The sequence below is a fragment of the Nuphar pumila genome, chromosome 2 (genome assembly GCF_984573655.1).
Source record: "Nuphar pumila chromosome 2, dmNupPumi1.hap1.1, whole genome shotgun sequence".
NCBI classification, from domain to species: Eukaryota; Viridiplantae; Streptophyta; class Magnoliopsida; order Nymphaeales; family Nymphaeaceae; genus Nuphar; species Nuphar pumila.
In genome coordinates, this window is record NC_143250.1 from 42,252,260 (window position 1) to 42,540,617 (window position 288,358).

Sequence of the window (288,358 nt, forward strand, 5' to 3'; positions counted from 1 at the left end):
AGAAGAATGAATGCGCAAAAAGAAAAAGCGTGAAAAAATGAAAAAATCAAGAAAAGAGCTTAAAAAGAAAGAAAAGTTCAGTGCTTAGAAGTGTGATTGAGAAAATATGTGCATAAAACATATGAGTGAGGATAAGTAAATAATAACTTGTTTTTATTGGATTTTCTAAGAATAAAACATAAATAATTGTGATATTTAGAAAAGTGAAAGAAATTCTTTTTCTATGGTGGTACATAAAAGACTCTAATTATGTTTTGATTTTGAAATAACAGGAAATATTTGTGAAAATAAAGTCTTTAATTAACTACTACTTATGAGGATGTGTAATATTATGCATACATGACAGAGATGTTTGTGGGTAGCATCACTGCAAACCCTCACGAGACCTTACCCGTCCACTGGGGTAACACAGGGGTTGAAAGGGCTTGTTGCATGAGCTAAATGCAACCGTGATTTCTACGAAAGTGAGTTAGTTGATAGTTTTGATTTCGTGCATTTTTCTAGTTTGCTCAAGGACTAGCAAAACATAAGCATGGGGGTATTTGATCATGCATATATTTTAGGGATATTTCATATAAAAATATGCATGATTTCATGAGAAAATAATTTAAAAACCCAATTTTATGTTAGTTTCGAGTAAATGTGCTAAAATAATATAAGAATAGAAAATGCATGAAAAATAGTGTTATTTTACATTTTAATGCATATTTTAGTGTTTGACATAATTGTAGTAGTTTAGTTTTTGAAAATCATAAAAAAAAAAATAGATTTAAAATAGACTTAGTTTTACAATTTCTAAAACAGTCATTTTGAGTTGTTTTACAAATAACTTTTTGAAGAGAGTTGAAATGCAATTTTAAAAAGAAGATGGACTTATGAACAAAACTTCAAAATTATAAATATGATACGTAGGGGGAATTTCAAATTGTCTTCTCTCTTATGCCTTTTCCCTCTCTTCTAACCCTTCCCCTCCACATTTTCTTACCCTTTCTTCTCCTTCTCCCTTGTTCTCTCTTCTTCCTCAATCCGGTGGAGGCATTCAGCTATGGTAATGGCATATAGGAGGAGTCCACTTCTCTTCTAACCTCTCCAGTTACGTGTGCAGTTCTTCTTCTTCTTATCTTCTTCTTTCTCTTCTTCTAATTTTTTTTTCTTCTATGAATTGTTGTTTTCATGTTTAGAATTCATATTCCATTATAGAAAAATAAAAAAAACATGTTGATTTAGATTTAGAAATTTCCAGTTTGCAAAATTCTAAAAATCTATGAATCATTTAAGTGTTTTTACTGTATTTGAATTTTTTTAGTCTACTGTATTAGGAATTTTGTTTTCTTTACTGTATTAGCATCAAATCATCAGAAAACCAAAAATCTGATCAATCAAATTCATGCTTTGCTCTTTGCTCTGTTAGAAATTTATTAGATCAAGCATCGAAAATCTGGATAGATCTGCAATTCTTCCAGCAATTATTCTTTTTCAAAGATCATTTGAGTAAGATTGTTGGCATTGATGAGATATTCATTGAATCCGATCAATGAGTCTGATAGTGTAAATGATGAAATCAATTGGCTAGTCCGATCATTAATCTGAATCAGAAAAAGCAGTAGGAGTGGAGCTGAAGCAATTACGTGACACGAAGTACGAAGATAGGAGATTTTTACTTTTCAGTTTAGAATTAGGAATTTGATTCTGGGTTTGTAAATATTGCTTTTTACGCCCTCTGCGAAGGGTATTCATTTGTTGTAATAGTTAGTTGTTTTTCCTTTTCTCGCACATTTTACATTTTATAATTCGGCAATAAAGAAATAGTTTAGATTTGAGTGCTTGAATACGAAATATTCCCGTTCCCTGAGTTCGACCCGGTCTCATCCACTAGTGAGAACCAGTTTTTATTATTTGATGTCTGGTTTTCACATGTTTTACATATAAAAATCTTTTCAAAATTACAACGATTTAAAAGAAGACATCAAACATCCTCAAATATGAAAATATTTCATACTAGGCTTTCGGCTTGTTCACAATTCACATGGGGTCTTGGTTACTGTTTTAGAGGGTACTTTATTTAAAACATAAGCTGCAATCTTTAATGCTTCTCCCCAGAGGGACTCTGGTAAGGTAGAATAATAAATTATACTCCTTACCATATCCTTAAGAGTCTTGTTTCATCTTTTAGCAATATTATTCATGCTAAGAGTGCCTGATATGGTATACCGAGGGACGATCCCACATTTCTCTAAGAATTTAGCAAAAGGCTCTAGACGTTGTTCATCTGATCCATCATATCTGTCATAATACTCACCACCACAGTCAGATATGATGATCTTAATGCTTTTGCCAAGTTAATTTTCAATTTTGGCCTTAAACAATTTGAACACATCTAGGGACTGAGACTTTTCAAGAATTAAATATAGGTACCCATAACGAGAATAATCGTCTATGAACGTAATAAAATATTATTGACTATTCCAAGAAGTCATAGGAAAGGGTCCACAAATATTTGTATGGATTAATTCTAAGACGTATAGTATCCTTTCGGCACCTAATTTTCTTATGTTTGTTTGTTTCCCTTTTATACACTCAATACAAACCTGAAAGTCAGTGAAATCAAGAGAATCAAGAATCTCATTCAACACAAGCCTTTCAATTCTTTGTTTAGAAATATGATATAAGCGCTTATGCCATAATAAAGCAGAATTCTCATCTATTAATTTTCGATTTGTACCACGAGAACTTAATTGCAAGGTTTCATTAAATGAGACAATAGTATCAAACAATAAAAGGTTATCAACTATAGATAAAGAACCGGTCCCAATAAGATTTGAATAAAGAAACTATTTAAATTCATTATTTTCAAATAAACAAGAATAACCATATTTATCCAAAATAAAAATAAAAACCAATTTTTGCCTAAAAGATGGCACAATAAATGTCTCTTTCAAATCTAAATAATTTTCAATCTTTAATAACAACCTAAATATCCCTATTGCCTCAACTTCAATTATTTTTCCATCACCCACATAAATAAATCTTTTAGCATCAATTGGCGGTTAGCAACTTAGGCAATCCTGCATAGACACACTTATGTGAGTGGTAGCACCAGAATCCATCCACCAAGTGTGTTCGGGCACATAAGTCAAATTAACTTCAAAACAAACCAAAGTAAGGAGTGTATATTTCTTCTCATGCCAGACATGATACTTGGTACATTCCTTTTTCATGTGTCCCTCTTCTTTGCAAAAGAAACAACTAGACTTTGGGTCATGATATCTTTTTTGTTTCTTCTGTGATTGAGGGTCAACTACAGCTTCTTTAGTCCTTTTCTTTTTCTTAAACCTATCCTTAGAGATTACTGCCAAATGAGTACTCTCAGTCTTCTCTCGATTCATCCTATCCTCTTCTTGCATACAGTGTGAAATAAGTTCATTAAGAGTCCATTTTTCCTTTTGATAGTTGTAATTGACCATAAACTGACTGTATTGTGCAGGCGGAATATCAAAACCAAGTGCATGAGTAAGTCTTCAGACAACTCTAACCTTAGTGCCTTGAGTTTTGAAATAAGATGAGACATCTCTATGATGTACTCCTGAATGTTTCATTTTCCCTTATACCTCATTGAGACAAAACACAAAAGAATAGTACTTGTCTCAGCCTTTTTATTTTTTGCAAAACGCTTTTTAATTTTTTTTAAAAAATATTTGGCATTTACCTCTTTGGACATGGTGCCCCTAAAAGATTCAAGAATTGCATGCTTCATGATCATGAGACTCATGCGATTAGATTGATTCCATCGCTTAGAGTTCTTTTTATCCTCAGTGAAACTCGTATCCGTAAGAGCAAGGAGTTGATCTTCCCATAGTATAAGATCTAAATCCATGAATCCAAAAACAATGATAATGTTCTTTTTCCAGTTCTTGAAATTGAAACTACTCAAAACAAAAATAAAATTAATGTTTGCAGATATCATAGAAGCAGATGTATTAACTGAATAAAGAACAAACAAGCTCATGATTAACATACTTTTTTCACATGCAATAACATAAAATAACATATTTAAACAATAGTGAACCCCATTATAAGATACCCAGCACAACATTGACACTTAGTCTTTGGATATTAGTATCAACTTATAAGTAGTACTCTCAATACAATAATAAAATATGGACAATTAGTCTTATCAAACAAAAAGTTTTTCTTTAGACCGACTCGTTATTCACATGAAAAACTGCATAATTGTCCCATATTTATTACTGAAAATATATATATCTGGGTTCGGCTAAATAATAATCTTCCTTTGGGCTGATCACTATTCACATGAACCATAAATATATAAACAACACAATATTCTAGAATGAACTAATCTATACAACAGAGGTTACGTTGGCAACGTATTGATTTAATCAATTCAATTTAAAATATTGGACTTAGAATAAGAAATAATATCAACGCTCAAATATATCAATACATGCACATGAACAATAAGGCAAGCCAAATAACATACATGAGTAAAAAAGTAACCGAATATCAACCTACCAAAGTAACCAATAATGCACTTCAAATAGCCCTATAAAGTCCTTATTTTTTTTATAAGGCATAGTGTAGGGGTCTGGTCAATCAAGCCTGGCCGGACTCACTTGCGGGTCCCATGTTGGTCTGACACATATCGGGTCAGACCCAGTAGAACCAAAAACTGGGTGATTGCTTGTGCAATAGGTCAGGTCCATTGAGGCCCGAACTGCACAAAGATAACGTATAACCTGGTTCAGTCCCCATAGACAAATGGGGGTTGAACCAAGTCAGTTGTCCCCGATCCGATAAATATGTCAGTATGGGCTCGACTGAATGTCGAGCAAGTCCTGGTTCATTTGAATGAATCCTGGTATGGACTGCTGGCCCGAAACCTTTCCCGGGTGCCTCCTCTCTGATCACTGGATGGTGGCTGGGCTAACCAGATGCCCAGACCACCGTCACCGATCACTGGTCAGCATCTGGCAAGAGCGATCACAAGGAAACCTAAGGGAATCCGGTGAAAAGAAATCGATGAGAAGGACCAAAACGGTCCATCCCTTTTGGTTCAGTAGCAATCGGGTGGAGACAGACTTCGTCGGCTCAGGACCACCCGAAGATGGTCATTGGAGCAAGCCAAATGCCCCATATTGTATCGTCGAATGCAGCCGATCCTCGAAAAGGATTGTCGATGCCTGGGGTGAACCTGATGCCCCAAACACAGACTAAAATTATTTGGAAATTGACCCTAGAAACAAATCAGGGAAGGGCCAAGGTGTCCTTTTGTCTGATTCAACATAAAAGGAAAAAGGGCCTGTCGGCTCTTTTCATTTGACCAAAACCAAATAGGGGCAAAACTCCTATTCACAGGCTCTATTCCGGTATTTTGATCAGAGAGGACCGATCGGTCCTCGCTGCATCCGGAAATAACCAAATGGTGCAAGAAAGGGTCGATAGGTCCTCTTTCGCCCGTGCTCTATTGCCGATCAAGGTAGATCGATGTCGAAAACAAAAAATTACAAAATACATAATGAAATCGTGTGTTTCAACAATTCGACGAAAATATGATGTTCTGATACCAATTGTTGGATTTAGAAATCTACCAAAAACTAAAGAGAATTGATTTACATGTTCTCACTGGATCATTGAAATAAAAAATAAAAATAAAAACTTAATGCAGAAGCATACCTGAATTCATAGGTGCTTTGATAGATCATTGACGGATATGATCTTTCAGAACTTGTATATGTGACTCTTTTCCTTTCTCTAAACCTAATGAGAGAGTAACTGAATTTTTTTTTCTGATTATGGAAAGTCTGAAGAGAGTGCCATTATATAAGGTTTTGGGGCCATAATCTAATGTGTTTAGGAGTCTGTCTCCAATTCAGCCTATTATAGAATTGTAGACAAGGCAGGTCTCGTACCATACCATATGAGATATTATAAGGCCCAACCGGATTAGATTAAATAAACCGGGCATGAACCTAAGACAAACTTAAAATGTGTGGTTCAACATAGAGGATTCCTTGTCATGAAAAAAGAAAAATCTAGAGAACCATCAATCTTTTTAGGAATTTCTTACCATGGTCTGTGGATGCCTTGGGCACAGCCCGTGGGACATCAAGACATGCATTGCCTTGGGATTGGGGCTTATACTCTAGATGCAGAGAGCCTGATCTCAACTCAAACCTACCTATAAACCATCAGATGATGTTATATGTATTTCCAAGCAGGGTGTTCAAGCAAGAGGTGTCGGTAGCCATGGCTAATTTAGATATGGGACCCAAGTCATACAACCCAATGGAAAAGTAACAAAATTAGAGCCAAATCCGGTACACCATCTTCAGTGTTTGTTCTTATAACATCACATCTTCAGATAAAGATTGCAATGCAAATCATGAGGGGCAGTGATGGGAGTCCATTGGGGTGGTGGATTTTGGGGGGCGCAAGGGATTGGGTGGTTGGTGAGGATGGTGGGATGGTGGTGGCTACATGGAAATGAGAATATAGGTGTTGGATTGGTAGGTGCACATGAATGAGAGACTTGGGATTTGATTTGTCTTTAGTGGTCATTTTCCAACTGCTCTAGGCAAGAGCTTGGTTACAATAATGGTAGTATTTGTTTCACCAGTCAGTGGTAAAATAAGGATCAGTCTCCATTTGTTGGATAAGCATCCACTGACGGCTACGGTAGATGCCATAAATTTTTTGTTGCGGAAACAAAAAAGAGTGTAAGGAAAAGGCAAAACTAGAAACATAGTGATGTACCTTTAGTTATATTGCAACTTCCCTTTTGCTAAAGATGTTATAATATCTGACCCTTGATAAAATTTTCCAAAATAAAAGGAAAGAAAAAGAAAAAGGATGAGAATGCTAAAGTGGACGATAATATCTGCCTCATTTTTTATATTGCCCATACTCTGCGTTTTTACAGGGACTGATGCATCAATCGGTGCTGCAGAAAAGGCTTTATATTTTGTGGCCCGGTGCTCAATGGTTCTGGATGGGTGACTGGCGTATGTAGGGCGCTGCCCTGCTTTTTGGCGGCCAACGACATCGTGATGCGGTTCTGGGCAGAATGATTTGAATCTGTATTTTTGGTCTTCTGGTTCTATGTTTTTCTGTGGCATCAAGTGGGATACCTCATCACTGGTTGCAAATCAGCATACTTATTTATAATGATATTTATCTTTTTCTTAAAAAAAAACAATTGAATTGGTCTGTCCTACCCAACCTGAGTATGGAATCGTATGGATCACTTTATTTTTTAAACAAGATAATTATTATATTGTACGACAAAAATGGTATGTTTTCCGAAATGCCTCATAATTTGCAAAATCTGTCCCATGGCTAAAATCGCATAAGATCAACTTTTTTAGGACCCTTTTACCCTTCACATTAGCGAACCTCCTAAGGTTCCCACGATATATCAATACGTTGTCTGAATATAACAAACTCTTACGAATTTTGCATAACAAAATTTGCGAACATGACTAGTTTTTATTCGAAGGAGATTCACAAATACCGTACGACATTCACATATATAGTAAGACATTCGCGAGCTACCGTGCGAAGCTCCTTGAAGTAACTGGTCATCAAGGAGATTTGCAAATGTGTGGCAACATTCACATATATATAGTATGGCATTCATAACCTCTCATGTGAAGCTCTTTTAAGTGACTCATCCTAAAGGAGGTTCACAAATGTGTGGTGACATTTGCGTATATGTGTTGTGAATGTTAGCGACGTTCGCACTATGATAAGATTGTCGTAGATACAGTATTACTTTCGTAAATGATGTATAACGTTCACATAAAATTTGTGCAAATTTTTGTTGCAGATGTTCATACATTCACATGCTTGTTGATTCATATATAAAGTCATCGTGGTTCTATTTTTTTATTTTTTCCTTTGTTTCTGTTTAGAACCCTCACCCCTTATGGCGATTCTCGTGAAATCTTTTTGCAGCATTTTAACGACTTTCCAAGTATCCTTAATAGTTTCAGTATCTTTTTCATTGACTTCTTCAGCTAGGTCAAAAGACAAGTTTCATACAAACAATATATATATATATATATATATATATATATATATATATATTCTATCCTGAAGTTTTTTTTTGTAGATATGAGCATTTAATATCAATATGGTATTTGTCTTTGCTTGTTGTTGTGGATGTTTTATATATGTATTTTTGTGCTTTATTTAAAATTTAGCACCAGATTTACCATTTAGAGTTTTTTTAATAAATAAATAATATATATATATATATATATATATATATATATATATATATATATATATATGATGGTGGTGTAGATGATTTATGTTTGTTTACTCTACTTTATGTAATATTTGGTGGTTTTGTGTTGGTGTAATGGGGTTAAGGTTGATTGCTCTTAAACATTCAATTGGTGTGATGAGGTTGAGGTTGACTATGAAGAAGAATTGAATAAGGGTTAGGGTTGTTGTAGGTAGTTGGTTTTCAGAGTTTTTATTATAGACAGTTTTATTAATTGAATTAATGAATGATACATGAATGACCTATAATGGTTTTAAAAAATAGTAGCTTTAAGAAATTTAATGCTTTGATGTCTCATAAAATCGGGTATGGAAAAGAGTTATTAAGTCTCAAGTATAGTTATTCTCCAAACATATATAGTCAACAAATATAGATAGATATTTTGGACAATGATGATGTAGAATCAATGTTATTTGGTGGCAATGTTTACTTAGTTGCCCGCAAAGTTAAAATAAAGAGTAGGTAAACAAGAAGCAGTTGATAATGTGAATCCTGTAAAAAATATGTATCTATCTTAGACATCAACTATTGAGTTCAGTCCTTCGATGAACATCCAATTGTCCTAAACAATGAGCGATATTGATGTTCTTAACATTCATGCGGAGGGCATGCAATTTGCTCGAACCAATTAGGGATATAGATGTTCAATGTGCAAATGATGAACTTCTATAAACAATTGATGTTGTACTTGATCAGAGGATCACTAACTACATCAACAAACTAATATTAGTGGTTTTCACTGCAGTAATTTGGATGACATCCAATCTTTTAGGGTATATGACATAACTAGGTATAAATTATTGGACTTTATAATTTATGTTTGAGATGTATATGTGATGATTGATGCATTGTTTTTATGGTCAAATCTTAAAAGTTGGAAATGCAAGAGTGTTGTATGCATTGAAGCAAATAAAGTGATAAATATGATGAATTTTGATTTAGTTTGTACATCCAAACTATCAATTAGTGGTAGTAGTGATCACGTTGATAGTGAATGATCAAATGATGATGATGATGACTATAGTATATCGGCTCAAGATGACTTAGAGACGAGAGGAGATGACCAAGACACTGATGACATGGGACAAATAATGAAAGATAAAAATGGTGCACAAATGATAATTGAGAAGTCAAACTCTTAGTATGTTGTCAAGCATTTACTAGGCGTTAGAATTGTTTTATGTTTTTACACTAATGAGACGTGGTTGAATAGGATCACATTCAATGGATTCTCATAAATTGAAAAACAATTAAAAATGATTCAAGTAGAGGCATTTCAGATGTATGACGAGTTGTGTAACAAAAAACTTAATGATTGAGAAGTTTTTTAATGGCTAATGCTTAAGAAGTTGAGTTATGAATAATTTTGGTGTGTCTTTGTTGATTATTATTGTGAATTTGACAACAATTTAACAAAATGATTCATTAATAAATATTTTATTTTGCCTTTTGGGATATAGATTTGACATATGGGATATATATTTGGCATACTTTTGAATGTTTAACTTTAGTTTAGGTTGGATGTTTTGTAAATTTTGGATGTTTTGTAAATTGCCTATAGTTAGGTTTTTCAAGATGAAAGTAACAAGGTCATATTCCTTTCACAAATGTAGAAATCCACATATTTAGTTCACAAACGAAAAAAAATCACTAATGCATGGGACAATTTGCATGCGGAGCTCGTAGGATAAATGACATCCTTATATAATATAGTACTTTTGCAAATACATGATACGAAAGTTGCAAATATGATGACTTTCATGTGTTAGATGCCTGCGGATCTCATTAAGTATACAATAACTTCAGTTGAAAACTGACATCCGCAAATAATAGAGTACATTTATATATAGATTATGCGAATGTACTGACGATCACAAGTCCTTCATGAGGACAGTGTGATGTACTTTCACAAGTGGAAGTTGTGAACATGACAACCTTTGCATGTAAGGTGCCTACTGATCTCACCTAAGTATACAATAACTTCAGTTCAAAAACGACATCCACAAATAATAGAGTGCTTTCGCATATAGATGATGTGATTGTACTATCACAATTTCTTCATGAGGACTATGTGACTCATTTTCATAAGTGAAAGTTGTGAACATGATGACTTTCGTGCGTTAGGTGCCTACAATTCTCACTTAAATATACAATAACTTCTGTTAAAAAAGGCATCCACAAATATTAGTCAGAGTTTGCAATATTTTATTACAAACTTCCCCACCCTCGCAACATAGACGTCCGCAAATAGGTAACCAGTTTTGCAAATATGTATATCATGTCCTCATATTTTTGTTGTGAATGTCCCAAATATCCTTATGTTCGCACACACTGATATGATATATACATTCATAGTTATAGATATACATGCGGGGTATAACATTCATACAAACAGAAAGTGCATTATAACTTCACACATGTTGTAACATTCATTCAGAATTTCAATTACAAAACTATATACATTCAAATCACAAATGTATTAATACAAGTGTATATATTCAAATTTATATATATGCACTCAAGCTTTAACATTTATACAAATAGAAAATGCCTTATAACTTTACATAAGTTGTATATGCTTTCAAATTTCCAAAAGTATTCAATACAAACAAATTATAGGTATTCAAATTTACAAAAGCATTTGAAAAAATAAGTCACTGTTGTGGATGTGATAAGTGCACTCTTACCTCCCCAAGCTCCTTATCCTCGTTAGTGAGCATGTCACCTTAAGTTTATAAAATGAAATCCTTTACTTGAAGCAAATCCTCGATCATACAGATTTCAATTCTTGTAAGAGCCAACTTTGCATCCTCTCCACCTCTAATCTTTCTATGCTTCAGACTCCTCACCAAAAGTTTCTCCTCCTCCTCCTTAATGCACGCTCTTTGCATATGGACTACTTGCAAACTCTAGGTTGTCATCAACTACATTATCGTCTTTGAAGGCACGTACCATGGATGACAAGTCGATGTCCTCATCATCGTCGCACCAAGCTTCAAGTTTGATTTTGAACATCGTGAGGTAATCTTTGGTTTGAGCTTTCATGCAGCTTGAGACACTTCAGCTAATGATGGGAGGGTGACAAGGTCATTACTGAACATACCGAAACTGTCAGACCACTCAACTGACCGTTTGGTGCTCAACTTCATTCATGTTGTGCAACTAAATGTTCTTCTTCGTGAGGTCCATGACTTGAACAACCACATCCTCCTCCTCCTCATCTATGTCTTTGTAGGGGCACCATATTACCTACAGAATGATGTTTCATTCATAGTTAGTCTGATATCATATTATTAATAAAAATATAAAAAATTATTTTAAGTATACTTACATATGCCTTGGTTAGCCCACACAATTTTGTAGAGCAAAACCACCTTTTCATATGAGGACCCAACCCTTTTTGACTATTCTCCTTCTCTTCATTGTGTGACTGACTTCACATTGCAACACGTGAAAATTTAGTGACAATCATGTCTTAGGGGCCTTCTAATAGATATATACTCTCATATCCAAAACTGCAAGGATCAATATACGGATTAATATAAATTAATACACAATATAATACATCAATAATGTTAAATTATATTAAGTATAAATAAAAAATTAAGGTATAATGAATAAATAAATACCTCCAACATGTCGACAATATTTTTTTCACACCTCACGACTCAAACTTTCATATGCATGTGCAAGTGAGGCTATTCCCCCATGCGTATTCATCGATACAATCCAGTCCTTGCACCAATTACACATACTTCACATGGATTGAGTTCTCATCAGTGTCAATGAATATGCATGTGCCAAAAAAGTAGTGCAAGAATGCTCTCATCTCTTTGTTCACCCTAAAATTGCTCTTTCCTCCAACACATGTCAACTTTTCCTTCATTCTTCTCGTCTTGCTGGGGTCATAATGGTTCCTTAACAAAGATAACTTCAACCTTTCACCTTCGAATGTGTCATCCTTCGCTTCCAAATGAACATCACACATGTGCTAGAAATCTTTTCACTGATGTGCACTCATAGACTCCTCACGACACTTAAATCGAGTGGTTCATACCACGTCTTCCAACATGATAGTCATTTGAATATCTTTGAACTGAAATATATTAGTTGTTGGATTCCAGAAATACATAACAAACTCTAAGAGAGCGTGACTGATGTTTCATGGTGTGACCTTCAAGAATTTTAAAAAATGCAATCGTTCCAGTCAATTCATCATGTGCTCCAATAGTGAGATGAACCAATCATGTACTTGGAATCAGTAGAACTGGTGCATGAAGCTTGTTGAATCCTTAGAATCTTGAAGTTATGAATCTTGCAATCACAATAAATTTTGCTTGAATCAATCAAATATAATAGTTTAATTACTAAATATAACACTCAAATTTAAATCAAATATATATATATATGACAAATTAATCAATAAATTTCAATATTCAATATAATTATCTTATAAATATCTCACCATATGGATCAATATTATATCGCGCCAACAATATACTCATGTATTTTTTTAAGAATGTGTCATTTACCATAAGAACTGGAAGACATCCTTTTAAAACCCCATTGATGCATGACCAAAATGATAAGAACATGTACTTAAATCAATCTTTATTATCGGTCTCAATATACTCTAGTGTTTCTGGTTTTGCCTTCATTAAATGATCTAAATAGTTGGAGAGCATCTTGAAGGAATCTTCGAATAAACTACGTAACTCTTTCTTTATGTGTTCTCATCCATGTCATGCTTGTTTGTAAGTAATCTTCACACCATCCTTGCAACTAATGTCATTTATGATTTCTCTTAGAGTCATCTTTGGGATAGCATGTAGGAGTTTGTGAATAATACTTGAAAGACACTTTTTCAACTCAAAAGTTGCCCAATGATCCACCACATCTATACTCTATTTTATACTTCTTTATTTGAAAGAACGTTGTTTCGTGCACCTTTGCACAATGGATCTTCTAGGTCAATCACACATAGTTTGCGAGTTCTTTCTTGTGCATACGATAGTGATTATTACTATAGCTTTTTATGAATATTCCTTAATAGTTATTACTGATTACACGGTCATTCAAAAAGTCACGATAATGCTAAAGATCATTAAACCTTTGGCCGACAATAATGTTTTTATCTTTTGAGCTTGTTGTTAACCATTGAAAAGCTTCTTAATCATTAAGTTTTTTGTTATACAACTCGTCATATAGATGAGATGCCTCTACTTTAATCATTTTGAATTTCTCTTCATTATATGAGAATCCATTGAACGAGAACCTATTCAACCACGTTTCATTACTATAAAAATAAAAAATTATTCAAAAAATGTTCGCATAGCTTAAACAACAAACCAAATGTTCGACTTTCCAATTGTTATTTATGCATTATTTTCACCCCATAATTAGTTATCTCATGTCATCAGTGTCTTGGTTATCTCCTCTTATTTTTTAGTCATCCTTAGTCGACATGCTATAGTCATCATATGATCTTCCACTATCAACATGATAGCTACCATTAATTGAATGTTTTGATACATAAACTAGATCAAAATTTATCCTATCTATTGCTTCATTTGCTTTCATTTATGCAACATTCTACTATTTTTAACTTTCAAAATTAACCATAAAAATAACACATCTAACATCACACCTATATCTCAAGCATAAATTATAAAGTCCAACAAATTGTATCTGGTTATGTCATCTTCCCTTAAAGGTTGGATGCCATCCAAATTATTATGGTGAAGATCACTAGCACTGATTTTTCGACATAGTTTCACTTTTCTTGCAGTGATCCTCTGATCATGTACAATATCAATTGTTTATGAAAGCTTTTTATTGTCTGCACGTCGAAAATCTATATCTCTAATCTGTTTAGGCAATTGCATGCCCTTTATATGCATATTAAGAACATCAATATCGCTCATTGTTTGGGACAGTTGGATGTTCACCAAAAAACTAAGCTCAATAGATGGGCTTGAGATGGATGCACATTCTCCAAAAGATTCTCATCATCAACCATTTCTTCCTTAACTTTACGAGCAACTAAGTAAACATCGTCACTAAATAACATTGATTCTACATAATTATCATTATCATCCAAAACATCTATTTATATTTATTGGCTATCTAGGTTTGGAGAATAACTATACTAAATGCTTAATAACTCTTCTGCATATCTCGTTTTAGGAGACATCAAAGTATTAAATTTCTTAAAGTTACTATTTTTGGAGATCAATATAGATCTCCAAGTAGGGTGATCAGTGTTGCAGTAGTGTGCTTTAACCCTTTCAGAGGTCATTATTAATGGCTTACACCAACCACACAAGATAGCATTCATCTAATAAAAATAGCATATAACAAAAATGTCTTCCATATGTCTTTCATTCATTCAATTAATAAAATTACATTCAACAACACTGAAAACCAACTACCTACAATAATTCTAACCCCGATTTAATGGTTATGCATAGTCAAGCTCAACCTTATCACATTCATAGAATGCTTGTGAGTCAACCCTAGCCCTATTATACCAATACAAAAACATCAAATATTACGTAAAGAACAAGTAAACAAATATAAATCAACCACAGCATTAACAAATATATATCTACCCTAAACATAGGAACCCTAAATGGTAAATTTGATGCTAAATTTTAAATAAAACTTTAAAAAACATACATAAAACATATACAACAATAACCGAACATAAATACAAAAGGCTATTAAATGCTCATATCTTAAAAAACACTTTAGAATGCCATATATATATATATATAGTAACTTGTATCTTCAAACACTTTAAGTCTTTGAAGATACTTTGGACACAGCGTCATCATTGATTGTGCATGATCAAATGGCAATGTTGCATCTTAATTTTTTTTTGCACTCAAGACTTTTAGAAGCGGTCTTGACCGCTGCTAAAAGTCTGGGCGAAAAAACAGACATTTAGTGGTGGTTCAAAACAAGTACTAAAAGTCTTTTTTTTTTTTGAACAAAAGATGTCAGAACGGTTCAAAGGAAAACCTATTTGAAGATATGGGTCTCTCTCTCTCTCTCTCTCTCTATATATATATATATATATATATATATATATATATATATAGTGGGGTAGCAACACAATCACTAAGAGCACAACAGGAGTGGGATGACATTAAGAGTGTCCATCACGTTGTGCGATGGACGTTTGACGTCATTTATTCCGCAATAAGACTTTTAGCGGCCACAAAAGTCACAGCTAAAGGTCCAAAAACTTTAGCAGCAACGTTTGTCACCACTAAAAGTGTTTTTATGAAAACAATGATGTTAAGCATTGCGATGAACGCTATGTGTCATCCCATTGGTAGTTGCGAACTTAAGGGTTGTGCAACTACCCCTTTTTCTATATATATCATTTTTATGAAACTCACCTTTCGAGGTGAAGTTGATGAAAAGAACACTATGACTTAAGGATATCAAAACAGTCATTAAAATGCTGCAAAAAGAATTCACGAGAATCGCCGCAACGAAAGGGAAAAAAGGGTTAGGGCTATACAGGAAAAAAGGTTAAGGTTCTAACTAGAAACAAACGAAAAACCCAAAAATAGAACCATGGCAACTATATATATGAATCAACAAACATGTGAATTTACCAACATATGCAACAAAAATTTGTATAAATTTTATATGAATAATGTCCTTCATTTGCGAAGGTAGTACCATATTTGCAACAGACATATCATAGTGAGAATGTCACTAACGTTGGCAACACTTATATGTGAATGTCGCCACATATTTGCAGACTTCCCTAAGGATTAGCCACTTAAAAGAACTTCACATGAAAGTCAGGAACGTCGTACTATAAATATGCAAATGTCACCACATATTTGTGAATCGCTTCACATGGTCCCTCGCAAATGTGTTACTATATATGCAAATGTTGTACAGTATTTACGAATCTCATTTGAATGAAAACTAACCATGTTAACAAATTTTATTATGTGAACTTCATGAAATCAGCATAATTATCTTACAAATGAACTTTTTAATGAGTTTGCCATATTCAGACAGCATCCTAATAATATATCACACAAACCTCAAGAAGTTCATCAGTGCAAAGCATAAAAAGGTCATAAAAAATTCGGGCATCCACAATTTCTGAATATAGTGTAGATTTTGCAAATTGAGGCATTTCAAAAAACGTGTCATTTTTGCCATACAGTCATTTTCCTATATTCAATCCAGCTTGAACCCATGAATATTTACTCTTAATTTTATGATTACACATAATCAAAGGCCTAATATCTTTACTTCACACCAACGTATCCAATATTTATGAAAAATTTCCGGTCAAGTTCAGCCCTATTTATCGAGAACGAGCCAGCCCCATTGGTTATCAACCTTCCTAATACCCTTTTCTTTTCATAACATTTTTATGATAAACAAAAAATAACATGATGCCACTATTTAAATTTAATTTTCTAAGCCATGAAGCATCTAATTACCTTCTTTCTTTACTGTGGACCCCAAGGGGGTTGGTTCTGGCTGGTCTACCTGTAACCGTTATCTAAAAAGTTTCAACACCAGATAACAAGATTGACATCAAACCACCCGAATTGGTTTAGTCAAATTTGGCAAGGATGCAAAGATCCGATTAATAATTGGATTTAACTTCAGCTTTGGACTAGATTAAAAGCCAAGCAGCTTACATGTAATCCTTTAGCCAATTAGGGGAAATAACTAATTAGATCCAGATTTGGTATAGCATTATCTGGTTCAAACAGATCTGATTATGACAGACTCAGTCTTTGTCTACATGTGACCGGAATCCAACCCATCAACAGTACTAAAAGGGAGAAAATAATCCCTACTAACACATGGATCTGTAATTTCCACTCTCCTATTAAATGAAACTGGACGGAAAAGGAGAATCTGAATAGCTCCAAGACGTTCAAGCCTACTCAGCATAATAAGGGAGAAGGGAAATCAAACCTCAATTTTAGTCACTAGAATTGCTCCAAGCAGTTGCAAATCTAAGACTTCTAGGCAAAAATAACAGTGACATTCATCCATTAACATATACAACCTTAGATCTTGAAGAAACGGAGATATAAAAGCCAGACGCTTGGATGGCTTCACAATCTTTACCGGCGAAAATCATGGTGACTCAACAAAACCTTTGTTAACAAATAACCCCACTTCCTATCCTGTACACTTGGGGTGGTGTTGCAAGAGAAGAATTTACATGTAAAACAAATATTTACACTGGAGGGAGGAAAACGAAACATGCACAAATCCAACTTGTGAACCTGTCTATGTCAGTGTTGCACTATTGAGAACGATTAGGAATTCCAAAATTTCTCTGGCTCTTCAAGAAACAAAGAATGGTCTTGAATCTCCAGATTTGCAATGTGCCAGTCAACAAATCGTGCTTGTACGCACTTCAGGAGAAGAAGAATAACAGGCAAAACCCACCATGCTTCACCCTCCCTACTTCTGCAAGAAAAAAAGAAAAGAAAAGAGGAAGTTACGACTTGAGTCATCATCAGAGAGCTGTACAATTTGCCAGCTGATATAACTTCATGAACATAAAAAAGAGTTTGATAACAAGTTTTAAGATTCAACCCCCGAGTGAAACATTGATGATTCAGCCGAAGATGAACCAACCATAATGGCCTGATTTGATAAAGTGGAAACTTAATCTGAGTCTAGCTGTACTAGATTGCCAAGTTTTCCTGTTAAAATTTGTGTTTTATAAACTTACACCGCATAGAACTTTTATATGAGTAAGGCAATGATGGCCTGACCTCTGTGGGAGGCTAGCCTATTGCTTATCGCATAATTTTGGATATTTAAAATGGCTGTGCATGAAACCAAATTTTAGCTGCAATCGAAAGTCCATTTTGCAAGGCTCAACCTTCAGTTGAAAATCATGGTTTGGAAAACTCATGGATAAGTCCAGAGGAATTCAAACCTGAGAACTGTTACTAGCATGAGAAACTTTCAGATTTGATTATGGCCTCTTTCTTTCTATGGAAAGTCTTATCTTACTCCTTAATGAAAATACAGCACATACAAGATAATCTATCTGATCAGAAACTTATATTTTAAAATGCAACAGGAAAAAATTGAATCCAAGATTGAAAAGCTTGTTAAGAGCAACTAATGTCAACGAACTTATCAATTCCACAAGCCTCAACAACTTTGCCAAGTAAACTTCACAGTGTAATTTCCAAATCTTTTAGTCCTAATTAATATAACCACCAAATCTTTAACCTCGATTAACCAAATTAGCCCATGAAGTAACAAATTTACCCTTATATAAATAAACTATTATACTATTAAACTTGTGTATCAAAATGACAAATTTACTCATAAATAACTAAAGATTATTTTAGTTACAACATTTTTAACTCATTGTTTCTTGAACTCTTCTCAAACAACAAAATCCACGGACAAACAAAAACCTTGGCTTGCCCTGGTAACGTTTGACACTTGATGACAATGACACATGGCATATCTATGAGGATTAAATATATTTATATTGTTTTTTTCAAGGAAATTGTCATGGGGTTAACAGGATAATTTCAACCCTAAGTGAAGGTCTAAAACAGCCTCATTGATCAGACATCTCTCTCTCTCTCTCTCTCTCTCTCTCTCTCTCTCTCTCTCTCTCTTGTGCACACATGCACACACAAACACATAAGCACCCACAAACAAATATAGAGTATAAAATGTCCATAGCAAATCCATGGCCATTATCATCTTAGTAACAGATTTTTTGACTGTTATGCTATCCTAACTCAAGTAATAAGATATATACCTTCCAAACGCCTCTATACTTGTGGTTTGAGGAGTTTCAGATTGTGCTAGAAAACTATAATGAATAAGGCCGCATATGAAAGAAACCAACTGCATTAATACAAGAAATTCCGTCAGAACATCTCTGCATTAAGAAACAATCAAATTTTGTTTGAAAACACTAAATAACTCCATTATTACGAAGATACTGTAAGATTCATATCTCATTTCTTAAATAAAGAAGTAAATACTTTATTTCAGGCTATTTATAGATGTAGCAAAAGATTCACATAGCAAACCAAGTAAACGTGTAAAACACATAAATAAACCAAGGTTTTTGAATCACTAGTTATACCCCGTAAATAATCAAGATTGACAATACCCAGCAAGTACAACCACAGAATCAATATCAATACAAAAGAGAGAAAATACTCACAAAACAGAAAGAACAAGAACAAGATTTAATGTATGGTGGCAGCTTTCCTTGTAGTGAAACAAAGTCACACCAATCCAATACAAGACTGCAGTCCACTTCAGGTCATACAATAGTTGGTAAGTGACAGATTACATTATTTTAGGTGCATGAAGAGCAAAAGCAGCTGAGTTTACACATAATGCCTCTGCTGAATGTTTTGGAGTGTAGGTGTATGTGAATCCGTGCAGCTGACCACTGTAACATGAAACATGCGTGCACCCAACTACAGCAGATATACAGTCCACTGGTCTGCAAGTGGAAAACATGCAGAATATGATTTGAATGATGGAAACCTGACACTTAGGGAGGGACAGTTTCTATAAATCCAGCCTCAGAAAGGCTCTGGAGTAGGGAAAAGCCGAAAAAGAGATAAATTTGTTCTCGATCTAGCTAGACTCTGCATCAAATAGGGCCAGCAGCAGGGCAGAGAAAGAATATTGATCCCTCTAGGTCGGCTGCTGCTGAGAAAAACACGAAAGATGAGAGGGAGAAAATGTGTTTCCTCTAGAGCTATGACATAAAAAACAAGGAGAACGAAAAATGAATCAATCTACTATTTTCCTTCATAATTAATCAAGAATAATAATACTTATTTATAGAGTCTTACAAAAAGTAAAAGATCAAAAATAAGAATCCAAATAGAAATTGTCCCTCCAGTCTCTTGCAGACTAGGTCACTTGGGCGAATCTAGGTCCAGAACGGCTTCTCAGGGTCGGATCTGGTACGGTCCGTAACAATCCATTCCTCTCAAACTCGCCTTGTCCTCAAGGCTAGAGCTCTTTGAAAACTGCTGCAACAACCGATCCTTGTCACCTCCAGGGTAAAACACTAGGTGTGTGGTTTTCCCACATGCCGAGAGCATCTCCTTCATTGGCCGCTCAATCTCCATCTTCTGCGCGTGTGCATATATGTAGGCCCGAACATTAGCCGGATTGGCCCTTGGCTCGTCGAACAACGTGCCAAACACCAAGAGCAAAGCCTCCAGGTTGGTCAGTGTCTTTGTAGGGGTCGTGGGTACTCCATTTGCTGTCATCATAAAAAAACAACTGGGAGACACCCTCCCGAACATTGGCGAGTTGTTTAGACTCGACCAGAGCAGCGAGTGTCCGTGGAGGGGCTCAAATCAATACCTGATGGCCTCCGTAATCAAACTCCATAACCATGTCCTTGAAGTTCCACCCGACGAACATGTCTGTGGTCAGGACTGTTCCCTGGATCTCCAACCGAACACCAAGGCAAAGGGCGATGCATCTGAGTTTGCTACTGTTGCCAACCACCACCTCAAACGATTGCTGGGGGGAAGCTGCACACCTGGCCCTCTTAGCCGTTTGAGCGCATAAAAATTTGTGCATCGAACCGATATCAATCAACATTGAAATCACCAACTAATTGATTCTACCTGGTACCCTCATCGTCTGGGGCACTCCACGCTGGCTAATGCGTGGTACGATATCTCTGAAACCTCTTCTGAAGCATTCTCTACACAATCTATCAATTCAGCACCACTGATCTCTTAGCCTCGCTATCACACAAGTACATGTTCAGAACCTCACACTTGTGGCTTGGTTCTCATACCTCAATGCAGTTATAGCAGAGGCCTTTCTTTCGGTGCTCCGCCATTTGTTCACAGGAGAGTCGCTTAACCTGAACCTTGGAGCACGCTTTCGACGCTCATACTGACTGTGTAGAGTGATCTATGGCCTTTCCAGAAGACCTGGAAGGTGTGGTCTTCTGTTCAGGGTGAGACACGATCCTGCTAGAGGTCGTGCTCCTCTGACTGAATGTCCCACCTAGTTGGGTTCAGCGCAAGTTTATCCGTGACAGTCTCTCCTTGACCACTCGTGCCAATTTGAAAGTTTGCATCAGGGATAAAGGTCTTGTGGCCTGAACCTCAATCTATAGGTCCGGTCTGAGGGTCGCGATAAAGGTCTCAATCAATGATTCTTGAGGCCATCTAGTGATGAGGTTACCCAACCTCTTACCTTCTTGGTGAATCTTGGACAACGTGACATAATGCTTGGTGTAGACAGAAGGGCCAAACCATATAACTATGGATCTGGAAAACCCCTCCCAAGTCAGTGTCTCTAGTAGGGAATCAAACCAGTGATAACAACAGATAGCATCTTCCTCGAAGTAAATCGAGGCGAAGGCCACCTTGTCTTCATAAGGTGTCCTGGCAATCCGAAAGTATTGCTCAACCTGAAATAACTAACTCGTGGGTTGTCTCCAGCAAACTTAGGAAACTCCAACCTAGGTTGCAGAGCCTGATAGGGTCCAAGGAACCCGAAAACTAGCCGCCCGAGTTGGATTCTTTGTGACGATAGTGTTGTCCGCCCAATTGGTCCTAGATATCCACTACAAAATTGAGGAAGTGTTGGTAACGCTTGTCCACTTTCCTATTGAGCGTTATCACAATCTCTCTAAGAGCATTCACGTTCTGACTCAAGTCGGTGATTTGGCCGTCCACCTTGACGGTTTAGGCATTAAACACGGTACGAAGTTCCCCACCTAACTCTTGGGACCTCATCATGTCACGGGTTCCTAGATTGCCAAATCAAGAAGGGCGTGGGCATTTACTGTGTAGGATCTGGATACGAAATAGAGTCACGGAGCGGTACCGGCTGCGCCGAGTAGACGTAGGGCTCCCACACACAAGACAAAGATGTCCTTAGCACAATGGTCAAACACCTGGGTTGGTCAGACTCTCCCAAAAGTGTCTATACTGAACCGAAATACGTATCCGACTTGGTATAAGCTAGGAAAAAATTCAGCCGCGTGACTACAAAGCCACTGAGAATGTCATCCGGCTCTACAGAAACCCAAAGACGTTTTGGGGTACAAGGGAACTTAACCGAATCTTCCAGATCCAAGCTAGATCAACGTAGGGCAGATCTAACACTCCACACAATAAGAATCTGATGCAACAGATTTGACAAATATAACTCAGAATTTAATATGCGCGTCGAATCGTACCTGGATGGGAGCAGGAAGGGCAACGTTGATAAGGGTAGTCTGCTAGTCAACGTGGAGTGCAGGATGAACTGCTTTAATTCCAAATGATAGAAACTCGACCCCTAGGGAGGGACAATTTCTACAAATCTGGCTTCAGAAAGGCTCTGGCGTCAGGAAATAGAAATTCGTTCTCGATCTAGCTATGCTCTGCGTCAAATAGGGCCAACAACAGGGTAGAGGGAGAATATTGATCCCTATGGGTGGGCTGTTGTTGAGGAAAGTGTAAAAGAGGAGAGGGAGAAAAGGTGTTGCCTCTAGGGCTATGACACAAGAACAGGGAGAATGAAAAACGAATCAATCTACTATTTTTATTCATAATTAATCAAGAATAATAACACTTATTTATAGAGTTTATCAAAGAGTCCTAAAAGAAGAAAAATACCAAAAGTAAGAATCCAAATAGGAAAGGGGGTCCTACAATCCCTGCCAATCTGGGTCTCTTAAGCAAATCTGAATCCAAAATGGATTCTCAGAGTCGGATCTGAGACGATCCGTAACATTGAGCAGACACAAAATCAAGGTGTGAAACTCAATCTATATAGCACCAAGTGCATCGCTCTTTTTGGGTTTCAGATCTAGTAGAAAGATCTCTCATTTATAGAACATTTTCTTTTGCATTCCAGACTTTCATTAGAATTTGAACATTCTTGCATTACAATTTGACACACTCAAACATTCATGCACCTTGCTTGCTGTTATGATTCTGGTATTGGACCCCATTAAGTCTTTTTTTTTTCATGTAATTTGTTGATGTGTATCATAGCTGCAATAATATTTGCAAGTTTTTTCCTTGCAAAAAATTTAGTGCAATTTTTCTTGGGATTCAAGGATTTGCTGAGTACAAATTTGTAATGTTGAAAATTATAATTAATGAAAATATATTTTTGAGGAAATATCATGATAATATTTATTTTTTAATGTCCAAATATTTTCAATATGTTGGAGATAAATGTGATAAAGGTGTCAATTGGTGTGTGTGGTCAGTGGTGTGTATTTTCGGTTTTTTATTTGTAGAAGTAGAGAAATTAAAAAATTATTTGTTTATGCCATTAACATTCCATGAATACAATGTAAACTAGGAATCAAATCATCAATGCATATATGTTAAGGCCGATGGTCCAACTAGAAATTAGGATCATTCCATGTAATCTTTTGGTTTATTGATTTTTCTATCTTGCCGAGATCACAACCACAAATAACAAGTCATTTGATTTATTTCTTGAAAAAGGTACGCTTCTTAATCAAATTTATTAGTATTCTTGATGTATTATTTATTAAATGCTTGCATCAGGATGCATTTGTTAAATGGTTGCAACAGGATTATGGACTATGAATTTTTCTTGATGTATTATTTATTAAATGCTTGCAACAAGATGCATTTGTTAAATGGTTGCACTTGCATATATGATTCAGTTTTGACATTAATAGATCAACTTTAATGTTATCTACTCATGTTTTATTTTGTCATTGATAACATAAATCTTATATTTTGATAAATTAAAAAAAATAGAATTATATTTTTGCTTCTCTACTGAGCGAGGCGTTGTACTCTATAGGCCCGGAGGCAGTGATAAATGAGCAAGGGTTGCTAGGTCGTCTCCCGGAAGCGACGCATCACACCGGCGCCCGGGTGTGGTGTCAAATAGGCAAGGGTTCCCTCACTTTGTTGGATGGGTGGGGGTAAAGAAGTTAGTCCAAGACCATAAAATTAGGTTAGCCACTTGGAACATAGGATCTTTAACTGGTAAGTTGGTAGAGTTAGTAGATGTTATGTGTAGGAGAAAGATTGATATTTTATGTCTACAAGAGAGCAAATGGGTAGGTGAAAAAGCAAAAGTGATAGAACCTTGGGGATATAAGATTTGGTATACAGGAATAAATAGGAATAGGAATGGAGTAGGGATTGTTATGAGTCGTGAGTTTATAGATAATGTAGTTGAGGTCTGTAGGAAGGGTGATAGGATTTTACTTATTAAATTAGTATTAGGTACGGATATTATTAATATTATTAGTGTTTATGCACCTCAAGTAGGTTTAGATGATTCCATTAAGCGTCAATTTTGGAAAGATTTAGATGTAGTAGTACAAGGGATATCTTATGGAGAAAGGCTTTTCATCGGCGGTGACCTTAATGGGCATGTAGGCATTAGTAGGGATGGATTTGAGAGTATCCATGGAGGCTATGGTATAGGAGAAAGAAACGAAAGTAGAGAAAGGATTTTAGATTTTGGTTTGTCCTATGATATGAGCTTAGCAAACACTTGGTTTAGGAAGAGGGAGTCTCACCTAGTAACATTTAAAAGTTGGGTTAATACGAGTCAGATAAATTTTTTCCTACTTAGAAAGAGAGATAGGGGTTGTTGCATCGATTGTAAGGTTATACCGGGAGAAAGTGTAGCTACACAACATAGAGTCTTAATTTTAGATCTTAGAATTAGACAATACCGCAAAAGGGATAGACATATGATAGATCCTAGAATTAAGTGGTGGGCACTGAAAGAAGCTAAACAAGGAATGTTTGTAGAGCGGGTAGTTAAGGAAGTTGATTGGTGTCTCGAAAAGGATTTAAAATCTATGTGGAATAAGATAGCGGGTGGCATGAGAAAGGTGGCTAAGGAGGTATTGGGTGAGTCTAAAGGTGGTGCACCGCTAGGTAAGGATACATCGTGGTGGAACGAGGATATCAAATTAGCTATTAAGGTTAAAAAAGAGTGTTATAGAAATCTAAGTAAAAATCGTGATAATGAGAATTTGGAGAAGTATAGGATAGCAAAGAAGGAAGCTAAAAAAGTAGTTCGGAACGCGAGAGATAAGGTATATAAGGAGGTTTATGACAAGTTGGATACCAAAGAGGGTGAGAAGGATATTTATAGGCTTGCAAAGATGAAAGATAGGAAATCGAGGGATCTGGGTATGGTTAGATGTATCAAAGATGAAACGCAAAGAGTTTTAGTCAAAGATGAGGAGATTAAGGAGAGATGGAAAGATTATTTTGATAAGCTATTTAATGAAAGTCATGCTCAGGATCTTGGAGACTTTTCAATTCCTTTTCATGAGATGAATTGTGACTTCATGCGCAAGATTCAAAAGAAAGAAATTGCAGAGGTTTTGAAGAAAATGAAATCAAGAAGGGCAGTTGGCCCAGATGGTATACCTATCGAGGCTTGGAAATGCTTGGGAGAGAAAAGTTTAGAATAGTTGACAAATCTTTTTAACAAGATTTGGCGGACAAATAAAATGCCTAATGAGTGGAGGAAGAGTACTTTGGTGCCTCTATATAAGAATAAGGGTGATATACAAGATCGCACAAACTATCGTGGTATAAAACTCATGAGTCATACTATGAAACTTTGGGAGAGGGTGATTGAGTCTAGGTTGAGGAAGATTGTCATGATATCGGAGAATCAATTTGGTTTTATGCATGGAAGATCAACTATGAAAGCTATACATCTTCTTAGACAACTTATTGAGAGAAATAGAGAGAGGAACAAAGATTTGCATATGGTTTTTATTGATTTGGAGAAGGCTTATGATAGAGTACCTAGGGACATTCTTTGGTGGACAATGATGAAGAAAGGTGTTTCTCTCAAGTACATTAGTATAATTAAAGATATGTATGAAGGAGTAGTAACCAATGTCCGCACTTGTGGAGGGGTGACAACCAATTTTCCTATAACGGTTGGGTTACATCAAGGATCTGCTTTAAGCCCTTTCCTATTTGCTATAGTGATGGATGAGCTTACGAGATCAATTCAAGAAAATGTGCCGTGGTGTATGTTGTTTGCTGATGATATTGTTTTGATTGATGAGTGTAGAGCTGGGGTTAATGCTAAGTTAGAATTATGTAGACAGACATTGGAAGCAAGATGTTTTAAGTTGAGTAAGAGTAAGACAGAATACATGGAATGTCGATTTAGTAAGCAACGAAGTAGTGATGGGAGTGTAGTGAAGCTTGGTGAGCACGAAATACCGGTGGATGATTCTTTCAAATATTTGGGATCTATCATTCAAAAGTATGGAAAAATTGATGGAGATGTAAATCATAGGATAAAGGTGTTAAAATATATGTAATTCATATATATATATATATATATATTTATATATATATATATATATATAATACCCGATAGGGGTATTTTTGTCATTTCACAAGTACCCGATAGGGGTACTTATTTTTCTTAGTTTATTTTTCTCTTTATTTTTTGTAAAATGTATTTTTTATTTTTTGTTTTTTGCTCACTCAAAAGGGGCCCCACCATGTAGTCGATGGGGCCTCCAACGGTCACATTAGTGACCGTTGGGGGCTCCCAACGACTACATGGGGAGCCCCCTAGGTGGCTCTCCTTTTAAGGCCTCTTGGCCCTCTCCCTCTCCTTCTCTTGTGTATAAATAGGGGTGCTCCCCTCTTGTATTTCTTACTCTTGAGAGCTCTCTCTCTTTCAATAAGAGGCATTTATATTTTTATGTTGTATTGTCTCTTCTGGGTTGGGTATTAGCCCCTCTTTGTTTGTTCATTAGTAAATGTTGTAAGTGCTTAGTGCACTCTTTGCTTCTCCGCATATTTCATTACATGGTATCAGAGCCTTGTGTATGCTCTTCTTTTTAATATAGCTAGTGGTGTAGCTATATTTGTTTTCTTTGTTTCTCTCTCCTTGATATTCTCTTGTAAGTGGTTGTTATGGAAGGAGAACAAAAGATTGATCTCTCCTTCAAGCTCAATGGTTCCAACTACATGATGTGGGCCACCGCCATGGAAAACAACCTCAAAGGGAAAAAGCTTTGGGGATACGTTATGGGCACCATTCCGGAACCACAACTCCAACTAACTAAGATGGAAGGCGATCAAGAAAAAGCTCTTGAAGGAGATGCCCGCATAAAGGCCATTGAAGATCACCAATCTAAAATAGAAGATTGGGAGAGTAAGCATGCCAAGATTCTTGCTTGGTTCATGAATAATGTGGAGCTCAAGATTTGCGCCAACATTGCCAAATTTAGGATGGCAAATGAAGCATGGTTCTTCATGAAAGGTATGTTTACACAAAAAGACCTTGCTCGTCAATTCTTTCTTCAAGAAAAAATCCGGACTATCAAGCAAGGAGAAATGAGTGTTAGGGATTACTTTAGCACTCTTGGCCCTCTATGGAATGAGTTATCCTTACTAGAACAAAAATGGGTTTCTAGTATAGATGTGGAATTAAGGAGAGAACAAATGGAAAAAGAACACTTTTTCCAATTTTTACATGGGCTTAGGCCCGAATATGAACAAGTGAGATCCTCCCTCCTACATAGATCAAAGCCTCTTCCCTTGGAAGATGCCATAGCCGAAATATGCCAAGAAGAAACCCGTCTTGGCATGATTAAAGGAGGAAATGATGTCTTGGCCGTATCCAAACCCGGCAACCATATGAAAACCTACAAACCTCCATATTTTGGAAGACAAAATAACTATAATGGCAACTACAGAAAAGCCATTTGCCATCATTGTCAAGAACCGGGTCATATAAGACCTAATTGCCCTAAGTTGAATGAAGCACCAAAAAATAAAGTTGCTTCCGTTGAAGAAGCTACTCAAAAGAAAGAGGAAGCAATCAAAGGAAAGGACTCTTTTTCTCTTGCTCAACTATCGGAGGCACTACAAACTCTACTCAAGATTCCATCAACTTCGGGTGCCGCCGTAGCTTCCTCCTCTCCTCCAGGTATGTCATCTTGGATCCTTGACTCTGGAGCTTCCTTTCATATGACCCCCCTTGAAAATGAGCTTTCCGATTTATGTAATAACTTTAAAAACTCCTATGTTTCAACTGCCGATGGTACATCTTTACAAGTTAAAAGTCTTGGAACCTTAAACTTTTCAAAAGACTTCTTTGTGCCAAACGTGAGAGTTGTACCTCAACTTAATTTAAATCTCCTCTGTTGCTCAAATATGCGATCATGGATGTAAAATCTCCTTCTCAACTAAGGATTGCTCTATACAGGATCTCCGGTCCGGGAAGCTGATTGGGCAAGGCCATAGAAGGGGAGATCTCTATTACATGAGCAACTTGAAACTCCCCATGAACTCTTTTTGTAACCATGTCCAAGATAAAAATATTGATATTTGGCATCAAAGACTTGGACATCCAAGTTTCTCAAAAATGTACTCTTTTCCATTTGGAAAGAAATTTTGTAATGAGAAACACTTTGTGTGCAAGAATTGCATTTTTGGCAAAATGAAATCTACTCCTTTTCCAAACCGGACTTTTGTATCCAAAAGACCTTTTGAGTTAGTCCATTCGGACGTTTGGGGTCCTTCCCCTGTCATGTCTAAAGGAGGGTACTCCTATTATGTCACTTTCATCGATGACTATACTAGGTATGTATGGATTTACTTTCTCAATTTAAAATCCGAAGTCTTTGAGTTTTTTAAAAAAATTCATATGATAGTTAAAAATCAATTTTCAAGTAATATCTCTACTCTTAGATCCGATTCGGGTGGAGAATATTTATCAAATGAATTTCAAAACTATTTAGAAGTGAATGGGATTTGTCATCAAAGATCGTGTCCTAGGACTCCTCAACAAAACGGCTTGGCCGAAAGAAAGCATAGACATATCATGGAAACCACTAGGACACTCCTTATTTTCAAAGAAATTCCAAAGAATTTTTGGGCCGAAGCGGCCTTAACCTCAACTTATTTAATAAATAGAATGATATCTTCATCCTTACAAAATACATCTCCATACGAAAAACTATTTGAAAGAACACCTGACTTCAATAGATTAAGAGTTTTTGGATGTAAATGTTTTGTCCTTACTCATAAACGGGACAAATTATCTCCTAAAGCTATTGAATGCGTTTTCTTGGGTTATGGAGAAAATCAAAAGGGTTTTAGATGTTTTGACTTGAAAAATAACAAACTCTATGTATCCAAAGATGTAACATTTTTGGAAAATGAAAATGGTTTTGTGAAAACTAAAGATATTGACGAAAGTGAATATACTTTTTTATTTGATCTTCTATCTCAAGAAGATGAGACTCCTCAAGAAGAGGAAATCTCTAATGAGTCTTTGAATGACCTAGAGGAAATCCCTCTTGATAATGCTGTAGATGAGAATAATAGACCAATCCAAACATATGTTAGGCGTGGTCAACAAACTCAGATAAGTGCCTTAGAAAAATACTCTCAAGGATCCGACATTGAAGAAACATCTTTAAGGAGATCCAGTCGGATCTCCAATCCTCCAAATAGGTTTGTTTCCTATGAGTCCCTAACTCCTAGATATAGAACATGTCTAATTGCATTACATTCATTTCATGAACCTTCACACTATAATGAGGCCAAAAATATTCCCCAATGGGTTGAAGCCATGAACTTAGAGCTTAGTGCCCTTGAAAAAGCAAAAACTTGGGAAATAACTTCGTTACCCACTGGAAAGAAATCAATAGGATGTAGATGGGTCTTCAAAATTAAAACCAAGAGTGATGGTTCATTAGAACGTTATAAAGCACGATTAGTAGCTAAAGGATATGCTCAGGAATATGGTATAGATTATGAAGAAACCTTCGCACCTGTTGCTAGAATGACTAGTGTTAGGACTCTTATTGCTATTGCGTCTGTAAAGAAATGGCCTATCTATCAACTTGATGTTAAGAATGCATTTCTAAATGGCGAATTAAATGAAGAAGTTTACATGGATCCCCCACCAGGAGTATGTATTGGTAAAAATAAAATTCTTAAACTTAAAAAGGCATTATATGGTTTAAAACAAGCTCCAAAGGCTTGGCATGATAGATTTAGTAATGTAATGACAAGTTTAAATTTTCGTTCATGTTATACTGACACTGCTTTGTTTGTGAAAAGTGCAGGGTCTTCTGTAGTTATTTTACTACTTTATGTTGATGATATGATCATCACAGGAAGTGATGAGCAAGGCATTAATGATATTAAAAAGGTTTTGAAAGAAAATTTTGATATGTCTGACCTTGGTTTCTTAAGATATTTTTTAGGAATTGAAGTGGCGTACTCTCCTCGAGGGTACATTCTCTCTCAGATGAAACTTGCTGCTGACATCTGTTCCAAATCGGGTATCTCCGATGACAAGAAGACAGAAACCCCAGAAGTCATCAATACAAAATTAAGGTTGGAAGATGGAACACCTCTTAAGGATCCTACTCCCTACCGGCAACTTGTTGGGTCTCTAACCTACCTATCCATCACACGGCCAGACATTGCTCATGCCGTCCACTCTGTCAGTCAGTTTCAACATGCACCTACAACCGTGCACATGAGTGCAGTCTTAAGGATTGTCAGATATATCAAAAATACCATAACTAAGGGAGTTTTTCTTTCTTCTGCCTCGTCACTTGATTTAATTGCTTATACTGATGCAGATTGGGGAGGAAATCCCAATGACCGTGTCTCAACTACCGGTTTTTGTGTTTTCTTAGGTGACTATGATTTCGTGGAGATGCAAGAAGCAACACAAAGTATCATTGTTCTCGACGGAAGCAGAATATCGTGCTATGGCCACTACAACCATGGAACTTGTGTGGCTAAGAAGCCTCCTCAGTGATATGGGCATTGTCATCTCTACTCCTTCGAAGATGTGTTGTGACAACAAAAGCGCAATCTATATTGCAAGCAATCACACCTTCCATGAGCGTACTAAACATATTGAGATGGACTGCCATTACGTTCGGGATGAATTCCTAAGAGGAACTATAGCACTACCTTACGTCACATCAGAGTACCAGTTGGCGGACTTCTTCACTAAGGCTCTTGCGGCTCTTCGGTTTTTGTTTCTCCTTAACAAGCTTTCGGTTATATCCCCGTAAAGCTTGAGGGAGGGTGTTAAAATATATGTAATTCATATATATATATATATTTATATATATATATATAATACCCGATAGGGGTATTTTTGTCATTTCACAAGTACCCGATAGGGGTACTTATTTTTCTTAGTTTATTTTTCTCTTTATTTTTTGTAAAATGTATTTTTTATTTTTTGTTTTTTGCTCACTCAAAAGGGGCCCCACCATGTAGTCGATGGGGCCTCCAACGGTCACATTAGTGACCGTTGGGGGCTCCCAACGACTACATGGGGAGCCCCCTAGGTGGCTCTCCTTTTAAGGCCTCTTGGCCCTCTCCCTCTCCTTCTCTTGTGTATAAATAGGGGTGCTCCCCTCTTGTATTTCTTACTCTTGAGAGCTCTCTCTCTTTCAATAAGAGGCATTTATATTTTTATGTTGTATTGTCTCTTGTGGGTTGGGTATTAGCCCCTCTTTGTTTGTTCATTAGTAAATGTTGTAAGTGCTTAGTGCACTCTTTGCTTCTCCGCATATTTCATTACAAAAGGTTGGGTGGATGAAATGGAAGAGTGCAACTAGAGTGTTGTGCGATCGTAGAATGCCATTGCGGTTGAAGGCTAAGTTTTATAGGACGACTATTAGGCCCGCTTTACTATATAGTACGGAATGTTGGGCTGTCAAAAGACATCATATTCAAAAATTGAGTGTAGCTGAGATGCGTATGCTGAGATGGATGTGTGGAAATACAATAAAAGATAAGATTCGGAACGAGGAGATACGTAAGAAGGTTGGCGTTGCACCCATTGAAAATAAGATGAGAGAGAATCGTTTACGGTGGTTTGGACATATTCGACGAAGGCCTAATGATGCTCCAATTAGAAGGATGGAGAAATGGGAAAATATATTAGTTAAAAGAGGTCGGGGTAGGCCTAGGAAGACATGGATGGAGGTGATAAGAAAGGATATGAATGCTTTGAACCTCACCGAGGACATGGCATTGGATAGAAATGAATGGAGGAGAAGGATTCATGTGGAAGACCCATAATGATTTTCTTTGTTGGTTCATATCGCCGACCCCAATTGCTTTGGGATGAAGGCGTAGTTGTTGTTGTTTGTTGTTGTATATTTTTGCTTCTCTTTCAATTCCTATTCGTTTCCCTTTCACTTTTCACTCTAATCCTAGGTCGCTTCCTTTTTCGTTCTCCCTTTAAATCTCGATTCGATTCCTAGGTCACTTCCAGTTCGCTTCCCTTCTCACTTCATAGACGATTTTCAGTTCGCTTCTAAGTCGTCATACGCTTCCCACTTCCTAAAATTTTAGAAGTGCCTTGCTTCCCGCTTCTGTTTCCTGAATTGCTTCCTGCTCTCGCTTCTACGACTGGCAACTCTGTACATATATGTATAATATATGTATATTATATATATTTAACCCATTTTTTAGTTATTTTTTATATTTTTTGGTCAACAATGTGACCTTGACTAGCTGTTAGAGCTGGACCTAGTCTAACAGCTAGTGAGGTCTTTCCTCACTCCATGTTGCTCTTTCCTCTCTCATTATATATATATATATATAATATATATATATATATATATAATATATATAATATATATATATATATACATATATACAGGGGTGTTCTCCCTTTTGAAGGTATGCATCTTGCATACTTTGTGCTATCAATAAAATATTATTTTCATATTGTCCCTTCTTTTGGTGTGTGCCCTTAGTGACATTTGTGAGTGTGCCCTTAATGGCCCCTTTTGTGCTTGACCACTTTGAACTCTTTGGTGGTCTTTTGGTAGACTTTTGTTCATGATTGAAGGCTCTCGCTCTTTATATGGTATTAGAGCCATAATGCTCTTGATTGTTGGACATTGGCAACCTTGTGTCTGTGTGATCGTGAATCATTCCTCAAGTGTTCATGGTGCGATGATCATGGTGATTCAAGTGGGCATGTTCATATCTTTCTATCTCTTCCTCTCTCTTATCTTCTCTCTCTCTCTATATTGTTATCATGGATGACAAGGAGAGTATTACCATTGTCCCCTAATGACACTAAATTATGTAATGTAGTCTTCTATTATGAATCGTCACATTTAGGGCAACAAATTATGGGGGCTAGCAGATGGGTTTGATCCGAAACCTAAGCTATATCTCACTAAAGTAGAGAATGGTAAAGTGTTGCACTTTAAAACGATGAGAGGACCAAAGTCATAACCGACTATGAAAAAAAATGAAAAGAATGGAGAATGGTGTTAATATATATATATATATATATATATATATATATATATATATATATATATATATATATATATATATAGTATGTATATATTTGTGTAAACCGAAATACCCATCAGGGGTATTTCGATCATTTCAGTTGTAAATAGGCGTCAGCCCATTAGGAGCTGACTTCCTTTTTTTATTCTTCTTAATTTTGTACTTTTTATTTTTATGAAATGATGGGGCAGCTCCAACTAGCTGTTGGATCTGCTCCCAACGGTCAGAAATATGACTGTTGGGAGCAACCCAAGAGCTAGTTGGGCTGCTCCCTTGTGGCCTCCTTTATTAAAAATAGGGCTCATTGGCCCCTTGTAAAATCACTCTCTTTGAAGAGACTTTTTATGCAATAACAAAGTTTGTTTGGCCCTTGTGTGGGTGGTTCGATTATTCAATCAAGCATTCTACTTGATTGAAGAGTGTTCTTGCATATTTGTTGTATTGGATTCATTTCATTACATTGTTCTTGTGAATTTATTGGATTGGATGCATTTCATTACAAATGGGTCACACAAAGATCATGTTTTGTCTCGTTAATAGTGTAGACATTAAAAAATATTCTAATTTAGCTAAATTTGAGCATGCCAATAATGCATGAAAATATCTCAAAAATATGTATTCCCTCAAAGATATAGCACATGCGTGTAATATTCGAAACAAAATTAAAACCATGATGCAAAGAGATATGAGCATTAGGGAATATTATAATGCACTATCCGAACTTTGGAAAAAATTGACTCTCCTTGAACCAAAGTGGCATTTGTGAAAATCTCTATGAAAAGAGATTTTGTGTAACACCACAATACAAGAAATACAAAGAGTGCACAAAGGCACAAAGGAGAACACTCACAAGTGCACGAAGGCACGGATACACATGCACAAAAGCATGAAACAAAATGAACTTCAATTCATAAGTTCCCAAGAGGGGCTTTACAAAAGCATTGCTATTGCATAAGCACTCACAAAAAAGGATGTGTTTACAAGGGCCACTAAGGCCAATTTATAATGCAAAAAGAAGCCACAAGGTGCAGCTCAATATGACTGTTGGAGCTGCACCCAACGGTCACATTTGTGACTGTTGGGGCAGCTCCAACAGCTATATGGAGCTGTCCCTTTCACAACAACAACAACTACACCTTCATCCCAAAACAATTGGGGTCGGCGATATGAACCAACAAAGAAAATCATTCTGGGTCTTCCACATGAATCCTTCTCCTCCATTCATTTCTATCCAATGCCATGTCCTCGGTGAGGTTCAAAGCATTCATATCCTTTCCTATCACCTCCATCCATGTCTTCCTAGGCCTACCCCGACCTCTTTTAACTAATATATTTTCCCATTTCTCCATCCTTCTAACTGGAGCATCATTAGGCCTTCGTCGAATATGTCCAAACCACCGTAAACGATTCTCTCTCATGTTATTTTCAATGGGTGCAACGCCTACCTTCTTACGTATCTCCTCGTTCTGAATCTTATCTTTTATTGTATTTCCACACATCCATCTCAGCATACGCATCTCAGCTACACTCATTTTTTGAATATGATGTCTCTTGGCAGCCCAACATTCCGTACTATATAGTAAAGCGGGCCTAATAGTCGTCCTATAAAACTTTCCCTTCAACTGCAATGGCATTCTACGATCGCACAACACTCCAGTTGCACTCCTTCATTTCATCCACCCAACCTTTATCCTATGATTTACATCTCCATCAATTTCTCCATGAGCTGTCCCGTTCACAACAGTCAAAAAGTGTAAAAAGAAAAAGGTGTAAAAGGCAAACGTAAATAAAAAAAGAAAAAGTAAAAATGTTAGCCCATTAGGGTGGCTGACATTTATTGAGAAAAAGGACTGAAATACCCCTGATGGGTATTTCAGTTTACAGTTAAAAGAGACATAATATTTTAACAGCATTGTCCCTTGGACATCGAGCTCCAACAAAAACAAGTTGATGTGGAGTATTTTTATCAATTCATAAATGGATTACGATCCAAGTTTAAAACTACCAAATCAACTCTTTTTTATAGAGGAAAGATTCTCTATTGTGGATACAATTGAAGAGCCAAGTATGAAAGAGAATAGGTTGAAAAGACATTCTCAAGAATGATGATGAATCTGGCTTGACCGTATCTAAGCCCGAAAATTATACACACAATTACAAGCCACCACAGTTTGGAAGACAAGACAATGAATATGACAAAACAAAAATCATGTCACTATTGCCATGAACTAGGATACATCAAACCCTTATGTCCCAAGTTGAGAATAATGAAGGAAAAGAATGTGACTTTGGTTGCACCACCTCAAGAGACCAAAGACATGGGCAACTTGCAAGATACATCCGTTGGAAGCATGTCTCTATTTCAGTTGGCGGAAGCAATTCACCCTCTTCTTAGAGGTTTTTCTTCTTCAACCGAAGTCGTAGTTTCATCTTATTCTGATCCTAATAAGTCTTTCTGGCTTCTTGATTCTGGTGTATCATTTCATATGATTCTCAATCTTAATATTTTATCTGAATGTCGGACTAACTCAAATATGTTAAATGTCTTCACTATCAATGTTATATCTCTTGATATCTTCAACAACCTATTTGTTACCTTCTGTATTATAATCATGTCGTCCACGTATAGATAGAGAATGACAGTACCTGCATTAGATTCCTTAACAAATAAAGTTATGTCAATCAAACAAGATCCAAATCCAATATCAATCATAACTCTACTAAATCTATCATACCATGCTTTGGGTGGTGGCTCCATGTACACTTATTCAACAAGTTCCCCATTAAGAAAAGCGTTCTCAACATCCATTTAGTATATGGGCTAGTTCCTAATTGATGCTACTGCTACAAGAGTCCTAACAGTGGTCATATGAGCAACAGGTACAAAGGTTTCTTCATAGAATATCCTTTGGCTACTAATCTGGCTTTATACCTTTTCAGTGTTCCATCACCTTTGGTTTTCACATTATAAACTCACCTACATCATGTATGTTTTTTTCTCTATGGAATATCTTCAAGGTTTTAGGTTTTGGCTTTCTCTAGAGCTTCTAACCTATGTCACATGGGTGCGGGTGTGGGTGCGGGGATGCAGCAAAAATATAAAAAATTATACATATATATATATATATATATATATATATATATATTAGTCCAAAAGTTGGACATAAATGACCCTGGGTGCATTGACTGCACCTAGGGTCAGGTTGACCGCATCGGGTGCGGATGCGGCACCTAGTTGGAGAATCCCTGTGACATATAGGGCAAAAAAAATTTCTTGGCAAATTTTTTTTTAAGTCCAAAAAATTGGACCAAAATGACCCTGGGTGCGTTGACCGCACCCGATGCCGCACCCACACCCGCATCGCGTCGACGCGAGTGCGGCACCCTGCTAGCCGAATCCCTGTGGCATAGCTTCTAACTCAATTATCATGGCTTCTACCTATTCGGAATGGCCCTTGGCTTGAGCATAGATTGGAGACTCTACGTAAGAATAAATAAAAAGCAATACATGTCTTGTATTTTGATGAAAATGACCTATTATCATCATGGGTTTCTCTTCCTAATTAAATCATCTCTTGATTTATCAATATCAAGATCAACATCATGCTTTGAAGTAAAACCTAATATAAAAAAATACTCATTTACTTCTTAGTTTCTTCAAAATCAAAGAAATTTTTATTTTCTACAAAACACGTTTCTTGAAACATATAATTTTTAATTTTTATAATTAAAACACTTATAACCTTTTTGGTTATCTGCCTGTCCAAAAAAAGGCACAAGAAATAACTTAGGGAGAAAGTTTATCATTTTTGTTGGAAAAGACAAAGCATTTGCATCAAAAGACTCAATCTAGAATAATCATGAGCAAGTTTGAAAAGTTTTCTAACAGGAGATATGTTTTGTATTGAAGAAGATGACATTCTGTTTATAAGATGCACAACGGTTAAGGCGGCTTCGACCCAAAATCCTTTAGGTGTGTGACTTGCAATAAGTAAAGTTTTCATGGTCTCCACAATGTGTCTATGTTTTCTTTCAGCCAAACCATTTTGTTGTGGTGTGAGGATACGATTTTTGATGATTAATGTCATTCAAGTCATGATAGTTTTTAAATTCTTTTGATAAAAATTTATCCCTGAATCAGTGCAGAAAATAGAGATATCATTTTTAAACCTATTTTTGACAAAATTATGAAAATTATGAAAATTTTGAAAATGCAAAAATACTTCAAACTTATGTCCAAGGAAGTAAATCCAAGTGTATTTAGAAAAGTCATCCATAAATATTATATAATATGCATATCTACCTTTAAGTATAACTGGTATAAGACCCCAAAAATCCGAATGGACTAACTCAAATGGTCGAGTGAAAATCAAAGTTCTCTCATGAAATGGTAATCTCTTCATTTTATCAAGAATACAATAATTACAAGTGAAATTGTCAATATTAAAAAAAAGTTTAAAAAATAAAAAATTTTGGATACATTGGGATGTCCTAATCTTTTGTGCCACAAATCCAAATCTAATTTTTGAACATTACAACAAAAAGTATGGGTATCCCCAAAAAATCCATGTAATAGAGGTCTTCTCTATAGCCTTGCCCAATTAGTTTTCCTTATTGGCGATCCTGCATCCAAGAATTATTATATGAGAAAGAGACATCAAATCCAAGTTAAGAAAATTGAGAAATAGATAAGAGATTTAAATTGAGTTTGGGAATATATCTAACTTTTGGAATTGAAAATCTTTTGGAGTTTTAAAGATTATTTTCAAAATTTCCGTCTATCAAAAAACATAAAAACAATTTTGAAATGACTGAATTTGATTTTTTAAGATACTTTCTAGGAATTGAAGTTGCTTATTCTTCTAGAGAAGGCATACGATAGAGTACCTAGGGACGTTCTCTGGTGGACAATGATGAAGAAAGGTGTTTCTCTCAAGTACATTAGTATAATTAAAGATATGTATGAAGGAGTAGTAACCAATGTCCGCACTTGTGGAGGGGTGACAACCAATTTTCCGATAACGGTTGGGTTACATCAAGGATCTGCTTTAACCCTTTCCTATTTGCGATAGTGATGGATGAGCTTACGAGATCAATTCAAGAAAATGTACCGTGGTGTATGTTGTTTGCTGATGATATTGTTTTGATTGATGAGTCTAGAGCTGGGGTTAATGCTAAGTTAGAATTATGGAGACAGACATTGGAAGCTAGAGGTTTTAAGTTGAGTAAGAGTAAGACTGAATATATGGAATGTCGGTTTAGTAAGCAACGAAGTAGTGATGGGAGTGTAGTGAAGCTTGGTGAGCAAGATATACCGGTGAATGAATATTTCAAATATTTGGGATCCATCATTCAAAAGTATGGAGAAATTGATGGAGATGTAAATCATAGGATAAAGGTTGGGTGGATGAAATGGAAAAGTGCTACTCGAGTGCTGTGCGATCGTAGAATGCCATTGCGGTTGAAGGGAAAGTTTTATAGGACGACTATTAGACCCGCTTTACTATATGGTACGGAATGTTGGGCTGCCAAGAGACATCATATTCAAAAAATGAGTGTAGCTGAGATGCGGGTGCTTAGATGGATGTGTGGAAATACAATAAAAGATAAGATTCGGAACGAAGAGATACGTAAGAAGGTAGGTGTTGCACCCATTGAAAATAAGATGCGAGAGAATCGTTTACGGTGGTTTGGACATATTCGGCGAAGGCCTAATGATGCTCCAGTTAGAAGGTTGGAGAAATGGGAAAATATATTAGTTAAAAGCGGTCGGGGTAGGCCTAGGAAGACTTGGATGGAGATGATAGGAAAGGATATGAATGCTTTGAACCTCACCAAGGACATGGCGTTGGATAGAAATGATTGGAGGAAAAGGATTCATGTGGAAGACCCAAAATGAATTTCTTTTTTGGTTCATATCGCTGACCCCAATTGTTTTGGGATGAAGGCGTAGTTGTTGTTTGTTGTTGTTGTTGTAGTCTAAATTTACCTTTGATATTGTTTTCAAGTCTGATATTACAGATGATAAGAGAGTTGACACTCCCGGAGTTATAAATATCAAAATGAGAATTGATGACGGTGAACGTCTTGATGATCCAACACCTTACAACCAATTGGTTTGCACACTCTCTTACCTGTCTATCTCCAAACCAGATATAACTCATGCTATTCATACAAATAGCCAATTTCAGCATGCGTCTAGATCCATTCACATTGAAGTTGTTTTACAAATAATTAGATGCATTAAGAATTCCATTTTTAGAGGCCTTTTCATGTCTTCATCTACTTTGGATTTAATTGCTTATATTGATGCTGCTTGGGGAGGTGATCTCAATAATAGACACTCAACCACAGGTTTTTTTGTTTTTATAAGTGAATCTTTGGTCTCATGGCGGTGCAAGAAGCAACAGAAGTTCTCGCTTCCGGGTCATGCCAAATATATTGGCCTCTCTATTTTCAAATCTATCCCATTTTTAGATAATAAGTGGAGTGGTCATACAATTAAATCTTGCCTGACATCTACGTGGAAAACCAGTAGTCGTACCCATGTTGACACGGGTATGGGTACTGGACACGTTAGAGGTACGTGTTGGTACCCAAAAACATTTTTTTAGTCAAACCCTACCCCCCTTAGAGAGAGAGAGAGAGAAGAGGAAGAAGCGAGACAAGGAGGATGAGGAAAGTGGTCAGGGACGATAGAGAGAGAGGAAGAAGAAACGGAGGAAGAGAGAGAGGAGGCATACCTAGGCCTCCTCATCCTTCCGTGGAAGGTGAGAGAGAGAGAGGAAGAAGAAACAAAGGAGGAGAAGGACGAAGAGAGAGAGAGAGAGACGACAAATAAAAACTGCCCTCTTAAAAAAAATTCCTCCACCCCCAGTCTTTCCAAAAATATCATCCTCTTAATTCTTTATATATATGTAGTTGTGTCCCCCGCAAATTTTGAAATTGCTGTGTCATAAGCTGCATACCCGCACCTGTACCCATGTGACAGCCTGACATAAAAAGATGAAGCATATTGAATTGGATACTTTATGCGAAAGAAGACTGAAGCCCAATAGTTGGATACTCAGATCAAGTATAGAAGACATCAAGTTGCAGATTTATTCACAAAAGCTTTGACAAGATCAAACATTGGGAATTGAAGAGCAAGCTATTCAAGTAGCATGAGGGGGGCTAGTCCGTGTAGGTCTCTTGTACATAAGAAAAATTATGTAACATGTACAAGGGCATTTATATAATTGTTCATGTAACCTGTCAATATAAATATTCATAACAGAGGACATCCAGCCCTAACACATCATCAGGGATTAGGTAGTCATTTCCCATATTGCTAGTTATGGACTCCTCAAACAAAATATGAAAAACTGTTACATTAGGTTGATTTTATATATTTGAAATTTAACACGGGTTACACGCACTCCTCTTTTAAAGAATTTGAAATTATTATGTTGTTGGAAAATAGGCACATTTGGGAGACACAGAAGCTCATGATACTCAGTCCAAGCTTCTCTTTCACATTAACAGCAATAGTTTGCCAATAATTAGAATGATCACACAGAAAATAACATGTAGATTTTGACATAACATACACAAGCATTAAGCTAAACACATATATAGTTGGATTGCTTCAGTTCACTAGTCTTGACTCCTGAGATTTCACATTTAAGCATTTGTTAGTGTTTAAAACAGCTATATTAACAGTTTCTGACCAACTGTATAAGCATCTTTATGGATGCTTCTTATTCACATTACTACATCCATTAGAAAATATGTACAACTAGGTTCACTAATATCTATCCCTGAATAAATAACAGCTTCATCTCAATGATGATGTGAGCAACCAGAAAGGGAATGTTCTACAATTGTACATATCACGGAACCTTTAGTGCATTTCCGATCGATTTTATGAAAACTATCATAAAAAGATGACAAGAATATAAAATAGTGTCACTTACAATATTGGAAAGAGAAGTAGCATTCCACAAAGCATAAACTCGTGCAAGGGAAGAAGATCTTTGAGGCATTTGACTAAAAAGTGCACTCAAACCAGCTGGGAATGAAGATAGCAATGAAAGTGGAAGGATGAGCAAGACAGAAAGGAAGGCGCCAAGAGAAATCCAGTAGAACTGAAGTAGCAAAAGCAGGGTTAAGGTGAAATCCCCCAGAAGTAAAATCGTTATCAGTAGCAGCATCTTCTCCTGAAATATGTTTTAATAATTGATGAATATAAAGAAAGACTGGTCAAATGTATCATCATTCAACCAAATTACACCGATTGTACCTGGCAGGCGATGGGCCTAGTATTTTGTAGTAGAAGAGAAAAAGGGAACATGAAGCCTCTTTTGTAGTCCAGAGATTGCAAATTGATACTGTTTAATATCTCTCCATTTACACCTCCACTTATTCTCTTGCGTGACAAAATACGATTGGCATACAGCTGATTCTGCTGCATTAGCTCACTGCTGTTGCATGAAACTACAGGACTTTTACTACAGCAAAACAACAAATGGACAATATGAAGCCTTGTCATTAAGAAATGATAGAAAACTTCCAAGTCACCAACTGCGAATGAAGAAGGTTCCTCACTCAGCACGAAACCTTAGTTTGATGCTGATGAGGCCGGTATAAGAGAGGGAAACAAAAGGAAACATGAGCAAGTTACATTGACAACTGTACCTTGCCTGATTAAAACCGCTTGTGCTTGTTCTTTTGCAAAGACTGTTATTTTGCAGCAAAGAGTTGTCAACTATTATTAGAAGGCCTAACTGATAATAACCAGAAGCTGTGGCCTGGAACCATCCCAGCTCAACTCTAACAGTACACAATTCCAGCTGTGGGTACCCAAGATTATTGATCCAGTCAATAACAGGCATTAATGTTGAGCGGATACATGCATGCCTCACAGTTCTTAGTTGTGCATTGATTCCAGCAACAAATCGATCCCAATTTTTTGATGGGATATACTGCAACAATTATATTCATTAAGGTCAAGATCATAAAGACATAAATCATAACTCAACCTCTACCATAGCATAATCCTTACTTGGTTAACAAGCCTTGTAAACAGCATATCAGTGTGAAGGTAGTAAGGAGACATATAACTCCCATCACCACCAAGTATAATACACAAGGGAAATTTATGCAGGTTTCCTGAGTTTATATCCAGACGCTTCTCATCACCACCAAGGAAAAAATCGACGTAAGCAACTACCAGATCTGGAGTAGAACCTACCTGCAGGTTATGGGCATTAGCTTATAAAGCATGTCAGAAGGAAAAACTAAAAACTCTAAACAGAAGGGCCACTATTATAATTAATGAAGTAAAACTGCATGGAGAAATGGAAATGAAGTACAGACACACAATGACACGTGTACTTGAATTTTCGTTTAATGTGCTATTACTTTTCTTTTTTCTAGAACAAATTACAGGAAATGTATAGCAACTTTTTATTCATAATGATCCTAGGCAGCTCAATGATAAATGTCAAAAAAATTGGAGTTGTAAACTTTCCAATTATGAACCCTTTAGAAGTTTCTCTAACATGAAAAGCAATACAAAACAAAAAGAAAAGGAAAGTTGTATCCAGTTTTACATTTTTTCTTTTTGCCGATAACAAGGAAAAACTGCCATTATGGTACACACGTCCTGTCATATGGACCAAAAAAGTGCATGGCCCCGTTTCAGTGTCTGCAGTGTAAAACTCCATGGCTTCGACCTTCCAGGCTTCCAGCAAGGGAAACATAACCCAGGTATTGAATTTGTCATGCCCTTCAACTTGAACGCCTTAAGCCTATTAGAATGTGTATAATTGTATATACATATTTATATATATACACATATTTATGTATGTGTATATATATAATATATTTAAATATATACTTCTGTGTATATACATTTATACATATTCATATATATGTATTTTTTTCTTGTTTGTAATTAGAATACCTGCTAAGGGTATTTCTGTAATTTCCTTCTGTAATAGGGTACTGTCCATTAGGGACATATTTATGTTTCTTTCTTTTCACTTTTTCTTCTTTTTATTTAATTAGATATTTTAGGTTTTGGCCAAGGGCAGTTTTGTCCTTGGCCTTCTAAATGTTGGGAGCTCCCCAACAGTTATTTGCTGTCCTCTCTCTCATGTTAACTTTATAAATGGGACCGCTTGTCCCTTGTATCTCTATGCATTTTTATGTGCATGTGCATTTATCAATAAAGACTATTTTTTTGTGTGTTGAGCGCTCTTCTAAGCCCTTGAGTGGCTATTGTGTTTTCACCCCTTGTGGGTTTTGTTAAAATGTATATATATATATATAAATATATATATGAGTGTATATATTCATATATGAGTGTATATGTATATATTATATAATTTTAAACTGTTTTCTCTTCCCTTTGTAGTAGGTAATACCCTTTAGGGGTATTGTGATAATTTTGTACATGTAATAGGCTCTGCCCATTAGAGGCAGAATGGTAATTCTGTACATGTAATAGGCTCTGCCCTTTAGGGGCAGAACTGACCTCTTTTTTATTTTTATTTTTATTTTATCCTTTACACTTTTGTAAAGAGAAGTTTTGTCTTTTAATCAATATAGCTGTTGGGAATCTCCAATAGCTATATTAAGTTTTGACTTTTAGTGAATATAGCTGTTGAAAATCTCTAACAACTATATTTCTAGTTGTTGGAGCCTTTCCCAATAGCTATATGGGTCCTCTTGGCCCTCTTGTTTGTATATAAATAGGGATCTCTTGAACCATTAGATGTAATGCTTTCCTAAGCATAAAGATTATTATTTTTATTTTTTTGTGTTCTTTTTGTGTATGCTCTTTGGTGTCTCTTATGATCTAATGTATTAGCCATTGATTGGCTTGTGTATTGTCCCTTTGTGGACTTGTGCTTGTGCACATTTAGGCTCTTTGCAGCCATTGTATGCACTTAGGTGCTTTTGTATTGCATTTGGTATTTGTATTGTCCCTTGTAGCACTTGTTCTTGGGCTTATGCACATTATGGTTTGCTTTCCGCTTGATTTCATTACAGGTTCATATTTGCCTTTTGTTTGAGGTGTGTAGAGACTCCTTGAGTTCATTACATGGTATCAGAGCCATCGATATTGTGAAGCTTGTTCGTGTGGACGTGAGATCGTGGATTGTGTGATCGTGGGCTCGTGGTATTCAAAAGAATCCGGCTTTCATCTTTTTTCTCTCCTTATCTCTTTCTCTTTCTTTATCTCTATCTCTCTTCTTCTACTGTATCCACGGAGGATGAACGAGAAGTCATCGTTACCATTCCCGTGAGACTCAATGACAGTAACTATGTGATATGGGCATCGATAGTAAAACATAAAATTTGGGAAAAGGTCTATGGGGTTTGGTTGATGGCACCTAGAAAGAATCAAAGATTGTGTTCACCAAAAACAAAAAATGACAAGGAAATAGCGCTCAAAGAAAATGACATAATTAAAGTCGTTGCCGATTATGAAAGAAGACGGAAAGAGTGAAGGATGGGTCATTCCAAAATCATAGGACGACAATAGTGTTGATATAAAGAAGTGTTTTAGTTTGGCAAATTTGATTTTACTATGTACTCTTAGAAAGACATAGCCCATGTATGTAACCTCCAAAATAAAGTGACGAATATTATAATGCTCTTTCACTCCTTTGGGATGAATTTGCCCTTTAAGAGCCTAAATGACATTGTCCTTTAGATGTAGAACTTCATGAAAAACAAGTTAAAATGAAGCATTGATACCAATTTGTAAATGGGCTTAGACCCAAATTTGAGGGAAGACGACCCTCCTTTATAGAGGATGTGTTCCTTCCATAGTCAAAACATTAGAAGAATTGACTACAGAAGAAAATAAGTTGAAGAAATCCTCCTCCAACAAAGATGAAGAACCAGTGCTCGCAATGTCATGGCCCAAAAATCACACAAGAGTTTACAAGCCTCCTCATTTTGGAAGAAATACAAGTGACTATGATTCCAAAAAGAAAATCATGTCACTTTTGTAACGAACCGAGCCACATCAAGACTTTTTGTCCTAAGAGGAAAAGAGAGTGGCTTTCATGGGGTCATCATTCGAAAAAAGTGGTGTAGATATGTCTCTTGCTCAACTTGTGGAGGCTTTACAACCACTACTCAAGAATCAAACATCTTCTCTTTATGATGTGGTTGTTTCTACATGTGTGGACCTCAATAAGACTTCTTGGATTCTTGATTACAATGCTTCTTTCCATGACTCTTAATGAGTTCGTTATATCTGAATGTCAAACTAACTCAAATGACTCCTATGTTTCAACTACCGATGGAACATCTTTAAAAATCAAATGTTTTGAAAATTTGAAAAACTTTTTTAAAAAATAATCAAAATTTCTATGTTCCAAACATTAGAGTGGTGCAAAATTAGATCTAAATCTCCTATCCGTTTCTCAAATTACTAATCATGGATGTAGTCATTTTTTCATCTAAAGGTTGCTTGGTGCAAGATCTCTCTGGTCCGAGAAGCTGATTGGGCGAGGTCATAGAAGAGGAGATCCCTACTACATGGACAACTTAGAATTATCAAATCAAGTTTTTGTAATTTTATTGAAAAGACGGATATAGAAAATTGGCATAAGATATTAGGACATCCTAGTATGTCCAAATTGTATTTGTTTCCTTTTCTTGAAAAAGTAATAAAAAAGACTTTGTTTGTGAAGATTGTATTCTTGTAAAAATTAAATCTTTGAATTTTGGACCTAGTCACTTTATTTCTAAAGAACCATTTGAGTTAATACATTTGGATGTGTGGGGAACGACACCGGTTATATTTAAAGGAGAAGTATTTATTATGTGATGTTTATAGATGATTATAATAAGCACACATAGATTTATTTTCTGAGACTCAAATCCAAAGTGTTTTATTGTTTTCAAAAATTTCATAGTATTGTCAAAAAACAATTCAAAACTAGCATTAAAATTTTTATGTCCGATTTCGGAGAAGAATTTTTATCAAATGATTTTGAAAATTATCTTAATCAAAACTCTTGTCCATATACCTCACAACAAAATGGTTTGGCCGAAAAAAAATATAAGCACATCTATATCACAAGGATTCGCCCAATAGGGTGTTGCACCCGCGTCGACGCAACACGACGTGGGTGCAACACCCGGTGCAGTCAACCACACCCAGGGTTATATCTGTCTAAAATGGACTCGGTCAACTCTAACCGAGTCCATTTTGGACCCCAAAAAAAACTATAAAAGGGGGGTACCTCGAGCTCCCCCACCCCCCCCCCCACACCACCACCACACATTAAAAAAACAGGGAGGTGGTGGGGGGTGGGGTATACCTCAAGCCCTACCCCTCCCTCCCCCCATTCAAAAAAATAAGGGGTACCTCGATCCCCTCAAGTTTATATATATATATATATATATATATATATATATATATATATATATATATTAAAATATTAAAAACATTTATATATATACCCTCCTGCACCCAAGTTTTTTTAAAGTGTCGCATTCCCACACCTGCACCTGACACAGCAGCACATTATTAAAACAAGTATAACTCCTTTTCAAAAATGTTCCAAAAAAAAAATTAAGCCGAAGCCGCCCTTTCGGCGGTATATATTATCAATAGGATGCCTTCAACTATCATTGAAAATGTCAACTATTGAAAATTTATTTAAAATTCCTCCAGATTATAAGAGGTTGAGAATTTTTTTCGTAAATGTTTTGTCCTTGCTAACAAAAATGATAAGTTTTCCACCAAAGTCATCCTTGTATTTCCTAGGTTATGTCGAAATGCAAAAAGGATATAGGTGTTATAATATAGGAAATGACAAACTTTACGTGTCAAGAAATATAACTTTTCTTTAAAAGGAAAATGGGTTTAACAAAATTAAGTCTAAGAATTGTGTGAGTACACTTTCTTATTTGATTTAGTTAAAAAGCATGATGATAATATTATTGAGCATGATATTGATATTATTGATGATAATGACAACAATGATATTCAAAATGTGCATGAGTGACAATGATAACACTCATGATGCACATGTGAATGATATTTTCATTGATATAGTTGAACCTCACAATGAAATACAAGTCTATACTCAATGTATTGAGGACAATTCTCTATGTGCATTAAAAGGTACCCAAAGTCAAGACATGGATCAATCTAGTATTAGAAGATCTGCGAGGATATCTAAAGCACCTAGTAGGTTCGTCTTCTATGAATCTTTTGAACCCAACTATAGAGTCTGTCTTATAGTCAATTATTCTTATGTAAAATCATCTTCCTACAATGAAGTTAAGAATCATCAATTGAGGACAATCCTCCATGTGCATTAGAAAGATACTCCCAAAGTAAAGACATGGATCAATCTAGTATTAGAAGATCTACGAGGATATCTAAAACACCTAGTAGGTTCATCTCCTACAAATCTTTTGAACCCAACTATCGAGCTTTCCTTTCGGCCATTCATTCCTATGTAGAACCATCTTCCTATAATGAGGCTAAAAATCATCAAGAATGAATTTCAGCTATGAATAGTGAACTATAAGCTTTAGAAAAGGCAAAAACTTGGGAGATTCAACCCTTACCTATTTGAAAGAAAACTATAACATGTAGATGGATTTACAAAATAAAAACTAACAACGATGAAACTCTAGAAAGATATAAAGTTAGGCTAGTAGCTAAGGGATTCTGTCAAGAATATGGAATAGACTACGAGGAAACCTTCACTCCTGTAGCAAGGATAACCACGGTTAGAACCCTCATTACCATAGCATCTATTAGAAAATGTCTCATTTATCAAATGGATGTTAGAAATATTTTTCTTAACGAAAATCTTAATGAAGAAGTTTATATCGAGCCTCTCCCAGGTTTGGGGTTGTTACATGGAAATGTCCTCTGTTTGCGTAAGCTTTGTATGGTCTAAAACAAGCGCCTAAGACTTGGTATGATCGCTTTAGTAATGTAATGGTTCAACTAGGCTTTGAATCTTGTTATACTGATATTGCTCTATTTGTTAAGTCTTCTGATGCAGGTATAGTTATCTTATTTCTCTATATGGATGATATGATTATCACAAGAGGTGATAAAAAGGAAGTTAGTCATATCAAAGATGTTCTTTAAGGCCAACTTTGATATAACAACTCTTGGTTTAATTCATTATTTTCTTGGAATTGAAGTAGCTTATTCACCTCATGAGTATTTTTTGTCGCAAACTAAGTATACAACTAAAATAATAGAAAGATCAGGTCTTACAGATGATAAGCAAGTTGATACATCATAGGTCATAACTGCAAAAAATAAAAAGATGATGGAGAACCTCTGAAAGATCCAACTTCATCTCGCCAAAAGATTGGAGCTTTAGATGTTGTGACCTCGTTCTAGGAACAAGAACAAGCTAGTTGCGTGGTGGTTCATAGCCTACGATCAATTGAATCGTATGTTGCGTTTGTCAGTTGCACTGCTTACTTGCTTTGAACTGCTTATTTGTTTTTAATTGCTTATTGTTTGCACTACTTACGCATTTGCACTGCTTACGCGCTTGCACTGCTGACTCGCTTGCACTAGTTATTCGCTTGTACTACTTATGTGTTTGCACTATTCACCTGCTTGCATTGCTTACCTGTTTAACTGCATATATGCTTTAAACTGCGTAGTCTACTGAATTAAATGTACTTAATTCAGTTTTCTGTTAGTCTCTCTTGTGCACCTACTAGTTTTTCGCGAAACTAACCCATTCTATGAGTACAGGTGATGATTAGGTGCACTACGGGCGATGGCGCGATTGCAAGATGGTTTCAAGACTTCTTCTTCCTGCTCTTAGATCGCGTCCTGGACGCTTGGGTTTGTATCAGATTTCTCTTAGGATATTCGAATCTTGTGAATTTTGGTTCTTTTAGCTAACGTGCCAAAAGTGTTCAGCTTGCCTTATGATTTATCAAAAGAAAAATCTTCCGCTGATTTCATGAACAAACTCTGAAGGAAAGAGATATTTCTAGTCTCTTGCCTGTTTTTCTGAAAAAGTTCGCAAGTTTGAAATTTGGGGTGTTACAATTTGGTATCAGAGCTAAGGGAAGTAAGGATTCTTGACCATTGAGCATCCGCATCGCGCTGTGAGTATACTTTTCTTCTTGCTTTGTGAGTGTGTTTTAGCGTTGTTAAGCTAAGTGACTTGACTTGTTTCGCTTATGCACCAGCATTGCTGGGTTTTTGTAAACTACTCATGTTACGCATGAATAGTACGGATGTTTTTGGCTTCTTTTTCGAGCTTCCTGAGATTTTGATCTTGGGTATTCCTTGTTTACTCCAAGGATGGTAAAGAACTCGGAACAAAGATTCGGTTGATGAAGGGTCAAATATTAGGGAAAAATGCCCTGACTTGTATTTTGACCAATGAATGCAATAAATATTTCGTGAACGAAATTATTTAAGGAGGGTAGGATGTAAGAACTCAAAAAAAAAAATTTGTTTGGATCCGGGCTGGATCCAGACCCGGATCCGACCAGGGTAAATCAGCGGCTGCGTGCTTTTAAAAGCACGCAGCGACTTAGGGAGGAGGTTCTCGAAACCTCCTTCCCCCTCTCGTCTCTCGGTCTCTCTCCCCCGACTGACTCTCTCGTCTCTGCACCCTCTGGAGACCCCTGTCAACCCGACGTCGACGCTGCCGCCACCTGCGACCTCCCTCTGACGCCGACGATGCCGCCGCCGGCGACCACCAGATACGCACCTCCCCCTCTTTCGTTCGCCTCTCTCTCTCCTCTCTACCTCTCCCGTCTCTTCTCTCCCTCACCTCTCTCTGTGGCCACAGGAGGGGTCAAACCCCCCTCCCTATGCCCCCTTTTAGCAGGGGAGGGGCACGACCCCTCCCTGCTCTCTGCTACGACAGGGGAGGGGTCGAGCCCCTCCTCCCTGCTTCTGGTTCCTCTAAGAAACCGACAGGGGCCTTTGGCCCCTGTCTCGTTTCCCTGTTTATCATGCCGACCGAGGGCCTTTGGCCCCTGCCTCCGCTTCCAAGAGCCGCAGGGCGGATGTTGGCCTCTGCGCCTCTTTCCTTTTGTTCATTTCCTTGGCAGGGGCCATAGGGCCCTGCCCCTTTTTGATGTTCCGGCAGGGGCCATCAGCCCTTGCCCTATTTATTTCAGCAGGGGTTGAAGGCCCCTGCCCCTTTTTCTGTTCTAGCAGGGAGCATCGGCCCCTGCCCCTTTTTTTTCGATTCCCCTAATTAGGTGCGCAGGGAACCCTCCCTGCCTCTGTCTATCGTAGGGAGGGGCTCGAACCCTCCCTACCTTCGATCTTCGCAGGAGAGGGCTCGACCCTCCCTGCCTTCGTACCATGCAGGACGGGCCGAGTCCCTCCCTGCTTACTGTTACGGTAGGGGAGGGGGCCGACCCTCTCCCTGCTACCTGTTGCGGCAGAGGAGGGGGTGAGCCCCTCCCTGCTCCCTCTTCTCGGGCGTCAGGCAGAGGCTTTGCCCCCTGCTTGTTTACGTGCTCGACCGGCAGGGGCCAAGCCCCTGCCTCTTGGTGTATTCGGTAGGCAGGGGCGAAGCCTCCTGCCTCCTCCTTTGTGCTAACGGGTGGGGGCTTGGCCCCTGTCTCTTTGCTCTTCTGGCAAGCAAGGCGACGCCTCGGCCTCCCTTGTTGTCTTCATAAGGCAGGGGCACAACCATGCCTCCCCGTTGTTTGCTAACAGCATGTCAGCAGGGGCTTGTGGCCTTGCCCCTGCTCTTTGCGCTTATAGCAGGTGCGCATGTGCACGATGCCCCTACCTCTGCTTCCCTTATGTCAGGACGACGGCAGTGCCCCTGACTTCCTATTTTGGTATTAGCTTGCTAAGATCGTTACTTTTGCAACTCGTACGACGGATCCCGCTCCGCGACCCGAGCCGTCAATCGCGTACATCCGCGAACGACAGTAAGCTTGCAACTCTCAAAGGTAAGGGAAGATTGCACAGAAGACTTGGACAATTGAATTAAGTTCAATTAACTAAAAAGAGACCATTAAATAAATATATATATATATATAGAAATATATATATATATATATATATATATATATATATATATATATATTTATACGAATACGCATTTAACTCCAGGACGCGGTTTCGCGATCCTTGTCCTTTACTTGCCGTTGCACATCACGCAAAGGTTTTGCGTTGCACCCCTGCTTACAGTCTTTACTTGTTGTTGCGTGTTGTGCCGAAGGTTTGCGTTGCACTTTTGCTTACCGCCTTTACTTTGTCATCGCGCTTTGCGCCTAGGCTCTTGCTTTTGCATATGTGTTGGTATGGCCTTGCTATTGCAGATGACGTGCAGGTTCTTGCTCTTTGCGTATGCCTTAAAAGCATCCTCGTGGAGGATGCAAGGGGCATTTACCACTCTCCCTCTTGCGACAAGAGTTCAGTCGGGAGCGAGCGACATATCCTCGTCTAAGGAGAGGGATACCTCGCAAGGATCTTGGCTCTTCGTGTGCGCAGTCCTGCAGAGTCGACTTGAGATTTTAGGAAGCTGCGCAAAAGCATCTAAGACTGCTCCAAATCGAAGCATTTGGAAGGATGTGATTGACTGGTTCTGCTCGCCTTTTGGGCATATCTCGAGTGATCCTGAATTGGGGGTTCGAGCGAACTTCTTAGCGGGTGTTCTGTTGAGAAACCTGTATCCCGTCTATCGAGGCCGGTATCGAGTCATGCGAGACATGTAAATACCCCGATAGCGGATGTGATTCCAGAAAATCACATGCATAATGTTGGCACAAGGTAGTGTTGTTTCAAAAGATAAAGTAAAGTTGATAAACTTTACATCTTTGTGAAACACACTTGTTGAGGCTTCTATTGAGGAGCTATACCCCCTTCATCCTAGAGTACTTGTAGTCGTGCACGACACGTCTAGTACTGCGATGATCGGATGAGACGGTCGTGCGACCTCGAACAACGCTAAATGCTATAATCACATAAATGGCCTCACATTCGCCTTCACAGGCAAGATGCTCGAGTGGTTTAAAAATCACATCATAGGATGGGTCATTAGTTAAGCAACCCCTAACGTACTTATTCGCTTCTATGTGTCTGTCAAGGGAGAGGACAGAGCGGTACAAACTCCAATGGACAGGTTGTTAACAACCACCCTACAGGCAACGATCTGGCCTCCCCAATCATTGGAGTTAGAGGAAAGGGGCTACATTAGTTAGCTCAATACTTCTGCAAAAGTTAGATGCATCCGTGGCACAGCCTCCTTTGGGGAATCCTCTCTCGGCTAAAGCCGTCCCTTTGGAGCGAACTCAACTAGCTATTCGGGTTATTGAAAATACATAGAATAACAGACGTTCAAACTAGTCTCAGTTGGTTCTACGTTTTGCTTGCGCGTACCCGCAGGCTCGTAATTATCGAAACATAAGGTCTATTCACACTGGTCGTTGGGTCGTGAGATTCGCTTGCACTATTGATTCGCTTGCACTACGGATTCGCTTGCACTACTGACTTGCTTACACTACTGAATCGCTTGCTTGCTCGGTAGTTCAGTATGCCACTCGTAGAGCTGTGCACGCCTGTCAAGCGTTACTTTAGTTGTTAAACTGCTTACGCAGTTCTTTGCGGAGTAATAAGGATTTTCTCATGCTAATTAAATGCGTATAATAATAGCATTATGCTAGTTGCTACATATTAGCATGTGACTTGCTTTATCCCTTGGTCGAACTGTTTTGGTGCTTATTGTAGTGTAGCACCTGTTGGCTTGCATCTCTTATGATTGATGTGATTGCATACAGCTCGTACTCTACGAACTGGTGGCAACTAGGATTGATGTGGTCGCTTGTCTTATAAGCCGCTTACATATTGTGATAAAACTGTTGTCGTATGATTGCTTATGAATGACTTGTGATGCAATGGTTTATGCCTTACGATTAATTTAATTACTTGTTGATGGACTGAACCATTTTATGGTAATTGTATGTGTTACGAGCATTGTTATGAGTAATCGTCTTATTCAGTTGTTTTGTTTGACTGATGGGTAGAGTTAGTTACTCTTCGCCCATAGAATCAACTGGATTGCCATATCTGCGTATTCTCATGTGTCGTTTACGCATGCTTTGAGGTCCTATTTGAGGATTGCAATATTTCTTGTGGCAATAACACGATTCGTAGGACTATATGCTTCTATGTAAAGTGATACGATGCATATTGCTGATATGCATGCTTGTGCTCATATTGTGGCTACTGACCCCGAGGCGGTCAATGGTTCAGAGCAGTCGATTATTGATGCATGTATCACTGAGTTGGGTGTCTGTCGAGGGCCTGATCTCCAAAGGATTATCTGCGAGAGCGTGTATGATCAAGACCAGGTACCCGGCTAGAGTGGTAGATTCTCTATGAGGATGTACACTGTCCACGAACGGGTAGCCGCAAAGACGGTGAACTCCTGTGAGGAAGTGTATGGTCCAAGACCAGGTATACCATCTAGGGCGGAATTCCTTGTGAGGTTATACATTTCCTAGACTAGGTGATCCAGCGTTGATCTTGTCGTTTGTATTACTGGCTATCGACCCTGAGAGCGGTCATTCGTGTTGATGCGTGTATCACAATGATTTTCATTGGATATGGCATTTGTTGGGGACCGGCTTCCCAAAGGTTTCGTTGTGGGGGTATGTATGATCAAGATCAGGTGACCCGGCTAGAGTGGGAGATTCTCTGTGAGGACGTACACTATCCACGAACGGGTAGCCGCAAAGACGGTGAACTCCTGTGAGGAAGTGTATGGTCCAAGACCAAGTATACCCTCTAGGGCGGTAATTCCTTGTCAGGTCGTATATCTCTCGGACCGAGCGATCCGATGTGGATCTTGTGTTTTTGCTTACCATAAAAAATTATGGTGAGCTGTGATGATCTTCTGAGATTGTTTGTGATAGCCAACTATGAATTCATAGTTTCGGCTTTCTGTTTTAGCATGATTACATGCATGACTAAGATATGAGAATCAGATCGTTAGCGATTTGACTTAGTGTTTATGTTTTGGACCTTCTACGGAAGGATGAGCTTTTCTGAGAAAGTATGACGCCTTAGTGAGTCATAACAGGTGGCAGTTGGCCGCGTAAGGTTTTGAGAGATGAGAATAGATTAAGGTTGTTCAGGACAACGCGTTTGTTAGAAGTAGTGAGCGACAAACGATGTCCTGATGGTGATTAGATGTTGTGACCTCGTTCTAGGAACGAGAACAAGCTAGTTGCGTGGTGGTTCACAGCCTACGATCAATTGAATCGTATGCTGCGTTTGTCAGTTGCACTGCTTACTTGCTTTGAATTGCTTACTGTTTGCACTGCTTACGCATTTGCACTGCTGACTCGCTTGTACTACTTACGCGTTTGCACTATTCACCTGCTTGCATTGCTTACCTGTTTAACTGCATATCTGCTTTAAACTGCGTAGCCTACTGAACTAAATGTACTTAATTCAGTTTCTTGTTAATCTCTCTTGTGCACCTACTAGTTTTTCGCGAAACTAATTCATTCTATGGGTACAGGTGATGATTAGGTACACTACGGGCTATGGCGCGATTGCAAGATGGCTTCAAGACTTCTTCTTCCTGCTCTTAGCTCACGTCTTGGATGCTTGGGTTTGTATCAGATTTCCCTTAGGATATCTGAATCTTGTGAATTTTGGTTCTTTTAGCTAACGTGCCCAAAGCGTTCAGCTTGCCTTATGATTTATCAAAAGAAAAATCTTCCGCTGATTTCAAAAACAAACTCTCAAGGAAAGAGATATTTCTAGTCTCTTGCCTGTTTTTCTGAAAAGGTTCGCAAGTTTGAAATTTGGAGCGTTACAGGGGCTGTAATGTCACGTACTTTTGTACTTAGTCTGGGAGAAAAATCGTTTGAGCCTCAATTTTGGACCAATGTTTTTTAGTCTGGGTTTGGCCTAGGTCTCATCGACAAGGTCGAGGAGAGCCAATCGAAACGTGAGAAAGAGTTTTGTTTTTGACCTTTAAATTCAAGCAAAATTTGAGTGAAATTCGGGTTATTTTTTAGCGAAATTCAAAATTTGATATTCGTGTAATATGTCGTCGGATGCGTCTCGAAATTCTGAACACAACAATATTTTACTTTTCTAAATTCGAGTTTCGGTTGACTCGAAAATCGTTCAAAAATTGAGCAGTTTGTCGAATTGGATCTGAAATCGGATCGGATTGGATCTAATGCATATGATCCGAACTATTATGGATTTGGATCTTATTTAAGACCCATTTTAATCTGAATTTAGTCCAGATCTTGATCCAAATTCGTTTTGGGTATGGGTATGGGTTTGGATTTTGGATTCGGATCCAGACCCAAATCCATGGCCAACGATTTTTTCAACTTTAAATTCATCAAAAACCTTTAAATTGAAATTTATAAATGTTAAGAAAGCCTCCTAAGTTAATTTGGTAATTTTTGAAAGCTTCTAAATTTTTTTTAATTTAATGTAATTCCAAAAATTTATTTTGAGGTATATTTAGGACTCTTAAAAGAGCCCTTGAACACTTCTAGAAGGATCTAAGAAGGTTTGAGAAGCAAGGAGTTCCAAATAAAATAAAATTTTGAAAAGTCAAACTTGTAAAGTTTTAAATTTTTCAAAAAACCAAGGGAGAGGAGTTATTAGAAGAAAGAACTCTCTCTTCTCCCGCCCTTTTAGAATGGGCTGGAGAAGGGGGGAGGGGGGCGTCACCCCCTCTTAGCCTTTATATAGTCCCAAAAAAAAAAGAGGAAGGAAAGAAGAAGAAAAAGGGAAAAGAAAGAAAGAGAGAGAAAAAGAAAGAAAGAGGGAAAAGAGAGGAAGAAGAAGAGGGCTTCCTTCTTCGATTATCTATGTTTTCCACCATTGATTTTGTTCTTTTTCTCGATTCACGCAAATGTATGGGTCTCTTCGTTTGAATACAAGTGAGAAATCGAATGCCGGTTCGATTTTATGCAATATCTTGGATGAAAATCCATGGAAAAATGTTTATATGGCTGGTTTCTCAAAAAACGCATGGAGGATGATCCATTGATCTTCCTCCATGGCTGAATTATTTTTATTCTTTCATCTTTTTCATGGAAAAAAATTTTGTACATGTTATAACAGAATTTTTATTGATGTAGGAGTGGTTCTTTTAGAACCCTCTTCGGTGAATATTGATTTCTACGGATGGATCTTGATATGGATTGAGTTGTGCATGAAAATATATGTTGAAATCAGGTTGTATGCATGTATTTTTCAGAAAACATGTGTGCAACAGTGTGCTTATTAAAAACATTGAATATATATGCATTCTTGAATAAGTATTTTCAAGAAAGCTTATTGCTCATGTGATATTTCTGAATATGTATAGGTTTTAATTCATTTTGTAAGCACATGTGAACGTGATCATGTTTATAACATATTTTTCTTTTTTTTCTCATTCATGTAATTATGCATAGTTCACGCATAGTTTCAAAAAAAAAAAGATTTGTATATTAGTTGATGTGGGGCAGTCGGTGTAATATCGCGCATTTTGGTACTTAGTCATTTTATAATTTTGACGAAAATTTGGCCAAGTCTGGGAGAAAAGTCATTGAGGCTCAATTTTTAGATTGATGCCTTTGAGTCTGGGCTTAACCCAGATCTCATCGACAAGGTTGAGGCGAGCCAATCGAAGTGTGAGAAAGAATTGTAAATTCGACCTTTAAATTCAAGCGAAATTTAGGTTATTTTCGGGCGAAATTCAAAATTTGGTATTCGTGTAACATGTCGTTGGATGTGTCTCAGAATTTTGAGCGCAACGATACTTTACTTTTCTAAATTCGAGTCTCGGTTTGCCCGAAAATTGCGTTTTTCTAAAAATTTAGAAATTTGTCAAACTGGATCGGATTGGATCCAAGGCATATGATCTGAATTATTATGGATTTGGATCTTATTTAAGACATACTTTAATCTGGGTTAATCCATATTTTGATCCAATTTCGTTTTGGATATGGATTTGGATTTTTAGATCCGGATCCGGATCTGGATCCAAATCCATGTCCAAAAACAATTTAGATTTAAATTCAGTTTAAAACTTTAAAATAAAGTTAGTTAGGGTTAAAAAAAAGACTCCTAGAGTAATTAAACTAACTTTGGAAATTCGAAATTTATTTAATTAATTATTAAATATTAATTAATTAATTATTAAATTAATTTTATTAATTCCGAAAAATACAATTTAGGGCTGAGTAGGACCCCTTATTCTTACTTAAGAGAGACTATTAGAGTTTTAAAAGAATTGTAAGTTAAAAATAAATAAATATACCAAACGTGGAAAAAAGTCAACATGGGAAGTTTCTAAAAATTTGGAAACTAGGGGAGAGTTCTCATTCAGCCCTTTTAGAAAGGGTAGGAGAAGGGGGAACGTCACCCCCTCTCCCTCACTTTATAAAAGACAAAAAAGGGGGAAAGGGGAAAAGAAAGAGAGGAAAGAAAGAAAAGAGAAAGAGAGAGAGAGAGAGGAGAGAAAAAAAGAGAGAAAGAGAGGAGGAAGAAGGAGATCTCATCTCCAGCCGTCTGGTGCTTACAACCATCCTTTTTCGTCTTTCTTTCGATCTTCGGTTAAGGTATGGGTTCCCCTTTTGATCTCGAATGAGAAAAGGAGCACATATTTGTTTTTACGCAATAGTTTAGTGAATCCAATGGGAAGAGGGTAAATTTTAATAGTCACCCTAATGATCCATGGTTGAAATTAACATTTTTTTTGTTGGAACACTTTTCAAAATAAAACCGCATATAGGTGTAATTGCATCCCTCTTCCCTATATTCTGTAAAGATTTCAATGTTGTGATTAATGTACCACATCGTCTTGGCTCCAAATTCTGAAAAAAAAGGAAAACTAGATAAAGAAGCTTAGATATTCTCATATTTTCTTGTGTCTCAAATCTTGAGTTGAAATATCCTTTCTGAATCATCTGAACACATATATTCAACTTATAATCTTCCAAATACGTGTAAGTTTCAAGGAATAAAAGACATAGCCTCTGTTAAATTCTTATATTTTTATTATGTGCTTGTATGAACTTTATGTCATTTGCATTAAAACTATCAGGCATAGTACTGATATAATATATATATATTGCTAAGGACGAGAAGAGCATTTTGTTAATCCGATGATACTTGGAAAAGTGTCTAACTAGATACATGCCCAATACATTGTGTCTATAGTTTAACCACCGCATTGGTTACCCACATGGTCAGCGGGGTCCTGTGTCAAGCTGAAGCCCCAGGATCGAATTCTGCTGGCACATGGGGGCTGCCATTACTTTTAACATGGTTGGGGCGTGTAAGGCTAGGTGGGTTGTCTTATGACACCCCTCACCTTAAGGCGAGGAGCGCTTTTTGCGCCTTGAGGCACGTTTTTAATAACACTGGTCCATAGTCTTGCAGTTGACATTCACATCTCAAAAATTTGTATCATTCTTAACAAATTCAAAACTCCTAAGTGCCAAGTATTTATGGCCACCCACCAAGGGTAATACCACAATTTCATAAAAGCTAGAGTAATACCAGACTTACCGGATGCGCCTAGGTAAGTGGGGAAGCGCACTTCGAAAGCGCGAAACGTCACTTTCGAAACACGCGGGGAAGCACCATTTTTTAATGAGAAGTGTGCTTCTCATAGCGCTTCTCTTTAATGAGAAGCACACTTCCCTTTTATGGGAAGCACGCTTCCCCTCGCTTCCCCCATTTTTTTACTTTTTTGTATTTTTTATTTTTTTTTGCTTCCCCTCCGCTGCCCGCTTCCTCAATTGGCAACCATGAGTAATACTTAACAGTGTGATCTTTCACAAGTTTAGATAATAGTTTTCATAAGGTGGTTACTTTTTTATTTTTACTAAACCGGATCAGATCTGAGCCCAGACAACTCAGTCGGCTACGGCTCATATTCTGCCCTGACAGAGCCCAGCCGACCCAGTGAGCTGGGCCTGATCTGGGCCTACTGCCAGTAGAAATAAAATTATATGTATATATATATATATAATACCTAACATATTTTTTTGTTGTAACAAGGAATTAGTTTAATTAAAATTCATATTATATTTAATCATGTTAGCCTATTAGGGTTTTATAATTTTTTTTAGTTAGTTTATGATTTTAGATGCTTAGATCTAATCTTTCCTGTTTATTTTCATTAATAAGTTAGTTTACTTATTAATCAAATCATGCCTTTGTTGCTTTTAGCATGTTAAATTAGTTTTGTTTAGTTTTAATTAATGTTAAATAGTATTTCAATACATTAGAAATCAATAGATAGAATAATCGTTATTTAGTTTTTTTTTATTCAGCCAAATAGATTAAATTTATTTATTGTTTCCATCAGTTGGTTAAGTTTATTTCCAATCTCAGATGTTTTATTTCTTGTATTTAGATTAGGATTTAGTTGCTAATTTATTAAGTATCGCTTTTAGATAGATTTAATTTTTAGCTGATTTAGATAATAATAGTTAATCCTTTTTAATTTGTGGTTTTTAAATTTCACGTTAATTCATGTTTTCCTTTCCAGCAATCAGTTTAGTGTTATTCTTACTTTAACGCCATTAGATTAGTTTAATTAGAGTAATCAACTTAGATTAATTTAAGTCTAGCCGATTCTTGTTTTTCAGTTTTCATTCGAGTAAGTTAGTTATTAATTAATTAGATTACATAGTTAGTTTTCTTTTTGTTTCTTTTTGTTTTTTTTTGTTTCAGATTTGACGTCTGTACAACATCTTTTATTCTTTATCATTTGTTTGATTGTTAGTTATTAATCTCGTATTTAGTTTAATAGTTAGTTTTAGTTGATTCTTATAATTCAGTTAGCATTTGTTTTTATTGATTGTTAGTTAGTTTTGCTATTTTGACATTTAGTGTTTTAGTTTGTTACATGTTAGTTCACATTTGTTACATGTAGTTAGTTTGTTATTAGTACTTAGATCCTTGTTTTTGTGTTTTTTTTAATTAATATTGAATTCGCATCTAGTTCTTTTGTGTTTTGTGATTCTGTTTTGCAGGGAAGCGGTTGATTGTGCGGTGAGCCCTCAAACAAGCCCCCAAAGAGCCCTCTGACGTCCCCAAAAGGTCCCCTCAAAAGGCCTCTTTGAGCCCCTCAGGGTCCCCTTCATTTCAGTATATGACCCTTATCACCTGAGGAAAGAGTACAGGAGCTTGCAGATGCACGTTGCAATCACACATTAGTAACTCTGGGATTCATCTAAAGCAGAGGCATCAAAAAGGACTAAAGCTCAAGCATCGAAAACCCTTTTTCTTTTATTTTTAGCTTAGAATTTATTTAATTCATTGGGTTTGTAATAAGGGTACTTAATTATTTATTATTTGTTTAAGCTCGCCGCAGAGGGTCGTACTCTCATTTGATTAGTTAATTAATTATTTTTATTTTCAAGGCAATAAAGAGTAGGTTTTTGTGGATGACAAAGTTTTCTCCCGTTCTTTGAAATCGACCCGGATTCCACTCGTGCGAGCCGGTTTTAAGTATTTGGTGTCTGGCTTTCACACTGTTTTTATTGAAAATATTGTTTTAAAAATTTATTTCATAAAATTTACACCACTAACCATGCATACATCGATTCTCATGGATCGAAACGGTGAAACTAAAATAAAATCCATGGTTTTCTTTCAAAATCTTGCCTAAAGCCTATTTAGGCTCTCTTTCTCATCCGAAACAAAAGAGAACACCCATACCTTGTTTGAAATTTGAAAAGCTACTGGGAGGATCGACGAATGGTTAGAGAGGAAAAATATTTCATCTTCCTTCTTGTTCTCTCTCCTTCTTCCTTTCTCTCTTTCTCTCTTTTCCCCTCTCTTTCTCTTTCTTTCCTTCTTTCTTTCTTATTTTTTTGACCCTTTTATAGAAAAATAGGCCCTTATCCTTACTGCCCCTTCTAATGTGGGCTGGAGAGACGACTTCCCATTTGGGAATCCTTCTGCACCCTCTTTCCAATTTTTTTGAAATTCTTTATATATTGACTTTTCCAAACCTTTCCCAATTCATGTAGTCTTTTCTCCTTTTTAGATTTCTCTACCTCTTTCAACTAGCAAGGACTCTTCTAAGGAGTCCCAAATTAGCTAACAAATGTTAAAATTCAGAATTAATTATAATTTGATAATTAAATATCCAAAAACTTTCAGAGGGCACCTTATTCCTTTGGGAGTCTTTTTAACTCTAGTTAACTCCAATTTAAACATAAATATTAAATTTAAAGGTGTATTTTCATTGGGTGTGGTTTTTGGATTTAGATCCGGTTTTGGATCCAAGATCCAAAACCATTTGGATCCTGGACTGGATGAATTCCTTATTAATATGGGTCTTAGACTGAATCCAAATCCATATCAATTTGGATTCAGTCCAATCCAAATCCAAACCCAGCTCATTGAGGTGGTCCTTTTTAGAAAAAATATGATTTTTGAGCCAACCGTAGCCCGAATTCAAAAAAGTAAAATACCATTATACTAAGAATTTTGAGACGCATCTAACGATATATAACTTGAATTTTGCCTCCGAAATTTGCCTGAATTTTGCTCAAATTTCACTTGAATTTAAAGGTTGAAAATAAAACTTTTTATCACCTTGTAATTGGCTCATTTAGGCCTTGTCGATAAGACCTGGTCCAAACCCAGACTCAAAGGACATACGCCTATCACAAGGTTTTACCGATTTTTCTCCTATACTTGGCCAAATTTTCGAAATCTCGAATTTGACTAAGTATGAAAATACATGATATTACAGTTAATATTCAAAAAGAAAAGAAAAATTCAAAATTTTTTATAAAATTTTGGGGCATTACAAAGCTGGTATCAAAGCCCTGGTCTGAAAAAGAAAGGTTGGCCCAAGATCCGTTCAGATGTCAGCATTGCACTGTAAGTTTTTGCTTAAATTTTTGTGCAGATAAAATAATAGTAGGTTGTCTACTACTAATAATTGCTTTGAATAGACATCTTACAACGACATGATTGAGGCTATCAATGTTTTGACTGAGGCAATCGATCAACAAAGAACAGAAATGCGCCAAATGAGGCAATAAATTCAGGAATTGATCCACATGAACACCAACCATCGGTTGGGTAAATGTCATAGGTGCCACCAGGTGCACATAGCACAGCTTTGTCTTATCTACTATAAGGACTGCAAGTCCTGTGGGAATTGAGGCATATCATTGAAGAATGTCAAATCAAGCATTGTCATGACAGAAGACAACAAGCAAGTCACGACCTCTCTAATAAGGCATCATACACTCATGGTCCACCCCCTGCAAATCAAGACCTCTCTGACGAGTCATTACCTGACAATGACCCCCCAACAACCTCCCCTCGAGCTGATAGAAATTTCTTCAAACTCCTCTAAGAGTTTGACACCTCCATCAGTTGTTTATCCTCCGACTTCATCGATTTACAATCCGGGGTTACCTAGTCCTGGTCTACCCTCCATATTTGCCGATACTGGCATCCCCTGAGTATCATCAAACTTCATCCTGAACAGACTCTCCTGTTTCGCTAAAATGCATTGACAATTTCTAGATATACTCCATCTCCATTCCCAAGAGGCATGGAAAACACAAGTATATGGCACAGTTTGAGGGGATAACTTAGGAAGAAATAGGAAGGGTTGTTTTGGAGTCAGCGTGTTGATGGGCAACCACCTTAGAAATTAAGTTCAACAACGAGCCAGTGTTATGGGATCAGTTTGTCAAAATATTCTATGCCATATATTTTCTTAAGCACGAGAGGAGCTGCAAGATGCAGGAGTTCTTCGAGATGCAGCAGGGAGGACAAACCCTGGCAGAATATAAGTAAAACCCGAAATTTTTATAAATTAATTCAAATTGGGCCTAGATCCATATTTCGGATCTAGGACCCATAAAGGGGGTAATTAGGGTTATTCGATTTAAATCTTGATTTAATAATAATAATAATAACAATAAATAAGTAAAATTTTTAAGTTTTTAAAATTTAATCCGAGGATCCACAGTTGGATCCATTCTGACTTGGGGCCGGGTTGCGGGTCTCGGGTTCGGACCCGAGCCCCACCCCATATGTTCTGCCCTGTTAAATGAAAAGGGCAACCCGATAAGGATTGCCCGATAAAACCCTAACACAAAAACAGAAAGGGGGGGGGCGCAGTGAGGAGCGTCCATCTCGGCAAAGAATGGGGGGCCTGGGGCCGATAAAGGAAGGTAGTGGAGAGGGGGTCTCGCCCTCTTCACTCAGCCTCGTCTCTCTCCCATCTCTCTCTCTCTCTCGGTCTGTGTGCGTGCGCCGGAGGCAGGGAGGTCACCGGCAAAACTTCGGCCACCAACAATCACGGCAGCAGTGAGGAGCGTCAGCCACGACTGTCTTCGATCGTCGGGAAATCCATCAGATACAGGTACGGTACTTCTTGGATTCTTGGGTAAGGGTTCGAACCTGGGTTCGATTTCAAGTAGTGATGTACGAGTTGGGATTCTTGGCTGCCGGAAAACCTCAGATGGTAAGGTATTGTGTTGGCTGCGACCCAGATTTGGGGGTTTTTAGTGTGTAACCCTAACCGAAGGGGGGTGGCTGTTATGGCTTCAAAAAAAACCCCAAATCAGGCCGATAGGGGAGGGGAAAAGAGGGATCGGCTGAGGTAGGGGATGGCCCCAGCCGTGCAGGTCACTGAGTTGACTCAGCGAGTCTTAAAACCATGCTCTAGATCACCCACATGTTTGATGCCCGATGGTTGGCTCATGTAGAATAAATTGATAGGTATAATTGAATGAACTGATGTTCTTAAGGATGGATCCATAGTTAGATATATTTTGTGTTGTCATCTCTTGCATATGAAGACCAATCACATGTGTTGTACTCTACATCATTGGTGTTTATAGTTTTTTTTATACAATGTAAGTTTAGGATTTAGTTTATGATCTCTGTTTTTCAACATATTGGATAAAAATCAAATCCTGTTACATATATTCCAGGTTACAGTGATGTCCTGTTAAGTATATAACAGAAATTAAAATTTTGTTTTGAAATAGTCTGGGTTTATTTATCAAAGGAAACTGTTTAGCTAAGTCTTGGTGAAGGTAGTTGCTTTTGATTCCTGTAATTTGAACTAAGTTCCTATATTACCTTTGTTTCAGATTTAATATGTGAGACTTACTTGTTCTCGTATATGAACTAGCAAAATAATTGATTTCAGTTCTGTGTTAGTTGATTAGTTGTGATGACAGAAACTTATTGGTGTCAAGTTCAAGCACAACATTTGTTGAGTTTAAGTTACTTATGATTTTAGTAAAATAAGTTCTTATTCGAGCTTGCGGTTCAGGTGAACCATGGTGGTGCCATGTAAATACGAGTTATATTCTTATTAGAGAAATGTGTCGTAATGGAGCAATATATATATATATATATATATATTTATATATATGTATATAAGTACATTTCCTTTCCATTTGTACAAGATATGTATATATGTTGTTTTAAAATTTTTGTCACAGGTTCTCTTAACTTATATACTTAACACTTCCTTTTGGGTAGGCATGTATTGGCACTCATAATGGTTGGTTCTTTGTTAATCATACTCATCATGATAGGTTGATAGAAATGCTCATGCATGAAAATTTTTGCATGATATTGAAATTTGAGTGGTACCCTGCCCAGCCCAGCCGAATGGTGCTGGACTATATTTTTACAAAGGAAAGTATGATAAATGTCATTTCCTTAATTGTCCACGCTTGTGGACAAATGACAGGTCGATGGAATCCTTGTTCATGTATAGGGTAGCTCATATGGAAGCTTAGCTTAGCGCTTTAATTTTTCAGAATACTAGCTAATCATGTTAGACCTGGCTCTTTGCATACATGGGAATGAAAATGCTAATAGGCTTAGACTTGATTTGATATGCTTGATATGATATCGTTGTCTAGTTGTTTTCATGGGCATGAGCAATCATGAAACTAATGCTTTATTGCTTGAATTTACATGCAGGGTGTTCACATGATATAATAAAATTAATCAAGGAATGACAACGTACATTTTCAATATGTGATGTAGGTAACACACACATATTGAAAATGCATATGAATGCATTATGACATGTGTATGTTTGGGTTTATGATTTTCATAAGTGCACATGCTTTTGGCACTTTGGCTTAGTGTTATAAATAAAACACTACTTTTGTTTTGTGATGTGATGCCTCGATGGCCTAAATGGACCATCATCGGCCTGGAGAGTCGTGGGTTGGGTTTTCTTTTATATATGTGATATAATAAAATTAATCAAGGAATGACAACGTACATTTTCAATATGTGATGTAGGTAACACACATATTGAAAATGCATATGAATGCATTATGACATGTGTATGTTTGGGTTTATGATTTTCATAAGTGCACATGCTTTTGGCACTTTGGCTTAGTGTTATAAATAAAACACTACTTTTGTTTTGTGATGTGATGCCTCGATGGCCTAAATGGACCATCATCGGCCTGGAGAGTCGTGGGTTGGGTTTTCTTTTATATATGTTTTTAGCTGCATCACTTAAACCACATAAGATGGTTTGGCACATTACTACACTGTTCTAGTGGTTTGTACGGGTTGGAGTCCCGAATGGGTCCCTGCAAGGGAGGATGCGGGGTTTTCACTTTACTTTTGCATATGTGTTGCAAACTTAAAAAAATGGACTTAATAATAAATATAATGAACAAGAACAGTGTAATATACATTTCTGGGATATCTCATCTGGAGTATGAGAATCTTAGATATCCGGTCTTGAGAAGACTGTAAGGATACAAAAACTCCGTGTGCGTTGTTGCCCCTGAACCCGATATTGAGGTTCTTCTCCTAGCCATGGTTTTAGGGAGAGTCCGCCACTTTACCCGGGAGTGGTGTGTTAGTCACAGATGTGAGTTTATGGTACCAAGGAAGTGACACTTGTGGGCGTGGGGTGTCCCTTATGTCCCCGACATTAGATGTGGAGCTCTAATGTTCCGATGGATGGTCTGTTTCCTGATATCGGTCGAGGGCTAAGTTGGAACCTAGTAATAAAATACAAATTGTGTGTTAAGCTACCCTGGTAACCTACTTGACCTCGGGGTTTGTACCCGTTTGGTGTATCCGCGGGCAACGGAAATTAAAAAGAGGAACTTAAAGTGCATGCATTTAATAGGGCATGCATATGGAAAGATGAAACTTAAATGAAAGATAACAGAAGAAATCATGCATTGCAAATAATCATGCATTTTACTGTTATGCATTAGATCATGCATGTTTAAATCATTCTTGATATCATGACATCATTTGGTGGAAGCATATGATTTACTTTGTGAAATCATGCTGGAAGGTTTGATTATTATAGTTATTGATACATGACACTCTTTACTGTTCTCGGTTGATAAGTATATGCAATTATTGGTAGTTATGGATAATTTGAATGTTGAAAATTTTATATCTGCACTCACTCGAATCACTGCATGAAATCTTATCCATGTTCTTTCTCTCACCTGGTTTCTTTAGAAGTAGCTGTGCTCGGAATTTCGGTTCTGACACCCTACTTTGTTTGTTTTTCACATGACATGGTGAACAGTGAGGCTGGACTGGCTACTGGAGATGGATGAAAGTCATACTTGGGCTTGTCAGCTTCAGTAGAGGACATAGTGGCTCTTTCTTTTGTCTTTTAGTTCTTTTAATTTCTGCAATTGTTACTTTACTTTCAGTTGAAGAAAACCTTGTCTTTAAAATTTCTTACTCATTAATAAAAGAGTTTTAGTTGATTGATATGGATCATAATTGCAATTTCGTTTGTGGTGGTTGGGCTATCCAATGGAAAGTGGAACTGTGAGGACCCCAGATCTCTGGGAAGGTTTCCGCAACTCTTAAAAAAAATATTCAGAATTTTTAAAGGGTATGGATTGGGGTCGTTACAATATATTACCAAGTTCAAAAACCTGAAAAAATATTGTCCCCAGGTATTCACCACTGAGGAAGACAGGGCAATAAAGTTTGCCCGAGGTCTAAAACCAGTCCCCCGAACTAAAGTTCTCACCCGTGGGCCATAAACACTAAACAAAAACGTCGAAGTGGCCACGACACTTCAAGATAACTAGGAAGAGTCCCAAAAATAGCAGGCTCATCAATCTGTACCACCATCTAGGGGTCAGAAGTGCTGGCCCAAGAAGAGATTTGAGGATAAGAAGTTTGCTCCTCCTGCCAAGAGGCAGAGGCAACAATACAGACCTCGACCACAACAACAACAACTACGCCTTCATCCCAAAACAATTGAGGTCGGCGATATGAACCAAAAAAGAAAATCATTCTGGGTCTTCCACATGAATCCTTTTCCTCCAATCATTTCTATCCAATGTCATGTCCTCGGTGAGGTTCAAAGCATTCATATCGTTTCCTATCACCTCCATCCAAGTCTTCCTAGGCCTACCCCGACCTCTTTTAACTAATATATTTTCTCATTTCTCCATCCTTCTAACTGGAGCATCCATAGGCCTTCACTGAATATGTCCAAACCACCGTAAACGATTATCTCTTATCTTATTTTCAATGGGTGCAACACCTACCTTCTTACGTATCTCCTCGTTCCGAATCTTATCTTTTATTGTATTTCCACACATTCATCGCAGCATACGCATCTCAGCTACACTCATTTTTTGAATATGATGTCTCTTGGCAGTCCAACATTTCGTACCATAAAGTAAAGCGGGCCTAATAGTCGTCCTATAAAACTTTCCCTTCAACCGCAATGGCATTCTACGATCGCACAACACTCCAGTTGCACTTTTCCATTTCATCCACCCAACCTTTATCCTATGATTTACATCTCCATCAATTTCTCCATACTTTTGAATGATAGATCCCAAATATTTGAAACAATCATCCACCGGTATTTTTTGCTCACCAAGCTTCACTACACTCCCATAACTACTTCGTTGCTTACTAAACCGACATTCCATGTATTCTGTCTTACTCTTACTCAACTTAAAACATCTTGCTTCCAATGTCTGTCTCCATAATTCTAACTTAGCATTAACCCCAGCTCTAGACTCATCAATCAAAACAATATCATCAGCAAACAACATATACCACGGCACATTTTCTTGAATTGGTCTCGTAAGCCCATCCATCACTATAGCAAATAGGAAAGGGCTTAAAGCAGATCCTTGATGTAACCCAACCGTTATACGAAAATTGGTTGTCACCCCTCCACAAGTGCGGACATTGGTTACTACTCCTTCATACATATCTTTAATTATACTAATGTACTTGAGAGAAACACCTTTCTTCATCATTGTCCACCAAAGAACGTCCCTAGGTACTCTATTGTATGCCTTCTCTAAATCAATAAAAACTGTATGCAAATCTTTGTTCCTCGCTCTATTTCTCTCAATAAGTTGTCTAAGAAGATGTATAGCTGAGATAACAAAAAATTAGAGGAATGTCATTAATGAAATGGCATTGAGCATGTGTTAAAACATAACATGCGTATGGATCTGGATCCAGATCCATACGCATACCATATTTTAACACCCTCCCTCAAGTTGTACGTGGTCTTGGAGCATGTACAACTTGCTCTTCAATAGCCAAAATTGATGTCCCGTTAACCCCTTGGTAAACAAGTCTGCCACTTGATCTTCTGTTCGAACATGATGTAGTTCTATCTCCTTCATCTCGACTTTCTGCCGTATAAAATGTTGATCAATCTCAATGTGCTTCATTCTGCTATGCTGAATAGGATTACATGCAATGTTTATTGCGCTTTGATTGTCACATAGAAGAAATGATCGAATAATTGTCTCTCCAAGATCACTCAATAAGTGTCTAATCCATGTAGCGTATGTCGTGCCTGCAGCCATCGACCTGTATTCAGCCTCTGTACTCGACCGTGCCACTGCCTTTTGTTTTCTGTTGCTCCAGGATACTAAATTGTGTCCATTAAATACACAATATCCAGATACAGATCGTCTCTCATCTGGATCCCCTGCCCAATCTGCGTCTGTATAAGTGATGAGTTCATGCCCTCTATGCAGGTTATCGTTCTTGCGATAAACAAGTTCATCTCCTATAGTTCCTTTTAAATATCGTAGAATGCGCTTCACAGCTTCCATATGACCTTCCGTTGGAGCATGCATAAACTGGGATATATGATTGACAGCATAAACTATAGCAGGTCTGGTAAAAGTCAAGTACTGCAGCATCCCCACAAGGCTTCTATACGTTGTTGGGTTGACACAAAGATGGCCATCTTCAGAGCTCAGCCTTCGATGTAATACACTCGGAGTGCTGATTGGTTTGCAATTCGTCATCCCGGCTCTTTCTAAAAGATCAAGTGTATTTTTGTTGCATGAGTGTCAATGTGTCTTGTTGCCTGTCAACTTCCACACCAAGGAAGTACCTCAACTCCCCTAAATCTTTTATCTTGAAAGTTTTCATTAAAAACTGTTTCACGTCTTGCACATGATTATCTGAGCTCCCAGTGATCACAATGTCATCAACATATATAAGAAGAAGTATAACGATGCTTGTCTTTTAGTAAATAAAGAGCAAGTGGTCCAGAGAGCATCTTCTAAAACCATAGCTTTGAATTTGCATAGAGAAACTTTCAAACCAAGAACGGGACGCCTGTTTCAACCCATACAGAGATTTCCTTAGTTTGCACACCCAGGCAGTAGGATCCTTTTCGGCATAACCAGGAGGTTGCTCCATATACACTTCTTCCTTTAAAGTTCCATGCAAGAATGCATTTTTAACATTCATCTGGCTAAGCCTCCATCCTCGGTCGACTGCTAGGGATATGATGACATGAATTGTACCCATTTTGACTACTGGACTAAAAGTTTCATCGTAATCTTCACCATATTGTTGTGTGAATCCTCGAGCAACAAGTCGCGCTTTATATCTGTCAATACTTCCTTCAGGCTTATACTTTGTTTTATAAACCCATTTTGAGCCAACTACATTCTTTCCTTCTGGCCGAGGTACTATTTCCCAAGTCTGGCACTCATGAAGTGCTTCCATTTCTTTATTCATAGCTTCAGTCCAATGACGAGATTGAAGAGCTTGATTAAAACAAGTGGGTTCATCCTTGGAAATCAAGAGAAAAGGTCTCATAACTCACCCATCGTTGAATAGGATGCCTAATGTGTGACGGCCTTTGAGCCAGATCATTAGCGATGCTTTCCACATTTCTCTGCTTTATATTTTTGTCCCGTCTAGTGTATATTTGTCCAGAGAAGCGTTCTACTGGGGTTGGTTTTACTGAAGATGGTTCAACACACATCTGTGAGTCATCCAACCCCCTGCTCAAGCCAAAGGAAGTACAATTCGCCTGACATGTTTCTCCTGTATTAGCAAAAAGATTTGCGCTCATCCATGGATCATATACCTCTACTTCTCGAGATGGCAACGCTTCAGAGTCATTTACCTGAAAATTTTGTTCATCAAAAACAACATTCCTAGAGGTCTTAATACGTTTTGTAGTAGGATCATAGCATCGATAGCCTTTGTATTCATCGGCATACCCAACGAATCAAGACTTAACGGCCTTGTCCTAAAACTTATTTCGCAGAGATGAATCAATATGTACATAATATACACAACCAAAAACACGCAACTCATCATAAGAGGGATGTTGCCCAAATAAAGTATAATATGGAGAGTGTTGATCCAGAAGTGTCATAGGAAGACGATTTATGACATGAACAGATGTATGAAAAACTTCTATCCAGAGACTAACGGACACATTGCTATCATGTAACATGCTCATCGCACTCTCGACAATATGCCTATGTTTCCTTTCCGCAACCCCATTTTGTTGAGGGGTATGAGGGCAAGAAACATGTCGACTTATTCCTTTATCCCGAAGAAAGGCAATAAACTCGTTTGATGAATACTCGCCCCCACCATCACATTGTAAATGCACAATATCACAGGAAAACTTTGTTTTGACCATCGAATGGAATTCCCGAAATAGTTGAAAAACTTCATGCTTATGTTTCAAGAAATATATCCAAGTATAACGGGAATAAGAATCAATAAAGATAGCATAGTAACGACTACCGGAAAGAGAAGGAATAGGTGTGGGTCCCCAAACATCGGAACAAATAATCTCAAATGGCGTTGAAGCCCTTTTATTAATAATATGAAACGGAAGAACATGGCTTTTGTAGAGTTCGCATGAGGAACATTTATTATTATCTAAAAATGAACATAAACTAGACTTTGGAAGAAGACCATCAGATACAAGACTTTCAACGAAGCCCCGACTACAATGACCCAAACGACTGCGCCAAATATCTGGCTTATTACAATGAGATGAATTAAAAACTTCCAAAGGGAAAAACAACGACTCTGAAGGCGAAGACACTGAAGAATGCTTGGACGACTTCAACTGGAGGACTGGGGCTGAAGGTGAAGACATTGAGGGAATCTCCTTAAAGACATACATGTTTCCTTGTCGCTCCCCCTTAGTGAACGTCTCCTTCGTTCGTAGATCCTTAACATAAACAGAAGAGGGAGTAAATTCGACGGAAGAATTCATATCGTCAACAAGTTTAGCTACAGAAACAATATTCTTTTTAATATTAGGAGCAAGGAGAACATTGGACAAGTGAAGTGAGGACTTTGACATAGGGATATGTGCACTGCCAGTATGACTAATGGAGTGACAAGTTCCATCTCCCGTAACTATACTACCTTTTTCAGAATAAGGCAATAAGTGAGATAACATACCGACATTACCCGTAACATGAATGGCAGCGCCGGAATCAACATACCACTCGCCTTGTTCATTTTGCTTGATCGTCATCTGTGACAATGTTGATAACAAAAGTTGTTGCATATCTGTAGATGGCGCTTTCGTGTCCACAATAGTAGCTGACTTATTTTCAATTTTGTTTATTTTTCCTCTATTTTGTAGATTAAACCAACAATCAGCTTTCACATGTCCTCTTTTGTTACATAAGAAACAAGTGGGCACTCTCCTCTGATTCCCTGTATTAAAAACACCAGAAATATTAGGTGTAGGCAAGATACCACGACCTCTCTGCCCAAAACGTCTGCGGCCTCTACCTCCTTGATGCCCTCCATATCCTTGTCCAAAACCGACAGAAGTGTCAATGGCCAAAACTGAATGAGAACGAACTGATTCATTTCCTTCTGCTCTTTGTTTCATAATCATTTCATGCTGGAGAAGTTTCGCTTGAAGATCGTCAAAAGTAGGCAAGTGAGGAAGGCATGACAAAGTTGTGGTAAACATGTCAAAATCAAGGCCCAATCCATTGAGGAGTTGTTGAACTTTATCTTTATCTGAAATAGCACTTCCAATAACTGCCAATTGGTCAGTAATACTCTTCAAGCGGCCTATGTATTCCATGATTGGCATGGAGCCTTTATTCAAACTTTGAAACTCATTTTTTAAGTACATAACTCGAGCTTCTGATATCTGAGAGTATGTCTGAGACAACTTACTCCACAGATCCGCCGCAGTGAAATCATCTGAAAGAGTAACCAATACTTCTTGAGATAGTAATGACGTAATATAAGCAACCAAAGACTGATCCCGCTTCCTCCAGGCTGTATACTCTGGATTCTTAAAGGAAATAGTAATTGTGTCACCCTTCTCATTGGTGGTTTCCTGCAAAATAAACTGTGGTGGTATAGGAACCAAACCATCCAGATGTTCATCGAGATCCTGACTCCGTATAAAAGGAAGTATTTTTCTCTTGCAGGTCAAAAAATTAGAGTAAGTTTTTATGTAACAAGCTGACTCAAGAAATTTGCACAGGGACCGGAGGACAAGGTGGATGACGAAGAGTAATCCATATCAATGGGACAACGAATAAACGAACAAGACGAATGAAGAGAAAGAAAAGAAAATTGAAGATCACTTAATCAATCAATAGAACGTTAATAAGGGATGCGCCCGTGATACTAATAGATGTAAACCCTCTTTTTTTTTTAGGGTCGAGATTGTAGACTGTTATAACCTGCCTATAGGCGTCGCACAGAAAACATTAAACAGTAATAGAAAAGGAAACTTCTGTAATCAAAGAGGAAATAAATCAAAAAATACTAAAAAACTGCAGTAGATTTGATTGCAATCAAAGGGAGACTGCAATCAAAGAGGCAAAACACGAATCAAAGGGATTGCAATCAAAGAGACTGCAATCAAAGAGAGGAAACTGCAATCAAAGAGAGGAAAACTGCAATCGTTGATGTCGAAGAGGGGCATTAAATGTGAAAACTGCAGACGTTAATGATGCTGCAGACGTTAATGTTGAAGAAGAGAGACAGATGGTGATGATAATGAGTACTGTGAAGAAGAGGAATGAACAAGAATCAGAAAAATGAATGAGTGCAGAAGTTACCAGGAAGGAAGAAGAATGGACGAAGTGGTGTATCAAAAATTGTACCTTCAGAAATCTTCAGATCTCGCTGAACACACGTCTGGTAGGGTTCCACAACCTGGAGCTCTGATACCATATGAGATTCTATGTGGGGTTCAGCCTTCACTGCAGTAAATAAGAAAAGAGAGAGAGAGAGAGGAGGGAGATTCACAATGGCTGGGGGCGGCGCACGTTAACCCAACCTCCCAGCCTTAAACTTTATAAATAGGTAAAAATACAATAGCTGAGATAACATAAAATTACAGGAATGCCATTAATGAAATGGCATTGAGCATGTGTTAAAACATAACGTGCGTATGGATATGGATCCAGATCCATACGCATACCATATTTTAACAGGAGAAGGTCTGGACCAACTCGGAAGGAGATGCTTGTGAAGAAAAAAGTGAAGGTCTTGCCAAGGAGAAAACGTTTTTGAGGTAAGGGATTCTCTACTTGTATGTGTGTTCGATTTTAGGATGCATTGTCATACCTTCTATTGATCCATATCAGCATGTAACCTAACCTAGAAGCATCTATGGCTATGGATCTAGATGAAAACATATTTTGAAAATCCAAAATTTGTGTTTTGGTAGTTTGGTTTTTGAGAAAATCGGTTTGGGAAAAATCTAGTTTTAAGCCTTTTTACACAAATCAGCTTGGGAGATTAGGATATGTATTTTTTTGTATGATAGACCTTGATTAATTCCAGCATATTTAATATATTTAGGATGGATTGGTGTGATGCAAGCATGAGTGTTAATTCTATAATTTGTTTATGCCTAGATCAATGCTAAATTATGTAAAACCATTTTCTAGAAGGAATTAGGCAAAATCGGTTTTGAGTTTTATATTTTATATTTAAATTATATTAACATGAGCATGTTAGTAATGTAAGTGAGCATGATATTACATATGTAAATTTAGGATTTGATGGCTTGATTGATTTGCATGTGGTTAACGGTTAGAGGTAGGTTGTTAAATAGATTCGTGATTTATTTATGATTTACGAATGAGAGATATGATTATTTTAATGTTTGGTTAGCATGACAAGTCTAAATACTTGTTGTAAAATATTGTAAACAGGTTTAAAACATCAATGTTTATGGTTGATCATGTTTTAACATCATATTTGGTCTTAGTTTATGAATGCATTATGAGTTTTGAAATCCCTGTGATTTTGGTCTGTTATTTAATTCAGCTAGCTTTAGAAAAAAATTTGTATCTCCTAAAATATGAATCCGAAAAAAATAAATAAAAATATTGGGATGACCTACACTTTCGGAGCTTGATTTTAAAATCTTGTTTTGTTCGGTTTGAGTTAGTTTTGAGGGAGAAACGTATATTGTAACAAAGCTCAGTTTTTATGCTTCGATTACAGGACTGTCACAACCTGTTATTTTGAAACTTATGAGAACCTGTCCAAAACAATTCAATTTAAATTGTGAAAAAACTAGGTGAAAGCCAATACATAGTAGAAGACTCCGTAAAAAGGATTTTGAAAAAAGAATTAACAGTAAGGCCTAGGAAATTCCCCAAGTTGGAAAAAATTCTGTAATTTATAGAAACTGGTCAGTAATGTTTCCAGAACAATGTTCGGTTGCAGAATTTTTATAATTTTTATATAAATGATTTTGGAGATATGTTTCTTGGGTTGTGTTCCTGACATGTTAGGGCAACTCCAGTAAAAAGATGAAGGTTAAATCTGTATTCTGCAATTTTTTTGTGGATTTTAGAAAATCGGGAAAACAGAGATCTGAATTGTTCCCAATTGATTATCTTAATGCTTAAGCCACTATTAAATTGCTAATCATGATATGTAATGAATAATACTTGATTTGTGATATTTAACTGAATATATATCATGCACAATGAGGCATGATCTTGAAATAGATGAATGCATATGTACAACATATAATTGTGTACCTAAGTGAAGCATACAATTGATATGTTTATATAACAGTGCGGGGTCGATATGCCTACGATTGTATGTGCATAGATGTGCATGATTTGCTTGTATGATAGCATGACATGAAAGATGTTATTTTGCATACATGAAGTGAATTGCATGTGATGCTATGCTTGAAATGTTGCATGTATAAGTATGGATGATTAGCCAATCATAATTGTGATAACGCATATTGATATAAGTTATTCATAAATTGTAATGATAAGGACTAATCAAACTTATGCATGTTAGTGCCATATACATATTGTTGCATATGAACCGTATATGTGGTTGAACATTTGCATTAACACATTTAACAAGAGAGTTAATCAAAGAAACAAAATGTAAAATTAATTTGGCAGTGAAGGAAAGCATATTATACCTTCATCCCTTTGTAAAGTGCTCGTGAACGGCATGAACGGAGACAAGAGTGATCATATTCTGATTTAACATATTCCTGCAAGCGATGAATCTTCTTTCTTCGACGCCATTGTTTCCATGACCAGGAACATGGATAAGCAAGCATAGAAAGAATACTATGCACCGAACCTTCCCACCACTCATATGCAGCAATGCAGTTAATGTCATCAATGAATCTGTTGAAGGCATCTTCATACCTATGGATATTGATGGGCAATCAGGAGAGACAATGGACATACAAAACTTATAAATTCTGTCTACATGAAAATACTCATCCATACACAATCTCAAGAATAGCATCAGGTGGAGAATGAGGAAGATGCCACGGTTCTCTAAAGGTATTTGGACCCATGAAATACATTCTGTGTACATGATTCTGTGTTTCTTCATTTCTTCTGGCATCACGCACCTAGGATTGGAAAATCAGATAGATAAAAGCTAAGTCATGACAATTTTTTTGAGAGAATAATCATGCATTCAGAAAACCTCCAAAGAACCTCAAGCTCTTAAACAACATAACAGCTTGAACCTAAAGAGGCAATCAACAATACCTCTATTAGAGACAAGAGGTGAGGGAATGAGTGATGAAGCTGAGATTCATTGTAGTTCATGTGTCTATAAGAACTTCCAGGTGCTACGCACTTAATTCTAATAGCACTTAACAGAAGTGCTGATAGTACCAAACTGAATGTTACAAGAATCCCAAATAACCATGGCCCTCCAAATTTATGTACAAGTTCTTCAAGTGGAGTATAGCAGTTTGGCATCCTATATTTGTCCGAAAGACAATTGTATGGGCAAGAAGGTTGAGAAACACCACCTGCATAAAACTGCTTAGTACTGCCACAAGAAAAAGGTTCCATGAACGTTAAGCAACTACTTTACGAGTCTTAGATCATGAAAATCATTTGCATATGACAGTGAAGATTCATATTTTGATTTGAAACTGGAACATTTAACTGCTACTGACAAAAATGAGATAATGAGAATGCAGCTGCATAAAAAGTATTTACCCCTAACATATATGAAAACTGCACGGTTGGGGAGAGATTCAAGTGAGCAAGGAGTACAAAGTGAGGGATCTGAGCCATCAACATCTTTATATGTACCAACAGGACACTCCTGTAAACAAATGGAATCATGTTATTAGGTGGTCCTAATCCAGTATATTTGAGAGTGTTTCATAAATCAAAAGCTTAAATCACTAGAACAGATATATTAATCTTCATAGAAAAAGAATAATAACTAATCCAAGGCTACTAATATGCACTTGCCTTATCAACAACAACAACAACAACAACAACTACGCCTTCATCCCAAAACCATTGGGGTCAGCGATATGAACCAAAAAAGAAATTCATTTGGGGTCTTCCACATGAATCCTTTTCCTCCAATCATTTCTATCCAATGCACAATCATTAAACAAAATAAAATTAAAAGTAACAACAGTTACCACAGTTAAAGATAAGAAGAAAATAAGGCAATTGCACTTCACAGCAGAATTTATTTCCAACTACATTAGTCACTGCTTATAATGAACAATTTGAAATGGACACTTCATTTCTGTTGGGATATATTCAACTTTTTTTGAAACAAACTGAGCCATCTGTGAAAACATAAACTGGACAACATTTTCAAAATGAACCTTAGGCAGGCAATGCAAATAGAACAAACAAATAAATCTTTGACCGGCCGGGCATAGCCTTGATGGTTTAAAAGCCAGGTCTTGTATTATTGCTTTCAAGAGCTATTCTTTTTCATTATCTTGCCTTTGTATAGGCTTGTGGGCAGTCTTTGTCATTTTCCTTTTATTTATGAGTTCATTAAGGTGCGTCTATGTAGCACAGACTCTTCAAACAGGGCACCGCACCTGTTTCGCACTCGCATGCCATGCGGGTGCGACACTTGGACATGGCTTCCTTTGTGTTAGGTGAAGTCAACCACACTGAGGTCCATTTCTGTCCAAAAGTGGATTCATTTAACCCTAACCAAGTCCAGTTTTATCTATATTATATATATATAAATACATAAATACATACACATTGCAATATCTAGCCATTTTTCCTCTATTTTTAATTTAATAAATATAATTTTTAATTAAATAATGATAATTTTTTTATGTTTGAAATTCAAATAATATATACAATACATATATATTAATATATATCATGTGTAACGACACCAACCGACCTTCGAAAATAGTACGCTTTTTTTAAACAATTGCGGAAAACACTCTCAAGGACCCAGTGCACATCACAGATTTAATATCTCACTCGATGCTCGTGCCCTACATTATGATTTGTAAAGTGTTGTCTAACCTTATAGACCTAGTCCAAAGGTTTCTAGCCGGAGAATGTAGGGAATTGGACCTTGACTGACCTTGGCAAAGTAGGGGCACATTCATACAACTCGTTAGGCATGTACGTGTAATCCTCACCATAAGGTGTTTACCCATGAACCATGCTCGAACCTTTCTCATCATAAGCATCAAATGTTAGAGCATTGGGCTGAATTCATGATCACCGGACTGGATACTCGGCTGATTAGACCTTGGCCTTAAGTTAGGGTGCTGGCCATGATTATCGTGTGTTGATTAGGCATGTGTGGGCACACCCTGCGCTGCAGTGCAGTGCGTGTGCTCGCCTTGCTGGTAATAGCCTGGCGCACAGCTATGTTTCACATAGTTTCACTACGCCCAGCCTATTTGCCCAGTCATGTGTTGCTGATGTCCATAGGACTGAAATCCTCCCTGCATGTGAGGAGTATGCAGGTGCGCATGGCGGAGGACAGGTAGTATGCTGAAAATTACCTTGCACATACACAATGCCCATGGGGGTGTGCGCGTCATAAGCGTTGTGCGCTGGCGCATCACGCGTATTGCAAAATTGTTTGTGAGACTCTTATCGATATTTTATGTCTAAAATGTGTTTTTCTACGAAGTTTATTAATGAGAACCTTTTATAATTTTTTGCTTGACTCTTAGTGAGTTCTATCTTCATAGTGAGAGTGTTCTTGGTCCATAAGTGACTACTTTGCTTTGTATATGTAACGCCCCAAAATGCCAAACTTGTAAACTTTTTAGGAAAAATTTGAAACTTTGCAATCAATCTTTTTTCAGAGTATAAAATGGTAGTTCAGCGAAAAACAATGTTTGAAAGAACAAGTCAACGGACCTTTGGCGCATTACAGGTGAACTTTCCTTTGCACAATAGATTTGTATCTCCATACAATCATTGAACCCACATAGATTCAAAACAATGTTTTTGATAATTAAAGTTTACACAAAAAGAGGAATTTTAAAAGAAACCCATATACAAAATTATAAAACGTGCTCAGAAGCGAAACAACAGAGAAAGAGAGAGATCTTAATATCATCACGTTATCGCGCCATCGCCTACTGCAGCAACCTAATCATCACTTGTATCCCATAAAACGGGTTAGACTTATGAAAGCCTGGTAGGTGCATAGATATAAAAAATCAGAACAAGACAAACATGTGCATTATTCCTTCCGCGATGTGCAATTTCAGAATAAGTAAAATGAGCATAGTAATCTTGTTTCGATAATTAACTAACATGAGGGTACGCACAAGATAAATATAGAAACAACTAAGATTGTCCGGGGGTTTGTTATTTTATGTATTTTAATACCCCAAATAAGTAGCTGAGTCTGCTCCCAAGGGAACGGCTTATGATCGAGAGAGAATTCTTCAAATGCATAAATGGCAAGAGATGCATCCGAACTTCTGCAAAAGCCAATGGAATCTACCACCTATGATAATATTTGGTAGCACAGTCCCTTAACTCCGATGACCGGGGACACCGAGTCATTGTTACTCGAGGAGCGTAGTTGTTGACAACTTATCCATCAGAGTTTTCGTACAATCTCATCCTCTCTCTTGATGGAACCAAAGAGACGAATGGGCATGTTAGGTCTTATTTTAACTAACGATCCATTCTACATGCTCTGGTCTTTTAAACCAAATCGAGCATCTTCACTGTAAAGGCGATCATTTTCATTTGTGTGATTTTCTTTTAATCATGGTGTATTGTCGCACTACGAGGTTACCATAAACCTCCAGTTCAATCATCGTAGTACTAACATATCGTGCATGTCTGATAGTACCACTACGATGAAAAAGATATTGGTTTCTAAAAAAAAAAACATCATTTGAAAATTTCAATATCCCGTGCCTTAGGTTGAAAAATATTTGAGTCGTTCCGGATACAAAAAAGGACCTGACATACGTACCACCAAAGGCTACGTAGTCGAGGCCCTTTTATTATGTTGGTTTGAAGAGAAAACTTAGTTGTGAATATACAAACGCAGAACACTTGTTTTACTTTTTGAGACATCGGACAATACGAGCTTGAAATCTCGCATGTGAAATCTTTTAAAAATCGAGTTTCGGCAAGGATGCGCAAATATGCGTCTTTAAATACATACTAGTGCAATCTAAAGTAGGCAGAAGTACGCAAAAATGTGTACTTTACAATATTATATATGTATATAGAATACATATATATTAAAGCATAAGCATGTGCACATTATAGCTCAGCGGCAAAGTAAATGACATAAAGCAAGGCTCAATGTATGAAACCACATATAGAGCTAAATAAATTGTGTAAGTGAGGCCCGGTGTACGAAACCGTACATCGGGCTAAGTAAATTGCGTAAGCAAGAGCCTGTGCACATTATAACGCGGTGGCAAGGTAAATGACATAAAGCAGGGCTCGATGTGTGAAACCACACATCAAGCTAAATAAATTACATAAAGTTGGAGCCTATGCACATTAAAGTACGACGGCAAAGTAAATGACGTAATTTAAAATGGACAAGAATACGCAAAACTGCATCCTTGAGTTAAAAGCACACACACACACATATATATATATATATATAATACGTATAAAGTTACAACTATTCTGACATTATTCTCGTATGCAACTTTCCCCTACTTCGGAGATGGCCCGAATCTCTGACGATTCCGAGCGTAGGTTCTTAAAGGCTTGTGTATCGACAAGCATGTCTCATCCATTGTGCCAATGTGGTGTGCTCAAAAGTTTTTTATCATACTGCGTAAAGAACGAGGTGAAATTCTCATTTTTGCGGAAGAAGCAAAGATCACGCTGCAGGGGTTGAACCTGAACCTAGTTCGGGCCAACCGGACCGAGACGGGCTCGGTAGGGGTCAAGCCGATCTTGACGACTAGCCGAGTTGAGCCAAGGAGAACTGAAGGAGCGAGACAGGACCCGACCGAGCTGGCTTGGTGGAACCGAGTCAAACTCGGCGCACTCGAGCCAACTCAGGGGAGCAGGACCGAATCAGGCTGAGCTCGGCCTTAGCCGGGCCCAGCTTAGTTTGGCCTGACTCGAGACAGCAGCAGCAGCTTCTGCTGCTGCTCGAGCACAACCAAGAGGACGGGGTGATGGCTCCACAGTCAGGCCAATCCATGCCCAGTCCCAAACTGGGACAGGACCGAGTTGGCTCGGTCTACCCATAAGGGGAAAAGGGGACGGAGGGAGAAAGGGCTCAGCTATTATGTCGAGTCGAGTCTGGCCCCCAAACGAGACTAGACCAAACCTAGGCTTGGTCCTTCAACTGAGGGAACCGAGTTGGGCTCGGTTCAAACCAAGCTCAGCTCAGTAAAAAGGTCTAGGCAGGAGGGCACTGCTCTCCTGCCAAAAAAATAGAAGTAGAAGGGCAACTCCCTCCTACCAAAGAAAATTGCAATAGGCTGACGAAATCGAGAGAGAGAGAGAGAGAACTTATTGGTGATCATATGGGAGCATAAAAAGAGAGTGTGAGACAGGAGGGTGTCGGGGGCCGTCGAGCCTGGAGATTTTGGCGAGGGAGAGAGAGACGGGAGACAGGGAAAGTCAGGGGGAAAGAGAGAGGCGGGGGGTGAATCAATGGGAAGAGAGTCGAGGAGAGAGAGACGGGAGGGAGTCGGGGTGTGTGTGTGTGTGTGAGGGGGGGGGGGGGGGGGTGGAATGTCGACATTCCACCCGGATCCTGGTTGGATCCGATCAGATCCAACCTAGATCCAAATCTTTTTTTTGTTTTGAAGAACCATGTAGGATTTTACATTATCTAATTATAGCCTTTAAGACACTCTCTTGAGTTTCTAATATATGCTTTTTTTTTGAAATTTTTAGTCATAAAAAATCTACTATGTTCAAAATTTATGAAAAATATGTTGTTCTTATGGTTATAATTGCCTAAACAAGAAATTCTTAAAAATTGATTTTAAAGTATATTTCTTGCATTTACTTTAATGGTTATTGTGCCTTGCTTGAATTGTTACTAATGTTTCTAAAATCTTAAAATTATAGATACTTTGTTTGAAAATTCTACTTTGGCGTTATTCTTATTCAAAAAAAAAAAAAATATATATATATATATATATATATATATATATATATATATATATATATATGTTTGTTTTGAATTAAGATATCTCCTTTTGTGTAGTTGGAACCTTTATTTTGTTCTCTTTGCAGGTTCTTAAAGATGCTATGGGTTGAGAAAGAAATTCTATTGTTGGTGCATCATGAAGATGGAGGTAGCCGATGCAGGCATTTGGTGAAGATTATCATGGAAGACTTTGATCCTTCCCTTTGTTTCTTTTTGTATTTTGAAACTTTTGGTATATCACACAGTAAGTTTGAGGGATAGTCTTAAAATGTATGCATATACATTTATATATACATATATATATAACTATATTTATTGATGTTTCTTGTATTTGGCCACCAATGGCATTTTGGTAATTTTGTCATTGTAATTTCATGTATTTATTTTTATTTATATTTTTATGTTTTTGTTTGTGTCCTTTTTTTACTTTGAGTAAGGGAACTTTGGTCAAATGACCGTAGAGTTGTTGGGATGCTCTGAGCGGCTATAAATATAGCAGTTGGGAGCTCCCAACGTCGCTCGAAAGCTCCCCAATGCCTCTCTTTTGTGTATAAATAGGGGCTTCCCCCCTCTATTGTATTCATTACTTTTCTAAGCATTCCCATATAATAAAGTTAATATTTTTTATGTGATTATGTTTATGCTTTTAACTCTTTGAAGTCTTTTTTATGCAGTTTGTGCTTATGTAGTGTCTTAGTGCCTTTGTATTGTCCCTTGGTGGACTTGTAAGTTTGTGAATTTCATATTTGAATTTTTGCATACTTCATTATAATTCCCCCTCATCAAAGAGATAAGTTGTCCCTCAAAACTGTTAAATGTTGTTTCATCGGATATCCAGAAGAACAGAAAGGCTATAAATGATTTGATCCTATGGGTAAGAGAGTTTGAAGCTCTAGACATGAGATTTTTTTTAGCATATGCCATATTATAAGCATATTCAGCAAGTTGAGAGTCTTGAGTTTACCTTTTCCTACTTAGTACTTTTTCTAGAAGATTCAATGAAAGATGAGGAATAATGGATTACTTGCAGCAGGAGACCATTAGGTACACCTCAGTCTTTCCTTGAACAACATGATCAGGAAGGTGAATCTTAACCAAAGCCAAGTCCCAATGTTCTCTAGGCCGATCTTGATGATCAAGCACAAGTGCATAGAAGTTCTCGTCCTTCTACTCCTCCTACTTGTTTTGTTTCTTATGAATCTTTTTTTGTTATACATCAAGCTTTCCTAGTCTTGATTTAGTCCTATCATGAACCAAAATCATATATTGAAGTTGTGCTAGAGTCGGAGTGGCAGAAGGTTATGTCTAAAGAGTTGGAGGCATTAAAAGAAAAAAAACCTAGGAGCTAGTCAATTTGCCATATGGAAAAAATGTAGTCGGATGTGAATGGGTATATAAAATCAAAACAAGAGTAGATGGTTCAATAAAAAGATGCAAGACTCGACTTGTGGCAAAAGGATATAGTCAGTAGTATGTGATAGATTTTGCTAAGACCTTTACTCCAGTTAAACATATGACTACTATCAGGACTTTTTTAGGAGTGGCAATTGTCAGGAGGTGGGACTTGTGGCAATTAGATGTTAAGAATGTCTTTCTACATGGTGATTTTAAATAAAAAGTATGCATGAAGTTGTCTCAAGGAGTGATTGATAAAGAAATTAGAGTATGAAAGTTGAAGAAAGCTTTGTATGGTTTGAACTTTGAAGCAAGCTCCAAGAGCTTGGTTTGACAAATTTAGTACTGCAATTATTAGGTTGAGTTTCAAGCAAAGCTTTCATGATCTTGTACTATTTGTTGCATCCTTTAATCAGGGGCAGTGTATACTTTTTCTTTGCGGATAATATGATAATTGTGGGGAATGACAAGGTTATAACTTAGAGCGTGAAATCTCGGTTGGCCAAAACTTTGAAATGAAAGACTTAGGCAAGCTAAGGTATTTCTTGGGGCTGGAAGTTGCACTCTCAAAGAGGCTACTTGTTAACTCAACACAAGTATGTAGCTGATTTGATTAGCAAAGCAAGGTTAGATAAAGATACGAAACATGTGGATACTCCTATGGAAGCCAACTGCAAGCTAACACATTCAGACAGGGAGCTTCTCAATGACCCTATAGTGTATAGGCAATTGGTAGGGAGTTTGATTTACTTGACCATCTCAGGGTCGGATATCACTTTTCTTGTGCATGTTGAGTCAGCTCATGAGTGCTCCCAAATCTTCTCACTTGGCAGTTGTGTCGAGAATTATTAGATGCATCAAAAACACCATGCACTATGCACTTTTCTTTACAGCTTCCTCCTTGTTAGAGATGAAAGTATTTTGTGATGCATGTTGAGTCAGCTCATGAGTGCTCCCAAATCTTCTCACTTGGAAGTTGTGTTGAGAATTATTAGATGCATCAAAAACATCATGCACTATGAACTTTTCTTCCCAGCTTCCTCTATGTTAGAGCCGAAAGTATTTTGTGGAACTGCTTGATATAGTGGAAGAGCAAAAATCAGTAGAGAGTTACTCTGTCCAGCAAAAGCACAGTATCATGTTATGGCCTAAGTTACAACAGAGTTTACATGGTTGAGGTGGTTATTGTGAGATATGGGTGTTAATGTTGAAGGCGCGACCACCTTGTATTTTGACAATCAAAGTGCTATTCATATAGCTAAAAATCCAGAATTTCATCAAAGCACATTAAGATAGATTGTCCCTTCACTCGCAGAGCCTACTTGGAAGGGATTATCTCATTGCCATACATTGGGACCGCCAGTCAGATAGTGAATTGTTTCACCAAGAGTTTACCCTTGAAGGCATTCCAACCACTTCTTTTCAAAGTTGGAATGATTGTGTTCTCATCATCAAAAGCTTAAGGGGGGTGTTAAGGAATGTCATAATATATGTATTTGTGCTACCCTCGTATTTGTGTACATATGTTTATTATTGAGAGGCCTTTTTGTAACATATCATTAGAGGCTTTAGTCAACTATTGTTGTCCTCTTGTGTAGCGAAGGTATTGACCCCCTATATGTTGTACCTTCTCATTCTTTTGAAGCTAATGAATCCCTAACTCTTTTAAGTGCTCTTCTTTTTCTCTAGTGCTTGGGTTCTAATTGTGCAATAAATGGTTCTATGACTTCAATAGCACCAAAAATTAACCCTATATATATATATATATATATATATATATATATATATATATATATATATATATATATATAATGAAAACCTACCCACTAAAAAACATGCCAAACCTACCCACCAGATGTTTTATTGGATTTTTAGTGTTTTTTTTTCAAAATTACGACTGTACGGATGTGATCTAATTGCTTGTTTTTATAGGAATCAGTTCTTGGAGCATTTGATTCCGATGCATGGATAGGTTTTTATAAGTTTCAAAACTCAACAGCGTACAATATTCATAATTTTTCGAGGCTCCAAATATTATTTTTTTAATCCAAAATTCATGATCCAAGTGTCAATTTCTAGTAAATCAATCATGTTGAACACATGTACAGTCAGAATTTTGAAAAAAAAAACAAAAAATTTCTATTGGGTAGGTTTTCATTCCTTTATATATATATATATATATATATATATATATATATATATAGGGTAAGTGAAATATGTAAACCGGTATGCACCGAGATTTTAATGTTTTTTTGTTTTTTTCTAAAATTTTACCGTACGGATGTGGTCTAGATGCTTGGTTTTATAGAAACAGATCTTTAGATCACCTGATTACGCTGTATAAGAAGGATCTTTTAAGGCTTGAAAATCAATGGCTCAAAATTTTTGTAAATATTCAAGCATACAAAATCACATTTCTTGATCCGATTACGATGATGCAATAGTTTATTCCAAGCAAATGGACCACGCTGAATGCATCTGCAGGGTTTGATTTACAAAAAAACCCTATGAAAATCTTGGTTCATACTAGTTTACATATTTTGCTGGTTTACATATTTCAGTTTCCCTATATATATATATATATATATATATATATATATATATATATATATATATATATATATATATATATATATATATATATATATATATATATATATCTGCGTGTGTGCATTGTTGTAAAACAATATCCAGACTGGTTTATCAGGCATGTATTAACTCCATGGATCCAAAGTAGCTCCAACCCTATTGTTCTACTGCATCAGGCATTCTTTTCTCCCTTGGTTGTTTTGCTTTCTGCACTCACGAAAATGTGGTAATAGATACATATTAACATTGCTTTAGTGAAACCTTATATTCAGACTTCAAACCATCATGTCATGCTTTTAGGCTTGTTATGCAATTCCTATTCTAATCTTCTCTGATAACATTTTAAAAAATCACATATGAAAGGTATGCATAAAAAGCATGTGAACAGAGGCTGTCTCAAGAAAGTTTAGCAATACTTTTGTTAAGAAATAACAATTAAATATTTTATTAATAAAATTATTGACAAAAGATTAACCATTATATTTTAAGGTAAATTGGATGATTTAAAAAAAACATGGACAAGTAATCAAAGTTGCCCCTGAGTCCTGAAAAAAAATGGGACAGGCACTGATGGTGTTTAACAACATAACTTTGGTTGTATTACGAGTAGAAGAGAAATATATTTGTAATAAGAGCTTGTAATAAGAGCATGTAAAAATCACTGAAAGAAATCATTCAATTGTATCCAACAATAAGGTGTGGATTTGATGAAGGTAATGATAATCTTACATTGCAGAATGTGCCATAAAGCCCTTTTGGACACTTATCGCTGGTAATTGTTCCATCCTGACCAGAAAGTCCCTCGTTACTCCCAAAGCCACCTCTACAACCAAGCCACATAAAGTGTAACTGAATTACAAGCTACAACTTCATCTTACTATCAAATGAACAAACCAAGATCAGTTGCTTCTAAATTTACCAAGAGATTCCTAGGCATAAAATCCAAAAAGGAGGCGATCAATACACGATAGTTCCGTGCCTTCAATAGTACCAAATATTAACCCTATTTCATATATATATATATATATATATATATGATCATAGTTGCCACCCTTGTGGGTTACAAAACCCCTAGTGCACAGCTCTAATTTTTTCATTTTTTAAATTCTTTTCTGCACATCTTACTCTCTAGAGTGATCCACACATTTGGTTTAGTAGAAAGCGACCCTTAGATCATGTTTCTCCAACGTGCAGCTCAGATTTTTCCAGGGGTTGAAAAACCAATGACCAACAATGTACGGAATTTTTAACCCTCAGAAAATCATATTTTTACACATTCCTACTATTTTGACCATGCTGAATATATTCATGGGCTCAGATTTGGCCAAAACCCCCTATGAGTTGCAGCTAGGGGGCTTGAAACCCACGAGGATAGTCAATGTTTTCCCATATATACACATATATATAGATCTTAGTAATGATAGGGGTGCTCCAGGAAGACCTAGACCCACCTAGTTGAAACAATGACTTTTCATATATTTTGAGTTTTTTTTTATTTGTCAAACATGAAAGATATGATCTCGATACGTTAGTAGAAAATAAGTATTGGATCATGTGATTGTGATGTGCATGTATGTCTTTTAAGATCTTCAAAAATAACCAGCCCACAATATACCAGAATTTCATGATTTGAGAAATGATACTTTTACATCCAAAAAACATGATCCAAGGGATGCTTCTTATCAAATAAACTATGTTGAGAACATCTATGAGATCTGATTGGAAAGATGCAGCCTACACGCATGATTTCTATGTGGGCATAGGTGCTCCCGGAGCAACCCTATCATTTATATATATAGAGAGAGAGAAAGTGGTAGTTGCCTGACCACGTTTGTGCCTGACGCAAATGGATGTGCACTGAGTGTCCATCGTGTGATGGACGATCAGAGCACGCACTGTGTAAAAGGGACCGCCGCTAAAGGTTAAAATCCCGCTAAAGCATCTTTACACACAGGGTGCTCTGCTGAGCGTCCATCACGCACGAGCGATGGACGCTCAGCATCACGCCCTGTGTGTAAAGGGGCTTTAGTGGCGCTTTTGAAGCTCTGCTAAAGCTCAAAATTCTGCTGGGACCTTTTGTGGCGCTTCAAAAGCGCCGCTAAAGGTCCTTTTTATACAGGGTGTGCGATGGATGCTCAACATGCGTCCATTTACGTCAAGCACAAACGTGGTCAGGCAGCTACCACTCTTTCTCTGTATATATATATATATATATATATATATATATATATATATATATATATATAGTAAAGAGTAGCTGCCTACACTGATCCGTGCCTACCGCTGCCTAAGGGGCTTTTGAAGGGTTCCTTTCCATGATTTTCTCGAATCCTACCATAAAGATGTGTTCTACGTGTTTGATTTTATAGGAATGAACTCTTGCATCATTCGATTTCGATGGGCAGGTAGGTTTTTATAAGGTTTGAAAATCGATGGTGTAAAATTTTTATAAATATCATAAATATTCAATTTTTTTATCAAAAAACATAATCCAAGTGTTGTTTCCTAGCAAATTGACCATGCCGAACGCATCTGCGCAGTCAGATTTGGGGAAAACATCTCAGAAATCCCCCTTAGCTCACAGTACTCTCTCTCTCTCTCTCTCTCTCTCTCTCTCTCTCTCTCTCTCTATATATATATATATATATATATATATATATATATACATATATATATATATATATATATATATATAGAGAGAGAGAGAGAGAGAGGAATCGGTTCCTCCTAACCATCCATTAGGTGTGGACAGTATGATGTTCAATGTTCCAAGCCATCTTTGCTAATGTGTTCAGCATAATTCATTTGGTAGCAAAATAGGAATCAACTGTTGGATCGTGCTTTTTCAATGGAAAAATGTAATTTGATGAACTTTAAATTTTATAAAAATTTTGAACCATTGATTTTTGAATACATATAAAAACATGTTTATATGTCATAATCAGATGATTCAAAATCCGATTCCTAGTAAACGAACCATGTAGATCACATCTGTAACATCAGACTCTGAAAAAAGTACCGAAAAAATGAAAATTTAAGACTGCCCACACACTCCTACCATTAGGAGGAATCAATCACTATATATATATATATATGAGGATGCTTTTCTACTACATAGACTATTTTGGACAAGTTACCAGTCATTATGAAAAATAGTACTATAGGCATAATCCTGTACAGTGGATTAATAGCACAAAAGCACACACGTGAACATGGAGACGAGGTGATGATACTTAAGTCCTTTTCTCTATGGACAACTTCAGCGAGCGCAGTACTGTGGAGTACTGGAGTTCACCCTTAGGATATGCTGACAGCAGTATCCCATTGGATAGCATAATTGACACACATTTGAATTATTTAACTTGAGAAATTGGATCCAAGTTAACATTTTGCATGATTGTGTTTTTACTGGGATTTTCTTGGTGAGGAAAATCTCCTGACTTTTTTACTTTTTAAAGGAAAATATCATAAAATCTCAGTAAATACAAAATTCAAAATTTCCAACATAGATCACGATTTTATCACAGTTTTCATTTTTGTATATCTGATATTGGTGATTATGATATAATTTCTTTGATCTTAAGGCACATGTCGGCTATCTAAACTCAATGTATAGCATATACAATATTCATTGAATTAAATAACTTGAAGAATTGGATCAGATTTGTAAATAAGAATTGTATGGCTCATTTATTACAGTTTAACAAGGTTTAAATACTTCATTTCAACAGATGAATAAGGGGTTGCATAAAAAGTATTATGGACACTAATTTAATAGCACTTGAAATGCAGATTGAGACAAAACTTGGCTAACCTTGAGTCAATTGTGCCATTTACAATTGCAAGAGGAACATATTCGTCGCCAGTGGCTATGTTCGACCAATCAAAATGAATTCTTCCACCCCCACCACCCCCACCACCAAGAGGCCCACCATCTCCACCAGAGATAGACAATGATGACTTGCTCCCAAGCACAAGCATTTGAAGAAACAAAAGAATCGACCCACCAGAGCCACCACCAAGCCCACCAATTGTTGTATCATTTTCATTTTTCATTAGTCCAACACTCTCTCCATCTGCCCTCATGGATCCATAAATATCCAGTTTTGATAAAGGCCATTGGATGGAGCCCATTACTACAAAACAAAAATGTCAATAGCAACAAACAGAACTTTCCACATAACATAAGATTTAATGACAACATTTTATTGTTGATAACAAGCACATACTTCAAAAGCTCAAAACAATTACACAATGCAGAAAGCAGAAAGCTGCATCCGGAGATAGTAATAAACATGCGGGCTGTTAATATGTTCACAGCGTGCTGTTTGTTTAGCTATAGATGTCTTCAACATGCCAACTATCCATGATCTAGAGAAACATACCAACAAATCTTCAGACCTTATCCAAAACAATCCTAAATTGTAAAGCAACATCAGGTCTCCTTATTGCATGCTCAATCTTTTTCAGGCTATGTTTGATACTGTCATAATTTCCACTAATCTTCTATTCTAGAGGGACATCTTTGTTGTGTCAAAAAATCATTATCTTATTGTGCACATGGTTGGCTAGTTCCTTTTCACAAATAGAGAGGTGTGAATCACCTATTTCTAAGTTTCCCTTTACCCTATGGCATCTAAGCTAGAGTTGGCTGTCCTGTTGGCAGTTCTTTCACTTCATTAGTGTCTGTACTTATACACACGAACTAAATTATGTTCCTCTTTCACTCTCTTTCCCTCTATGCTGACACACCATGCTGAGATCAGCAACATCTTAACAACACAATAATAAAGATCTGAGAAAACCTCCCTTACTCCACACTTCCTGCATTCCCACACCACTGCATGCTCATCAAGAAGTGTCGTGTGATAACTTGTAAAGATTCTGGAGTATTCTGAACATTGCGTTTCATCATTTAGTAAGGGGAAAAAAACATGGGATTTTACTCAAATCAAAGCTAACATGTTTGATGGAAGAATAAGATGCAAGTTTTCAATGTCACCGGTGATGAAGCATGAGATAAAAGTATAGAAAACAAAAACTCTATCGCTTTATGGATAACATTCTCAATTATCAAGACTGGTTCATATTTGTTTATTTTATATCTTAAAACCTTTTAAAATTTGTTTCTTTATGCTTTTGCAATAAAAATAATGCAAAACTTATTATTTTCTTTTTTATTATTATTTATATTTTTCAATTTTTAAAACCTTCAAGAATTTTCTGAGAAAAACCACTCTTTTGATAAAAACCCTCGAGAAAGAAAAAGTGAAAAGTAGGATTAAGATATCAAAAAAGATTTCTCAAAAAATATCGCAAAAATATCATGATAAAATTGTGATATTATAGATTCTAACAAAATTTTGAAAATATCACAATATATTACTGATATTATCGGCATACCTTAAAATGCTGAAATTACTGCAATATTTTCACATCGGTGACTATGGTTCACGCATGTAAAGCATAGTTGGCAAACCCAGTGAGTCAACTCGAGAATCGCCCGAGTCGACCCATATAGGACCCCAACTGGGTCACCAATTCAGGACTGCCAATCCACATGCCTCTTATGTGTGTTTTTCATGCATTTTGTGATTTTAGTGCATAATGCCCATAAAAGAATACTTGTTATAAAGAATCATGTTCTTAAATCATAAATATTAACAATTATGTATAGTTGAATACTTATATAGCTTAGTCATTGATGTCATGTGCTAAATTTAGTGATGATACAATATGAATTTTGAATTTTTTCATGTCTTAACCAGAGTTACCAGTCGAGGAAGCGGGAGCGGGAAGCGATACGGGAAGCGGGAGCGGGAAGCGAGGCACTTTCAAAAATTTAGGAAGCGGGGAAGCGTGGGACCACTTAGAAGAAAATTCCGAACCGTCTCGGAAACGACCTAGGAAGCGAACCGGAAGCGACCTAGGAAGCGAACCGGAAGCGAGGGGGAAGCGAAAAAAATGAAAAAAATGGGGAAGCGAGGGGGAAGCGTGGGGGAAACGTGGGGGAAGCGTGCTTCCCATTTATGGGAAGCGCGTTTCCCATAAAAGGGGGACGCGCTTCCCATAAAAGGGAAGCGCGCTTCCCAAAAAAGGGGGACGCTTCCCCTCATGCTTCGGAAGCGCGACGTTTCGCGCTTCCCCTTTTGCCTAGGCGCTTCCGGTAACTCTGGTCTTAACACTAGAAAATGAACAGTCCTAACTCGTGCGAGTTACCGAGTCAACCCGCTCACTCGCAAGTTAATGGTTAGGCGATCCGAATCCAAGTCACAAGTTTGCCAACTATGACGTAAAGTATCCATTGTCAGCTGACTTGCCACATGGTGTACTTCAATAGTGGCAAAAGAAAGCAAGAAACAACATAAAGGAAACAGAAAGTGGATACTACCATCACATTGTAATAACTAAACTAAGAAAAACATCCCCCAGGGGCAAAACTAGAAAACTAAAACAGAATGTAGTTAAGAAATTTATTGATGATATTAATGTTTTTAAAAAACTATGACATAGTGAGAGACACCTGTTAAAATGTAAAATGTAATATATATAATAATAATATAATAATATAATATTTTTTTATTTCTTGTTTCTTTCTTTCTTTATTTTTATGTAGTTCATTTTGAACTAGAATTAGAATCGAGTCAAGTTCCAATTAGAACTTGACTAGACTAATAGTCGTCGGACCTAGTCCAATGGCTATAATTAGAGCCATTGGACTAGGTCCAACGACTCTAAAGGAGAGCTCTACTCCCCATTTTCTTGTATAAATAGGGGTGATCCCCTCCATTGTAACTCAATGCTTCTCAAGCATTTCTTGTGAGAAATAAAAGATTATTATTTTTCTTGCGTTCTTCCATGTATACCCTTTTTGTGGGTTATGCTTTAGTGTCTCCACTAGACACCCTTTGTGAGTTTTCATACTTTTGTGGAAGACCGCCATTTCCTTACATGGTATCAGAGCCTTGAAGATTTTTAGATCTTGGAAAATTTCCACCTCGTTTTCCATGCCTCCTTTGCAAAAGGCGACTCATCCTCTCGTTCATGATTCAAGTGGTCATTCTTTGAAGAAGGAAAGTGTTTGGAGGAAGATTGGCTACGAAATTTTGTGATTGTGTTTGTTCTCCTCTCTTATCTCTTTTTCTTTTTTTTTTTTCTCCCACCTATCTTTTCTTTTTTTTACCTTTGTAAAAGATGGATGACAATGATAAAATCATCATCATGCCCATGAAATTAAATGACACCAACTATGTGACGTGGGCTTCAATCATAAAGCACTACATTTGGGGAAAAGGGTTGTGGGGTATAGTGAATGGTTCTGATTCGGAACCTAAACTAGTTCTCACAAAATTTGAAAATGACAAAGAAGAATCTCTCACGGATGGAAAGAAGAATAAGGCCTTGGCCAGTTATGAGAAAAAATGGAAAGAGTGGAGGATGGGGCACACAAAAATTATGTCATGGCTAATTAATGATGTTGACATCTATCTCACGGGGACTCTCCCACTAGGTGTCGCACCCGCACATGCACTTGATGTTGTCAACCTGACCCTGGGTGCAGTCAACGCACCCAGGGTCATTTATGTCAAACTTTTAGACTTTATATATATATATATATATATATATATTTTTTTTTTTTTTGCCGCATCCCCGCACCCAAATTTTTTGAAAGTGTTGCACCCCCGCACCCATGTGACATAGGTTGACATTAAGAAATGCTCTAGTCTAGCCAAATTTGAGCATGTCGATAAAGCTTGAGAATACCTTAGAAATATGTATTCTCTTAAAGATATTGCACATGTGTGCAATTTGCAAGACAAAGTTCGGACGATGACTCAAAAAGACAAAAATATTAGGGAATACTACAATGAGTTATCCGAACTTTGGGAAGAATTGGCTCTTCTTGAACCAAAATGGCATTGTTCCGAAGATATCGAGCTTCATCAAAAGCAACTCGATATGGAACATTTTTATCAGTTTATAAATGGTTTAAGTCCGAAATTTGAGTCAACCAAATCGGCTCTTTTACATCGTGGAAATGTTTCTTCTATCATTGATACTATAGATGAACTGACTATGGAAGAAAATAGACTTAGAAAAAATACTCCAAAGCATGAAAATGATTATGTTCTAGTTGTGTCTAGACTGAAAAATTATGTGTGTACTTATAGGCCGCCCTACTTTAGAAGACAAAATGGTGATTTTGACAAAAAAAAGTCATTTGCCACCATTGTCATGTCCTAAGTTAAAAAGAAGAGAAGAAAAGAAAGTTGCATGCATCATAATCAAAAGATCAAGATGCACCAGTATATATGGCTTAATTAATGAAGATCCTTCAACCTCTTCTCAAAGGAGCATCCTCATCAACTGAAGCCTCGACTGTCACATGTTTCATCCTTCTCCATTCCTTGTAACTTTCTTTGGCTTCTTGACTCTGGTGTTTCTTTTTATATGACCCCAAATATTGATAGCTTATCCGAATGTCTTAAAAATAGCTCAAGTGTGTCAACAGTCTTCAAGGCAGATGGTACATCTCGTGAAATAAAAGGAATAGAAAATTTTGAAAAACTTCATAAGTCCAAAATATTCTTTATCCCAAAAGTTAGATATATTTCTAAACTAAATCTAAATATTTTATTTGTTTCTCAAATATCTTCTTCTCTTCTCATAGTTGTTGGGTACAAGATGGCCAGTCAGGGAAGCTAATTGGCGAAGGCTATAGAGAAGGACTCTATTATATGGATTTTTGAAATTGCCCAAGAATGCTTTCTATTATAATGTTCAGTAACTAGAATTGGATTTAGGGCACAAAAGGCTTGGCCATCCTCATATGTCTAAAATCCAACATTTTTCAAGTTTAGGAAAAGTTTGTAATTCTGAAAGTTTCACTTGTAAAGATTATATCCTTTGCAAAATGAAAAGATTATCATTTCATGAAAGAACTTTTATTTCTTCTATACCACTTGAGTTAATACAATGAGATGTTAGGGGTCCTGCACCGGTCATTTCAAAAGGTGGATATAAATATTATGTAATTTCTTTATGACTTTTCTATGCATACTTGGATTTACATCATTAATCAAAAAATTGAGGCCTTTTAACACTTTCAAACATTTCATAAAATGGCTAAAAATAAATTTTAAAATGATATTTTTATTTTTCGCACTGATTCGGGGAGAGAATTTATGTTCAAAGAATTCAAAGACTATCTGATGCAGAGCAGGACCGGGTCCGGTCTGCACAGAGTGAACCGGGCGTGTCCAAGGATCTCGGCACCAATGGGATGGACGATCGGACCTAGATAATGGATCTGATCATGAGTCAGGTGCCCCGATGCAAGGACGTGGTGCCCCTGCGCACTTACTCAAGGCGAGCAAAGGCTGGAAGCAGCACCGCACATTGACAGCGCCCCAATCCATCAGCAACGACGAGTTGCCTCGGGTCCAAGGACTCGACCCGAGATCGAGATCCAGTCACACCCTATTAATACAATGTTTTAGGGTTGCGTGGGGGAAAAGATTGATTTTTTTTTATTCTGAGTTTTCCTTTGACGAGAGACGGCAACATCCTCTCTTTAGCCCTTTGTTTATTGTTTTCGTATACTACTTGTTATTTCATTTCACTGTTCGATTGAATTGTTATTGAAAATAAAGCAACCACCATTCATTCTACGGTGATCTTCATTAGTATTCTCATCATATCGCACGACTAGAGCAGTCGTGATTCTCATTTCTTCAACACCGAAGTGCCTCGCAACCAGTGATCTTCGTTGTGACACAATCCTCCACGCTGCATCAAAGTGGTATCAAAGCACCAGCCTTCCTCCGTCGTCAACGGCATAGTGCAAGAGAAACGATCTTACAAGTGGAAACGAGAGAGAGGAAACCGGCAACGAATATCCGATGATGCGAAGGATAGATATGATGACCAAGATCCAAGAAAATCTGTTACGCGTAGGCAAAGACGTAGTCGGCATGTCGAAACGCATGGATGGGATCGAGGAGCGGATTGGCGTTCTTGAATCGCCAGTAGAAGCACACACAATGCAAGTGAACCAGTTAGGCGAGGGTGCAGTCAATCCCACAAATGTCGCATCCATCGATCCAGCCCAACTAAACCTTCAACGTGTTGCGCAATGTGAGGGCATTGAGGTGACCTTGCACAGGGATGCGGGTCGCGTCCATTCTTCACAATTGGTACCTTTTTCGAACAATGTCATGGGTGTCGCTGCAGATCCAGCTAGTGGCATCATTCAGCCGACCCAAATGGTCGCTGACGGGCCCTCGAACGCTGGCCTGCATGCGCAGGATCGGCCGCGAACCGGAATCACGGGTCCGCGGGCCAGGCACGGTCTGTCGAGCCCGAGTGTGGCCTGTGGTCAGGCTGTTGGCACAGCAACATCAGCCCGAGCAGGGGCTGATCAGACCCACTTTCTCGAGCCTGCACGTGGGGGCTCTGCAGCAGCCCACCAGCGTGCAGGGGGTAATGGGTCCGTGTGGATGGGTCCGAACCCGATAGGGTCCGGACCGAACTTTGTGCCAATGAGACCGCGACCTGGGTCTCGGGGACCATCCTTTGGGTCCCAGAAAGCGGGTCCGAGTCTCGAAGCCCCCTACCCGACCTACCCAGTTGGGTTTGGTTCGCGATTCGCCCCGAAATAGAACCAATACCGACCTAAACTCATATCGGACCCGGACAGAGCTCCAGTTTGAATTTGAGCCGGGTCAAAACCAGACTCATCTAGTTACGAATCAAGGATCGAGTTCAAACCAGGCCTTCTCACACCTCAACTCGATCCATGATCCCACCTACCCCATTCTGGGTCCGACGAATAGTTTAGGACTTGACCCGATCCAGATCCAATCGGGTGAATCATCCCAATATTATACCAACCAAACCCAATACCTGTACTAGACTCAATCCGTTAACCCGTCCCCGATACAGAACCCGGTACCATACCCAACACATTACCCCTATCCTAACCCAACCCATAACCCGAATCCACATTATCCATTTCCCACCAACCCAGAACCCATAACCCGAGCAACCCTTCCACCTTTAGTAGGACATCCAGTCATATCGGTGCCACAACGCCGGCCAGAGATGGTTCTCACCCACGGGCGAGCCAGACCGGGGCAGTGTCTAGCAGCCGCCATACAGATTCAGCAGGGACAGGCACGACCTGAGCGCCGACCACACGTCGTTGGAGTTCGTCAACACCAGCATCCAGGCGAGCAGTACCGCGAAGAGGGTGATAAAGCAGTGTTGGATGAGGACGCTTTCTAGAACGAGTATCCTGTAGGAATGGTGGAAACTCGTCAGCAGAAAGCACCAGAGCACCCCTTCACCTACGGGATAAAGCTAAACCTTCTGGAGTTTGCAAGACGATTCGATGCAGAGCAGTTCTTCGATTGGGCCTATGCCATACAGGTTTTCTTCGACTACCACACTGTAACTGAGCATCGTCGTGTCTCTCTAGCATCCACTCCGTTGAGAGGCCTAGCGCAGACATGGTGGGTCGAACTATAGAGGTCGAGGGAGCGGCAGGGACTAGAGCGCATACAAACATGGGAGGAGATACAGAGATTGATGCAGTCAAAGTTCGTGCCCTTAGACCACGCTGAGCAAGCCTACAAGGAGTACCTGACCCTACGTCAAGGCACCCGTACTATGGTAGAGTACACTGTTGAGTTTCATCATCTATCCCTGCAAGTGCAGATCGAGGAGACCGCCAGACAGCAGGTCATGAGGTATATTTTTGGTCTCTGTCCTGCTATTTTTTATGATTTCAGTTGTGTCACAGTCGAGTCATTGGATCAGGCAAGCAGTTATGCCATGAATGTGGAGGAAAATTTGAAAAGGAGGCAAAAATATAGGACCTCCCATAGTGACCAGTCTGGTAGACTCGAGTCGAGTTTCCCAAAGGGAGCAAGCTCTCCTAGGAAGGAAGACTCAAAGTCCACCCCTAGAGTAGATCCTAGCAAACCTGACCAGTCCGGACCCGCGTACCAAACCAGATCCAAGGCCAAGCCTAGTGAGTCTACCATTCGTTGTTTTAGGTGTCAGGAGTTAGGTCATTTCGCGTCCAACTGCCCCACCGTGAGCAAGAACACCCATTTATTGAGGGTATTGTTGAGTCAGCGTCAGATAGTGAGAGTGAGGGTGAGTCGTTGGTTGAAAGAGATGACGAGAGGAAAGTCGTAAAGTTTGACGGCAACGTTGAAAATTTATTGTCTATCTGTCATGTTTTGATCGCACCCCGAGAGTTGACCCCTGCAAAATGGTTGCGGAACATTTTTAGAACCCAGTGCAACTGTGAGGGGCATGCATGTGATGTTATAATTGATACTGAGGCGTGTGAGAATATGGTGTCCGAGAGTGTCGTGTCCACCTTGAACCTGAAAACGGAGAAATTGTCCCACCATACAAGATGGCATGGTTCAAAAGAGGAAACGAGGTTCCTATCACCCAGCGGTGTTTAGTTCGGTTCTCCATGGGGGAGCATTACTACGATGAGGTGTGGTGTGATGTAGCCCCTATGAGTGCGTGTCACATTCTTTTGGGACGTCCCTGACAGTTTAATCGCAAGACCATTCACGATGGCCGTAAGAACACGTACTCCTTTATTTTTAAGGGTCATAAAATAGTCCTTCTCCCTATCAAGGAGACCGGTTTTCTCACTGTGGATAAGCCTGAGCGAGTTTCCCAACTCGCGGGCCTATCAAACCGGTCTTTCTTGAGCCATTGTTGGGAGGATGGTTATTGTTATGCCCTGGTGGCTAAGCCATCGATGAGTACGTTGTTGCCCGTTCCCACGGACATCACGCCCCTTGTTGAGGAGTTTCGCGACATTATGCCAGACGACCTTATTGATGGTCTACCTTCAATGAGGTGGTGCAGCATGCCATTGATTTTGTCCCAGGGTCGAGTCTACCTAACCTCCCTGCATATCGCATGAACCCCTCCGAGCATGCTGAGTTGCTGAGGCAGGTTCAAGAGTTACTGCAAAAGGGTTTTATTTGTGAAAGTGTGAGCCCTTGCGCAGTACCCACCCTGCTCACTCCTAAGAAAGATGGGTTCATGCACATGTGCGTCGACAGTAGAGCGATCAATCGCATCACTGTCAAATACCGTTTTCCCATTCCTCGGTTGGATGAAATGTTTGATATGTTGGCTGGTGCCTCTATTTTCTCCAAAATTGATTTAAAAAGTGGGTACCACCAAATCCGTATCCTGGAGGGGGATGAGTGAAAGATGGCATTCAAGACACGTAATGGATTGTATGAGTGGTTAGTCATGAAATTTGGGTTATCAAATGCCCCGAGTACTTTGATGAACATGATGACCCAAGTATTGCGCCCATGTATAGAAAAGTTTGTCGTATATTTTGATGACATTTTGATTTATAGCACATCTTTGTCTGATCATTTGAGTCATTTGCGTCAGGTCTTAGAGATTTTAAGGAGGGAAAAGTTGTATGTCAATGCCAAAAAAGTGTGAGTTTATGACGTCAAGTATGGTCTTTTGGGGTTTTATTGTGTCGTCTGATGGAGTGAAGGCAGATCCCGCCAAAGTCCGTGCGATTGTAGAATGGCCTACCCCAAGGACTATAGGAGAAATACATAGTTTCCACGGGTTAGCCACTTTCTACTGTCATTTTGTGAGAAACTTTAGCACCCTCATGGCCCCTATCACGGAATGCCTAAAGGGTACTAGTTTTCATTGGATGTCTGCTGCAGAAAAAGCGTTCATGCTCATCAAAGAGAAAATGACTAGTGCCCCCATCCTAGCCCTTCCTAATTTTAACGCAGTCTTTGAGGTTGAGTGCGACACCTCTAAAGTAGGGATTGGTGTCGTCTTGAGTCAGAACCACAGACCCATTGCACTCTTTAGTGAAAAGCTGACTCGGGCAAGGTGTTTGTACTTCACTTATGATGTTGAGTTCTATGTTGTTGTACAATCCCTTCATTATTGGAGGCATTATCTCATTTATAAGAAGTTCGTCTTGTACACGAATCATGAGGCATTAAAGTATTTGAATAGTCAAAAGAAGTTAAGTGCTAGACATGCCAAGTGGGTCAGCTTCTTGCAAGAGTACACCTTCACTATTCGCCATCAATCAGGTACTCTGAACAAGGTAGCTAGTTGACGCACTTAGCAGAAAGAATAGCCTTTTGATGACTATGTCCGTGCAGGTCATTAGGTTTGAGCAGTGCAAGGAGTTGTACCCGACGAACCCCGATTTTCAGCAAGTCTGGGAAGGGTGCCTCTCCTTTGATAGCACAGCCGACCCACGGTTTAGTATACACAACGGTTACCTCTTTCAAGGTAATAAGTTATGTTGCCAGCATTCTCTCTTAGGCTACAATTGATTTCCGAGTTACATGAAGGGGGATTAGCTGGGCATTTTGGACATGATAAGACGTTCGCATTGTTAGATGAACGATACTTTTGGCCCAAAATGCGCAAAGATGTTGTCAAGTTTGTCCAAAGTTGTCGAGTGTGTCAAGTGTCCAAGGGTCGACGTCAGAATAGTGGTTTGTATACTCCATTGTCCATCCCTAAGCGGCCTTGGGAACATGTTTCCATGGATTTTATTGTGGGTCTTCCCAGAACTTCGCGTCATTTTGATTCCATCCTAGTTGTGGTTGACCGATTTTCCAAGATGGTTATCTTTGTCCCGTGTAAGTGAACCACTGATGCCTTGTTAGTAGCCTCGTACTACTTCAAGGACGTGGCTCGCTTTCATGGGTTGCCCCACACGATCACCTCAGATCGTGACACGCGCTTTATGAGCCATTTTTGAAAATCGTTATGGGCCTTATTGAAAACCGATGGCCAAACTGAAGTCGTGAACCGCGCACCCTAGAGAACTTGCTAAGGAGTCTAGTTGGGGAGAATGTCAAAACATGGGACCTAGTCTTGCCACAAGCCGAGTTCGCATATAACAGTTTCATCAACCGGTTCACGGGCAAGTCTCTTTTTCAAGTGGTTTATGGTCGGTCACCCACCCATGTAGTAGATGTAGGACCTGTGTCCAGTCTCCCAGACCCAGCCCCAGACATGTTTGATGCCATTGAATACATGCGTGATATACATAGACAAGTCCGAGCCAAACTTGTTAAGAGTTACGAAGCTTACAAAGCTTTCATAGACCAAGGTCGTCGAGATGTCAAATTTCAAGTTGGTCGGTCAGTATGGGTTTACCTGCGTCCTGAGCGTTTCCCAGTGGGTACTTATGGTATTTTGAGTCCTAAGAAATATGGCACATTCAAGATCCTCCGGCGATTGGGTCTGAATGCCTACCTCCTTGAACTGCCCGAAGATTGGAACATTTTGCCTATCTTCAATGTGTCAGATCTATATGCTTATTGTGGTGACAACAAGTCATCAGAGCCGACTTCCCAACCAGGGGAGAATGATGCAGAGCAGGACTGGGTCCGGTCTACACAGAGTGACCCGGACATGTCAAAGGATCTCGGCACCAATGAGATGGACGATCGGACCCAGATAATGGATCTGATCGCGAGTCTACTGCCCCGATGCAAGGACGTGGTGCCCCTGCGCACTTACTCAAGGCGAGCAAAGGCTAGAAGCAGCACCGCACATTGACAGCACCCCAATCCATCAGCAGTGACGAGTTGCCTCGGGTCCAAGGACTGGAGCCAAGACCCAGATACAGTCACGTCCTATTAGTACCGTGTTTTAGGGTTGCGTGGGGGAAAATATTGATTTTTTTTTCTTATTCTGAATTTTCCTTGGACGCACAGTCGGCAACAGCCTCTCTTTAGCCCTTTGTTTACTATTTTTGTTTCCTACTTGTTATTTCATTTCACTGTTCGATTGAATTGTTATTGAAAATAAAGCAACCATCGTTCATTCTACGGTGATCTTCATTAGTATTCTCATCATATCGCACGACCGGAGCAGTCGTAATTCTCATTTCTTTAGCACTGAAGTGTCTTATTACCAGCGATCTTCGTTATGTCCCGTGTGACACGATCCTCCACGCTGCATCACTATCTCAATTTACATGACATCATACATCAAAGATCGTGTCCACATACCACAACAAAATAGTCTGGTCGAACGTAAACATCGACACATTATAGAAACCACTAGGACTTTATTAATAGTAAATCAAGTTCCAAAAGGTTTTTGGGCAGAAGCTGCCTAACTGCTACTTATCTCATTAATCGAATGTCATCTTCTTCTGTGAAAAATATAACTCCAATTGAAAAACTTGTTAACTTATCTCCTGATTACTCTAGATTAAGGGTATTTGGATGCAAATGTTTTGTTTTCACCAACAAGAATGATAAACTCTCACACTGTGTGATTCCTTGTGCCCTCTTAAGTTATGCAGATAATAAAAAAGGATATAGGTGTTTTGATTTTCAAAATGAAAAATTATATGTATAAGGAAATGTATCATTCTTGGAAAAAAAAAAGTATCTTTGAATTTGAACAGCCCAAAGAAGTCACTGAATATTCTTTTTTATTAGATTTGACTTTAAAATCTAATGAATATGATCATGAATACGATGTAGACAATGATCAAAGTATTATTGATTTTGAACATAATGTTGATAATGAAAAGCAAACTCATAGGGACATTAGTCTACAATATTCAAGATGTAGAGAATCGAATCTTCCATGTGCATTAGAAAAATACTTCGAAGTACAAACCAGATCATCTAGAATTTCTAGGCCGCTTGAAAAAGTTGTGTTATACGAATCTTTTTCATATAGGACAGTTATTGTATTAATACAATCATATGTAGAGTCGTCATCCTATTCTCAAGCAAAAAACCATACAGAGTGGGTAGAAGCTACGAAGACAAAATTGGAAGCATTAGAAAAAGCTAATACTTGGACTATTCAATATATTCCTCTAAGAAAGAAACCTATAGATTGTCGATGTGTTTACAGACTTAAAACCAAGAGTGATGAAACTCTTAAAAGGTATAAAGACAGATTAGTGGCCAAGGGATATGACATTGATTACGAAGAAACTTTTGCTCCAGTTGCCTGAATAACCACTGTCAGAATTAATAGCTTTAGCCTTCATTAGAAAATGGCTAATATTTCAAATGGATGTCAAAAATATTTTTCTCAATGAAAATCTAGTTGAAGAAGTGTACATAGAAGCCCTACATGGTATTAGTATCCCTAAGGGTAAAGCTCTTCGTCTAGAAAAAAAAATTTACGATCTTAAACAGGCACCAAAAGTCTGGTATGACAGGTTTAGTCATGTTATACTTGATATTAGTTTTTGATCTTGTTTTGACACTCGTTTATTTATTAAGAATTCTGATGCAGGGATTATCTTCTCTAAGTGGATGACATGATTATCACCGAAGGCAACAAATAGGGAGTTGAAAACATTATAAAGCTTTTTAAAACACATTTTGAAATGACTGATTTAGGTTTATTGAGATATTTCTTTGAAGTTGCTTATTCCCCTCGTGGGTATTTGATATCCCAATCTAAATTTGCTTTTGATATTGTTTCTAGGTCTGAAATTACAAATGATAAGAAAGTAAACACTCCAGAAGTTGTCAATGTTAAAATGAAAATTGATGATGGAGAACCTCTTGATGATCCCACTCCTTATAGACATCTTATCGGAGCACTTTTTTATCTTTTCATTACTAGACCAGACATAGCACATGTTGTACATACAGCTAGCCAGTTTCAACATGCTTAAACTTTGGTTCACATGGGAGCAGTTTTGCGTATTATTAGATACATAAAGTCCTCTCTTTCATTAGGCTTCTTCTTGTCTGCTTCATCTTCATTAGATTTATTTGCCTATACTGATGTTGATTGGGGAGGTGATCCCAATAATAGACATTCAATCACTGGTGTTTGTGTTTTCTTAGGTGAATCATTAATTTTGTGTAGGTGCAAAAAGCAGCAGAATGTCTCTCCTCTCGTCCACCGAAGCTATATACCGAGTCATGACATCCACGACAATGAAAGTAGTTTGGCTCAGACATATGCTAGCTGACATAGGAGTTGAAGCAACACAAGCTTCACGAATGTGCGGTGACAACAAGAGTGTGATCCATATTGGAAGCAACCGAACATTTCATGAACGCACCAAACATATTGAGATGGATTGTCATTATGTCAAAGAGGAATATCTACATGGAACCATTGATCTGCCATATATTAAATCAGAATATCAATTAGCGGACTTCTTTGCCAAACCTCTCGCTACTCCTAGATTTTACTTCCTCTTAAACAAACTTTCGCTTATTGTACCGTAAGTTTGAGAGAGTGTATTAAAATGTAAAATATAATATATAATAATAATATAATATTTCTTTTTTCTTTCTTTCTCTCTTTATTTTTATTTTTACCTAGTTCATTTTGAACTAGAATTAGAATCTAGTCAATTTCCAATTAGAACTTGGCTAGACTTATAGTTGTTGGACCTAGTCCAACGACTATAATTAGAGTCGTTGGACTAGGTAAAACGACTCTAAAGGAGAGCGCTCCTCTTCTCCTCCTTATCTTGTATAAATAGGGGTGATCCCCTCCATTGTAAATCAATGCTTAAGCATTTCATGTAAGAAATAAAAGATTATTATTTTTTTGTGTTCTTCCATTTATACCCTTTTGTGGGTTATGCTTGTAGTGTCTCCAATAGACACCCTTATTGAGTTTTCATGCTTTTGTGGAAGACCACCATTTCATTACAACACCATACATATGGAAAACATGCATAGATGCAAGTATAAAATATATTGCTGAAAATTGCAGCACCAAGACTGATAGACTAATCACTCGGTATAATACAAGTATCCAGTTTGAACATCATGGAAAGTTTTATGTGTTGATTAGTTAATTTAGTTTATTTCTCACTTTTACTAATCAGTGAGCCTTTAAAGTTTAAAGTAACTAAGGAATACCTCAAACACATTTTAGTTGTCATACTCAAAGCTAATGCTGGATACTTGTTCAACATTTCCTTGGAAATCTTACCAATCAACCCTCCTCCAGCAACATGACCATGAGGTTTGGTAGGATCTCCATTGCCACTTCCAAGCTCGCAAGGTAGATCAGGATCACCATATTCTCGACCACCTTCAGTTAGTCTTCCATTGTAAAATCCTGCACCACCTCGCCCACCATGTCCTGCACCACCTCCAGCTCCATATTGTGCATATTTCCCTTTACCAATTCCATCTATACAACCTAGAAAAGCAATTTTTGGAAAAAAAAAACAAAAACATCAACTTTAACTGAGTGTTGAGATCAAATCAATTTCAGCAACAGAAAAGCAACATCATTGGGTTATTATGCATGAGTCTTTAAGTCAGTGGGATAGTTCACCATACATATTTTCAGCCATATTTTTGTTTAATATAGCATTCAGCAAAAATTTTAACATTACCTAATTTTGATGCACTTATCATGCCGCCAGTGTTAACAACAACAGTTCTTGCCCTGTGAATGTGTATGATGCTACCAATAACAAGGCCACTAACAGTAAGGTCCTCCACACGACATATCTGCAGGAGAAATTTCACTCAATTAAGTTAAACAGGAATCGTGAAGATGGTTATTTAACTCAACAGAAATAGATAATGAACTGAACTCATCTTTGTCAAGGAATTGTGGCAGAATGGAAAGAAAACAAGCTACTAAAGAATTAAGAATGGAGAGACAATATCTAACGGATTTAAACTTTCAAAACTAAATAAAACATTTGAAAATAATAGAATCCTGAAGAGTTTTAAATGATTATATTTTAAACATGTAGTTATTGCATATTAACAGGCTGTAATATACTACCACCCAATTGTTCCTCAGATACAGAATATGTTAGCTTCATTGAATTACATGATAACAATTTGAATCTGAATAGTTCATTCATTTGTTCACATAATACATAGCAGGTTTTGTATCAGTGTGTTATAACATATTTCCAGTCTATATATGAACAACTTTCAGAATATCGCCTGCAACAGTAATCTATATAGTCAAAAATACCTGACAAAGAAACCTTTGCCGATTTATATCAGTCTATGGCATCTAATGAATTCTAGGATTCAATTTCTACAACACCCCATACATCAACAAAGCAAAATTCAACTTCATATAGAACAAGAGACAACCCCAGAATTAATTTTCAGCTGAGTTTGAGGATCCAGAAAAGGCTAAAAAACATAAATGTGCCCACTTAGAATTCCTAGTCATTGAGGATCCAGTAATGGACAGAAAAGGCTAAAAAACATACATGTGCCCACTTAGAATTCCTAGTCATTGATACTCAAAGAGATTCTCTTTCCAGGGTAGCATTATTAATACACACATATATATATATATATATCAAAAAATAACAAATTGCTTAAACAGTAGTAGTAACTCTTTCTGGACATGCACAATGATGAACACATTAAAGGATCTCCAAGAATATTTTTTTCCATTTTCTTGCACCAAAGAGAAAGGATCTGCATAGAAGACACAAAGTTGACCTTCCATCCTGAAGACTTCAAGAAGAAAAAGGTGTTGATCTAACTTTCATGCCTCCTTTGGGGCAACACATCACTTCTCACAAGTCAAATGATGAACCCTTCCATCTTGAAGACTTCAAGAAGAAAAAAGTGATGATCTAACTGTCATGCCTCCTTTGAGGCAATACATCACTTGTGACAAGTTGAATGATGACTAATGTACTATCTAGAGCATAGCCTTGGCACTCGAAGTTACATATATATTGCAAACAGATGAGAAAGCAAAAAAGGATTTCTGAGTGTATGCTGTCATCTGTTTTCTTACTTTGCACTGATTTGTGCTCATTACAGATATTAATCATAACAAGTATCAAGACAAATGTCAAAAGTTTCCAGACTGATTTGTATAGGAATTGAATTAAATATTAATAGATGCCTTGTCAAGTGAAACAAATTCAAGATACCATGATGTAATAAAATTATCAATGGAAAAACAGGAAAGAACTAAAACTGTAAGTCAGATTTGACACATCAAATGAAAGCAAGGATTGGAAAACAAGATGCAGATGTAGGATGTCTTGCACTCTACGAGATTCAACAAGTTCTCAAGGTAAAATACAAAGTGTAGGAGTATTAACAAACAAGTTGTAGAACCATGTGAACTGACTTTTCATTAACGCTGACTTGAATAAAATAAAGCAAAATTTACTTTGAGATCAATTATAAAACTACTCTTCTAAGACCTACTTTCCAAAGAAACCAAAACATCCCTTACTTGAAGTGTGAAAGACAAAGACGTGTTCACATGGCAATCTTCTGGAGGAGAAATGAGCTCTTTGGGGCATGACTGACTTCCACAATATGATTTGGTAGCCCTGCAAAGGATGAAAGTTGCACAACACAGACTATCAGAAACAGACATTAGACAAGATGTAAATTTAAATCATTTATACACTCATATATAAGTGCCCGGAAATTCATACTTACAAGCTGCTTCCATTTTGGTTATCCAGTGGTGCTTGCAGCAAGGAACCTGGCCCAACCTGCCCCATATGGCAGTCAAATATTTTAGCACATCATAGATTCAAACAACTAAATTTATCAACATAAAAGCTAGCAAGATAACAATTGTAATGGAAGAATTACAATTAGAAGGAAAAAAAAAACAAGTTAATTGGTCAATGTTTCTTATTGCGACAAATGAAGTCAGAGGGATGAAAAAAATTCTAGGAGATCCGCATATGAGACCCATCCATCCAATTCACCAAAAGGAAAAATTGGCATCCGTGGACATCCCCTGCTATACCAAAAAGGTACCCTACGTCCTATTCTTCTTCATCCTCCAAGTGTGTGATAAATCATGGATGATGGCAACCTTGTAGTATGCATCCTTTATTATGTATTCTTGTAATCAAGGTTGTAAGTATTGTATTGTTACTCATATCGGTCAGGCCCAAAATAAGATAAATATCGTATCGTAAAAAATCATAATTTTTTAATAAAAAATTCAAAAAAATCATGAAAATCAGAAAAAAAAACTAACAAAAATTGTAAAAAATGTTAAGAATATGTACGGATTGGTTCAAGATTCAAATCCATATCCAAATATAACATTTATGCTGTATTTATCACCCAAAGGGTATTGATGTAACTTCTCACATATTTTAATATAAAAAGGCAGACGTCCCCTAGGCTGGGAAAAGACGTTTCATTACAGTTTTAAATCCCTTCTTTTCTTTTCTTTTCTTTTCTTTTCTTTTCTTTTCTTTTCTCCTCTCTACAGGTTGTGCAGAACACGTCTTACAAAGGTTTTTTTTCACATGGTATCAAAGCCTAGAAGAGGTAAGTCCTGCTGATTGTTGGATGCAATCTTCTTCTCCACTAAAACCCTTTTTTATTTCTTCTAAATCTCATTCATTTTCTTTATCTCACTTGTGCCCAAAATATTTTCTTTAATTTGGTCCTTCTCAGATTTGATCCATTGCATTGTTGTAAAACCTGTAAATTTTGCATATTATTAATAAATAAATAATTCATCTTTATCTTCAAGTTAGAAATTTGCTTCTATCATTTAAATCTTATTTATTGGTGTTTAAATGCTCAATTACTCATTTCTAGCTAACAAGGATAAAATTAGTATTTTTAAAACTATCTCAGATATTTAACAATCAATTATATTACTTCTAATCAAAAACATGTATTTAAGAGTTTTGTAAAATATTGGTGTGATATTATTGAATTTTGGAATTTACGAGATGAATTTAGCATGTTAAAAATCTTAATTTTTAACCAATGGGGCATTTTGGTTATTTTAATCAAAAGTATTATTCAAAATATTTAAACTATGTTTTGCAGTAACCAAATTTGGTGAGATAGAGATGTTGGTGTATACAACATTTTCTACTCAGCAGTTAATATTTATTGGTAGTTCACCCTATCTTTTGGATTTTTTGGGATTTCATATTTTTAGAGCTTTTGGCATTTTCGACCACGCACCAAGTGTTCGGTGCAACGTTGCTTGAGCGGTCTTTGCAAATTTTGAAACCCCTCGGTCTTTTGGGTTTCGATTTGTTGTTCTTTACATTATTAAAGTAAGTTTCCTTAACTGCACTTGTAAAAAACAATGTTTAAGCACTAATTGTGTAAGCATGATGTTGTTATGTTAAATACTTCACTAAATTGCAAATACAAATTATGCGCACACACCGCACGTAGTTGTGAATATTTAGGGGTGTTATGGTTGCCTATATGTTTAACTGATTTGAGTGCAGAATATACTAAAAATATGATACCCTAAGTATCAAAACAGCTATAAGTCAATGTGCATTGAATGCAATGCGAAATGCAAATCGGGTAAATGCTCGTGGTAAGTACGTGGTGCAAATGCATCACCCAATAAATTTATTTTTATTGTATGCAATACTTTCCTGTGTTAAGATATAATATATGTATATATACATATACGTATGTATATATATTCCACTGAAAACCGAAATAACCAGCAAGGGTATTTTGGTCCTTTTACCTAATAGGGATCAGCCCCTAATAGGCTGACATTTTTATCTTTTCCGTGTACTTTATTTATGCTTTTTACAGTCTTTTATTTCTGCACTGTATTTCTGCTTTTTAAAGTCTTTCTTGACTGACTGTGAAAGGGACAACTCCATATAGCTGTTGGAGCTGCCCCAACAGTCACATATGTGACCGTTGGGTGCAGCCCCAACAGTCATATGGAGCTGCACCCTATAGCTCCTCAATGTATTATAAATAGGCCTTATCAGCCCTTGTAAACTCAACTCATTTTTATGAGTATATATGAAATAACAATTCTTTAGACCCTTGTGTGGGTGGATCAGTGACTCAATCAAGTATTCTATTCGATTCAAAGTATGCTCTTATATGTGTATTGGATTCTATCCATTTGATTACATGGTATCAGAGCTTTGGTGTTCTAAAGGGCGTTTGTTCAAAAGAAAGATCGTGATCAAGAGGAGGATCATGGACTTGGTGGCACAACACATCAAAAACTCGATTGTTGCATCAGGAAGTGGACCATCTCTAAAAAAAGTCTTGTATTGCATTTTTTTTCTCTTCTTGTCTCTTTCATTTTCACTCGTAAATGGAGAATAATGATAGTCTCCATTCTCGTACGCCTAAATGACACTAACTATATGATGTGGGATAGTTAAACATAAAATATGGAAAAAGGGACTTTAGGGGTTGGTTGACGGCACCGAAAAGGAGCCTAAACCCGTTCTTACCAAATTGAAAAATGGAAAAAAATTGTGCTTCAAGGAGAGGAAATGGCTAAAGTTGTTTCCGAATATGAGAAAAGATAGAAGGAATGGAGAATGGGTCATTCCAAAATTATTGGATAGCTCATCAACAGTGTGGACATTCATAAATGTTCTAATTTAGCGAAGTTTGATTTCGCTAATGATGCATGAAAATACCTTAAAGACATGTATAGTCTTAAGGATATTGCGCATATATGTAATGTCCAAAATAAAGTAAGGACGATGACTCAAGGAGAGATGAGCATAAAGGAGTACTATAATGCACTCGCTCTCCTATGGGATGAATTGGCTCTTCTTGAGCCAAAGTGGCATTGCCCACAAGATGTTTAGCTCCGCGAAAATCAAATCAAAGCGGAGCATTTTTATCAATTCATAAATGGGCTTAGGCCCGAATTTGAAGGAACTAAATTTGCTCTTCTTCCTAGAGGAGGGGTTCCTTCCATAGTTGAAACCCTTAAAGAATTAACTATGGAAGAAAATATATTGAAAAGACCATCCACTTCTAAGGATGAAGAATCCGTGTTTGCTATGTCAAAGACCGAAAATCATACGAAGAGTTATAAACCACCTCATTTTGTAAGAAATGAGAATGGTAGAAACCCCAACTATGAAAAGAGAGGTGATCATGATTCAAAAATAGGTGAAAATTTTATTTGCTACCATTGCTATGAACCGGGACACATCAAGCCTTTTTGTCCCAAAAGAAAGGAGGACTATAAAGAAGACAAAAGACTGGCTTCGGTTGAAAGGAGTAAAGTGGACGAGTCCAAGTGCACTGGTTCGCTCTCCTTAGCTCAATTAATGGAGGCATTGCAACCTATGCTTAAAGTTCAATCTCCTTCATATTCAGAAACGGCCATATCAACAAGTGACAACCATGGTAAAACCTCTTGGATCCTAGACTTCAGTGCTTCATTTCATATGACTCTTAATGAGTCCATATTAACCGAATGCAAGTTTAACTCAAATGATTCTTGTGTTTCAATTGCCGATGGCAAATCTTTGAAAATCAAAAGTTTTGGTATTTATCAAAAAACACTTATCTTTCACATACCAAATATTAGAGTAGTACCAAAATTAAATTTAAACCTCTTATTGGTTTCTCAAATTGTGGACTATGGTTGCAAAATAGTTTTCTCATCTAATGATTGTCTAATACAGGATATCTAGTCAGGGAAGCCGATTGGGCAAGGCCATAAAAGAAGATACCTCTATGTTATGGACAATCTAAAATTGTCAAAACAACATTTTTGTAATTTTATGGAAAAGAAAGATATAGAAATTTGGCACAAAAGACTAGGACATCCTAGTGTGACCAAATTACAACTGTTTATATTTCTTTCAAATTGTAAAAGGAAAATTTTTGTATGTAAATATTGCATTCTTGGCAAAATGAAGTCTTTACCTTTTGGAACAAGGCATCTTATAACTAAGAATCCATTTGAATTAGTACATTCGGATGTATGGAGACCCACACCGGTCATATCCCAATGAGGCATTTTTTATTATGTTGTATTTGTGGACGATTATAGCAGACACTCTTGGATATTCTTTTTAAAAAACAAATCGGAAGTATTTGATTATTTTAAAAAATTTATAATTATATAAAAAATCAATTCAAAACAAACATTCAAATCTTTAGAACCGACTCCGGGAGAGAATTTGTATCAAAAGAATTTGAAAACTATCTTGGCTTGAATGGGATTATATACCAAAAATCATATTCATACACCCCTCAACAAAATAGTCTTGCCGAAAGAAAGCATAGACACATTATTGAAACCACTAGAACACTTCTAGTATCTAGAAATGCTACAAAAAAAATTTGGGCCAAAGTCGCCCTTACGGCGGTCTATTTGATAAATAGAATGCCCTCAAAAAATATTGAAAACATTTCTCCTATTGAAGAACTTTGAAAAATGTCTCCCAATTACAAAAGGTTGAGGATCTTTGGGTGCAAATGCTTTGTTCTTACCAAAAAAAATGATAAACTCTTCCCTAAAGTCATTCCTTGTATATTTTTGAGCTATGCCGAAAACCAAAAAGGATATCGGTGTTATTGTAAAATTGTCTATGAAGACACAATACGCATACAAGCATAAATACTTTATAAAAGAAGTGTACGAAAACACTCTCACAACACTTGAACAAAATACGCAAAAAGCGTAAAAGTAGCAAACATACAACAATGCATGTATTTGATAAAAAGAACAAATGCTTGAGACTCTCAAGCTTAAGCATTACAAAGGGGGAACACCCCTATTTATACAAGTGCCAAAAGGTGCAAAGGGGGGCTCCCAAAGGAGTCGTTGGGGAGCCACCAACGACTCTATTGGGGGAACCCCAATGCACTTTAAATAAAATAAAAAATAAAAAGAAAAAAGTAAAAAGATAATTACAAAAAAATAAATAAGAAAATAACAGCATATTCCAAATGGAATATGCACAAGATAGGAAATTACAAAAATACCCTTTTCGGGTAAGAAAATAAAAAAAGGTATATAAATATATATATATATATATATATATTTATATATAGAGAGAGATATATACATATAATATATTATATGTAAATGTATCTCTATGTATATAAATATATATATTTATATTTACAATAATGATTTTAGGAGATACATTTTAACACCCCCCCTCAAACTTACGGTGTGATAACCGCAAGTTTGTCAAGAAGGAAATGAAATTTGGGCGAACATAAAGCTTTTGTGAAGAAGTCGGCAAGTTGATACTCAGACGTCACGTATGGTAGATCAATGACCTTCTTCAAGTATTCTTCTCTGACATAATGACAGACCATCTCTATATGCTTTGTTCGCTCGTGAAAGGTGTGGTTCTTGGCAATATAGATTGCACTTTTATTGTCACAGCATAGCTTTGTTGGTTCTTCGACAACCACTCCCATATCTTCCAAAAGGCATCGAATCCATACAATTTTCATAGTGGTAGATGTCATGGCTCTATATTCGGCTTCAGTGGATGATAAAGAGACCTTCTGTTGCTTTTTACATCGCCATGAGATCAAAGATTCACCTAAGAAAACACAAAAACCAGTGGTGGAGTGACGGTTACTAGGGTCACCTCCCCAATCTGAGTCAGTATAAGCAAGTAATTTTAATTAAGAAAAAGAAGATAGAAATACTCCCTTATTTATTGTTCCCTTCAAATATCTGATGATGCGAAGGACATCACTCATATGAATGGTTGTAGGAGCGTACTGGAACTGACTGGCGATGTGAATAGCATGTGACAAGTCGGGTCGAGTAATGCTAAGGTACATTAAAGAGCCTACCAACTGCCTGTAAAGAGTAGAATCGGTTAGGGGAACACCGTCGTCAATCTTCATTTTTTATCCCACGACTTCAGGAGTTTCGCATACTTTGTCATCAAAAATTCCTGATATGTCAATAATCTCACAAGCAAGTTTAGACTGAGATAGAAAATAACCACGTTAAGAATAGGCAACCTCAATTTCAAGAAAATATGTCAGAAAACCCAAGTCTGACATCTCAAATTTTGAAGTCAAGACAGACTTAATACCCTTGACTCCTTGAACATCATCACCTGTAATTAACATGTCATCAACATAGAGTAATAGAATCACAATTTCTGCATTAGATCTTCTAGTAAATAGAGCAGTGTCAGTATAACATGATGAAAAGCCATTTTCCAGCATTACACTGGTAAACCTGTCATACCAGGCTTTGGGGGCATGTTTCAAACCATAGAGGGCCTTACGAAGACGAAGAACTTTATCTTTAAGAATCTTCATGCCTGGTGGAGCATCCATATACACTTCTTCGTTAAGATCACCATTTAAAAAAGCATTTTTCACATTCATTTGAAAAATGTTCCAATTTTTAATAGATGCAATAGTAATAAGGCATCTAACTGTAACCATTCGGGTTACAGGGGCAAAAGTTTTCTCATAATCAATTACATACTCTTGCCCATACCCTTTTGCAACTAAACGAGCCTTATACCTTTCCAAAGATTCATCGCTCTTAGTTTTAACTTTAAAAACCCATCGACAACCTATAGTTTTCTTTCCTATGGGTAGAGTTTGGAAATCCCAAGTTTCAACCTTTTTAAGGGCATTAAGTTCATTTTGCATAGCTTCTTGCTATTCTATACATTTTTTAGCTTTTTCAAAATTTCTTGGTTCAAAATAAGAGTGAATGGCACTAAGACAAGCCCTATATCGGGGTGAGAAAGAATCAAAAGAAATAAAACGAGTTGGAAGTCTTCTATTCCTTTCAGATCTTCGGTGATCGATAGTAGGAACAAGCTCACTATATTGGTAAATAGCACTTCTAAAGGTGTCTTGGTTTCTACGAGAGTAGGTTATTGGATCACTTGAAAATCTACTTTCTTGTTCATTGAGTGAGTTATGTTCACCAATGTCACCATTATTTTCCTCATCATGATTTGATGATACATTATCATCACTAGATATATCATCGTTACTAGACAATAGGTTAAATAGGAAGGAATAATCAAAATTTTCTTGTTGAGAAACATTTTTTTCAAAGCAACTTTTATTTTCCAAAAAAGTTACATTTCTAAAGACATATAACTTATCATCTCGAAGATCATAACAACGAAACCCTTTTTGAGTTTCAGAATATCCAAGAAAGGCGCAAGGGATAGCCTTGGGAGATAGTTTGTCATTCTTATCCGTAAGTATAAAACACTTACACCCAAAAACTCGTAACCTATTATAATCAGGTAAAGCTTATATAAAATCTCAAAAGGGGATATTTTTCCTAATATCCTAGATGGCAAACAATTTATCAGATAAACAGAAGCAAGAGTTGCTTCTGCCCAAAAAATTTTAGGAATGTTTTGGGAAATAAGAAGGGTCCTAGTAGTCTCAATGATGTGCTTATGTTTTCTTTCGGCCAATCCATTCTGTTGAGGAGTTTTAGGACAAGACCTTTGATGGACGACTTCATGATCCTCAAGATATACTTTAAATTGATTGGAGAGATATTCCCCTCGAGAATCACTTCTAAATATCTTTATATTACTGTTGAATTGATTCTTGATCATTGAATGGAAGGTTTTAAAACACGAAAAAACTTCATGTTTGAACTTAAGAAATTAGATCCACGAATATCTGGAAAAATCATCCATAAAAATGACATAATAAGAAAAACCTTCTTTTGAAGCAACAGGTGCGGGTCCCCAATCATCCGAATGAATAATTTCGAACGTTTTAGAAGAGAACATAGTTCTTTGCTCAAAAGGTAAACTTTGCATTTTTCCGAGAATACAATCATTACAAGAAAATGAACTTTTATATAGGTCTTTTGCAAAATGTAAATAAGACAACTTGGTGATATTAGGATGACCAAGTCTTTTGTGTCATACATTTATATCTTTGTTTTGGGCCACATTACAAAAAGATTTTGGAACTTGAAGAGATTCCATATAGTATAAGTCTCATTTTCTAAAGTCTTCCCCAATCAATTTTCCGGACCGGCGATCCTGTATTAAACATTTATCACAAGAGAACATAATATCGCAACCATGGTCTGAGAGTTGAGAAACAGATTGAAGATTTAAGTTTAGTTTAGGTATAAATCTAATTTTTGAAATAAAAAAATCTTGAGTTTCAAAATTACCTATACCTTTAATTTCAAGAGAGGTTTCATCCGCAGTGGAAACAAAAGAGGAAGAAACATTTTTTGAGAAATCGAAAAGTGAAAACATGTTTGGGGACATATGAAAAGATGCACCGGAGTCCAAAAGCCAAGAGACTTTACCTGGAAGAGATGAAGTAGACACGGCGATACCGGAGGTAGCTCCCTTGAGTAGAGGTTGAAGGGCTTCTACTATTTGATTTAAAGAGAGTGACCCACTTGATGATGCCTCCTCCTTTTGTGGTACACCGGTGGTAGCCATTGCGAGAAGTTTTTTCCATTTAAGACAAATGGGTTTGATATGTTCGATTCTTTACAAAAATGATAAATAATTTTGCTATAGTCCCTTTTTACTCTAGGCCCACCATTTTCACCTTGATTTTGTGGTTTAAAATGAGGGGGATGATAGGTTTTTACATTGTTCCCGAGTCTTGATACGACATTGACCTCATTACTTTCTTCATGATTACAAGGAACCACAAGAACACTTGATCCTTGTTTACATAAACTCATACGAGTCTCCTCACCACTTAATTTGGTGAGTACATCTTCAAGAGAGGGAGGAGTAAAAGAGGATAGAAGAGAAGACCTTATTTGCTCAAATTCGGGCCTTAGCCCATTCATAAAATTGAAGAACCGATCTTCTTCAAGTTGCTTGTGACGGAGTTCAATTGCTTCTCCACTCCATTTTGGTTCAAGCATGGCAAGCTCATCCTAAATGGAGGAAAGGTCGGCAAAATATTCCCTAATAGTCATTTCACCTTGAGTAAGAGAGAAAGCCTTTTTTTGAAGATAATACTTATGAGATAGGTCCCTTGATGTGTACATTTTTTCAAGATAATGCCAAGCTTCCGATGCCTTTTTGAACTTAATAATGTTGGCATTAATCTTAGTTTCAACGGATGAAAAGAACCAAGAAAGAATCTTGAAATTCTTCGTTTCTCACTCATCGTGCTTCTTAGAGTACTCTTCAAGAGCTCTAACACTTTCTTCTCCTTCAAGAATCTTGATTTCACTTCCGTTTACCATGGTTATTTTGGGTTCCGGTTCCGGAATTGTGCCTTACACATAACCCCATAGCCCCTTCCCTTTTATGTGAACCTCCATGTTTCTGGCCCAAATATGATAATTGGACCCATTCAATTTGAAGCCAAGAGTAAAGTGAGACTCTTTTTCGCCCATTATGAAGTAGAGAGAAAGGGAGAAATGGCGTACCAACACAATATTTCAAATGCTAGCTTGCGCAAGATTCTTCTAAAATATTTGAGAAGCAAGATCCACCACTTCAACCTCCAAAAATTTGAAGGCATGCTTTTCGAGGCACTTGAAAAGAAGAGAATCCCACAATCCTCTATCACCAACCAAGCTCTGATACCATGTAAAATTGTCTATGAAGAGACAATACGCATACAAGCATAAATAATTTATAAAAGAAGTGTACGAAAACACTCTCACAACACTTGAACAAAATACGCAAAAAGCATAAAAGTAGCAAACATGCAATAATGCATGTATTTGATAAAAAGAACAAATGTTTGAGACTCTCAAGCTTAAGCATTACAAAGGGGGAACACCCCTATTTATACAAGTACCAAAAGGTGCAAAGGGAGGGCTCCCGAAGGAGTCGTTGGGGAGCCCCACAACGGTCACATTTGTGACCGTTGGGGCCCCAATGCACTTTAAATAAAATAAAAGAGAAAAAGGAAAAAGTAAAAAGAGAATTACAAAAAAATAAATAAGAAAATTACAGCATATTCCAAATGGAATATGCGCAAGATAGGAAATTACAAGAATACCCTTTTCGGGTAAGAAAATAAAAAAAAGGTATATAAATATATATAGAGATATATGTACATATAATATATTATATGTAAATGTATCTCTATGTATATAAATATATATATATATATATATATTTATATTACAATAATGATTTTAGGAGATACATTTTAACAGTTATGACTTTGAAAGAAACAAATTATATGTTTTTAGAAATGTTACGTTTCTTGAAAATGAAAACGGGTTTATCAAAGATAATATCCAAGAAAGTTGTGACTATTCGTTCCTCTTTGACCTAGTCAAGGATAATAATGAAAATATTTATAAGAGCCAAGACATACATGAGGCAAATGAGAAGTAGGAGTTGATATTGTAGACTTATCTCACAATAATTTACAAACTTATGCTCGATGTACTAAAGGTCACCCACCATGTGCACTAGAAAGATACTCCCAAAACCAAGAAGATCCTTCTATCCTTAAAAACCTATAAGAATTTCAAAAGCTCCTAGTAAATTTGTATCATATGATTCTTTTGATTCACTCGTATTCGGAACCTCAATCATATCATGAGGCTAAACACCGTCATGAATGGATTAATGCTATGAATGACGAGTTGGAAGCATTAGAAAAAGCAAAAACTTGAGAGATTCAAACATTACCTAAAGGAAGAAAAACTATAGGATGCAGATAGGTTTACAAGGTAAAAACCAAGTATGATGGAACATTAGAAACATATAAGACTAGATTAGTGGCCAAGAGATATAGTCAAGAATATGGGATTAACTATGATGAGACATTTGCCCATGTTGTTCGTATAACTACGGTTAGAACCTTCATTGCTATAGCATCGATTAGAAAATGGTCTATATTTCAAATGGATGTTAAGAATGCCTTTTTAAATGGTAATCTAGATGAAGAATGTTAAAATGTAAAACTGTACATATATGTATATATAATAATATTATATTATTATATATATATAAATAAATTTTTAATTTCTTTCTTTTCTGTATTTTTTTTCCTTTATTTTTATTTTTTGTCTTTATGTCATTTAGTTCAGTTTGAACTAGAATGACTGTTGCTAGTCAAGTCCTGTCCAGACTTGACTAGCAATAGAGCTGTTGGACTGACACAGTCCAACAGCTCTTAATAGAGTTGTTGGACTGACACATTCCAACAGCTCTAAATAGAGCTGTTGGACTGTGCCCAACAGCTCTATTGAGTCCTCTTTCAGCTGTGTATATAAAGGGGTGCAGCCCCTCTTGTATTTTTCTCCAATGCTTCTTAAGCAATTGGTTTTTCATATCAATAAAGAATACATTTTTATTTTTATTTTGTTTCCAGTTATACCCTTATACCCTTTTTAAGGGTTATGCTTTAGTGTCATTCTTGACACTTGCTCTTGTTAATCAAAGCTCGTGTTTCGAAGATCCCCATTTCATTTCATGGTATCAGAGCCGCGGAAGTACTAAATCTTGAGGAAAAGTTGCCTCGGTTTCCGTGCCCGTTTGCAAAAGTGTTCGCCACTTGAAGAGAAGTGTTTTATCACTTCATTGGAGAAGATTTCACATCTTGTTGTATTGTTTTTTTTTTCTTTCTTTCTCATTTTCCTTCTTGTTTCTCTTCTATCCCTATTCTTTCTCTCCTTGTAATCGATGGATGACAATGATAAAGTCACCATCATGCCTATGAAACTAAGCGATACGAACTATGTAACATGGGCTTCAATCATGAAGCACCATATATGGGGAAAAGGCTTATGGGGGATTGTGGATGGTTCCGATTCGGAACCTAAGCTATCTCTTACTAAAAAGGAGGGAGATAAAGACGTCCCTCTATCGGAAGAAGAGAAAATCAAGGCTATTGCCTCATACGAGAAGAAATGGAAAGAATGGAGAATATCTCATGCGAAGATAATGTCATGGCTTATCAATAGCGTTGACATTAAAAAATGCTCAAGTCTTGCCAAATTTGATCATGCCGATAAGGCATGGGAATACCTTAAGAATATGTATTCCCTTAAAGATATTGCACACGTGTGCAACCTCCAAGAAAAAGTTCGAATGATGACACAAGGAGACAAAACTATTCGTGAATATTACAATGGGTTGTCCGAACTTTGGGAAGAACTTTCCCTTTTAGAACCAAAGTGGCATTGTGCCGAAGACATCGAGCTTCGTCAGAAACAACTCGATGTTGAACATTTTTACCAGTTTATCACTAGATTAAGGCCGGAATTTGAAACCACTAAATCGGCCCTACTTCACCGGGGAAAAATTCCTTCTATTGTTGAAACTATTGAAGAGTTAACAATGGAAGAAAATCGTCTCCGGAAAGGTTCTTTAAAAATTGAAGATGATTCCGTTTTAGCCGTGTCTAGACCAGGAAATCATGTTCGATCATATAGGCCTCCTCACTTTAACCGACAAAATGGTGACTATGATAAGAAGAAAGTTATTTGTCATCACTGTCATGAACCGGGACACTACAGGCCACAATGTCCCAAACTTAAGGAGCTGAGAAAAAAAAGAGCTGCAATTGCTAGATCGGAGCCTAAAGATCAGGATGCACCAGTTTCCCTGGCCCAACTAATGGAGATCCTTCAGCCTCTCATCAAAGGTGCCTCTTCCTCATCTGAAGCTTCAACCGGCGCAGCAGCCTCATCTTTTTCTGATTTAGGTAAAATTTTTTGGCTTCTTGACTCTGGTGCATCTTTTCATATGACCCCAAATAATCAAAGTCTATCCAAATGTGTTAAAAATAAAACAAGTGTGTCAAAGGTCTTTACTGCTGATGGGACTTCTCTTGAAATAGAAGGAATAAGAGATTTTGAAAAAATTTATAAAACAAAAAAATTTTTTATTCCAGAAATTAGACATGTTCCCAAATTAAATTTAAATCTTTTATCTGTATCTCAAATTTCTGATTATGGGTGTAATATTTCTTTTTCTTCTCATGGTTGTTGGGTACAGGATCGCCAGTCAGGCAAGCTGATTGGGGAAGGCCATAGAGAAGGAGGACTATATTACATGGATTTTTTGGAAATGCCGAAGAAAGCTTTTTGTTATAATATTCAAAAAATAGAGTTGGAACTGTGGCATAAGAGACTTGGTCACCCACATATAGCCAAAATCCAACATTTTCCAAATCTAGGGAAATTTTGTAACTCTGAATCATTTGATTGTAAAGATTGTATTCTCGGCAAATGAAAAGATTACCATTTCAGAACAGAACCTTTTTCTCTTCAAGACCACTTGAATTAATACACTCGGATGTTTGGGGTCCTGCACCAGTAATTTCTAAAGGAGGGTTTGTTTACTATGTTATTTTTGTCGATGATTTCTCCCGACATACGTGGATGTACTTTCTCAAACATAAGTCTGAAGTATTTTCATACTTTCAAACTTTTCATAATATGGTTAAAAACAAATTTCAAAATGATATTACTATTTTTCGCACAGATTCAGGGGGAGAGTTTTTATCCACAGATTTTCAAAATTATCTTAAATTGCATGGCATCACACATCAAAGATCTTGTCCTTATACACCTCAACAAAATGGACTGGCAGAACAAAAACATCGCCATATTATAGAAACCACTAGAACTTTATTAATAGCAAATCAAGTCCCTAAAGACTTTTGGGCAGAAGCTGCCTTAACTGCCACCTATCTCATTAATAGGATGCCATCTTCTTCGTTACAAAATATCACTCTCATTGAAAAACTTATGAACATTTCTCCAGACTACTCTAGATTAAGAATATTTGGGTGCAAATGTTTCATATTTACTGACAAAAATGATAAACTTTCCCCTCGTGCGATTCCCTGTGCCTTTTTAGGATATGCTGAAAACCAGAAAGGTTATAGATGTTTTGACTTCAAAAATAATAAACTATATGTGTCTAGAAATGTTTCCTTTCTTGAAAAGGAGAGCTTCTTTGATTTTAGAAAATTAAAAGACGTCACTGAGTACTCCTTTTTGCTAGATCTAACATCAACATCTGATGAATATGACCTTGATTGTAACTTTGATGATGATCCAAGAATTATTGATCTTAATGTTGAAAATGAAGAAGTTCATAGAGATACTAGTATTCAATATTCCAGGCGACAAGAGTCTAATACTTCATGTGCACTTGAGAAATATTCTAACATTCCAACTAGACAATCATCCCGAATCTCGAGGCCTCCAGAAAAGTTTGTATCATACGAGTCTTTCTCACCCACATATAGGGCAGTTATTGCATTAATTCACTCATATGAAGAACCATCCACATATTTTCAAGCAAAAAATGATATCAAATGGATAGAAGCCATGAAAGTTGAATTAGATGCACTTGAAAAGGCTTCTACATGGAATATTCAAGATCTTCCTCCAGGGAAGAAAACTATAGGATGTCGATGGGTTTATAAAATTAAAACCAAGAGTGATGGTACTCTTGAAAGATATAAAGCTCGTTTAGTAGCCAAAGGTTATGCCCAAGAATATGGGATTGATTATGAAGAAACCTTTGCTCCGGTGGCTCGTATGACTACTGTCCGAACCTTAATTGCCTTAGCTTCTATCAAAAAATGGTCTATTTTTCAAATGGATGTCAAAAATGCTTTTTTAAATGGAAAGCTAGTTGAAGAAGTATATATGGAACCCCCTCCTGGTCTAAGTATTCCTAAGGGTAAAGTCCTTCGCTTAGAAAAAGCTCTTTATGGACTTAAACAAGCACCAAAAGCTTGGTATGATAGGTTTAGTCGTGTTATGATTGATATTGATTTTCAATTCTGTTTAACTGACACTGCTTTGTTTACTAAGAATTCTGATGCAGGGATCATTGTGCTTCTTCTCTATGTGGATGATATGATCATCACCGGAAGCGATAAACAGGGAGTTGAAACAATCAAAACACTTCTTAAATCTCATTTTGAAATGACTGATTTGGGCTTGTTGAGATATTTTTTAGGCATTGAAGTTGCTTATTCTCCTAGAGGATATTTATTATCTCAGACTAAATTTGCTTTTGATATTGTTTTCAGGTCTGGTATTACTGATGATAAGAAAGTTGACACTCCAGAAGTTGTTAATGTTAAAATGAAGATTGATGATGGAGAACTTCTTGCAGACTCTACTCCTTACAGACAGCTTGTCGGGGCACTTTCCTATCTATCCATTACCAGACCAGATATAGCACATGTTGTTCATACAGCAAGTCAATTTCAACATGCTCCTACTTCTGTTCATATGGGAGCAGTCATGCGTATTATCAGATACATCAAGTCCTCTCTTTCACGAGGACTTTTTTTATCTTCCTCCTCTTCTCTTGATTTAATTGCATATACTGATGCTGATTGGGGAGGTGATCCCAATAACAGACACTCAACCACTGGCTTTTGTGTCTTTTTAGGGGAATCATTAATCTCGTGGAGGTGTAAAAAGCAGCAGAAGGTATCTCTCTCATCCACCGAAGCTGAATACAGAGCCATGGCAACCACGACCATGGAAGTAGTTTGGCTCCGACGACTGCTTGCTGACATGGGAGTTGAAGCAACAAAGGCTTCACAAATGTGTTGTGACAACAAAAGTGCGATCTACATTGCCAGTAACAGAACATTCCACGAACGCACCAAACACATCGAAATGGATTGTCACTACGTCAGAGAGGAATATCTACACGGGATAATTGATCTGCCATATGTCACTTCAGAATATCAGTTAGCAGACCTCTTTACAAAGCCTCTCGCTGCTCCCCGATTTCACTTTCTCTTAGACAAACTTTCGCTCATTGTACCGTAAGTTTGAGGGGGAGTGTTAAAATGTAAAACTGTACATATATGTATATATAATAATATTATATTATTATATATATATATATAAATACATTTTTAATTTCTTTCTTTTCTGTATTTTTTTTCCTTTATTTTTATTTTTTGTCTTTATGTCATCTAGTTCAGTTTGAACTAGAATGACTGTTGCTAGTAAGTCCTGTCCAGACTTGACTAGCAATAGAGCTGTTGGACTGACACATTCCAACAGCTCTAAATAGAGCTGTTGGACTGTGCCCAACAGCTCTATTGAGTCCTCTTTCAGCTGTGTATATAAAGGGGTGCAGCCCCTCTTGTATTTTTATCCAATGCTTCTTAAGCAATTGGTTTTTCATATCAATAAAGAATACATTTTTATTTTTATTTTGTTTCCAGTTATACCCTTTTTAAGGGTTATGCTTTAGTGTCATTCTTGACACTTGCTCTTGTTAATCAAAGCTCGTGTTTCGAAGATCCCCATTTCATTTCAAGTGTAAATGGATCCTCCACCTGGCTTAACTTTAGCACATGAAAAAACTCTCTGATTATGTAAGGCCTTGTATGGCCTAAAGCAAGCTCAAAAGCTTGGTATGATAGGTTCAGTGATGTGATGACACAACTCTATTTTAAATCTTGTTTTACTGATATTGCATTATTTGTCAAGTCTTCTGATACAGGAATGGTGATTCTACTATTGTACGTAGATGATATGATAATCACAAAAGATGATAAACAGGGAGTTAATCATATCAAATATGTGCTTAAAGCCAACTTTGATATAACAAATCTTGACTTTTTACGATATTTTCTTAAAATAGAAATTGCTTACTCACATCGTGGTTATTTTTTGTCACAGACTAAATATGTAGCAGAGATCATTGAAAGATCAGGACTCTCGGATGAAAAATTGGTCGATACTCCGAAAGTCATAAATGCCAAAATGAAGATAGATGGTGAAGGGCCCTTGCAAGATCCAACCCCCTACAGACAGATGATTGGGGCTTTGTCTTATCTTTCTATAACATGTCCTGACATATCTCATGTTATTTATTCTGCTAGTCAATTTTAGAATGCTCCCACTACAGTGCATATGAGTGTTGTAATGAGAATAGTTAGATCTATTAAAAAATCTATTAATCTTAGCTTGTTTTTATCATCATCCTCCTCACTAGAAGTCATTGCCTATTCTGATTCTGGTTGGAGAGGAGATGTTAATGATACACGCTCAACAACTGGTTTATGTGTATTTGTAGGTGACTAATTTCATGGCGATGCAAAAAACAACAAAAGGTGTCACTTTCTTCCACTGAAGCAGAGTATTGTGCCATGGCAACCACTACATCTGAGTTAGTATGGCTGAGACAACTTCTTGAAGACTTGGGAGTTCATACCACAGAACCTTCAAAATTGTGTTGTGACAACAAGAGCGTTGTGTACATTGCAAGCAATCATACATTTCATGAGAGGACGAAACACATTTAGATGGATTGCCACTACGTTCGTGAAGAATTCCTGCGGAAGACTATCACGTTGCCTTATTTTCCATTAGAATATCAACTCGCAAATTTCTTTACCAAAGCGCTACTGTCACCCAGATTTCACTTCCTACTTGGCAAACTCTCGATGGTTGTACCATGAGTCTAAGGGGGGTGTTAAGATATGATATACATATACGTATATATATATGTATATATATATACGTATGTATTTGTATATATTCCACTGTAAACCGAAATACCCAACAGAGGTATTTTGGTCCTTTTACCTAATAGGCATCAGTCCCTAATGGGCTGACATTTTTATCTTTTCTGTGTATTTTATTTCTGCACTTTATTTCTGCTTTTTACAGTCTTTTATTTCTACACTGTGCTTTTTACACCGTTTTTCTTAACTGACTGTGAAAGGGATAGCTCCAATATGTGACCCTTGGGTGCAGCCCCACCAGTCATATGGAGTTGCACCCTATAGCTCATCAATGTATTATAAATAGGCCTTATCAGCCCTTGTAAACTCAACTCATTTTTATGAGTATATATGCAATAACAATTCTTTAGACCTTTGTGTGGGGGGATCAGTAACTCAATCAAGTATTCTACTTGATTGAAAGTGTGTTCTTGCATGTGTATTGGATTCTATCTATTTGATTACATCCTGCTCAGATACACCACTTAGTTGCGGATATCTAGGATTGTTGTGATTGTAGTTCGGTGATCATGCTTTTAATACATGAGAATAGAAGTGATTTTCTTGTCATAGTTCGGAGATCATGCTTGTCATGATTTTAGATAGAGGAATATGGAGTGTGTTTGTTGCAGGTACATGTTTGAGCATGCATTTGTGTGAATGAATGTTGCATAAATTGATGTGTTTGACATGACCATATTGAATGCTACTGTGAAATAATAATTGTGTAATCATGCACGAAAGCATGAGTGATAGAATCATGTTCATGATAGGATTATGCAAATACCATTATGCATGGACTGATACATCTTGTGCTCTTATGAACGAACCATAATTTGTGTGAATGTGGACTGATACATCTCGTGCTCTCATGAACGAACCATAATTTTTATGAATGCAATTAATATATGTATATATGTATATATACTATATGTGAGACACATTATGCATGAAATGTTTGTTTTGCATATTGATTCATGTGGTGAAACAATGCATATATGACTTGAATCATGTGTGCATAACTCAAACTACGTAGGAGTTATGGATGTTGAGGTTTAGTTGCTTCATATTATGAAATATGCATGTTTATGTATGCATGCATAAAACTCATGTTTTATTTACACATGCTTCAAGGTTCAATTTACGAAATGCAATATTCCCTGTGGCAATGATATGATGCGTAGAATAATATGCTTTTGTATGATATGATTTAAATGTTACGTTATGTAAATTATGAATGCATACGATAAATGTTTAAGTTCAATAGTAAACTATGGTTCATAGAACCCTATTGATTAAATGTGTGTGATTATATGATTTAGATGCCATATAAAGTGATGTGTGATGAGATGCATTTTGATTGTATACATGCTTGTGTGAGAAAGGGGTCCTTGATCTCTACACAGACCTGTCACCAATATATATATATATATATATATATATATATATATATATATATAGAGAGAGAGAGAGAGAGAGAGAGAGAGAGATTCCAAAGAAAGGGCGTCAAACCCTTGCAGCTGCGCCTTTCAGTCTATTAATACATTGAGTATGTAATTCTAGGGTACAGAAATACCCCTTAATAACATTGTAATTTACATTATACATTGATTGGGTCTGGACCCGATCCAATATATAGATCGGGTCGGGTCCTGCATATACATCATGACGACTTCTTTTCAGCCTCCCTCAAGTTGTGCATGGTCCTGAACCATGAACAAATTGCCTTTCAGAAACCAAAATATGTCCTTTGTCAACCATTTAGTGAGAATGTCAGCAACTTGTTCTTCAGTTGGCACATACATGGGCTCAATCTCTTTATCTTCAACCTTTTTCCTAATAAAATGTTGATCTATTTCAATATGCTTTGCTCGACTATGATGGATGGGATTGAAGGACATGTTGATGGCACTTTGATTGTCACACAGTAGCAGTGACCGAGCAATCGGTTCTCCCATTTTTGTCAGGAGATGTCTTATCCATGTAGCCTCAGCCGTGGCAGCAACCATCGATCTGTATTCAGCCTCAGTGCTTGACCTAGCAACCGTCTTTTGTTTTCTACTACTCCAGGATACCAAATTTGATCCAATGAAGCTGCAATAACCGGATATTGATCGTCGGTCATCTGGATCACCCGCCCAATCAGCATCAGCATAAATGACGATCTCATGGCCCCCGTCGGGATCTAATTCTCGTTTCTTGTATACCAACCCATCACCAACTGTACCCTTCAGGTAACGAAGTATTCGCTTGACTACCTCCATATATGACATACGAGGTTCATGCATAAACTGGGACACCTGATTAATCGAGTACACTATATCAGGTCTAGTAAAAGTCAGGTATTGCAACATGCCAACTAAGTTGCGATACTTAGTGGGATCTCCATATATATTGCCTTCCTTTGAACTCAGTTTCTGATGAATGACACTTGGAGTTGTTAACGACTTACAATCGGTCATGCCTGCTCTGCTGAGAATGTCCAACGTGTATTTGTGTTGAGTAAGTGTGAGTGTATCACTTCTTTTATCAACTTCTACCCCAAGAAAATATCGCAGCTCTCACAAATCTTTCATCTTAAATCTCTGATTTAATAACTTCTTCACCTGCTCAATGTGACTTTTACAGTTCCCTGTGATGATGATGTCATCTACATATATCAATAGAAGAGTAGTGACGCCTTGTTCATTGTGAATAAATAATGAGTGATCTAGAAGGGACCGAGAAAAGTCATGTTTTTGTATCTCTAGAGAAAAACTATCGAATCAGGAACAAGAAGCTCGTTTCAAACCATATAGTGCTCTCTTTAACTTGCATACATATTTTTTGGCGTCTCGTTCTGCATATCCAGTGGGTTGTTCCATGTAGACCTCCTTTTTTAAATCCCCGTGCAGAAATGCATTTTTTACATCCAACTGGCTCAATGTCCATCCATGTTCGATGGCTAGACTCAACACGATAAGAATGGTCCCCATTTTAACTACAGGAATAAAAATTTCATCAAAGTCTTGTCATTCCTCTTGTGTGAATCCCTTGACTACAAGTCTAGCCTTGTACCTTTCGATGCTCCCATTTGGTTTATACTTTATCTTGTACACCCATTTTGACCCAACAACATTTCTATTTAGTGGTCTAGGTACAATCTCCCATGTCCCACATTCATGTAAGGCCTCCACTTCTTCATTCATGGCTTTTACCCATCTTCTAGAGCTCGCAGCTTGATAGAACATGAGGGACTCATCCTCTTTACTTATGGATGTCAAGAATAACTGAAAATCCAATGAAAATTTTTTGTAACTTACCCACCTGTCAAGCGGATGTCGAATCTGTGAGTATCTTCTGATATCCATCATCTGTGAAGCGGGATCAGATAGATCCGTACTTGTACAAGGAATGAATGAGGGCTCTTTCTCTCGTCGGGTGTACACAACACCCTTATACCTTGTTGGCTCCAAGTCCTGTGTAACAGTCTCTTCCGTTTGAGTTTTATTGCCTGATTCCTTATGTGTCTCCTTCTGACTGTAGTTTGCTGGACAGACTGCTTTACCATTGGAAAAGAGTTCTGAATTTAACCATGGGTAGTATACCTCTAGGGCTTGAGTTACCAACATGAAGGCTTGAATTAGCAGGTTGATCATCAAAGTTCATTTCATCGAAAACTACATTTCTCGATATTTTGACACGCTTACTCAGGGGATCATAGCACTTGTACCCTTTGTAGTCTTCTGCATATCCTATAAACCTGCATTTTAAGGCTTTATCTTGGAACTTGTGCCTTAGTGAGCTGTCAATATGAACATAGCAAACAGACTCAAACACACATAATTCATGATAAACAGGTTGTATGCCAAATAGAGAGAAATATGGTGACTTATTTTCTAAGATACTCATGGGCAGTCGATTTATCACATGAACTGTGGAGTGAAAAGCCTAAGTCCATAATGATACAAAGTGATTGCTCCCGTGCATCATGCTCATTACAGTCTCAACAATATGTCGATGCTTCATCTCAGCAATCCCATTTTGTTGAGTTGTATGTGGGCAAGACACTCTTCTCTTTATCCCATTATGTTGAAGGAAACTAACAAAGTCACTCAAGGAGAATTCACCTCCTCCATCACACTGGAAATTGAGAATGTTGATAGAGAAATGATTTTGAAAAAAAAGAATGAAATCTCTGGAACAATCCAAAGACTTCTGATTTGTGCTTCATAAAAAATATCCAAGTATAACGCGAGTAACTATCAATGAAAATAAGATAATATTTACTGCCAGAAAGAGAAGTAATTGGGGCAGGACCCCAGACATCTGAACAAATGGCCTTAAAGCTCTTTTATTTATGGAAGTGAATGCTAAAACATGACTCTTACATAAATGACAACTAGAACACTTTGTATCAATAACCTTTGAACTCAGACTGGACCTAGGAATGAGATTATTCAAGACAAGTTTTTCAATAAAATGGCGACCACAATGGCCAAGATGACTATGCCAAAGTCTTGGCTTATTACATTCAGAAATAGTAAACACAAAATCAGGATCAAAAAATTGGCATTGGTGAGGCTTCAAGGATGAATAGTCGGAATGAACAGAGAAAGGATCTTCTTGAAAGATGTACATGTTGCCCCATCGTTTTTCTTCAGCGAATGTCTTCCTCGTAAGAAGATCCTTGACATAAACAGAAGAGAGAGTAAATTCAACTGAAGCATTAACATCATCAACAAGTTTTGAGACAAAAACAATGTTCTTTTGAATATTAGGTGCATGGATGACACTTGGAAGATTAAGAGAGGACTTTGACATGGGTATAATGGCATTTCCAATATGTGAGATAGAGTGATGAGATCCATCTCCTGTGACTATGCTATTCTTACCAACATAAGGAATAAGAGTCAAGAGTTTACCTACATCACCTGTGACATGAGTAGCTGCTCCGGAGTCTACATACCAAATGCCTTTGTCATTTTGCTTCATATTCAATCCTGCCAAGGCTGCCAACAGCAACTCTTACTTCTCCATCCTTCCTAGCCTCTGCTTGTAGGGCTTTCCCTTTGTTTTGAGGATTAAACCAACAATTTGCTTTAATGTGCCCTTTTTTTGTTGCATAGAAAACAGGTGGGAATGGGTCTTTGTCCTTGTATATTGGGTGTTGGAAGTATACCACGACCTCCATAGGTATTTCTCCCTTGGCCTCCCTTTCCTCGAAAGAAACTTCCTCGTCCTCAACCATAACTCATTCCCGTAGCTAGCACATCTTGGGTTCCTGAATGTCCAAGAGAATCTTCAGAAGATCCTTTCAGAGTCATTTCATATTGCAATAATTTTGCACGAAGATCTTCAAACTTTGGAAGTTCTGGTAAATATAGTAAGGTTGTCGTCATAACATGATAGTCTGGCACCAATCCACTCAAGGTTTGTTGCACTTTATCTTTTTCACTGACAAGACACCCAACAATAGCCAGCTGGTCTCTGATGCCTTTCATTTTGTTCAAGTATTCCATAATAGACATGGAATCTATCTTCAGCATTTGAAACTCTCGCTTAAGAAACATAATTCTTGTCTCAAAAATTTGTGAATATGTTTGAACTAACTTGTCCCACAGTTCCTTGGCCGAACAATCATTAGGATGGGCAAAAAGGACCTCCTGTGAGAGAGTTGAAGTGATGTATGCCACTAGCGATTGATCCCTCTTCATCCAAGCAACATATTCTAGATTCTTGTGAAGAACAATAGATTGTTCTCCTTTATCGTCCTCTTTTTCCTGCGAAATGAATTTTGGAGGCGGTGGAACCGATCCATCCAAATAACCAGAGAGGTCCTGACTCTTTATAAATGGGATGATATGTCTTTTCCAGGTTAAGAAATTTGAGTTATTCAGTTTTTCAGAGACTAGTTGACCGAGAAAGCTGGAGGACAGACATGACTGCGCATGAGTGAAATCCATATGAGAGAAAACTTGAACTGACACTTAGGTATGAGAGACAAAATAAAGGGCTCGGCTAATCAGCTTCACGTGTTTGATCAAAATCACGTGGCTGAACTTCGCTAACAGAAAGGTAATCAATTTCACGTGGCTGGATTCGGCTAAAAGATAGTAGAAGCATGTCTCGGCTAACAGAAAAGCAGGAGAAACAAGTTCACGTGTTGGATCAATTTCATGTGGATGTACTCGGCAAACAGAAAGAGAAAAACAAAAAAAAAGAATAATGCGATTTCAGAAAATGCGATCAAAAGTGATTTCAGGACCCACGAAACAACAGAGGCTAACAGAGATTTCAGAAGCACAGATTATAGAAAAACAGAAGAACCGCAGTGATCTGAAGTAAAAACAGAGGTATGATTTCAGATTAAAGGTGAATAAGTTGACAAAGAGAGAAGAACGACTTGTGACCGAGAAACACAGGAGGTCGAGTTTTTCACAGATTCACGTGTCTGTCACCGTGAAACCAAAATCAAGGTTTTTCACACCCAGACTTGATCAGAGCCACGCGCCTGTCAACTTTCACGTTGATAGGAAGAAAACGAGGCAGCTCTTCACTCCAGACGTCACGCTGGCTCTGATACCATGTGAGAAAGGGGTCCTTGATCTCTACACAGACCTGTCACCAAGATAGAGAGAGAGAGAGATTCCAGAGAAAGGGCGTCAGACCCTTGTGGCTGCGCCTTTCAATCTATTAATATATTGAGTATGTAATTCTAGGGTACAAAAATACCCCTTAATAACATTGTAATTTACATTATACATTGATTGGGTCTAGACTCGATCCAGTATATAGATCGTGTCGGGTCCTGCATATACATAATAACGACTTCTTTTCAGCTTGTGCCCGTGTTGGTAGCTATAGACCCTGAGAGTGATTAATTGTATTGATGCAAGTATGACAATAGTTTTCATTGGATATGGTACCCGTTGAGGAACTGTTCCCAAAGGATTCTTTGTGAGGGTATGCATGACCAAATCAGGTAACCTGGTTAGAGCGATAAGTCTGTGTGAGGAAGTGCATTGTCCAATAGTGGGTAGCCTGCGAAGACGGTATATTCTTGTGAGAAAGTGCATTATTCAAGATCAAGCAGACCATCCGTTTAGGGCGGCAACTCCTTGTGAAGTTGTATATTTCCCAGACCAGGCGATCCGGCGTGAATCTTGTGAATATTTATATAATTAAATAAAATGTTATGATGAATTGTGATGATCTTCTGAGTTGATTGAGATGGCTAGTTATGAATCTATAGATTTGGTTTTTGGTTGTAGCATGATTATAAAATAAGCTCAGATGTGGGAATTAAATCCTTATCGATTTTAGATCTTGATATAAGGTTATGATTATAACGCTTATATTAGTGTATAGGTGAATGATATATCACACTTACAAATGATTAGTTTTGACTTATTAGGTGAATGATACATCATACCTACATAGTTTATTTGCAAATGATTGCATTATGATTGTCTGAGTGAATATATCACACTTATGTATCATGATTGATGTGTATCATGAATACAAAAACTACGCCTTCATCCCAAAACAATTGGGGTCGACGATATAAACCAAAAAAGAAAATCATTCTGGGTCTTCCACATGAATCCTTCTCCTCCAATCATTTTTATCCAATGCCATGTCCTCGGTGAGGTTCAAAGCATTCAAATCACTTCCTATCACCTCCATCCATGTCTTCCTAGGCCTACCCCGATCTCTTTTAACTAATATATTTTCCCATTTCTCCATCCTTCTAACTGGAGCATCATTAGGCCTTTGCCGAATATGTCCAAACCACCGTAAACGATTCTCTCTCATCTTATTTTCAATGGGTGCAACGCCTACCTTCTTATGTATCTCTTCATTCTGAATCTTATGTTTTATTGTATTTCCGCACATCCATCTAAGCATATGCATCTCAGCTACACTCATTTTTTGAATATGATGTCTCTTGGCAGCCCAACATTCCGTACCATATAGTAAAGTGGGCCTAATAGTCGTCCTATAAAACTTTTCCTTCAACCGCAATGGCATTCTACGACCGCACAACACTCCAGTTGCACTTTTTCATTTCATCCACCCAACCTTTATCCTATGATTTACATCTCCATCAATTTCTCCATACTTTTGAATGATGGATCCCAAATATTTGAAATAATCATTCACCGGTATTTCTTGCTCACCAAGCTTCACTACACTCCCATCACTACTTCGTTGCTTACTAAACCGACATTCCATATATTCAGTCTTACTCTTACTCAACTTAAAACCTCTAGCTTCCAATGTCTGTCTCCATAATTCTAACTTAGCATTAACCCCATCTCTAGACTCATCAATCAAAACAATATCATCAGCAAACAACATACACCATGGCACATTTTCTTGAATTGATCTCGTAAGCTCATCCATCACTATAGCAAATAGGAAAGGGCTTAAAGCAGATCCTTGATGTAACCCAACCGTTATAGGAAAATGGGTTGTCACCCCTCCACAAGTGCGGACATTGGTTACTACTCCTTCATACATATCTTTAATTATACTAATGTACTTGAGAGAAACACCTTTATTCATCATTGTCCACCAGAGAATGTCCCTAGGTACTCTATCGTATGCCTTCTCTAAATCAATAAAAACCATATGCAAATCTTTGTTCCTCTCTCTATTTCTCTCAATAAGTTGTATCATGAATATCTAACTAAATAATTTAGAAGGTATGTGTGTTTCACATTGGAATGGTCAAATGTGATTTGACTTATTGTTTATAAGAATTATGAATGCATATGAAAATGATGCAATGATCTGAGCGTCTTTATATATATATATGTGTGTGATGACTTGTATGGCTTGAATGCATATAGATTATGCTTTATTGTATGAGTTAATGTTGAATAGAATATTAAGTGATGAAATGTTTTTAAATGCTTTATTTGAATGCTTGAAATGAATGACTCATAAGACATTGTTCCCTTGTCTATCACCTGACGATTGATGAATAATATATCATGTCTTTACCTTTAAATGCTTGATATGTTTTCTTTAAGTTTGAGTTTGGTTGCTTTACCAGACTTTAGCAAGTCTGACCTTGTTTTATGGGAGACAGGTTATGCAGGTAAAGTATGATGAGTAGTTAGAGTGAAGGAATGGCCGAGCTGTATCCTCGAGGGTCCACTTTAACCTTGCAATCTTGTTAGACATGATCTTTTCATTTTAAGTACTTGACCATGTAGAGACTGAACTATTATTTTTATACTTTGATTTGAAATGAAATTAAAACTCTTCATATTTCAGTCTTATATTGTATGTGGTTTGAATGGAGGTGATAGGAAAAGATATGAATGTTTTGAACCTCACCGAGGACATGGCATTGGATAGAAATGATTGGAAGAGAAGGATTCATGTGGAAGACCCAGAATGATTTTCTTTTTTGGTTTATATCGCCGACCCCAATTGTTTTGGGATAAAGGCGTAGTTGTTGTTGTTGTATTGTATGTGGTTTGAAATATGTATATCCCGTACATTTTGATTTAATTGTTATCTTTAGTGTAACCCCGTCGAAAGTCTTAACCGTTTTTTAAAATCGTTTTTGCATTATAAGATCTGATTTACTTATACTTATAAAAAAAAATTGGTCTCGAAATTTCAATATTTAAACAATAATTAAGGTTAAAATTTTGGGGGCGTTATGGTTATAGATCTGAAAATTTCTCCTTTACGTCTGATCCCAAATTTCTTCTTCATCATATCTAACACCTCAGATCTGAAAATACAACTTTTCTCGTCAGACCTATATATATATATATATATATATATATATATATATATATATATATATTCTATTCTTTTGCAGTAAAAAAAAGGAGGTTTTCATATACAAATTCATTCTTTGTCGGCCTCTTACCTATGTGTCAGATTAGATCTAAATCTAAATCAGATCTGGCGACATCCTCATTGTCTTTCCAAAAGTGATGCCTCACATTTAAAAAAAATATAGAGGAACAGAAACCCAGCGAAGAATCTCTTTATAATCTGTAGCACCTAATCGTCTGTAAAAAAAAGGTGATCCAGGATCCAGTCTGTTTCTGCATATCTGCGAGACACTCTAGTCCGTTCCTGCGTATATGCCTATTCCCTTTTCCTTTCTTGGATACCCATTCTTTCTATCTTTCGTTAAAAATTCCTATGACCACTATTAATGCCCAGTTTCTCAGTCATCTGGTTACTGAGAAACTCAATTCTTCCAACTTCATCACTTGAAAGAAACAAATTATTCTCTTTCTTTGAAGCCATGATTTAATGGGACACCTTGATGAGTTGATACATGTGCCTTTGGAATTTGTTTCCCAATCAACTCCAGAACAAGGTGGAAGTACAGAGAATGGCTCGAAGACTGTGATAAAAAATCCAGATTTCATTTTGTGGCAAAAGAGTGATTCATCGGCTGTGGCATTCATTCTAACCACACTTTCACGCGAAGTTCTACTGTATATTCTATCGAGGGTCCCTACAAAAGAGTTGTGGGACATTCTGCACCAATGGAATGAGGAAATTTCTACTCCAAAGGCCTATCAGTTAAAAGTTGAGTCTGATTTGAAGAGAGGTGATTCCCCTGTTATGAAATACCTCAATAGGGTCAAGACTCTTGTCGATCAACTTGCTGCCATTGGATCTCCATTGTCAGATGAGTATATTTGTATGAAAACAATTAGAGGGCTTGGATCAGAATATAACATGTTCATTACTATTTATACCAGCAATGTACCAAGTCCACCCTTTGATAAGCTTAGGACTATGGTACTGGAGTATGAAGCTATCTTTGGTATATCCTCTGGTCCCAAGAAGGATGAGGTGAATCATGATGTCATGGTTGCTGCCCAAGGTTTTACCTCATCGCGAGGAAGATGAGGTCGTGGGCGCGGGACAGGTATATTACCTACACCTAATCAAGCAAATATCATATGTCAGATATGTGGGAAGAAAGGACACACTTGTTCTAACTGTTATTGGAGATATGTTCCATCATATCAGCCACCCACCATACTTTGATTTCATGCTCTAATTGTTGTTGCCCACCTTTGTTTGGTTCTACTTCACATGTTCCAACCAATTTTATTCAGGCTCCTAGCAACAATTATTCTCCTTCAGTGGCTCTTAATGCAGGGTTTGGACAACTCAATTTACAGCAGGGTCGTAACCCTACTGGGAACCCGTGGGTTGGCAACATGCATTCTTCTCCTTCAGCAGAAATGTCTTATATATCAGGTCATCATTCGACTTCTTCCTCTCAAAGGCTGGTTCGTAGAGTCTGAGGCAGCACACTATGTTACAGGAGATGCAAGTAAACTCTTTCATGTCAAACTTCATTGTGGTAAGCGAAGTATGATAACTGGAGATGGAAAGCACCACCGCATTACTCACATAAGGACAACAATTGTTCCTACTAGTAAAGGGTCTACTTTTTTGTTTAATACTTTGTTTGTTTTCAATCTTCGAAAAAATATTATCTTTATTTCTCAACTTTGTTGTGATACTAATTCCAGTGTCTACTTTTCTTTTTCTTTTGTTTCTATGAAGAAAATTCACACGAATCAGACGCTTGCTGAGAGAAGGAGATATGAGAACTTATATGTCTTGGATGAAGCTCTAGAGTTTTCGCCAGAGTCTCCGTCACCACTTCTCAGTCACTCGTTTGTGTCGTCAATTCTAAGAGTTCATCAAGGAATTGATATTTGGAATCGTAGATTAGGTCATTGCAACTCTACTTTCCTTAATAGACTATGTAATAAAGGATTGATTGATGTCAAAAAAAGAACTTTGTTTTGTTGTGTTAGTTGTCGTATTTGTAAAAGTCATAAACTCTCTTTTTTTAGATCTAATAAAAGAGCTTCATTTCCTTTTGAACTTATTTACTCGGATGTTTGGGGTCCCCCTGTTATGTCTCTATCAAAATGCAGATACTATGTCATTTTCATATATGATTTTACTCACTTTACCTAGATATACTTTCTTAAATCTAAAGATCAAGCCTTTCCTATATTTCGTAGATTTAAATCGTATGTCTAGACTCAGTTTTCGCAAAAAATCTTAGTTTTACGGTGTGATAGTGGTGGTGAATATATATCACATCAATACACACAGTTTTTACACGATAATGGAATTCAATGTGAGTTGAGTTGTCACAGAACATCTCAACAAAATGATGTTGCTGAACGTAAATACCGTCATATTGTGAAAACAACCCTAACCATGATGAATGATGCAAATCTCAAGGCTGGTCAGTGGTTGGAGGCATTTCATAGAGCAATTTTTTTTATAAATAGAATGCCTTTATCCAATCTTTCGAAGAATTCTCCCTATTTTTGGCTCTATGGAACACATGCAAATTATTCTCGATTGAGAGCATGCTGTCAATGTTTTGATCATGCATTGCGAAACAAATTATCTTTCGGGCCATCGTGAGTCAATTTGTTGGATATGATGAAGAATATATGGGTTACAAGTGTTTTGACCATGCTGCCAATAAAATTATTGCTTTGCACCATATTATATTTCATGAGGATGTGTGTGGCAGCATCTTACAGCCCTCTAACAACATGTTACAACCCTTCTGGCCTTCCACACAAAAAGCGCAACACGCTGAAAATAGCACAGCTACCGCCACATTATCCGATCCAACAGTCACACACTCTAATGATAATGATCAGCCAACAACGCTGTCATCTTTTCAGTTCTTCAAACATGTATATAATAGGAGAAAAGGCATGCCGTCTCCTGAGCATAATGAACCATCTGCTACACATACTGAAGTGGTACACCCACAAACAGAATCTACAGCTGGTTTGGTTTCACGTGCAGATGAAAATGCTGTGATGCAAACTGAATAGTCCTCTGCGTCCCCTGAACTCAGCTTAGCTCAGCAGCCAGTTGGACAGAAGGAAGCTTCTATTCGTATGTTCAGCAGAGTCAGACAACCTCCTAATAGATGGCCTGGACTTTCATGAAACTTTCAGTCCAGTTGTTTGGATGGGCACAATTTGTATTGTTCTTTGGTTGTTTCAAACAAGTGGGATCTATTTCAGCTGGATGTTAAGAATGCCTTCCTGCACGGTGATTTGTATGAGGTGTATATGTAGCACCCACCTGGATAACCTGAAGGACATATGTGGTCCACAGTACTTAAGCTGAAGACGGTTATATATGGACTTAAACAAGCCTCTCGAGCTTGGTTCGATACTTTCAGCACAATGGTACGACCTCTTGGGTATGAGTGAAGCCATCATGATTATTTTCTTTTTGTGTACAGTGACAAGTCTGACCTTACCATTGTTTTACTATATGTGGATGATATAATCATTACAGGGAACAATGGTGCAAAAATTGAATAGTTGAAATCCATTTGGTATGGTAAATTTCATATGAAAGATTTGGAGCCCCTTCGGTTTTTTCTTGGAGTACAAGCAGATCAAAGACCAGATTCTTTGGTCTTATCACAACATAAGTATGCTAGAGATTTTCTTCAACGCAGTGGTATGCTACAGTGTAAACCTGTGCACACTCCTATGGCTCTTCACACTCAATTGTGTGATGTTTCCCTTGTTGATAATGATTTTGTAGCATTGTTGGAGCATTACAATACTTGAGATTCACACATTCCAACTTAGCCTTTTTTGTCAATCAGGTATCACATTCATGCATAAGCCTCAAACGAAGCACATGGAAGCCGTCAAGAGAATTCTCTGATACATTAAAGGTATACTTTCATATGGTCTTGTATATGTAAGATCTGCTCCATGAGCAATCTAGATTCTATTAAAGTTATTGCATATTCTGATGTCAAATGGACTCATGATTCTATTACAAGATGGTTTATCACCGGTTATGGGGTTTATCTAGGTACTCACCTTGTATCTTGGGCCAATAGAAAGCAAAAAACTGTGTCCCGCTCAAGTACTAAAGCAGAATATCAGGCCATGGCAGCTATATTGTGATAATCGCAGCACAATTGCTATTTCTATAAATCCCGTTCAGCATAGCAAGATGAAACATGTAGAAATAGATCAACACTTTGTCCGAGAAAAGGTTGAGGATAAGGAGATTCAACCAGTGTTCATTAGAGGCGAATATCAAGTGGTTGATTTATTTACAAAGTGCTTTCTGTGAACCGTCATTGGCTCTTGAAATCCAAATTGTATATGGTTCTCCACCATGCTCAGTATGAGGGGGGGGGGGGTGTTAAGAATATGTACTGATTGGATCAAGATTCAAATCCAGATCTCAATGTAACATTTATACTATATTTATCACCCAAAGGGTATTGATGTAACTTCTCACATATTTTAATATAAAAGAAAAGACGTCCTTAGGTTGGGAAAAGATGTCTCATTATAGCTTTTAGATCCTTTCTATTCTTTTCTTTTCTCCTCTGCAGGTTGTGCAGTTTTCCTAACAAAAAATCATAACACATGAAACAATGATGAATTGCACAAAATACAATCATAAAATCACATATAAAGCATTTTTGTCTCTATGAGTTGCATGAAACATCATCATCAAACATCAATAATCTCACAAGAACAATGCAAAATACTAAATATCTTGAAATTAAGAACATGCCACGAGACTCATACTTTCATATTACATAAACAAAAAATATTATGGCAATAGTTGCACTCGATTTTCAATCGATTTTCACTCATTCTTGAGTGCCCCATTGTCATGCCAAATCATCTGATGTCATCTTTGTTGGAAGAGTATGGAGCCTGATTTTTACCTTGATATAAATCTCTAATAAAGATTTTTTAACTTACTTCCTTGAATGGAAAAATGGTAGAAATGCACTTTTACTTAAGCAAACCACAAAAGCCCTCTCCCTTGAGCACGGATCTGTAATGAAAATAACGGAAGCACCAAGAATCCAAAGAACTCTTTAAAAGAGTCAAACAAAGAGCCAAGAACAAGCACGCAAAGTGCACAAATAACCCACTAAGTGGTAAAATGCCTAAAAGGCAAAAATATATTGAAAAGAGAGATAAAGTGGGTTGAAAAACCCTTACAACACAAGAAGGAGAGCCCTCTTTTTGTAGAGGAGAGAGAGGCACCACTTGGGGCTCCCTTCTAGTCGTTGGGAGCCCCAACGGTCATACTAATGATCGTTGGGGCCCCAACAACTAGATGGTGGGTCCCCTAGTGGTCCTATTACAAGGTTTAAAAAATAAAAAGAAAAAGAAAGATAAAAAAAAAGAAAAAAGAAAAACCTAAAAGTAAAAATATATAAAATAATTACAAAACTACCCCTATCGGGTATTTGAATGTACAATGAGAAATAAAGAGAATATATATGTATATGTATATATATACATATATGTATATATATAATTATATATATATACGTGTGTATATATATAAGTATATGTATATATATATATATTTATATATTTATATTTATATATACACATTTTAACACGACTCCTCAAACTTTACGGGGAGAAGACCGAAAGTTTGTCAAGAAGAAACATAAAACTCGGAGTTGGAATCGCTTTGGCGAATAAGTCAGCCAACTGATATTCTGAAGTAACATATGGTAGTGTGATGGTTCCTCTGAGAAATTCGTCTCAAACATAGTGGCAATCCATTTCAATATGCTTGGTACGCTCGCGCAATGTATGATTGCTTGTGATGTAAATCGTGCTCTTGTTATCATAACACATCTTGGTAGAAGAAGAAATGAGGATGTCCATATCACAGAGGAGACTTTTAAGCCACACAATTTTCATAGTTGTCATCATCATGGCCCGATATTCAGCTTCAGTGGATGATAGAGAAACTTTTTGTTGCTTCTTACATCTCCACGAAATGAGGGATTCACCTAAAAAAATGCAAAAACCAGTAGTTGAGATTCGATCATTGGGATTTCCCCCCGTTCTACATCAGTATAAGCAGTTAATTCAAGAGATGAAGAAGATGATAAGAAAAGCCCTTTGGAGATGGTGTTCTTGATGTATCGCGCAATTCACATCACGAACGCCATGTGAATTGTAGTAGGAGCATGCTGAAATTGACTTGCAGCATGAACCGCATGAGCAATATACGGACACGTGATGGATAAGTTAGTAAGGGATTCAATCAGTTGCTGATAGAGGGTAGGATCCTCAAGAAGAACACCATCCTCAAGTCTCAACTTTGCATTTATAACTTCTGGAGTTTCAACTTTCTTTTCATCTGAAACTCCTGATTTGGTACAGATGTCTACTGCTAATTTCATTTGAGATAAAATGTATCCTCGCGGAGAATACGTCACTTCAATACCTAAAAAATATCTTAAAAACCCCAAGTCAGACATATCAAAAGTTTTCTTTAACATAGACTTAACATCATTTACTCTATTTTTGTCACTTCCAGTGATGATCATATCATCAACATACAGAAGGAGAATAACAATAGAGTCAAATGTTTTCTTAACAAAAAAAGCAGTGTCAGTATAACAAAAATAAAACCCAAATTGATTAATACATTACTAAACTTGTCATACCAAGCTTTGAGAGCTTGCTTAAGGCCATATAATGTCTTTTTTAATTTCAAAATTTTACCATTTAAATTCATGTCAGGAGGTGGTTCCATATAAACTTCTTCACCCAAATCTCCATTTAAAAAGGCATTCTTGAAAAAGTTGAAAAATGGGTCATTTTTTAATAGAGGCTATTGCAATAAGGGCTCGAACACTAGTCATTCGAGCAATAGGGGCAAAAGTCTCATCATAATCCACCCCATATTCTTGGGCATATCCTTTGACTACTAATCGAGTCTTAAATCTTTCTAAAGAACTATCACTTTCAGTTTTTACTTTGAAAACCCATCTAGATCCAATGGGTTTCTTGCCATTAGGGGGATCAATGATTTCTCAAGTTTGTGCTTTATTAAGTGCATTAAGTTCAAGTTCAAGTGCTTCATTCCAATGAGCATATTGTTTGGCATCATTATAATGAAATGGTTCATGGAAATAATGAAGAGCTAACAAACAAGCTTGAAAAATTGGAGAAAAAAAATCATAAGATACAAATCTATTAGGTATTTTAGAAATATGATTTGATCTCCTTTAAAAGGATTCTTCTAAAGATTCGTTTTGAGAGAATTTTTCAAAGGCACAAGCAAGATTATTTTCATTTCTTCTCGTATAAACTTGTGTCTGACTTGTTATATTTTCATTTGTGTTTTCATGTAGATCATGTTGCTCATCATTTTGAGGTTCAATATGATCCTCAATAACAGTTTCACGAGGTTCTATAGATTCAACATGATTGTCTATGCATTTTTCTTGAGGTAACAAGTCAAACAAAAAAAATAATCAACATTTTCATTTAGGTTATGCGAAAAGTCATTTTCTTCTAGAAAAGTAACATCTTTTGAGATATAAAGTTTGTTATTTAATAGGTCAAAACAACGGTAACCTTTTTTGTTTTTTGCCATATCCTAAGAAAATACATTCAATTTCCCTTGAAGAAAGTTTATCGTTTTTGTGAGTTAGAACAAAACACTTACAAACAAAAACTCTTAGTCTTTTATAGTCGGGAGACATTGTAAAGTTTTTCAAACGGAGAAAGATTTTTCAAAGAAGATGAGGGTGTTCTATTAATTAAATATGTTGAAGTCAAAGCAACTTCGGCCCAAAAGGATTTTGGAAAATTCTTGGAAACTAATAGAGTTTTTGTTGTCTCTATTATGTGTTTATCCTTTCTTTCCGCAAGACCATTTTGTTGCGGAGTGTTTGGACAAGAATATTGATGAAAAAATCCATTTTTTCAAATAGCTTTGAAAAACATTGGACATGTATTCACCTCCCGAGTCGGATCTAAGAATGGACAGGTTTTCTAAAAATTGATTTTTAATCATTGCATGAAATTCTTTGAAAAAAGAGAAAACCTTAGATTTACGATTTAGAAAGTAAATCCATGTAAATCGAGTAAAATCGTCAACAAAGACAATGTAATATGAGAAACCTCCTTTAGATACAACAGGAGAGGGACCCCATACATCGGAATGAACAAGTTTGAACGGCCGTGTGGGAACATAATTTCTTTGTGGAAATGGAATAGCTTTAGATTTCCCAAAAATGCAATCTTTACAAGTCATGTGTTTGTCTTTACAAGTATTATCCAAAAAAGGAAAAAGAGACATCTTTAAAAAGTTTGGATGATCAAGTCTTTTATGCCAAACTTCAATATTTTTGACATTTACAAAATTACAAAATGACTTGGATGGAAGAGTCAAAAATCCATAAAAAAAAGATTGCCCCTCCTATGGCCTTGCCCAATCAGCTTCTCTGACCGGAGATCCTACACGGTGCAATCTTTATGTAAGAAAAAGACTTGACAACCATGATCGGTAATTTTAGAGACCAAAAAAAAAATTAAGTTAACTTTTGGAACAACTCTTACTTTAGGGACAAAAAAGTTTTGAGAGGATTTAAGTCAAGTATTTCAATACTTTCAATTTTTAAAGATATCCCATCGGTCGTTGAAACATGCGAAGATATAGGGTCGAAAAAAACATTCGAAAGAGAATTTTTATGAGATGTCATATGAAAAGAAGCACCGGAGTCTAGTATCCACATACCTGGAGGTGATGATGAATAGGCTATGGCGGCTCCAGAAGTTGATGTTGAAGAAGTCTTGAGAAGATGTTGGAGGACTTCGGAAGTTTGGCAAAGAGTTTCTTTGATATCTTCTCCATTGAAATTTTCGCATTCCTTCTTTGGAGTGTTTTCTCCAACTACAGCCACCCTTCCTTTAAGCTTTGGACAAACCGGCTTAATATGGCCCAAGTTCATTATAATAGTGACAAATCACTCCCTTTCTATACCGATTATTTTTGAAAAAATTGGGCGGTCTATATGCTTTTACATTTGTTCCCGGCCTAGTAACGGCTAAAATTTCATCATTCTTAAGGCTTATGCCAAGACGAGTTTTCGCTTGACATACTTCGGCAAGAGAATCTTCAATAGGTAAGGTTTTACTTCTATAAAGAAGAGATGCCCTAACTTGTTCAAATTCGAGCTTGAGCCCATGAAGAAATTGAAAGAAATGCTCTTTTTCAATTTGTTCTCTTCTAAGCTCAATATCTTCCGAAGCCACCCACTTAGGCTCAAGAAGAGTGAGTTCATCCCAAAGAGGGGTTAAAGCACTAAAATAATCACGAACACTCATATCCGCTTGTCTAGTAGATCTAATCTTTTCTTGACAAAAAAATTGTCTAGCTAAATCTTTTTTTGTATGCATACCCTTAAGGAAGAACCATGCCTCATTGGCTCTCCTAAATTTTGCAATGTTGGCACAATTTTTAATATCAACATTGTTCATGAACCATGCCAAAATTTTGGTATGATTACTTTCCCAATCTTTTACCTTAGATTGGTGCTCATCAATGGCTTTGATAAGGTCATTTTCATCTAGAGCTCTCTCAATACCCCCTTCAATTTTGGTGAGCTTTAAGGTGGGTTCAAGAGTGGTGCCCATCACAAAACTCCACAACTTCTTACCTCTTAGATGATTTTTCATAGTCGATGCCCACATAAGATAGTTTGCGCCATTGAGTTTGAAGGAGAGCTCAACTCTTGATTCATGCTCCATTGAGGACGGGAAAGATAGAATGTGAAGAGCTCCAAAGATCCTTCAAGAATATTGAAAATCCAATGGCTCTGATACCATGTAATGAAAATAGTGGAAGCACCAACAATCCAAAGAACTCTTTAAAAGAGTCAAACAAAGAGCCAAGAACACAAGCAAGTAAAGTGCACAAATAACCCACTAAGGGGTAAAATGCCTAAAAGGAAAAAATATATTGAAGAGAGAGATAAAGTGAGTTGAAAAACCCTTACAACACAAGAGGGAGAGCCCTCTTTTTATAGAGGAGAAAAGTAGGAGAGAGAGGGACCACTTGGGGCTCTGTTCTAGTTGTTGGGAGCCCCAAGAGTCATATTAATGACCGTTGGGACCCCAACGACTAGATGGTGGGGCCCCTAGCGGTCCTATCACAAGGTTTAAAAAATAAAAAGAAAATGAAAGATAAAAAGAAAATAAAAAATAAAAAAGTAAAAGTAAAAATGTATAGAATAATTACAAAAATACCCCTATCGGGTATTTGAATGTACAATGAGAAATAAAGAGAATATATATATGTATATATATACGTATGTATATATATATATATTTATATATACACATTTTAACAAGATCAGCCCCCAAATCACTCTCACGAGTTGTAAGGTGCACGGAGACCTCTCTAATGGCTTATACACAAATAAAGGAGCCGGCGCTTAAAAGGTCTTTAAAATTCAAAACTAAAAAATTATGATTCAGCCCCTTTTTTAGTGTGTCAACCCTTTATCGTACGATACGATACGATACAAGCTTGTATCATACGATACAGATACGATACACACTTGTATCGCGATACGAGTGTGTATCGTATCGATATTCCTCATAGTAACGATATGTATCGTATTGTACTGTATTTCATTGTACGATACATACAACATTGCTTGTAATAGCCAACAATATGATGGTTTGTAATACTTATAATATCTAATTTAATCATACTCCTAGTGATTATTAATAACATCGAAGGATTTAAGTAAATTGACAATATCTATTTGCATGTGAACATATGCATTAACCTTCTAAGTTAGGGATGGCAGTGGATCGAGGGAAAACGGGCCCCGCCTCACCCCGTTTGGACCGAGGATAGAGAACATGAAATGGGGAATGGACTGAGAATGGAGGTTAAAATCAAAACCATAGCGGAGATGGAGGCAGGGATGGACTTACTCTTTCCCCCGCCCCGCCTCGCCCCACCCCGTCCCTGATCTTCGTTAAAGAAATTACTATCATACCTTTATACATATAATAAAATCCTATAAATATATATATATATATATATATATATATATATATATATATATTCCTAACCCAAACATAAAACCCTTTCTTGAATCTCTCATCTCTCCTTCCTCTAACGATGACACCGGCGGAAGGGTCGGGGAAACGAGGCCCTGCCTGGCTCACCCCGTTTGGACCGGAATGGACATGAAACGGGGAATGTACCACAGATAGAGGTTAAAATCAAAACCAGTGCGGGGATGAGGGCAAAATTTTGACATAGGGAGGGGGTGGAGACCTCCCCCGCACCCGTCCCGGTCCACTGCCATCCCTATTCTAAGTTCCTTAAATGCTACCTCAAAAAAATGAGAAGGTACATGAACAACTTGGCAAGGGTATACACTTTATGATGACTATAAAATCTACATTACTTGTAACATTCTAAGTTTTTAATGTTTGATGTCCACAACCATGCCAAATTAAAAATATCACAGAATATTAAAGGGGTTGCCGGTTGAAAAGATTAATTGCACAAAACTTAAATTTTTAACCAAGATCTTTGGGAGCATGCCAAATAAGGAGATCATGGCATGATATGCACCTGCATTGGAAATAATGATTTTGGTCTCAATAGAAGCCATATAGGCCTTTCCAAGAAAAGGCTAGTTCCATTCCTAATCTTTCTCAACCAGGAGGAAAGCAAAATGTTGTAATTGTCAGGTGGCCCCTTGACAAGGACAAAATGACATGCATCACCCATAGCATTATTCACATATCTACAAGATTACAAGTGAAAAGGAAGAGAGACTGTTGAGAAATGTAATATAGTGTATTACTTTTATTGGTGTTAACCCTTCACGTACACTATTATTTGTGGGTATTATTGTACTTAAAAGCAATATTGTTGTAAAGTCAACGTTAGAGGGTCTTTTTTGTCCAGCTCAAGGTTACCGGAAGCGCCCGTAGGCTTGGGGAAGTATGCTTCCCCAAGACACGCTTCGGAAGCGCGAAATGCGGCGCTTTCGAAACCCGCAGGGAGGCACCCATTTTGATTGGAAAGTGTGCTTCCTCGTTAAAGGGAAGCTCGCTTCCCATTAAAGGAGTGAGTTACCTTTATTTTAAGGTTGGTGGACTGTTTTACCCTTTTCTTAAACTGTTTTTACCAAAAAAATAAAAGAAAACATTTTTTAACGAGGGCAAAATGGTTATTTTCAAAAATTTCATAAAAAAAACCTAAATCAATAGGGTTTTTATTTCACACTCACTTCTGCAACTCTCTCCCTCTCTCTCTCAAGTTCTCGGCAATAGTGAGTGCTCCACCGACCTCCACTGACCTTCGGCGACGTCTGGACCTTCGGCGATGGGTATCTTCAACTACGTACATCACTACATCCTCTCTCTCACTCTATCTCTCTGTGTCTCTCTAACTCTCCTTGTTCCTCTCTCGCTCGATCTGTCTCTCAATCTCACTCTCTTTGTCTCTCACTATCGTTGTCTTTATCTTTGTCTCTCTTCTCTTTTTGTCTCTAGAACTCTCACTCGCTCTCTCTATCTCTCCATCTTTCTTCTCTCGCTCTCGCTCTCACTCTCACTCGTTCTTGCTCTCTCCATATCTCACTCTTGCTCTCTCTGTATCCCTCTATCTCCATCTCTTGATCTCTCGGTCTCTCATACTCTCCGTCTCACTTTGTTTGTCTCTCACTTCACATTTTGTCAGCTTTGGTCTGATTGGGATAGGGCTTTCATAGATTTTTTATGGTTTTGAATATTTTCTAGAGTATAAATAGTTTATTGTTCAGATTTGAGATTTGTTATGGTTTTGATCAGATTGGTTCTTTTTTAAGGTAATGAACGCATGCATTTGGGTCTCTCGCTATCTCACTCTCTATCACTCCATCTCTCTTCTCTCGCTCTCGCTATCTCTCGAACTCTCACTTTGGTCACATTATATGTATTGCTTTTTTTTTTTTGTAAAGTCATGATTCACTAGGCCAATTATTGGTTAAAAACGTGAAAAGACACTAAAAATAAAAGAAGTTACGAGTGGGATAGATCATCATCCTTTGCTCTAAATGTGATCTCAAAGGATGATGATCGTGATTTGGGTATTTGTTTCTCCTTTGTTTGTTTTTTTCACTTGTTTGAAGCTCTCTGATCATGCTTTGACATGGTGGAATTCTCCTGAAAAAGTCTAAAACTTTGATAAAGAAGTGGTTTCATTCATTGACCTAAAAGACAAGAAAAAAAATGTTGGATGAAGTGGCAATATTTTTAGAAACACTAAGGAATTCATTAAGTAATACATTACCAAATTCCACAAAGAAAATTTTTTCTTTAGAGTCTTTCCTTAACCATATCTCCATGTAATCTTTTAGTTTATTGATTTCTCATTTTCTATCTTGCAGAGATCATAACATCAAATAACAATTCATTTGATTCTTTACTTGAAAAGGGTACACTTCTTAATCAAATTTATTGGTTTTCTTAATGCAATATTTATTAAATACTTGCATGCATTTATTAAATGGTTGCAACAAGAATGTGAATTATAATTTTTTCTTGATATATTATTATTAAATGCTTGCAAGTTGCAACACGATGCATTTGTTAAATAGTTGCAAGCGGAATATGAATTATGGATCTTTTTGATGTATTATTTATTAAATGCTTGCAACATGATGCATTTTTTAAATAGTTGCAACATAAATATGAATTCTGAACTTTACTTCATATATTATTAATTAAATTATTGCAATAGATGAAACGCAAAGGGTTTTAGTCAAAGATGAGGAGATTAAGGAGAGATGGAAAGATTATTTTGATAAGCTATTTAATGATAGTCATGCTCAAGATCTTGGAGACTTCTCCATTCTTTTTCATGAGATGAATCGTGACTTCATGCGCAAGATTCAAAAGAAAGAAATTGCAGAGGCTTTGAAGAAAATGAAATCAAGAAGGGCAGTTGGCCTAGATGGTATACCTATCGAGGCTTGGAAATGCTTGGGAGAGAAAGGTTTAGAATGGTTGACAAATCTTTTTAACTTGATTTGGCGAACAAATAAGATGCCTAATGAGTGGAGGAAGAGTACTTTGGTGCCTTTATATAAGAATAAGGGTGATATACAAGATTGCACAAACTATCGTGGTATAAAACTCATGAGTCATACTATGAAACTTTGGGAGAGGGTGATTGAGTCTAGGTTGAGGAAGGTTGTCTTGATATCGGAGAATCAATTTGGTTTTATGCCTAGAAGATCAACTATGAAAGCTATACATCTTCTTAGACAACTTATTGAAAGATATAGAGAGAGGAACAAAGATTTGCATATGGTTTTTATTGATTTAGAGAAGGCATACGATAGAGTAGGTGTTTCTCTCAAGTACATTAGTATAATTAAAGATATATATGAAGGAGTAGTAACCAATGTCCGCACTTGTGGAGGGGTGACAACCAATTTTCCGATAACGGTTGGGTTACATCAAGGATCTGCTTTAAGCCCTTTCCTATTTGTGATAGTGATGGATGAGCTTACGAGATCAATTCAAGAAAATGTACCGTGGTGTATGTTGTTTGCTGATGATATTGTTTTGATTGATGAGTCTAGAGATGGGGTTAATGCTAAGTTAGAATTATGGAGATAGACATTGGAAGCTAGAGGTTTTAAGTTGAGTAAGAGTAAGACTGAATATATGGAATGTCGGTTTAGTAAGCAACGAAGTAGTGATGAGAGTGTAGTGAAGCTTGGTGAGCAAGAAATACCGGTGAATGATTATTTCAAATATTTGGGATCCATCATTCAAAAGTATGGAGAAATTGATGGAGATGTAAATCATAGGATAAAGGTTGGGTGGATGAAATGGAAAAGTGCAGCTGGAGTGCTGTGCGATCGTAGAAGGCCATTGCGGTTGAAGGGAAAGTTTTATAGGACGACTATTAGACCCGCTTTACTATATGGTACAGAATGTTGGGCTGCCAAGACACATCATATTCAAAAAATGAGTGTAGCTGAGATGCGGATGCTTAGATGGATGTGTGGAAATACAATAAAAGATAAGATTCAGAAGGAGGAGATACGTAAGAAGGTAGGTGTTGCACCCATTGAAAATAAGATGCGAGAGAATCGTTTACGGTGGTTTGGACATATTCGGCGAAGGCCTAATGATGCTCCAGTTAGAAGGTTGGAGAAATGGGAAAATATATTAGTTAAAAGAGGTCGGGGTAGGCCTAGGAAGACTTGGATGGAGATGATAGGAAAGGATATAATGCTTTGAACCTCACCGAGGACATGGCATTGGATAGAAATGATTGGAGGAAAAGGATTCATGTGGAAGACCCAAAATGATTTTCTTTTTTGGTTCATATCGCTGACCCCAATTGTTTTGGGATGAAGGCGTAGTTGTTGTTGTTGTTGTAATAGATGTACTTGTTAAATGGTTGCACTTTGCATATATGATTCAGTTTTTAGATACTCATATTTTATTTTGTCAATAATAACATAAATCTTATATTTTGGTAAATTAGAAAAAATATAATTACATTTTCGTTTTCCTTTCAATTCTTATTCGCTTCCCAATTGAATCCTAGGTTGCTTCCTTCTTCGTCTCCCCTTTGAATCCTGATTCGCTTCCGGTTTGTGTTTCTTCTCGCTTCCGAGATTATTCTCGTTTTGCTTCTAAGTCATCCCGCGCTTCCCGCTTCCTAAAATTTTAGAAGTGCCTCGCTTCCGCTTTCAGAATCGCTTCCCACTCCCGCTTCCTCAAGTGGCAACTCTGGTCCAACTTCATTTTAGTAGTTAGAGTGAGGGGGGTCAAGCCCTTATTGTAACCTTTTCACGCTTGTGGTAATGAAGTTTTTTTGCCCTTTTTGCCTTTCTCCATTGTTATGTCTCTCATTCATCTTCTTCTTCTTGAAGATTTGATAGAGAGAAGTAAAGAAAAAGGTGATTTTTGTCTTTTATTAAAAAAAGAAGGCGCTCATCAATTACATTTTTTTGAACAATTTCATATCTTCTGAAAAATACATCTTAACACTTGAAAATGCTGTTTTCAGTAGACAGATGGTTGATATTTGTTATAGTACCCAAATTTAAGGTGTAAACAAACGTCATTTTGATGTCCAGCATAAACTTGAAAGAAATAATGAAACAAAACTTTACATGTTAAAAGAGAATATTAACTCTCATCCTTAAATATGTAATGGAACACTTTAGTTTCAGATTTTGAAAATTTGATCCATGAATAAAAAGTTTAGATACCCCAGAGTTTCCCAAGCGACTTGTAAATGTGGTAGGTGGATATCAGTTCAAAAACATGGAGCAAGAGGAAGTTATAAAGATTTGTAGGTGAGGTTTTGTAGATATTTTGAATAGTACAAGCTCCGTCCAATAAATCATATAACTTTTCTGATACTCAATGAGAATAACTTGGATCTGCAGAAGAGGAATTACTACAAGACCATATAGAAAGAGGGTTATGGTTTTGAATGTTTTAATTAGAAAATCCACCTTGTGTGAAACACTTACATCTATGTTGTAGAAAAGATACAAGAAAAGCTGTTGGCTTTTGATTGCATCACCATGACCAGACAATTTCAGACGGCCTTGACCATATACTCCTAAGTTTGCATTGGAACTGATCACAGAGTTTTCCTGTCAATAAAAGTTAAATGATATGAAGTGCTAATCACCAGACCCTATGTACCACGAAAACTCAAATCTGCCATACCTTAAGGACAATTAGATTCCTAATTTCGAGCACAGAAACAGCAATAGTAGCATCTCCACCACCATCTATTTGTATTTGTGAGTTCCACATAAGCAACATCTTTATAGACACACGAAATGCTCCATACACCTGCATGCACAAAAGAAAACGTTAATAAATATAAATTCTGTTAAGCTATTGGTCATGAATAAGCAGCTGTACTGTCGCTAATCCAAGGGAAAAGTTGGGTTCATGAGACAACATAAGTGATTCAATTAATTGTCAATATAATAGTTCTCTTTTATTCCTAGTTTGATCTTGGTTTGACCAACAGAAACAACACATTAGCCAAAGATAGAAAAGGCAACAGTTGGGATAGAACATGAACATCACTACCAAAACGGTCTACCCGATATGTAAAACCACAACTTCCCACAAATTATTGTAAGAAGAACAAAATGCACCATTATAAGTGTCTCCAATATTTCAAACACGTCACTATACATCCTATAAACATATGGAAATGACTATTTTATAAAGGACTTGCATATTACATGTCATTTTTCCCAAAAAAAAATCAGTAAGAAATTATCCAACATAATGCTATATTTCCTTTTCATCAGCTTAGTTTTTCAAACAATTCTAATCTTCAAATTGTTTATTTCAATTTATTCTAACTTGCTAAAAAGAATTTATATAATATACCTAAGATTCTGTTTGTAAAATCCTTAGAGAATAAAATGCAAGTAGACCACCAGCCAGATGGTATATTGACCCTCAAACAACCTCATCAAGGATTATCACACCATCGAACTTGGAGTAGCCCACCAGATTTATGTAAGAACTTGCCCAGCCCAATTGGACTTAATCTTGGGATTTCACTGATCCTTCGATATTGTCAATGGGATCCATTGGAGTTAGTGACCTCTCCAAGGGGGGTTTATCTATCTCTTGATATTCTCTAGAAGATTATGGATTGCTACATGTGAACTTACTAGAATATTTTCTAGAACTTTAATGAAATAAGAAATTGCTTACCAGTACTACATTTGAAAGATACTGCATTCGAAAAGCAAGTTTCACAATTCAATTTGAGTTTATAAAAGTAATTCAAGATATGCTTTTCAAATTATTATAAAATATTTCAACCCTTTTGAAGTTGATTGTGGAAGGTGTAATATCACATATTTTCACACTAAGTCATTTTGAGATTTTTTGAAAATTTGGCTAAGTATAGAAAAAAAATCGATAAAACCTTGATATAGGCTGACGTTTTTTTAGTCTAGGTTTGGCCCAGGTCTCATCGACAAGGTCGAAACGAGCCAATCGAAATGTAAGAAAAAGTTTTATTTTTAACCTTTAAATTCAAGCAAAATTCATGTTATTTTCGAACGAATTTCAGAAGTGAAATTCGAGTTATATATTGTTGGATGCGTCTCGAAATTCTGAGCATAACGGTATTTTATTTTTCTAAATTCAGGTTATGGTTGGCCCAAAAATTTGTGTTTTTTTCAAAAACAGACAGCATCGACAATGCAAGTCTGGATTTGGATCGGACTGGATCCAATAGATTTGATCCAAATTAATATGGATCTGAACCAAGTCCTATATTAATCTGGAATTGATCTAGCCCGAGACCCATTTGGATTTTTGAAGATGGATTTGAATCTTGGATCAGGATCCAAATCCAAATCCATGCCCAACAAAATTCCAACTTTAAATTCATTAGATACCTTTAAATTGAAATTAATTAGTGTTAAAAAGTCTCCCAGATTGATATAATAACTTTTGGAAGCTTCTGGATAATTATTTATTATTTAATATTTAATAATTAATTAATTAATTAAATTTAATTCCGAAAATTTATTTTTGTATTTGTTTAGGACTCTTAGTAGGGTTCTTAAACACTTGTGAAGAACTAAGAAGGTTTGAGAATAGATTAGAAGTCCAAATAGATTTGGACTTTGAAAAGTCAACTTAAGTGTAAAACCCTTTAAAAAAAAAATGAACCCGGGTCGGATCTGGATCCAAACCCGATAATCCCCCCTCCCTCGTGCTTATTTAAAACACGAAGAGAGAAAGGGTTTCTCATTCGAAACCCTTCCCCCCTCTCCCGCAACTCTTTGTATGCTCCCCTCTCACCTCACCCTCTCTCCCGCTGCCATCCTTCCGATCGGCAGACCTCCGACGAACCCCCGTCCGGCAACACCGCCGACCCCACTCCACCCCCCTTATCTCTCCTTGTGTGTGTCGGTGACACGCGACTGCCCCCTCCTTCGTTTGAACCCTCCCTCTTGTCAGCCCCTTTTCAGGTAACCCCCTCCCCCCATGTTTTTCTTCTTCTTCCTCGTTTTTTCGGCAGGCCAGCAGGGGCATGCCCCTACCGCCTGAGTCTTGATCGACCAGCAAGGGCAAAAGCCCTTGCCTGTCGTTCTTCGGCAGGCCGACAAGAGCGATGCCCCTGCCGCCTGAGTTTTTGTCGGTCGGCAGGGGCTAAAGCCCCTACCTGTCTTTTTTCGGCAGGGGCGACGCCCCCTTGCCACCTACGTATAGTCGGTCAGCAGGGGCTTTTAGCCCCTGCCTCCCCTTTCCCGGCAGGTCGGCGGGGGCAACACCCCCTGCTGCCTGTGATAAGACTTTTGACAAGGCCTTTGGCCCCTGCCTCGTTTTTCCGGCAAGGGCCTTGCCCCTGCCACCTGAGCATTTTCGACAAGCAGAGGCAAAGCCCCTGCCCCCGATCCTTTCTTGTCGCAGTGGAGGGGTCGAGCCCCTTGCCTGCCTCCTTGTTCGTTATTAGGGCCCTGGGTGTGGGCTCGGCCTAATAGCCGATCCCACCTCCCGCCTCTGCAGGTAGGTCTGGGCTCGGTCTAACTGTCGAGCCCACCTGCCTCCCCTGTATTGTTTATCTTTCGAGCTTTGTTCGTATATTCATGATTTACTCTTTCGTAGCTCGCACGACAAATCCCGCTCGTGCCCTGTGGGCCGAGACATACGTCACATGCACTCGGAGACGTACGCAGCGCTGCGACTCTCCAAGGTAGGGAAAAGTTGAGCAAAGGACAATGAATGCACTAAATTAAGCATTTAACATTTAAACAGAAATAAATATATATACATACATATGTATGTATATATATATATATGTGCATTTTAACTCAAGGACGCAGTTTTGCGATCCTTGTCGTTTCTTTTATGTCATTTACTTCGTTGTCTCGCTTTAGTGCACAGGCTACTGCATTTTGCATTTACTGTTTTATGTCATTTACTTCGTTGCCAAGCTTTAGTGCACAGGCTACTGCTTTTGCATTTACTACTTTATGTCATCTACTTCACCGCCGCACTTTAGTGCACATGCTACTGCTTTATGTTACTTACTTCGTCGCCGCGCTTTAGTGCACAGGCTACTGCGTTTGTATCTATTGCTTTCTATCATTTACTTTGTCGGCGTGCTTTAGTGTAGAGGCTATTTGCTTTATGCATTTACCTGCTTATACATTTATTTAACCGAGGTATGGTTTCATACTTCATGCATTGCTTACACATTTTTGCGCTCAATGCACAGTTTCGCACAATAAGGATTGCTTGTGTCTTGCAGTCACACTGTATTGTGCTCGGGCTCGCATTTTTGCTGACTTGCACTTACATAAGGAGCTAAACAAGAAATGTTTGTAGAGCAGGTAGTTAAGGAAGTTGATTGGTGTCTCGAGGAAGATTCAGAATCAATGTGGAATAAGATAGCGAATGGCATGAGAAAGGTGGCTAAGGAGGTATTGGGTGAGTCTAAAGGCGATGCACCGCTAGGTAAGGATACATCATGGTGAAACGAGGATATCAAATTAGCCATTAGAGTTAAAAGAGAGTGTTATAAAAATCTAAGTAAGAGTCGTGATAATGAGAATTTGGAGAAGTATATGATAGCAAAGAAGGAAGCTAAAAAAGTAGTTTGAAACGCGAGTGATAAGGTATATAAGGAGGTTTATGACAAGTTGGATACCAAAGAGGGCGAGAAGAATATTTATAGGCTTTCAAGGATGAGAGATAGGAAATCGAGGGATCTGGGTATGGTTAGATGTATCAAAGATGAAACGCAAAGGGTTTTAGTCAAAGATGAAGAGATTAAGGAAAGATGGAAAGATTATTTTGATAAGCTATTTAATGAAAGTCATGCTCAAGATCTTAGAGACTTCTTCATTCCTTTTCATGAGATGAATCGTGACTTAATGCGCAAGATTCAAAAGAAAGAAATTGCAGAGGCTTTGAAGAAAATGAAATCAAGAAGGGCAGTTGGCCCAGATGGTATACCTATCGAGGCTTGAAAACGCTTGGGAGAGAAAGGTTTAGAATGGTTGACAAATCTTTTTAACAAGATTTGGCAGACAAATAAGATGCCTAATGAGTGGAGGAAGAGTACTTTGGTGCTTCTATATAAGAATAAGGGTGATATACGAGATTGCACAAACTATCGTGGTATAAAACTCATGAGTCATACTATGAAACTTTGGGAGTGGGTGATTGAGTCTAGGTTGAGGAAGGTTGTCATGATATCGGAGAATCAATTTGGTTTTATGCCTGGAAGATCAACTATGGAAGTTATACATCTTCTTAGACAACTTATTGAGAGAAATAGAGAGAGGAACAAAGATTTGCATATGGTTTTTATTGATTTGGAGAAGGCATATGATAGAGTACCTAGGGACGTTCTCTGGTGGACAATGATGAAGAAAGATGTTTCTCTCAAGTACATTAGTATAATTAAAGATATGTACAAAGCATGGTTTTAAAACCCATGACTCGGAACTCGACTCGTTCTTTATTGACTCGTGACTCGACGGGTCAACTCGGTGACTCAGACCGGGTTTTGTTAACTTTTGATTTTAAAAGAAAAACAATATATAAATTATCATTTAAACATATAAAAGTTTGTAGAATGACTTAATTACTAGTGTAATTGATTAATAAGTAAAATAACATCAAGTAAAACTATATCTAACTTATAATTACTCATCTAATAGCAAGAAATCGAACAACCAAGCAAAACAATAATTCAATATTTCAATAGAAATAAGCCCTAAAGTAAAGTTACAAAGTTCATAAATATAAAGTTAATGATCATAACACAATGACAAAATCAAATTTCAAACATCCAAAATTCATCCACTTTTACAAAATATGATATCTCAATTCTCAAGTCAAGAGTCAATGACTCAAATCTCAAATAGAGGCGAAGTGCTATTATTTGGAACTTCATTTGAATCAATTCTTGAGTTGGAAGTAGAAATTAATAGCTGAATTGGAGTACTAGTGGCTGCATTTTCCCTTGCATCTTCATCTTCAACTCCATCACCACCTTCGTCATCAATAAGATTAGCTTCTTCAATGTTTTCAACTTCCATCTCCAAGTCTCTTAAGAAATCCTTCATTCAATAAAATATGACACATTTGAGTTAACATGCAATAAAGAAAGACAAAAAACTAAATTAAAACAATTTTAATCAAGTTAAAATATCAAACAAACTTTTACGGTTTTACCTCATCTCCATCTAAAACTCCTTCTTGCATGACCCATTCATCCATTGGTGTTTGCAAATATATATTGTCCAAAGAAATTGGGTTAAGACGTGTTCTCTTTAATTGCTTTTCTCTCAGACGTAAATTATAATGGACAAACACTAAGTCATTAAGTTTCTTTTGAGCTAATCTATTTCTTCTCTTAGTGTGAATTTAATCAAAGGTACTACAAATTCGTTCACATCCAGATGAAGAACATGTTTGACTAAGTATACGAATAGCAATTTTTTGAAGATCGGGGGCACATATTCCATGCATTTTCCACCACATTGTTGCATAAAGCCAAAACACACAAAAAATGAAAAGTTGATTAAAGAAATATTTTTTTGCACAACACAACAATAATGTTAAAGATAAATCACTTGGCTTATGCTCATCTCTAGTCATAACAGCTATAGAAGTACCAAAATCTGCACTTGCGTCTTCAAATAACTCAAGTTGCTTGCATGCTCTTACTCTAGCTAAAATATTTGGCTCCAACTTCTAAATACATTGAATTAAACCACGCCTTACTTCAGGATGCTTTGTGAATTACATGAAATAGTGCAAATAGTCAAATACATTAAATTGGTAATTGATAAAAGAAAGTTTATATTCAAAATTTAAAACAATTAATAAAAAGATATAAACAAATACATACCTTAGAAAATTGTGGACTATAGTGGTATTTGGGATTGAGATAGTATGTTGCTGCATGAAGAGGGTGATGAAGTTGATTTTCCCAATGATTGTCAATTATTTTTCAATAAGGTTTATATTTTTTTTCGTCATTGTCATGAATTTCTTTTATAGCCTCTTTGGCTCTATCCATAGCTTCATAAAGATAACCCATTATAGGATTTTCTTCTCCATCGACCATTATCAAAACTTTGACCAGAGGTTCTATAGTTTTAACAGTTGATTCTACGACTCTCCAAAAATTACTATTCAATATAATATCCTCCATCTCTTTTCCCTCAGCAAATGATGAATATTTTAAATTGTTCCATTCATCTGATGCCATCATTTTTCTAAGACCACTTCGATGTTCTAGCAAAGATTGGAGCATGATAAAATTAGTGGCAAATCTTGTAGTAATCGGTCTTAGAATTTCTTTCTTATTAGAAAATTGAGTCCTCATTAGGTTCAAAACAAAAGTATGATTGTAGATGAACTTCGTGATCCTTTTTCCTTTTTCCACACATCCAGCTATGCTTTTTATCTTAGAAAAATCTTCAAGCATGAGATCTATGCAATGAGCTGCACAAGGAGTCCAAAATATGGTTTTCCTCCTATCCTCCAACATCTTTCCAGTTGTTTGATAGTTAGCTGCATTATCCGTGATTATCTGTCATTTTTTAATTTTAAAACATTATTAACATACTAGACAAATTATAAATATCAATGTTTAATAGAAAATTACAAAAGAACAGAATAATATACCTTAACAACATTCTCTGCACCTACTGTTTCCACCACTTCATCAAATAATTTTAATAAATTTTCTCAATTTTTCACGATACTTGTTGCATCAACTGATTTCAAGAAGTAAATGCCCCTTGGACAATGAACCAAAAAATTTATCAATGTCCTTTGTGTTGCATCTTTCCAACCATCAGCCATAATAGAACAACCCATTTCAGCCCAAGACTCCTTGTATTCTTTGAAATAATCATCAATTTTTTTAATTTCTTCTTGTAACAATCTTCCAGAAATCTCATATGAAGAAGGCGGCTTCAATCCCATTCCTACTGAGGAACAAACTTCAATCATCTTTGTAAAGTAAGGAGAATTCGTTGCGTTGAAAGGAATGGTTGAATGATAAAAAAATCTCGCAATAGTTGAACATAACCTAGCTTTTTTATCCAAAGCTGCTTTTATTCCAAGTTGTTTCATTGATGGAGACCCAGCCTTCACTTGAACAAAAGCATCAAGATTATGCTTTGGGGCATCATTCATTAATTTTTTTCCCTTTATATATCTTTTCTCAGAAGACTCATAACTTTCATCTGACAAGTCCATATCATTATCATTTACTTCAACAAAGGAACCAATCTCATTTACAATATTTCTCTTATATAATTTGTGTTCCTTAAATGACTCCAAATTCTTACAAATTTTTTTTCTTACAGATTCTTCGACTTTGTCACATGGTTTCACCTCTCCTTTAATACCAGCAAGATGATACTTAAGTCTATTAATGCCACCACTTGTTTGTTTTGTACACCAAGTACATTGTACCCTCTTCTTTTTCTTATCAAGTGGTAAACCAAAATCCCACACAGGGTCCTTTCCTTTAGTGAATGCTATTGGAGTCCTTGAAGATCCTTCTTCTGACATTTCTTTAATGATTTGATAAATCTAAAACTTTTAAATTTGAAAAGTTAAAAACATACGTACAGTTAGTAGATTATGCACAAACCCACCAAGGAAAGTTAAAAACATAGTGTCATACAAGTATAAAACTAAAACTATACATGGTACACTACATAATGCACACAAACTGAACACCTATGTCACATGGGTGGGGGTGCGGGTGCGGGTGCGGGTGCGGGTGCGGGTGCGGGGATTCGGCACTTCCAAAAAACCCGGGCGCGGGGGTGCGGCAGGGGCAAAAATGTATATATATATATATATATATATATATATATATATATATATATATATATATATATATATATATATATATATATATATATATATATATATATATATATTGTATATGTATGGTAGTTGTTAAGGTCCATGACATTTATGCATGTTAGCACGTTCACCCCAAAGATGAAAGTGATGAGTTGTGGAGCCTGATTCATTGTTTTTGCCCTTGCAGGAAGGGGGGTCCGGGGGCTCCCCCCGGCGCGGGTCCCGGACCCCCCTTCCTGCAAGGGCAAAAACATTTTTTTTAATTCCGCAGCCCATTTCATAGGGCAAAATTTTTTTTAAAAAAAAAATCCAAAAAAAATGGACAAAAATGACCCTGGGTGCGATCAACGCACCCAGGGTCGGGTTGACCGCGTCGAGTCGCGTCGACGCGGGTGCGGCACCCTGCTAGCCGAATCCCTGTGACATAGCTGAACACTGTATATGCTCATCAGCATAAGCAAGTTATCATTTTTTTTTTACTATTAACACTAGCACGATCAAGTTATCAACAACAAAAAAAACCATTAGTGCATGCTTCGTTGCCAAAAAAATAAATAATGGATCCATGCTAATTTTTTTTGTCAAATTTGTTTGGTTAAAATAGCGAAAGAAATGATGGCATATTATTTCACAACTTCAGCAGCCTACATCTTCAACAGTGAGAATAAAGCAAACCCAATCTTGGCTGCATCTATCAAGGATAAGAACAAGAAATATGCAATGCTATTGATTTATTTACAAACTACCAAATAGCCACATTGAATTTCTCCAGAATATGATGGTGAAAAAAATAAACAAAAGCCTTCAAAGAAAAGTGTCCACAGAAAAAGAAGAGGTCTACAACATTGACATACACACAAGCAGAAAAAATAGAACTGCATCTCTTATATAAACATAGATAATAGAAATGTTCACAACGATATTTATATATTTGACAGGCTGCTATTCAAAATGGAAAAAAGTACCCCTGGTGATGTACAATTTATGTAACCATGTGGAAGTTCTCAATGCAAAAATCCAGTGAACTTGTCATATATTTATTAAAGGCTGAGGAATTTGACTTGCAGTATTTGTGTGTCTGTGCCTAGTTTTCAATGTGTATTTCAGTGTGCAGGGACAACAATTCAGCTCCTGAAGTCATCAGAATTTGGTGTGGAGAAAGCAAGAACGTGATGTAAAAATGAACACCATTAGGTCCAGTGTCAAAATTTAACAGTTTGATTGGATGGAAACTTGGTGCTGCAGCAACATGGTTGCACTGTCACTCAAACATCTAACTTTGATTTAGATGGGTGATGCTCTTTAATTATTAGGCACGCTTGATCAAGGCACCACACCATTAGTTCGTGAGTCAAATTTTAATTGTTTAGTTGCATCAAAACACGCATGTTCCTGAGTTTATCTTTTTCCTTTGCCTTCAGAACTTCATTTGTTTAATCTTTAAGGACCACCAAGTAACTTGGTACGCCTATTACTCAGCCACGCGTTTTTGCCTCGTTTTCATGCTCATGGATTGAGGGGGGGGAGATAGTAGAGCAGAACAGGATGGCCTTGAAATGCGTCCAAAATTATTTGCTCTTTGTTGACACCTCAAGTTTTTCTCGGGTTATCAACCAACTGTCGTTACCCTGTGAGGCGTACACTTCAAGTACTGAGGCGTATACCTCGCCTGTGAGGCGTACGCTTCAAGTACTGAGGCGTATGCCTCACCTGTGAGGCGTACGCCTCACAGGCGATGTCGCAGCAGACGAAGGACCACCTTGAATCCTTTACAAAACTCGCCGAAAAATCTTGCCGGAAATTATCGCAGAGGCAGAAAGAAACACAAAAGGGGAAAAATTGAAAAACATACCTGGTGGCATCGAAAAATGTCGCCGATGGACTATTTTTGCTGGAGAAGACACGTCGGAGCTGCGACAATGCCTTATATTCACCGTCGATGTGCCTTCGTCGGCGACTTGGCATCACTGTTCACGCCGGAGTTAATGTTCGCGATGCAAATACAAAACGAAGAAAAATCCCACACTGTTCACGTCGGCGTCACTGTTCACGCTGACGTCACTGCTCACGTCGGAAACTCCTTTCCGGCGTCGCTTTTCTCGTCGGATGGCTGGAGCTGCAGCCACAACTTCTCGGCTTTTCCTCTCTTCAGTCGAGGGTTAAACGCAATGAACAGTGAAAACCTAAAGGGTTTTCACATTTGTTAACAATTTAATGGGTAAAATAATTAATATTGCAAAAATGCCATTAAAACAAACCGTCCAAGTTGTCCGATTATTTTTTACCAATGACTCGTCCCAAGTCGCGCGAGTCCTCCAGCGAGTTTTGTAAATCTGAAAACGACAGACCTCGCCCGAGTTCTACGTGACTCGTGACTCGGCCGAATCATGTCGAGTCGAGCTGAGTCATGCCTGAGTCTTGGCCACCCGAGTATGCCTTACCGGGTTGACCCGCTGGAGGGCCAAGCCGAGCCGAGTCAGCCGAGTCAACGAGTTGACTCGGCGAGTTTTTAAACGTTGGTACAAAGGAGTAGTAACCAATGTCCGCACTTGTGGAGGGGTGACAACCAATTTTCCTATAACGGTTGGGTATCAAGGATCTGCTTTAAGCCCTTTCCTATTTGCTATAGTGATGGATGAGCTTACGAGATCAATTCAAGAAAATGTGTCGTGGTGTATGTTGTTTACTGATGATATTGTTTTAATTGATAAGTCTAGAGTTGGGGTTAATGCTAAGTTAGAATTATGGAGACAGACATTGGAAGCAAGAGGTTTTAAATTGAGTAAGAGTAAGACAAAATATATGGAATGTCGGTTTAGTAAGCAACGAAATAGTGATGGGAATGTAGTGAAGCTTGGTGAGCAAGAAATACTGGTGGATGATTGTTTCAAATATTTTTGATCTATCATTCAAAAGTATGGAGAAATTGAAGGAGATGTAAATCATAGGATAAAGGTTGGATGGATGAAATGGAAAAGTGCAACTGGAGTGTTGTGCGATCGTAGAATGCCATTGCGGTTGAAGGGAAAGTTTTATAGGACGACTATTAGACCCGCTTTACTATATGGTACGGAATGTTGGGCTGCCAAGACACATCATATTCAAAAAATGAGTGTAGCTGAGATGCGGATGCTTAGATGGATGTGTGGAAATACAATAAAAGATAAGATTCAGAAGGAGGAGATACGTAAGAAGGTAGGTGTTGCACCCATTGAAAATAAGATGAGAGAGAATCGTTTACGGTGGTTTGGACATATTCGGCGAAGGCCTAATGATACTCCAATTAGAAGGATGGAGAAATGGGAAAATATATTAATTAAAAGAGGTCGGGGTAGGCCTAGGAAGACATGGATGGAGATGATAGGAAAGGATATGAATGCTTTGAACCTCACCGAGGACATGGCATTGGATAGAAATGATTGGAGGAGAAGGATTCATGTGGAAGACCCAAAATGATTCTCTTTTTTGGTTCATATCGCCGACCCCAATTGTTTTGGGATGAAGGCGTAGTTGTTGTTGTTGTTGGACAAAAATAGACTCGATCAAAGTTGATCGAGTCTAAAATGTGGACGGACTCGGCCACGGTGCGTTGACCGAGTCCGACACTTAGTTGATCGTGTCCACCCCGTGTCCGTGTCCGCACCCATGTTGGGGCGTGTCGACGCGGGTGCATCGACCTTTTAGCCGAGTCTATGTGACTTAGTGTATAGGTCATCCTTACCAACAATTAGTCTTCACATGATCCAATTTCCTACATGTGGCAAGGTGCAATATTGCACCCAAAAATGATTCCCAGAAGTGGCATATTAGGAAGGGGCAGACCAAGCATAATTCGCATGACCTTGTTCACGTGTAGTCCCAGTCACAAGAACATCATGGGCATCACCTTTGGCCCTGTTCACATTCGCTGCAAGACTAATCATACTGCAGCAACTTGGGCCTCAATTCTTAAGAAGCACAGTTTGAAGGGTACTTGAAAGAAAATGATATTCTAGCTCCAAACCGTTAAGTGTCTGTTGTATCTGATATTTGTCTAAGATCCCGAATCCCATCATACCTAGTAGATCCATGATACTCTTCATCTTATTCCGGTACTCCATGATTGTCATCGTTTCCATCATAAGACTCCAGAACTCTCTTTAAATACATAGAATTTCCTGAGAATGTGTGATGTGATATAAGCAAGTGTTTGGTCCTTTTCATTAAACAACAAAGTTAACAAACATATTCAGGACTTCTAAAGTGTGGATGATAGAACATCTCCTTTGTCATCCTTTAATTCACACAATATGTATTCTAGTGGGATTGAGACAGATCCATCCAGATACCCCAAGAGACTTTGACTCCTATGAATGGAGCTATTTTCCACTTACAAGTAAGAATTTGTACTTTCAATTATAACCGAATAAATATCAGAGTCAGCACCAGGCATGTCCTGCTCTTTTCTTTTTGTAGACAAGAATAGCAAGAACATGACTATACCTAAGATTCTCATATCCAAAATGAATGACCCAATGTTTCCCCATGATATTAAAATGAAACCAATGTGTATTTGTTGATACACACACACACCACGAGAGAAAATGAGAGATTTTTCAGACCTGAAATATTTTAGCAGATCGAAAAAGAAAAAAATATGACTAGGAATCAACAATGAATTACATTACAGAAACCCAACAAGAAAGCAAATGAAGAAAAGAATAGGGTTTATGTGATAAGAAAAGGATTTAACATTCATGAAAAGGACATGAGGAGCAAGATTTTTGGAATCTTGGAAGGAAGAAAGGAGGACAGATCTCTCTAAACATACCAATAATAGATCTGAACTTTGATCCTTGCTCTGATATCATCTTGTTTTTCAGTCAAAACGCATAAAGAGAAGATGATAGGGCTAAAAGAGCATGATTCCCAACATGGGTTAATTAAATTTTTTCTTTCCTTATAACTGTTACATGCGGTAATATTCCATATCTTCCGCTGACAAGTATAAAGCAGTCAAAATGACATAAATACCACTGATATTACAAATGAATACAATAAACTAAATAAGGTACAAAAATGACATAAAATAATAATATAAATGCAACCACTTGTTCTAAATTTCTAATATATGGGAACTCTTGCATCAACAAAATCATACTTTGAAGTTCCATACACTCCCACAAGGAAAAGCAAAGATGTCAAATAATGCATAAAACATGGCTAACCATCTATTACCATTAACAAAGATATTTGGAAAACTCCAACTTATGTTCACGAGGATTTACACCTTAAAAAACATGACTGTGACAAGCTACAAGATGTGCCAAAAAGAAAAAAGCAGCATAATGCATGTTAGAAAAGAACAAAATATTTTAATACTCAGGTATCACCATTTATCATAATATTACATGTGGAGGAGAAACAGAATTTCAAAATTTCATGCCTTTATAGAGGAGTCACTCAGTAGCAGCTCTTCAGCAACCAGCTCAAACTCAGAGAATGGATAATCAGCTAATCCAAAACTCAAGCAGCCTTCATTTAGTAGCCTGATTTGGCCCCTCACCTTTACAAATGGAAAAGCTAAATGTGAATTGGAATGTCAAAATTATTTTATACCAAACCTGTGCATCAATTTTATCTTCTCTGAATCATATTTTTTAAGTATCGGAATACAAACTTTAATGAATGAAGCTAAGAATAGAAGGTCACATCAATGAAAGGCAGCATTAATGCAAGACCAGGAGAAGCAGTAGGCAGTTAAAGATCAGGCCACTAATCAACAAAGAAAATTAGGACTGTTACAAAGAAAAGTTATCCTTGCTGCATCAATGAAATCAACAAAGACAAAGTTCAATAATACAAAACCATATCATAATAAGTTGAAGAGAACTTTTTGTCAAGTAAGATATCTGGAGCTTGTAGAAGCAAGTAATTGGGATTGCCAATAATCCAATAGAACAATCAAATAGGGAAAAGATTCTTTCTCATCAAACAATAGATCACTATGTACAATCAAGACAATCTTTTAAACTAAAATTACCTTTATAAACCGCAATTCAACCACTAGACATATCAATACCCACAGAAACTCGAAAAGGAAAAATATAAGTGCCAAACAAAATAACAACCTCAAAGTCTCAAATATTAAGAATCCTTCTCAATGATATAGGGTTAAAACATACGATCAATCATCTGTTTGTGGAAGGTAAAGTATCAAATTCAGTTGCCAGCAGAAACAAGCATGAGCTTACAAGCAAGGCATCACCCCTTGCGCAAGCCAAAGCGTGGAGACTCCCTGGGAGAAAAGGGGTAAGCCCACGGAGTTTTCTGCTGCCAGGAGAGTGACCGTAAGTATGGCAGGCAAAGCCAATGCGGCTAGGTCTCTGATCCTGGGGTGGGTTCTTCATATAAATATCAAAAAAAAAAAAGAGCTTACAAGCAAGCATTATCAAGATATCAGAAGAAGATGAACTTCAAAAACTTGATTGGCTAGCGAAAATTGGATGACTTAATATCTTAACTGCAAATAACAGTAGAAATTTACAGCAAATCCCAAGATAAGAGTAGATAAGTGACCACAATAACCTAGGTCTAGAAATTTATTGCAGTCATATGCAATCTAGCACTAGAAAAACAACTGTTAAACACATTGATTTGCTGCTTAGCCAATTAAATGTCATGTATTTAAGTGTGGATTGGCTTTTATCAAATAAGCCAGCCTGGAACATGAACAAAAAGAAAGAACCTAGTTTGATGAGTCAGAGTGTAACGTCTCAAAATCCAAAACTTTAAATTTTAGGAAAATTTTGAAATTTTTACAATGAATCCTTTTTTAGAGTTGAAAAATGATAGTTCAGCGAAAGACAATGTTAGAAAAGAACAAGTCGACAGACCTTGGCGGATTACAGGCAAACTTCCCTTTTCAACACTTCAGGTTCGTATCACCATGTATTCATTTAAAACCATGTAGATTCAAAAACAAGATTTTATATAGAAAGAGTTATTGCAAAGAAACTCTTATATAAATTTACAAAATGTGCTCATGACCAAACAACAAAGAAAGTGGATTCTTGATATCATCGCATCATCCCACCATCGCATGCAGCAGCATCCTAATCGTTACTTGTATCCCATAAAACGGGTAAGACTCATGAAAGTCTGGTAAGTGCATTTATATCAGACGTCAGAACAAGACTAACATATGCATTAACACATTTCATAACATCCAGTTTCAAGAGAAGCAAAGTAAACATAATAATCTTATTTTGATAATTACGACCTACGGGTACTCACAAGACAATATGTAGAAACAATTGAGATTGTTTGGAGGTTTATTATTCCATGTATTTTGATACCCTGAACGACTAGCCGAATCCGCTTCAAAAGGGACGGTTTAATGACCAAGAGAGAATTCTTCAGAGGCCACTTGTAACCAGGGGATTCATCTGAACTTTTGCATAAGTCAAAGAGATCTATCACCTAGGATAATATTTAGTAGCCCAGTCCCCTAACTCCGATAACTGGGGACACCGAAGCATTGTGAATCGAAGAGCATAGTTGTTAACAATTTGTCCATCAGATTTTGTACCTCCTATCCTCTCTCTTGATAAAACAAAAGGATGAATGCGTACGTCAGGTCTTATTTTATCTAACAACTCATTAATATGCTCTGTTCTATTAAACCAAATCGAGCATCTTGCCTATGAGGGGCCCTTATTTATTTATGTGATTTTCTTTTAATATGGTGCATTTGTTGCACCACAAGGTTATTCTAAACCTCCAGTCTTTTCATCATCATACTAGCATGTCATGCATGTCCAATAGTACTATAACGATGAGAAAGAAACCCAAATACAACATTGAAAATCACAATATCCCGTGCCTTAGGCTGAGGGTATCAGAGTCATTCCGAATACAAAAAAGGACCTGACGTACGTATCACTCAAGGCTACGTAGTCGAAGCCTTTTCATTATGTTGATTCGAAGAGAAAAACTCAATTGTGAATTCATAAGTCATGCCAATCTCAACTTATTTTACAGTTCGAACCAGATTGGAAAGGTGTTTAGAAGAACCCTCCAACGTTAGGAAGTTTGTCTGATAAGCACGAATGCGACAACATTGATACATGTGTGCATGGGAGCCTTGCTTTATACTTAGGATAAGCTATATATGAAATTCTGGATATCGCAAATATGTGTATGCAAAACACTCATTTTTTTTCAGAGATATCGGGGCACGCAAACTTGAAACCTCACATAAAAAATTGAGTTTCAGCAAGGATTGCACAAATCTGTGTCTTTAAATAAGCAAATGATGACATAATATAAAGTAAGCAGGAGTACGCAACTACGTACTCTATATAGATGTGTGCGTAATTGAAATAGCGCAAAAGTATGCAAAATTGTGTACTTGTATAATTATATATGTATATAGGATACATATATATTAAAGCAGAAGCCTATGTATATTACAGCGCGGCGGCAAAGTAAATAGCGTAAAGCAAGGTCTGGTGTGTGAAACCACACATCGGGCTAAATAAATTGCATAAGCAAGGCCTGGTGTACGAAACCGTACATCGAGCTAAGTAAATTGTCTAAAGCAGGAGCATGTACACGTTACAGCGCAGCGGCAAAGTAAATAGCGTAATGCAGGACCCCGTGTACGAAACCATACATCGGGCTAAGTAAATTATGTAAAGCTGGAGTGTGTGCACGTTATAGCGCGGTGGAAAAGTAAATGACGTAATTAAAATGGGGAAAAGAATACGCAAAATTGCGCTCTTGAGTCAAAAGCATACATATATAAATATGTATATTTTATGTAAATATAATATATATATCATAAATGTTTCTTTGTCAGCATCGAGTGCAACTTTTCCCTATCTTGGAGATGGTCTGAATCTCTAACGATTATGAGCGTAGGTTCTTAGAAGCTTGTGCCTCGATAAGTGTGTCTCATCTGTTGCGTCGATGTGGTGCACTAAAAAAGTTTTATCATACTGTGAATGATGTAACAATCTTAGTTTAATAGAATCTTAATTGACGATTGTGTTGAAGGGATCGAACCTGAACCCAGTTCGAGTCGACCGGATTGAGCTGGATTTTGACTTTGTTAAAAAGGGGGCACATATACCGAGTCGAGGTCGGTCGACTATTGAGCCGAGATCGATTTTCAACCGAGCCAAACTTGATCCCTAATCGACTAGGGACCGAGCTGAACTCAGTTGGGCCCGAGCTCAACTCGGTTTTGGTCAAGTCTAAGGCAGCAGCACTCGTTGTAAAACCCACAGTTAAAAAAATACTGTATCGGACCCTGGCCGGGTCGGGTCCGGACCGACCCGGACCCGTCATCGATAGGGTGTTAAAACCCGACACAGGAGAAAGGGTTTTGAGAAAACCCTTTCCCCTATGCACCGCAACTCCCCCCGCGCCTGCGACCCGATAAGGGAAGCCAATCGAGGCTTCCCCGATTTTTCGCCCCTCGAGCTCTTTAAGAGCACTGTAGGGAGGGCGAGGGGAGGCACGCCTCTCTCTCTCGTCGCCCTTCGCTCCCATCGTGCTGACCTCCTCCTTCTCTGTGCACGCCACCAGCGTCGCCGTCGCTGCGACCCACGCCGATCAACGACGCCGACCACCGTCGTCGATCTCCTCCCAGGTACGCCCTCTAATCCTCCCTCTTCTCCTCCCTCTTCAACCCCCCCTCTCTGTCACCTCGTCGGGAGGCCGACAGGCGACGCACGGCCCCTGCCGCGCCCTCCCGCCTCTCCTGTGTCCATCGGAGGCCCGACAAGTGGCCTACGGGGCCCCTGTCGTCCCCTTTTCTCTCTGGGGGTTCGTCGGAGTGTCGGCAGGGGACCAATGGCCCCTGCGACACCCCCCTCTCCCCTGCGGGCGATCGAGCAACCGACAGGAGGTCGGTCGTCCCCCTGTCACCCCCCCTCTCCTCTGTGGCCTGCGAAGGGGTCGGCAGGAGGTTGGTGGCTCCTGTCGCCCCGGTCTCTCTCTCTGGCAGGGGTTAGTCCCCCTGCCGCCTCTCGATCTCCGGTAGGCAAGGGCAGTGGCCCTGCCGCTTCCTGTTTCCCGGCAGGCAGGGACTCGCCCCCGCTGCCTCTAGGGTTTTGGCACGTAGGGGTAATGCCCCTGCCGCCTTCCTATCTTGGCTGGCAGGAGCGATGCCCCTGTCGTCCTTTGTTTTGCTGGGCAGGCAGGGGCTCGCCCCCTGCCGCCTCTTGGTTTCTGGGAAGGTAGGGGATATCCCCCTACTGCCCCCTTGGTTCTCGGCACGCAGGGGCTTGCCCCCTGTCACCCCCATCCCGATCTCTCTCTCTCTCTCTCTATTGGCAGGGGTTGGCCCCCTGCCGCCTCTCGGCTGTTGGCAAAGGTTGGCCCCTGCCACCTTGTTGCTGTCGGCAGGGGCTGGCCCCCCTGTCGTCCCGTTGCTGTCGGCAGGGGCTGGCCCCCTGCCATTTCGCTGTTGTCGGCAGGGGCTGGCCCCCCTGCCGCCTAGCTGTTTTCGACAGGGGCTCATCCCCTATCGCCCCGTTGTTGTCGGCATGCAGGGGCTCGCCCCCTGTCGCTTTTCTGATTTCGGCCAACAGGGGCACACTCTTGTTGCCTCTCTCTTTTTCGATCGACAGGCCTGACTTTCTATTCTTCGCATGATAATTAATGTAGCGATCAATACTCACACTTTTGCAGACTTCGCATCGAACCCCGCTCTGGCTCCGCGGCCTGAGCCTCGTATCATCTACACCTGTAGACGCACGCAGCTTCACGACATCCCGAGGTAGGGGAAAGTCGCACGAGGATTTTGATGAATGAAATAACATATAAGATTTTTGAGATAGAATAGTTATTGTACATACTTGCTTATCTGAAGAAGTATTCAACTTATGATTGTCTGGTCAGTGTTTTTCTCGTTCTTATCCTTTTGAAATTGCATGCTTAAATGTAAACTCTATGGGTAGACTCATTCTAGCGAGAATCGAATAGTTTAATTGGCATAAATGCTTACCGGTAGGATTACTTAACTTGTGATTGTCTGTTCTGCGTTTCCTCATGCTTATTCTTTTGAAATTGCATATTTAACGTAAACTTTGTGAATAGACTCATTTCTGAAGAGAAACTCACTGCAATTGTTATTGTAACCGAACCTTAAGGCAGGTACGGTATAAATTTTACGAGAGGTCATGAAGTACCTTGAAGTGGGAAATCAACACTTTATTGATATAGATGAGATAATGTCGGCCTCCACAAGCCAATTGCTCAAAGATCAATACATGTCATGTATGAACCAAATGAATCATAAAACATTTATTGTTACCCTCTCATCGTAGTCGTACCTCTAGGAAGGTACGATCATACTTTTGGACAAGTGTGTCCCATGTGTGTTACGATGGTTGGATGATGAGGTTGTAGCAACCTCGATGCATACATTTAACACAATGCTGAGATCACATAAATGGTGACAACTCGCCTTCACAGGCAAGATGCTCGAGTGGGTCTATTAGACCAGAGCATGTAGAATGGGGTGGCGGTTAAGAAACCCCCGTCGTACTCATTCGATCTTCTCGGTTCATCAAGGGAGAGGATGGATGGTACAAAAACTCCGATGGACAGGTGGTTAACAACCACCCCACGGGCAAAAGACTCGGCTTCCCCAGTCATCGGAGTTAGGGGAATTGGGATTACCATAAATTATCCTAGGTGGTAACTCCCAAGTACTTCTGCAGAAGTTGGATGCATCCATGGGTCACGAATGCCTTTGGGGATTTACTCTCTTCCCCTTAGGAGCGGACTCAGTCAGCAATCCGGGTTAATGAAAACACCTGACATAATATACCCCCGGATCGGTCTCGGTTGTTTCTATGTTTCGCGTCTGTGCGTACCCACAGGTCAGTTAATATCAGAACTTAAAGAATATTTGTTTGAATAGTTGTAGATGATTGAGACTTACACTACTTAAAATGCTTCAAACAATAGCTCTTTGCACATATTACACTTGTTAGAATAGATTATAATTGCATTGATTGTTTTAATATAATAACTGCTTATCTCATGAATGTCCTGTTTATTTTCATTCTACTTATCTATTCGTGCACCTACTGGTTTGTTATAAAACTGACACATTTCATGGGCAGGTGAGGAGTAGGACTTCACAGGCGGCCGATGGCGTGGTGCAATATGGCTCAAGATTTCTCTTTTTTCTGCTGGCGGCTTGGCTCTGAGTCTTTTTAAGTTTTTCTTTAGATTATTGAATTTTGGGAAAACACTCATTTTGTAATAAAACTCCGCCTGTGTAGTTATACACTGCCGGTCCCAAGCCCGAATAAAGGAGGAGGGTTGCGGTAGGCCTGTGACAGCCAGCATAAAAACTTTGTCATATCCTATGAAAATGAACCAATATGAGAATTTCGTTGGGGCGTTCCCTACTGAGCGACGCGCTGTACTCTCTAGGCCCGGAGGCAGTGATAAATGTGCAAGGGTTGCTAGGTCGTCGCCCAGAAGCGACGCGTCACACCGGCGCCCGGGTGTGGTGTCAAATAGGCAAGGGTTCCCTCACTTTGTTGGACGGGTGGGGGTAAAGAAGTTAGTCCAAGACCATAAAATTAGGTTAGTCACTTGGAACATAGGGTCTTTAACTGGTAAGTTGGTAGAGTTAGTAGATGTTATGTGTAGGAGAAAGATTGATATTTTATGTCTTCAAGAGACCAAATGGGTAGGTGAGAAAGCTAAAGTGATAGAACCTTGGGGATATAAGATTTGGTATACAGGAATAAATAGGAATAGGAATGGAGTAGGGATTGTTATGAGTCGTCAGTTTATAGATAATGTAGTTGAGGTCCGTAGGAAGGGTGATAGAATTTTACTTATTAAATTAGTATTAGGTACGGATATTATTAATATTATTAGTGTTTATGCACCTCAAGTAGGTTTAGATGATTCCATTAAGCATCAATTTTGGGAAGATTTAGATGGAGTAGTACAAGAGACATCTTATGGAGAAAAGCTTTTCATCGGCGGTGACCTTAATGGACATATAGGCATTAGTAGGGATGGATTTGAGAATATCCATGGAGGCTATGGTATAGGAGAAAGAAATGAAAGTGGAGAAAGGATTTTAGATTTTTGTTTGTCCTATGATATGATCTTAGCAAACACCTGGTTTAGGAAGAGGGAGTCTCACCTAGTAACATTTAAAAGTGGGGTTAATACGAGTCAGATAGATTTTTTCCTACTTAGAAAGAGAGATAGGGGTTGTTGCATCGATTGTAAGGTTATACCAGGAGAAAGTGTAGCTACACAACATAGAGTCTTAATTTTAGATCTTAGAATTAGACAATGCCGCAAAAGGGATAGACATAGGATAGATCCTAGAATTAAGTGGTGGGCACTGAAAGGAGCTAAACAAGGAATGTTTGTAGAGCAGGTAGTTAAGGAAGTTGATTGGTGTCTCGAGGAGGATTCAGAATCAATGTGGAATAAGATAGCGGGTGGTATGAGAAAGGTAGCTAAGGAGGTATTGGGTGAGTCTAAAGGCGGTACACCACTAGGTAAGGATACATCATGGTGGAATGAGGATGTCAAATTAGCTATTAAGGTTAAAAGAGAGTGTTATAGAAATCTAAGTAAGAGTCGTGATAATGAGAATTTGGAGAAGTATATGATAGCAAAGAAGGAAGCTAAAAAAGTTGTTCGAAACGCGAGGGCTAAGGTATATAAGGAGGTTTATGACAAGTTGGATACCAAAGAAGGCGAGAAGGATATTTATAGGCTTGCAAAGATGAGAGATAGGAAATCGAAGGATTTGGGTATGGTTAGATGTATCAAAGATGAAACGCAAAGGGTTTTAGTCAAAGATGAGGAGATTAAGGAGAGATGGAAAGATTATTTTGATAAGCTATTTAATGATAGTCATGCTCAGGATCTTGGAGACTTCTCCATTCCTTTTCATGAGATAAATCGTGACTTCATGCGCAAGATTCAAAAGAAAGAAATTGCAAAGGCTTTGAAGAAAATGAAATCAAGAAGGGCAGTTGGCCCAGATGGTATACCTATCGAGGCTTGGAAATGCTTGGGAGAGAAAGGTTTAGAATGGTTGACAAATCTTTTTAACTTGATTTGGCGAACAAATAAGATGCCTAATGAGTGGAGGAAGAGTACTTTGGTGCCTTTATATAAGAATAAGGGTGATATACAAGATTGCACAAACTATCGTGGTATAAAACTCATGAGTCATACTATGAAACTTTGGGAGAGGGTGATTGAGTCTAGGTTGAGGAAGGTTGTCATGATATCGGAGAATCAATTTGGTTTTATGCCTGGAAGATCAACTATGGAAGCTATACATCTTCTTAGACAACTTATTGAAAGATATAGAGAGAGGAACAAAGATTTGCATATGGTTTTTATTGATTTAGAGAAGGCATACGATAGAGTACCTAGGGACGTTCTCTGGTGGACAATGATGAAGAAAGGTGTTTCTCTCAAGTACATTAGTATAATTAAAGATATATATGGAGTAGTAACCAATGTCCGCACTTGTGGAGGGGTGACAACCAATTTTCCGATAACGGTTGGGTTACATCAAGGATCTGCTTTAAGCCCTTTCCTATTTGCGATAGTGATGGATGAGCTTACGAGATCAATTCAAGAAAATGTACCGTGGTGTATGTTGTTTGCTGATGATATTGTTTTGATTGATGAGTCTAGAGCTGGGGTTAATGCTAAGTTAGAATTATGGAGACAGACATTGGAAGCTAGAGGTTTTAAGTTGAGTAAGAGTAAGACTGAATATATGGAATGTCGGTTTAGTAAGCAACAAAGTAGTGATGGGAGTGTAGTGAAGCTTGGTGAGCAAGATATACCGGTGAATGATTATTTCAAATATTTGGGATCCATCATTCAAAAGTATGGAGAAATTGATGGAGATGTAAATCATAGGATAAAGGTTGGGTGGATGAAATGGAAAAGTGCTACTGGAGTGTTGTGCGATCGTAGAATGCCATTGCGGTTGAAGGGAAAGTTTTATAGGACGACTATTAGACCCGCTTTACTATATGGTACGGAATGTTGGGCTGCCAAGAGACATCATATTCAAAAAATGAGTGTAGCTGAGATGCGGATGCTTAGATGGATGTGTGGAAATACAATAAAAGATAAGATTCGGAACGAAGAGATACGTAAGAAGGTAGGTGTTGCACCCATTGAAAATAAGATGCGAGAGAATCGTTTACGGTGGTTTGGACATATTCGGCGAAGGCCTAATGATGCTCCAGTTAGAAGGTTGGAGAAATGGGAAAATATATTAGTTAAAAGAGGTCGGGGTAGGCCTAGGAAGACTTGGATGGAGATGATAGGAAAGGATATGAATGCTTTGAACCTCACCGAGGACATGGCGTTGGATAGAAATGATTGGAGGAAAAGGATTCATGTGGAAGACCCAAAATGAATTTCTTTTTTGGTTCATATCGCTGACCCCAATTGTTTTGGGATGAAGGCGTAGTTGTTGTTGTTGTTGTTGTTGTTGTACTCATTTTGTAATAAACTGCAGATTTTTAATCTATTGCCTTATTTCCTCAATTCCTTTAAGTTGTTGTTCATGTGAGTGATGGTTTTTCTGCTAACGTACCCAGAATTGTTGACTTGTGCTCATTTCTAAATGTCTTCCGTTGTCGTTTTTAAAAGTAAAAACTTTAAATCTTTGAAAGGTTTTTCGATAATGTTTTCGAAATCAGAAGTCGGAATTTTGGGGCATTACACTCGTTGTTGTTGTTGCACGTGATGGGCAGCGGCCAAAAGAAGGGGCACGACGTCGCTGGAGGCGTTGCCGTGGAACCTGGCCCCGCTGCGGCCCTAGTGGTGCGGTGGGTGGGTGGGCTACTGCCAAAGACAGTGGCCAACACGGTTTGGTTGGACTCAACCGAGCCAGGCTCAGTCTCAATAACAATGAAAGAAACCGAGTTGGACTCAGTTTTGACCGAGCTCAGCTCGGTCGAGCCGAGCTCAGTCCCATCGAAAAGGAGAAAACCGAGCTGGACTCGGTTTTGACCGAGATCAGCTCGGTCGGTCCAGGCTCAGTTCCGACGTATGAAAGGAAGAGGGGCAGGAGGGTTGCGCCCTCCTGCCGACAACAGCAAGGTGAGTAGGTGGTGCCCTCCTACCGGAGAAAGGAACGAGGAAAAGGCAGGAGGGGAAGAGGCAGGAAGGGTGACGTCCTCCCGCCTAAACTGTAACAAGGAAGAGAGAGAGAGACTTACCAGGGAGAGCTTTCCAACGAGGGGGAGAGGGAGCTCAGATGGGGAAGGAGGGGAAACCACCAATGGTGGTTTTTGGCGACCACCGAAAGAGAGAGAGGCAGGGTGGGGCGAGGGTTAGCATAGAGTGAGAGACGGGGTGAGGGTTATGTTGTTTTTAAAAAAGAAAACCCCCCCTAGGGGGTTTAAATAGGGAGGAGAGGGGATGTCGACAGTGGGTGTTGACATCCCTGTCTGGATCCAGGTTGGATCCAACCTGGATCCGACCCAATTAATTTGGGTAAGGGGGTGGATTGGGTTGGGTCAGGCCCAACTCAATCCAAATACATATATACATATATTAGCACTATTTATATTGTTTTTGAATTGGGTTGGATCCAACTCAATCTATATTACTTATATCTCTATATTACTATATATATAGTATATGTGTGTGGGTTTGGATTTAGATATTAGAGGTCCAAATTCTCACAAAAACCTTATTTTAAGGTAGATTGCAAGGGATTAGGATTGGATTGGACCCAAATTTGGATCCACACCTAGTCTTAATGCAATTAGTTAGAGTTCTTGGTTGGGCTGGGTCTGAATGGACCCAAACCCCTAGTTATCTTATGTGAGGCCCATTTTGGGCCTCGATTGGATCTCCGATCGAGATCCAGATCGAGATGGTGTTGTCTAAGCGATGAAACCTGGCAAACATCCAAAAGTTCATCGATCCAATCACGGTCGATGAGTTTCTTAGAAAAGTACCGGGAATAATCCCATATCATTTCTGAAAAACCCAGAAAATTTGCGGACTTTACACAAAGCGCCCATAAACCTAACCACCACTTGGTTCCTATGAAGAACCAAGAGAGATATAGTATAATTTACATATTAACCAAAGATGGAGGATAAAAAAGGAAAAAGAATAGGCAAGATGGAGAGAGAGAGAGATGGGAAAAGAGTCAGCTTATTCATCACCAATATGGGCAACAATTCAATTATTCACCACCAATGCAATACCTATTACAAGATTAAGACGTAAAAGACAATATTGACTTTGGTCAACAGTTATTAAGAAAAAAAATAGTCAACATAAGATGGACAAAGCTAACCACAAAAGTCTCTCTTCACAATAGCTAAAATGCTTATTGAATTTGCTGAACTATTTCTCATGAGCTCAAAGACTCATACTGATATGATTCCAAACATAAAAGAAATTGATTAGGGTTTCATAAACCCCCCCCCCAATTTCAATTTACCGACAAGATTCAAACTCATTGATAAAATCTAATCTGTCAAGACAATGATTCGGCAACTATGAATTATCTGATTGCTACCTCCCTCGCAGATCGTCAACTCAATAGGGAAATAAAGAACGAGATGTGTTACGAACCACCCAGATCCGACCTAATCCGGATCTAGACCAGACCCCAAGAGCCCGAATCAGCCAGCCCTGGAGGACATCCAGCCTTATCCAGCTTGTAGATCCTTGGTTTCTTGAAGTTCTTTAATTAGGAATGTTACTTTCTTTAGGCTTCTTGGTTTTCTTGGGTTAGGATTATTGGTTTAGGACTCTTGGCTTTTTAGGCTTCTTGGTTTTCTTGGGTTAGGATTATTGGTTTAGGACTCTTGGCTTTTTAGACTTCTTGGTTGAGTTTTATAAATATTTACTTTTGATGTTGATTAGAATCAATGAAGTTTATTGAGAGTTGCACTATTCTTCATTCTTAATCTTGGTTTTCAGCTTGAAGGATTGATAGTCTCCCTCCACATGTCTTAGCATAACTCGCAGATTAGACGAAATTTAATTTCTCCCTCATACCTTGCAGGCATCCTGCCCTTGATAATCATGCCTAGACCAATCGCCCCTCCCTTTTCTTAACCTATTTGTGTTTAAGACGCGCCCTCTTGGTGCCCTCTTGAGGCCCTTTTGCAGAATCTATTTATCCCCAATGTTTAGGTTCTAACAATGGTATCAAAGCATGTTTGTCTCGGGACACGAAGACGCTCTCTCGATCAGAAGGAACTTCGGCAACAAGGGCCCAAACCCTTCACGGCTAGGGATGCACATGAACCGAGTTTGAGCCGAGCCTGGGATATTCGAACTCGACTCTGTTCAAAATCACTTTGTCCAAGCTCAGCTTGCTTGTAAGGTTCAGAGCTCAAGCCGAGCTCGGCTTAAACAAGATTTATTAAAAAAAAAAAATTACGGAGGAGGGATTTGATCCCCGACCTCCCTTAACGTTAACCAAGGGACCTACCCTTAAGCCAAAGCATGTCTTGACTATTATTACTTAAAAAATTCTATACATACTAAAAATTCTCAGCGAAAAAATGCGTAAAAGGCAAGATTCGAACCCAACACGTTTTTAATAAAGACTACCGCCCTACCCATTACAGTAACAATGCAGTTCTGAATTTTTTTACAAAGATATTATATATGTGGGGTTTGCAATGAACCGAGCCTGTTGAGCCTTATCAGGCTCGATAGGTCCATTCAAGCTTGTTAGAGCTTCATACACCGGTTCAACATCGGCTCATTTACGAAGCGGACGAGCCCGAGCCAAACTTTAACCGAGTCAGCTCGGTTCGGTGTGTATCCCTATTCACGACTCCGCATGAAAGATCCAACTGAAACCAATAATTATCTGTATCAACCACGTCGATCTGCACCCCAGGATCGCTCCTTTGATTGTTCAAAAGTGATCACATCGGCATCAGGTTCCTCGATTCTTGTGCTTCCAAATTATTTTTGAATCGTTAGAATCAGACCATTGGTGACCCTGATCCAACTTCTGAAAGTCGATTCTTGTGCTTCCAAATTGTCTCTCATGAGTCATACTATGAAACTTTGGGAGAGGGTAATTGAGTCTAGGTTGAGGAAGGTTGTCATGATATCGGAGAATCAATTTGGTTTTATGCCTGGAAGATCAACTATGGAAGCTATACATCTTCTTAGACAACTTATTGAAAGATATAGAGAGAGGAACAAAGATTTGCATATGGTTTTTATTGATTTAGAGAAGGCATACGATAGAGTACCTAGGGACGTTCTCTGGTGGACAATGATAAAGAAAGGTGTTTCTCTCAAGTACATTAGTATAATTAAAGATATGTATGAAGGAGTAGTAACCAATGTCCGCACTTGTGGAGGGGTGACAACCAATTTTCCGATAACGGTTGGGTTACATCAAGGATCTGCTTTAAGCCCTTTCCTATTTGCGATAGTGATGGATGAGCTTACGAGATCAATTCAAGAAAATGTACCGTGGTGTATGTTGTTTGCTGATGATATTGTTTTGATTGATGAGTCTAGAGCTGGGGTTAATGCTAAGTTAGAATTATGGAGACAGACATTGGAAGCTAGAGGTTTTAAGTTGAGTAAGAGTAAGACTGAATATATGGAATGTCGGTTTAGTAAGCAACGAAGTAGTGATGGGAGTGTAGTGAAGCTTGGTGAGCAAGATATACCGGTGAATGATTATTTCAAATATTTGGGATCCATCATTCAAAAGTATGGAGAAATTGATGGAGATGTAAATCATAGGATAAAGGTTGGGTGGATGAAATGGAAAAGTGCTACTGGAGTGCTGTGCGATCGTAGAATGCCATTGCGGTTGAAGGGAAAGTTTTATAGGACGACTATTAGACCCGCTTTACTATATGGTACGGAATGTTGGGCTGCCAAGAGACATCATATTCAAAAAATGAGTGTAGCTGAGATGCGGATGCTTAGATGGATGTGTGGAAATACAATAAAAGATAAGATTCGGAACGAAGAGATACGTAAGAAGGTAGGTGTTGCACCCATTGAAAATAAGATGCGAGAGAATCGTTTACGGTGGTTTGGACATATTCGGCGAAGGCCTAATGATGCTCCAGTTAGAAGGTTGGAGAAATGGGAAAATATATTAGTTAAAAGAGGTCGGGGTAGGCCTAGGAAGACTTGGATGGAGATGATAGGAAAGGATATGAATGCTTTGAACCTCACCGAGGACATGGCGTTGGATAGAAATGATTGGAGGAAAAGGATTCATGTGGAAGACCCAAAATGAATTTCTTTTTTGGTTCATATCGCTGACCCCAATTGTTTTGGGATGAAGGCGTAGTTGTTGTTGTTGTTGTTGTTGTTGTTGTTGTTGTTCTTAGGAAGGATCGGTACAGGCTTGCATCCAAGTTTGGTTTTCGAAAATTCATCCCTGTAGTTTGATAGACATAAAAATCCCCAAAAAATCATCGTAGTTAGCCTTAAATGCCCTAAACCAAACCTAATTTACAGATCGGAAAAATCACCTTGATGTGTATAAATCGTCATTTTACTGAAACTTGATCCAACGTTTGTGTAACGCCCCAAAATTTTAACCCAAAAATAGAAAAAAAAAATATGCAAAGCCTCATCGATGGCAATGCTCTAACCGGACTAAGCATGAGGGAGCCCGCTTGTGCGCAAGCACTAGCATATATTTGTAATGAAATATGCGAAAAAGAAATGTATGTCCTACAATGGACATTCACACATAGAAATCAAAGAACAAGTCCAAAAGAGGACATACACAAAAGCCAATAATGGCTAGAAAGCATAAAATCTTATAAATGCACTAAAGGGCTTGAAGAAGCCACACAATACAAAGGGGGAGACCCCACTTATTTATAGCCAAGAGAGGAGTGAGGGAGAGTTAGAGAAAAGCAAGAGAGAGGGACCATTGGGAGTCCCAACAAGGAGTCGTTGGGCTCCCAACGGTCACAATTGTGACCGTTGGGGGCCCAACGACTCTTTGTTGGGGCCCCCAATGGCTGTGCATTAAATGCACAAAAAGAAAAAGAAAAAAAGACAAAAAGAAATGGAAAAAATAGAAAAAGGTAAAAGGAAAAAAATAGAAAAAGAAAAAGACTAAAATGCCCCTATTGGGCGAGTTTACAGAACTACCCCTTATCGGGTAGTGAATGACAAATATATTTATATATATAGAGATATATATATATATAAATATATATTACATATATTTTAACACCCTCCCTCAAGCTTTACGGGGATACAACAAAAAGCTTGTTGAGAAGAAACATGAAGCGAGGAGCAACAAGAGCTTTGGTGAAGAAGTCCGCCAATTGGTACTCGGATGTGACGTAGGGCAGTGTAATGGTTCCTTTTAGGTATTCATCTCGAACATAATGGCAATCCATCTCAATATGTTTAGTACGCTCATGGAAGGTGTGGTTGCTTGCAATATAGATAGCACTCTTGTTATCGCAACACATCTTCGAAGGAGTTGAGATGACGATGCCCATATCACAGAGGAGACTCCTAAGCCACACAAGCTCCATGGTTGTAGTGGCCATTGCACGATATTCCGCTTCAGTTGAGGACAATGATACTTTATGCTGCTTCTTGCATCTCCAAGAAATCATAGAGTCACCTAAGAAAACACAAAAACCAGTGGTTGAGACTCTATCATTGGGATTTCCTCCCCAATCAGCATCTGTATAGGCAATTAAATCAAGTGATGATGAAGAGGAAAGAAAAACTCCCTTAGTTATGGTGTTCTTAATATATCTGACAATCCTTAAGACTGCACTCATGTGCACAGTTGTAGGTGCATGTTGAAATTGACTGACGGAATGAACTGCATGAGCTATGTCTGGCCGAGTGATGGATAAGTATGTCAGAGACCCAACGAGTTGACGGTAGGGAGTAGGATTCTCAAGAAGTGTCCCATCTTCCAGCCTTAGCTTTGCATTGATAACCTCGGGGGTTTCTGTCTTTTTATCATCCGAAATTCCAGACTTGGCACAAATGTCAGCAGCAAGTTTCATTTGAGAGAGAATATACCCTCGGGGTGAATATGCAACTTCAATACCTAGAAAATATCTTAAGAAACCAAGGTCAGACATGTCAAAATTTTCTTTTAAAATTTTCTTAATATCATGGATTCCTTGCTCATCACTTCCAGTGATGATCATATCATCAACATATAGTAGTAAAATAACTACAGAGGACCCTGCACTTTTCACAAATAACGCAGTGTCAGTATAACATGAACGAAAATTTAAGCTAGTCATCACATTGCTAAATCTGTCATGCCAAGCTTTTGGAGCTTGTTTTAACCCATATAGTGCCTTTTTTAGTTTAAGAACTTTGTTTTCACCAATGGATACTCCTAATGGAGGATCCATATAGACCTCTTCACTTAGTTCGCCATTAAGAAATGCGTTCTTAACATCCAATTGATAGATAGGCCATTTTTTAATGGATGCAACCGCAATAAGAGTCCTAACACTAGTCATTCTAGCTACAGGAGCAAAGGTTTCCTCATAGTCTATTACGTACTCTTGAGCATATCCTATGGCTACCAACCTAGCTTTATAACGTTCTAATGACCCATCACTTTTAGTTTTAATTTTGAAAACCCATCTACATCCAATAGACTTCTTTCCAGTGGGTAATGAAGTTATTTCCCAAGTTTTAGCTTTTTCAAGGGCACTAAGTTCTAGTTTCATGGCTTCAACCCATTGAGGAATGTTTTTGGCTTCATTATAGTGTGATGGTTCATGATAAGAGTGTAATGCAATTAGACATGCCCTATATTTAGGTGTTAGGGATTCATAGGAAACAAACCTATTAGGAGGGTTGGAGATTCGGCTAGATCTCCTTAAAGAGGTTTCTTCTATGTTGGAATTTTGAGAATATTTTTCTAAGGCACTTATGGGAATTTCTTGACCACGCCTAGCATAGGTTTGAATTGACCTATTTTCAACATCATTACTTTCAATTTCATCATTACTAAAAGGAGTATCCTCTAAATCATTGGGAACATCCTCTAGGTGAGGAGTCACATCTTCTTGAGAGAGAAGATCAAATAAGAAAGCATATTCGCTTTCATCAATATCTTTATTTTTCTCAAAGCCGTTTTCATTTTCCAAAAAGGTAACATCTTTGGATACATGTAGTTTGTTGCTTTTGGGATCGAAGCACCTAAAACCTTTTTTATTTTCTCCGTATCCTAAGAATACACATTCGATAGCTTTAGGAGATAACTTATCTCTTTTATGTGTAAGGACAAAATACTTACACCCAAAAATTCTTAACCTATTAAAATCGGGTGTTCTTTCAAAAAGTTTTCCATATGGAGATATATTTTGAAGGGATGAGGATATCATTCTATTTATCAAATAAGTGGAGGTTAAGGCGGCTTAGGCCCAATAGCATTTAGGAATTTCTTTGGAAATGAGAAGAGTCCTAGTGGTTTCCAAAATGTGTCTATGCTTTCTTTCGGCTAGACCGTTTTGTTGGGGAGTCCTAGGACATGACCTTTGATGACAAATTCCATTGATTTCCAAATATTCTTGAAATTCATTTGATAGATGTTCTCCACCGGAATCGGATCGAAGAATGGAAATATTAGTTGAAAATTGATTTTTGACAATCATATGAAATTTTTTAAAAAAGTTAAAAACTTCGGATTTTAAGTTGAGAAAATAGATCCACACATATCGAGTGAAATCATCAATGAAAGTATCATAATATGAGTATCCTCCTTTTGATATAACCAGAGAAGAACCCCAAACATCCGAATGAATTAATTCAAAGGGTCTTTTTGACACAAATGTTCTCTTTGGAAAGGGGGTGGATTTCATTTTTCCAAAAATACAACTCTTGCAAACAAAATGTTTCTCATTACAAAATTTATTTCCAAAGGTAAAGGAGTACATTTTTGAGAAGCTTGGATGTCCAAGTCTTTGATGCCAAGTTTCTATATTTTTATCTTGGACATGATTACAAAAAGAGTTAGTGGGAAGTTTCAAATTGGTCATGTAGTAGAGATCTCCCCTCCTATGGCCTTGCCCAATCCGCTTCCCGGACTGGAGATCCTGTATAAAGCAATCCTTGGTTGAGAAGGAGATTTCACATCCATGATCACATATTTGAGAGACAGATAAAAGATTTAAATTAAGTTGAGGTACTACTCTTACATTTGGCACAAAAAATCTTTCGAAAAATCTAAGGTTCCAAAACTTTTAACTTGTAAAGAGGTACCATCGGCGGTGGAGACAAAAGAGTTTTTGGAGTTGCTACATACATTGGATAGTCCATTTTCGATAGGGGTCATATGAAAAGATGCTCCAGAATCAAGAATCCAAGAAGGCGTACCTGGAGGAGAAGAAGAGGCAATGGCGGCTCCCGAAGTTGATGGCGATTTGAGTAGAATTTGAAGTGCTTCGGATAGTTGAGCAAGGGAGGACTCCTTCCCTTTCATTGGCTCCTCCTTCTTTTGGGGAACTTCTTCAATAGTAGCAACTTTACCTTTTGGAGGCTCATTTATCTTTGGACAATTAGGTCTTATATGACCCGGTTCTTGACAATGATGGCAAATAGCTTTCCTATAATTGCCATTATAGTTATTTTGCCTCCCAAAGTGTGGAGGCTTATATGCTTTCATATGATTGTCGGGTTTAGACACGGCAAGAACTTCATCTCCTCCTTTAATCATGCCAAGACGTGTTTCTTCTTGGCATATTTCGGCTATGGCATCTTCCAATGGAAGTGGTTTTGATCTATGAAGGAGGGAGGACCTAACTTGCTCATATTCGGGCCTAAGCCCATGTAAAAATTGGAAAAAGTGTTCTTTTCTCCATTTGTTCTCTTCTCATTTCAACATCTTCACTTGATACCCATTTGGGTTCAAGAAGGGATAGCTCATCCCATAAAGGTCCAAGAGTGCTATAGTAATCTCTTACACTCATTTCACCTTGCTTAATGGTACGAATTTTTTCTTGGATAAAGAATTGACGAGCAAGGTCTTCTTGGGTATACATACCTTTCATAAAGAACCATGCTTCATTTGCTAGGCGGAATTTAGCAATGTTGGCGCAAATCTTTAGCTCCACGTTGTTCATGAACCATGCAAGAATTTTTGCATGCTTACTTTCCCAATCTTCTACCTTGGATTGGTGATCTTCAATAGCCTTCATGCGAGCACTTCCTTCTAGAGCCTTTTCTTGATCACCATCAATTTTCGTAAGTTGAAGTTGAGGTTCCCTAATGGTTCCCATCACATATCCCCAAAGCTTTTTACCTTTGAGGTTGTTTTCCATGGCGGCGGCCCACATCATGTAGTTCGTACCATTAAGCTTGAAGGAGAGATCAATCTTTTATTCTCCTTCCATTATATAGTCAAGAATGGAGGGCAAACAAAGAGAGAGAGAAAGCTAGACAACTAGCTATACGAATCAAGAGCACAACCAAGGCTCTGATACCATGTAATGAAATATGCGGAAAAGAAATATATGTCCTACAATGGACATTCACACATAGAAATCAAAGAACAAGTCCAAAAGAGGACATACACAAAAGCCAATAATGGCTAGAAAGCATAAAATCTTATAAATGCACTAAAGGGCTTGAAGAAGCCACACAATACAAAGGGGGAGACCCCACTTATTTATAGCCAAGAGAGGAGTGAGGGAGAGTTAGAGAAAAGCAAGAGAGAGGGACCATTGGGAGTCCCAACAAGGAGTCGTTGGGCTCCCAACGGTCACAATTGTGACCGTTGGGGGCCCAACGACTCTTTGTTGGGGCCCCCAATGGCTGTGCATTAAATGCACAAAAAGAAAAAGAAAAAAAGACAAAAAGAAATGGAAAAAATAGAAAAAGGTAAAAGGAAAAAAATAGAAAAAGAAAAAGACTAAAATGCCCCTATTGGGCGAGTTTACAGAACTACCCCTTATCGGGTAGTGAATGACAAATATATTTATATATATAGATATAGATATATATATATATAAATATATATTACATATATTTTAACAATATTAGCTTACTAAAACCAAGTTTGAGAAAGAGACAACCAAGGACAAGAACTCTTTATCAAGAAAAACATAAATACAACGAAAACATTCATTTTGGTTTTTGTTAGAATTTCAGACGGGTTACAGGTATGACAACTCAATATGGGACTGAATCCAATTCCCGTATTGGACTTGGGTCATGGTCCAAAGCATGAATCACTTCCAACTGAGGAATCTGAATCCAAAATATAAAAGGGACAAGACAATTTATGAACCAATTTAAAACATTAATCAATGAATGAATTGTTTATAAACAATTGTCAAAGCAATTATCAAGTCTTTCTATTCAAAACTAATCTCGGATCTAAATAGTTGGTTTTTGGCTTCACCCGTAGCATTCTGTCATCGTTCCTGCTCTTTACTCGTTACGATTATATTTGTGATATAGGGGTTAGACTCATCAAGTCTTATTAGAAATACGATAACAATGCATATATATATATATATACTGAACCAAGTATACATTTGATCCTACATTCATTCAGAACAAATATCATGTAGTTAGAGGCACAACTATAGCAATTAGATTCATGCAACATGCTACAAAACAAGCACATATCCATGATTAAGCATTTCAATTATTAAGGGCATAAATCAAACAAACATCTACCTTAAAGAATTTTAAGGTACGTAAATCGATTCAGGTACGCTGACATTCACATATGATACATGAACCAATGCATGAGGTAGCTTTTATCTTTTATATTACCACTTACTTTTGAATGCATAAACATGTTACTTGTAATCAATTTAAGTTTTCTCATGAAACCCCTTGTGGGTTCTGTCATAGCTAAGCACCGAAATACGGGCAATACTAGGGATATTTTCACTGACACACAATTTGTATTATATTAACTTGGTTTGCACATGTTCCTCGAGGAGACATCGAGCATCCTTACCCTATTTGGCTATAATGTGGTGTCATTGGTATAATGCCCCAAAATTTTAACCCAAATTTTTAGAGGATTTTTTTTTATAACAGCGGAAACAAGTAATACTATAAGATTAAACATTCTGGAACATTACAGTGGAGAGTCAGCCAAAACATTTATTTCATTTCATTATCAATGAATAATAACATCAGAGTTTTAATGACATGTTCAACTAAATAAAAATGAACTCAAACTATCCCAGGAACAGTAAATCAAAAGTCTCGATCGAAGTATCATCCCGCAGTCGCTCATAAACTCTATTCTTCACCTGAAAATTGATAAATTTATAAGAATTATACTACAACTGTCTAAGTAGAAAGTACTGTAATTTTTTTTACATGTACATCATGTGTCAAGTATGTGATGTGGGTGTCGTGTGTGATTTTCATCATATACAAGAACAAGTAAAAGAAACAAGAGTAACATGTAGATCATTTAACTAATAACTACATATCAACAGAAATCAAATATCTCACATGTTACCAAATCTACAGCATGCTAAAAGTAAAGAGATACATTCTGAAATTATTGTTTAACTGTGAGACCATAAATCTAGTAATTCTACTCAGAGTGATATCTAAATTTTTTCTAATTAATGTTCATCTTTATTTATCTCGTGGGTACACACGGGGCAAGGCAACCATTTCTGAAAAGAACATTCAAGGGTGTATTATTCAAAGGTATTTTATTAACGCGAACGTTCTAACTGAAACTGAAATCCCAAGGGAGCGGCCAGTAGCCGAGAGAACCTCCCAAAGGCCAAACCAAAACAGGATGCATAGGGATGATTGTAAATGAACTTTGTGATCCTTTTTCCTTTTCCACACATCCAACTATTCTTTTTATCTTAGAAAAATCTTCAAGCATGAGATCTATGCAATGAGATGCACAAGGAGTTCAAAATATGGTTTTCCTCCTATCCTCCAACATCTTTCCAGTTGCTTGATAGTTGGTTGCATTATCTGTGATTATCTGTCATTTTTCAATTTCAAAACATTATTAACATACTAGACAAATTATAAATATCAATGTTCAATAGAAAATTACAAAAGAACAAAATAATATACCTGAACAACATTCTCTGCACCTACTGTTTCCACTACTTCATCAATTAATTTTAATAAATTTTCTCGATTCTTCACGATACTTGTTGCATCAACTGATTTCAAAAAGTAAATGTCCTTTGGACAATGAACCAAAAATTTTATCAATGTCCTTTGTGTTGCATCTTTCCAACCATCAGCCATAATAGAACAACCCATTTCAGCCCAAGACTCCTTGTATTCTTTGAAATAATTATCAATTTTTTTAATTTCTTCTTGTAATAATCTTCCAGAAATCTCATATGAAGAAGGCGGCTTCAATCCCATTCCTACTGAGGAACAAACTTCAATCATCTTCGTAAAGTAAGGAGAATTGGCTGCGTTGAAATGAATGGCTGAATGATAAAAAAATCTTGCAATAGCTAAACATAACCTATCTCTAGCTTTTATATCCAAAGCTGCTTTTATTCCAAGTTGTTTCATTGATGGAGGCTCTGCCTTCACTTAAACAAAAGCATCAAGATTATGCTTTTTGGCATCATTCATCAGTTTTTTCCTTTTATATATCTTTTCTCAGTAGACTCATCACTTTCATCTGGCAAGTCCATATCATTATCATTTACTTCAACAAAAGAACCAATCTCATTTACAATATTTTTCTTATATAATTTGTGTTCCTTAAATGACTCCAAATTCTTACGAATTTTTTTCCTTACAGATTCTTCGACTTTGTCGCATGGTTCAACATCTCCTTTAATGTCACCACTCATCTGTTTTGTACACCAAGTACATTGTACCCTCTTCTTTTTCTTATCAAGAGGTAACCCAAAATCCCACGCAGGGTCCTTTCCTTTAGTGAATGTTGTTGGAGTCCTTGAAGATCCTTCTTCTGACATTTCTTTAATGATTTGATAAATCAAAAACTGTTAAATTTGAAAAGTTGAAAACATAGATACGGTTAGTAGATTATGCACAAAGTAATGATTGAAAGAACTAAAAAAAATGTCATGATTTATTTGGTCTAGCCACTCTCGATTTTCGTTGTAGAGCAGTCCAAACCCACCAAGGAAAGTTGGTCAACCCAATTTTTATTATGGATCAGTCCAAACCTATCAAAGAAAATCAGTGAACTGTACCCTGAAATCGATTGAGGTTCGGTCCACATGAATCCTCAAATCGATTGAGGTTCAGTCGACCTGAACCTTGCATATAGATTTACAAGTGGGTCAAAACTGCCCCTGATCCGAAAAATCGATGCACACATAAAACTATACATGGTACATAATGCACAGAAACTGAACACTGTACATGCTCATCAGCATAAGCAAGTTATCATTTTTTTTTACTATTAACACAAGCAGGGTAAAAACCAATCTACATATGAATCTTCAACCGAAGATCAATGCATAAACAACAACAATAAAAAACCATTAGTGCCTGCTTCGTTCCCAAAAAAAATTAACGATACAGGTAGAACCCAAATCGAAACCAAATCAGAATCCTAAAAACCTGTACCCGTTAAGGTATTCCTAAGATTGTGTGCGTATGACACACACCAAAAGAAATCAGATTTGCGTGTGTGCACAGTACACACCACTAACCTGATTTGCGTGTGCATACAGCATACATACCTTCACAAATCTTGCCGGAAAATCGCGCAGCGACACACTATTTTTGTTGGAGAAGATGCGTCGAATCTGCGACGCCTTACTGTTCACCGTCGATGTGTCTTCGTCGGAGTTATTGTTCACGCCAAAGTTATTGTTCGTGACGGAAATACAAAACGCAAAAAAACACGATGTGCCTTCGTCGGAGTTACTGTTCATGCCGAAAACTCCTTGTCAGTGTCGTTGTTCAAGCCAGAGTTATCGTCAGATGGCTAGAGCTGGAGCTGCAGTCGCACCGCACCTTCTCGACTTGTCCTCTCTTCCGTCGAGGCTTGAACACTGAAGAGTCGAAGACCCTAAAGACCCTTAAGGGTTTTCGTTAAAAGGTAAAGCAATAACAATTTCAAAATTGCCATTATCACGAACCAGCGAGTCTTCAGTGACTCATGACTCGGTCTGAGTCGCGTGAGTCCAAGCGATCCCCCCAGCGAGTTTTGTCAAGGTAAAAGTGCTCAGCACTCGCCCGAGTCCACCAAGACTCGTGACTCAGCCGAGTCAAGCCCGAGTCTTGGCAAACCGAGTTTGCCTTGTCGGGTTGACTCGCTGGAGGGACGAGTCTAGTCAGCCGAGTCACCGAGTTGACTCAGCGATTTTTAAAACCATGCATTTTTCAGGTGAAGAATAGAGTTTACGAGCGACTGCGGGATGAGGTTTCGATCGAGACTTTGGATTTACTGTTCCCGGGATAGTTTGAGTTCATTTTTATTTAGTTGAACATGTCATTAAAATTCTTATGTTATTATTCATTGATAATGAAATGAAATAAATGTTTTGGCTGGCTCTCCACTGTAATGCTCCGGAATGTTTAACCTTAGAGTATTACTTGTTTCCGCTATTATAAAAAAATAAAATCCTCTAAAACTTGCGTTAAAATTTTGATGCGTTACAGTTACATGACACTTAAATAGAAATATTGCACCACTGTGGTTCATCTGAATAGAAGGCTCCCCTATGAACCCACTTTTGTTTACCTTGTTATTCTTCATCCTAAAGAGCAATATTTTCGATTCTCATGCACAAATCAAGCATGTGGTAATCACTACCTATTGATTACACAGCATTTTAGAAAGATGATATAGTCGAGTAAACAAAAGGGGGGCATGAATCAACAATTAGCAAACCAAAGACCCCATAATTTTTTTTCTAGTTACTTAAACAATTTAAGAAGCATCCAAATTAGGTGATAGGTAACACGATCTTATGCAACGAACGTGTACGAGTGTACAGAGATAAACTGGGACAATGGATAATCGTATATGGTTCTCTTTTTCTTTTCTTTTCTTTTCTTTTCTTTTCTTTTCTTTTCTTTTCTTTTTTTGTTTAACCGAAACGAAACCCTATAGCAGGAATCGAAAACCTCTCCCCTTTTTACAGAAATGTGAAACCCATAACCCCCTTACAATAACAATCTGAAACCCTCAAATGGTAGATTTAGGGTTTTCGGTTTAGGGTTGACAAAAACCCCCAATTTGGGGATTTTCCTTTTGGTTGCCAAAGCACACACCCAAGCACATTCAATAACCCAAAAAAAAGTCACAGCATCTTACCTCAACCGGCGATCAGAGGCTACTGTCGAGAGACAATGGTCGGCTGGTGTTGTCGACGTCGACGCATGCCGAGCTCGAGCCGAGAGGGAGAGGAACCGAGAGAGAAATAGAGAGACAGAGCGTGAGAAAGAGAGGAGAGAGCGAGAAGACAGAAACGGGGAGGAGAGGAGAGTGTGAGGAAGAGAGAGGAGAGGGGATTTGTAGGAGGGTGGCCCCCGAAACGGAAGGGTTGTTACCCCTACCCCGGCGGTTGCGCTACCCCTTCCCCCAGCCCCTTTCGCTTGTTGCGTTAGGGTTCAGAAATGAACCCTAACGCAGTTTTATCGGGTATGGCAAAAAAAAATCGTTCTTTCATTTTAACTCATGAACGGGTGCGGGTTTGGTTCAACCGAACCCGCGACCCACCTTTCGTTGGGTCCACGCTTGGGCCTATCTGGATCCATCCGTGGATCCGGATCTTCTAAAAATTTATTTATTTTTTCATTTGGGTCGCCCTCATGGCAACCCATTTAAACTTTGAGTCCAAACTAAAACCAACCGAATCTACGGATCTGAATTTGTTGAGTTAGACCACGTCCTAATGGATGATATGGGTCCATGACCCAATACATTTATGGATCCAACCAAAAAAAATCTGGATCAACCCAAGGATCCGAAACACTAAAATTTTTGATACATTTTTTAATAAAGTACTATGGATCCCAATAAACCATTACGGACTCTAATATAAGATTTCTCTCATTAAAGATCCAATTTAAACTCGCGGATCCACCGAATACTGTTTGGAACAAATCTAGACATGACATTGAGGATCCAATATCAAAGATCTAAACAGAATTTCAACTTCTATTATTAGATGTTCGTTGGGATCCAAACATAATATCTGAGATCCAAATATGATTTACCAATTAAAACAATAGAATTATCATTATCCTAGCTTAAGGATATAAATTTCAAGTTTATTTATCTGATAAAATTCACGGATATTACAATTGAGCATCCTCACCTAGCCACTACTTGTTGTCATCGAGCATCCTCACTCTAGAAAATTCTTGATATCATCGAGCATCCTCACTCTAACCAAGTCTTTGTATATCAATACGCTATCAGCTGAAGCACCACACCATCCCCGAGTCTCAATGGTGGAAAGGGTCCTTTAATACAGTGGTTGAGGACAGGACCCACAATATCATGCTCTTAGAGAAAACAACACCATAGAGTTTTGTACCACACTATCCCCCACAACAGCCATCCAAGGATCCCAACATCATTAGAGGGCAACCAAGGAGAAAATCATTATCACACAGTTTGGGTATCTTTTTACATATTTAATTTTTATATGTTCTTTCCACATAACGGTTTTAGATCCACAACATCCACAGCATGCAATAATGCCACAAGAGCTCTATAACCAGCTCAAACATGCATATTATCTCATGCAACATCCGATTGGGCAATCTTCTAGTTCGAACACATCAGGATACCCATCATATGCCAATATTTTCCAATATGTGTCATTCATCATATACATCATGGCAGAATTAATACTTGCATTGAATAACATTTTTAACAAAATATTGCACTAGCACACAACCTCAATAGGCCAATGTTGCTCACCTACATGCCACATATCATATTCGTGCATTATGGCATCACATTGGTTCTTTTAACCATTAGTTCTTTCATGAGCATATACATGTGGATGCATGTTTTTCATGCCTTATATCACATTATAACATCATGTTGTACATTATCATATTATGTTGCACATTATAACTTTATGACAGCAATTTACAGCATAGCATTCAAAGATGTTCACAAGTAATGGCACAATCACACTGCTTCAATAGGCCCACATATTGTAAATCAGTATGTCGTGTATCCATCTAGTTCACTTCTGGAACCAAGTCATATTTGTTTTGTTCATTCTTAGAACCATGACATGCATTCAAACACAATTCCAAATTTAGGACTGTTAACACATAATTTACATGTCATTGTAAATTTTGTCATAAATCATCCAAAACGATTTAGGCGTTAGGATTTTCATAGAAGATTCTCACATATGTTAATGCATAAATGCAAAAAACCAGACCTAACTTATTACATATTAGAAATTAAAAATTATGTAAGCACAGACTGTTTTCTATTCACAGAAGAGTCTTGTCCAATTCTGTCTTTCCAATAAAAAATTAGTCATAAATCATACAGAACGAATTAAATGCAAAGATATTTAATGTAGTTAGGTTGATATGTTTGATTAAGTCCCCAAAAAACTCAGAGTTAAATTTGATTCCTGCATAGAACTAAATATCATGTAATATTTGTTGTTTCAGTTATTTGAAAGGAATTTGCCGTATTAAAAGGAATGCAGGCATCATAAAACCATCTCCCAACCATGACATCCCTCCCCATGACTAAATGTTGAGTCATCGCAGTACGAATGTCGAGCTACGCCCTAGGGGCAATCTTAGGAGAAAAGAATCTCTTAATAGAGCCTCTAGTTCTACCTCTTGTTCATCCTCCACATCTTCTTTCTCCTCCTCCTCTTCTTTTTGTGCCCATGACCGCAGTCGTGGAACTACAACTAGCACCAGCCACACATTTTCCCTTCATTGTAGAACTTTCTACTTTTGATCCTATGCTATGGGTTATAGGATCAGAAGTAGGGTGTAATGCCCCAAAATTTCAAACTTATAAACTTGTTCAGTAGGGTCAATAGACTAAAAAATTCTCTTATTTTTTCAGAGTTTTTAAACAAATCAGCGGAAACATTTTTTTCTTTGAATAAGAAAGACAAGTTGACAACCTTGGGCCCGTTAGCATAAAAATCCACATTCACCAAACATAAATAAATTGCAACCATTTTTATAACCCATTTATATTAGAAATACTTTAAGTTGTACAAAATTAGGATTTCCTGAAGAAGCCCTTGCCCAAAAACCCAAAAGTCTAGAACGCGAGCTACTAACAGAAACAGTGGGATCCTGAGATCATCTTGCAATCGCGTTCTCGCTTGTCTCGCAACCTATTCATCACATGTGCCCATAAAATAGGTTAGTTTCACAAAAAACTGGTAGGTGCATAAGAGAGACAACAGGAGACTGAATTAAGTACATTTAATTCAACATGCTAAGCAATTTAAAGTAGATAAGCAGTTAAAGTAGTTAAAGCGAATAAGCAGTTAAACTGTCAAAAACAGCATAATGATTCATTCAATCATAAGTTGTGAATTGTGCTTGACCCATCAACTAGTGTGAACAGACTTATGTTTCGATATTAACTGGCCTGCAGGTACGCGCAGACGCGAATCATAGAAACAACTGAAACTAGTTCAGGCATCTGCTATTATATGTATTTTCAATAACCCAAATAGCTAGTTGAGTCCGCTCCTAAGGAGACGGCTTTTGACCGAGAGAGGATTCCCCAAAGGCAATTACTTGGCAACGGATGCATCCAACTTCTGCAAAAGTCCATGGGATCTACCACCTAGGATAATGTCTGGTAGTCCATTCTCCTAACTCCAATGACTGAGGAGGTCGGATCTTTGCCCGTGGGGTGGTTGTTAACAACCTGTCCATTAGAGTTTTTGTACTGATGTATCCTCTCCCTTAACAGAAACAAAAGTCAAATGGGTGTGTCAGGCGTTGCTTAACCGATGACCCATTCTACATGCTCTGGTCTTTCAACCATTTGAGCATCTTGCCTGTGAAAGCGATCCATCACCATTTTATATGATTACAGCATTGTGCATTTAGCACTATTCGAGGTCACATGACTGTCTCATCCGATCATCGTAGTACTAATGAACAGTGCATGTCTATAAGTACTCTATGATGAAAGGGACATAGTTCCTTAACAGGAGCCTCAACAGAAGTGTTTTGCAAAGATGTAATGTTTCTCAAACTTTACTTTTGGCATTCTTTATCTTTCGAAACAGTTGACAACTCGTGTCAACATATGGCATGCGATTTTCTAGAATCTCTCATCCGTTATCGAAGTATCTGCATGCCTCGCATGACTAATATTGGCTTTAATGAACGGGATACGGGTTTTTCAACAGAACCCCCCCCCCCCTCTCAGAAGTTCGTTTGAGCCCCAATTCAGGGTTACCCGAGATGTATCGGATGCACGAACTGAAATAGATAAGCACCCCCTTTCTAAGTACGTAGATTTGGGTAGTCTTTGATGTTTTAATATAACTCCCAAAAATCCTCAAGTCTACTTTGCAGTACTGCCCACTCGAAAAGCCAGGATCCTTACTAGGGATCCCTCTCCTTAGTCGAGGATGTATCGTTTAAGCCCCTAAGCACACACACACATAAAATAAATAAATATTATTGCTGAAAATGGTTAAGAAAAGCAATTAAAAAATATGGGAAAGCCTCTCATATTTATAGAGAACACATAGAGCTTAAGGGGCTAGACAACTAGCTGTTGGACTAGCCAAACAGCTAGTTGGGCTTAGTCCCAACAGCTATATTAGTTTATAAAACAGAAAACTAATAAATAAATAAAAGGTCAAAAATGCCCCTAATGGGCACAGACTATTACATGGGAATACAAAGACTAAAATATCCCTAATCGGTACCTATTACAAGTACAAAATAACATTACATAAATATATATATACACATATCTATATGTATATATATACACATACATATATATACAACTTTAACAATCCTATTATTCAGTAGTGTGTTAGGATAGTGCAAAGATGTCCACACTTGTAATGTGACTAGCTTCTAGCCGAAACAAAAAAGTCAGAGTAACTATTTAAAGCATCAACAACAAAATAACCTTGTCATATTTGCCACAACTTGTTACATAGGGAAGGTGTGGAGAGAGAGAGAGCTTTTTATATTTGTAGAACTGATATTTGTTAGATACCACTAAATTATTTTCTTCTATTAAAAATAGGATTTGAGGAGTTCAGATATTATCATTTAATATGATTATTTTTTAGGCAACTTAAGATTGAAAGCATAAATCATTTGACCCTATCATTACAGAGACTTAGGCAAGGGACATGTTCTTTCTACTATTATTTACAAAATACGTCCCTGTTCCACCCCCTTGGATTTCCTAACTATTCTCTTATTCCTTCAAATGACTATAGTAGTAACCATTTTTTAATGCTATTTAGTTACACCATGATGCATTTCAATATTTTATTTCAGAATTATAGATAAATTACACCCACACCATTTTGTTAAATGCCTAGTGATGATCTTGGTGAAGACTAACAAATCAATTTCAGGAAAGAAAGTTAATTTCAGTAAGTTCAAGTAAAATGAAGACTAGATCAATTTCAAAACAAATATCAGATACATAATTTAAAGTTTAAACTACATTCATCTAAAATGCTCACATGGACAAGAAATACATACTAGAAGAAAGACATAATAGAAGCAATCTAAACAGAGAATCTTAAATCACCTGCACCCTTGTCCAACGTAAAGGAACGACAACCTTAGCACGGCTTTCCACAAAAACATTGGACCATATAGGACGAGTTGGAAAGTCCAGCAGAGGGGTTTCTGTCTGAGTTGAGACATTGTTATTGCTTACTCTAAGACTCAAAAATTTTGCATCAAATACAGTGCCTGCAGCACCAGCATTTTCACAGCAACCAAGACTTTTGCCACCTAGAGGAAAAAGGGAAAAAAAAAACAATGCTGGTAAGTAGAAGAAAGATTGATCCAAATTTGGAGAAGGCATCAAGCAACCATAGATGGCACTAAACATATGTAAAAATACAATCATATTTCATTAAAATCGTTTGATGGCCCACCAACATTTATATTACAGAACCTTGAAAAACCATGCTTGTCACAGTGAAGAAAAATGGCAAGGAAAATTGTTAAAATGTAAATTGTAACATATAAATATATATATAATAATAATATTATATAATATTATTATTTTATTTATTTATTTTTATTTTTACTTTCCTTTTATTTTATATTTTATATTTTTTGCATCTAGTTCAATAGGAACTAGATACCCTTTTTCAGTCAAGTTCCAGTTGGAACGGCTATAATAAGAGCCATTGGACTGGAGTCCAACGACTCTTTCTTGGGAGAGCTCCAAATGAGCTCTCCCCACTTGCTCTTCTTTGTATAAATAGGGGTGAACCCCTTCTATGTAAATCAACCAAATGCTTCTTAAGCATTGTTGTTATTAATAAAGATATTTTTATTTCATTAGTGTTTTTCTTTTATACCCTTTTATGGGCTTTACTTGAAGTGTCTTTTTAGACATTTTTTTGGTGGATTCAAGTGCTTTTGTGGAAGGCCACCATTTCCTTACATGGTATCAGAGCCGTGGAGATCTTAGATCGTGAAAAGATTATGCCTCGTTTTCCATGCTTCACTTGCAAAAGGTGTTTCATCACCTTGTTCTTGGCTCAAGAAGGTTCGTTTGAAGGAGGCTATTGAAGAAACGTTGGCTACAAAAGTTTGTATTATCCATCACTCTCTTTGCCTCTTATCTCTTCTTCTCTCTTTCTATTCTTTCACCCTTGTAAAAGATGGATGACAATGATAAGATCACCATCATACCCATGAAGCTAAATGATACAAATTATGTAATGTGGGTTTGGATTATGAAGCACCACATTTGGGGAAAAGGGTTATAGGGTATAGTGGATGGTTTTGATTCGGAACCTAAACTATCTTTCACTAAAAAAGAGGGTGATAAAGAAGTTCCTCTAAAGGAAGGGGAGAAGAGTGAGGCTTTAGAAACTTATGAAAAGAAATGAAAAGAGTGAAGGACAGGGCACGCAAAAATTATGTCATGGCTAATTAATAGCATAAACATTAAGAAATGCTCTAGTCTTGCAAAATTCGAACATGCCGATAATGCTTAAGAATACCTCAAAAGTATGTATTCCCCTAAAGATATTGCACATGTGTGCAATTTACAAGACAAAGTTCGGACAATAACTCAAAAAGATAAAATCATTCGAGAATATTACAATGATTTGTCCGAACTCTTAGAAGAATTGGCTCTTTTAGAGCGAAAAATGGCATTGTCCTGAAGACATTGAGCTCCATCAAAAACAACTTGATATGGAGCATTTTTATCAATTTATAAACGGCTTGAGACTGGAATTCGAGCCGACTAAATCGGCTATTCTTCATCGAGAAAAAGTTTCTTCTACCATTGATACTATAGAGGAACTAACTATGGAGAAAAACAGAATTAGAAAGAATACTCTAAAAGCCAAAGATGATTCCTTTCTAGCTGTGTCTCGACCGAATAATCATGTACGCTCTTACAGGCCTCCTCATTTCAACAGACAGATGTTAAAACTGCCTTGGGTTGGCAGACTTTGTCTTGAAAACCGAGAAGAAGTGGAAGAAGGGAGGAGAGAGGAGAGAGCACGTTCTTTCCTTGGAATCGGCAGCCACACAGATTTCTTGTAGCTGCACTAAACTTCATTAAGATAAAATAGGTTTATAAATCTTTTACAATGGCAAGACTACCCTTAGTTAGTAATGTATATTATATTACAATATAACATACATGTGATCTATATGGATCCTCTATTGGATCCATATCCGATCTGTATTCTAATACCCTCCCTCAAGTTGTGCATGGGATTGAATCATGTGCAACTTGTTCTTCAGATACCAAAAGCGGTTACTTGTGAGACCTTTTGTGAACATATCAACAGCTTGGTCTTCTGAAGACACATAAACCGGTTCAATCTCTTTGTCTGCTACTTTTTGTCTGATGAAATGTTGGTCAATGTCAATATGTTTGGTCTGACTGTGATGAACAGGATTGAACGCAATTTGTATAGCACTTCTATTATCACACATGAGCGTTGAACTTGAGATACTCTCTCCCATCTCAGTAAGGAGATGCCTAATCCAAGTTACTTCTGTTGTGGTAGCGGTAGCTGTCATAGATCTATATTCTGCCTCCGTGCTAGATCTTGCCACAGCGTTCTCTTTTCTGCTACTCCATGAAATAAGATTGCTTTCAATGAAAACACAGTATCCTGAAACATACCTTCTTTCATCTGGGTCCCCTGCCCAGTCTGCAACTGTATAGGCCAATATGTCATGTTTTGGTGTTACCCATGAAAATTGAGCATATATGAGTCCATCACCCACTGTGCCTTTTAGATATCGGAGAATACGTTTGACGGCATCCATATGACCAGTCTTTATTTCATGCATGAACTGAGATACTTGATTTACAGAATATACAATGTCTGGTCTAGTAAAGGTAAGATATTGTAACATGCCCACTAAACTGCGATACTTGCTTGCATCAGGATACAACTCACCATCACAAATGCTGAGTTTTTGATTGATAACACTAGGTGTAGGCACAGGTTTGCAATTTGTCATTCCTGCTTTGGCCAAAAGATCAATAGTGTATGTGTGTTGAGTTAATGACATTTTCCATCATGTCTGTCCACCTCTACACCAAGAAAATATCTTAGTTCTCCAAGATCTTTCATCTTGAATCGCATACTCAGTAAAACTTTAATTTGTTGAATATGCTCTAGAGCATTACCAGTGATCACTATATCATCAACATATATAAGTAAGAAAACCACAGAGGTTCCATCCTTGTATATGAATAAAGAATGATCTAGTTGGGAACGAATAAAACCGTGGTTCTGAATCTCTAAGAAGAAGCTTTCAAACTATGACCTGGAGGCTTGCTTTAAACCATACAATGCTCTGGTTAATTTACATACATACTCTTTTGGGTCTCCCTCTGCATAACCTTGAGGTTGCTCCATGTAGACCTCTTGTTTTAAATCTCCATGAAGAAACACATTTTTAACATCAAGCTGACTAAGGCTCCACCCATGTTCAATAGCCAGGCCAAGGATAATACGAATGGTTCCCATTTTCACCACTGGGCTGAAGGTCTCATCATAATCTTGACCATATTCTTGGGTGAAACCTTTGCCAACAAGACGTGCCTTGTATCGTTCAATGCTCCCATCTGGTTTATATTTAATCTTATACACCCATTTCGAGCCAATGGAACTTGACTGAGATGGAACCATTGGACTCTAGTCCAACGACTCTTTCTTGGGAGAGCTCCAAATGAGCTCTCCCCACTTGCTCTTCTTTGTATAAATAGGGGTGAACCCCTTCTATGTAAATCAACCAAATGCTTCTTAAGCATTCTTGTTATTAATAAATATATTTGTATTTCATTATTGTGTTTTTCTTTTATACCCTTTTATGGGTTTTACTTGAAGTGTCTTTTTAGACATTCTTTTGGTGGATTCAAGAGCTTTTGTGGAAGGCCACCATTTCCTCACAAAAATAACCACTCACGGAACACTTAACAAAGGAAGTTAGTAAATTAGGAATAGCTTTGTGATTTCAAGTAGTTCATAGAAAAAATGACTAGGTATTTTGAGTAGTGTCAGATAAAGCTTTCTGCTCTATTGGAGCTTCCAAGCTTAGGAGCTTGCCTCTTCCCGTCCTTCTCTGGTTAATGATGATGGGCTAGGATACGAAAGATTAGCAATGCAACTATCCATGTTCAGCGGACAAGAGGCAATGGAGATTGTAAAATAACTGTCTAATTATCTCCTTTTGTCATGTTGCATATTAAGTTAAGGATAATTTTATTAATACAGAGAACTGGAAAAACAGTTTTCCTTGCCGTCTGACATGAACACAAAAAAACTGTGGGAACACGACCTGTGCACACAGTTTTGTCCACGTTGAAATGAGTCAACAGAAGCCAACCATGCTGGACAAGATGAAAGTTGCTCTAACATCATATTCATCTAAGCCTCTTTGAAATTCAACAGAAGCCAATCATGCCCTCCCTCCCCACCACACACACACACACACAAACCACTCCCTATGCATACATATGCACTCCAAGACTGTCATGACATCTTTTTCTAATATAAATCTCATATTGTTGTATGCAATTCTATCCCTCTCTAAGTTTTGAAAAATGACAAAGAAGTGATCGCTTTTGATTTTTTAATAACCATTATTCAGTCACTTGTTTTCGACATAATGAACCTACAGTCCTTAACTAATGAATTATCTGGTTTGATTAGGAGTTATGATGTTTCTCATGTCCATGTGTGTGTGTATGTGTGTATGTGTGTGTATGTGTATGTATGTGTGTGTGTGTGTGTGTGTGTGTGTGTGTGAGAGAGAGAGAGAGAGAGATTGACAAGGCATGTCATGTATCCTTATATTATGAGATGTCCAGCTTATGTTTGTAATGAGGATAGAGAACCAATTACATGCCCTCTTGCACAAGGAGGAATACTCAATGACCCATAGCATATGGAATTTATGATGAACCTTGATCTGGTGTTACACTGGGGATTCTAACAGTACGTATGCAGCCACATGTACCAAGTAATCTTTACATTTTTGTGCTCCAAAGTTGGCAGTTTGGATAAATGGCTGGACGTACAATGGTAAAAGGAGCTGCTTTAATACATATAAGAAGCATATAAGTAGGATCCTGAAATGTACAGATATTTTATTGCTCACTCAGAAAGAGATGCAATAAAGGAAGAGAGACTGAAACACGGGATAAGCATGAAGTTCTAGTAACTCCATCTTCAAGCATACTTCTGGTCATGGAAATGGAAGAGATGATTTGAAAACTACAGGGAGAATTGAAAACTCTTTAAGTAAAACATGCAGGTATCTTTGAAGTAATTCTTGATCTGGAATCAGCAAGCCAACAATATGGTGCATCTTATCCTTGCACAATGTTAAATAATGTGTAGCTTATATTAAGGTGGCAGGTAGAACCGAGAAAGCTGGCTCCAAAAGAAGCAACTAGAGAGGTATTTGAGAAGGTTTGGCACTTGATTTTATTTGAACATGTCAAAATCATCACATATGCAACACATTGGTTAATGTTAATCTCAAAAATACACCTTTCTCAGACTGTCAGTTCATCTTGGTGTGTGTGTGTGGACACAATTTTTCAGTGGTTTCCACATCATCGCATCTTAAGTTACACACTGATTGTAAACCATCACATAAACAAGTCTAAGGCTTCTGTGTGTTGCATTATGGAGTCTTCAATCTCAAGGTAAAGCAGAAGGCAAGAAGTAGCACAGAAGCATAACTTAGTTACAGCTTAGGTGGTTGATATGGTAAGTAGGACTATAGGAGTTACCTTCTCTATAGCAACCTTATGACACATTGAGTACCATTTACAAGGAAAAGAAACTAGAAGTTTATGGCTGCACTAACCACAGAGAGACGGCTTGTCATATTGAAAGACAAGCCAGCCAGCCAGGTCAATTTCCTCGCCTTTTACCTTATTTTATGAATCAGATGATTTTTTATCACACTTTATCCATACTCATGCTTTTGACTATTAAAATCCAAACCTCTGTCCTTTTTAGATGCATAGAGTTTGAAGAACACGGAAAGCTGGGCTTATATTTCAAGTACATTTTAAAAGGTTATTTCTGCTTTTCTTTTTTTGTCCTAAATGTGCCAGTCAACCTCGTCACACATGTTGTGTGCCACAAAGTCAGTTTACTGATCAGCATATTAATACAGGAAGATTTATGCACTTCTTTTTATTACTTAATGTAGATAGGCAATTCTATTCACTTCATCCTACTCATTGATGCTTTATTTCTGACTTGAATGTAACAAGGAAAAATCAAGAAAAAGCATTTTAGCAATAAAATCTCCCAATACACAGCACATAGCACAGTTTGAATAAATTTTATCAATAAAAAACTAACCAAGAATCACAGAACAGGCATTAATGTAGCCAAGAGTAAAAATACTATAGCACTGAAACCATTTTGGAAGCATACTTTGCACACACCATGAGCAGTGATCTTCACATCTTCTTGGATACTGTAACAATCCAAAGATATTCTTCCACCACCACCACCTCCCCAACCTATGCCGCCTGCAGCACTAATAGTACCGTATCCTTTCCTATTGCAATGAATGTGCAAATTAGACCGATCAATTATTATAGAGGTGAGTCAAAGTATCGTTCTACCTTCTAATTAAATGAAAATTTTCAAGTTGGCAACCAAAAGCCCTTTTTACTATAACTACACCACAACAGTATAGTTCCATCATCCCACAATAAAAAACTTCGAGGCTAAGAAAGAGTACACTAACTAAATCATTGTAAAAACTAAGAAGTCCAAAATATCATGGGATGTTGAACTTCTAAGTGAACTTCTGCAATCTTTCCACAATATTTTCTGATGAAATTTACCTTCAGAGGAAGTTTCGGATAATTTAACTTTAATTATGTCATGTTTTCCAGGATAATTTATTATTTAGATTCCCTCAGGAAAATTCTTTCCAATATCACCAAGAGATTGGTACTAATAAGTATGACCTGTACCAAGATTGCTAGGAAGAACAGCAAAATAGGAAGCAGTATGGGAAGAGGAAGAAGGAAGTAAGCACATTATAGACACATGAAGTAGGAACAAGAGAGAGGAAATTGGGAAGTGTGAGTATTTGGAAAGTTATAGCGGTTTATTTCAAAAATTCAAATGTAAAAAGTAGAAACGGTTCGAAAAATAATAATAGGAAACTCTGCCAATTATTTTTCTTTACTTGTCCTTACTATGGCATTATAGGAACAGGTACTTACGCAAGCATGCATATCTTAGCCGTAGGCATTAGGCAGCGCTTAGTCGAGCACCTATGCACCCAGAGACCCACACCATATATAATTATTTAAAATAAAATATAAATATCATAAAAAATTTAAATGTTTTCAAAATACATAATCAAGATATGATTATAATGCTTTACAAATAATAACAAACCATTTAGAATAGCAGCCTTGGTGTCGCCCCCCCCCCCCCCCCACATAGGCACTCGCTTAGGAATCTAGGCAGTACACTTGCGGTCAAGTGGCCTAGTCCAAGTAGGTGAGCACCTAGGCAAGATTTTTACCTACTAAGATGCACACACACACACAGATATATATATATATATATATATATATATATATATATATATATATATATATATATATATATATATATGTGTGTGTGTGCTGATTTCATTACTCATCTTTCTTCTTAATATTATCTCATGCTAAAATGCTCTTGTAGGTTTTCACATAAATCTGATTAGTTAAATAAGATTAAACAAGGCTTTTACTTTAAATTACAATTAAAAAGAAAAGTTATAACACGTTTGTTCCAAAATCATGCTTCCCACTATTAGGAAGCATGTTCATGTTTTCTATATGCTTTCCAAGCTCTTCATTGCACTTCAAAAGCATCATGTTTCATGCCTTTGTGAAATACTCCCTAAGTGCAAGTACTGCTTATGGTAACCCTGATATAAACAGAACAATCCAACAATATTTTCTCACGCAAAGGATGTTTTGCAGAAAATTATAGTGACATGAAATTTAAGAAAACTGCAATAACCTGAAGACATTGAAAGTCATGGAAAACTAATATGACAAATATGCAAGATGACATCGGGATGGACACAAAGCATTCCAAGAAATTACAGCATGAAAGGTGTGCAGTTTCATTTTCTCAAAATGTAAAAATATGGATGTGAGAAAAAGGAAAACATCGCGATAATGAGGCATTCAATTACCAAAACAAACACCTTGACTGACACAAAGTATTCCAAGAAATCACAGCATGAAAGGTGTGCAGTTCCATTTTCTCAAAATGTAAAAATATGGATGTGAGAAAAAAGGAAAACATCGCGATAATGAATGTGCAATGAGTAAAGAGCCCTAACATGATAATGAGAAAAAATGTGGAGTAAGATTATATGTAGCATGTCCTTAGACAAAGTTAATGAATTCAATGGGCAACATGATGCAGAGCATTAATATAAGGCAACATTGGGAAGTGCAGATTTGATTACTTCTCAGGTTGGCCAAATTTTTATGCAGCATGTTTATCTACTTTTATGCTGCAATTTGGTGTTTTTCATTCTCTTTTTCCCTTCCAGGTTTCATGAGTTATCTACTGCTGAAGTGCTTGCAAGAGGAACTCCGAGATGCAAGATAGGAGTTAATAATCTTCCAAGATGGAGTTCTTGATTCAAACATGGCTAATGTGATTGACACGCCTCCTGTGAGAAGCCTAAATGTGGAAGAATGTAATAGTCTGGTCTCTCAACTGCAACCGATTTATATGATGGAAAGCTCCTTCCAGTGGGTCTCGTCCCTAATATGCCACTTTTGGTTCAAAATGCAAGTTCCTTGGTTTGGCAATTAAGCTCCTCGCTCCCAAGTGTATTAGATCATATTGAGGAGTCCGTTAAACCCTGTAGTTTTAGTTCATCCTCCTGCACTTTGATGAGGTGAAATTTGTGCCCGATCCATTTGAGCTTACTCACCAACAAAGAAGTCATCAACAATTCTGCCTGATTCAGTTGAGCTAACTCACCAACAATTCCTTCTCAATGAGATGTGGCTTAACCTTTCAAATTTACACCACTAAAGGGTTTTAGTCAAAGATGAGGAGATTAAGGAGAGATGGAAAGATTATTTTGATAAGCTATTTAATGAAAGTCATGCTCAGGATCTTGGAGACTTTTTCATTCCTTTTCATGAGATGAATCGTGACTTCATGCGCAAGATTCAAAAGAAAGAAATTGCAGAGGCTTTGAAGAAAATGAAATCAAGAAGGGCAGTTGGCCCAGATGGTATACCTATCGAGGCTTGGAAATGCTTGGGAGAGAAAGGTTTAGAATGGTTGACAAATCTTTTTAACAAGATTTGGAGGACAAATAAGATGCCTAATGAGTGGAGGAAGAGTACTTTGGTGCCTCTATATAAGAATAAGGGTGATATACAAGATTGCACAAACTATCGTCGTATAAAACTCATGAGTCATACTATGAAACTTTGGGAGAGGGTGATTGAGTCTAGGTTGAGGAAGGTTGTCATGATATTGGAGAATCAATTTGGTTTTATGCCTGGAAGATCTACTATGGAAGCTATACATCTTCTTAGACAACGTATTGAGAGAAATAGAGAGAGGAACAAAGATTTGCATATGGTTTTTATTGATTTGGAGAAGGCTTACGATAGAGTACCTAGGGACGTTCTCTGGTGGACAATGATGAAGAAAGGTGTTTCTCTCAAGTACATTAGTATAATTAAATATATGTATGAAGAAGTAGTAACCAATGTCCGCACTTATGGAGGGGTGACAACTAATTTTCCTATAACGGTTGGGTTACATCAAGGATCTGCTTTAAGCCCTTTCCTATTTGCTATAGTGATGGATGAGCTTACGAGATAAATTCAAGAAAATGTGATGTGGTGTATGTTGTTTGCTGATGATATTGTTTTGATTGATGAGTCTAGAGTTGGGGTTAATGCTAAGTTAGAATTATGGAGACAGACATTGGAAGCAAGAGGTTTTAAGTTGAGTAAGAGTAAGACAGAATACATGGAATGTCGATTTAGTAAGCAACGAAATAGAGATGGGAGTGTAGTGAAGCTTGGTGAGCAAGAAATACAGGTGGATGATTCTTTCAAATATTTGGGATCTATCATTCAAAAGTATGGAGAAATTGATGGAGATGTAAATCATAGGATAAAGGTTGGGTGGATGAAATGGAAGAGTGCAACCGGAGTGTTGTGCGATCGTAGAATGCCATTGCGGTTGAAGGGAAAGTTTTATAGGACGACTATTAGGCCCGCTTTACTATATGGTACGGAATGTTGGGCTGTCAAGAGACATCATATTCAAAAAATGAGTGTAGCTGAGATGCGTATGTTGAGATGGATGTGTGGAAATACAATAAAAGATAAGATTCGGAACGAGGAGATACGTAAGAAGGTAGGCGTTGCACCCATTGAAAATAAGATGAGAGATAATCGTTTACGGTGGTTTGGACATATTCGACGAAGGCCTAATGATGCTCCAGTTAGAAGGATGGAGAAATGGGAAAATATATTAGTTAAAAGAGGTCGGGGTAGGCCTAGGAAGACATGGATGGAGGTGATAGGAAAGGATATGAATGCTTTGAACCTCACCGAGGACATGGCATTGGATAGAAATGAATGGAGGAGAAGGATTCATGTGGAAGACCCAAAATGATTTTCTTTGTTGGTTCATATCGCCGACCCCAATTGTTTTGGGATGAAGGCGTAGTTGTTGTTGTTTGTTGTTGTTGTTAAAGAATGTGAAGCTTATCACACATTTGTCTTTTCCCATTCTAGAATCTAGACATTGCACATACAGAACTATACTACATTTTACAAAATGCTCTATGTATGACATTGTAGATTGTCAATGATGAATTGAAAGTCCAAAACATGTCAAAGATATCTAATTAACTAGCAATTAATAATAAAAAAGTACATATTTAATATAGGATACTTTTGATCCTAAGTGCCGACTACACGACTGGATCATAAAATGAATAACATGGGTCAAGTCCAATCCTATACCCGAAGTACACAAATATCAATGTGGGCACAACATGGTTATGGGGAGTTGATAGAAGTACCCATGTTATAAAGTCTTTGTGGAGTAGTAATGCTTCTTAAACTATTATTCCAAGTCATACAAACTACTGCTCATGCCTCTGCCATTTCAATAGTTTATGTCCATGTACTTGGATTTCTTTTTTTTATGACAAGGAACCTGCTAGAGTGTCAGATCAGTTCAGGGCAGCGAGCCCAGGCATGGCCATGAGTTGACGTACTTGGGTTTGCAAGCATATTTGTATGTATTAAATGAAATGGATTTACCTTTTTCAACAATGTGTTGTGAATCGGAAATGGAGAGTACAAAAATAACTTGAAAACTCATAAGGTCAGAAGGACATTCTTTCTAAACAACATATTTCCAAATTCAAGAAAAAAAAACTATAAAAAACATATTTCCAAATAACATTGACGACAATGTTAACTTATGGAAGTTAAAGTATCTCAACAGTAGGAAATATAAGACAAAGATGAGCACACAAATTCATACTTACAGTTTTAGGGAATATACAATGATGCTACCCCCCGAACCACCACCACCCACAATTCCTCCTCCTCCACCTTCTGCAGTTATAGACCCATTTATGTACAGAACATCCTTCACTTTTACTAAGATTCTACCTCCTCCATTTCCTCCAAATTGCTTTTCACTGGAAGTGGTACCACCCTTACTCCCATAATTCCATGGTTCAGAAAGAGTTGACCAGCCATACACATCTCCTCCCCAGACATCTTCCTGCTTTTTTTTATTGCCTCTAAGACAGAAGGCACCTCTACCTCCATGGCCACCACCTGCTCCATCAAGCCCAAGGGGTGTGCCACTAGTCTGAGAAGGTGGATGTCCACCCAAGGAATTGGTACTTATACTGGCATGATCACCTAGGCTCAAATTGGAGGCATTAACAATCACGGAACCTGCAATTAGGGATGAACCTTCACCCAATATAACATTACCAAACATACTGATACTTATCAAGCAATCAGGTATGGTGCAAGAGAGTGCAACATGTGGAGAGATCTCTAGGTCACCCGTTCCAGATATATGCAGATCATCATACAAAATTATGCTTGAGTTCAGAAGACATGTTTCGTTCAAGGAACCCACACCCTTCAAGTCAACCTCGCAAGAGGAAACATCACCCCAGAAGGAAAAAGATGCTGAACTTTTGTATTTATAGTAGCTCAAGCCAGACTGGCTGAAGTCCCCAGGCACAGTAGAAAACACAAAAGCCGAAGAGATATGTCCATCTGAAGAAAGGACAAGCAATGGCACTAACAGAACTATTAACAAAATGTCACAATGGAAGTATGCAAGTTTATATGCTGGATGCATCCCCATTCAAGGGGATACTTCAGCAATAAAACTCAAATCCTCAAATGCATTTCTGTTGCAGATATTATACATCTGAGGTCACCAAATCACTATTGATAAACCAAGCATCCACCAGAAAAGTGAATATTGACAAGATACTGGAGGTCATGACGCCCATCTTAACATTCAAGCTGCCAATTGACAACAAAACAACCAGTAAATGTCGAGATCCCTACACCCTAAAGATATTGACAGTTGTGCTTGCTAATGTGTTTACTTAATCTTCTACTTATAAATCAGGTTAAGTGTTGGGCCATAATACATGTTGGTCAAGGCATCAACAATAACCTGCAAATGGGCCAAAGATACAGCAAATTAGCATCTTACTCATGGAAACCAGAAATTAAACTGCTTGGCTGTAAAAAACATATCATAGCATGTCATAGCAGAACCTTCTGCAAAGCTGGTTTATTAATTGCTTCTCGCTATATATGTAGAACAATCTATAAGAAAATCTGCCAAACTTAATCATGAATGCCAAATGGGCACCTCCCGTCACATGCAAAGAAAACAACAATAGTGCAAAACACTTGATGCAAGGCAAGTATGTTTATTCTCAGATGTGCAATAAGCGAACAAATCTTTATATCAAATATCTCTGCAATCTTGTAATCGATAAAGTTAACCATTTTGAGCATTCATTTTAAAGCCTAGTTTTATTTTTATGTTGCACAATAAGAAGTCATTTTAAACAGTTTTCTAGATATACTCTATAGGCTGCTGGTGTCTAAAAAATCTTGCGAAGACTAACATGGTGGAATGTATCTCCTTTCCCCCATAGGGCCATGATAAGGCAGGCAGAGGAAAGAGCTCAGACTAGCCAGGTGTAGATCCCATAGCAACCAACTAGAGCAAATGCCTTATTAAAGTACTTGGATGCAGCGACCAAATGAATGTAATAAATTAGAAGTTTCTTACTGGAAATGTAGTTTACATTGGAGTCACATTGCCTTTTGTTCTCATTGAGAACTTAAAAAGTTTTAATTATGATCATGGCATGTTCCTATCTATATATCTCAAGGAGATAAACACCAACCTCACAAATAGTTACTCAAAGAGGGAGTATTCACAGTTGGCTAACTTATATATATATATATATATATATATATATATATATATATATATACATGTGTGTGTGTGTTATTTATATTGATGTAATAGGTAATACCTTCTAGGGGCATTTTTGTCTTTTTGTAATAGATGTCTCTTAGAGACATTTTTGTTTTTTATTTTTCTTGTTTTATTTTTATTTTTTCCTTTATTGCATTGTAAGGGATTTATGGTCATTGGGACTATAGAGTCGTTGGGAGCCCCAACGGTCACATTTATAACAGTTGGGAGCTCCCAATGACTCCTATGGGAGCTCCCAATGGCTTTATGCTTTGGGTCCTTTTGTATATAATGGCACTACTTGTGCCCATTTTTCTCAATTCTCCTCCTAAGCATTTATGCTCAATAAAGACATATTTTTATATTTCGTGTTTTTCTATTTAGTTCCTTAATGTCTTATATGCACTTAGTGCTTGTGTTGTTGCGCTTTGTTGGCTATTGTTTTGTCCTATAGTAGACTTGTACTTGTGCACATTGTAATTGTGATCTTGTAAGCCCTTAGTGACATTGGTTTGTGCTTATGCACTTTTGTGATTGTGATCTTGTAAAGCCCTTAATGGCATTGTTTTTATATTTTCCGCTATTTCATTACATGGTATCAGAGCCAAGAGTTTATTCTTGGAATGTTGCCTCTTTTGGGTCTTGGGATTCTTTGGTTCGAGTGTGTGCTTCGTGAATGGTTCATAATCGCTATATGGCTTGGATTCCAGGGAAAACTAGACCCGGTATGTATCTCATATCTTTAAGTATTTCTTGTGTTATCCTTTTCATGCATTATGCATGAGGAAGCACTTATTTTCTTTAATCTTTAAATATATATATATATGTTTGCCTTTATTTTATTAAAAAAAAAACTTTGAATTTTTTATTATTGTTGGACTTGTTCTTATAAGGTTTATTTGTTTAATCTTGTGAAATTAGATATATGTATGTTTTTTGAAATCATGTTTGAATTCTCATTTTTCAAAAAAAAAATTGCTTTATTTGATATATATGTATACAATTTTGTGTGCTTGAGCATTTGTTGGCTTTTGTTCTATTATTGAACTTTGTTTTGTTCTTTCTTGAAAAATTGTCATATATTTTGAAATGATTTGAGAAATTTTAAAATAATGGTGGGGTGTATTTCATAAGTATGATGTTATGAAATTTTACTTAACTTGTATTTAATCTTTCTCTTTACTCTTGGTGTATTAAAAGTAGCATATGAAGTGTTATAAATTGTGATATAGCTTATAAAAAAATAATATTTTTTATATTGATTTTTTATCCTTATGCACTTATGATCGCCTTATATGATGAATAAGATTGTTTATTCGTGCATAGGGTATTGAGCATAATTTCTTATGGAAAGTCATGTACTTTAATAAATGCTTTTTATGGTCCTTTTGTGGGACAATAGTTATGATAATGGGTGTTTCTCTTGTTTGTCCTTTTTATGGTCCTTATTATTATGTTAGTTTCTTAGTCTCATGGCCCTTTACAACAACAACTACGCCTTCATCCCAAAACAATTGGGGTCGGCGATATGAACCAAAAAAGAAAATCATTCTGGGTCTTCCACATGAATCCTTCTCCTCCAATCATTTATATCCAATGCCATGTCCTCGGTGAGGTTCAAAGCATTCATATCCTTTCCTATCATCTCCATCCATGTCTTCCTAGGCCTACCCCGATCTCTTTTAACTAATATATTTTCCCATTTCTCCATCCTTCTAACTGGAGCAGCATTAGGCCTTTGCCGAATATGTCCAAACCACCGTAAACGATTCTCTCTCATCTTATTTTCAATGGGTGCAACGCCTACCTTCTTATGTATCTCTTCGTTCTGAATCTTATGTTTTATTGTATTTCCGCACATCCATCTAAGCATATGCATCTCAGCTACACTCATTTTTTTAATATGATGTCTCTTGGCAGCCCAACATTCCGTACCATATAGTAAAGTGGGCCTAATAGTCGTCCTATAAAACTTTCTCTTCAACCGCAATGGCATTCTACGATCGCACAACACTCTAGTTGCACTTTTCCATTTCATCCACCCAACCTTTATCCTATGATTTACATCTCCATCAATTTCTCCATACTTTTAAATGATAGATCCCAAATATTTGAAACAATCATCCACCGGTATTTCTTGCTCACCAATCTTCACTACACTCCCATCAGTACTTCATTGCTTACTAAACCGACATTCCATATATTTTGTCTTACTCTTACTCAACTTAAAACCTCTTGCTTCCAATGTCTGTCTCCATAATTTTAACTTAGCATTAACCCCAGCTCTAGACTCATCAATCAAAACAATATTTACATGTTTTATATGGGATTTAAATATTATGTTTATGTTGCACACTTAGTTTTTAATAAAATATTAAGTTGAGAATCATGATAAACTTCTTTGTATTTTTCCCTTAGTAAGTGTTATAAGTGTTTCTCTCATGGTTCACTTTAGTACTTGTCCATTATTGATGGACGTGCTTGTCTACTTAGATCTTTGGTGGACATGTGTGTTATTGATTAAAGACTCTTGATTCATTGCATACTTATTATTTATAAAATATAAATTTTTATATTGTGGCCTTAGTGCCTTAAATCTATCACTTGCATATATGCTTAAATTTGTTCCTATGTGTGTCTTTTGTATAAGATATGTAGCTTTAAGTTATTTAGATTATTGCATATACATAAGTTTTTAATCTCTTCGTAAGTATCCATGATAGTTATACTTATGTATGCACTTGGTTTTCTATATGGTTTTTTGAGAATCTCTATACATGTTTTGGTCCTCTTTAATTTTATATGGCATTAATTGTTTCATAGTAGACTTGTAATCTAGATTGATCTATCTCTCTATATAGCTTGCTTGTATTAACGATGCTTATGATTGCATCAATTGACATCTTGTTGTGCATATGATTGCACTATATTTTGTCTAAGTTTTCCATCTATTGTTATTGGATTTGATTTGAAACTATTTTTCAAATCGGTTCTTATATTTGAACTCACTTATTTGGAAAATAATTTTCGTGAGTATTTATTGCCTTCTTATGGCATTTGTTGTGTCCATAACAGAATTTTATATGATGCACCATTTCTCCTGACCTTGTTATTGTTGAACCAGAGTTTATTTGTGGGGGTGAGTTGTGTGCACCTCGGTTATGTCAGTTTAGATTGTGAACTTATAGTTTGGCTCTAATTGATGGTTGCTTAATCTCTGGTGTTATGAGTGTGTTGTATCACCCATTTGTTTATTTAGTCATTATTATGTTAGATGCTCATAATTATGTTTATATGTGATGGCTATCTTTTTTGAAACCTTGGTGTTTCGAAAGATTGTACAAATTGATGGCATTGGTTTGTTTTCATTACAAGCTTTCTTATCTCGAATGTTTTCTCCTATTATGCCTCTTATCTAAGTGTCATTATATGTAGACAAGAGATGTTTGTTCACACCTTCGTGTATATTTTTAGCCCATTGTTGGCATTGTGATTATACTTTTGATCTAGTCGCTAATACACTTGATTTTTTACAAGACATGTTTGTTTATACATTCATGTGTGTTTTTAGCTCATTGTTGGCATTATGACTATGCTCTTGATCTAGTAATTGATACACTTGATTTTTTAGTGTCATTATTTGTAGACAAAAGATGTTTATTCATACCTTAGTGTGTGATTTTAGCTCCTCGTTGGCATTGTGATTATGCTCTTGTTCTAGTAGTTGATATACTTGTTTTGAGTGTCATTATATGTAGACAAGAGATGTTTATACACACTTTCGTGTATGTCTTTGGTCCTTTATTGGAATGGTAATTATGCTAATGTTTTAGTCAATGATTCACTTGATTTATTAGGTTTGGAGGCCTAGTGAGGTGATTGTTTGTGGTGGTCTGTTAAAATTTGCAATATATGACTTCTTGATAGTTGTGAGAATTTAAATCTCTTCATATTTTTCGCAAGTTAGTGTTGATTTGCAAATATCATTGTCTTTGTTATGCGGGATTTTTTAAAATCTCTCCTTAAAATTTTTAAACTTTTACTACTTATTTTTTCTTGTGTGAAAGATGTTTATGGATAAAAATTCCAAGCATTTTTTTGCATATTTGTGATGTTTAATAAAATCTTATTCTTTATATTGTGAGACTTCTTGTGTGTAACCCTTTGTGGGTGTTGAGAGTGTGTTCCTTAAGAAAACTCGTGTGTGTTGTCCACTTGATATTGGTGGACACTTTTGTTTGTAATTGAAGGCTATTGGATTCTCTACCTTAAAATCATGTATTTTATGTGCATGTTATTAAAAATAATTATTTTTATTGTTGTCTTATGTGCATTAAATATGCTTTAATTACATGTTAGATATATATGTGTGTTTTATATTGATTATCTTATTCACATTGTTGCATGCATGAACTCAATTAGCTCATCTTTTCTTGAGGTCTCCTTTTGACTTGTTATATTTTACATGCATATTGTTATTTGAAATGCTTAGAATATTATTTATGCATAATTGTCTATCTCTTCTTGATCATTCATATGTCCTTTAATAATCAAATTTTCTTATTATCAATGTTATGTTTTTCTTGAAAAATATGTTGATTTTAAGATTATGGTCTGATTTCATAAAAATTGACCCTCGAGGAATACTCATCTTATCTTTAGTAATGATTATCTAACGTTTCTAAAAAATATTCCTCCTTTGTTTGAAAAATCTATTCTTGTTTTTAAAATATATTGATTTTAAAAATTGTAAAGGTTGTTTAGCTGCATTTCTGCAATGATCATGGTCACTTTTATGGCCATTAGCTACCTCATATTACAGCAGTGACGATGCAGTAAGCACCGTCATACGTTCACTACTGTATGCCATTAGTTACATGGAGGGCTATCACCGGGAGGCCAGAAAATAGGGCATACACAAGGTAGCTATCGTTTTCTCGAAAAACGCCACGCTAATGCACTAATACGCAAACAAAGGCTTCCTTCCCAGCAATTCCACTGAATGCGGTTATCTACATCTAAGATCATGATTTTGTTTTATTTTTTTTGCGAATTCTGGTTATCTATGGACTGTCAGAACCGCAGTTTTACTTCCCAGTTGCAAGCTTTCCGGATAAATCTCAAAATTTCACCCAAACTTCACTAAAATAAAACTCGTTTTTCACGTCTCTCGTTCTATAAACCCTAACTTTATCAGACTTCAAATTCGAGTCGTCTGAAGCATATTCCTTCATCACTATTCATACAAAAGCAGATCAATAAAGTTCCATCGCATGACCGATCCGAAAAAAGAAAAAACACGCAAGAAACCAAACAGAATCCACGATTCTCCCGAACACAAGCAGAACGAAGCATCAAGCAACGAGAAAAAATCGCGGAACTTTACCGATCACGAAAAATCTAGCAAATCCATGGAATAGTTCCAGACGATGAATCGACGTACCGGATGAGCCGAGATCGAAGAGGACGGCGCAGATCGAGTCTCCAGAAACCACTCGATCTTCCTCCAGTGAGCTCTCTCTCTCTCTCTCTCTCTCGTCGCTTCTTTCTCACTTGCTCTTAAAAAGGAAGGAAGAGGAGTCCACAACATGCGTTTCCTCCTTCCTCCTCCTGACCGCTCGTGCGCTCCCTCGGAGTGTGTCACATTACGTACCCGGTACACGTATTCAATGTCCCCGGTTTTTAAGAAATATATCGATAGTGCCATCACTTTCTTTCACCCTTTCTAGGGCGACCGCGCGAGTGAGCTACGGGAATTTGGGCGTTGCTTTCACCCAATTCGGTCGTATGTGAACGTCTCTTTCGTGGTTGAGTACTATTTGCCTATTTTGCCCTTGAATACCTCTTAAATGTCCGTAGAATACAAAACTTATACCACTTGCAACTTACAAGTTTGTAATTTAGTTTTTACTGCTTGCCTTTCAAAATGCACCCAAACCTGCCCAAATATCTAGTGGCTCCATTCGAGTTTTTGTTCGTTCGTTTTGTCTAGGCTGGGAAACCAGATGAGTTGTTTGTGGCGCGGCTCATAAAGAGCTTTGTTCAAGCTCGTAAGATAGGCTTGGCTGGCTCGTTCATGAACAACCAATGTTTGTCTCGACTGGACTGGTACAGGCTTGTTAATTAATAATAAATATATATTTCTTATATGATGAAGGGAAGATGATTGAAGTGATTGGCTTGCAAGCAATAAGTTGAGTCTAATCCTATCGCTTACTTAGTTTGAAACAATTATTTATTCCGTAAATGAGTCAGTTTGAGCTTGGTTTGGTGGATTTAGGATCTAAATCCTTTTATTTTCAACTCTAAAAAAAATGCATTTTTTTTATAAATGAACTAGCTTGTGCTTGGCTTGTTTAGCTTGGGTTTTCATGAGCTCAAGTTCAGATCGTCTGGATACAAGAAATGAATCAAGCTTGAACATCCTTTATTCGGTTTGTTTGGCTCATTTACCAGCCCTAGACTTTTATCTGATCAAAAAGATGAAATCGTGAAACTAGATCTTTGTATCTTAAGGAGCTTAGATTAATTAACAATGTATGTAAAGTACTCAAGTCAAGCTGAGTCAGGTTGAATATCCAACAAAAATCTAACTCAAACCTGACCTACATATTACTCAAGTGGGGTTTAAAGTAGCTAATTTTTTGTGAAAGTCAGGTGCCCGATACAAATCTAAATCATTGACAGGCCTAACATGTATATGTAAGGTTTAAGATAACTTTAAACCCTTTACATGAACATTATGGTGTTCAACTGAATAAAATAACCAAAACACCTTCCCAATAAACTGGCATTTTTTTTATGTTTATTCGATAACACATTTGAGGAAATAACAAAAATTAGTGTCATAATTTTCAAAACAAAGTGACTTTTTTTTATGAAAAATAACTTCATAAATAAAGATGTAGTGATTATTATAGGTATTTTAGTGATTCTAATTTGTTGAATGTTACCAGCATTGATATAAACGGTTTAAAGTTATATCAAATGTAAAGTTTACATTTGCTCCAAATTTGTGTACAATATAAATAGTAGAAAACAATTGTTTTTCAACGTTTTCTGAAATTTTCATGACACAGGCCACATGGATGTGATCTACATGATTTATTCTAAGAATTCTGGATTCTATTGGTAATGTGTAAATAGAATCTTTCACAATTAAAAAAGTGTTCACATAAAATGCGGCACCGCTGCATCATGCATCGCCCACACAACCACCCATCTTGGCATTTCTCGAGATGGGCATGATCTCCATCTCGAGAAATGTTGAGATGGGTGGCTGTCAGCGGCGCTAATATGCAGGTCACCACATAAAAAATGCCTTCGTTAAAAAAATAAAAAAGTCACGTGAAGTTTGGACGTTAATAAAAACGGCACCTATTTTTGGAAATTTTAAAAATCACACCTAAAAAATAACTTAGTTAACTAAAAAGGCCTCAGAGTTTACTACCGTCAATTTTGTTGTTAAATGTGATGTGGAATTACCATTTTACCTTAAACATCATATTTCAAAAAATTACCTAAAAAAGATAAAAGGTTCTTTGAAGGGTTAACTAGTAAATTAACTATATTAATTCATATTGTGCTACTGATAACCTAGATTAAATAGATGAAAGTTTGTTTTTGATTAAGGATGCAAATTTTTTAGTGTCTTTTTAAAAAAATTCAAAACAGTTGTGTGTTTTATTAATGCTCAAAATTTAGGTACTTTTATGAAAATATCCCTTTGAAAATTTTCAATTGGAAAACACACTTAATAAATGAACTATGTTGAACACATATGTTGGGTCTAAAGCTTGCAACCTATGACTTTTTTACTAGAGACTATAATATAATTTGGTATATACATATTGGGATTATATTTGGTAACATAAAGTGTTTGTCTTTGGTATTATGCTTGTTTGATAAATATGAACTCATGGATGGCCTAGGATGGTTAATTTGTTAGGAACTTCTTGTGGAATTTAGTAGTTTTGATGTAAAGACATAAAATTTTCAATCATGAAATCTCAATGAAATGCAAAACATGTGTTTTACTACACAAACCATATATATATATATATATATATATTATAGGAATGCATTTGATAGGACCACATTTTTTTTAGGACCCTGTTAGGTCTCTTACAAACCTCATTGTTTGAAGTGTTTTCTTATTACTTAGTTAAAACCATGTACTAGATTAAGCATTTTTCATGTTTGAGCATTTTTTATATCATACTAAAAGTGGATGATAAATGATTCAAGTTTTTCACTAAATCAATTCAATCCAACATATATCTTAATAAACAAATAATGATAAACACATCTACATGCCAGATCAAGCAAAAAACTCTTACAACATGACTTTTTGAGGAGGGCTTTTGGGATCCTAACTAGAAACAAGTTGATGTTCAAACCCTGCTTGTTTAACTTGATTTTAACCACCTCTAATTACACGTTATCAGTTTTGAAACTTAACTTTGGCAGATGCTCAACTCAAACCTAAATCATGGTTCTACTGCATTTTGATGTAACCTGCACCTAACCAACTCAAGTCAAAGTACATCATTGTAAGACAATTAACAGCCATTGTTTGCATTCAACTATGACTTTACAATATCTTATCTTGGTTTTACTAGTTTTGGTTATAGGATGATCTTTTATAGAAACTTATATAAGTTGTGTCAATTTGGACACAGAAAAAAAAAAAAAAACAATCTCAAGATTTAGGATATGTTGCTTTTTATGTCTCACATATCGGGTCAGAGGTAAATTCTAAATCAGTTGGGGTGATATAGTGTGTCTTATTTTATTTTTTTTGTGTATGGTCTTCTGAAGTTGAGGTCTTTAGGAGATAGACGACCTACTCATGATGTCGGTATAGAAAAATCATCAGTAGTAAGCTTCAATATAGGATTAGCTATGTGAACTTTGTTATTAGAAAATCAGCATGACCTATATTGGTATCGTATGTCTATGCACAGGATGAGCAAAGTTTTTTTTAATGCTCATAGTAGTGACTAGCATTAGTGCATTATATTAAGGCCAGACTTTTAGTATGTCTTTCAATAGTGACTCAGTTAGTATATTAGTAAATATGCATATACAAAGTCATATTTTTTTCAAACCAGTTTTTTGTAAATCTTGTTTTTAGGATATGTTTATAATTGTTGTGTTTCTTAAAATTTGTTTTTTGTATTCTAAGATCTCTACAGCTTTTAGTGTCTTATTTTAAATAAAAGTTTTAACTAATGAGATATGACTCTATCAATTAAGAAAGTGCAGTTTGAGGTTAGCTTCAACTGAGACTCATTTTCTTAACGGAAGACTAGGATCTCTGTACTTTATAAATAAATGGTCTCATCCTAGGAAAGAGTAATTGAGAAATCCTTTCGAGCAGCTTTATGGCATGTAGCCAAGAGATAAGATCAAGTTTCTCTCATCTGGTGTGCTCCTAAACCTAAGGTGGATGCAAAAGCTTGAGATCGATTCAGTTTTTATAGTTGTTCTAGTTAAAGTAAGTTGTTATAGCCTTGTGTCTTTTTTTATTCTTTTCAAAGTTTTGACTGGTGAAAAATATACTTTATCATTTTTTATATTATTATCAATTTATATATATTATTTATTCAAACTTATGCTTGGATCTTATACATATATTTGGATCAGATCATAACATGAAATCGGGTAGCACTTAATATAGTAAATTTGTAAAAGCCATAGCTTCATAACCGTATGTCAAAAATTTATGATTTTTTATGCATTAAAAATATTATCCAGTTCTCTAAATTTTGTTTAAGCCAAAAGCAAATTCTTATTCTTTCATATTCAAAATTACATAAAATCAAAATGTTTCTGTTTTGGTAAATTTGGTTGCTTATTTAAACATGTCAAATCTTATTTTTTATCTTAATTTAAAGTTATATTGATGATTGTTGATTATAATTACATGTTAGTTCTTAATCGCAAGTACAAATTATTTAAAATTTGATTCATTTATATATGCTTAGATATTTCAATTGATATAAATGGTTTCACGTGTTAATTCAGAATAACGATTTGATCATGAAGATTTTAATTGCATATTTAAATTGACATATCATATGAATTTTGTATAAAAGTGTCACTACAAGAAAATTGTTAATTAGCGACGGAAATTTGCGACGGATTTTTTCCGTCGCTACTTAGCGACAGATTAGCTAGAGATAGAATCTGTCGCTAATTCGCGACGGATTAGCGAGGAACCAACTTTTATCGCTAATCTGTCGCTACTTAGCGACGGATTAGCGACTGCAGTTTTTTGTCGCTACTTTTTATTACAAGAACACCATTTTAGCGATGGATTTAGAGAGGGAATTCTGTCATCGCTAATCCGTCGCTAATTAGCGATGGCGTAGCGACAGAATATATTCCGTTGTTTTTTTTGTATTTTGGTATTTTAATTTAGCGACGGCTTAGCGACGGAATGTTTCCGTCGCTAAGCCGTCGCTAAATGTCGCGTAAATCCCTAATCCCATCCCTCTTTCTCTTTTTCCTGTTTCGCTGTATTGCTCTCGCCCGCCGCCCTCTCCCTCCCGCCGCCCGTCGGCTCTCGCCACCGTCCGGCCGCCGCTCGCCAGCCGCCGCTCCCCGTCCACCGCTCGCCAGCCGGCGCTCGCCAGCCGGCGCTCGCCAGTTGCCGCTCCCCGTCAACCTCCCGCCTCCGCCCGGCGACACGCAGGTAATCACTTGCATCTTCTTCTTCTTCTTCTTCTTCTTCTTCTTCTTCTTCTTCTTCTTCTTCTTCTTCTTCTTCTTCTTCTTCTTCTTCTTCTTCACGCTGTACGCCCCGGCGATGGCCGATGAGGTTGAGCCCAGGCTATCGGCGGCGAACCTCGCCTGAGCTTGCCTTGCCTCAAGCTCATGGCCTGAGGTGAGGCTTCGCCTGAGCCGGGCTTGCCTCAGGCTCATAGCCTGAGGTGAGTCCTCGCTTGAGCCAGCCTCATGCTCGAGCCATAAGGTGTGCTCGTTGAGGCCAGGGTTGTGCCCTCGCCTGGGCCAGGTTCACGTCTGAGCCTCCCATGAGGTGAGCTCACCTCAGCCTAGCCTCCATTCCTCACTTCAGTCAGGCTTGAGGTCTTGCTCATCCACGCAACCTCGCCAGCCTGTTCGTTGTCCCTTGTGTGCACGTTTTCAAGATCCACAATCCTTCCATCGCCCTCACGTTGGTCCCTCAAACCTTCAAGTTGTGGGTCTTTTGCTTGGTTTGTTATTGGAATCATCAAAATCACATTTCTTCCTTAAGATTCCACATGCTTGTGTTAATTTTTTTTTCTTTTTTCCACTTTGGTGATGATCATGAATGTGTGCGAAAAGTTTTGTAACATTGGTGCAATTTTGAATTATACTAAAAACATGGGAGCAATTTGAAAAATTAGCCTTTAGTTTTTTCATCGAGTTCTCACTACAATTTGATGTTCAAGCTTCAAAAACAAGGTTCGGAGTGCACTTATAATTTTTCTCCCTTTTTTTTAGGGGAAGACGCTAGTTTAAAAAAATATATCATCAATGCTTCTTTTTCACTTTATTTCATCGCATTTCATCATTAGATATATCATCAACAGTTTAGTTGTTTTTTGCATTGCATAAGTGTTTGTGTTTCCCTAATTAGCTTCAATATTCATTTTAACACAGTGTTTTTTGCAGATTTCTCAACGGAACTCGCTTGTGCCCCACCACCCGTGGTAAGTAAGTGACAAAAACAATGCAAATCGGGTAAATATCCGTGGTGAGTAAGTGATGCAAGCGCATCACATGTTATTTAATTTATTGAATGTAACACTTTATTGTTCACACACTCACTTAGTTGTTGATATCTAAGACTGCTTTGTTGGAGTTCGGAGATCATGCTGAGCATGATTTTAATGTATGAGAATAGAAGTGTTCTTATTTTTGGAGTACGGAGTCCATGCTATGCATGGTAGTAGTTAGTGGGATATTGAAGTGTGTTTGCTGCAGGTACATGTTTGACATTTGTTTGATATGAATTATTTCGATGTATTGCAATGTTTGATGTGATTGTATCCATGCTTACATGTAGTTACTTTCAATTTGATTATGTCTTCCATGTGAAATTGTATACTGAAAGCATGCTTCAAATGAATGTATCGTGTCATGAATAGTTTGTACATGAAAATATTAAGTTATCAATGCATGCATCATAATTCTTGTGATTGTATGACATCATATATTGCATGATAAATTTGATATTTTCTTCATCATGGCATTCTGATGGTTCTCTTTTAACTGGTTAGGATACTATTCGTAACATCATACGACAGAATGACTGCAAACCGTGAATGGATGTACCGTAGGATAGTGGACAATGAGTTATTGCATGAATATATGGATGGTGTCAATAGTTTTATTGAATTTGCAACGGCAAGTGTCAGTACGGTAGATCCCACAGGTCGGATTAGGTGTCCCTGCAAGATTTGTAAGAATAATCGATTTGTAGAACCTCATGGCGTTAGACATCACCTATACAGGAAGGGTTTTGTGAGTGATTATCAGAACTGGACGTTTCATGGAGAAGAATTTAGAAACGATTTTGATGCATGGGTGAATGTGGTGCACGATAATCCATATACGAATTTGATATTTGATGCTGCAGGAACAGAACTGGGTTCTGCTATGAGTTCTAGTGATGTAAGAACTGCCGTAGATGAAGAATCACCAAACGATGCAGCTAGTAGATTTTATGATTTACTTAAAGATGCTGATGAGCCACTTTGGAACGGTTGTGAGAGTCACACTATCTTGTCTGCAGTTCTTCAACTAATGAATTTGAAGTCCGAGTATAATTTGAGTCAATCATGTTTTGACCATTTGTGCATGATTGTGAAGAGTATGTTGCCTAAAGATGAGAAATTGCCACAAAATTTCTATCATGCGAAAGTTATGGTCAACGCTCTAGGTATGGGTTACAAAAAGATTGATGCTTGTCCAAATCACTGCATGTTTTATTTCAAGGAGCAGAAAAATGACATATCATGCCCGTCATGTGGGCATCCTCGGTTCAAGCCAAAGACAAGAGGCAATGGTAGCACGAGATCAAAGGAAGTTTCATACAAGTCGCTCCGCTACTTTCCTATCACTCCTAGATTGCAGCGATTGTATATGTCTTCAAGGACAGCTAAACACATGAGATGACATGCAAATAAAGTTCGACAAGATGAAAACAAGATCACGCATCCTGTTGACGCTGAAGCTTGGAAGCACTTTGATCGTACTCATCAGAACTTCGCAATGGAAGTGCGAAATGTTAGACTCGGTCTATGTACAGATGGATTTAATCCATTTGGGGGTAGATCAACTCCATACTCATGCTGGCCAGTATTTGTAACTCCATACAACCTTCCACCAAGCTTGTGTATGAAATGTCCAAATCTTTTCTTTTCTCTGTTGATCCCTGGTCCGACCTCACCTGGCCAAAATCTTGATGTATATCTAAGGCCATTGATTGATGAATTAAAAGTACTGTGGGATGACGGTGTTACCACGTATGATGCTCACAAAAAACAAAATTTCAACATGAAGGCCGCTGTTCTATGGACAATCAGTGACTTCCCTGCATATGGTATGTTATCTGGTTGGAGCACACATGGGAGGTTGGCTTGTCCGTACTGCATGGAGGATTCCAAAGCTTTTAGATTGAGGCATGGAAGGAAGCCTTGCTGGTTTGATTGTCATCGTCGATTTCTACCCAGCGATCATCAGTTCCGACGTCAAAAGAATGCATTTAAAGCAGGCACAACTGAAACGGAAGGTCCATCCTCAAGATTGTCTGGCATAGAGATTCTAAGAAGATTGTGATACTTTCCAGATGTATTAACAGATGCCCGCAGTCCTACACCCTTCCGTGGATTTGGGAAGGATCACAATTGGACGAAAAAATCTATTTTTGGGGAACTACCGTATTGGCCGACCCTATTGATACGATATAATTTGGATGTGATGCATGTAGAGAAAAATGTGTTTGATAATATGTTTAATACAGTAATGAATATTAAAGAAAAAACGAAGGATAATCTGAAGGTCCGTATGGATTTAAAATTAATATGTAAAAGACCAGAATTGGAACTCAAAGAGTATAATGGCAAAGTACTGAAACCAAAGGCGAAGTACGTGCTCGGACCTGATCAAATAAAACATGTATGTCAATGGTTGAGACAACTGAGATTTCCAGATGGATATGTCTCTAACATTGCTCAGGTTGTGAAGATTGACGATGGACAGTTATATGGGTTGAAGAGCCATGATTGTCATATCTTTATGCAACGATTGATACCCCTAGCATTCCATGATATGTTAGACAAACCTATATGGAGGGTATTGTCTGAGTTGAGTGGATTTTTCAGAACATTGTGCGCACGGGAGGTCGTTGTATCAGATGTAAAGAATCTCGAGGACTCTGTCATCACCACTGTTTGTCTGTTAGAAAAGATATTTCCGCCAGCATTTTTCGATGTTATGAAACATTTGATCATACATCTGTCATATGAACTAAGGGTTGGTGGCCCTGTGCAATATCGATGGATGTACCCATTTGAAAGGTATATGTTTTTTTATATTTGTCTCTTTAGTGACAGATATTTAAAATTTGAAATGTATATTCTTGTCAGATGCATGTTCGACCTAAAAAAAAAGGTTCGTAATAAAGCAAGAGTAGAAGGCTCTATTTGTGAGGCGTACACTTTAGAAGAGATTTCAAATTTCTCATCTATGTACTTCGAACCTCATATTCCAACACGTTACACATGCCCGCCCCGTAACGATGATGGAGAACAAGTAACTGTAGCTGACAAGCTGTCGATATTTCAACCACTTGGGAATGCATTTGGTAGTTGCCGATCAAGGCTATTGACAGATCGAGAGCAAGATGCAGCACACATCTATATTCTTTTTAATTGCTCAGCGATCGACCCATACATCGAGTAAGTATATGTATATGCAACTCAATTATAAATCCTTTTATGTTTTATATGTGGATACATGGCTCGGTAATATAAGTATTTGTGGTTTGCAGACGATTTGATCTGGAGTTGCAAAATGAAGTTTCACATCTCACTGATGCAGAAGTACAAAAAGAATGTGAAACTAAGTTTGTGGAGTGGTTGAAACAGTTGGTAAAGAAGCTAACATAAATTTTGTACTTATAAACAACACTAAGTTACTTAATTGATCGTGATCACAATCATTGTTTATGTTTGTGCGTAGGTTCGCAATGGTGATGTTAAAGATCAAGGAATATGTGATTTAGAAAATGGTCCGACCAAAGTTGTGCAATGCTACAACGGGTATATCGTAAATGGTTATCGATTCCATACAAAAGACTACGGTATAAACAAATCAACGATAAATAGTGGCGTGTGTGTCAAGGGTAGCAGCTACGGTGAAAATGAACATGATTACTACGGTGTTATAGAGGAAATAATGGAGTTGACTTACTTAGGCATGAATAACAGGGTTACGATATTCAAGTGTCATTGGTTTGATCCAACTGCAACAAGACTCGACAAAGCTTCAGGCATTGTGGAGGTGAATCATAAATCCAGGTTTGGAACATATGAACCATTCATATTAGCCTCTCAAGCTCAACAAGTTTATTATACTTCATATCCGAGTATAAAAAAGTCAGATAGAAATGAATGGTGGGCAGTTTGCAAGGTAAAATCCAAACTATACCCCGAGTATGATCAGTTACAGGAAGATGAGTTAGCTGAAGACAGTGATTACTATCAATCAGATGATGTCTATGACTTCGCTTATGGTCACGATGTTGCACATGATATGCATGTCATATCTCCATTGGCCGATGAAACATTTATAGAGGAATGTGATCCAAATGATGTACCAAGTGGATGGGCAAACAATGAAGAAGAAGAAGAAGAAGAAAGTCAAACTAGTGACGAGGAAGAATTCTCAAGCTAGTGAGCAAAATCTTATACTACAAACCTCTATTTAAATGCATTGTAATACTTGATGTGAGTTGTATTGCAATACTTGGTGTGAATGATCATAAATTTTATTTGAATATATTGTAATACTTGATACGAATGATTTGAATGCATTGTAATACTTGATGTGAATGATTTCAATTATCTGAATGTATTATAATTTATGCAATTAACGAATGATTTGAATTAGTGCAATACTTGATGCCAATGATTTGAATTATTTGAATGCATTGCAATGCTTGATGTGAGTTGTATTGCAATACTTGGTGTGAATGATCATAAATTTTATTTGAATGTATTGTAATACTTGATACGATTGATTCGAATGCATTGTAATACTTGATGTGAATGATTTCAATTATCTGAATATATTATAATTTATGCAATTAACGAATGATTTGAATTAGTGCAATACTTGATGCCAATGATTTGAATTATTTGAATGCATTGCAATGCTTGATGTGAATGACTTGATTGCATTGTAATACTTGATGTGAATGATTTCAATTATCTGAATGTATTATAATTTATGCAATTAACGAATGATTTGAATTTCTGCAATACTTGATGCCAATGATTTGAATTATTTGAATGTATTGTAATACTTGATACGAATGATTCGAATGCATTGTAATACTTGATGTGAATGATTTCAATTATCTGAATGTATTATAATTTATGCAATTAACGAATGATTTGAATTAGTGCAATACTTGATGCCAATGATTTGAATTATTTGAATGCATTGCAATGCTTGATGTGAATGACTTGATTGCATTGTAATACTTGATGTGAATGATTTCAATTATCTGAATGTATTATAATTTATGCAATTAACGAATGATTTGAATTAGTGCAATACTTGATGCCAATGATTTGAATTATTTGAATGCATTGCAATGCTTGATGTGAATGACTTGATTGCATTGTAATACTTGATGTGAATTATTTGAATGTATTGTATGACATATGTTATTTGTTAGAATATGGTTCGTGGAGGTTATAGTGGTCGCTTATCCAGTAGTAGCCAGGCTCAGCCTTCATCTTCACGGGCTCCTGTGATAGGTATATCATATAACTAATTAGATGCTTGATTAGTTCAAATGCACATTCTGAAAATTTCTAATGTATTTTTTTACAGATGATGTTGCGCCTGTACACGACCCACCTACACCAGTTGATCACACAAGTCAACAGCCAACACAAGAAACAGGGTCTTCTCAGGCTGGCACAAGAAGACTCATTCGAATAGTGTATATCGATAATCGACCGTAAGTATTTTGTTTTCAATTATTGCATATCTTTTAAATATTTTATATTGATATTTACTGTGTAACAATTCATGTGCAGCACGAGGTTTGAGCCACAAGAAGTAGTACGGGAGATTAGGAATTCACTTCTTCAATATCTACCAGGACCAGTTGCTCAATGGAAAGAGTACCCAAAGGAGGTGTTAGACAGATTGTGGTCCTCATTCATGGTATACAGTTGTTCCTCATAGTTAATGTGTTTCATATTTAATTTATTTAAGCAATGTCTACTAACTTTCTGAAAATATTTGTAGGCTTCGAATCGCTTCACAACTACGGTGGAAGAAAATGATGCAAGGAAGGTGTGGCAGAAGGTGGCTGCCAATCGATTTACAGACATGCTGCACACTATGAAGACTGCAGCAAAAAAAACATCTGGCGTAGTAGATGATCCATTACTGTGGAAGGGCCATGGTCCTATTACTATCAGGAGAGATTACTGGGATGAAATGTGCGATAAGTGGGCGGGAGATGCATTTAAAAATCGCTCTGCGAAGGCTTCACAAAATCGATCGAAGATGCCCGAAGCCCATCTACACACAGGTGGATCTAAGATATTTGGGAGCCACCTAAAGAAAATGGTAACTCATCAATATATAATATTAATTTTATAAGTATTGTTGCAAACTTGTGTACTAAATCTTTTGTCATTTAACTTCGCAGGAAGCAGAAAAAGGAGGCAGTGTACCATATAAGGATGTGTTTGTAGAAACACATAAACGAAAGACCACGGGAGTCTTCGTATCAGAGAAGGCGAGAACGACAATGGTATGTATTAATTCTATTAATAATCATTGCAATATATATGCAAGTTATCATAATGTTATCATTAATTATTAATGAATACTTTAAACAGTATTTTATAGGAGGCATATGAGCAACAGATGGTAGAGCGATATGGCGAAGACGCTACTCAACATCCATCATTTGATCCTACAGCATGGGTGACTGCAGCAGGTGAACCCAAAAAAGGTCGCGTGTTCGGGTTTGGGAGTAATATGAACACTTCACCAGTTATTGGTTCTTCCAGTTACGGCTCACCGACTTCTTGCGCCGACATAAGCTCCAAGCAGCCGACTATTCTTTCTGGTGATGATGTACGCGAGATCATTAATGAATCACTGAATAACTACTTTCAATACACCGTCGCCCCCTTTCTCCGAAATGAGATCAAGGCCGTTGTTCAGGATAGGGGATCTTCGATTCCAGGTCCCTCTCAGGTATAATCACATATTCAGTTTTTTGACTGCCTTAGAGCACATATGAGCATGCTATATTCACATATTCAATTTTTTGACTGCCTTAGCACACATACGAGCATGATCGAATCACATATATAGTTTTTTGCTTGCCTTAAAGCACATCTGAGCATGGTAGAATCACATATAGAGTTTTTTTAGATGCCTTAGAACACATATGAACATGCTATAATCACATATTCAATTTTTTGACTGCCTTAGAACACATATGAACATGTTATATATCATTTATGATAGAATCACATATAAAATTTTTGGCTTTGCCTGCCTTAGAGCACATATGAGCATGCTATATTCACATATTCAATTTTTTTACTGCCTTAGCACACATATGAGCATGATAGAATCACACACATATATATATATATAACTTTTTGTCTGCCTTAGAGCACATATGAGCATGATAGAATCACATATAAAGTTTTTTTGACTGCATTATAACACATATGAGCATGCTATAATCACATATTCAGTTTTTTGACTGCCTAAGAACACATATGAGCATATTATAATCACATATTCAGTTTTTTGACTGCCTTAGCACACATATGAGCATGCTATAATAACATATAGAGTTTTTTTACTGCCTTAGAACATATATGAACATGTTATATATCATTTATGATAGAATCACATATAAAATTTTGGCTTTGCCTGCCTTAGAGCACATATGAGCATGCTATATTCACATATTCAATTTTTTTACTGCCTTAGCACACATACGAGCATGATCGAATCACATATATAGTTTTTTGCCTGCCTTAAAGCACATCTGAGCATGATAGAATCACATATAGAGTTTTTTTAGATGCCTTAGAACACATATGAACATGCTATAATCACATATTCAATTTTTTGACTGCCTTAGAGCACATATGAGCATGATAGAATCACATATAGAGTTTTTTTATTGCCTTAGATCACACATGAGCACATGATAGAATCACATATAGTGTGTAATTTATTTCAATATATTTTGTTTATCAATACTGACTGTTCTTTTCTTGTGTAGGCTGCTAGCGATAATCAGGGTAGTGGAGCTGAAGGGACAGATAAAGACAATGAACAAGAAGACGCATAAAATCTTGGCGATGATTAGAGGACTGTGTTGAAGAAGTTCTATTTTTTTTATTTTTCCTAATTGTAATTATTGAATTGTAAATAATTAAACTTCTTAATTTTAAGGTGGAACGATTAATTGTTGTAGATTCTTGTTATATGAATTTTTTTGTGTGGTTTGTTTTTTATTTACAGGAAATATAAATTGTACAGGAAATAGAAATTGTACAGTTCTCGGTAATTAATTTTCAAATAAATTTTTTTTAATTTTTTTTCGTGTTTGCGACGGATTAGCGACGGAACCATCCGTCGCTATTCATATTAATATAGCGACGGCATAGCGACGGAAGTAATTCCGTCGCCAAGCGGTGGTCGACGTTGAGTACCGGCGGATTGGCGACGGAATATAGCGCTCGTTATTCCGTCGCAATTAGCGACGGACCTGGCGACGGAATAATTCCGTCGCCAGTTAGCGTCGAAATATTCGCGACGTAGGCATACTGTCGCCTCGTTGTCGCTAATCCGTCGCTAACCATGTTAGCGACGGATTAGCGACGAAATGTGGTCGTCGCTAATCTACTGCTTTGTTGTAGTGTGTATAGTCTATTTCATAAGTATGATTATTTATCATAAATAAAATAAAAGAATTATTATTGCTTATTATTAAACAAAGTAATAAAATTTTACACTTAATTAAATCATATGTGGATATGTCATACTCAATTAATAATATTTCTTTGAATTTTTTAAAAGTATAAGTTATTTTTAATATCTTGGTATACCATGTTTTCTTAGAAATATGTCATGTATCAAGAGTAACAATCATGTTTGATTAAAAAATTGCCTTTATAAAAATTTAAGTAGCTTGACATGCGTATGTTGGGATGCTCTGCGCGTAAGAGGTTTGAAGGTGTACTTGAAGAAGCCATTCCAGTCCGACAATGGCAGATGGTGTTTCGGAGGGTAGAAGAAACGTGGGAATCAATCACCTTTAACTATGATATGAAGTTCTTCAACCATATGGCATGCGAAGTAGTCTTGTACAATGCTATAAACTCTTACTACATGGTCTGAGGAGCAGTGGTCGTCTGCTTCCCACTCCTCTAAGAGATCGCTCCCCAAGCAAGTAAGAAGACATACCGAGTAGTAGATTTGCTACTATCAAGACATTCTCTTAAGTCCGCATTTGAGTAGTCAATGACCTCGAGGTGATTAACCTTATGATATGTCAACATATAGTCTTTTGTCTTTTGCAAATATCGTAACACTTTCTTAGTAGCCTTTCAATGGGATATGCCTGGATTAGACTGAAATCTACCAAGCACCCCTACTATGAAAAAGATATCTAGTCACGAACAAGTCTGCATGTATTGCAAGCTGCCAACAACTGATGCATATGGATAATCACTAATTTGTGCTTTGTCAATATCACTTTGTGGACAATCCTTTCAGCTCAGTTTATTACCTTTTGATATGGGTGATATACCAACTGAACAGTTCTCCATCCCATATCGCTTTAATACTTTATTTAGGTAGGATTTTTGGGAGAGGCTTAGAAAGCCTTTTGCTCTGTTTCGACGGATCTCTATGCCCAGTACATAAGCAGCATCACCCATATCTTTCATATCAAAATGTGATGCAAGAAATTGTTTTGTCTTTATAAGTAACTTTCTATCGTTGGTTGCTAGCAAAATGTCATCCAGATACAACATCAATATAATGAATTTACTATCACTTTCCTTCATGTATATACATTGATCAATAATATTTTTTGTAAACCCAAAAGTCACAATGACTTGGGAAAATTTAATATACCATTGTCAGGAGGTCTGTTTAAGTTCATATATTAATTTGTTAAGCTCGTAAACCAAACGATTATCTTCAGAGAAACCAAGGAGTTGATCCATGTATACCTCTTCATTTAGATCTTCATTGAGGAACGTTGTTTTTACATTCATCTGATGTAGCTCCAAGTTATAATGAACTACAAGGGCTAAAATTATCCTCATTGACTCCTTAGTTGAGACATGAGAGAATGTTTTATTATAGTCAATGCCCTCCATCTGGGTGAATCCTTTAGCAATCAATCTTACCTTATGTCTCTCTATGTCACCTTTGGAGTCTCTTTTTGGTCTTAAAGACCCATTTACACCCTATGAGTTTTACTCCTTTAGGTGACTCGATAAGATCTCACACTTGATTCATAGTCATGGAGTCTAACTCTTCTTTCATGGCTTCTATCCAGTGTGAAGATTGTTTGCTTTCAACAGCTTGCATAAAGGTCAATGGGTCATCATCTATATCTATAAAATCATCAGGCTTCTGAAGGTAGACCACATAATCAAGATGTATGGTGGATTTTCTAATTCTTGTGGATCTCCAAACTGGTCGCTCTTCAGGTTCAGATTGAACATGTTCGTGCTCTTCTGCACTATCCACAATAGGTTCACTTTGGATTTGTGCATCAACAATCGGGTGATCAACCACATTGTTATTAGGAATAATAATATGGTATCTCTCAGTGTTCTCCTTAACAGGTAATGAAACTGGATCATGTATTTCTTTAAAACCAAGATTTTGAAATGCACTTAATCCAACTGAACCATCTTCCAGGAATTTTTCCTTATTTGTTTCAATAATTTATGGTGAATGAGATAGGCAATAAAACCTATATCCTTTTGATCTCTCTGGATAACCAATGAAAAATCCACTAGTTGTTCTTGGATCAAAGGCTCTATTGTGGGAGTTATACAACTTAGCCTCTAGAGGACATCCCCATATATGCATATAAGACAGTGATGGTTTCATACTTGTCCATAACTCGTAGGGAGTTTTAGGCACAGATTTTGTAGGAACCTTATTCAAAATATGCATAATAGTCCTTAAGGCTTCACCCCACAACTTTATGAGAAGCATTGAATAATTCAACATGTCTCTGGCCATTTTTTTAAGCGTACGATTTTTCTTTTCAGCTATACCATTTTTGTAGGCACTATCAGGCATGGTATACTGAGGCACAATGCCTTCCTCTTTTAGAAATCACGTTAATTGTCATTCCCTTTGCCCCATCTTAGTAAACCTACCATAATATTTATCACCTCTATCAGACCTGACTATTTTAATAACTTTATCAGTTTGTTTCTCTACTTATTTCTTAAACTCTTTAAATATTTGAAAAACATCAAATTTTTCATAAATCAAGTAGAGATACATATACCGAGAATAGTCATAAATAAAGGTGATGAAATATCTTTCGCATGTATAATAGGGGGTAAATGGTCCACATACATCCGTATGGACTATCTCTAATATCTCACTACTATGCTTGGCACCCTCTTTATATGTGTTTATTTACTTAGCCTTTATGCAATCAATACATGGGTCATTATCGATAAAATCTAGAGATTTCAAGATCTCTTCATTTACGAGTCTCTTTATTCTCTTTTCAGATATATGACCTAACCTTCGATGCCAAATCATGTAGGACTTATCATTAATCATACTACATTTATTGCCAACCAATGCGTGTTCACAAGTCAAAGACTCCTGAGTTTGGATCTTCACGTTTAATTTATACAAACTATCATAAACTAATGCATAACAAATTTCAATTGAATTTCTGTAAATGAATAACTTGGACTTTTTAAATTTAAAGCAATATCCAAATTTATCCAAACTTGAAATTGAAATTAAATTTCTATTGTATGATAGAACATAAAAGATATCAAGAAGATCCAAATTTACGCTGGTATCTAAAGTGACCCTGAGGTCCCAACACCCTTCACATGCAGATGCATCTTGTTCCCCGAATAGATGTTTTTCTTATGCATTGTTGGTTCTCTTCTGTTCAGAAACGACTGCGAATAATTGACAATATGAACAGTAGCACCAGAATTAATCCGCCAGCTATTTTTAGGAATATGTAATAAATTACATTCATGAAAAACAAATGACAAATTATCTTTCTTTTCTAATCATTTCTTATACTTTATGCAATCTGCCTCATGTGTCCCTTCTTCTTGCAAAACAAATACTTTATGAGAGCAGAATCGGATTGCTTGCTTTGATATGTCTTATCTCCTGCTGACTTCTTCCTAGCATTTTTCTTTGATTCTACCTTGGATTTATGAGAAGCCATATGTGCACTTTGCACATTCTCTCCTTTCAATCTCTCTTATTTGATACACTTAGACATAAGTTCATTGAATGTTCATTCATCATTATGTGTATTGTAAGAGATTTTGAAAGGTCCATACTCCAAAGGTAAAGATGTCAGAATTAAATACACTAAGAATGAGTTAGAAATGGTCAGCTTCATGTCATTCAACTGAGACGCTATGTTCCTCATTTATAAAATGTGCTGGCGAATATTACCCCCTCCAAAATATTTCATAGATGTAAGTTTCGACATTAGGGTACTGGCTCTAACCTTATTCAAACTGACAAATTGTGCTTCAATAGCACTCCAGAATTTCTTCACTGTCCTGCATTGCGGGATAACATTGCGAATATTCTTAGCCACCTTAGATTGCAAAAGCAACATGCTAAGTCTATTTGAGTGCTCCTACTTCTCAAAAGCACTATTTTGTTAGCAGGACTTTGATCTGTTAGGGCAACAGGCTCATCCATTCATAAGGCCAAATCCAAATCCATCTATCCTAATGTAAAAAAGATAGTTTATTTCTAATCACTAAAATTAAATCTATCAAGAAAATGAATAATATTCGAGCCATCTAAAGTCATTGAACCAAAAATTGCATAACAAAAGACGCGTATCAAAAGAAAACATATATGAGAGAAACCTGATGGAAAAAGCAATAAATAAACGACCTTGAATATGCTTATATCCAGACAAGTGCAGGGGGTCATGGAAGCCTTACTTTGGTAAGAACTTCAATACGCGTAACCACCACGCCTTCTAATCGTAGTTGGTAAAACTAAGGTTCATGTGAAGCTAGACCATCATCACAAGGTACCTTTGGATACACATGTGCGATGTATCTCAACACATTTACCTTATTTTACCCTACCTAAATTCCAAACACGACAAGACTTTTTTTGGGTAATTTATCGTTTCATGAGTATAACTGTTTAGTTATACACTGCCGGTCTCAAGCCCGGATAAAGGAGGAGGGTTGCGGTAGGCTTGTGATAGCCAACATAAAAACTTAGTCATACCCTATGAATATAAACCAATATGAGAATTTTGTTGAGGCGTTCCCTACTGAGCAACGCGCTGTACTCTATAGGCCCAGAGGCAGTGATAAATGGGCAAGGGTTGCTATGTCGTCGCCCGAAAGCAACGCGTCACACCTGTGCCCGGGTGTGGTGTCAAATAGGCAAGGGTTCCCTCACTTTGTTGGACAGGTTCCAAGACCATAAAATTAGGTTAGCTACTTGGAACATAGGGTCTTTAACTGATAAGTTGGTAGAGTTAGTAGATGTTATGTGTAGGAGAAAGATTGATATTTTATGTCTACAAGAGACCAAATGGGTAGGTGAGAAAGCAAAAGTGATAGAACCTTGGGGATATAAGTTTTGGTATACAGGAATAAATAGGAATAGGAATAGAGTAGGGATTGTTATGACTCAGGAGTTTATAGATAATGTTGTTGAGGTCCGTAGGAAGGGTGATAGGATTTTACTTATTAAATTAGTATTAGGTACGGATATTATTAATATTATTAGTGTTTATGCACCTCAAGTAGGTTTAGATGATTCCATTAAGCGTCAATTTTGAGAAGATTTAGATGAAGTACAAGGGATATCTTATGGAGAAAGGCTTTTCATCGGCGGTGACCTTAATGGGCATGTAGGCATTAGTAGGGATGGATTTGAGAGTATCCATGGAGGCTATGGTATAGGAGAAATAAACGAAAGTGGAGAAAAGATTTTAGATTTTGGTTTGTCCTATGATATGATAAGTAAACACTTGGTTTAGGAAGAGGGAGTCTCACCTAGTAACATTTAAAAGTGGGGTTAGTACGATTCAGATAGATTTTTTCCTACTTAGAAAGAGAGATAGGGGTTGTTGCATCAATTGTAAGGTTATACCGGGAGAAAGTGTAACTACACAACATAGAGTCTTAATTTTAGATCTTAGAATTAGACAATGCCGCAAAAGGGATAGACATAGGATAGATCCTAGAATTAAGTGTTGGGCACTGAAAGGAGCTAAACAAGGAATGTTTGTAGAGCAGGTAGTTAAGCAAGTTGATTGGTATCTCGAGGTGGATTCATAATCAATGTGGAATAAGATAGCGGGTGGCATGAGAAAGGTGGCTAAGGAGGTATTGGGTGAGTCTAAAGGTGATGCACTGCTAGGTAAGGATACATCGTGGTCGAACGAGGATGTCTAATTAGCTATTAAGGTTAAAAGAGAGTGTTATAGAAATCTAAGTAAGAGTCGTGATGATGAGAATTTGAAAAAGTATATGATAGCAAAAAAGGAAGCTAAAAAAGTAGTTCGGAATGCGAGAGATAAGGTATATAAGGAGGTTTATGACAAATTGGATACCAAAGAGGGCGATAGGGATATTTATAGGCTTGCAAAGATGAGAGATAGGAAATCGAGGGATCTGGGTATGGTTAGATGTATCAAAGATGAAACACAAAGGGTTTTTGTCAAAGATGAGGAGATTAAGGAGAGATGAAAATATTATTTTGATAAGCTATTTAATGAAAGTCATGCTCAGGATCTTGGAGACTTCTCCATTCCTTTTTATGAGATGAATCGTGACTTCATGCGCAAGATTCAAAAGAAAGAAATTGCAGAGGCTTTGAAGAAAATGAAATCAAGAAGGGCAGTTGGCCCAGATGGTATATCTATCGATGCTTGAAAATGCTTGAGAGAGAAAGGTTCAGAATGGTTGACAAATTTTTTAACAAGATTTGGTGGACAAAAAAGATGCCTAATGAGTGGAGGAAGAGTACTTTGGTGCCTCTATACAAGAACAAGGGTGATATACAAGATTGCACAAACTATCATGATATAAAACTTATGAGTCATACTATGAAGCTTTGGGAGAGGGTGATCGAGTCTAGGTTGAGGAAGATTGTCATGATATCAGAGAATTAATTTGGTTTTATTCCTGGAAGATCAACTATAGAAGTTATGCATCTTTTTAGATAACTTATTGAGAGAAATAGAGAGAGGAACAAAGATTTTCATATGGTTTTTATTGATTTGGAGAAGGCATACGATAGAGTACCTAGGGACGTTCTCTGGTGAACAATGATGAAGAAAGGTGTTTCTCTCAAGTACATTAGTATAATTAAAGATATGTATGAAGGAGTAGTAACCAATGTCTGCACTTGTGGAGGGGTGACAACCAATTTTTCTATAACGGTTGGGTTACATCAAGGATTTGCTTTAAGCTCTTTCCTATTTGCTATAGTGATGGATGAGCTTACGAGATCAATTCAAGAAAATGTGTCGTGGTGTATGTTGTTTGCTGATGATATTGTTTTGATTGATTAGTCTAGAGCTGAGGTTAATGCTAAGTTAGAATTATGGAGACAGACATTGGAAGCAAGAGGTTTTAAGTTGAGTAAGAGTAAGACAGAATACATGGAATGTCGGTTTAGTAAGCAACAAAGTAGTGATGGGAGTGTAGTGAAGCTTGGTGAGCAAGAAATACCAGTGGATGATTGTTTCAAATATTTGGGATCTATCATTCAAAAGTATGGAGAAATTGATGGAGATGTCAATCATAGGATAAAGGTTGGGTGGATGAAATGGAAGAGTGCAACTGGAGTGTTGTGCGATCGTAGAATGCCATTGCGGTTGAAGGGAAAGTTTTATAGGATGACGATTAGGCCCGCTTTACTATATGGTACGGAATGTTGGGCTGTCAAGAGACATCATATTCAAAAAATGAGTGTAGCTGAGATGCGTATGCTGAGATGAATGTGTGGAAATACAATAAAAGATAAAATTCAGAACGAGGAGATATGTAAGAAGGTAGGTGTTGCATCCATTGAAAATAAGATGAGAGAGAATCGTTTACTGTGGTTTGGACATATTTGACGAAGGCCTAATGATGCTACAGTTAGAAGGATGGAGAAATGGGAAAATATATTAGTTAAAAGAGGTTGGGGTAGGCCTAGAAAGACATGGATGAAGGTGATAGGAAAGGATATGAATGCTTTGAACCTCACCGAGGACATGGCATTTGATAGAAATGATTGGAGGAGGAGGATTCATGTGGAAGACCCAGAATGATTTTCTTTTTTGGTTCATATTGTCGACCCCAATTGTTTTGGGATGAAGGCGTAGTTGTTGTTGTTGTTGTATTGTTTCATGAATCTAAGTACAACATTAATATTGGCTAAAGCACTATGATAGAACAAAAATTTGACAACACACATGTATTCAGTCACTTTGGTGATATGAATTCACTAAGTCATCTAGCTATCCTTGATACCAATATTATACATTCATTTATACATATATAATTACAAATAAATGAACATGTTAACAAAATATAAACTTTAACATGCTACAACTTGATGTTTACGCCCATGAAACAAAGATAAATAAGTATTAAAAAAAAAACATAATGAATCGGTCTTAAAACCGCATGAACCGATCACTAAAACTCTTGAACCGATCCTAAAACTACATGAACCAGTCACTAAGACCCTTGAACCGGTCTCTAAAGCTCTAAACTGGATCCAGAACGGCCTAAATCAGTTCTAAAACCCAGTGAAATAGTTAAACCAGTTCATTGTTACTATTACAACGAGTGGATCTGGTTCTTTCAGGTTTGCCAGATCCAGAACCATATAACCCGGTTCAACCAGATTCTGAATCTGACATAGATAGAACTAGGTCCAGTTACCCGAATTTGATCTAGAGACATTTGGATTCGGGTACTGTGATCCATAACCCTATATCCAGATCCAATCCGACAACTTTATGGGTTGGTACGAATCCGCAGTTTTGGATCTAAAGGAATGACTCGATCCAGTGAAACAATATGGATCAGATATAGATTCAAAGTCCAGATCGGGTTCCACAAACCTGACCTGAATCCAAAACCAAAATGGGTCAGGGTCGCAAGGGTCTGGGTCTCTTACCCGAGAACCGAATCTGATCTAAAGAACTTTTATGGATCATAACTGGTAAGTCAGCTTCGAATCCAATTATGGACCCAATTCTGATCCAAAGCAACATGGGTCTGGGTTCTGAGAATACTGGATCCCTCACCCAAACTTAGACCCGATCCAAATATGGAACCGACCCGAAACATTAAAACCCCTTTTTACGAATTAGGGTTTCAGAAACCCTTAACCCTCTCCGAACTTTTATCTTTCCTCCTGAAAGATTGCCACCGCCCTCCCTCAAAACCAAAATCTCGGAAGAAGTCGCCCGACGGCTGGCCGTGAGTGACTTCTATTGTGGATGGAGGAGGGCGGTAACCTCCACCTTATTCTGGTCGACAGACGAAAGAACGGTGGAAATCTCTCGCTATCTAGCCACGACAGAGAAACCAAAACAGGCGGCGACCAAAAATCGGTGACCCGACCGACCGGTGGAACTTCACTGCCAATGAAGATCGATCGATTGCATCCACCATGGTCGTCAATTGATGGTGGTCCCAGAAAGCTTTTTTTGTAGGAGGAAGGATCCCGTCGTCGACTGGTAAGTATTCTTTTGATTTGGGTGTTTTGGGAAACAATCGACACAATATCAGGCATTCTTGAAAACTGACAGAGTATCGTCCGGCATGACGACGATGTCTCCCTCCTTCAAGAAACTGGCCCTATTGGGTTCGGGAAGGAAGATACGTTGTCGTCAGACGAACGGGGACCAGTCTGCTGAAAAAATGATGCATCAGAGGGGCATAAAACGTAGCATCGCGCAACAATATGGGTTGTGAGCCCATAACCCAATGTAGGGATGCTTTGCGCGTAAGAGGTTCAAAGGTGTACCTGAAGAAGCCATTCCAGTCCGACAATGGCAGATGGTGTTTCAGAGGGCAGAAGAAACACGAGAAGGTTTTCTCCTCGCCGGATAGCATCCCTCCAATGAGCGCAGGAACCTTCAGCAACCAGTCAACATGATCCTATTATACTTTATGAAATCTCAGAAAAAAGAAATTTTCTTGATCCTTTTCTTGACTTCTCTCTTGATCCAGGTTTCTCATTGACACTCAATTTTATAGCTTTAGTTAGGAAACAATTAAGATAACTGTTTTTTCTAATCTTTAGTATTTATCGGAATGAACACCTTTTTGAGGAGTAGTGGACATGGGTAACTACCACACAACATGTGTTACTCCAACAGCCTATTCTTAGCTGAATGGTTCTCACCTCCTCACTACTAAAAGTAGCTGTACAAACTCGTTGAATAGTTGTATGCTAATGCATGTATCATAATTTCATCAATTTTTTGTAGGGTGGGCTTTGTTTTCGACATTACTCAAAAATCTGTTTATAATAGTTACAAATAAAAAGAAAGGTCATGCTTACCCAGCCCGTTCGGTTCCACTCATCCATATGCCACACCCCATTTTAATACCCCTCTTAAATCTTATTGATGCAATTGTTTTTATCAATTATAAACCCATAGATGAATTCAACTTGATAGATTTAATAAGAAGTGGCCCTTTGGGTAAAAATATGTTTTTTTTAAAACACACAATTTTGTGTTTTGTCAACTGTTGATTTTTTAGTCATAAAAAATTCTTGCACACAAAACAGATTTCGACGATTTAAATGTTGATTTTCACTAAATGAATGATGAAGATCCCACCTATGCAGTCTGATCGACTTAGATCAATGAAATCCCAAGGAGGGGTACGAAGATAAGGATGACTTAGGGGATGAGTGAAACTGATTTCCATACCCAGCAGTCATGTACTGTAGCTGAGGTGCTGGAAATTTGCATGTTGGTGCAGGTTCTAATCATATGATCTTTTTTTTTTCTAAAGTTAAGTTGGGGTTAGGCAAACCCCTACAGACAACTATATCATTGGGTTTTGAACCTACAACTTCCCAACACAAGGTGAGGTGACGTGCCCTAGCCGCTCATACAAGACAAGTGGAGCCCCTGTTGGTTAACCATATGATTTCTTGTGTAAGAAGTGACAGCCCTCAAGACTTGACCTTGTGTACCCGATAGCCCAAGAACCTGACAACTGTGCCAAGCAACGTCCGTCAGAGCTCAGACGTATTTTTTTTTAAAGATAAGTTGGGGTTAGGCAAACCCTACCAGTTAAACAATGATAGCATTGAGATTCAAACTTGCAACGTCCCAAGACGTGCACTAGCTGCTCCTACCAGACAAGCTGAGCACTGTTGGTTCAGAGCCCAGAGGTCTTAGATATAGATAAATTTGACATTATCACATCATCTCTAATGAAACAAAACCATCTAGAGTCTGGACTATATCGGCCCGTTTGCATCCCATGACATGCGTGTCCCCCACGTTTGCATCCTGAGAAGCTAAAGCCGAATCTCAAGGGGTCTGACTCTGGAGTCCTCACTATACGGGACAAAGCAGCCCCGTGGAGCTGTTTTGTTCATATGCTTGCGTTATGCAAATGTGAGACAACCCCCCAGTGGGAACCTTTGTATCCTTGAGTGGATTTTGTCCCACGTTTTCAAACGGACCCTACTACTGGATTGTTCCCCTATTCAAATAAAGTTCACCGGATAATATAGGTTGGATCCGAGTCAGAGCTCCAAACCATTTTCATCCTTGGGTGAAAGCTAAAGCCAAGTTGGTCATTTCAAAAATTTGCATTGCCCCTTAAAAAACTATGCTTTTGATATGAAAATGACCTTTTTCTTGTCCTTTAGTATTAAATTGGGAAACCTATGATATGGTAAATAGTATCCGTCTTTTGTTTTTTGTCCCCAAGTTCTTTATTGATTTTAATGATGTAACTAATGCACGGTTGATTTTCTGTCTTAGCTGAGCCCACATTCTTTGCCGGAAACTAGAATTAGGGGGAAGCAGATCAGGTCATGCTGAACATGAACATGAGCGTTTTTGCTCATGCCGACATCGTGGCCGTTTGTTTGCATTTTGGATGAATGCCACGTTATTTTGTTGACTTTTGAGCCTTTTTAAAATGCAAATCGGATGACCACGATTCAGCATGACCTGATCTGCTTCCGAATTAGGGTGGCACGGCCACTAGAAGTCTGAAATATCGACGGTTCGCATGGCCGGACTTGTAGTAGTCATTTTACTATAGCTTTGAGTTGAAAGCGAGTAGCACTGGGTCCCCCGTGTGGCCAGCAGGGTTGCTGAGATGGTGCTCAATGAAGGCACCAAATCAAACCCCGTTGGCTCATGGGTGTGTCTGTAGCAATGTTGTCAGTATCCGTATCGACCCCGAATCGTTTGGCCACCGATTTAGCTGTATTTATTTAATTGAATTGTTCTGTATGGGCCCAAAAGTAATGAAAAAATATTGTGTGTCAATCATAACCGTGTTAAAACTATTAAAATAATATTTAAAAAATTATTTTTTGTATTTTTATATTTATTAAAAAATAACCAATTTAGAGGTAAATCGTATCGATTTTCTGCCGATACGATATGTATCGGTCGATACAGGCTGATACTAGTAACATTGGTTTGTAGCTTTCAGAGGTGGACCATGTAAGGTAAGATGGTCGTGGGAGCCCACCCTGGGTTTTCTCGCTTCGGTAAGAGTTTCTCATCATAAAAAAGAGAAAAAAGTAAATAAGCTGCCGCACATTGTCCAACTACATGGAGCAACTAGCGCCTGAGGGAGCCCTTCAAAACTATCATAAGGACATGCCATTTTGAGTGCATCTCTGGCCACATGAGCCAATGCACTTGAACACGACACCATGATATTGACATGGATGGATATTATTTTAATTTTCAATAATATTGTTAGAACCCAAACTTTCATGGAGGACGGTTTTATGGATTTCAGTGAGCTGAACGTCATGCATGGCTCTAGAGAGAGATGTGCACTACGAGGAGGAGGAGCGTATAACGTTAGAAGAGAAAGAGTCATCTCTCCTTTTCAGTTACACAAGAAAGCGTGAGATGGATGAGAAGTCGACGACAAGGTAAGGAGAGAGGAAATTTGCATAAAATATATGTAGACTTCTTCATCCTCATGAAATATATGCAGATTTCATCATCCTTCAAAATTTAGGTCGAAAATCAGTAGTAAAGTATGGCATAGAGGAAGTCTGCATATTCTAGTTATTATAACGCCCATCATTTATGATTTTGGACATCAATGAAAGTCCACAAATTAAAGACTTTTTGAGAAAAATATATCATTTTTGTCGTACATTATAATCATTTTATGGAAAAAGAAAACTACTCATAGCATGAACATTTGGGTAGGAACGTAACAACTCCAACTGACCATCGAAAAATCATGATTTTTTATTTTATTTTAATTTTTTTTAAACAATGGTAGAAAACCTCCCAAGGACCCGAGGTATATCATAGATTTAATATATTTATTCCATAAACCATTACAAGCATAAAGTCAATTTAAAATAATAAATTAAATTGCATTTATTTAATTCATAATTCAAAAAAAGTTTAAAATATAAAATTGACTCAATCAAATCCCGCACACAGATCAGAACCTAAGTCATCAAGTCATGAAGCCTCAAGTCCTCGAGCCAGCCAGTCTCACTCATCACTTGCCTTTGTGCCTGAAAAACAATTTTAGAAAACGGGTAAGAACTGAAGTCCTCGTACAAATTCCTCTAAAAATCCAACAGTAATGAAAATAACATAAACTAAATCATGCAAAAATTTAAGAGAAAATCGCAAGCAACAATTTGCCAGATCTAACTTAATTACCATTTAAGCATTCAACAATATCATGCTAAATCAATATTAAAAAATGCATGAAACTAATGCTAAACAGTAAAAGATGCATAAATCAATGCACATGCATGAATAACTTCTTAAGTTATTTATCAGAGTTGTTTTTGCATGCATGTCTTTATTAAATGCACATAATTTTAATTTCTACTTTTTTTTACAAACCCACAGATACTGAAAATGGGCAAAGTTCTCAAGGTTCAAGGTAGTTCTCAATTAAAGCTTAACACATAATTTGTAATTTAATTACAAGGTTCCACATTTGTTCCCAGACCGATATCAAGAATCCTCACCTTTTATCAAAACATTAAGAATCCTCACCTAATATCGAGACATCAATAAAAAACCACAACCATTGACATCACATTTTTAGTATACCAGTAACTATAGTTGAGTCAACAACAACACCCCCAAGCAAAGTGGTTGAAAGCTCCCTAAAACCATGGTCAGGAACGTGAACCTCATATCAGGTTCTTGGGAACACAATTGCACGTGAAATTTTAATATCCTCAAGGTCTTCTACGACCGTCATCCAAGATTCTCACACTATAAAAGCGACATCAAGAAAGAACATTATTATATTGTTTGGTCTCTTTTACCATTTTAATCAATTACAAGTTCTTTATACAAGAACAATTATGCAAATCCACATGCAATAACAATTTTGGGCCATTGCCCTAACAATTCAACAGTGTAATTAATTTTAAAAAAAATCAAAAATCATTTTACAATGCATAACAATTTTAATAGCCCATGAGCAACACATGCTCTTGGCCTACATAGTCCACACAATGGTTCACATATAACCACTAGCAAAATCTCAAAAGTGATTTATGCCATTGCAAAATTTCAGTGAACATAACACATACTCAAATACACAAATTCAAATTCACAATGCACATTTACAACACAAAAAGAACGCGCATTTGACGAAGCACATACACATAACACATGTATATAGAAAGCTTGTAGACTTATCTATTTATGATCAAATTTTTGCATATGATCAGTAGACTGCCAACTATCTACTTATGATCAGGTTTAAGCATATAATCAACAAACATGCAAATAATCTACTTAAGATCAGATTTATGCATATGATAAGGTTTATGCATGTGATCAACAATCGTGCAAACATCTATCTATGATCAGTTTTATGCATATGATCAACTAACAACAAAGTATATATACTTATATACATAATCGACTGATAGCAAAGTATATATATTTATGCACATATATATTCTGATCAGATTCATGTACATAATCGACTGACAAAAAATATATATCTATGATCAGCTTCATACAAATGATCGACTGATAGTAATATATATTCTAATCAAATTCATGTACATGATCGGCTGACAGAAAACATATATCTATGAATTAGCTTCATACACATGATTAACTGACTCTAATATATATATATATATACCCTGATAAGATTCATGTATATTATTAATGAATAACAAAATATATATGTTATGAACAAATTCATGCACATGATCGACTAACAACATACATATATTTAAGATCAGATTTATGTACATGATCGTTTGACATCAAAAAAATATATTTAAGATAAGATTCATGTACATGATCGACTGTCATAAAAAATATATTTAAGATTTCATCCGAGTACATGATCGACTGTTATAAAAAAATATATTTAAGACCAGATCCATGTAAATGATCGACTGTCATAAAAATATATATTTAAGATCAGATCTATGTACATGATCGACTGTCATAAAAAAATATATTTAAGATCAGATCCATGTACATGATCGACTGTCATAAAAAATATATTTAAGATCATATCCATGTACATGATCAATTGTCATAAAAAATTATATTTACGATCAGATCCATGTACATGATCGAATATCATAAAAAAATATATTTAAGATCAGATCCATGTACATGATCGACTGTCATAAAAATATATATTTAAGGTCAGATTTATGTACATGATCAATTGTAATAAAAAAATATATTTAAGATCAGATCCATGTATATGATCCACTAACTGAAAAATACATATTTATGCTATCAGATTCATGTACAAGATTAACAGGATGACAAAAAAATATATACCATATTCAAACACATGGTCGGTACCCTGACTTAGGTTTTAGTGACGTGGTAACCTTTCGAGAGGCCTACAGATTCAAAAACTCAACAAAATTTGATGTTTAAATAGTCAATTTGATAACCCTTGAAATGTAGATCATCATGGTGGTCTTAGATTTAATCGTACACACACGGATTGACAACAAAATTTAGTCGATATCGAAAAAAATTATTTTTTTACTTATAATTAGGCATGAACTTCGGTTAATGATAAAACACTCAAATGAATACCAATTTGGGCATGTAGATAGTTAATTTTGATGCCCTCGAAATGAGGAACATTAAGGTATACTCCAATTTAATAGATGAGCCATTAATCAGCCAAAATTTCTATTGAAAGAATAATGATATTGTTCAAAGCGTCTGACGCTATGAGTCCAATCCAATAAGATTAAATCCAAATCCAAAATCCATAATCTAAAAATATATAAATAATTTACTTTCTTGTTTAGTCCATTTATTTTAGTTTTTTCAATTATTCTTGAAATAATCTTCATAACTTGATACCAAGGTTCATAATTAATCAAAATCAAGAAAATCCAGAATTCATAATTGTAGTCATAAATACACCAATAATTAATCATTTATTCACTTTAATTATCAAGGAAAAATCTTGGGTTTTATAGTTTAGGCATTCCAAAACTCGTAACGAGATGTCATCTCCACAATTCTGGCAAACTTATGAATTTGCAGTGGATCCACCATCCTCAAAATCTCGAGCTTTAGTGTGCGCTCATAGAGCTTGCATTTCTGCTTCTCTATAAATACTAAAGCCTTTGCAAATCTAGATAATGAATTGAACTTGGCGGTGTAGGCCGCCACACTCATGTTTCCTTGCTTTAACTTCCTAAACTCTTATTCCTTTTCCATTCTCTTATTCCTGGGGAAAAACTATACATAGTACTTGTTCTTGAAAATGATCCAGGGAACAAGCTCTCTATTACCTAGGACATTTCTAATGGATCGCCACCAGTACTCTGCATCACCTACTAGATTGGATGTTGCAACTCAAGCTTTCTGCTCCTCGGGGCACTGTATCACATATAGTGCTTTCTCGGCTTGCATCATCCACTTTTTTGCCACCTCTCCCACAGGAGTTCCATCGAAGGTAGGCACTCTCATATTCTTGAACTTTTCAGCCCAAGAACTGCTTCCAGATGCTACTTGGTTCTGGCTTTGCTGTAGTGAATTTTGTAATAACTCTTACAAAAATTTTTTTGTAGTATATCCAGGAGGTACAACACTCCCTACCGTAGCATGCTCTTGCCTGAATGAAGCTGGTGAATCTCCTCCACCTTCTGCCCCCATACTCTATGGAGGCAAACTCCTTGATGCTTATGGAGAAATTGGACCACTGGAGCTTGTAGTAACCCTTCTTGGAGAACCCTCATCTACCCGCCTTGCTTAAGAAGGGGCAACTCAACTCCTGCTTGCTTGGGAGCCCCTAGATTGGTATGACGTACCTTGGTGAGTCTTCGTACTGCAATTAAGAGTAGAGTAAACTACTGAATAAATACACTTGTGTATGTTAGTCATTCAACATTTATGCAAGTAGATACATCCATCACACATAAACTATTATTTTATTAAACATCTTTATAAAGTTATCATGAGTTTTTTTGCAATACAACCCGTGAATCCTTATTAACAACTACGCCACAACAAGCCTTTATTACTTGACTAACAAGACACTCGATGAACATTATAGAATCCACTAAGGGGTAGGGGTCATTGGGGGTGTATGTGGGTTCCTCCTCGTTCTTGAAGTTTGAAGAAACCCTCACAAGTGATGGTATTGCAGTATTTTGAATGGCACGAAGGTATAAGTGCCTACTCATATGCCCTCTACCTCTCCTAGGTAGAGACATGCCCTGCAGTGGTCGTGTCAGCCCTCTTGATTGCTCTTCTTTCAGGATGTCAATGCTTATGTCTTGTTGCACTACTATCCTCCTAACATCCTCGTGACAGGATGTTCTGTGCTGCTCCTGACCCCTTCCACTGTTACTAGCAGGTCTAGCATTGCTTGGCTTTGCCCCACAGTGGTTGTAGCCGGGATTACCATAACCTGTAGCACAAGCTACTGCACCTCTACATCCATGGTTTCTCATTGATCCTCTCCTGACATGTCTATAGGAAAGACGTTCTCGTGATGCTAGCGATCCTCCAATGGGTGGTTAGGATGATGCTACTCCTTCTAATTCATATCTTTTTCCCGATCGATGATTATCATGATGACTGGAGCCGAGGGAGAAGTGAGAGGTGTTATACTCTCGATTGCCCTGAACACATCCAACAAAGCTATCACGAAGAGTGATAGCATCGCGACCTTCTGGTCTGTATGAATGACCTCCAGATGCCTCCACCTTTCTACATCCCTATCATTCATACGGTCACTTCCGTTGCTACTGTTAACATCCATACCTGTTAACATGAAACACTTAATAAGTTTGGGATCTAACCAACTATGTGGACTTTCTTACGACTCATTGCTACTGATTCACTTGGATGGTACATATTTTCTTTCTTGTAGGACCTTGTCATACTGATCATCCTCAATCCATGACATTCTTTTTCAAAATCTATCATTTTTCAAAACTTAACTCTGATACCAATTGTAATAACTCAAACTGGGGCCTCTCGAGCCTGAGTTTGTGGATGTTAGTTCTTAAAAGAAAATTACCAAAATAACCTCAAAAATTATGCCATACTTTTTTTTTCATATAGGGTCCATATATTCATCATCAACAATAATTACCATCCCAAATAAAAGTATCTAATTTACATATGCAGAATAAAAGGAAAATGCAAGATGAATAATATTTCAAGTGCTGAAAAGTCTGGTTGTAGTCGAGTTTAAGTCCATAGTCGATTCCTTCTATTGGCAACAATCCCTAAACCTACAGTTGTAACCAACAGAGGGGGGTGAATATATAACTCAATAAGCTTTCATTTATAAATTAGACACGATCATTACAACTGTAGTGAGCTCTAAGCTCCTAATCTTATTTTAGTTTGCTAACTAAGCACACATGTTATTTATTATTCTTTATCATCATTCTCAAAATAGACATTCACATTCTACCCTAATTGTCTATTCTAGAAATAAACTCTTTGGGCGTAGCAACCCATGTAGACAACTCTGAGTCTACGACCTTCGCTAAACATATGAACCACTCACAATAACATAGTTCAAACTGGCCCAGACTATAGACTCACAAGTGATGCAGCTACTCGCGGAAAGCCAAAAAGTGCTCATTGGTAGCTAACCGAAGAGCTCGAGAGGCTATACCTACCTCCAAGGTATTCATGATGCTATACCTGCCCTCAAGGTGTCAAATGAGTTATACCCGCCTCCAAGGTTTTGTGTTTCATGCTACATCCTATATGTGTCTAGTGTGCAATGTTTTTAACCCTTAAGGGTCACCTAAGAATTTCTGAGCAAATCCCCAGGTATGAATGAGGTACACACCCCAAACAATGCCCTATACTATGTCTCACCTAGTAGAGTTCATTATCATGTTTTGTATTGTTATCCTATGCACATTATTCTTTTAGCTTTCATTTCTTGGCGTGAGTGTCTTACACAATAACCAATGTACGTACATTAACTATTTTTAACATGTAGAAACATGTTATATATCTAAGGATAACATCCCACCATAAAGTTAACTCATTAAGTCATGACACTTACAATGTCCCTTCCAAGACATAAGAATGGCATTCTCAGGACAAATCCAATCCTGAAACTATAAAACTCTACGCTTATTTCTCAAAGTCATACATCAACCTTTAACAATATTTTATAGTATCATTGTCATGATTATATCCACACAAGATACATTCATAATTTAAATCATTTCATAAATCAATAAACATGTAGCATGTATATTCATATTTAAGCATCATACTGAACATCAAGGTTATGGACTCCTAAGCATGCTAAACAATTGTTCTATTTAATATAAGATAAAACTAGCATACTTATAATACATGGAATCACATTGAAGGGTACCTAAACTAATCATTATGTATTTTATATAACTAAGAAGAATTTTGTAAATGTTTAATTACCTGAGACACTTAAATTTCATATCTAAGAAATAACCTCAGTCTTCTCGTAAGTTCTGATATGAAATAGACAAAAATCTCGTATCATCATTTAAAGTATCATTTTTATAAAAAATTACAAAAATACTCCTAATCTTTAATGTCAAACTCTAACTCAATTTTCTCAAAGTTTGCCATCATATTCTCTGGTAATGAATTCTATTTGAAGAGAAGAATCCAAGGATCTAAAAATCACTGAAATCCAATATCGGGGTGAAAAGTTATAACTCATTTACTAATCGGGCATATCAAGGGCAAAATAATTTTTTTACTTTTCAACAATCCCTGTGTTCATGTAATTTTTTTCAGATTCATTTTGTCTTTACACCGCACATTATTCACATTCACTATAGTTCAAATTTAGTTTAATTAGATATGTTGGATTCAGATCTACTTTTATTCTATTGCGGATCATTCAAGTTTTTTCAACACTAGCAACCTAACAAAACGCTAACAAATACTGGCAATAAAGTGAATACTCATATTAATCACTGTTTCCCGATAATGTTGTCAAATTTTGGTGTGAGTTTTACGAAAACACTTTTTAAAATAATATTTTTAATGAAAATTAAGTGAAAGCCAAACACCAAAATTAATAAAAACTGGCTCGCACAAGTGGTGGAGTCTGGGTCAATCTCAGAAAATAGGAAATACTTTATATTCAACACACAATCTAAACTACGCTTTATTGGCTTGAAAAAGAAAATATTAATTAACTAAATAAACAAGAGAGTGCTACCTTTGCAGAGGGCTTAAACAAATAATACTAAAGTGCCTTATTACCAACCCAAATGAATTAAATAAATGAAAGAAATACAATTCTAATCTAAAAATAAAAAAAATCTCCAGTGTTTGAGTCTTCTTGTCCCTCTTGAATTGATTTAATTTCCTTTTTTGCCTTCCCTTTTCAGGTAATGCTTGTTTTCTTGAACTTTTGATTTTGAGGGTTCCCTGAGGGCACTTTTGAGGGCTTGAGGGGACCTCAGAGAGCACGAAAATGGCTTCACCGCATGTTCAAACGCCTTCTTATAAGAAACAAAAACAAGAAACAAACAGTGCGACAAAAACTAAACAAGAATTTACTAGCTAATGACTAAAAAAAATTCAGCAGAAACAAAATTTGAATTAACTAAACAAAATTAAATATGAACTAAACCATGACCAAACTGATAACAACCTAACACTAAAGGAAAAAATAGCAAAACAACCTAACTAACTATAATTCAAGAAATCAAATGTAACAAACTAAGCTTAACTAATTCAAGAAAGTAAGAATCTAGACTAATCAAAAATCAAGAATTAACTAAACTACTATTAACAAATAACTACTTAGTAAGAAAAAGAAACAAGCTAACAATTTAACTAAATTAAAACAAAAGAATGTAACTAGCTCGTAAACCCAATTTAACAAGCAAATGCTAGTGACTAATTAAAAACATAAAATTGAGCTAAGCCTATTCTAGTTAATTAATTAAACTAACAATAAGTATCTAATCGACTGGTATGCATTTACTAACTATGTAATCAACCTAAGCTAATAAATTATGTAACTAAGAATTAAAACACTAACTCACAATTATGAATCATGCAAAGCAAAAAGAACCAAACTCATTATTAACAACTAAAACTAATTATGCAGCTCAATGAAAGACTAGCTAAAATTAAAACAAATAGCAACCTAGCTATGCTGTACGGAATACACTACTTAACTAAGCACTAATCTGGGAGTATAAAACTGATAAAATTAAAAACAAGCATCTAACACATGGATCAATGATAAACTAGAGGACTTAATTAAAAGACCCAACATTAAACTATAGGGCTACGACTGATAAAAAAATGACACCCTACGCTTCAACTTTTCAAGAAAACGCTGAGTAACAAGATAATAAATCAGCTATGTTATCCTATTCTGATCTAACTAATGAATTAGTGACTCCTGGAATTACACATGATACCTATCTACTAACATTAACAGCCTAACAACTTGGTCAACTAATAAACGACGTGCTTAAAAAAAAACATACACACACACAACCAATAGAAACGTGAACCAAAAAATGGCTGAACAAAAAGAAAGAACACGCTGGAACTGAATAATCTTGGTTATGTATGCAATGAACTAATCTAATTACAAAAACAAATTGGAACCTGACGTGAATTAAAACTGCAATTAAAAATGACATTCAACTATATAATCGGCTACCAAATAATGATTCAATAAAAATGATAATCAGTGAAGTTAAATCACTACCTCTAATCTAGCTATTAAATATAAAATTTCTGGAATTAAAAGCCTAACTACTTGACTGATAAAAGAAAGCAAACGAAATTTGATTTAAGCTAAAAAAAAAGCGATAATGGAATCAAGAAAGGCATATCGGCTAGAAGAAAAAAAATATTATTTACTAGATCTAAAAAGCATCAAAATAAGAACATGAAACAAGCTATTATAAACTAGATCTAACCTAAACTAATCAAGAACTTAATCAAGAAACACTAAGATATGCAAAGCCCTATGCTAAAACTAACGATTCAATGAAATCAAGATTATCTAAGATTTAAATCAAGAATGGGCTAAACTATCAAAACAAAATATATTTTTTTCTTCTTTTTATTTTTCAGATGCAATAAACTAATCTAAACTAAACTAAATATGCTGATGGTGTAATGATACGCTTTATGCAATGCAAAAATCTAAAACTACGTGAAACGGGGAAGAAAAAATGATCCTGATGATTCGCTTCCGACGGATTGGATGAGAAGATAAACAATTATTCTCGTGCTGTTGATGTACCTCCTCGACGAAGATGATGAGATTACCGATGATGAAAGAGGCTAGAAGCAAGAAGAAAAACAGAAAAGAGGAAGAACAAGAAAGAGAAGGAGGAGAAAAAGAAGAAAATCGGCTTTGAGAGAGAGGGAGCAAGAGAGAGAGAGAGAGAAGAGAGAGAAAACCAAGAGGGAATGAGCTGCTAGGAAAAAATGTGATTTTTTCCTTCTACTCTACTATTTATAATATTAAAATTAGGTTAAACCACTTTTTCAAAACAAGTCCAAGAATATTCAATAATTTCCAAAAAGAGGTCTTTTGAAAAACATGTGTTTTACTAAATCAAATTCCAAAGCTAATTACAACTCCTATTTGAACTCTTCTAAACTAATTAAAACACTAATTTAAAAATTTTAAACTAAATAAAACACTAAAAAATGTCAGGCAAGTTTGAAATATGCGATTTTTCAAGAATTTTTATTTCGATGCGGTTTCTCAAAACTAACGATAAAAATGGGGTTTTAAAGTGATTTTATCATAGATCTTGCATAAAATAAGATGAATAAAATGCAAATATTATGCATGATCAGCCGGTCCACTACATGTGCATCTGAAACAGCTGACCAAGAGTTACGCAATTTCCTTTTTTTTTTTGGACTTACTTTATTTTCAGATTTATCTGGTTCAAGGTTAAGTTACCCATGACTACAGTTCTTGGAAGACTTAGATGAAGTTGACAACTATGCATAGGGTGTTTCTATGCTCACACACATGTACAATCAACTTTACCGTGCGAGTAAGGGTACAAAAAATATCGAAGGGTTTTGACAATTTTTAAAGGCAATTGTTTATTACATATTTAGTAGTTGTATACTAAGATCGTTGAAGGTTATAGTCTTACTAATATATTATTTTTGTAGGCCTGGACATGGGTGCATATTGTCGCCTTGCGTCCTCAGTGTGGTCGTGCGATTTTTGGTTTTCTCAAGATCGGCCAGCGGGCTATAATAAATGTCAAGGAGGATAATGCTAAGTTCATTTTAGATGGTCTGCAATTAAATGAAGTAAATGATTTAAAATTATTTATAATAGTTTTATCATTTATCATTCATTAGTATAAATCGTTAAAATATTTAGCATTCTTAAGTAATCATCGTTGCAAGATTTTGTCTTCGTTAGTACAAATCATTATCGCATTAACATTTAGCATTCCTTAGTATAAATCATTCTAATGTTTAACATTCTTAAGTAATGATCGTTGCTAGATTTTGTATTCCTTAGTACAAATCGTTATCGCTTTAGCTTATAACTTTTATTAGTATAAATCGTTGTATTGTTTAGCATTCTTAAGTAATGCTTGTTGCAGGATTTTATCTTTGTTAGTACAAAACGTTATCGCTTTAGCATTTAACATTCATTATTGTAAATTGTTGTAATATTTAGCATTCATTAGTGTAAATCATTTTAATACGAAGCACTCATTAGTAACAATCATTGTAAGTTATTATAAATCCTTTCAATATTTAGCATTCATTGGCATGAATAATTATGTCTATACCTAAACCACAATTTCCAATGTAGAGGTTGTGTGGATACCATATGGAGATGGAGAGGATGAGGACCAAGAGGTTGTTGCTGAGGCTGTGAGACTGTCTGGCTGCGATATTTGACTGCTTAGCAAATCTGAAGCCGAGTTGCATCATGGTAGTCGAGTTCTCCTACCAGCTGGCTTGGGACAGTCGACCCCAACACAGCCAGTGGTAGTGAGAAGGAAGATGAATAGTGGTGGGTCAGGAATGTGAATTGGCATGAATGCTTTAGGAAACAATTGGATAGCTAGAACAAAGGAGGTGTTCGTGGTATAACATTTGATTATAAAGAACAACAATATGACCCCAACTATTTCAAAAAATATTAGGAACCCATGCATCAAAATCTGAAGATTGAGAAGAAGCAACGTGAAAGTAAGGTCCCTCCTGGCCCGCAATATGTCATCTTTCAGCATAGAAATAACGTCCATCATGTTCGTCCAGCTACAACTACGATTCCCTCAGTTGCAGTACACGATGAGGAGTCAACACAACTCACAAAGAAGCAGGTAGTTTCCGCCACAAGGTTGGAGATGTTAGAGAGGGAGAATAAGGAGTTACGGAAACAGGTGCAGAATTTGGAGTGACAAATGTGGTTACAATATGATATACTGATAGAGATGATTACCAATGGTTTTAATAAGATCGAGGGAACCAAAAGGCCACCGAGGAAAAAGAGTCCACCAAGGAAAAGAATGAGACGATTTGTATGTCATAGTCCATTTGAGTTGTCAAGTGCTATTGAATAAACATTATGTGATTTTTGTATCTCGATAATTATTTATTGTAATTCTATAATTCTTTGTTGTAATTTTATAATTTTTTTTGTAGCATGACATTCTATAATTGTATAATTCTTTTTTTAATAAGTGTAACACACAAGTGACACTGAACAAATCATTGTAATGTTTGGCCTTCAGAAACAAAAATCAAAGAAGCGTTTAACATTGTGTACTGTGAATATTATGATTTGCTTTTACGAGCTTTGTCTTCCTATCGCGATTTACACAATAATTGATAAAAGGCTAAAATGATTTATACGTATGAACGCTACGTGCTATCGCGATTTACTTGATACCGATTGGCTTGCAACCAATTATAATTCTTTGTTGTAACATAACATTTTATAATTATATAATTCTTTCTATAACAGATGGTGATTTGTTTTTTATAGAGGAAGTGTTCTATCACAATTTATACAGCCACAGACATAAAGCAGAAACGATTTGTCTTATCACGATTGTCTTTTACGAGCTCTGTCTATGTGAACGATATGTCCTATCGCGATTTACACAATAACTGATTCATAAAAGGCGAAAAAGAAAAATATTAAACAAATCGACACGATGTCTGGATTTAGTAAAGTACAAATTAATGTAACTTTAACGATAAAAATTAAGGTAACTTCATGACCAATTGTTTAGCTTAGATACAATACATGACCATCATCATCAAAGAAAACATACATCATCATCAACATCACCCCTATGTCCAAATAGTGATGTGCTTCGAATGCAATTCAGGTGCGCATGAAATTCAGCTTGCTAGTGTAGAAGCTTTGAGGCAGAGCTGACGAAGCTACAAAATGTATGGGATCCCATCATCATCGATATGTTTCTACAGGCAAAGAAAATGAAACTGCATGACTGTAGCATATTTGTCATGAAGTATATCGAAGATTAGCAGATATTTTTTCAACTGTGAAGGATGGTTTGTGAATAATGGAGGGTTCGACAGTAGAAATAGATCAAATAGATGGTCATCAGTATCACCCTCTGTCTATCATGCATAATATATGTGCTTGCTCTGGTATGACGACAACGATTGAGGATGATTATGGTTGTTATATTATTCGTAAACTTTGATATACTTCACGACGAATATGCCACAATCGTGATCTCCTTGTTTGTTTTAGATCGAGCATATATAAGGCTTCACATAACCAACAGGCAACCAAGCTCTTCGTGCATGCCTGTAGGCATCGATTTAGGGACGACGACTGTGGCATATATGTAATGAATATATCAATGTATACACAGAAGATAACCACCAAAATCATCATCGAAGATTATCTAGATCTTTCTTCACAGTGTGAAACAACTAGGTTATCAACATCAAACCCCATCTATCAAGTACAGGTAGAAGGAATATAGAAGAAAGAAAAATACAAGAAAGAAGAAGAAGAAGAAAGCAGAGGAGAAAAAAGAAGAACAAGAAGTTGCGTTGTCGCAGAAAAGAGGAAGAGAGGTTAAATAGATTAGGATTTTAGACCTGGACAACGGGTCGGGTAGGGTTTTACATAGAATAGGGTTTTACACAGATCTATATTAAGGTTTTACACACGTGTACCTCTTCTTCTTCTTCTTATGTCGTTCTTTTTTCTTTTTCTTCTTCTTTATTCTTCTTCTTCTTATGTTGTTCTTTTTTTTTCTTCATCTTTTTCTTTTTTCTTCTTTTTTGTTCTTCTTTGTTCCGTCTACCTGTGCATGATAGACGGGGGGGGGGGGGGATGCTGATAACCGAGGATAGATCTATTCCGTCTACTTTGACATACTTGATGACAAATACGCCATATTTGGTACCTCTTCATTGCCTTGGTCGTGATGCTGATAAATGTTGATATGTGCTTGACCATTGGATCCATTCTAAATGGCTTTTCAGTTGGAATGCTGATATATACTTCGAGGATGAAAACATCTATGTTTTCTTCAGTATGATGATGATATTTTCTGTGTAAACTTCAATGATGATGGTCATGTATTGTATCTAAGTCAAACCATTGGTCATGATATATTGTAACTGTAAAGTGATGGAGTATCTAAGCCAAACCATCTGTGTTTTCTTTGATGATAATGTTTTAATTTCGATGATGATGGTCATGTATTGTATCTAAGCCAAACCATTGGTCACGATGTATCTATAAAACATTTGTAGTTGTAAATCACACAGATGAACTACAATATTTATTGCAACATCTATATCTCACAACTAGCTTGGATCAATACATGCTACCTGGATCTGAAAGCACAAGTTGGCAAGTTACTTGATGACTTTAAAGTACAAGTCAGAAACAAGTTGTTCTATCATGATTTATATAATGAGTGATAAAAGGCGAAAAAGAGAGAAAAAATAAATTGACACAATGTTTATTGGTAAAGTACAAATCAAGGTAACTTGATAAATACAAATCAACTTATAACCACATCGATTTAAATTTTATACTATAACAATATTTTAGTAACAAAGGCAAATCATTGTGGTGGACATAGATGTCATTACGTAAATCATGATATTTATTGCAACATCTATATCTCACAACTAGCTTGGATCAATACATGCTACCTGGATCTGAAAGCACAAGTTGGCATTTTACTAGATGACTTTAAAGTACAAGTCAAAAACAAGTTGTCCTATCACAATTTACACAATAATTGATAAAAGGCAAAAAAAAGAAAGAAAAATTAAATCGACACGATGTTCATTGGTAAAGTATAAATTGAGGTAACTTGATAAATACAAATCAATACTATAATAATATTTTAGTAACAAGGTAAATTGTTATGGTGGACATGAATGTCATTGCGTAAATCAAGATATCTGTTATAACATCTATATCTCACAACTAGTTTAGATCAATACATGCTACCTGGATCTGAAAGCACAAGTTGACATGTTACTTAATGACTTTATAGCAGATCTCCAGGCATAATTGTATCAATTTCCCAAGATTTATATTTCACAACTAGATTGGATCAATACATGCTACCTGGATATGAAAGCAGAAGTTGACATGTTATTTGATGACTTTATAGCAGATCTTGAGGCATAATTGGATCAAGATCTATATCTCACAACTAGCTTTGATCAATACATGCTATCTGGATCTGAAAACAGAAGTTGGCATTTTACTCGATGACTTTATAACAAATCTCCAAGAATAATTGGATCAATTTCCCAAGATCTATATCTCAGCATTAGCTTGGATCAATACATGCTACCTGGATTTGAAAGCAGAAGTTGGCATGTTACTGGATGACTTTATAGCAGATCTTCTGGTATAATTGGATCAATTTCTCAATATCTATATCTCACAACTAGCTTGGATCAATAAATGCTACCTGGATCTGAAAGCACAAGTTGACATGTTACTTGATGACTTTTTTTAATAAGGGTAACACACAAGTGTCACTGAAAAAATCATTGTAATGTTCGGCCTTCACAAATAAAAATCAAAGAAGCGTTTAGTGTTGTGTACTATGAAAATTATGATTTGCTTTTACAAGATTTGTATTCCTATCACAATTTACATAATGATTGATAAAAGGCTAAAACGATTTGTACGTATAAAGGCTATGTGCTATCACGATTTGCTTATTACCTATTGGCTTGCAACCAGTTATAATTCTTTGTTGTAACATAACATTTTATAATTATATAATTCTTTCTATAACAGACTGCGATTTATTTTTAATAGAGAAAGTGTTCTATCATGATTTGTACAGCCACAGACATAACGCAGGAATTATTTGTCTTATCGTGATTTTCTTTTATGAGCTTTGTCTATGTGAACGATATGACCTATCATGATTTACACAATGACTGATTCATTAAAGGCACAAAAGAAAAACAATAAACAAATTGATGCGATGTTTAGACTTAGTAAAGTACAAATCAAGGAAACTTCAATGATAAAATCGAGGTAACTTCATAAATATAAATCGATTTACAACTTGATACCGATTTAAGTTTTATACTAAAACAATATTTTAGAAACAATTGCAAATCAATATTAGTAAATCGCGATAGAATATACCAATATCATTCATAAAACAAACAAAGACATATCGTTGTTGCGGTAATTTCATAAATACAAATCAACGTGATTTATAACCACATTCATGTACAAAAAATATGAGTATTTAGTTATAATACACCATGACCAATGGTTTGGCCATGAAATGATTTGTATTATGAAGATCTTATCTCGATATTCTATTTTCTATAGTGATTTGCAAATGAAACAACATTTTTTAATTTATGGGCAATGTAATTTATTCGTTTATTATATACTTTGCGCATACTTTTTGAAAACGAGCCAGATGTGAAACAACATTTTCTTTATAAATGAATGACACGTCGCACAAGTTCAAGAGAGTGTTGCTTCACTTTGCTTCATGAGTAAGGAATAGATGAACTAACATTTCCTTTATAAACGATGTGTTCAGGGGCCGAATATATAACCTACCTTGTCATAAATGGGGTATCAATGGCGAGGAAGGAGACAACGATAGCTACACGACTAGAGAGGGTGAATCAATGATATATTTAATAAATCTCGTGACGAGTATCTTCAAAATTTATCTCTTTTATGTCGTATATTTGATTCATTTTGTTTACTGTAAAAAAGAATTGCAATATAATGCAACAGATCATTTATTGAATAATTGTGCTAATGTCAGTGGAACATCCACAAAAAAAAGTACCCAAAAACTCAGTAAAGAGCTCCAAGAGAACATCAACCGGCTGTGAGATGAATTTGCAGAAGAAAACACTATAAGTAATTTTGTATGTATGAAACCACTATCAGTTATACATTTACATATGCCCTGGGTATGTATATTAACACGTGCATATTTGTTGCAAAGATTTCAACAATTTCACTCAAAGCAATGCAACAACCAATACTAGACATGTCATCAACCCTTATTTCATGGTATATCGGCTCTCTTATATGTTTTTTTTTTATTTACTGCTGTTGCTTCTTATTTTAACCTTACTATTATCACTTTTTCGTTCAAAAGAGTTTCGTGTGCCGATTAACATACACCACTGGATTTCAAGATGGACTACAATGTTGGGGTAACAATAATCACTGCGAAGACTTTTGGTCAAGTGAAAAGGTAAGTGAAGAAACCTATTGTCCAAGGTTTGTGAGGCATAACAGCCCTAACACGATTTCTACTATCGTTTTGTAAGATATTATATCAATTTAAGATATTATTTTGATTCTTAATATCGATTTGTATGTTGACCCTTAATATCGATTTCTAAGCTATCAATTGGAATTTTATATCAATTTTTGTAAGATATTTTATCATCGAATTGTAGATATTGATTCATACATTATGGCGATCATGTAAGCATTGGGTTTTATACGTGATGGATTTACGAAAACTACAACTATGATGCTACAACTCATTGGACTTTCACACTGGTATAGAACGTGACATTATGCGTTTGGTAAGTTTCTGTCTATAAGTGTATCGTATCTTATACAGTGGCCTAGAATTTACTTGCTTCTGCATTAACCATAAGTTGGATTCCTCTAAGACATCTTGGGTGTCAACATTAGTGAGTGAAGGTTTCATTGCGCACTCAATGCTCCTTTACAAAATAATGGCGTCGATTGTGGTGTATTTATAATAAAGTATATTAAAGTAATATACAACAGACAAGAACCTGATTTCGACGCTGTATGCTCTACACTTAAACATGTTTTATTATCCTATATTATTGTAGACTCAATTTTTTTATTGGTCTCACATTACCTTTTTGTTGCAGGATGATATACCTGGATTTCATACAGAACTATGCAAAAAATTAATGAAGTTTCTAATTGCATAAGAGAAAAAAAAGCGGCACGAACCCTCCATGAGTAATATAATGTACATAGATTTGTAACAAATTTTGTAGACTGTGTATACAAATTTTGTAAGACTGTGTATATAATGTTTATAAGACAGTGTATACAAATTATATAAATCTCTCTAGGTTGAAATAAAAATTCAACAATTACACCGATTTAAAGAGAAAAACTGATAAATATCGATATCAAGAGGAATGCTAATATATACTTTCAGAATAGAAAGATCTGTGTTTTTCATCCTTTTACATAGACCACTATATAAATTGATGTGGTTATAAATCGCACCGATGGGCTACATGATAAATTGCTTTTACTATACACGTCAATAAGTTAGACTGTTATTTGTAGAAAAGGCAAATCGTTATCTCCAACATAGACGTCATTGTGTAAATCGCTATAAGACACTATATGGTATAACAATTTATATAACATGTTAAGAAGGAAAATAATATTATGTATTTACAACGATTTATACATTTGAAGGTTGGATGAGACAACAATTTTTACTTTAAATACAGTTTATTTACAAAACAACTTTTTGAGCAACGATTCAAATACAATATATGTACAACGATTTTTATATGTGAAGGCTAGATGAGACAACAAGTTTTACTTATAATATAATTTATTTACAGAACAACAAATGATGCGAGCCCACTAGGCATAATATGATGTACAGAGATTTGAAATAAAATTTGTACTGTATACAAATTTTGTAATAGACTATGTATACATATTGCTAAGTACATTCCTGTTTAATCAAATACAAAATATGTACATCTATCTCGATTTAAATACAAATTCTATACATTGTACTTCTAATTGTACTCAAGTAAGTTGTGTTTAAAAGGCTAACTTTTACCGTACTTTGTACTCATGTACAGTACGATTTTCATCCAGTTGTGACCAACATAGACACCATTGTGTAAATCGTGATAGACACTACATGGTATAACGATTTATATAACAAATAAATCGCCATAGGACACTACATGGTATAACAATTTATATAACATAGACATCATTCTTATACCATTAGTAAATCACGATAGGAAACTACAAAGGCAATTTACTAATGATATAAAAATTAAACTACAACGATCTTGCACTGATAGTAAATGTAACTCATCAGCGTGGTTTACAACCACAAATGTGTCAGCGATAGCGATTTAATACTAGCAATTTACCAAATGGGGGAAGTCGGTAAATGCTATATTAGTTAGCACCCCTTGTACAAATCGTCATCACATGCTTAGCATTCATAAATAAAAATTGCACTAAAAGGAAAAAAGTGTTATGTATCTACAATGATTTGTACATGTGAAGGCTACATGAGACAACGATTTTTACTAATGATATAAGCACTGAACAACGACGATTTACCAATAATATCAAAACTGTAGCTCTATAGGCTAGATGAGACAACGATTTATACATGTGAATGATACATGTTACAATGATTGATCTTGAAATGATCATTATTTATAATGATTTTAATAGTATAATTTTTACAGTGCAATTTCAATTACACATCAATCATCATGGAGATTTATTAAGTTACATCAAATTACATAATTCATAAATCATGCAAATTTATTATGTTGCATTATGTTAATAGAATATTATGTTTCATCATGTTAATACAATCAAATACAATTATGCAGCTGAAGAATTTACACGTGATTTCTGTGTTTCATTGCTCGCTTTTGAATTGAACTGAGCCTGTCACAAAACAAAACAATATAAGACAATTAAGTTTAACAAGAAATACAAACATCTTCCCAACATTGATTACATACCAAAAGACTTGTAAAACTGATGCCATCGTTCCACTCAATCTAGTCGGGAGGATTGAAGGTTTCAACGTTGTAGTGTACGTCTGTCGGATATTGATGCATGTTGAAAATTACACAAGTTAGATATTGATAAAATGCATGTAATGCAATTTACTTGAGAAACAATATAATGTATTACATACCTGTTCATGCGAAGGACTTGGTTGCTTTTGTTTAGGGGTTGGTTGTTTCTTAGACCTTTTGTTGCCAACCATTTCTAGTGCACCCTTTGTCCTCCGACGATTGCGATCAGATGCATGTTTCCTTTTAATACCATCTATGTGCATGCATAAATTGTATGTCTTTCTTGGTGCAATGCTGGAGCTATCAGCTATTTCAGCAATTGCAGCATGCGGTTCAGTTACTTTATGATGTGACCTTAACATATGAGTCATAAATGAAGTTGCTAATTTATAGTTATGATCACTGATTAAAGTATGAACTACATATTTCCCATTCGAAAGTCTTTTTAACACCATTCTTGATGGACAACCACATCTTGAATATGGCTTGCTCCTTATTGGATTTTCATTTGACTTCTTTCAACCTTCCTTAGAACAAACATATGTCTTTCTCACCACGACACCCTATGCATTTTTTGACCAAGAATACCTTCTCACACTAAAGCCAAGTTTTAAGACATAATCACTGTAAAATTTGTATGCAGCTTCCTCATTATTAAATTGTATTCCTTCTGCCAAAACAGAGTCAAGTGTACTATCATGTATATTCCCAGTGTCTGCACCTTTATCAAGTGCACTGTCATGATCATCTACCTCTTTATTGATTTGCATTTCTTCTGCTGGAACATTCAAGTCAAGAGTGAATCCAATGCCTGCACCCTCATGTGCATCATTAGTGCACATATTCACTTCATTAGGTGCGTTATTAGTGCAAATGTTCACTTCTCCATAACTTTTCAATGATTGAGATACACCATCTTCACTACAACCAGATGATAAGCTCACCACTGTCAAAAGCAATATATCAATTTGTGTTAGCCAGCACATACATTTACTGTGATTTATTCAAGATGCATATAACAATAGCAAGTCAAAGAAACGATTGAATGAATCACAATATAAAAGCAACAATAATTTGTTATTTGCTTATACTATGCATCAAGTTATTATTTATCATGCCAATAAAAGAAACAATTTATCGTATATGTGTGTTGACGATAGCGATTCATATGACAGGGATTTAATTATATCTACGATGATGTGAAGCAATTTCAATAGAAATCGTTAAATGAACAACGATTTGAATACACAAATTGCCATCGCAAGTGCGCAATAATGTAAATTTCGCATGCACACGTTTTAAAATCATACTACAAATATGTTACAAATCAATACTAGAAAAAACATAATAGCTTACAAATTGATATACATATCGCATAATATATTACAAATTGATACGACAAGCGCGTAATAATGTAAATTCCGTATGCATACCTTTTAAAATCACACTACAAATATCTTATAAATCGACACTAAAAAACACATAATATCTTACAAATCGATATACATATCGCAAAATATATTATAAATTGATATGAAAATTCAGTATAATAGCTTATAAATCGATATTAACAAAAACAACAATATCTCACAAATCGGTAGTATGTTACTGCAACCATGATGAGCGTTATATTGCATATACTGAGTGAATGGACGATACCGGATGGGGTAGAGGCCCTTCTTCACATCTGTAACCAAGCATTCTTGTCAACAGGTTCCAACGTTTTACAAATATCTTCAATTTTCCAACCATCAAAAAGCCAACATCCACCTGCAATAACAAAACAACACCTTAATGGCACTCACGATGACATATGTTCTTCAACAATGGCACGATGACATGAAAAGGTACACACGACACCTTAATGGCACTTGTTGGAATGTTTGTTTGTCATTGTTTTTTTTTCATACTTCCTAACGAAAACAAAGAAGAAGAGAAGATTGTAAAAAGAGATGGCCGACAAATCCCCCTATGACGCCCACCAATGATCAAACCAGTCGATCAATTTATAGTTATCTCCACGAGGTAGGAACAAACCCATGAATGTTTTGTAACACAAGGCAGGAATGAGAAGGCGACAATGTATTGTAACACAAGCTAAAAACCAAAGCGATAACCTGGACTTGCGGGAATGTGCAAAGCTATTTATGGGAGGACATTTCCGCCAAACACATATCTATCTTATGGGAGGACATTTTCATCAAACGCATATCTATCTTTTTTATATGTTATTTTATTATAAAATCATCATGGGTAACATTGACATATGAATCATCGTGGGTCCCAAGATATTCCTTCGTACACACCCGAACACACGAATTTGTGTTTGGAGGAAAACACACAACCCTCTCTCATTGGCAGGGGTCTATCCAACCCCAACTTTCTTATAAAAAAAAGTTGATATGTTTTAAGTGGTAGTTTGTCACCAAGTTACAAAGATACGAAGAGAGGATGTGTGTCACGGGTTCGACTCACAAGTTTGATTTTTTTTTTCCGAAAATAAGACATGAGGGCACGAGTTTTAATTTTTTAATAAATAAAAACTATTTTGATATTTTAATATTTAAAAATATATTATATTAAAATAATATTAAAAATATATGAAAATGATTAAAATATTAAAATAATGACTATGAGTCCATGTCCGAATTAGGGACATCGGGGGCAAGCAGTGAAAGTGGCATGTCCATGTGATACTTCATTATATATGATATTATAGCTTTATTGTTACCACAAACTTGCATTAGTTGATCCCATGTATCTAATTTCAAGTCGTTTATGAAGTGGCTAAAACTAGTTGTAACAGGACTTGGAATCCATGCCCATAAGGACTCATCTCATTGGGTAGGGGTGACTTGTAAATGTCACCAAGTTGACGGGATGTCTCAAGTTCAAAACCCAAGGATGACATCCCTTGCCTCAAGGTCAAAGTTGGGTGTACTCTCCGGTGAGCAGGGGACCTCAAGGATTTTACCAACAGGAGGTCAACAAATGTGCACTGAGTGATGGTTTTTTTAAACTTAGATTATTAAAAAAAAGGACTTGAAACCCATGGGTCATGGATGACCCAAGATTAAAAACACAAAGAAAACATGCTGACTAGAAAAAGAAGGGAAAAAATGGTTAGGTTGCACTATCATAACCGAGGGATCTCAATTTCGAATCTTATGGGAGTTATGCCCTAGTTTGCCTATCACCCCTACCCCTCCAAGAAAGAAAGCATGACAATAGTGTGGGTTTCGCTTAAAAAACTGACTGATCCAATTACCTCATGGGCACATTTAATTAGCCAACCCTTATCTAATTAGCTATCAGGCCAACGACAACTTGTTTTTTGTTTTTATTTTTATATTAAAAATTCAAAGCCCAATTTCGTTCAGTACCTGATTGCACATAGAACTGCATCTGATAAGAATCAGAGCCAGGTTTAGTAGAGGCTTTTCTCATCGCCCAGATCCAATTAAGCTATATCAGAATATTTATGACCATATCTTTTTACTGAAAAAAATCTCTGAAAAATATGAGTTTATATGAAAATAAAAATATATAAAATATCTATAAAATTATGAATAAAAATACCAAAAGGACTGTAACACAAAAAAGGTGATATTCAAAGTAGGCATCATTATCAAAATATCGTGTTTTCTTTAGTATTATTGTAAGATCACATATTTTGGACCTTAGTCAATTCATGAAAATTTCAAAATTTGGCTCTCGTAGGAAAATCGTTTGAGGCTCGAGTTTTAGACCAATGTCTTAGAGTTTGGGTTTGATCCAAGTCTCATCGACAAGGTTGAGGTGAGCCAATCAAAACGTAGTAAAGAGTTTTAATTTCGACTTTTAAATTCAAGCAAAATTCAAGCAAAATTCAGGTTATTTTTGAGCAAAATTTGGAGTTCGGTATTCATGTAATATATCATTGGATGCGTCTCAAAATTATGAGCGCGATGGTATTTTACTTTTCTGAATTCGAGCCCCGGTTGGCCTGAAAATTGTATTTTTCTAAAATTTTAGCAATTTATTGTAACAAATCCGGAACTCGATCAGATTGGATCTAAGGCCTAGGATCCGAATTTTTATGGATTTGGGTCCTAGCTAGATCCTATAAAAATTTGGACTGGATCTAGGTCTTACTCCAATTTTTGTTTGGGGTATGGGTTTGGATCTTGGATTCAGATCCAGATCCAAACCCAAGCCCAACGTTTTTATACCTTCAAATTCAGCTAGGGGCTTTAAATTGATGTCAATCCCATATAAAAAGTCTCCATGGTCAATATGACCAATTTTGGAAGTTTTTAAACATTTAAAAATAAATAAATTCAAGAAAATAAATAAATTAATTTATAAAATTTTGCTAATTTCCGGATTTGGGTTAAGGGGGTTTAGTGTTAACCCTCTTCCCTAATTAATAAGGACACTAGAGGTTTTCAAAATCTTTTAAAAAGTCAAAAGTCAAAAAAAAAGAAAAGAAAAGGAAAGGAGTTTCAAAAAATCTGGAAACTCCGTAGAGAGAGACCAATTTCTAGAAACCCTCTCTAGAGAGTTTCCAGCTATCAAAAGAGAGAGAGGGGGAGGGGGATAGCCCTTCTCCCTCATTTACCTTAGAGAAAAAAAAATAGGAAAAGAGAGAAAGAGAGAAAGAAAAGAGAGAGAGGAGAGAAAGAAGGAGAGTGGAGGCATCGTTGCTAAGCCAAGCACCTTCCACAACCCTCTTTTCGCATTCTTGGTCAAGGTATGGGTACCTCTTCTTGATACGGATGAGGGATCAGGTGGAGATTGGATTTCCATGCATCTTTTGATGGAAATCCATGGAGGAGTAGTAGACCCACGCTTCCACCGTGATCCATCTGTGATTTTCTGTGTTTTTACGGTGTTTCAACAAGCAAAGCCTGTGTTGGGCCATTTAGCTTTTGTGGGTGGTGGCTCATGGACCAATCGAACTCGGTTCGGTAGGCTGATCAGACCTCAGCCACGATTGCAGGCCCAGTAGAGCGATCGACTGGGCATGTAATAATAAAAAAAAGAAAAACTTTGTGTCGTGGTGCATCAGAGGGACAACAGGCCGAGCCGACCCAATCGACTGGGTGCTGTGCATCGTGTGAGTCGAGCCAGGGCAGGCCCAACTGACCCACTCGACTGGGTGATGGCCTGTGAACTCTGGCATCAAAACAAAAGAAAAAAATATCAATATAGTTTTATTTCTTTTTGGTTAGGCTGCGGTTTCCTCACAGCATACACACACCCAAACTAGGCCTGTGTATATGCTGTCAGACCCAGCCGACCCTGTCGGCTAGGCTGGGTGATTTAGAAAAAATATATATATAATAAAATATTTAGCTATGGGTTTATTGGGCTGTTTAACAAAGAAAATGGAAGTTTGTAATGTTGTGTATAAGCTATGTTGTTCGGTAAGATGGAAACATGAAAATAAATGCCAAATAAAGCCAATGTGTAGGCACATTTGTTGATCCATGCTTCATGCACAAGTTTTTTCTGGGTTTATATATTGTTCTTGTGTATGAGCACTGTTTCCTATTTATGAGTGTTTTGATGTACACTTGTTAAAAAAAAATACAGTGAACCATGTCGTATATATATATATATATATATATATATATATATATATATATATATATATATATATATATATATATATATATATATGTGTGTGTGTGTGTGTGTGTGTGTGTGTGTGTGTGTGTGTGTGTGTGTGTGTGAGTGGGTTTTTGGTCTCCTTAAAACTACATGTATATAGTGATGGCAGGAAGGTTGTCCAGCGTTGACAGCACGCACAAGCCCGGGCTGGACCAGTGCTGGTGCTGTCAGACCCCAGTCGGCTGGGTTGGCTTAGTCAATCAGCCTGGTGGCCAGTTCTATCCCAGGGCTGACATACCCGACCCAGCTAACTGGAGTCAACTGAGTCTGTTTGGGACCCCAGCCGACTGGGTGGGAGTCTCATGATGAAGCGAGACCCTGGTTTTTCAATTACATATAAACACGCGTTAAGAATTGGTATTTTATCAGTTGCTTGTACTTGACCAGATTGTACGAAAGGTAGGCTTGCACTTAATAAAATTTTGCATTGTTGCCAGTCAGGTGGAGCATGATAGAAATTTGTGTTGTTGTGTATGTGACATGTCAAAACCGAAGCAATGTAGTGATAATTACACATACTTGAAAATAAATACGCATTTAATGTTTCTTTTAATGAAAACATGCATTTACAAGCAGATGTGCACATGATGGAAATATGCAGTGATTTGCTTCACATATAACAAGTCATGGTTTATGCATGTGCATGTGGTGCATCGATGATCGAAATGAATCGTTAAGGGCTTGGTAGGCCGAGTTGTGAGATTGTTTTTCCTTATTTATCTCAATGCATAGCAAAAATCATATTTTATTTCTACTTCACTTTATTACACTGTTTTATATGTTTATACGAGCTGGAGTATATGCGAGCTTTTACCTTTACTTTTGTATATGGTGTTGCCAAACTGAAAGAATTGTCTCTTAATAAAATATAATAATAAAGAACAATATAGTATATGTTCTACGATCTCTCATTTGGAGAATGGGAATCTTAGAGGTCCGGTTTTGGGGAGACTGTAAGGATACAAAAACTCTGTGTGCTTATTTTGGTCTCCTGAACCCGATATTGAGGTTCCTTCTCCTGGTCACAGTTTTAGGGAGATTCCGTCACTTAACCTGAAGGAGGTGTGTTTTAACACAACTTTTGTTTTTGGTACCAAGAAAGTGGCACTTGTGGGCGTGGGGTGTGTCCCTTGTGTTCCCGACATTAGATGTGAAGGTCTAATGTTTTGAAGGTGATTCGGTCGGGGGCTAAGTTTGGAACCCAGTAATAAATTACAAATTGTATGTTAAGCTAAACTGAGAACCTAACTTGACCTCGAGGATTGTACCCGTTTGGTGTATCCGCAGGTAACGATAATTAAAAAGAACTTAAAGTTGAATGCATTTAATAAGGCATGCATATGGAAAAAAGAAAATTTAAATGAAAGATAACAAAATGAATCATGCATTGCACAAAAGTCATGCATTTTTCTGTTGTGCATTAGTTAATGCATATTTTAATTATTCCCTCAATCAATACATGATGGTGAATGCAAAATGTTTACTTTTTATTGCATGTTGAAGTTTTATTATTCGCTATTGCTTTAATGTTTCTGCATGCTTAGCATTTATAACTGTTGCATGAAAAATTTCTTAAATGCTATAAACTATGCAGTATGTATTTCCCTCAAATGTTGCATGATATCTTATCTTAACCATTTGTCTCACCTGTTTCACTAAGAAGTAGTCGTGCTCACGATTTTGATTCTGCTACCCTACTTTAGTGGTTTTTCGTAGGAACAGGTGATCAGTAAAATCGACAACTACTGGGAGGGTGTGAGAGTAACGCTGGGTTTTTGACAGCTTTATTGGTGGACAGAGTGGCTCTTTCTTTTTGGTCTTTCAGTTCTAGTGTTTTTTTCATTTACTTGTTTCAGTCAGTTGTTACGTTACTTTCTGTTAAGTAGAACACTGTCTTTGAGATTGATTCTTGATTCATAAATAAAGAATTTGTTTTGGTTCTTATGAATGATGATTGTAAGTTCGTTTGTAGTGTTTAGCTATCCAGTTGGAATTGGAACTGTGAGGACCCCGTGTCTCTGGGAAGTTTTTCGCACCGTTTAAAAAAAAATCAGCATTTTCAAAGGGTATGAGTCGGGGTCATTACAGGTTTGGTATTAGAGCCACCATAAAGACTTGCAATTTTATCATCTTTGAGTGTTAAAATTTTTATTTTTGGTATGTGTGCCCTATCCTGAAGCGTCAACAAGTTGTGACTCGTCCTTCAGAGTAGTCTTCTTCACTTGTAAGACTATTTAATATTATTATTTTAAGTATCTAAACTCTGTATGATTGATTATATTCATAGTTCAATTTTTATTAGTATGAAAATAAAAGCCTTAGTGTGATTGTATGAATGATTATTGTTCGTAACCAACCCTAAGGGGGTAGGATCGGTGAGGGACTAATTTGTGAAAATATGTGCATTGTAGATGTCGTACTCACGCAGAGGTGCTTCATCTTCCGTTGTTGCTATCGCGAACTGGCAGGAGCAAAGGGACTTTATGATGAAAGTCATCCACACACTGACCGAAACCATGACGGCGCAAGCGACGCAAACGACTCAAGCTCTGCAGGCGACACAGACTGCTCAAGAAGCGCATGCAACCGCGCGTGACCCTCCGGTCGACTTTGGTTCAAATGTGATTGGAATTTCCTTCGAAAGGTTTCTAAAGTTAGACCCACCTTCCTTTTCAGGAAAGGTAGACCCAGAGGCTGCCGAGAGTTGGGTCCAGGAGATGGAGTGGGCGTTCGACGTCCTACCTATCTCTGAGAACAGAAAGACACCTTTTGGCATGTACCATCTGAAGAGCGATGCCAAGAAGTGGCGGGACACCCTGCGAAGGGTGAAGTTTGCCGATGGGGATGAGATTCCCTAAGAGACATTCAGAGAGAAGTTTCTGGATGCATACTTTCCCTCTTACGCTGAGGAACAGATGCAATAAAAGTTTCTCTATTTGACTCAGGGGCCCATGAGTCTGGTGTACTATAGTACCAGGTTCTGGAGCCTCGAGAGGTACTGCCCGAACCTCTTCAAGAACGAGAAGGTGAGGGTGAAGAAGTTCGTGCGCGACTTGAAGGATGGATTGAGAACCCTCGTCCTGACGAGTCGGCCTACAACTTTGGTTGATGCGATCAAGTCGGCTACCGTTCTGACTGAGGATTGGGAGAAATCAAAGGGCAAATTTCAGAAGAGCGGCAATGGAGGGGGTTCTTTGGACGGAATGAGGAAGAACCCACCGACAAGAGGGAATGTGCAGAGCGGCAAGAAGCAGCAGACTCGAGATGGGCGACAATAGGGAGCGCAATAGGGTCGACCTCAACCGCAAGGACAACAGGGGAAGGCCCAACTGGCATGTCGCAGGTGTGGCAAGAACCATCCACCAGGTTTTTGTCCATCTTTCAAAGGGGTTTGCTTCCAGTGCCAGCAGCCAGAGCACATTGCCCCCTTCTGCCCGAACAAACCTGCGGTTCTGGGAGGGTAGCAGTAGCCACCACAACAGCAGAGGCCTCAACAGCAGCAGGGTCAGCGCAAGACCAATGAGCGGGTCTATGTGGCAACAACAACCTTCCAGGGCAATCAGGCTGATCTGATTGAAGGTATATTCTTAGTTGTCGAACACTTTTCACGTGTGATGTTTGATTCAGGTGCAACACACAACTTTATTTGTTTTTGGTTTTCAAAGTTGCTTGATTTGGTTCCATCTAACCTCGAGAGGACTCTTGATGTGATGTCACCTATGGGTGAATCATCTTCCTGTGAGAAGTATTTCCCAGCAGTATGCGTGGTGATAAAAGGCCATGAGTTGTCCGCCGATTTGGTCATGTTAGATATGACATTTTATGATGTTATTCTAGGTATGGACTGGTTGTCCAAGCATAATGCGACCCTCCAGTGTCAGGGCAAGAAGGTTATCTTGAAGCATCTCAAATTGTCTACATTGTTGTGTCATTCGACAAGGCCGACCGACGGGGTGAGGATCGTGTCAGCTTTGAAGGTCTTCAAGTACCACAAGCAGGGTTGCCTGGTGTTCTTGGCCAGTGTTTCTGCTCAAGATAGTCAGGCGACACCCTTGGATCAGTTAGATGTTGTTCGCGAATTCTAGATATCTTTCTCGAGGATTTGCTGGGTTTGCCACCACATCGAGAAATTGAGTTCTCGATCGAGCTAGTGCCTGGTACGACACCAGTCTCTCGTGCTCCGTATCACATGGTGCATGCTGAGTTAGGGGAATTGAAAAAGCAGTTACATGAGCTTCTTGACAAAGAATTTATTAGACCGAGTGTATCCCTCAGGGTGCCCCAGTCCTCTTTGTTAAAAAGAAGGATGGCTCAATATGGCGTTGTATTGACTACTGCATGTCAAATCAAGTGACGGTGAAGAACAAGTACCCTCTGCCTAAGATCGATGATTTGTTCGATCAGTTGAGAAAGGCAAAGGTGTTCTCGAAAATCGACCTTCGTTCAGGATATCATTAGTTGAGGATTAAAACAGAGGATATTTCTAAGACTGCATTCAGGTCCAGATATGGGCATTATGAGTTTTTGGTAATGTCCTTTGGACTTACTAATGCCCCTGCGACATTTATGGATATGATGAATAAGGTGTTTAAGTTGTGGCTGGATTCTTTTGTCATCGTGTTTATCGATGACATTCTAATATACTCACAGAGTGTGGAAGATCATCGAGAACATCTGCAAGTTGTGTTATAGACACTAAGAGAACATCAATTGTACGCCAAGTTCTCAAAGTGTGAGTTTTGGATTGATAGAGTGATGTTTCTCGATCATGTGATATCCGAGAAAGGAGTGGAGATTGATCCAGCCAAGGTGAAAGCCGTTTTGTCATGGGAACAACCGAAGACGGTGACAGACATTAGAAGTTGTTTGGGATTGGCAGGTTACTACCGTTGATTCATTCAAGAATTTTCACGAATGCCGCCCCGATGACTCGGCTGTTGCAGAAAGGAGTGAAGTTCGAGTGGCCCCCTCGATGCAAAGACAGTTTTTAAGAGTTAAAGAAGAGGTTGACCACAACACCGGTTTTGACATTACCTTTCGGTATAGGTGGTTTTGTGGTATATAGTGATGCGTCAGGGACTAGACTGGGTTGTGTTCTTATGCAATACAGAAAGATCGTAGCATATGCTTCCCGACAACTAAAGGTGCATGAGAAGAATTACCTCACACATGATTTGGAATTGGCGGCAGTGGTCTTCACATTAAAAATATGGCACCACTACCTTTGTGGGAAACAATTCGAGGTTATGTCCGATCACAAGTGCCTCAAGTATATATTTACTCAGCAGGATTTGAATTTGAGATAGCGTAGGTGGTTGGAGTTCTTAAACGACTACGACTTCTTCATTGCTTACCATCCTGGTAAGACGGATATGGTGGCAGATGCGCTTAGCAGAAAGGAATCGGTCATAACAGCTAGCATGCTTGGACGCAGTTGAGATCTGGTCGAGGAGTTTGTCAGGTGACAGCCTTTTGCTGATGACTCCGAACGCATCCTTTACGCTGGGATGTAGGCACGACCAGAGATCATAGATCGAATTGAGGAACTCCAGTTAAAAGATCCGGACTTTGAGAAGTTATGCGAAAGTGCGCAGAAACCAGAAGCGCAGTTTCACTGAGAGGGGGACAAAACCATTATGTTCGGAGACAGATGGTGGGTTCCGAAAGCGTTATAAAATGAGTTGATGAGTGAAGCTCACAGATCGAGATATTCTGTTCACCCTGGTTCCACCAAGATCTTCAAAGAGCTTTAGAGGACTTACTGGTGGAATGGGATGAAGCGGGACATCGCAGAGTTCATGTTCCGGTGTCTCACCTGTCAGCAGGTGAAGATTGAACACCAAAGACTAGGTGAACTTCTGCAGCCACTCAAGATTCCAGAATGGAAGTTGGATGATATTTGAATGGATTTCATCGTAGGGTTGCCTAAAAATCGACGACAACGAGATGCCATTTGGGTGATTGTGGATCGTTTGTCAAAGAGTGCTCATTTTCTTCCGATCAGGATTAGTCAAAGCTTGGAAAGCTTGGCCAATCTCTATGTGGATGAGATTGTTAGGCTTCATGGAGTGCCTCGTTCGATATTGTCAGATCGAGATCTGAGGTTCACATCTCAATTTTGGCGCCAGCTTCAGAAGTCCCTTGGCACTACCTTGAAGTTCAGTACCGCTTTCCATCCACAGACCGACAGGTAGTCGAAATGAATGATTCAGATGCTCGAGGATATGTTGAGAGTGTGTGCTTTGGATTGGGTAGGTGATTGAGACAAGCATGTGAAGCCTCGAGAGTTTTCTTATAACAATAGTTTTCATGCTAGTATTGGTATGGCCCCGTATGAAGCACTGTATGGCTGACCATGTAGATCTCCTGTGTGCTGGGATGAGGTTGAAGTGAGAGCAGTGAAGTCTTGCGGATCAGGTGCGTTTAATCTGGCCAAGGTTGATTGCAACTCAAAGTAGGCAGAAAAGTTATGCCGATCGACGACGTAGAGAGCTCAGTTTTGAGGTAGGCGACCACGTGTTTGTTCGAATCTCACCTACGAAAAGTATCTTCTGGTTTGGTACGAAAGGAAAGTTGAGTCCTAGGTATGTTGTTCCCTTCGAAGTCCTTGAAAGGGTCAGAGAGACTGTATACCGGGTAACACTTCCTTCTCAGTTTTCACAGATTCACGATGTGTTTCAGGTCTCAATGTTAAGAAAGTACGTACTGGACCCCTCCCACGTGATTCACTATGAGGCGATCGAGGTACAACCTGACTTAACTACAGATGAGAAGCCGATAGAGATTGTGGAACACCAAAAAAAGGTGCTACGCAGTAGGACAATTCTGTTCGTGAAGGTGCGTTGGCAGTATCACGGGCTAGATGAATGCACTTAGGAGACTGAGGCAGACATACATCAACATTATCCACATTTATTTGGTACGTTGTAATTTTGAGGACGAAATTCTTTTAAGGGGGTAGGGATGTAAGATCACGTATTTTGGACCTTAGTCAATTCATGAAAATTTTGAAATTTGGCTGTCTGGTAGGAAAATCGTTTGAGACTCGAGTTTTAGACCAATGTCTTAGAGTTTGGTTTTGACCCAAGTCTCATCGATAAGGTCGAGGCAACCCAAACAAAACGTAATAAAGAGTTTTAATTTCGACTTTTAAATTCAAGCAAAATTTGTGTTATTTTTGAGCAAAATTTGGAGTTTGGTATTCATGCAATATATTGTTGGATGCGTCTTGAAATTCTGAGCGCGATGGTATTTTACTTTTCTGAATTCGAGTCTCGGTTGGCCTGAAAATCACATTTTTCTAAAATTTTAGCAGTTTATCGAAACAGATCCGGAATTGGATCAGATTGGATCCAAGGCCTAGGATCCAAATTTTTATGGATTTGGGTCCTAGCTAGGTCCTATAAAAATTTGGACTGGATCCGGGTCTTACTCCAATTTTTGTTTGGGGTATGGGTTTGGATCTTAGATCCAGATTCGGATCCAAACCCAAGCCCAATGTTTTTATAACTTCAAATTCAGCTAGGGGCTTTAAATTGAGGTTAATCCCATATAAAAAGTCTCCATAGTCAATATGACCAATTTTGGAAGCTTTTAAACATTTAAGAATAAATAAATTCAAGAAAATAAATAAATTAATTTATAAAATTTCACTAATTTCGGGATTTGGGTTAAGGGGGTTTAGGGTTAACACTCTTCCCTAATTAATAAGGACACTAGAGGTTTTCAAAATCTTTTAAAAAGTTAAAAGTCAAACAAAAAAAAAAGAAAAGAAAAGGAAAGGAGTTTCATAAAATCTGGAAACTCTCTCTAGAGAGTTTCCAACTATTAAAAGAGAGGGAAGGGGGGGGGGGCAGCCCTTCTCCCTCATTTGCCTTAGAGAGAGAAAAAAAACAAGAAAAGAGAGAAAGAGAGAGAAGAGAGAAAGAAAAGAGAGCGAGGAGAGAAAGAAGGAGGTAAGAGGAGAGTGAAGGCATCGTTGCTCAGCCAAGCACCTTCCACAACCCTCTTTTCACATTCTTGGTCAAGGTACGGGTACCTCTTCTTGATACAGATGAGGGATCGGGTGAAGATTAGATTTCCATGCATCTTTTGATGGAAATCTATGGAGGAATAGTAGTAGACCCACGCTTCCACCGTGATCCACCTGTGATTTTCTATGTTTTTACTATGTTTCAACAAGAAAAGCCTCTGTTGGGCCATTTAGTTTTCGTGGGTGGTGGCTGATGGACCAACCAAACTCTGTTCGGTTGGCCGATCAGGCCTCAATCACGATAGCAGGCCCAACCGAGCGATCAATTGGGCGTGTAATAAAAAAAATGTTGTGTCGTGGTGCATCAGAGGGGCGACAGGCCCAGCCGACCCAGTCGGCTGGGTGCTGTGCATTGTCTGGGTCAGGCCAGGGTAGGCCCAACCGACCCAATCGACTGGGTGATGGCCTGTGAACTTTGGCATCAAAAGAAAAAAAAATATCAATATAGTTTTATTTCTTTTTGGTTATGCTGCGGTTTCCTGACAGCATACACAAGCCCAAACTGGGCCTGTGTATATGCTGTCAGACACAACCGACCCTCTCGGCTGGGCTGGGTGATTTAGAAAAAAAAATAAAAAAATAATATAAAATAAAATATTTAGCTATGGGTTTGTTGGGCTGTTTAACAAAGAAAATGGAAGTTTGTAATGTTGTGTATGGGCTATGTTGTTCGGTAGGATGGAAACATGAACATAAATGCCAAATCAAGCCATAGTGTAGGCATATTTGTTGATCCATGCTTCGTGCATAGGTTTTTTTCTGGGTTTATACATTGTTCTTGTGTATGAGCATTGTTTCCTTTTTATGAGTGTTTTGATGTACACTTGTTCAAAAAAAAATACAGTGAACCATGTCATACACACACACACACACACAACGAGACCTTGGTTCTTCAATTATATATAAACACATGTTAAGAATTGGTATTTTATCAGTTGCTTGTACTTGACCAGATTGTGCGAAAGGTAGTCTTGCACTTAATAAAATTTTGCATTTTTGCCAGTCAGGTGGAGCGTGATAGAAATTTGTGTTGGTGTGTATGTGACATGTCAAAACCGAAGCATTGCAGTGATAATTGCACATACTTGAAAATAAATACGCATTTGATGTTTCTTTTAATGAAAACATGCATTTACAAGCAGGTGTGCACATGATGGAAATATGCAGTGATTTGCTTCACATATAACATGTCATGGTTTATGCATGTGGTGCATCGATGATCCAAATGAATCGTCGAGGGCTTGGTAGGCTGAGTCGTGTGATTGTTTTTCCTTATTTATCTCAATGCATCACAAAAATCATATTTTATTTCTACTTCACTTTATTGCACTCTTCTATAGGTTTCCACGAGCCAGAGTCCTGTGATGGCTCTCACGGGGTATATGCGAGCTTTTACCTTTACTTTTGCATATGGTGTTGCAAAACTTAAAGAATTATCTCTTAATAAAATATAATAATAAAGAACAATGTAATATACGTTCTGGGATCTCCCATCTGAAGAATGGAGATCTTAGAGATCCGATATTGGGGAGACTGTGAGGATACAAAAACTCAGTGCGCTTATTTTGGTCTCCTGAACCCGATATTGAGGTTCCTTCTCTTGACCACGGTTTTAAGGGGAGTCCGCCACTTTACCTGGGGGTGGTGTGTTTTGACACAACTGTTATTTTTGGTACCAAGAAAGTGACACTTGTGGGTGTGGAGTGTGTCCCTTGTGTCCCCGATATTAGATATGAAGGTCTAATATTCCGAAGGTGATTCGGTCGAAGGCTAAGTTTGGAACCCAGTAATAAATTACAAATTGTGTGGTAAGCTACCCTGGAAACCTAACTTAACCTCGAAGATTGTACCCGTTGGTGTATACATGGACAATGGTAATTAAAAAGAGAAACTTAAAGTTGTATGCATTTAATAGGACATGCATATGAAAAAAGGAAAATTTAAATAAAAGATAACAAAATGAATCATTCATTGCACAAAGGTCATGTATTTTCGTGTTGTGCATTAGATCATGCATATTTTAATTATTTCCTAAATCAATACATGATAGTGAATGTAAAATGTTTACTTCTTATTACATGCTGAAGTTTTATTACTAGCTACTGCTTTAATGTTTCTGCATGCTTAGCATTTATAACTGTTGCATGAAAAATTTCTTAAATGCTATAAACTATGTTGTATGTATTTTTCTCAAATGTTGTATAATATCTTATCTTAACCATTTGTCTCACCTGTTTTACTAAGAAGTAGTCGTGCTCAGGATTTTGATTTTGACACCCTACTTTATTGGTTTGTAGGAACAGATGATCAGTGAAGTCAACAACTACTGGGAGGACGCGAGAGTCAGACTGAGTTTTTGACAGCTTCATTGGTGGACAACGTGACTCTTTCTTTTTAGTCTTTCAGTTCTAGTGTTCTTTTTATTTACTTGTTTCAGTCAGTTGTTATGTTACTTTCTATTGAGTAGAACACTGTCTTTGAGATTGATTCTTGATTCATAAATAAAGAATTTATTTTAGTTCTTATGAATGATGATTGTAAGTTTGTTTGTAGTGTTTGGCTATCCAATTGGAATTGGAACTATGAGAACCTCGAGTCTCTGAGAAGTTTTCTGCACTGTTTAAAAAAAAAAAATCCGCGTTTTCAAAAGGCATGAGTTGTGGTCGTTACAATTATATTTGCATTTGAAAATATTGCGATTAAAATCTTGATACTTTCAAATTATTGATGATATTAAAAACTATGTTTAGGGCTATGAACATTATTCAATTGGATCGAGAGATGCTGCCCCCTTTTTCATTAGGTCACCATTAGGGCCTTTCAAAAATCAAAGTTTTAAGCATTTTATGCTTGATCTGAGCCATTAAATGTGCTTATCATGGTTTACTCGATAGGAAAATTGATTAAGCATCTTTATGCTCAATGTGTATTTTAAAGAGGTAAAAATATAAATGGATGATATTGTACTAAATTTTGATGATAAAATATGCATGTTTTTACATCAAATCAAATCAAAACAAAGTTTGTTTCTTAATAAATAAGCGACCATAAACACATTTAACGGTTCATATCAAACATACAATACCTAAAACATCGTTTTTGGAAGGTACTCATGGTGACCTAATGAAAAAAGTGTCAGCATAATTCCCATGCTCAGCTTTGATGCTGCCCAGTTCCACCACATCCCCTTAAGATACATTGTTTCTGGTTGCAGGTAGAGTTGCCCTTCATTATACATCATTTCTCTAGGTCACTTGCACAAAGACCCAAAAGAGACAGAGCCAGGATCATATGAATCTTCAAGCATGCCTAAAAATAGGGTTGCTTTATAATCTTTGACAATGTTATTGTTTATAAGTGACAAAAAGGGAACAGAAGACGTGACTGGTTGGCAGTTCAATTGAAGAGGGCTGGACAAATAGGTAAGTTAATGGTTTTGAAAATTTCTATCTGGATCGGGATTCAGGTGAGCATACATCTCAGTCTGATAGGTGTATTAAATTCACTAGTCTAATTCAAACATCTTTGGGTTGGACACGATCAGATCCCGTCAGCGTATTGATATCCAAACTATAAGTTTGAGGTAACATTTGGTGGGCCATATTGTTTGGAGCGGGTCACACATAACAGTCTGCTCTAACAAAATAACCATATTCAATGTGGGAAGAGTTTGATTGCAATTTCCTTGCTATCATTGGCTAATCTCTTGGATGATTCCTTTCCTTTTCTCCTGTCTGCTTGTCTAACTCTTGTTTTAGACCCCATTATATCATTTTAAACATATTGCTTGTGATAGTCGTGTTTGGGTGCCTTAATTCAAAGTTCAATTTTTTTTTACATTTATTAGTTTTATGTTTTCCACCAAACTTTTTTTCTTTTACTTCAGATTCCAGCTAACTTTGCATGGTTATCCTTTTCAATTACTGATATAAGGAGTAATGACCTAATCAACATTTCAAATCCATTCTAATTTTGAAGAGGAACTCGTGGCAATGCACCTATTTTTTTGAAATTTACACAGAGAACCCCCCCCCCCCCCCTTAGGATCATAGACCTAGCCCCTAGCTCTGCCTGGCATACTTACGATTAGGGATGCACACGAGCCAAGCTTGGGCTGAACTTGGCTTGGTACAAAATATTTCGGTCGAAGCTTGGCTCGTGTGCATTGCACCTATTTTTGATATTTACACGGAGAAACCACCCCCACGATCAGAGACCTAGCCACACTGGCTCTGCCTGGCGTACTTACGATTAGGGATGCACACGAGCCAAGCCTAGGCTATTCGAACTCAGCTTGGTGCAAAATATTTCTGTCCAATCTCGGCTCAAAGCCGAGCTTGAATGACTTTGTCCAGAGCCTAGCTTAGCTTCAAGGCATTCCAAAAACATTATGTTTTAAAAATATTGTTGATGGCGGGTTTCAAAACATTAACCTCTCTTGAGTTTTCCAAGTGACCTACCACTAAGCCAAAGCTTATATTTTAGTCATACTAAAAGTACTCTATATTAACAGTTGGAAAAGTGAAAATCATGATTCAAACTACGAGCCTTTTGATAAAAACCCAAAAACGTACCCATTACACTAACAATAACTTGATTAATATAATTGAAAATATATTATATATATACTTGTATACAGGGGATTCATGTGAGGGGGGGGGGGGGAGGGAACACGGGTGTAGCAAAAAAAAATAAATTTGGTGGGACGCCCCTGTTTTTTTTTGAGATAAAATAAAAAATGGCTACAATTATTAATAAAAATCTATTTCATATGGACAAATCAAACTATTTGCTGCAGTCAGGGCTGGGCTACGACTGGGCTACAAAAATGGATAAAAATCTATTTCATATGGAATCAGGGCTGGGCTAGGACTGGGCTTTAATTTTTTTTTTAACTGGGCTGGGAGGCAGGACTGGGCTACAGCCCAGTTCTGCTGCCCCCCCCAGCTCTGCCTATGCTTGTATATGAGCCTTATCGTCGAGCTCGGTAGGCTGATCAAGCTCGACTCGTTTGCTCATCCGAACCTTAGAACCATGTTCAAACTCGGCTCATTTAAAGCACAGACGAGCTTCAAGCCGAGCCCCGAGCCCGAACCGGGTCAGTTTGTTGTGCATCCCTACTTACGATCACTATCCTAGTAGCGTAAAACTCTGTGGGCTTACCCCTTGCACCCAGGGAGTCACCACGTTTTGACTTTCACAAGGGGTGATGCCTATGGGATTTGAACCTAGATCACCTAACCCCATCCCACTATGCCAAACCCCTTTGGGGCTGTGGCATTGCACCTAAGAAACACAAATTTCTGCAGAAAAAGATCAGGTGCGATCACATTGCACATTTGAAATGTGCAAATGTGCTGCTACACTTGAGCACCCACCATCTGCTGTTGGGCCCCACAACTGACGGGCTGTATGGAAAAGATAGAGGATGCTCAGGTGCAGCGAAACAACAGAAATGTTGAATGTGATTGCAATTGATCCAGCCTCACCATGAATCCAACATGAGCATTTTCCTACATAGGACCCTCTAAACTGTTAAACCCCCAATTTTACATTTTTGAAGGGTATTATGCACCTTTTTATTGGTTCACTCGAACCCTTTGAACTGCATGAGTTGAGATTTTAAAGACTTGACTCAGCTCGTAAAAAGCTCATTCGAACTTGTAAAATAGGTTTGAAAAGCTGATCATGAGCAATAGGGGTTCAGCTGAGCTCGTCCTGCATAATCTCATTAAATAGTAATAAATATATTTTTGATATATTTTGCATCATATAATATAGTGCAGGACAAGTGATTGAAATATCTAGTTTTCAAATCGACAGGTTTAAAGATAAAACCGTAACCGCTTTCAGAGAACATTAATGCAGTTTTTTTGTAATTCTTTAACTTCCCCAGCTCTGAAATAATGTAATTTCCCAGTAGACAAAGCTCGAGCTCATTTTGAGCTCGAATTCAGCTCGGCTTGGCACGAGAACGAGTTAAACTTGAACTCTTCAAGCACAGCTCGTTCAGCTCATTTACCAGCCCTGCTTGGAATGCTAAGACTTGACTGGTGATCCAAGTTTTTGAAGCCTTGAGATTTCGAAGGCCTGGATGAGACTCCAACCGATGGGAATGATGCAAGTAGAATTGACATGGTGAGCCACAAGCTTTGAAGCCTTCGATCTTCCTGAACCAAGAAGGACCAACTCATGAAATCTGGTCTTGGCTGACCTAGATGGTTGTCCACAACCACAATGACAAGTGTCTGCTGGGCCTACCAACTCTTCACCAAGCTTCAAATATGGGTCTGGATTTCTATGATCCATTAGTCTAGCTGGGTCTTAGTCCATTTATCCTGGATCCAAGTTAGATACCCTATTGACTTCACCAAGACCAAGACTGCTTACAATTAGTTGTCAGAAAAGATATTCCAAAGAGCATAGTCACATATTTTCATAAATATTTTTATCCTATATCTTCAAGCAATCTTTATCATATCAGGTGGCATCATTTCTCCAACTCAAAAATTCAAAAAGTAAATCTTGGATAGTAATGCCTTGTCTTTGGTGCTTTCTTTATATGGGAAAATACGTAATATGATGCATCACAATATCCCTATATTCTCTACATATAGTATTTCTTTTCTCTTATATCACCTTATCGTTGCTTATTGGTGCACCACTTTTGCACATTTCGAATTTTTGTTGCCTCATTTAGAGGTAGAGTAACAAGCACGTATCGGAAAATTAGCACATCAACTCTATGTTTAGCCCCAAGGGGGGTTGGCTTAGTGGGGCGGGGTCTTGGCTGCTAGACGGGCAGTCAAAAGTTCTATTTTCATGGGCATCACTCCTCTGCCTAAGCCAATGCTTAGCATAGGCCTTGGTGACAGGGATCTTAGCCTCGAAGTTTTACACTGCGAACTAGGTCTTGGTGCTGGGTGTGGTTTTTTAGGGTTATAAATAAAATAAAAAAAACTCTATGGTCACATTTTTTTTTCATGTAAAAAGATCTAAAATTTCCATATTTGCTCTTTTTGAAACAAATCTAAGCAGAAAAAGTAAAATGATGTGCATCATACTATAACCTACAAAACAACCACCTCACTCAAAGGCCGTCCATCTCAAAGATGAACGGACCTTGATGCACGAGAGGGTGGTGCTATTGCTATTCAAGACTTGTGTAGCAAGATGATCAAGCAGGATCCATCGGTTATATCTGGGACGTATTGGGAACCTTGGGTAACTTCCGCCTTCCGGTGACCTTTTTGCAATTTTTTTCCAACTTTTGGAGGTTCCGTGTAAAAACCTACCGACGGAAACGGTAGTTACTAATTTCTCGCCCTCGAGAAGAAAAGAAAGGCTGACCCTTCGTCCTAATTCAAAACTGAGAAATTCCCAAAATATCTCCAGTTCCCAGTCAAGGACGAAAATAATCCTCTACGTTTAAGAAATAAGAAAGGACAATCGGACCAAAAACCATAGAATCTTTTAGAAATCCCCACGAGGGTCACCTCATGATACTGGGAACTGAGCGAAAGAAAGAAGGGCATTTAAGAAAATTATGGTCAATAGTTATTATCGTCCCGACTATCATACCGCCTTTGACCAGATTCAAAAGATCACGACCGTTTGCCATAAGATAAAATCCGAACAAGCAAGGGAAAAAAAGAAGCAAAGGGGCGCCTTCCCAGTTTCTAACTTTCTACCAAACCAAAAAAACTCCCACTCCGAGGAAAAGCCCGCCATCTTTTTTCAGGCACCGGAATTCCTTCATCCCGTCGGATTCCGGTGAGCACGCTTCGTTCCGGAGGAAGGAATCGTTCGCCCAGTCGGAAGAAGATGCCGGCTTGACGGAATTCGGAGGGAAAGAATTCCAAGAATTCCGTTCCTTCACTTCTGAATTCTGCGTTTGTCTGTGTGGAGAGAGAGTGAGAGAGACCATGATCGGATGGGACTCGTATCTCCGTTCCCTGTTTCCCGACAACGCCCTGAATCGTCGCGAACCGGTGAGTTTTAGATCTGATCGGATTTTTGGTTAGTTTTTTTTCCTTTTTTTTGAACGAAGGTTAGTTTTTGTTCTTAATCTTTGTACTTTGAATTCGTTTCTTTTTATGGGTTTTTTTGGGGATACACTTTTAGCTTAAGTTAGTTCTCTGGCACGGGAAGATGGTTTAAGACTCTCTGGACTTGGTGGGTTCTTTGATGGGTATCTGAAAATATTTAACAGGAAGATTGGCAACTGTGATTACAGAGAGAGTTTAAACGATTCTTGCTGTTGAATTTGGATGTTCAAATGCGATTTAGAGTAATTTGACGACGGGGATCGATGATCTAGACAAGTGGCGGGAAAAAATTTGATGGAGTCTTTTCTTTTTTTGGTTTATTACATGGAGAAACTGCATCCGAGATCGGAGACCTAGTCGCACTGGTCATACCTATGGTCGATATCCTGACAGCATAAAACTCTGTGGCGCCAGTCTAGGTTCAATCACATTGCACATTTTGAGTGTGCCGCTACACCTGACCGCCCTTCATCTATGGTATACAGCCTGTCAGCTACGGGACCCAGCAGAAGATGGAGGGCGGATCAGGTGCAGCATCACACTGGAGTGTGCAACGTGATTGCACCTCATCTGTAGTCAACTCGACCTGTTCTTGGGTTGTGGATTTCTCCTTTTTTTTTCTTTTTCTTTTATGAGAGGATCTGCAATTGCCTGGTTTAGAGCTGTAAAACAAATATCAACGCTATTTTGAAAATATCACAAACTTATTGCAATGGTGACATGATGATTTTTTTAACAGTTTACATCATTTATAAATTTCTCTTACATTCATTTTTTATTTTTTGTTTTTGTTTTTTCCCAAGTCTTTCCTTGAAAGCAATTTTTTTTTAAATTTATCTCAAAATTTTCCCCGCCCAGATTTCCCCGGAGCAGGATTTGGGACAGGGGCTTAGAGTTCTTGCTAAGTCTTTCAACTGAACTCACTTGATTAATTCGTGGAAGACTTTGCTGATTCAACTGGGTCTAGACCATGTCTAGCTGAGCCCAACTCTGACAAGATTTTTAACTCAGGATAAGATCCAGTCTTAGCAATACATAAACTGGCTCAAGGAGTAAAATTGGAAAGCAAAATTAGCAGGATAAAACAGAACAATGTTATCAAAATCAATTTCAAAGGGCCGATTCAGATCGAATCAACCCCTTACCGAAATGAAACAAGGGTTGATTCAACGCTCTTAAAAAATCGGCCATTTTTTTTCAAATTGACAGACTCGGTCGAATCATCTCACTGAAAATTTTAAAAAATATATTTATAAAAAAATTAAATAAAAATTACTGAGTGAAATGGGCCTGATTGAAAAACGACCCAATTCTATTTGATTCGGATTGCTTTTTCGAAAAAATTGACTCACTTAAAGAATCATTGTAACCTTCCTTATTTTTTAATTATTGAATGCCACTCTTACAGCTTTGTATTTTTGTAGCTACAGTTAAATCAAAAGTAATCATAATAACAAGTGGCCAACCGAGCAATTTCTGAAAAAGTGAGTTTTTTTTTAAATATTTGAAACCTGATGCTCCTAACCGGAAATTCACCAAACAATCGGCACTTATATGTAAATTATCCATTTATTTTCAGTTAGACATTTCATTAAGCAATAAGTAATTCCTGTTATTCTCTGAGAAAATTTCAGCAGGGTGATCGATTTATACCTTCAAGGAGCCTCATGAATTTGGAAGTTGCTCAGTCTTTGTTAACAACACGAAGAAAGGAAAGCAGCCCACCAACCATTTCACCGGGGTCCTCAACGTCTAAGGTTTTTCCCTTTAGGCTCTCTTATTTCCGTAAATTCCAAAACACCTGTTACTGGATAGTCCAGTAATCTGCTAAGCTCCATGTTTCTTAGCAGGAACACTACAAGAAGATGCTGGAAGAGATGTTGTTCGTGGACCCTGATGGGAAACCATTCAGAATGCTTCGGTTTCAGCCGAGCACACAATCGATGAGGAAGAGCATGCGTCTTATTGATGAGATGCGGCACCAGGATGAGTCCCCAGCTTCATCAAGGAACTATCGTTGTTTACCAAAGGTTTGACCATGTAAATATATTTTTTTCTTTTTTCTTTTCATAGAGGGGAACCCTTGCCGAGAACTGGGCCACCTAATGGACCCTCCCCCAGTGAAGCAAACCTCGGGTAGGGCCCACGTCCGTCGTACCTTACATAGCTCACCTTCAAATGCTATGAACACACCAGTGTGCCAGCAGCCTTGTAGAACGTTCTTTTCTTGAATATCTTTCAAAAAAGTTTCCGATTGGCTGGTATTCCACCAATTAGTCACCCAAGGCTCCATACTTTTATTAAATGAGAGACCAAACCCTGTAGGGTCTAGGTATGGTGATGAATAATAAGACCTGATTAAGACCCGGATCCAGACCCAAAAGTCCGATTAATACATGGATCTGGGTATAGTTTGTGAAATTTTATACCAGATCTGGCCTCAACCTGAGCTCCGATTAAGACCCGCAATTTTTCAATGTAAAATGATAAAAAATATTATTTTACCACGTATGGTTCATGTAGTTCTTATCGGGTCTGAATATGGTTTCTCTTGTAGTAGACCCGATTAGACCCAGGCCCGAACCTGATACCATACCTGAAAATTGGGCCCAAGTTCGGTTCTACCTGGATCCGAACCAAACCCAGCCTGATGACACCCCTATTATGGATGCAAGATATGCTAGAGAATTCAATGCTTTCTTTTTCATCAGTCTTCCTGGCTCATTCATCTCAACCCCCCTTACAACCACTCTGCTGGCCACGCGGGCTTCCTAACATTTCCATTATTACATTTAGCCACATACTTTTGTATTTTATCCTTCAAGGACATGCATGGTCTCAAAATCATTCAGCTGGCATTTTATTTAGGCAAAGTGTCTAAAATGACATCATTGTTGATTTGTTTAACAAAAGACCATAACATGACATAAATTGAATTGTTCAGAAAAAAATAAGTGTCATTTAATACCTCAGGTAGTATTTGAAATACATTCAAATAAATTAGGCAGTTAAATGCCACACACACAAAAACAGAGGCAAGCATCCATTCAGTAGCCCAATTTATTTATTTATTTTTTATTTTTATTCCAATAGAAACATTTTATACATGCTCTGTTTCTTACTAGTTCCTGAAGGACTTATAATAAATAAATTGTCTTCTACAAATTTTATTATGTTAGCATGCTATGGGCTTCTGA

The 288,358-nt window shown here is 37.2% G+C and overlaps 3 protein-coding genes across 3 annotated transcripts in view; 2 read left to right on the forward strand and 1 right to left on the reverse strand.

Annotated features, from left to right (window-relative positions):
• Positions 1–17,440: 17,440 nt before the first annotated feature.
• Positions 17,441–216,416, reverse strand: LOC149845344 (uncharacterized). The gene is made up of 23 exons (XM_089995708.1): positions 216,315–216,416; positions 208,884–210,049; positions 203,761–203,876; positions 197,380–197,588; positions 166,108–166,227; positions 152,514–152,642; positions 152,312–152,437; positions 108,220–108,275; positions 108,008–108,107; positions 106,170–106,287; positions 105,758–105,970; positions 90,579–90,900; positions 87,494–87,587; positions 77,377–77,485; positions 76,915–77,183; positions 76,645–76,772; positions 76,326–76,560; positions 42,683–42,871; positions 42,316–42,602; positions 41,921–42,128; positions 41,595–41,837; positions 19,104–19,192; positions 17,441–17,776 (listed from the first exon to the last, which is right to left on the reverse strand). The coding sequence occupies exons 2-23, from the start codon at positions 209,726–209,728 to the stop codon at positions 17,623–17,625; spliced, it is 4,359 nt and encodes a 1,452-aa protein (XP_089851834.1). The 5' UTR covers positions 209,729–210,049; positions 216,315–216,416; the 3' UTR covers positions 17,441–17,622.
• A 56,279-nt stretch (positions 216,417–272,695) lies between these two features.
• On the forward strand, positions 272,696–273,166 carry LOC149845345 (uncharacterized). The gene has a single exon (XM_089987630.1). The coding sequence runs from the start codon at positions 272,696–272,698 to the stop codon at positions 273,164–273,166; it is 471 nt and encodes a 156-aa protein (XP_089843756.1).
• Positions 273,167–273,419: 253 nt separating this feature from the next.
• Positions 273,420–288,358, forward strand: part of LOC149845346 (cell division cycle 20.2, cofactor of APC complex-like) — a 16,834-nt gene continuing 1,895 nt past the window's right edge. Inside the window, exons 1-3 of the mRNA XM_089987641.1 lie at positions 273,420–273,500; positions 275,763–275,918; positions 287,012–287,191. Coding sequence (XP_089843767.1) covers positions 273,420–273,500; positions 275,763–275,918; positions 287,012–287,191 — 417 coding nt within the window. The remainder of the gene's footprint in view (positions 273,501–275,762; positions 275,919–287,011; positions 287,192–288,358) is intronic.

Bases quoted from the DNA above. Each gene is read 5' to 3' on its own strand.
- LOC149845344 (XM_089995708.1), bottom strand. From the start codon at position 209,728: ATGGGGATGCATCCAGCATATAAACTTGCATACTTCCATTGTGACATT. The intron at 166,228-197,379 runs GTGATTTAAGAT...CCATTTGTAAAG, and splicing joins TACGTTGGACAAGGGTGCAG to GTGAGGGGCCAAATCAGGCT. The intron at 152,438-152,513 runs GTATGGCAGATT...TTTTATTGACAG, and splicing joins GGAATCTAATTGTCCTTAAG to GAAAACTCTGTGATCAGTTC.
- LOC149845345 (XM_089987630.1), top strand. From the start codon at position 272,696: ATGTTTGATTCAGGTGCAACACACAACTTTATTTGTTTTTGGTTTTCA.